Below are 247,915 nucleotides of genomic sequence, written 5' to 3' on the forward strand. Positions count from 1 at the left end.
TATTACATATAAGTTTTAATTTAATATTTTTAATAATAATTCATATCATTATATGCACATCAAAATATATATCTTATCATTAATTTTAATATTATTATTATATTAATTAATTTTACTTTTATCATTATATTTAATTTCATCATCTATTTAAATAAACTTTAAAACTTATAGCTTCAATTGCACCACGAAATACTGTCCAAAATGCACCCATCATACAATTGAGACTATATTTTAACTTGAATTTCATCACATTTTGATAAAATTCAGATAAGATTATTTTTTAGCCTGAATTCCATCACATCGTAACTTGAGAAGTGGAAATTGAATTAGAGATTTATTTTTTGACCCAAATTTTCCTAGATAATATCTTGCAGAATAGGAAAATTAAATCATTATAATAAAAATATATATATTAATTGTCTTTTGAATCCGGACTATTCGTTTGTTATCTTTAAATCAGTTCACATTCTTAACCACAAATTTGTTTCACCTCTTTTTCTTCTTTTTTTTTTCATTTTTAAATTTTGAAAGTCAACTATCAAATATTGCTAAATCACAAAGGCCCAATTAATGACAGTAAATATTATCGAATAATGGAGACTTAAGAAACCCATGGCTCTAAAATAAATAGTTACGTTCAAAGCCAAAGTCCAAGATAATCGACTTATAATCTCAAAAACTATTTTCAAAAAAAAAAATCCCAAATCATTGGTCTCATTTTCTTTATTTTTTTTATATTCAAAATTATTTTTTTTCATTTTTTTTAATTTGTTGACATTAAAAATGATATGACTTTTTTTTCAAAAAATGGAACTATCAACTTTATAAATAAATAAAAATTTAATATAAAATTTATTAAAATTAAATTTTTCTGAAACTAAAAAATAAATAAAAACAAATAAAATTAGACAAAAAAACAATATATATTTTTTATTTTTATGACATGTTAAAAATTATACTCTTGGGATTCCCAAATTTTATTTGACTATGGCTTAAGGGCATGGTCTAAAGCTCACCGAACCGGTAGCTTTAGTCAATGGGATCGTAGCTTAGTAACTTTAAAAATGGGCGTGGGTTTCATTTCAAATGACTTTAGCTTTGATTAGTCAATCTTGAAAAATATCGGAGTCTGGGGTAACTCATTCTAAGATCAAATTTTACTTAAAAATAAGATTCAATTAATCAAAATTTCAAAATTTTTTTTTTTTATCTCAAACGACAACTTCTTTTATATATGTATATAAGAATGTTAAGTTTAGAGTTATAACAATTCAGTTTAAATCAAATTTAATTTGATTTTTTTTATATATTGTATGATATTATAAAAATTTAAGTTTAAATTTAAATTAAATTGTCATTCGATTAAAATTAAATTGAATTAAATTTTATTGATTTAATTCAGTTTGATTTATCAATTTTTAACTTTTTAAATTTTTATATATTTTTTAATAAAAAATTTCAATATGTTTAAGTAAAATTTGACATAAAATTATTAATTTTATTTAAAAAAAATTAAAATATATATAAAAACTAAAAATATGTAAATTCAATATAGTTCGATTTTTTTTAATTTTTTATCTCTTAATCAAAAATTTGATTCGAATTTAATATATATATTTAATATATAAATTTAATATAAATCAAATAAAAAAATATAAATTAAATCAAATATTATAATTTCGAATCAATTTTCAAAATTTTTAATTTTTTTTCACTCCTAATTGTGCTAGATTTTGCTTGTTTTACATTACTCCATTAAAAAGGAATAAAAACAAATGAAAATTTGTCATAACTATTTCTTTTTATTTTTCTTTATAACTTATTTCTAAATAAAATAATCGATAAATTTAATTTCAACTGAAATTCCCATTATATCATTTTTCATTCCATGTTTGCTTGAACTCATTCAATCATACGGCAAAACTAAGATTAAGATACTTTGATTATAAAGCTCAAACAATTCTAATTATATTGGTACCAATCAAAATACAATGGAGGTCTCCAAAGTAAAACAACATATATTTTTTTATAATTGTAAGTTTATTTATTGTTTATAAAATTAAAAATAATTATCTCTCATTTTATAAATTTCATGGCACTTATTTTAATATTAGAATCAAGTGTTCTATTTTATTTTATTTATTTTGGTATTTATAAAAAGTTTGATTGAATTTTGATACGGAGAATGAGATTATTGGAATACATGATTTTGAAAGCATATGATATATGATATGAAGATTTGCATCCAGTTTTATGAGAGAAAAAAAAAAGCCACATTGATCTCTTTAACTAAATAAGGATTAAAAATGTGTAGACGTGTCCTTCACTGGAACATTCATTCTAATTAAAAAACATATAAAATCTTAAATCCTAGCATCAAATTAACCTAACTAAAAAAAACATAAAAATAAATCAACTTGTATACTCCAATTGGCAACTGATCATTACCAAGGGTTGAAACTGAACTAAGCTGGTGATGGTGCAGCTTCCCCCTTATTAGAACAATGCTTCTTCAACAGAGGAGCGAATAATGGATTGTTGAATCGACTGAAAATAAGATTGCAGCAATCATCCTGGATTGCCTTAACAGCAGCAAAACAATCTACTCTAATGGAAGGTTTGCGTCTCAAGAAAGAATGTAAAATATCTTGAAGGCTGGTTACTCTTGTTTTGAAGGATTCCAAGCACCAGCCCACTTTAGGGTTGTGTGGCGGCTTGGGCCATTTGAGAGGAGGTAAAGGTGGGAATGCTGGCCCTGACCTGTGAACCCAAGGGAACCGTTGCCAAAAATGGGTGTGTAGATCAGTCGGGTGTTTCTGATCAGCGGCTAGACCTTGGGTGAACAGTGTAACTGAAATGACCAGGAAAATAACAGGGCTGGCAATGCTCTTTTCATGTAGGTAACTTGAAATTCAAGTTAAATGGCATGAATGTGAAGCTTGGATTTTATAAGAAATGAAAAGGGTGAACAGTATTTTGTATCATACATGCAAGAGAAATATTCTGCACTATCATCAGGATTTTTCTGGGATTTATAGTTCCACCATTGCTGATCACAGTCCACAGATTTATGGAAACCAATTTATGTGTTTACTACTAAAAATGGAAAAAAAAAAGATCAATGCATTTAAAAGATGCTGAACAAATCAAGGAGAAGGTCAGATCGTGGTTTGATTAGAATTTCATGACTTTACATCAGCTTGTAAAGTTCAATTTGGAAGACTACAGGGTGCTCATGAATATCAAATCTGTGGTCTTGCCTGAACCACGTATATCATTCCATCTTTTACTACTCCTTCAATGTCCAGGGGACAACCATAAAGGGTTTCTATAATTTTCCCTGCCTCTGCAATTTTTTAGAAGAGTGAGGTCTGGAAAGCTCTGTCAACTATCATTGGATCACTGGAGTAATCCAAAACCGCACTTTCCTCTCCATCCATAAGTACACTGAGAAATTTAACAAATACAAATTAAGAGGCATTTTCTTGAAAGAAAATATGTGAAGCGGAAGCATAAGCATGCTGAAACAGATTTGATGAGCTCCTAATCAATAATATACTATCATGATCTCACATTTGGATAACAGGATGGATTGGTTTGTTTGCTAGAATTACTTTCTTTGGAGAATCCTCTGGGTGCAAGATATAAGGAGGTGATTCTCTAATATTAATCATGCCAGTTCATAAATCAAAAGGATCAACTACTTATAATCCTTTTGTTTTTTGCAAAATATTGTTCAAAACTTACGTCAGAACAAACCTGTCATAAAGCCCGGCACCTGCATATCCTTCAAGATCTTCACCATTTGAGTCAGATCGAAAAATGATAGACGGCTTGCAGTATAGTCCAGTTTGTTTGCTTGGATAACCAGTAACCTGTAGAGGTTATTGCAATTTTTTTCTTTAGCCTCCTAAAACTTTGATCAGAGGAATTTAGAAACAAAAGTGAATTGCATATGGATCCAGTATGTTTATCCAGAACTAAATGGAGCATGCATCGGCAAATAAGAGGTGCAAAGAAACTGCCTTACAATAGGACATCTTAGATTGTTCTTTTTCGCAATGAAGCTCAAAGCACGTCCTGGATATGCACCCACCAATATCTCTCCCAAACCTTTCACAATCTGTTTTCAACCCAAGAAGATAGATGAAAAATACTTCTGAGATCACTAAGTTCATATAGGACCAAAACGGGAGGCTTACCTCTGCATATATTTCTGAGGTGTCCCCTGATAATGGGTTTTTTGTGTGAATAACAAAAGCATAATAACCACAAATGACTTCTTGAATCAATACAGCCATGCGAAGGTCTTCGTGATTAAGTTTAGCTTTCCTACAACTAACATACGCTCTTTCATTCCACTTTGAAGCCCAAACCTGCATATAGTGGAAAAAAGGTCTCTTCAAAAGGGCACAAGTCGTTTCAATAAATGACTGCTTTTATGTTTTATATTTCCAAAAACTTCTATTACTAGTACTGCTGAATATCGAAAGTCATAACAAAGGCATTCAACTGATACTATTTACATTCAGGTGTGGAATCCTATGTGAGCAAAATGTGGATAATTTTCAAGGATTAACATGTAAGGAAAAACCATGACGTTACACCTTAAAATTCTTGGTTAAGCTGATGTCCAAAACTTGAATCATGGTTCTTTATGATTCCCATTTTAAAAATAGTATCAGAACAGAAAGTTCTGTCTGGATAAGTGACAATGTGAAAAGTGAGCGGTGCAATGTTGGATAAAAAGATAGTACGGTGTTTGTTGAATCCAGGTTTAGAAGCAAAATCTAGCCTCTTGGTTGCATTCTTCATATGAAGGTCAAGGTAATATCTATAAATATACTCCAACCCTCACTAGTGAACGCCCTCCATCTCAACCAGGCTAATGAAAAGTTGGTAGATTTCTGTTAGCCAACTGTTAAGTTGAACCTAGTGAAACGAGGAATCATAATTCGAAAGACCCTTAAAACTGTCAAGAGTGGAGTGTGACTAACCAAAAACCTACAACAGTTGTTAAATACTATTGGTTAATCTGAAATTGACTACGATACCAGTAACAAAAGAGAACAGGATAAGGAAAAATGATCAGTAGAAAGCATATGATTAATGCATTATATGCGAAAAGAAGTCCCAACCTTCTTTATTGCTTGCCAAGCACGGTTCCACCCGTCCTCACCCTCCTCACCAGGCCAGGGCATTCTAGCACTTTTCATTTTGCTCTTAAGTTCAGTGATCTACCACAAAGTTCAGAATTACAAAACTCTCAGTTGAAAGATTAGTAAATATGACATTATCTATGTTGCTATATCTATATTTATATCTAGACTATATTAAAAAAGACAAATTCCGAAAATGCAAATATTGAGTGAAATGTATACTCTTGATAATTTATTAAATTAACTATTTTGTCATGAATTAATGATTTTTTTATTAAATTAAAATATTGACTATTTATTTATTTATTTCCATATTAAGATTGAATTTCTACATCTATTAGTCTATTAGAGTAAAACTACTAATTAATTGATTAATTGTATCCATATTAAGATGAAAATCTTTATTAAAGAAATGATGGGTAATTATTCAGTCATCTATATGATGACATTAAAAAAAACTTTAATTTATAATAAAACGTTAGCAACCTATATTCATGAAATTAAAAAAAAAAAATTCCAAGAAGTATGCACTAAAGGAAATTGTGCTTTTAGTGGCTTGTTTGTATCATTTAACGGAGTTTATAAACACCGTTAAACTGCTACCTGCCAACAAGGCTGGCTATTCACGGATTCAAGTTTGCTGGAATGGCTTTTTTTAGGTGGAACATGTCTCCATGAACTCAATTTGAATTATGCTACTATTAATAAGTCAAAACAAAAACTAAACCGAATTAACTTGTAATGAGCTAGGTTGATCCTATATCATGATTCATAATTTTGTGGGAAGTGGCTTCATTTTCAGGATTGCTATAAAAGCAACTATAACCTAAGATCTATTTGACAGCAACATGCCATAACACAGTTAAATACCAATGGCATAAAATTACCAAGGGTAAAGGAGCAGTCATTTGTAGAATAGCTCCTTTTATTTCTTGAACTTTGGAAACATCACCACCATGAACAAGTTTGTGAAGAAATGTAATCTTGTTTCCTATATCCTGAAAAAATGAAGTATCAAAACTCAGAGAAAGAAAAGCAAAGCGCTCATATCAAACTTGCATACTCATCTGCAACACAAATTATAGAGCTTCAGAATACAAGTAACATGATAACAAATCCACAAGATAATTAGAGAAATACAATGCCTTTTCTAAGTATAGCAGATTGTTTGGTTTGGTCATAAATCCTTGGCAAGTATAAGTTACCAGACAGTTATATATGGTGTCAGGTGTTACTGTTCTGCCTATCTCTGCTGGCTCATTCTATGAACTGAAATGAAGTTTGATCCCTAGATGTGTAGCTGTGGAAGAAATAGGAAAGACTGGAATATCTGAGTAATATTCAAGAAGATGAAGGTAGAAGACCTATAATTAAAGAAACAAGACAGTAAAGGTTTCCGACTGGCCTTTTATTGCATATGCCTTTTGACATTGTGAAGAAAAGAAGAAAGGGGGTTGGGATGGAGGGAGGACTCCTCTACATATGACCTACTGCCAAGTCCAAAGGAGGCAAGCCAGGATCGCATAAGTGGGGTAACTGATGGAAGTTATGTCTTCAATGCAGTTGAGACTATCATAAAATTAAGGTCATCATATAGACCTTTTCCTTTCAGTCTTTCATGTGCATTTAAAAAAAATTGAACAAATGAGAAATGGAACACCTAAAAGAAACAACAGAAAATTGCATAAAGAAAATTAAATCTTAACTAATAAAATGTACCTTATTAACATCTTGTGATAGAACAGTTTCAAAAGCTCCAAATGGTATTGCAACTGACATTGGGATCCTGATCCATGATGGCAACCTTCTCTTAAAAATTTTATATTACAAGATTTAGCACCAACCTGAATCAAAGAAGATTGTTGGTTTCACTCAAATATATTCTGCAAACTGCTCAATAATTCTACCCAGAACAACAAATTGGAATGAGTTTACCATTTCAGTGGTGAATTCTTCGACTGAAAGAGTATATCTACCACAGAAGGTCTTTCTTTTAAGGGTGACTCATTGAGAAATTGAGGAAGAAACAAGGGAACCTAAAGATAAGTTAGAACCACTGATGTCACTGCATGTGGGGGGAATAAAAAAGTTCATTAGAATATTGGTGAAGAGGTGTATAAAATCACTGATCAAGCAGTTATTTCACAGCATGCCTGACTATCAAATTTGAGGACTTAAGTTGTATAGATACAGCACGTCCCTCCTTCAGCTTGAGATTCCTGAAAGTATTTTGATCCAAGCATGTAGCAAAGCATATCTGCGCCATGCTCCAGCAAGTAAACTACATATGTTGACTTTCTCAAGCTACACAGCTTTGAACTTTCATACAAGGTAAAAATATTCACTTTTTGTTGACAGTGGCGTAAATAAAATATTGCGATAAGCAATCCAAAAGACACATGCCTTATTATTTCTTGCTCTAATAGACACATGAGACAGGACATCTGGCATATCAGATGCCAACACTGCAACAACTCCATCTGGAATCTCCTCTTCTCCTGTTACTCTATTTACAATAATAACAGTTGGCTTTTGGTAAACTTTGTTCTGAACAGTAATCAGCTCATTCGCTGAAGTTACAAATCCACAAACTTCCATAGGGCTGATAACCTGCCAACTGTTAGACACAAACCTCAGCAAATATTTGAGAGCAAACACCATAAGCTGCCAGAAAATTTAGACCATAAAATAGAAAGCAATCTCCTACTAATAGAAAAAACTTATAAAGCTGAAAGGATCTCAGTTCAAATATATGAAACCAGGATTGCTCCAACTGCATGGCTATTCAGCACAGAATTAGGTTTTTTTGAAAACTTACCATCCTAAATTTGCACTGTTTCTAAGGTTGGGGTCAAAACGATTAATGAGCATAGAAAGAACAACGGCAGATCCTGCTCTCATTAATTCTTCCGTAAAAGTATCTATCTGATAGCAGAACTAAAGAATTTTAGATGCAAAATACTTGGCAAAATAACTTGCCAGATGGTCTGAGACTGAGAACTAAATAACATACAAAATTCATCATCAGATATATTTCGAAGTTAATCACATACCGTTGTTTTCCCAATGCCAAGCAATTTACCAAGATATTCAGCACTAGGCTGGATCTTATTCTGGTAGATGAGGGACCTGTCAGAAAGTACTATTTGCAGTCGGTCAACAATAGCCTTTGTCTGTAATGTCCACTGAGCATCACTGGGTTTGTACGACTCAGAGACACGATACCAGTCCTGTGAAGGTTGAAAGAAATGACATTTAGTGACTACTAAATAAGCATCAAGCATTATTTAATCCTGACTTGAGAGACTATGAAAGTTTAATGTTGTAGTTAAGTAAATAAGAAAGCTGTTAGCCACAACTTAATGCATCAAAATGAAAAGGTTCATGTTCCAATAAAGCTCAAAAAATAATATACCTTTGTACAGTAAATGAAATCTTTGTTCTTGACTGTGGACAGGCAAAAATTTTCAAGCACCAAGGAAATGAAGAACATGATTTCCTGATTCACACATAAGACAAAAAAAAAAAGCATAAATGGGTTGTCTTCATACTCTATATTTCCTGGTTTGCAAAGATATCAGACAAGGCAATTAAAAAAATTTACTGGCGGATTTGTGAAGTTGAGATTTTTAAGTCCCCTTTCTATAGTCGTTCTAATGGCTGAAGCCAAAGCGAGATCAAGGAATAGCAGCTCTTTTGCCAATCTATGAGCTGCCAGCAGGAGAGGGTGGATCTCAATGCGGGATTCTAGTATCTTCTGCAATGCAAAAAAAATATATTTAGTCATGCAAAATACACCTTAGAATTTGAATACAATAAGCTCCATCTTATTTTGAGTACAAATCATAACCTCCACCAAAGGGCCAATATTTTCATCACCAATATGAGTTTTGACAAAGTTCAGGCAGTCCTGGAATTTGACAACAATGAAGAAAGTCATTCCCATTTACATTTTTTAGGGTGAGAAATAAGAAAGTTTTTCAAGAAAGAACAGGGCAAAAAACAAAATATAATCCAGATTACAAGAAACAATTCTTGGATCAAAATACTGATCTATCAATTGAAATTTCATGAATAGCATGCTTATCAAGAATGCCCATAAATAGACTCTTATGACCCATAAGAAAGATGGTATGCATAAGCTCACTGAAAAAAGAAAGAGACAGTCACCTACAACTTTAGTGATAAACCACCAGACACATTAACTCTATCTGCTCTTGCAAAATCTTGATTCTGAGTACCAGTAAGATGGAGATTTGAGTTAGTAAAAACTCAAAATTGATGGTTAAGGTAATGGAAAACGCACAACACCAAAGAATGTCATGTCTGGTATTTCTGCAACTAACTGTGAACGAGGAAGGCAAACAACTTTCAATGGCAGATTCGAGTTCTGCACCAGAATGAACAGCCTGTTACATGTTGTCACAATCAATAAGAACTTTTGAACAATAAATCTAGTTTATAAAATCTAAAAAAACCAAAGAAAATGTAATTTATGACATATAACTAAAGGAACATCAAAATAGTAACTACTAAATGAGAATGTTACAACAACCAGATTGAAGCTATTATTGACTTAAAAACACCATATTAATGATGATCTGTCTTGAAAATTACTTAGGTCATACAATAAATAATGAGGATAAATTCAACAGAGATTGTGGATCATGGTAATTTATTTGAACTCTTTGAAGATACTTAGAACAGTGTGATTTATATCAGATCTTAATTTCTAGTTGCAAGCCTTAATCACTGGCATTCTGTCACTTAGATTCCCAGGTTATGAAGCTGATTTCTTGTTGCTAGTCAATTTTCATCAAAGTGATTTGCAAAATTCAACTCCTAGTTCAGTGTATTTAAGTGAAATTTGATGAATTTTCATAAAGTTAATATCATGATCACATGTTCCTTTCAATTTACTTCAGTGAATGTTAGCAGAAAAAACTGGTTAAAAATTCATGAAAATATTGGTACTTTGTCCAAACAGTATTGATACCTTCAATGTCTTCAAGTACATTGTAAGGTCACGGATGAGACCTTCTTTAGTATCCATCCTGAAATGAGGCTCTGACACAATTGGACGGTCATAACTTGCAAGTTTTTCCTTTGTGAGACCATGGGCATATAATGTTTTCCAATAAACATCAAGTTTAAAACCATATCTCAAATAATTTAATAGCGCCTGTTATAAAATAAAAGAACATTCCATTAACAGAATGGATTTTATGTAAACAAGTTTAGCCAATCAAATGTAACACTCTGACTTATCTTTTCAAGTGGTCTAGGTCACAGCCAAAACTCTCCTCACCTTATATATAGAGATAAAGAATGCAGAATATGCCTAATTCATTTAAGGCAAAATGTCTATGACTAGTGTGACATGTATATATGAAAGATCACTTAAATTTCTTCAATTGATTTTCCTCTTCAGACCTAACAGCAGTGCCTTGATAATTAATTACATACCTCACAAATAATCACATCATCTGGGCTACTATTATTGTGCAACTTTTGGTGCTATTCCTCCATCATGCCACTTTTGCAATCGTTATTTCTCTAATGAAAAAGCAGGAGAATTAGTTTTGCAACAATGACATACAATCCATTTCTTTAAGACAATAATTTTATATACCCGAATCATTAGTATTTCATCACGAATTCTCTGCCCAACATCACCTTGACCTCCACGATCAACACATGCCATTATTAGCCTCACAATCTCAGTCATTTGGCTGGTTTAAAAATGTTCTTTGCAGTAAATTGGTAAACTTGTCTTGAGCTTCACTAATTTCACTGCAAACATTGCAGTGAAATACCAATTTAATAGGCTAATATTACTTAAATAAGCTGCAGACAATATATATTGATACATCTTCAAATAAAATGTTCACATCTAAATTTGTATAATACTATATTTATAAGATCTGATTTACGATTGAAAATGCAAATTTACCGAGCTTTCACATTATAGCTCTTGTTCCATGTAAGATGCCTGCATATCATGAACCTCATCCAGACTAATACACCAATAAGCCCCAATTCTCCTTCTGCTTTACAACCTTCTGTCAACTCCGTTGCAATATTGAAACTGTGACAATTGAGTATATAAGTAAGGTTATTTAGCAACAAAATCAAGGTAAAAAGACATATTATCATGATCCTAACATCTCAACTGTTGTAAGATGATGAGAGATGGACCTGATGTTTCCAAAATGACATTACTCCTAAAAGATAGATATGCTTGGGCTCATTTATAATGTGCTTAGCTCATCTCTTAAAGTTACCTATGCATCAAGGACCTCTCAGCCTCCTTTTCTCTTTGGGATATTTCATCAAGCAACCATTTAACAATTCCTTTACCATACCCATCAACCTGCAAAAAAGGGATTTCCAAATTTCAGTGATCTGGAATACTGGTTAAATAGACAAAAAAGCTAAATAATTAACATGAGATAGTTAACTCAAACAAGAAGCATATTACTTCTCTACATTCGTCAGTATGAACATGGGTCTACTTTTTCAGTCAAAACACAGTCACAAAATAATGCATCTCTTAGCTTCATTTTTTCCTCAGCAAAATAGTCATCAAATCAATATGCATTACTTCATTACTTTCAGCAAACTAGATAATGGTTCTTTTGAATGCAGTCAGCCTCCAATAATGGTTTTTGTAGTTATTGTCAACTGCTCATCATTCAAGTTTCCTTTTCCATATGAAATATCTAATGACTAGCATCAGGCCATAAGATCACACGGTTTAAGCCATTCATTCTCAACCTTGATGCCCAGCATTGAGCAACCACAATTGGTTTCTTGTTGTGGACATTCTATCCTTCCATCAGATGCTAAAGGATGAATGTGGTTTTAATGGCATCTTTGATTGTGAAACTGGGCAAGTGGCATAGTACCCTGCACTAATTTTCTTGACAAATTTTCTTGTATCATTTTGACTGGTTTCATGACAAACGGAAACTCTGGAATTGAGCAAACAAACTTAAGAGATGGGGAAAATAAAGCATAATACCCTGCGCTAACAATGCCAGTGCTTTATCAGAGACCCAAAACAATTTTCACGTGAAAAACCTTCTCAGAGTGCATAGGCAGTTTATGTTTATACATCTATTGCAAAAAGCAAGGCAGTGAGGCACCTTGTAGTCTTGTACAATGATATTTAAAGTAAACTGACAAAAACATAAGCAATCATTCAGTACAGGATAATAATATTACCTTCCCACTTGGTGGCATAGGTTGAAGAGCTACAAAGAAGTTAGCCCCGTTGTTTTTAATCCAAGACCCGCCAGACCAGATCACAAATTGAATACCAACAAACTTCCTCCGCTGCAAATTAACATCTACCAACTTTTTTTTCCCAGGGGGGAAGGGGGATTAATCAATACAACTTGTTAGTAAGAACAAGGGCTCATGAAAGACTGCTTTAAATAAGTTACCTGAAAGGATCCTTCTCTAATTGATGTATCTGTAAAATAAGTCTGACATGCTCCAACAACCATTTTTAACTTTTCAGGCAACATATCTGATGGAGGAGCCTGGAATTAGTGATGAAAGCAGGTGGTGGGTTCACGTAAGATTTGCAAGCATACAGGTGGAAAATTCCAGTGTCAGAGCACTCCATTATCATGTATCTCCTACTAAATGAAGGACCAAGTATCTTACCAACCATTCACCAGCTGATGACTTTGACACTCCCCAGTGAAGAACTGCAGCGCCTTTCACGTTCAAATCAACCAATATGTGATAATCACCGGTTACAACTTTAGAGAGGACATGAAAAACAAAAAAACCAAAGCAAATAGGAACTCTTGTTCCAAAAATAAAAGAAGTTGGGCTTACTTCTATAGATGTGTAATAGGTATCCAATTCAATAATTAATGGCTAAAAGAATATGAGCTGACCGCCTAATCATCGAATCAAAGTTCCACACTGAATTAAATAAATGAACGAAGCTGAGTCCAACCATGGCAATGCCCATCACTGCATTTTCTCTCAACCAACAAAATAAAATATTGCAAAAAGACTAACCACTATTTCATAGTTGCCAACAAAATAATTTTGCTGTGAGACCACATTATTTCCTCCAACTGATTTCTCCACAAGATCCATCAAAGTTGATGAAGAATGACCAGTCTTGTTCTCATGCCCCTTAGACTGCCTTTGCAACCACTTCTCAACATCATGTCTTCTATGGTAAGATGATGGTGTTCCACACCTAGATGGCTCTATATCATCCCATGCTTTTGTTTTTGTACTTGCATTCATATATCTACACTGTAACTCATTCAAGGATATTCCCTTGGACAGCTGGTTTTGAAGCTCTGTTAAGGCATCCGCATAATCTTGCTACACCAATGCAAACAATGATATATATAAGTACCCAGACTAGGAACACTTGACACTGGCTGATGTAGCAATAGCACATACCTCATGTCCAAAGCTACTCTATTATCAAGCATTGGCCTTCTAAGCTAAATAGCAAATAGTTGAGAGAGCCAAGGAGGACAAGAAACATTGTGATATACAGATGAGAAAGGGAATGATAACAGTTGCATAAAGTAAGAAAAATTCCACAGGTAAAGTATAGGTTGAAAACAATATCTTCAAAATTCCAAGGGTTTTGATCTGAAGGTAACATAAACAGTGGAAGAGTATCTGAGATTACTCAGACAACAAATTGTTTCCTCGGTAGAACTTTTTGGAAAATCAGAACATGCATTGCATAATGTTTTCACTAGTTTCAATAACTTTATGATGTTTATGAATTTCCTAAAAAACTACCTTTACTAGCTGCAAAGGAAAGGGAAGTTACATAGCAAAGAGCTTATGATGAATCCAACAGTTAGATTCCTAGCCTGAAGAAACGAAAAACTGTGCATAAATTCAAAATTAAGGTGATTACGAAGGCATTCAGTTTTTTGCTCCATAATCACCTTTTGCTGTTTTGGCGAGCTTTAGGGTCCGCCTCTGCTTTCCCAAATTAGATATGCCTTCCGATCTATTAGATCTTTTGGTATAGATGGAAATGGGAAACTTGCATCATATTCAGGAATCTGAACTCTGAAATTTCCATTATTTAGTTTCAACCTGGAAAGCAAAGTTATATGAGAATTTCAAACATCTCAAAAGCCCCAGCACCCAAAAAAAAGATGGATGAAAGGAAAAACTGACCATCTGTCTTGACTTCCATCCTTCAACACAAATTCAATAGCATGCATCTCGGGGTCTCGTAACTCAATATCGACAATATATATCTCTCCGTTCTGCAGTTTAAAACAGAAATTTCATCAAATTAAAATTTTAAAATAATAATGAATTCTTATTTGTGACTGAGAATACTAACGTACAAATAAACTACTGAGAATAAAGTGCAAACAGAAAATACACCGTCACAAATGGTGTCTGCAGTGCACCTTGCTTATAAGATTTTGCCCCTGAAGAATGTTCACCAGGGATATACCAGTTCCTGTAGAAGCACATGAATCTCAACAGATTGTTTGATGTGCAAACAAACCATGTAAAAATAGAATTGATGAAAGGTTTTCAGTGCTGGCTTTACGAATTCCCATGGTAAACACAACCCCAGTGAAAAATCCAAGTTCTTGTGCAGTTTTTAAGCTGAAGTTCAACTCTTGCATTGTGCCCACTGGAACATCCAGAGACATTAATCTACAGAAAACGCAAAGGATCAAAAGAACAATTATTTTAGGAGAACCAACAAACGATGGTAATAGAATCCGTAAAATATGGAAATTAAAAACCTCAAGTTGCATTCCATCAACGGGCTGAAAATGAAGAACTCGAGGAACCTGTACGCTACTGGAGGTTGCCATAACAATTAGTCACAAAGACATTGAAACCTAATCGGTTTGAAAGACAATGTCTGATGGACAAACACCCTATTTATATGCATTAAACTCTCTTTGTTTTGTCTAATCATAGTTACATAAAAGCTTGGGTATCTTTAAAAGTGAAAATCTGGTGACTGAGATTCTTGAAGGGAACATTGAATTACCATCGCTAATAAATCTTCAAACACGAGTCCATGGCCCATAGTTGATGTAAGCTGAAGTCTAGGTTAAAGTATTCAACTCATCTGACAACTATCATTCAGCAAAGTATCCATCACATCTTATGATGTATACGATAAAGGCACCTTCAATTAAGTGAATGGAGACCTTGCAAAACTATAAACTTCTGTTTATCAAAGATTTTAGCAAATCAGACTCTACATATTTACTAACCAACGGAGGATTGCTTTCAAAATTCACACTTCTCGTTGATTGGAATCTATTTCTTTACTACTGACTCAAAAAGAAAAAGGTCCGTTAAATTATAGAAAACCCTCCTCTCAAATGAACAAAGGACACCAATTCGTTTCTTGCTAGGAAAATTTCCCTTTTTGTTTCCTGCTGTCCTTATTTTACCTTTATTTTAATGAAGATGGAAATTAAGCATCGTCGAGGTAAGGTTCTCTTGTTGGAAGTGGTTGAGGAGCTGGAATTTCGTGTAGAAAAGGAAACTAGGGTGAGAGATGGAAGAGAATCGGATGCTTGGAGCCTGGGTTGGAGCCACGCTTTGAAATTCTAAAAGCAAAAGCTCTGCTGTTAGGAGAGCGATGCATCCTGCGAATATAGATTCCCACAGGAAGAAAGTGCGGATTCTGAAATCACCTTCGCCAACACAGACGATCGAAACAGAAGGCAGAGAGAAGGGCTTTTCAAAAAGCAATGTAGATTATATCTGCTAGCTTTTTGTAAACCTTTGTTTATCTTAGTCTTAGAACCTATTTTGTTGTCTGAAGGATCACAAGCAATGCTCTGAAGACGACATTTCTGTTCAAAATATCCTTTCACTAGTTCTAGAAAGATAACCAAATAGTTACATGATGCTATGATAAACATGCACGCCAGTGGGATCTCAAGCCGACTTGCCTAATAAATGTACAGAATGACTGGAAGAGGAAACCTTAATTCAATCAAGAAGGGAGATCAAACAAGCAACTCACTTCAAACACCGCCGTATCCTATTCAAGCTGGTGCAAGGCTGAAATAAATCGACAGAGGAATAGAAACCATTCTCGTCATAAATACAGAGGTTCCATCATTTTGTCCTAAAATTTTCACCGTTGTCCATCATCAGAAAGAAAAATAAAATTAAGTAGAAAGAAAAATTCATCCACTAAAGGTTGATGGCTTTACAATATATGTCCAGTCTCAGTCAACCATCCCATTCCATTAACATCAGACAACATTGATTGACAATTCATTGTGATAGTAGCTTTGAGTCACATGCTACTATTTTCACCCGACCAACTGTCTCCTGAGAATCCTCATTCTTAAATGAAGCATTATGTAAGATGAATGTCCACACATTGTCGCAGAATCTATAGGTGTGAAGATGTCCCTGCAGCACATGCAAGACAGGATCAGTGTTCAAATAAGAATAGCACCACAGGTTTAGCTTTGCAATGCCAGTACAAAGTGTGTTGATTTGAACATTTTTCAATAAGAAAATAAAAGCCCTCAAATAACAGATTTATAAATAATAAATGACCAAAAAAAGGAGAAGCAGGGAGCTAAAAATTCAACTGTAGAGGAAAAGTAACACAAAATAGAAAACATACTGATGTGCGATCAAAGAAGGCATCACCAACCACTAGTTTTGACTGTTATGGAAGCCAGGAAAAATTGACTAAAAGGGAAATATATAATTATGTATGATAAAAAAGTAACTTTATAAAATAAGAAGCTTTTCGCAGATCTATTATTTCAGGTCCCCGATAATGTTTCTCTAGCAATTGTAATAAAATCAAAATAACCCAAAATTGCATAAGAAGTGAGGCTTTGAAAATAGAATTGAGATGTGTTTAACCTGCACTCCTAACCATTAACACTGGTACTAGAGAACATTTTTAAAACAAAAGATAGCTATGGTTTAACAAATTACTTTGTATAAAAGTTAACAAGACGTTAAACACCCTTTTCCATTCAAAATTCTTAAATAATCCAAAATATGTCAAAATATTTTTCTAGGCATCAGTAAGGAAAAAAAATTCATGTGTTTTGCGTGCTAGTCCCCCCTTCTTATAAGTGCAACACATAAATATTGTAATGAAACAATAACCAATCACCACAATCAGGTACCATACATGAAACACTTGTACCATTAAAGTAGCAAAATCAACACTCAGCTAGATTTTGATCCTTGCCTATGCTTGTAAAAAATACACGGGTCTTTCACCATTCATGAATGGTCATAAATCATAATTTATCTTTCTTCGAGAATGGGAAGATCAAGGGACCATATCAAACTATATCAACTTCGCTTATAACACCGCACTTATTAATATTAAGCATTGGACAAAACAAAATATCTCACCATCGTTATTCATAGAAACAGCAGATCATCACCATATATGACCATGAATTTACACAAGCAATCAACACATTAATGCCCACAAGAGACAAAAAAAATTCTAGCAACAGATTAGCACCGTAAACCACACAAAGTTCAACAAAAAAACTTCTCTTTTTTTCCTTATAAAAAAAAGAATATACCTGAATGCTAACCTTGCTCTTCACTTGACTTTCCAGGGCTTCAGTCATAGACTGACAGAAGCATAAACAAATTAATGAATAAATAAAAATTTATATATATAGGAAAAGAGAAAAGCGGAACAAGGTGTTAACAGTACCTTATCGAACTGGACGAGAACCTGAATAGCGAGCTCAGGGCTGAGAGTGCCGTTTGAAACCATCTCGTCTAAAGTCTCCGTCAAGCACATCCCGATCGTTGACTTCCGGTAAAGCTCAAACGTCGCCATTATTCACCCGATCTGCTTAAAAAAAAAAAAGAAAAAAATGTAAATCTCGAATTTTGATGTTGAAAAATTTTTAAAAATAAAATAAAACGGCAAAAAGTTAATTTAGGAGTTGAATTTGGAGAAAGAAATTACGAAATTTGGAGGCGACGTTAAGGAGGATTGTGGATGTTTGGAAATTGTGGAGCTTTGACGGTGCGAGGAATTTAACGTTCAGTTTTGTGAAAGAGATTTTTTTTTTTTTTTTTTTGGGCGGAGAAGATTTGGGGCATTTTTATACCTAGATTTTGTAGATGGGGGTATATATAGGAGCGACAGTTTGGGGCAGATGGAATGACATTTTTGCCCCTCCCTTCTTTCTCTGTAGGAAAGAGTTCTCTGAATTGGTTTGGGCCGGTCCTATTGCTTTGACGGTCCGACCCAAATTACGGCCCATATCCTGATCCATATTGGGAATTTCCTTTTTTTTTTTTTTTTTCTAAATGAGATTAATATTGGAATTTTTTTCAAATATATAAGAAAATTATTTTTTATTTTTTGGATTTAATTAATTTTTAATTTGTTAAAATAATGTATTTATTGTTTGATTATTCTCATTGAAGTTTCTGTTAAAACATAAGTTTTTAATGGTGAGGTGAATCATCTAAACTCAGACCAATATTGAATATAATTTCACATCTATTTTATGTACTTGATCAAGTAAGAATCAAATTTTGATGCAATTTGTTTTATTTCATGGAATATATATATTTTGCTATCTAGTGGTGTAGAAGATTAATTGAAATAAAGATTTGAGCATAAAATGTAAAAAATTTAGACAATAACTTATGTATTTAGTGAAATTATGAAAGACTGTTTTATTAAGAATAATTACTCCACTCTAAAAGGTACTACAAAATTATTACTAATTTTTATATTCACGTAGTAGAAAATGCATTTTTTTATGAGCAAGTTTGTTTTCCCTTGAATGGATGGGATTGGGCCGTTGGAGGTGGGTTGGTTCCCTATGGAACGCTGTCGTCAAGATTATTGAGCTTGAGCCAGTCTCTCAGGCTTCGAGCCTATCTTGTATTGGACTGCAAAGTGCGAGCCACTCAGGGAGACTAAACAAAAGGCAAAACACTAATCGTGGCGTGTTTGGAAGCTGCCACGTATAGGCTCGGACGTGTTGAACTTTCTCGTGAGGTTGCTTTTTCCTTTCCTTTCAGCCTTCACGTGCTGTTCTCAAAGAGAGTTCGCTTAAGAAATTGCCATGGAGGAGATAAAGTAGTCGCCACCGTTAAACACTTCGGAGACCAGCGCTACTGCCGCCGCCAAAATAGAGCAAGAAACGAAAAGCCACCCTTTTCAGCAAAGTTCATGAAACTAACCCTTTCAAATTAACTTGCTTTTGGGTTCAGGCAAAAAAGCTGAAAGCAAGAAATGAGACGGAGGTGACAGAAGCTGAATTACAAGCTCAGAAAATGCAGGTTGAAGCAGCTGATAAGACTGAAAAAGCCAAGGAAACAATCTACAAATCCATGTAATAGGAGTACATTACCATACACTAATGTAACATGTTGCCTTCTTACCAAACAACTGTAAGATTCTGCCTTGTTTTTGTCAACCTGGTTCCTGTAAATATAATACCTGCTAAAGCAAATAAAAATCAAAATGAAAAGAAACATATATGGAAGATCTCTTCATTTCTTTTAGTATACAGCTTGATATACTGATGTAGTATCAGACATTTTATTTTCATTTGAAAAAATGTGCAAAGTTTCATGGTGGAATTGCTAGAAGCTGGGGTCGTATCAGACATTTTATAGGTTCCACTATGATTTACATTGTCGAGGTTGAACTTGATCTGCTGTGTGGTTCTTTCATACTTACCATCATCCTTCTTCCTTAAATGACAAAATTGCATCTTCTTTAACATCAACTAAAGACAATCCGATATTTTTGAAGATGTGAAAGAAAAATATAGAAAACTATAAGTAGGAGAAAACCTCGTAGCTTAAGCAAAGAACCGATCAGTTCTGTAGACACTAACACTAATGGTGTAAACTAAATCTCCATTAGGGTATAAATCTGTGTATCTTCCCCACAATCCGTATTGCCTAAACCTGGTAAAAGAAAATGATCTAGATTTTAAATTAGTCATCTACCCTCTTCATGTTGAAGTTATACAATACTTTTCTTGATTAAATTTGCAACACAGAGAACTAACCGGTCAGGTTGGTTCACATATAGTTTGTTTAGAAAGAAAAAAGAAAAGAAAATACCCTGCAGCGGAAGCGCAGGCTAAATACTAGCATTATTATTAGCGTTGAGATCTCAAACCTTCTGCAGGATCCCTTAACCCAGCAAGAACTAACCTAAGCTAGAAGCTAACCAGCTGGTCAAATTATATGAAGGTAAATATTGGCAACGGATCGGGTCAATCCACTCACTTCAAATCCAACTCAATTTTATATTTATAAAACTCGAATTAGACTTTACTTAAAAAAATTTATTTACTTGATCCAACTTGAAATTAATAAAATATTAATTTTTTAAATTTGTCTAAAATTTGAACTAAACTCAACTTTAATTTTTTTTTTAACATTCTCTATCCAAAACTCGATTTAAAAAAAAAAAAATTGACTCTATGAAATCAAGTCGGATCAAAATCCGTCAGAGGCAGATATGGCTACCAACCCTAATAAATATATAGCAATCAAGATATAGCAATCAAGGATAACTTCCGCTGAATTTTTCTAGCATAGATAAAAAAAAAATCACCTCATTAAAAACATATCCATGACATTTTTGTGAATAAATTTTACGAAGTCAGCAATCCAAAGGTAAAGTTCTGCTAATTATATACAAATTCAGACCATTCGGCCGGAACTAGAAGGGGGACATTCTAGCCTTATATAGTCATACATGATCCCCTGAAGAGGATCAGTGTTTACTGCTTGCGTCAGAAAAATGATATTTTCCCCTTCCACAAGCTGAACTCCAGGCACATCTATATTGTAAAGTCGGTAGAGCCCATGAATTCCATGCCTTGCAATTGTGTTGTCATGCCCAATTTGTCCAGTTGTGAACTGAGGAGGCTCTGCTTTTGGATCATTGATCCGAACCTGTCATATGACATTGAAAGTAAGTTTAAATTCAAGTTCCATATAAAGTGACATGTTTGTAGTGGTGCATACCTGCAATTCAGCAAGATGTGCAGTTGCTAGGGCCAGTCGCAATTTATAAGTTCCAGTATAATCTACATTGTTAAGCATGAACTTGATTTGCCATGTAGTTCCTTGATATGTACCATCTTCTTTCTTTCTGTAATGCAGCCAAATAATTTTAGCTAAGAATACAGGTATGAAGTCCAAAATGTTACTTTTTTAATGGCTTTTGTTTTCCCTGTTGAAGAGGCAGTTTTTTTTAGTCAAGGTGATTTATCAAGTCAAAACAAAGTTGGAAGAGCTGAACCTGTTAACTTGAGCAAAGAACCAATCATTTTTGTAGTCACTGTAGCCAACTGTGAAAACCAAGTCTCCATCTGGATAGAGATCTGCATATCTTTCCCACAATCCATATTGTCTATACCTGGCCATCACATCATTTTGAGTTTCCAATTTTTCAAAATTTGGCCGAATTGAGTTCACTCAATCAAACATCTGGATCATTTTGAAATCATCCTACTACAAGTTCAAAGAGAGCATATACCAACATGATTAACTAACCTGTCAGGATGGCGGACATAAAGTCTGTTAATATACTTAGGGTCAGGGTCGGGAATGTAAAACTCTGCTGCAGAACGATCGGGGATGCCTATTTCCCATAATGTAGGACCATCTCTTGGAGGCTCATATGTCAGGTCACCCACATTAATGCTACAACCTGCCTAGCATATCATCAGAGATAAAATACAATTGACAACAACAATTCATTATAATTCCTTTTTGTTAATGATTCAAAAATCAAGACCTTCTGTAATGTTAACTTCAACATCATATCTGTAATCCCCAATGAAACCAGGGACCCATGCATAAATATTATATCCACCAGTCCTTATATTGTCGATTGTGAAGTTGCCATCTTCATCTGCTCTGGTCCAGAATTGATAACCCTGTTAAGAATTTGGTGACTCCATAAGTCTAAACGTTCGAAATAAGGCACTATGTTCTTATATCCCTAACTGGAAGCTTGTTCATAAGGAATGGACTTGTGGTTTAGAAATTTGATCCCAAGACCTTAAGGCATTTAATCATTTTAAATTCATTGTTAACTCCTTACAGTCATTTAAAAGCAGATCAACATTGACTAAATTTAAGAAACATTCTAGCTGAAAGAACTTGATCACCTTGCATTCTCTTTGCCATGATCCTACCTCTCCTGGTGGTGCCAAGCCCACATAAGCACCATCTGCTGGAATGCACTCATAGCTAACATACCTAAATAATGATATTTTCATAGCTTTATGGGTTTATTTCCAACTTCTTTTGAGAAATTGAAAAAAGAAAGAGGTGTAGACTAGTAATTGCAGCAAAAATTTCGAGATGATTCCTGGTGACATTAGTACTAGAAAATAGCAGAAACTAGTTACACACTACAAGAAAACACAACCTGTCTTGAACTGTTAATCTGCCACATACTTTGCCCCGCTGATCTGATTTTGGAAAATCCTCTGATGCTGGAAATTTGTAGGGCCAATTCTGGACTTCCCTCTGCATCTGAAGAACAATTTATAAAAGTTTTTGTCCACCAACAATAAAAACAAGGTAGGACTATGATTTTGTTATTCTACCTGGTTTTTAGCATCCTCCCAAAGGGAAAAGACATTGTCCTGATCCCAGAAAGAATTCAGATACAAGAAAACTGGGCCAAAAACCTTTTTCCATGGTTCTCCAGGGCTGAGCTTCAGCACCAAATCCTCTCCGGCATAGTGAGCACTGAGAAACATCTGGTTTCATCATTTTGAACAAGTTGACACAATTAGATATCATCATTAAAGACCATAGAACCAATCTATGGCGCATCTATCATCGTTATCATCATCTATAATGTTCATTGACTTGAGTCTTGAGATAAAATCCTACTTTTGCCAGATCAGATGATTTCTGAGACATGGGAGAACTATGTTGTCATGTGTAGTACGTTAACTAATACTTCCTATGCTTGTAAAGAAGCTAATTGATTCACTTACTGCAAGAGCATAGGGGCCAACATGGGATGTTAGGTTCTGTTTGACAGGTCCACCAGAGCGGAATTCACTGCTGGGAGTAATCTGCCAGAACCCAACTGGAGGGTTCAAGGATATCCACCCATGAACTTTTAGATCTTTGTTCTCAGATGAGTATTGGTACTTGTCATCAACCTGCTCATCAGTCATGACCAAATATTTTATGTAAATGAATAGCTGATTTGCGGCTTTTAACTCCTAATGAGTTATTTTCTCTACTAGTAAATAGTATTAACTGACTACACAAGGAGGACTAAATTAAATAGAAGTACCTCTCCTCTGAACTCCGGCTCCAAAGGATTGACAAGCAGGACAGCTTCCGGGGTTGCCAGCGGTTGGCCCCTATCTGGTAACCGGTCATCAGGCAGGGGCATGAATCTTTGCCTGTTGTCTGCTACGGCCATGTAGTGAAACCTGCATGAGTACTAAGTATTCAATATTTTGGAGGACAGACATAGCTTTTGCAAGCATGTCAAACTAATAGCAGTCAAATATCTAAGTTTTTCTCTAGCCAAAAGCTAAACATACAACATGATCAAACAACAAAAGAAGATGGAAGCAATGTGTTTACTTGTCTTTTCTGAGCTTGAAAACAATTCTGACTTGTGGAAGATTAAATGGAGGCCATTCCCCTAAGTGTTCAAAGATGGTGTAGGAGTAGAATCCTGACGAATCTCGAAGCATTATGAACCTGAAAATCCATCATTACAACAAAATTGTCTTAAAACACCTTTGTTGTTTAACATTTTGAATGAATGGCATTAAACTGTATTGGTGCAAGCATATACCTTTTGTCTAAATTTAAGGGAACAACCTTTCCCTCAAGAGAGAAATCCCATGTTCTTGTGAATGAGACCTCTACTTGATCCTCATTTTCTACTATAACTTTAAAACTTGTTCCTTTAAACCTGTATGGTCCATTCTCAACTTCTATCAGTTTAACTTCTGAAATGAAATAAAATTAGAAATGCTTTGGTACATAAAAGAGAGATAGTGGGCGTACACATCAAATGTTCCAGTTGTCCCTGTGCTTCCAGTTTTACTCCAGACTAGATCCCAATACCTGTCAATGGCATTGGAAGTGAGTTCTAATAAGAATAATGTTTGGTAGGAAATGTAGATGGACGACAGGTAAGCTGCAGTGGTGATATTATGGGGTGTTACCCTCTGTTAACTTCCTCATCTTGAACTTCAAGCAAGTTGTCGATTCCATTGTATTGTATCCCAGTGACAATTCCATCAGGACTCGATATTGTCACTTGTAGTATTCCATTATCCATCACCACCTGCAGCAATTTTCTCATTTAATGCTAAACAGAACTTTGTTTAAAATATTCAAGGAAGTTGGCTAAGAAGGCCCTGCTCAGTCTATAAGGGCCATAATAGCTTTTGATAAAATTACCACAAGCTTGTACAATTTGATACCAGTTTCAAAAGAAGGCACAATGATCACAAGACAGGGTGGCAAGCATAATCCCACAAGTACTAAGAAATCAAAGGTGTTATGCTGAAACATTATCTATTTTATTCAATATGGACCGAAATAAATAACTAGTAACAAAGAAATTAATTAAATTACGTAATGATCTTGAATATGAAGTTGCACCCTTGGCGATGACATAGTTTGCCTTTCTTAGCTCTAGAACTTACTTCAGCACAGCTTGGAATTTTCAAAATAGAAAGGGAAAATGTAACCATATAAGCTATCATTTGTCAAACTTAATGTCTACTACAATCAAAAACCCACCTGGATACGCTAGTTGATAAAGGCTTCAAGGAATCTGTTTCACCTACTTTCTTTTGACTAAGGGAAGCATTCTTTCTTTATCTCTTTAGGTTGTAGCAATAGCAGTTGGTAAGTTTCATCTTGATTTTACAGAATTAGACATTGAAGACACTCCTTTTAACATGCTTTGACATCTTAGATTTTGTGTGAGATTTGCTTTACCCACAAATATGGATGGGGGTGCTTTGCTGTCTCAATAATTAACTAGAACAGAATCCAATTGGCTCGACAAGGTCCTATCAGAATGAAATTTCAACTTTTTTGTCTAACAAGCCAAGCAAAAGCAGGAATTGAGTTTATCTTAAGCATTCAAAACCTCATAGGTGGCTAAACATGGTGCTTGATAAAGATGACTAATGAAGAGAGACAAGTAAACATACTAGTAATATTTGAAAGAAAATCAGTACAAGAGTTTATAAACTATAGATTTGAGAAATGAGCTTGTTGTATTAAATACAAATGGTATCACAGCTAACATAGTCCTGATAATTTTCTTCACAGAAACTTGTTCTTCCCAAATATATCACCTCACAAGGAATGCAAACCTGTTTTCGAGCATCAATTTCCAGGACAGCTGAAAGCCGTGCTAAAATCCCAAATAATTTTCAAATGGAAGGAAAATTAAGGTTTCTTGTTTCCATTAGAAGATGCAGGACCTTCTAACCGAATGTAGTCATACATGATTCCTTGGAAAGGGCTAGCATTTTTTGATTGAGTTAGAAAAATGGTGTTATCTCCTTCAAGAAGCAGATTCCCCGGAATATCCACATTGTAAAGCCGGTAGAGCCCATGAATTCCATGTCTGGCTATTGTGTTGTCCTTACCAATTTGTCCACTTGAAAGTAGAGGAGAACTTGCATCATCATTGATCCGTACCTTCAAAAATAAAAGAAAGAAATTTATTTAAAGTGCGAGGCATTGTGAAGTTCAGTCATTTAAGTTAACTTTAACAAGATCAAAATTGTTGAACAATGAAATTCTATGCCTGAAGTTCAGCAGCATGTACAGTGGCCAGTGCCAATCGCAGTCTGTATGTTTCACTCTCATATGCACAGTCTAGTTTGAACTTGATTTGCCATGTAGTTCCTTGATAGGTATTATCATCTTTCTTTCTGCAATTCAAAAGAAAGATCCCTAATTTTGCAGGATTCTAAACCTGGAATGTTAATTTAAAAACCAAGAGCTAAGTGGGGAATACAAGTGATTTAGAATAATAAAAGTGTTGAAGGAATATACCTAGTGACCTGCGCAAAAAACCAGTCTTTTGTATAGTCACTAACGCCAACTGTGTAGACCAAATCTCCATCAGGATATAAATCTGCATATCTTTCCCATAATCCATACTGCCTAAATCTGGCAATAGTTGATGACAAAAACAGATATGACACAGTTTAAAGCTTAAAAGAACAAGTCAATTGCCATGAAAATGAACTTTTAACACCATGCAAATAATGGATACAAAAGTTAATTAGTCAGCTTTATTCAAATGTATTTCATTGGGGGTAATCTTTTCAATATTTGAGAAATGAATGACCACAATAAAAGTTGGATGATTTCGTCAAAAATCTAGAGGCTTGATTATCGTGTTACTTTGATGTCAAGTAACTCTACATGAATCCTTAAAATCGCAGGAAAGGAAGCTAACCTGTCATGATTAACATATAATTTGTTGATATACTTTGGATTAGGATCAGGGACATAGAATTCTGCAGCAGTGCGATCTGGGATTCCTATTTCCCACAATGTAGGCCCATCTCTTGGAGGCTCATACACAAGATGGCCCATGTAAATATCATAGCCTGCATTACGTTAAAAAATTCAAAATATACTTTATCACAAGAGGTTAGGAGGTTTCCGAAGACAAAAAGATACAATAAATAAATAAATAAAAATACCTGCGTTTGGTGTGATGATAACGTCATATCTATAATCTCCAATGAACCCAGGGACCCATGCATATAGATTATAGTTGCCCATCCGAACATTATTAATGCAGAAATAGCCATCTTCATCAGTTCTGGTCCAGAATTGATAACCCTGTTATGTGACAGGAGGCATCAAAATAAATTATGATAAACCCATATTTTCCTTCAATTGAAATGCATTGGTTTGCTATGCTATATGGTTATCATGTCATGCACTATTGGTTCTTACATGAGGCTGTGTAGAATAAAAATTACCTTGACTTCACTTTGCCAAGACCCAACATCTCCCGGCGGTGCTAAGCCTACATAGGCGCCATTGGCAGGTATGTCCTCATCGCAAACATATCTAGATCAATTGAACAAAAAAAGAAACTGACAGCCATCAATTTCTGAGTTCTGAGTTCTGACCAAATTATTCAGGAGGCAAACAAGAAAATGTATGTTCATTACTTAATGATTCAAAAGTACAACTTTGAACAGAACAACCCAGATCAGGTAAATTACCTATCTTTCACTAGTAATCTACCACTGACATTGCCCCTTTGATCAGGCTGTGGAAAGTCTTCAGAAGCAGGGAAAGTGTAAGGCCAGTTTTGAACTTCTATCGTCATCTAAAGTAGAAGTGATGTTTTAGCAACTTAAAGTAAATAGACAAGTGTTAAACTTGCGAGATAAAATTAGAGTATCTTTAATGCTGAACCTGTTTTCTAGCATCCTCCCAAAGTGAGAATGGGTCACCTCCACCATTACACAAAGAATTAAGGTAAATAAAAATGGGGCCAAAAACTTTCTTCCAGGGCTCATTAGTTCCAAATTTCAATAACAAATCCTCTCCTGAATAATGAACACTGTGCAGAACCTGATCAATTGGTCGTAGGATTGTAATCAAAGCATTGTCTTTTTGGTGGAAAAGAAGAAGATAGATTAAAATATTAAACTAGGTGAAAGGTTTGTGACATAATTTCCATGGAAGACGTTCGTCTTTTTACCTACCAGTCTATTTAGAAGAGGAAAAAAATGAGAACAAAGGGAAATAAACTTACAGCAAGGGTGGTGGGGCCGACATGTGAGGTAAGGTTTTGCTTGTGGGGCCCAGCGGATCGAAACTCATCGCTGGGTGTTATTTGCCAGAACCCCAAGGGCGGGTCAGTGCAAATCCAGCCATGGACCCTGTTGTCCTTGTTCTCACATGAGTATTGGTACTTGTCATCCACCTAGACAAGGGCGTCGACGGTTGAAAAGAACCAAACCACAAAAGACAAGACGAGTATTGAAAACTAAGAAACCAATATTACTTTACTAAGGAATTAAGAAAAAAACCTCTCCTCTGAACTCCGGTTCCAGTGGATCAACAAGTAGGACTGCCTCTGGATAAGCCAGGGTTTGGCTTCTGTATGGTAACCGGTCATCAGGCAGGGGCATGAATCTTTGCCTGTTGTCTGCAATAGCCATGTAATGAAACCTGTGCATTCGAAATAGTCAATGCTTGTGATTCCTTTTACATTTTTGATTAACATGTACTTGACTTTCTAAATTTTTTTTCACACGGCGTGCAATTAAGATCTAATGCTTGTCTCTAGTGAAGAAAAGTAGTTCTTTAGTTAAAAGTAGGTAGAGGCTAAACGGGCATGCATTTTCATTCCTTCCAAACTCAGTTTTATTATGCTTGCTTCATAAAGGAATTCTGGTAATAATAAATTAAAAATGTTTACTTGTCTTTTCTCAGCTTGAATGCAACCCTGAATCTGTCAAGGATGAAAGCAGGCCATTCCTTTAAGTGCTCGTAAATTGCATAGGTATAGAATCCTGATGAATTACGAAGCATTACAAACCTGAAAAACATACTCAAAAATTTTTGTTTTTGTTATAATCTCCCCTATCATTATGTAACTGAAACCGTATTCAGAAATAGCATGCTCTGCGTCTGATTGATAGTCAGAGTACCTCTTGTCGATGTTCAATGGAACGACTTTGCCTTCAAGGGAGGAATCCCACTTTCTAGTAAATGAGAGTTCCACTTGATCCTCATTTTTCACTATTACCTCAAAATTTGTTGCTTCAATCCTGCATACCAATCATTTCGTGGCTCAACCAAAAAGAAAAAGGAAATGAGAAAATAAGAAAACTTTGCGTTTAAGGAACAACATGCTGCCTATTACGGGAGAGACTTAGAAACATACCTGTCAAATTTACCCTTTGTTCCTTTACTTCCTGCTAGATTCCAGACAAGGTCCCAGTACCTTTACATTCCACAGCGAAATGGAGTCAACCTCTAGTTACTCAATCACAAAATTAATCCCATGTACAAATTAAAAAAAAAAAAACATTTCCATAATCTTGAAAGAAGTGAATAGAGAAATAAACTATAAAAGAAAGAAAATAGAAGAAAGTAGGGGGATAAAGATGTCAGAGTCTTGGAGGCTTTTACTTTGGTTTTTTTTCTCCCCTGCACAAAAAATTGAAGAAGAAAAAAAAAGGAAAAGAAAAAGAGCAGAGGAATTTTGTACCCTCTATCAGCTTCATTGTTTTCAACAGCAAGCAAATTGTCAATGCCATTAAATTGTATACCAGTGACAATCCCGTAGGGATTTGATATTGTCACCTGCAGTATGCCATTATTCATCACCACCTGCACATAGTAAAATCTTACCAAACTGGAGGATGGGAAAGGAACTTGGCCTAAATTTATGAAGCTGACCAAAAATGAAACTACAAAACAGTAAGAAACAAAAGTTTATACATATTTCTCTTCGATATCTAGCTGCACTCCCTGAGATGACATGATCAAAGCCCTGCTGCGTTGCTAATGGGATCACCGGGATAGCCAGGAACCTGGTTATCTCAAGGGAGATGTCAAACTGGTTTTCTGGTGAACAGTGAATAATGGTAGTGAATGTGAATTATGGCAAGGCAAGTAAAAAGTTTGTCAAACCCGTGACGAATTGATTTTAGAGGGTTAGGTCTCTGAAGTTTGGATATATCATGGAGAACGTGACATGTGAAGAGTTATATTTATCTTGACTTTTTCTTTTGTTGTCTCTTTACTTTGCCGTCACTTTGAGTTGGTGCATGACTCTTTCATAAAAAGGTGTGCAAAAGGTCAAAGGACACCAATGGCTTGAACGGTTGGTATTGAACTGTTAATTTCTGGTAGCATGCCCGAAGCTATGTTTTGAAGGAGACCAAGAATTCGTGAGCCAATCGAATGTTAAGTTTTCAAAGTTCAATTCACAAAGAAATTTTCTTTTTCTTTTATAAGAGCAAGCTTTACATGGACTGTCTCCAAACCTTTAGTCTAGTGATTAAAGATATTTGAGAGGATATCAAAGACTTGATTTTGAATCAAATCCTCTTTTTCCCCCTACTTGTACTAAAGTTTTACCTTTCTGATGTAACCAAAAAAAAAGTATTACATGGATCCTTCAAAACGGAGAAACGGCACATAACATCACATGCTTAGATTACATGTAAACATATTTGAACCTTTTGCATGTGTAATTCAAATAAGACTTAAATTCCAAGTTTTTTAACCTAAAAAAAAGAAAAAAAAAACACACACACACACACACATACACACAACCCTAGTAATAGATTTGCAAATTGATCCTATCTATATGGACAAGGAAATACTAACATTCTTTACCTTCTCTTCAACAGTTCAACTTTATGGATCTCTGAATAAATGAAAGTAAATTTCCTTTACATTCTTTGCTTTGTCTCTGGTTCTGTTTCTAATTATTAATCAATATTTTGCATGTTGCATATATGAAAGATATGGAGCAGAGGAAGAATAAAGAAAAATGAAAAAATTAATTTGGTATTGCAATAAATTGGCTCACACAGAATATGAGCTTCATTTTATTAATTTATAAGCTCCAAAATACAAAAGTTTGTTTAACTATAATAAAAGTTGTTTGCCTAACAATAGAGATAATCATACCTAGATCCATCATGCTACCTAAACTATTAAAATAGTTACAAAAGTTACAGAACAAGTTGCACAAGTTGTAGTAGAAATGCCATACTTAGTTGCTTCAACTACCAACACTCATCCTTAGCTTTCTATTAGAAACACCAAGACTTTTCCTTAATGTTTTGAACTTTGCCTTTGGTAAGGCCTTGGTTAGAATGTATGCAATTTGGTTTTTTGACTTAAAGTGGACTAGCTTCACTTCATTCTCATCTTCAATTTCTTTAACAAAATGAAACTTTATTTTGATGTGTTTAGTCTTTGTTGGACTTGGTTTCCTCCATATAGAGGTGACCTAAAACTAAAACCCATTCACCAAAGACTTTTTAGTCCTTTCATACCTGGTTATAGGTTTTAAACCCTTATATGGCTGAAAAAAAAAAACAAGAGAGTGTAGTGGCAAAATAGAAAAAAAAAAGAGAAAAAATGGTTTTATGTAGTTTCGATCAAGTAGTTTGATCGAAGTTAATCCGTTATTTGATTGAACTTAAATTTTATCAGTGTGTTCATGACTCATTGTTCTTTAGTTAAAAGGTGAAGATTGGATTTCAAATTTTCTACCTACTAATTTTGTGGGTATTGTTTTAATCCTTAAATTTGCTGAGACTTCTCAAATTTTCTCTTGCAAGATTATTTCTTTACCAAGATTGTTTAATCTTGAGATATTATGATTGTATACCTCTAGTTCTAGCTAGAAAAAATTTTGTATTCCCGTGAAAATTATTTATTATTACTTGTGGTTTTTACTTTTTGTTTTGAGGAGGATTTTCATGCAAATTGTTTGTCTCATTGTGCTTATGGTTTAGTGGTTTATTTATTAGCTCTATTTGTTTGATTCATGCTAGATTCACATAAAAGAGGGATAATTTAATTTTTTTCACTATGTGACATATTCGGTTTGAATATTATTTAAGGTTAGTTTATCTCATCAAAGTAGTATGAAAGCTCAGACTATTTGATTTATGTCTTGTGTTGAATAATGGAAACTAATATAAGTATAATGATTAATTTGAATGATTCAAATTATCACATGTGAAAAGAGAAAATGGAAGACTTGTTTTATGTGAAGGATTATTATTTGCTTATTTTGCCATTGAAAAGCCTGAAAATAAAATAGTGGAATGAAATTTATTTTATCGACATGTATGTGGTTATATTAAACAGTAGGTAGATAATAATGTTTTGAATTATGTAAGTGGAGAAATACATACACACACTCTTTGGAGCAAGCTTAAGGAGTTGTATGCTTGAAAAACTGAGAATAATAAACTGTTTTTAATTAAGTAGTTGATGAGTTTGAAATATCAGAATGAAACTCATATAATAGATCACTTAAATGTATATCAAGGTATTATTAATCAATTGACTAGCTTGAATATCAAGTTTGAATATCAGATATAGGGCTTATGACTTTTTGGTACATTATTAGACTCATGGGAGACATTTAGAATAATATTATCTAACTCAACCTCAAATAGTATTATTACTATAGATTTAACTAAGAGTGATGTTTTGAATAAAGATATGAGAAGAAAGTTATATGATTTCTCTTTACAATATGAGGTCTTAATCACAAAAAATAAAATGAAGAGTAAAAGTAAAGGTCCATAAAACAGAGATAGAAGTAAGAGTAAATCCAAAAGATTTACCAATGTAAAGTGTCATTATTGTGGTTTGAAATGGCATATAAGAAAATATTGCTGAAAGTTAAAAAGAGACAACAATAGTGATAATGATAAAGAAAAGAAGATTGGTGATGGTAATGATGTTGATAAAATTGCTACTATTATATATGACTTCTTTATTTTATATGATGATGATGTTGTAATTTTACACGTTATGAGATTAGTTGGGTGATTGATACTGGTGTCATAATTCATGTTACATCTTGAAAAGATTACTTTGCATCTTACACATTTGGTGATTTTGAGAATGTTAGAATGAGTAATGATGGCTCAACTAAAGCCAATAGTATGAGAAATGTGTTTTTAGAGATTAACAATGGCACTACGTTGGTCTTGAAAAATATTAAACATATTTTCGATATTAGCATGAATTTAATTTTTGTAGGGAAGTTTGATGATGAAGAGTTTTACAATATATTTTGTTATGGTCAATGAAAGTTCACTAAAAGTTCTATGGTTGTAGCTAGGGATACGAAGCTTTCCTAATTGTATTTGATGCAAGCAAAGGTATCTGATTCCATTATCAATGCATTAAATAATGATAATACAACTGAGTTTTGGCACAATTGACTTAGTCATATGAGTGAGAATGGTTTAAAGGTTTTGGCTAAGAAATTTTTTTTTCCTGGGATACAGACTGTATCCTTAAAGAAGTATGCTCATTGCTTGGCAGAAAAATAAATCAAAATTATATTCAAGACATTTTCTCCAAAAAAAAACCAGGTATACTTGATTTAATATATTGTAATGTTTGTGGTCTTATGAGAACAAAAACACTTAGTGGTTAAATCTATTTTGTAACTTTTATAGCTAATCATTCAAAGAAGATATGGCTTTATACCTTGAAATAAAAAAACCAAGTATTAAATGTGTTTAAACAATTTCATGCTTTAATTGAAAGATAGACGGGATTAAAATTGAAATCATAAAGACTGATAATGAGGATGAGTACACTAGACCTTTTGATGGGTATTGCAAACAACAGGGTATTAGACATCAAAAGTTACCTCTTAAAACTCTTCAGTTGAATAAGTTAGCTGAAAGAATAAACAAAATATTAATGAAAAGAGTGAGATGTTTGCTTTTACAAGCATAGTTATTAAAATCTTTTTTTATGAGGTTTTGAGTATAGTTGTACATGTTTTGTCTCTCACCATGTGTTCCTCTAAATTTTAATGTTTCAGATAGAGTTTAATTAAGCAAGGATATGTCTTATGATCACTTGCGTACCTTTAGATGTAAAGTTTTTATGCATATTTCCAAAGTTGAGAGGTTTAAGCTTGATGTCAAGACTAGACAGTATGTGTTCCTCGATTATGGCCATAATAAGTTTGGCTACAAGTTTTATGATCCAACGCAGAAAAAACTTTAAAGAAGCAGGGATGTTTTTGTTGAAGACTAAACCATAAAAGATATTCAGAAGATTGATACATTAGCTCTATGATACAGTGATGGTTTGATTGACTTGGATCTAGTTCCTCTAACACATATGCCTACAGAGGTTAAAGATGTTGAGAATAATCAACATAATACAAGTGATGTTGATACCAATCCTAAACAGGTTAAGGTGGGTGATGATACCCTTAAACAATCACCAATATTAGAGGTTCAATTAGAGGTTTTACCAAAAATTTCACTTAAGAGGTCTATCAGAGATCGAAAACCTTTCACACAATATTTTATTGATGAGTACGTGCTATTAACTAACGAAAGAGAACCCGAATATTATGCAAAGACCACGAAAGATGAACACAAAAAAAAAGTTGATGCCATACAAGATGCGATAAAGTCTTTGTATGAAAATAATACTTTTGAGCTAAAAAAGTTATCAAGGGAGAAACTTAAAATTTGTCGTTCAATCATCGGAATGATGATTCCCTCCATATAGTAAAAAAAGAGAAGATTTGTTGGGCTTGGTTTCCTCAATATGGAGGTGGGCTAAAAGTAAAGCTCATTCATTAAGGACTTTTTAGTCCTTTCATGCTTGGTTATAGGGTTTAAACCCTTATTTGGTTGAAAAAAGAAACAAGAGAGTGTGGTGGAAAAATAGAGAAAAAAAAGAAAAATTTTGTGTAGTTTCATCAAGTAGTTGATCGAGGTCAATCTGTTATTCAATTGAGCTTAAATTTTATCAGTGTATTCACGACTCATTGTCTTTCAATATGAATGGTGGAGATTAGGTTTCAAGTTTTTTACCTACTAAGTTCGTGGGTATTTTTTAATCCTTAAATTTATTAAGACTTTTCCAATTTTCTCTTGTAAGACTATTTCTTTATGAAGATTATTTAATTTTAAGATATTGTAGTTGTATATCTTTAGTTCTAATTAGAGAGAACTTTGTATTCTCATTATTTTGATAGTAGAGATTAGTTTTTTCTGCCCATGATTTTCACTTGTTTTGGAGAGATTTTTCATGTAAATTACTTGTGTCCTTATACTTATGATTTGGTGATTTATTTATAAGTTCTATTTATTTGATTTTTGTTAGATTCACATAAGAGATGGATAATTTATTTTTTTTTACTGCATGATATATTTGATTTGAATATTATTTGAGGTTATTTTATCCCGTTAATCCTTCCATAGAATACAAGATTTTTACCCATGCCCACTTCTGATTGATTATTATATCTAATCTCATTGCATCAGACTAAGTCAGTTTTAAATCTACTGATACTTTTCTTAGCCAAATTGCTTGATTCATTATGGTAGTTGCAGCAATGTACTCAACTTTTGCTGTTGATTGAGCCATTGTCTCTTGTTTCATTGAGTTTCATGTAAAAGCACTTGAGCCAAAGGTGAATAAATATCTTAAAGTACTTTTTATATTATCACAAAACCCTACCTAATCACTGTCAGTGTAGCCTAACGACTTTAAATTTTTAGATTTTTGCAACATAATCCCAAAATTAAGTGAACCTCTATTATATCTTAGTACTTTCTTGGCTACCTTGACATAAGTCTCTTTAGGATAATGTATAAATCTTGAAAGAATACTAACATCAAAACATTATGGTTGGTCTTGTTGCTATCAGGTATATCAAAAAACCAATTTGGTGTATGTAATTTCTTTCATTAGCCTTGTTTGACTTGTTATTTTTGCTAAGCTTTTCATTTAAACTAGGGGAGTGCAAATTGGTTTATAATTCTCTATGTCAAATTTTTTCAACATTTCTTTGCCATTCTTTTGTTGTGAAATAAAATTTCTTGTTAGCTTTGCACAATTTTATGCTAAGAGAGTTTGAAATTTCTATGCCAAGAAAGTTTAACGTTTTTCTTAAATCTATCCTCTTAAAAACTTTCATCATTTGTTCTTTAAATTGCTACACAAGTTCAGAATTACTTTTTATTACCAACAAATCATCAACATATAATGAGACAACAAGCAAATCATTTTTGAAAAAAACTTTAATGTATAGTGTTGCTTCATTAAAACTCTTTTTAAATTTTAACTTTAGCAAATACTCATCAATTTTGGAATTACAAGCTCTTGGAGCTTGTTTCAGTCCATACAAAGTTTTCTTAAGTAGATAGACTTTGTTTTCATTTTTTTTATTAACAAATCCTTCTTATTGCTCAATAAAAATTTCCTCTTCAAGGTAGCCATTCAAAAATACAGATTTGACATCAAGTTAGTATATTTTTCATCTTTTTTAAGTAGCTAAAGCTAATAGCAGCCTTATAGTATCCAACTTTGTAACTAGAGCAAAAATTTTTAAAAAATCAACATCAAGCTATTAAGAGTAACCTTTTACAACTAGTATGACCTTAAGTTTGTTAAAGGTGCCATATGTATTCATCTTGGTCTTGTAGATCCATTTTACTCTAATGACATTCTTATTGCTTAGTCTATCCATTAGTAATTAGGTCATATTTTTTTCAATCATTTGAATCTCTTACTTTATTGCATCTCTCCATTCTTTTAATTTGATAACTTCTTCAAAGTTAGCTGGTTCAAGAATGGCCATGTTTAACTTTTCATAAATATCAATAAATGGTCTGGTACTTCTTACTAATTCATGATCAACATTCTTTCCATGTCATAAGTACCTTTTTTGTTCTTGAAAGCTTACCATGTTCTACTACAATTTACTTAATTGATTTTTCATTTGACCTTTTTTAATTTCAGGCAACTTGCTTATTGAATCTCACATTTTTACTTATAATCACCTTGCCTGTAAGTGGATTGTAAGTTCTATGACCTTTAGTGATGTTGCTATTGTCCAAAAAAATGCAAATTTTTGCTTTATGATTAAGCCTGTCCCTTTGATTTTAGGATCCAATATATAACAAATGCTTCTAAAGACTTTAAAATGTTGAACGAATGGTTTGTTACCATACCAAGCTTCAATAGGTGTTTTCCCTTTTAAAGCTTTTATAAGCAACTTATTAAACAGGTAGATTGAGGTATTGATTGTCTTTTCCCAAAACTTTATGAGAAGTTTTTTTTCAAGTAGCATGCATCTAGCTATTTTCATAACTGTTCTATTATTCCTTTCACTGACTCCATTCTGTTTAGGAGTGTATGTTGCTGTAAGTTGATATTTAATACTTATAACTTCATAAAACTTATTAAATCTATCAGATGTTTACTCATTACCATTATCTGACCTTATGATCTTGATTTTACAATCACTTCAAGTTTCAATTCAAGCCTTAAACTTTCAAAACAAGTTGCAACTTTAAACTTTTATTTCATGAAGTAAATCCAACACATTTTAGTAAGATCATCAATAAATGCTATAAAAGCATCTACTACCATTTAAAGATTGAGTACTCATAAGCCCATAAACATCAATGTGAACAACTTAGAGTTTGTTTTTTTTTTTTTTATGCTTTGTTGACTGGGAATGACAATTTGCTTAGTTTTTTCAATTGACAAATTTCACATACACCAGCATTTTCTTGAACAATATGCATGTTTAACATAAGATCTTTTTTATACATGTACTTTAAGGTTTTATAGTTAAACTGCACCATTCTTTTATGCCATAGAGTTGATTCTTCATATGAATTTGAATATGTTGATGAATTTTTATCTTGTCAATCTAAAAAAAATACTTTCTCTTCATATTGACAATAAAAAGTTCATGGATAGTGGGATCATGAATTATGCATGCTTGTAGATACTTAATTTTATTCGAAATATTTTATCACTTAAACTCGGACTCAGTTTGCAATTAGGCCTTAATTATAATTTTTAGAGCCTATTATATGATCTTTTTTTAAATACCTAAAAATGAGAGTCAATGTGGGCCTCATGGTGTGGCCCATTGCTTTGGCCCAAATAATACCCTAAATGACTTGATAAGGGCCCGATAAAAAGTCAATTCTTAAAAAGCCCATTAATGACCCCTTGTTGGCCCATTAAACAAAAAAAAAGCAAATAATAATAACAATATAAAGTATAAAAAATTAAAATTAAAATTAAAAAATCAAGAAACAATAATCACATAAATAATTTAAAAATATAAAAATAAAACAACAAAAACAACTTGACAAAAAAATATAATAATAAAAATTGAAAAACCCGAAGGATAGTAAAATGCAATAAGCCTAAGGCCTTAAAGTTTGGGTTCCTTGTTGAGAGCCCATGATTTGGCTCAAAGTCCTTATATGGAGCTTAGGCTATTCAACCAAAACCCAAAATGGGTATTTGTATGAGCCATGTAAAAAACTAAAAAAAATAAATGGCGTGAAGAGGTGAAAAATAAAGATAGGAATAGAAACTGCATGGGTGATAAAAGAAAGTGAGGCATACAAGGTATGAAAACAAGGGCAAAAAATAAAGATAGAAAAAGAAAGCTAGGCTCACATGAAGAAGAGAAAAAAATGCACGAAATGGGAAACAATTTTAGCATAAAGTAACGAGAGAAATGAGCAACAAAAAAGAAAAAAAAAAGATTAGAAACGAGAAAAGAAAAGAGAAGATACATACCAGAAGGATGAAAAGGATATGAAAGCAGTATCTAAAAAAAAAAAAGGCATTCAGCAAAGACAAATGGAACAAAAAAATACAAAAAAGAGGTCATTAGGAAACAAGCGTGGGAAACAAACCCGTGGCAAGCAAATATACAAAACTCGAAAATAACAAGAGAATAAAAAGCTGAAAATAATCGTGGGAAAAAAAGTCAGGAACATAAGAAAGAGCAAAAAATGAAAAGAAAAACAAAAGCAAAAAAAAAAAAGCATGTGACAATAAAAAAATATAAAAAAATTAGGCTATTTAGTAAAAATATAATAAGCAAAAAAAGGTGAAAGAGCATTCAGTGAAAAAAGTAATAACCAAGAAAAGAAAGAAGAAGGAAAAACGTGCAAAAAAAAAAAAACATCGATGTGGAAAACTAATGGAAATAAGAGAAGAAGAAGAATGAGCTATCAAGAACGTAGGAAAGGTAACATGTTTATTCAAATAATTTGATTTTTTTTATGCATGTGATGAATATTATGTCTTCTTTATAAGTTTTAAGAGAAAATGTTATTTCCTACCATATAAAGTCAATATGTTAAGTTTTTTAATATTATATAATTTTGTTGATGTATGAAAGCCTAAAGCTTTCCAGGTTCGGTAAAGGCTACCGGTTTCATTGATGTATGGAAGCCTAAGGCTTCCTAGGTTCAACCAGTATTTATTATGGCCAAATGGCTTTGTTTTTGTTCATATGAGAATATCCTTAACTTGATTGAAAGTACACTTAGTTTTTTTATGAAATAAGGGGAATTAGTTTAAAAAAGGAAAATGGCTTAGGTCTTGGGCTAATTTTTGATTTGTAGAGTTTTATTTATTCTGTTATTATTGTTTAAAAAGGGGGAGGATGTTTTAAAACAGAGAAGCATTAAGGTTTTATTTTTTCTTTTTAAAGGAAAAATAAATTTTTTACTACATGGAAGCATATTTCGAAAAGAATAAAAACCTGTATCATGATCATGCTTATTTTGATTATAAATATAATAAGCAAAAATAAATAAATAAAATTTAGGTTATATGAATGTTTAAATATCCTTTTGCATAATTATCATTATTATTTTTTTATTATTGTAATCATGCTTAATTTGATTTATGTTAGATTTTGATTGTTTAATATATTTATGCAAGAATTAACCTTTTAATTGACATGCTATATTGTCTTTGATTATATTCATATATTTTCATTATTATTTATATTTTAAGATATCCTAAATATATAATATTATAAAAATAATAAGAAATAAAAAATCTTAAAATCCATGCTTAAATGTTGGAGGAATTAAAAATCGTATTTTAAAAATAAAAAATAATTTTACCTAGTTGTTGAAAAATTAAATCTTAGTAAAACAAATTTGATTTTAAAAAAACTTAGAATATTAAGTATATAAAATTAAAAATAAGGAATTTATAAATAATAACAAAGGTATAAATAAGAAGAATAAAATTTTATTAAAAATAAAATATATAAAATATAAAAATTTAACTTTTTTAAAAAAATTATCAAAAACGAGCTTACTTCGAAAGTTTACCTAAATGTTGGAGATTTATAAAAAAGTTCGTAAATTTTTAAAGCCTTGAAATAAAATCCCAAAATAAAACCCTAAAATAAAACCATAAACTAAACCCTAGAGTAAAATCTTAAATGAAATCCTAAAATCAAACCTTAAAATGAAACTTTAAAACCCTATATGAAACCCTAAAATAAAACCTTAAACCCTTAGATGAAACCCTAAAATAAAACTTTAAATCCTTAGATGAAACCCTAAATCTTAGGTGAAACCCTAAACTTTCAGTGAAGTCCAAAATCTTAATCCACTAAAAACCCCCGAGACTATCTCAAAATTTAAGGATTTATGTGAATACTTTTTGTAAAATAATTTGCTATTAAGTGTTGTCTAAATGATAGAGTATTTAAAAATATTATTTTACTAAAAATTTTTATATAATTTTGAATTTTAAAATAATAAAATTAAATAAATAATAAAGAATGAAAAATGAAAAAAAAAAGATTATTAATATAAAAGATCGTACCCAAACTCTATTTAAAGGTTAGAGAGTTCAGGTGATTTTTTTTATATTTAAAGACCCAATCTTAAATTTAAATCTCTTTGTCATTTAAGAAACATTTATATATTTATTTTTTTACACTCATTATGCATATACATGTGTTTTAATTATTGTTGTTTATGGTTTATTATAGCCTTTTCCATTGTTATTACATTAAAAGCTTCCTTTAAAAAATTGATTTAAAAAAATTAATAAATAAATTAAAGTTAAGATAATATTTTAGAATATATAATTTTTGGTATTCTGCCTAGATATTGAAGAGTCACAAATAATTATCTTTTTCAAAGAATATTATTTTCAAAGAAATGTGGTGGTAAATCTTAAATGGAAAGGATTATCTTTGAATTTGCCTTTATGTAAGAGAGTTTTAAAATATTTCTTTAATTTAAAAATTTTTACAACATTTCTAAATAAAGAATTTTAAAGAATTTTATTTATTAAAAACGAAGAGCATTATAATTAAATTTCATATAAAAATTATTTTTGTTTAAAGTTATAAACAGCGCATGATTAATTAGCACTGATTTTATGAGAATTGTAGGGGGTACTAATCTTTCTTCATGCGTAACTGACTCTCAAAATCAATCCTATTTTCTTAGACCAAAATTATCTTTTTAATAAACTTTAAATCTATTTTATTGTTTTATTAAAAAGCTAAAATTTTTGGGTAGCCAATCATACCTTAAAAAAAATTAGTGACAACTTCCTATGTTTTTTACGATTTTGAATGATTACATTTAATGATTGAGTCTTCGAACCAATACGTAATGATAATGTTTTGTTTGTGAAAAACTAAATAGTAGTTCTTTTCTAACAATTGTCCTACATTTAATAGGTTTTGATATATTTTAGGCATATATATCACATCTTAAATAAGTTTGGTACCTATTAGTGTCTCGACAATCGCTAATCATTTTTCTTTAACTTTTATGAAATCATCATTACCTATTCTGACTTTAAAGGTGTAGGTCTTGTCTAACTCTTTGAACATGTTGATGTTAGATGCCATATGGTATGTGCATCCATTGTCAATAAGCCATACACTATAGGCGATTTTGGTTGCATAACAAGTTGCAACAAAAACTTGTTCTTTTTGTTGGTGTTGATTGTCAACAACTCTAGCCTATTGATCTTGCTGTTGTTTTTTGTTTTTGCACACCTTTTCCATGTGATCAAGCTGTTTATAGGACCTACATTGTATGTCAGGTTTATACTAGCGATATTTTTCCAAGTGAGTATTCTTTTTACATTGAAAATAAGGTGGAAACTTGCCTTTCTTCCCATTGCTTCTAGAATTTTTATTTCTTCTGTCTCCATGCTTCTTGCCTTTGCCATCCATTTACAGTTTGCTCTTCTTTTTAGTTGCAAATACACATTCAATTGTGTTTTTTTGTTTGATAGCCCTCTATTACTTTTATGCTTAGAAGGGATTGAACAGCTCAGCTGGGGTGATCTTGGTCATGTCTTTGGAGTTTTCAAAGAATGAGATTTTTTGTTCAAATCTCTTTGATAGGTTAACATGAACCTTTTCTATGATTTTTTTGTTTGGCATTTCTTCCCAAAGTAATTTAATTTTGTTCACAATCTTCATGAGTCTATCATTGTACTCTTTTAAGTTTTCTGATTCATCCATCTTTAAGCAGGGATGGCAACGGGTCGGGTCGGGGCGGGTTTTTGCTCGCCCCGAACCCGACCCGATTTTAAATATACAATACCCGTACCCGTACCCGACCCGAAAATTTTTTTATTTTTAATACCCGAACCCGACCCGACCCGACAGTGTATAAAATCAAATCCGACCCGACCCGACCCGAAATTAATAAAATATTATTTTAAATATAAATATAAAATTAAATATATATAAAAATATATATAATTAAATGTAAAATTTAAAAAATAATTAAAAAAATAAATTTTTTATATATATCGGGTCGGGTAGGGTCGGGTTTGCTTAAAACCCGACCCCGACCCGACCCCGAAATTTTTTTGACTCTACCCGACCCTACCCGACCCGATACCCGATTTTCAAAAAAAAAAAACCGACCCTAAGGGGTCGGGTCGGGTCGAAACCCGACGGGTTCGGGTGATTTTGCCCACCCTATCTTTAAGACTTTAAACTCTCTTCTAAAATTCAACATTTGCATTTGTCTTGTCTTGTCTGACTAGAAAGTCATTCAAACTTAATCGAAAAATCAATGTTTATTAAAGAAGCTATAGAGTCTATTACAAAAAGTACTAGTTTGAAAGGCTTGTTGGAATTAATCTGTTATGGGATTTACATTATACATAATAGAAGCACCTAAAGTACTAAATGAAATAGGTATTAATTTGGTAATGGTTGGAAGAGCAAACTCGAATTCAACAAGAATCTCATTTTTTGGTAGTACGATGGAAGAATTGGCTCAAAAATTGAATAGGGGTCAAGATGCAGTCGGGCATCGATAGCTGACTTAAGTGCCCCCTAAACAAAAAAAAAAAAAAAAGACTTTCATTTAGTAAAACTTAACACTCTTATGGATATCACTGGAAGACTTGCAACCATTCAACAAAAAAGATAGCAACTAAAAAACGAAAAGCTTCAACATGAGCAATTACTCGATTTGTTCTGGAAGCATCTGCTTACTCTCTATCTAGAGGTTGTAGGATGAATGATGCAATTAATCTAGGACCACATTCACAATCTGGAAGACAAGATGAGGACCTTACTTAACAAAGAGAAAGAGCTTATTGTGCAGGCTATCACCCTTGATGAGTGAGGAAACTAAAAGAGTTTGTCAACTCTTTTTAGTTTTAGAAGGTTTAAATTAAATAAGTGTCTGTAGACATTTGTTTTCATGCCTGGTGTTCTTTGTCTTTTTTTAGTGGGGCATATTCCAAGCTTGTTTTGCAGTATCACAAGTCATGATTCTAATAAATATGTCATCAAAAACTGATGACTTAATAAAGCTTTTAGCCTTGTACTTTTTTTTATTATAATTTTTTATTTAAGTTATTATTAGATTTGTAGGAAGTTATGGTGGCTTCTTCTCATTTTTCATCACTTTTCACAAATCAAAAACACTCAAATAAGACTTCATTTTGATAGCCTATATCTAGTAGTTCTTACTAGAAAAAATAAGAAGTAAAGGTAAGGAGCAGCTGCTTGAGACCATTTAAGGTTGACAAAAGCTGATTGATAAGTGTTTGATAGCTTTTCACTCAATTTTAGTACCTTACAGGCCTTCTAAGACCTTATAGAAACTTTGATACCAATTAAAGGTTATAGAGCAGAGGAAAAATAAAAGACAAATTAAGAAACTAATTTGGTATTGTAGTAAATTGCCTCACATAGAACATGAGCTTCATTTCATTAATTTAGAAGTTTCAAAATACAAAAATTTGTTTAACTACTATAAAAGTTGTCTATCATACAATATGGATGACCATACATAAATCCATCATGCTACCTAAACTAATAAAAATAATTATAAAAATGGCAAATAAGTTGCACAAGTTACAAAAAAAATGCCATACTTACTTGCTTCAACTATGTTCTTCTCCATTTCTAGAACCTCTACACTAGAGAATAAAGCCTTCTAAGTAGAAAGTATGAGAAAATTTCTCGAGTACGGCTGTGTCAGTTCATCTTGTAACCTAAAACTTCTTTTCTGACTGTCAACAACTATTAACTGACTATCAAAAAGGACTAGAAAAGAAGCTACTTGCAATTACAAGTAGGATACATAGCTTAAATTAAAAATGAATTGAAATTTAATAAAGATAGGCTATTTTGGTAACTGATGAGCATCTGGATAAGTCAATGGAAAATATTTAATTATTGATGATATATATATATAATAGACATGTTGCCAATCCTAAGCGTTTTTTTTTCAAAAATGGACAATCTATTAAAACAAAAATGTACAATACTTTAATATAGCATTGATCAAGACTAAATAACAAACATTCAAAGATATGAACATGATCCAATCCTTCTCCTATGACAATATACTCTAGATACTCTTCCTTGGAACTTGGAGTTGGGGGCCTTCTAATCTTATGTAATCATACATAATCCCTGGAAAAGGACCACTGCTTTGAGGTTGCGTCAGAAAAATAGTGTTGTCCCCTTGAACAAGCAGTTTTCCTGGTATATCTACATTGTACAGCCAGTAGAGTCCATGAATTCCATGCCTTGCAATTGAGTTGTCCTGCCCAAATGGTCCACTTGAAAATAAAGGATTTGCCTTTGGATCATTAACATGGACCTGTAGACCAACAAATCCATTAGCACTAGGGTGAATTTGCATGCTGAATATACAGGTTAGAGTTTGGCAGGAAGACTCTTTCCATGGTATTTGGTATCAAATTGAAAATTTGATAGTTATAATATACCTGCAACTCGGATAAATTTGCAGATGCAATCGCCACTCTTAATTGATATGAATTACTGTGGTCTACATTGTCAAGTTTGAATTTAATTTGCCATGTGGTTCCTTGATACTTGTTATCATCGATCTTCCTGCAGTGCAAGATATATGTTAACTAAGATATGAAAGTTTGACACCTAGAATGGAACTCCTGTATCAGCCAAAAACTAACAAATCGTTGGAACGGAAAAGAGCAAAATTATAAATGAATGTTTCAAAATGAAAATGATAAACGAAGTTGCAATGATATTGAAAGAATCTTGCCTGGTTAGATGAGCAAAAAACCAGTCATTTTTATAGTCACTATTGCCAACTGTATAAGCTACATCTCCATCAGGATACATTTCCGCATATCTTTCCCATAGTCCATACTGTCTAAACCTGCCAGAAGAAGGGAGTATATTTGCTCAAATTTTGTATTGAATTTATTAACCTCCCACGTTATGGGAAAGCATTTATGAATTGCAGATTGAGCTGCTACAATGATTTTATGCAACATTGAGAATACAACAGCAGAAAACAATCATGCAGAGATTATTTCAAAACTATCATAAATGAATATTGAAATACTAATTGATTGTGGAATGGCATTTGCAATTGCATAGAATCCCTGGATTTAATTATTGGAAGCTACATCCCCAATTAGGAGAAACAATGAAGACTAACCTATCAGGATGGTTGACATAAAGTTTGTTGATGTACTTTGGATTAGGATCCGGGACATAAAATTCTGTAGCAGAACGATCAGGAATACCTATTTCCCACAGTGTTGGTCCATTTCGTGGAGGTTCATAAATGAGATCACCGACCTCAATATCACTACCTGTATTACATTATACCAATATGGCAACTTTAAAACGCTTCTAATACCTGCAAAATTTAAAGAACTTGAACAATAATTTGTACAAATTTCAAGTACCTGGAGTTATAGTAATGGCACCATCGGATCTATAGTCTCCAATAAAACCAGGAACCCATGCGTAAAGGTTATAATCACCGGTTCGAATGTCATTGATAGAAAAATAACCATTTTCGTCTGTCTTGGACCAAAATTGGTAGTCCTATTAGGAAAATAGCAGGCGGATTATTATATATAAGTGTTTCTTGAATCTAACTTTACATATATATAGAAATTTTATTCTCACTCTTGTAATTCCATAAAATCTTATTGTAATGGAGAGGCATCCATTTTATATATAATACAAGATGGGTTTTGTGGAGACCTGCATACTCAAAAATCTTACAATTTTATCCCACAAAAACACTTTACAAATATAGATTCAAGTCTATATATATATCATAACAAATACTTTGGATTGGGTATGACAGGCTTGATTAGTTACATGCGCAAATGGTAGTCTAATGGAGGGTTAAGAAAATCACCTTGCATTCTCTTTGCCACGACCCAGCGTTTCCTGGTGGAGCCAATCCTATGTAAGCTCCATTGGCTGGTATGTTGTCATCACTAACATACCTAGACAATAAAATCCCCAAAACTGAGAACACGATTTAATCAATTGGCTGTGTTTGCTAAGCTACATGACATAAAGAGAAATTAAATGCCTTGGATAAACAAAATTTTCTTTCATTTTCAGTTTTCACCATTTTATTTTACAACTTAGCCTAGCCCCATAGGAAGCGCCAACAATGGCAAATAACCATTATCATCTTGTTGAGTCCTGTTAATTTTCGAAATATATGGCTTTACCTGTCGTTGACTAGAAGCCTACCGCTGACATTACCCCTTTGTTCCGATTTGGGAAAATCCTCTGAAGCTGGGAAAGTGTAAGGCCAGCTCTGGACTTCGGCAATCATCTGAATGCCATTAAGTTATTATTGATAATCACATTTAGACATAGTAATCGTAAAATTTATAATCCAAACAATTGCAGCCTTTCCTGCTCGCCCCAAAACTAAACCTGTTCTTTAGCATCTTCCCAAAGCGAAAGCGGGTCATCTCCTTCAATTGCAGAGTTAAGATAGATAAAAACAGGGCCAAAGACTTTCTTCCACATCTCACCAGCACTGAATTTGGGCACCAGATCTTCTCCAGAATAATGAGCACTGAGAAACACCTGATCATACCATTTTCATCGTGACCAAATTGAATTCGTCATATTCAGATTTAGTTATCCCATTAAGGGGGCTTCAGGCTTGTAAAACAAAAAAGCTGTATCAAAAGAGCCCAGGGTCTTACAGCAAGGGTTGTTGGGCCGACATGAGAGGTTAAGTTCTGTTTGACGGGTCCACCGGAACGGAACTCATTGCTTGGTGTGATCATCCAGAATCCTACCGCTGGTTGGTCTGTGCATATCCAGCCATGGACGTGGCTGTCTTTGTTATCACATGAATATTGGTACTTGTCATCCACCTAACTCACATTGGAGAATTTTTTTTTTTAAGTCAAATTTTCAGTTACTACTATATAATTGATTTATTCAACAAATTAAAGAGAGAATTAATGTTTATTTATTCACTGAAATTGGTTACCTCTCCTTTCATCTCAGGCTCAACGGGGTCAACCAGGAGGACCGCTTCTGGATAAGCCAGGGCTTGACCTCTTTCTGGCAACCTGTCATCGGGCAAAGGCATGTATCTTTGCCTATTGTCCGCCATGGCCATGTAGTGAAATCTGTTCAGATGATTTAGATGTCTAAATATTCTTTCCCTTAAAGTCGAAACTTCTTCTTTGAGGATTGAGAGTAGTTAAATTTCAATATCTTTATGCTTCCTACTAGTCACTAAATTGAAAAAAAGAAAAAAAAAAAGTAGTTAAGTTAATTTTTGTACTTGTCTTTTCTGAGCTTGAATGCGATTCTGGTTTCATCAAGGTTAAAACCAGGCCAATCTTTCAAGTGCTCATAAATGGCATAAGAATAAAAGCCTGAGCAACCACGCAGCATAATGAACCTGAAAAAGTATGAACATATATGATTCATATATATATATAAAAAAAAGGTCCATGAGAAAATATTGCAGGTTAAAGGTTGAAGGCTATAATTAGGACCTTTTGTCTATATTTAAGGGAACAAGCTTTCCCTCTTGGGAGGTATCCCACATTCTTGTGAAAGAAACCTCAACTAGATCATCGTTTTCCACTATAACATTAAAACTTGTTCCCTTAATCCTGCGCAGAAATCAGTTTAAGAAATCAGTTTTTGATTTGAAACTACAATTAAAGATGTTCCCGAATCTGCAAAACAAGTTGTGTTTTTGAATAAAAACCCAGGTTTCAAATTTACAGGTGGAAAAAGGTTATTCATAAACTAAAATTAAAAAAGATCTTACACGTCAAATGTGCCAGTAGTTCCAGCACTTCCTGGAGAGTTCCAAACAAGGTCCCAGTACCTGGTATTACATTTGAAAATACAGGGACAATGCTTTAAATCACTGCAAGAATCAAGACCAAAATGAAGCGAAGCAAGAAAATGACAATTTAAGCCCGAAGCAATGGACTTATACCCTCTATTAGATTCTTCATTTAGAACTTCTAGTAAATTGTCGATGTTATTATACTGAATGCCAGTCACAATTCCTTCAGGGTTCGATAATGTCAATTGGAGTATGCCATTGTCTATCACCACCTGCAAACATATTGCATGAAGATGAAGTTAATTACTGTTGTAACTCCAAAGGAAACTATATGTCTGAGCTCATTCATGTTATGGTTTTCATATTGCAAAGAAGAAAAAGAAAAGGCAAATACATGAGTATCTTGAATCTGGAGTTGAACCCCAATAAGCGACATGGTTTTGAAGATTTAATTTTTTTTTTGGCTGCAGGCTAGCTTTTGACGTCAGTGGACCATGAAGATTTTGAGAATCCTCGGCAATCTGGGGCAGACAATTTATTATTACTTGTTAGGAGTTTTTAACTCTTAAAAGATTCGTAAAAATGTTTTCGGGTTACTTTCCTTGAACTGGAAGGTAAAGCATTCTTTCTGTCAATTCTTTTATCTTCAACAATCTCTTAACTTGGTCGCCACCGCAATTTGGTGCCATTAGATCAAAGCGTGCAAGAGTCGCTAAGTGGAGCAGCCAATTTCAACATGAATTAGTGGCCCAAAGAAAAAAAATTCAACATGCATCATAAATATGTCGTGGGATCCATTTTTGGATGTTTAATGTTAACAGTATAATTTAATTATAGAAGCATTATCTTAAGATTAAGCCTGATAAGAGCATTGCTCTTGAAAATTAACACTGATTTTCGTCCTCTATGAATAGTAATATCCCGAGGATAATAGTTTAGAGAGCAAGCATGGCTACTACAACAGCATTTTACTTTCAAATAAAAAGATATATTGTGCTACAGGATCCAGCCCGTCATGACCGAGTCCAAATTCGACTGTAACAGGCCGTGCTATCCAGGAGTTTGTAGCCTGATAATAGGCACGAAATGGCCCATGAAGGGCCTCTGCTGACATGTGGCATGTGGACTACGGGTCCACAGTCAGTGCAGGAATTGCACGACATGCCTGCTGATAAATTTAAAATATAATACGATAATAAAATAAAATATAAAAATAATATAAATAATAATTATATATAAATTTAATAAAATTAAAAAAAATATATTTTATATTTTCATATAAATATAAATTATGTTATAAAGTTTTTATATAAAATATAATATAAATATATAAATTTTAATATTTTATATGATAAATATAAAAATAACAAATCTACTGATAAACGGGTTAATAAGGCATCGGCACAACCCATTTAGAGACATTACGGGCCAGCTAACTAGATACGACCCAACAGTTCTATCATTTGTTTTTCTTTTTCCCTCATTTTGCTTTAGAAACTCATTTTCCCATAAAATATACAAATTCCATTCGAGAGTCATAAAAAAAGAGTTTATGGAAGTGTTTTCTGTTTACAAATCAAACTCTTATAAAGAGCTCCATAGGTTTTTTTTTTTTTTTTTTAATATTAAAAATTAAAGATGGCTTCATTTATCCACGTGGATTAATTCAACTGGAAAAAAATAAATATTTTTTTATCAATTAGAATTTGATTCGTGTAAAAAAAATTAAAAATAAAATTTTAAATATATAAAATCAATGTGAGAGAGTGCCATTAAAATCACCTGAAGTGTGGGAAAGTGGCAAAGTGCATTTTAAAATCACATGAAGAGATTAGATACAAAAATCTGAAACACTTCTATCCTACTACAAAAAAATGGGTTAGTGCTAGCATGGCACAACATAGATATGCTCATGTTAAAATGTTCTTAAAGTACATATGATTATACCTATCATTAGAGAAAACAAATGGTGCATGAATTATATTAGTTCATAATTGTTCATGCAATTGACTATTTGGTAGGGCTCGTTTCTAAATTGCACTAAGATACGTTATTGAAGTTAGAGCCAAAAATATACATTTAATGCTAAAGAAATCCAGGAAATAAACCAATCTCGCCAGAAACGTCACCACCTGCCGATATGCTGATAAAAGGAAATATACTTTTACATAAAACACGTGCATTGTTAAATGCATAAAATTTTTTGGCTATGGATATTAATTTCTTGCTACTGATCATTGAAAAATGAACAGAAACTGCAACATGTAGTAATTCTGATTAATACCTTTCCAGTTAACATGAAGTTGGGGGGCCTTCGAGACGGATGTAGTCATACATGAATCCTTGGAAAGGGCCATTGCATCTTGGTTGTTTCAAGAAGATGATGTTATCCCCTTTAACAAGCCGACTACATGGTATGTCCACAGTGTACAGCATGTAGATCCCATGAATTCCATGTCTTGCTATGGCATTGTCCCTCCCTATCAGTCCAGTTGTAAATAGAGGGCGATTTGTATTTGGATCGTTAACCCGAACCTAGAGGGGTAGAAAAAAATTAGCGTCTTCATAATTGAACTAAACGAACAAAGATTTTCATTACCCATCAACAATGTACTGCAGTTCTTTACCTGCAATTCGGCTAGAGTAGCAGATGCAAGTGCAACTCGCAATTTGTAGATACCACTCTGATCCACATTATCGAGTTTGAACTTGATTTGCCATGTAGTTCCTTGATATGTGTTATCACCTATCTTCCTGAAATTTTTTCAATTATTATTCTATAATATTTAGAAAATGACGGGTGATATCAAACAAAAACCAATGTTAAAAGCTGTACCTGACAACCTGTGCAAAGAACCAATCTCTCCTGTAGTCACTAACGCCAATGGTGTAAACCAAGTCTCCATCAGGATATAATTCAGTATATCTCTCCCACAAACCGTACTGCCTAAACCTGCCAATGGAGGAAAATGACAACTAAGAACACATTGGGGAAGGAGTTTGCATAGTTGTAAATTCTTGGACAGTGCACATCAAATAGGTAAAAGTAGAGAGAGGATCTCAATAAGATAAGGCTCCATGCAGGAGAGTTTTCTTTCCAAGTCTGGTGTGATCATAACAGCTGCATGATCATATGAAAAATAATTCTTAAAAAACTAATGGAACATAAGTTTTCAAGCCTTTGAAAGGATGAAGTTAAAGAAACCGGTCCTGCTCACCCAAGAAACTCAAGTTCATCAGATAGCAAACTCCTTAAGATTCCAAAAGAGGGCAGCTAACCTGTCAGGATGATTGACAAAAAGTCTATTGATATACTTTGGATCAGGATCAGGAACATAGAACTCTGCAGCTGAGCGGTCAGGGATGCCTATTTCCCACACTGTGGGTCCATCTCTTGGAGGTACGTATATAACATCACCCATTTCAATGTTACAACCTGTACTATGTATTGCATAAAGCATATCACAATTGTGATGCTAGCCTACCAATGAGTACATCAAAGTATGACAAACAATTACCTGAGATTATGGTAATGACAAATTCGTGTCGATAATCTCCAATGAACCCAGGAACCCATGCATAAAGATTATAGTGACCAGGGCGTATATTTCTAATGGAGAAAAAGCCATTCTCATCTGCTTTGGTCCAGAATTGGTAGTTCTAATCAGAAGTATAATAGTAAAAATCACAATCTTGAAGAGTTTGATTGATTGTGTTGCTAACATTATCAAGACAAATTACAAGCATAAAGCTTATATGTCAAAAGAAAAGGAGTAAAGGACAATGCTTTTGCATGCTTTGTAGAATTATAATATGAGTTCAAACAAACTTACCTTGCTTTCCATTTGCCATGATCCTGCATTTCCCGGAGGAGCCAAGCCAACATATGCACCACTTGCTATTATGTAGTCAATGCTGATATACCTAGACAGAGTAATAACCAGAAAAAAAAAAAAAAAAGTTAATTACATCTACTGATTGAGCAAAATAAAGGATAAAAGTAGAACAGGAACCAATATTTCATTTTGATGGTTCAACAAACATGAGTGGATAAAACAAAAGCGAAACTCTTAAACAGATAGACATTTTAGCTATTTTCCTAATTCACAGACATAAAATGCAGTAACAGAACCACAATGTTATAGCGATTCTTTTTGTATTAAATAACATTTTTGCTATTCTTGCGTAGCAACCAATACTATTGCAGTTACTCTTGTTATTAAAATGACTGCTATGGATAATCTTGTCACTATTCTGGTAAGTGACATCTATGAGCACTGAACAGGGATATACTAAAAGCGCTTCTATTAAAAGTTTGTCCATCATGTCTCCCACATGTGCTCATTGAAGATGTATTGCATGCATACCTATCTTGGACTAATATTCTCCCATTAACATTACCCCGTTGTTCTGACTTTGGGAAATCCTCTGAAGCAGGGAAACTGTATGGCCAGCTTTGAACTTCAACCATCATCTGCAGATCAATTATCCAATTATTTTCTCCGCGGAATGTCACTACAAAAGTACAAATCATTTGAGTCTGTTTCACAGAAAATGTATATGGAGTTTCCAATATCAAACCTTGATTTTGGCATCCTCCCACAGCCAAAGTGGGTCATCTCCATAGGCTGCGGAATTGAGATATATAAAAACAGGGCCAAAAACTTTCTTCCACGGTTCCCCAGCTTCAAATCGTGGAACCATGTGTTTTCCAGCATAATGTGAACTAAGAAATATCTGCAGATACCATTTTGGTTGACAGTTAATGTAACTTAAGTTTATGATCATAGCATTGAATACCAGATTACCAAGATAAAAACAAGGTGATGTCAAAGTTTTTTATTAATACTCTTGTCCAAGATGAGGAACTTACAGCCAGAGTGGTGGGTCCTACATGTGAGGTTAGGTTCTGTTTAAGGGGTCCACCAGATCTGAACTCATCACTAGGTGTGATTTGCCAGAACCCCACAGGTGGATCAAAACAGATCCAACCATGGACCCGAAGATCTTTGTTCTCACATGAATACTGGTACTTGTCGTCCACCTGCAAATCAAGAAGTCATATTAAACATGCATTCCTGTGAGCAAACCCATATGGCAAAAGCATTCCTAATACGAAGCTAGGGCTGGAAATTTTGATTTAATAAGGACTAGCAACATTTAAACTTTGCCATGTTGGCATAAACAAAGTTTGGGATCTGCTCAACAATCTAATTGAAGTGTTTACTGCAGATATGGCCTAGACAAAGCACAACGAAGAGATGAGCATGTAAAAACTACCTCTCCTGTTAGCCTCTGATCCATGGGATTGACAAATAGGACTGCTTCTGGATAAGCCAAAGGTTGGCATCTTCCATTTGATCGGTCATCAGGGAAGGGGATGTATCTTTGCCTGTTATCTGCTATTGCCATGTATTGAAACCTATGATAAATTCAAAAGTCCACACAATGAACCAATTTTTCAAGTACTTGACTTGAAGCCACACATAGGTGGCTAAAAGACTCTACTTATGTTTAAACCAACTTGATGTTCCATACTGCTGTTCGGTCCATTTCATAACCTATCTACGATTACTGTCTTGCATCAGTGGGCCTAAAAAATGACTGGAAGCTACCTTTAACAAGCTGTAAACACATAATTCTTAAAAAGAAAAATTATAGTTGACTCAATTAATTGATACAAAATAAATTTACAAGAACTAAGTTTTGTCTATAATTGAATCAAACCCTGGATAGACAGGGATAAAAAGGATACTTTCTTACAATTGCATTTCTGGACAAAGAAAAAAGTTTTTAAATTTTCACTTGAAATTGTTTGTTCTTTTTTAAAAAAAATTCATTACTGAACTATAAGCAGTCTATTTGTTAAAAGGAAGAACACGCTATGAATTTGTTACTTGTCTTTTCTGAGCTTGAAAGTAATTCTGGTCTCTCCAAGCTCAAAACCAGGCCATTCCTTGAAATGCTTGTAGATGGCATAGGAGTAAAAGCCAGATGAACCGCGAAGCATTATAAACCTGGAGAAAGATAGTCATGATTAAAAATTCTGTGGCTGAAAACCTCAGTAACAAACATATGTCTGGTTTAAGCGAGGACCTTTTATCGATATTTAGAGGAATGTACTTGCCCTCGAGGGAGGGATCCCAAGTTCTTGTGAACGAGAGCTCAACTTGTTCCTCAGTTTCCACTATAACTCTAAAACTTGTTCCTTGAATCCTGCACAGCAATAACTCTTGCTTCAGACTTCAGCTAACCACAATAGTAATTAATTTTATGGTTAACAAATCAAGTATAATCAAAAGCAGAAACAGTTTTATCTAATCCTAATGAAAAGATCTAAAGTAAAAAACTAGGAAAAAATTGGTAGTAAACTTTTTAAGCAAAGAAGAAAAAGTTATGTGAGAGGAAACCACAGGCCAACAATAGTGACAAAACTCTAGATATATAGAAAGAAAATGCTGTTCTGCGGAGCATGTCGCTAGCATGAACATGAACTAGCTTAAATGGTCAAAACGTTTGTATATTTTAAGAATCCTTGAATCAACAAATGCAAGATCAACCAAGTTTCTCTATAAAATATATCTAAATGCTATTACAATGTAGTTCCTATCCATCTTGCATTGACAAACAAATATTTAGAAAACCTATTTGGGCACTCCATATAGTAAGAAAGACATTTCTTGTATTCAAATCTGTCCCAATGGAATTAAGTTGAATTGTTATCTTGTGGTTGTCATATATGCAGACAAGAGGATAATGTACATACACATCAAATATTCCCTTGCCTCCTATTTCATTCCAATACAAGTCCCAGTACCTACAAGTAGAAAAATACAGTCAAAGGGAGATTAGGTAAAGCTCAGGTTTGCTGTATGATTTGATTAAACGAAAAGAAAATTCATATGTATATATATATATATATACATACATACATACATACATATATATAAGGGACTATAAGAAAATTTGTCTGCGATACTTTTTCTAAGACACCTAGAAATGTTCTTTGCCTTAATCTACATGGTCTAACTCACTGTCTTGATTTAATTAAAATAATTCTATGTTTAGAAATGCCTATTAATTGATTGTTTTGATTGCTATGCACTTTAGTTCCATGTTTACAGATCCTTAACCAGACAAGCAGAACTAGCCAGGAAAAAAAAAAAAGAATAATAGTGACGTAGCTGTAATACTACAAACCCTCTATTGGTTTCCTTGTTTCGAACTTCAAGCAAATTGTCGATGCCATCATACTGTATTCCAGTAACAATACCCCCTGGTCTCGATAATGTGACTTGAGCTATGCCATTATCCATCACCACCTGCACAAAGTATAATTCACAATCAACCCAAAATCCATTAACTGTAAATTTCCATGAGATGCCATGCCGTCCTGCATTCATGCATATCAAATTCCATCAATTTCTGGAATCCAATGAAAATTACAACAACAAAACCGACTTACATAATGGTCTTGAATATGCAATCGGACACCCTGATGCGGCATGGGAGCACAATTTGTATTCAGATTCATGTTCAACATATCTGAAAATACATAAGGATTAAGGAACACCTTTATGGTAGTGTTAAAATTTGTCGAAATACAGAAATTAATCAATAAAAAAGATTAGAAAAATTTGAGGCTTTGCTTTAGAGACAAAGGATCTCTTCTTAACCTAGGATACACATGTAAGATGCCTAAAGCAAGCATATCATAAATAATATTGTGAAAAATGTCTAAAAATAAATGTAAACTTTGAATATAGGATCTTGATCAATGATCATGACTTGGTTTTACTACTTCTAAATCAATAATTTACTATTGCCACGTCCCTCAATTGAAGATGGCTTCAATCAAACCCTTATCATTTCAAATTTCAAAAATAGATAAAAATCTCCAGTCACAATAAAATTAAAAGCGGCAATTTTAAATTTTGAATTACCTTGCCTTGCATTCCCTTTGCGTTTGTTACAACCGCCACAGTCACTGAAACAATCTATGATCCTCTGTAGTGTGCTTGTCATGGACGATCAGTCTGTCACCGAATCAGGCGGTTGTAAGGTCATCGTACGAGAGAGAAACGTCGTTGATGGTAGTGATCAGTTGATCGGAGATGCTTTCGGTGTAGAAGCGGCCGTAGGCTATTTGAGAACTAGCGGTTGTTATGGCGGTTGATCTTCGCTGACGGTTACAGTTAAGGTTTTAACCGTTGAGAGAGCGTGCTTGATTAACAAATAAATAAATAAGTAAATAAAAAGTAATACATCGGCTTTCCAATATGGGTTCAGTTATAAAGCCGTCGCCACTTGTCACAATGGAAATCGAAATTCAGAAGTTGGGAATGTCGGACGGATCCTTTAGAATCGGAAGGGTCATGCTTCAGGGTCATGCCAATCAGGGCACAAGGTGGCACAAGGTTCACATGTCAGCCATATGACATCCATATTAGATAGCTGAACAATGGTTAATACTGTAGCAGAAGGTGAAACTCTTAATTTTAATAATAAAATATATTAATAAAATATTAAACTGTCAATTTCTATTAATGGAACAAAACCTGATAACTTCATACACCAAAGAAAAAATCATTAAAACTAAAAAAAAAGAAATTTTTTTCAGAATATTTACGTTGCATTTAGCATTATTAGTGTTGCTGTTGTTATAATTTGGAACAAAATGCAATAGTTTCATCTCTCATGTATATAAATTTTATAAGGCAAGAAACAAGTATCAAGATGGGACTCAGTATATTATCACAATCTGAACGAGTTTGATACAGCAAAAATAGTACATGCTCTAGGATAGTTTAAGATACAGAAATGGAATATGTAGCTCTCAAGCTGATTTAGATAAGCCCAGTGTGTATCCTCTACTCTGCTAATGCACCTGACTGGTCTCTGTCTTCTTCTGGAAAAAAAGTGATCCTAATATAACAGCAATGCCGGTTATTGCAATGGTGAATAGAAGTCTCCGTGAAAATTCAGATGGCTGCCTTCTCTGAGCACCTTGATCCCTTTCAGCTGCCCTCACATCCCTAAAAGGTCCCAAATCCATTAATTACCCATTATAATTAGAGCAAGGCAGAAAAGAAAGACCCAAATTCTGACAGTTTTCAGATAACAAAGACGAATGTGTGGCATGTTAAAACAGAAAAACATCATTACAATCAATCTTAGGTGCACAGCATACTCAAGATCTTGGGCTTTATCTAGTGGCCTCTGCCGAAATAGAGGTAAGTTCCATAAATAACCAGGTGACACAAGGGCTGTGGTTCTCGTGATTGATGGAAGGAAGGGGAATAATCACATGGCTTATGAAACCATTGATTGCATATCAGGGCTAAAACTGTCTGTCAATATAAAATCACAAGCTAAGACTTTTAACCCAGCATGATTGTCCACATCGCACCATTAACTGAATTACCAAAAGAACTAGCTGTTGGCATGACAATTCATTACGGACTAAAATGGATACTTTTAACATAAATCCTCTTTGGTAACTAAAAGTTCTCATTTTCCAGACTGAAATTCGCAATGTGTACAAACTACAAAACATAGTTCATCAAGAATAAGCTTAAAAATGGAAAAAAAAATTGTGGAAAAGGAATAACTGATTAAATATCTATGCAAACGTAAATCATAGCATATGTACCTGGAAGATCCCACAATGTTTTCTGGAATACCAGTGCACCTACTTTCATGGTTATATCTTTCTCTCAGTCTAATGTATCTGTTACACAGATGACACAGCTCTGTTCGGTTCCCACATACTTCCTAAAATCATAAAGCAACAGCATTATTGTAACAATTTCACCTAACAAGTACCGTTGGAATCCCTTCATTTGAAAAATGATTCAGAATTAGTACCTGATGCTCTGCCAGATCAATAGCAGGCAATGGAAACTCACAAAACTCACAAGTAACAATCCTCTGGGGGCAATTTTCACCTTTATGGATAGCTAGAATTTCACGTTCCATTGTCTCACTGCACAGTGAACAGGCCACCTGCTCGCACAGATAGTGGGTCAATAGCATCACAAATGTTAACAAATATGTTATGTTAGATTTTACGGTAGATATGCAATTGCACATTACATACAGACACACAGGCATGATTGAATCAACCCACGATAACCTTAATTTCACTTTTAATAATATTTGCAAACCTTCATTGACAATAAACATTTATACTTACCTAACTCTCACAAAGTTGATAGATTGTTTCTACCTTATAGTTATAGCGTTAGAAAAAAGTCTTCCCTTCTTGACAAATTCAGGCATCCAAAACCACCCAAAAAAATAAAGAAAATTCGGGTTCAAAAGGGGGAAGGAAGGGCTGTGGGGATATCAAATAGAAATATCCATCAAGTTAAACAGGCTTTATCAATTAGGTTTGGCAGATAAACCACAAATCCTAGATGTTGGGATGGCAACATGGAGAATATGCCAGATGGGCAACTTAGTTATTCATCCCCACTCCTCCTTCAAAAAATTTTGTTTCAAAAGAAAAACCAAAACCTAAGAAAAATTCCAATGTTTGGTAAATTTGAATACTACAACCTATTGCTGTTTATTAAGCTGTTTCAAAGAGTCACACAATTTCATTGCTCAAGATCAAGTAGCATTCAAAAAGCCATCATAATGATGGAGAAAGGAAAAAAAAAAGGAAAAAAGCAAGATAAAAGAATTGATTCATTTGAAAAGAATCAGAAAAGACCTACCGGAGCATGGGTGTTTAAGAAATGTTCCTCAACATGCTTTTTTGGAACCATATCACCACAAACTTTACATTTTTGTAGATTACGGGAGCAATGAGCATAATGCAAATCGATATTTGAAGAAGGTATGGCCCTGTCACTGAACCATTAAGAAGGAAAAGTACTCGTTAAAAGTTATTCTGCCAGGGAATTTCCAAAATAATCACATATTTGAGATAAAGGACCTTCAACCTCATAAAACTGGATTAGCAAAAGATATCATTGCAATATTAAAAATTCATTAGCAATCTCTTCAAAACTTAAGGCATACATCAAAGCAAGATTCCACGACTCATATTTCACATTCCTAACTATGTAAGGAAAACATAAGAGCACACTATAATGTCACCAATAAAATTGCTTCATGATAAATAGGAGAAAGTAGAAGCCCCAAGCATTTTTTCAACATATGAGAAAGCTAAGCATACTTCCCAGCATCAAGTGGATTACAAAGTTATTGTTAAGAAAACTAACACAACCAAGAAAGAACTACCAAAAGAAAAACCAACATTCATGTTGAAATCTTCAAAATACCCGATAGTCGCAGCGAAATTTTCATAATTGGACAAAGACAAAGGCTGTGATCACATGAACTCAATGCAACCGTAAACACCAAACCAGAGGTAATTCAACTAAACGCACTCCCCTTCCAGCTTAATTTGGTCAATTTAAATTACTAATCGTTTCCTTATACATTAATCAATCTCCCACTACACAAATTCTAGGCAAATCAGGCAACACGAATTCCTCCACAACGCCAATTTTAAAATTTCAGAAAAAAAAAAAATACAACAAGCTTTTAAGCTCAAATAAACAAAATCTCAGCTGATAAAAGAATAAATAAACAACAGGGCTGGAAACGGAAAGACAAGAAAAAGATTGCGTCGAAAATTCAACGAATTAAAATTAATTCTAGAAAACGATCATAAAATTATATTAATAAATACCAGTGATTGCATATGCTGGTGGTTTCATCCGAAGCAATTGCCATAGCGATCCGTTCGAAATCTTTGGCCCACAAAAAATAATAACAAATCAATGAAAAATAATTAATTGAAGGGAGAATCAGATAAAGGGAAATTAAAATTAGTGATCAATATTAGTAAATTAACCTGCAAAAAGCCCTGGATATTCGTTAGAAACTCTCCTCTTTTCCTTTTTTTTTTTTTTTGAATAAAATAAAAGGAACTTCTAGCGAAGGCTGACTGAGAGAATTATTTTGATTACTGCTTTGGTCGAACGAACCGCTTTAGATGAGGACTTCGGGAGTTGGCACCACCCGTGGACTCCACCATTCAACTTTTTCACACACGCGCCTTCCAAGGGCGGCGAGTTGCACGATTATCTCCAATTTGGGTCCTTGGCATCCAAAGTTTGTGGGCTTAAATTTCATGATTGGGCCTTCAACACTAAGCCTTTCAAAAATAAATGTGAATTTTTTTTATAGAAGAATAATTATGTAATTTTCAATTTTGCAAATCTACTAAATTATCAACTCATTTCTTTTTCTTAAAATAAAAAATTTCATTATCAGTGTATAAAAAAAAGATTAAATTATACCATGAAGCTACATTAATAACAAAGAAATTTCATAAAGTTGGCCAATTTAGTATATTTTAGTTTAGCCATCAATTCACGACGAGGTTTTCCATGGCCCAACCTTGCAAGGCTATAAATAAAAACATAACTAAAAGTAGTCCTGTACAACTCGGTACTGATGATTAATATTATAAAAAATAAAAGATAAGATACAATTATTTTTTAGTAAAGAAAGAACACTTTTTATGAACCAAGGAGATTGCCAAATTTCGAGGCATGATGTCCTCCCCACAAATAAGTATAAAGTATGTTATTGTAACTAATGGGATCGGGTGGGTTTAGGGATAATTTAGGAAATTCACAAAAAGAGAATACATTTGCTAAAATCATGATAATTAATTTTAAATGCAATTAAAATAAATGAATACTTTCCAAAAAAAATAGAATGAATGACATATTAACAATTATTGAATCTGAAACAAGTGATAAACTTTTTTCATTAAAACTAATCACATTATATATGATGTTTTTGAAGAAGAAGTGCATTAATAGCGAAACTCACCGGTGGTTCAATTTATTGATAAGGTACCTAACTTTAGCTAGTTTCAGTGACTAATTAGTATCTTGTGGGGAAATGAGGGAATGGTTATGATCAAACCAGTAGGGAATAACTTATTCTTGTCACAATTTTCTTTTAAGCTAAATCATGATAGAGTATTAGAAAAAGGGCATTGGCATATTCAAAACAAGTCTATTATAATTCAAAAATGGGAACCAAGGATAAAAAGTTTGGAGTTTTAGATGAACAGGTTACCTATTTGGATACATCTTAATAATGTACCATTGGAGTTATACGTAAATAAAAGACTAAGCTATATAGCGAATGTCATTGGTGTACCACAGTACATAGATAAAATTACAATAAATTATGAGAGGCTAGCTTATGCAAAGATTTGTGTGAAGATGAAGGTAAATATTGAGGTCCATCGATTTATAGATGTGATGCTAAAAAATATAACACTTGTTTCGGTATTGGTAGAGGTACCACGGATGCCTCCATGGTGGCAGTGCTACAATATATTTGGGTATTCAGATAAAGTTTGTGTGAATAAGCCAATGGGTATAAAAGCAAAAATGTAGTAAGCAAAGAAACAAAATAATGAGCTAAAGAAAGAATTGAGAAAAGAAAAAAAAGAGGTGGTTGTATTGGAAAATGCCAAAATTAAGGCAAAACAAGTTGTGCATTTTGTTTTAGCAAGCAGATTTGCTCTATTGAAAAAATTATTGAGAATGATAAAATAAATAATGATGCTCAAGTGGACCCGACGAAGGCAAAATCTCAAGAGACAAAAGAGGTAGAGTTAGTTATTAACCAATTAAGAAAGTGAAGGCAGCATCAGTTGTAGTTGCAAACTTAATGAAGTAGTTGAAGAATAAAAAAATAGGATATATTTATAAGGGAAAAACAAAGTAAAGGTAGATCTATCTACCTTAAAATGTATATCTTTTTTTTTCTTTTCCTTATGAACATTTTTAGTTGGAATGTCAAAGGGCTTAATGTTATTCTGAAGTAAAAATAGGTTGTAGGCAGGATTAGGCGAGCTCAAGTTGATGTAGCCTGCTTGTTAGAAAAATAGGATAAAGTAACAGAATATGCTGTAAGTCTTAAACATTCATTTTCCTAGTTGTTTTATGCAATAATTACTCTACAGCTTATAATAGTCGAATATGACTACTATGAAAGTCTGAATTACATGTGAAATTAGTCATAGACAGTGATCAAAGTATCACCTGTAAAATCGTGTATAGGACGCAAGTGATATATTTTACTGTCATTTATATATACAACAGTAAGAAAGAATGAAAAAGATATGGACATATTTAATCTCACTCCAAAGTGTAATTGATAGCAGCCCATGGATATTAACAGGAGATTTCAATGTGATAACCCATCCTATGAAAAATTCATACTACAATGGCTTCCAGATAGCAAGCTCAAGTACTAAAGAATTACAAGAATGTATTCAAAAGCTAGCTGTATTGGATCACTTGTACATGGAGCTATTATTCACATGGAGTAACCATACACTATCTATGAAGTTTGACAGAATTTTAATTAATGATGCATGGCCAAACTTGATAGTTGAATTCCTTTCACCTGAAGTTTTAGACCATTGCCCAGTTTTGATTAAGTTGAACGTCCCAAGGTAGTCTCCACCAAAGCCATCAAGTTCTGTAATTTTTGGATAAGGCATCCAAATTTTTTGAAGATAGTAGAAAAGTCATGAAAAGTGCAAACCATTGGGAAACCTATGGCTCTATTGCATAAAAAGTTAAAAAGATTAAAGGTAGAGCTAAAAAAGATCAATTTTATACAATTTGGTGACTTGACAGAAAAAGCTAAAAAAAAAAATAGAGAAACTGACAGAGGCACAGATTGTACCACTAATGCAACCATCAAGTGTTGATGTTGAAAAAGAGAAGAGACTTTTACTAGAGCTTTAAGAATTGCTAAAATATAAAGATAGCTTATGGAAACAAAAATCTAAGATCCAATGGATACAAAAAAAAAAAACCAAAACATAAGGTTCTTTTATAAAACTATGGGATCAAGAAAAAAAAAAAAGCACTATTAGGGTGTTATATGACAGTGAGGGTAAAATGTTGGACACATTCTCTCAAATTTCTACAGAGGTTATGAGGTTTTTCAAAAAACTATTAGGATCAGAGGATACTAAAGTTAAAAGCTGCTTGAAGAGGTTAATTACAAATATTTTTCAAGGTAACTTGATTAAAAAACAACAAGCAGTCTTATCCCAAGATATAATTGTAAAAGAGATAAAAAAATGCCATATTCTCCTAGCACAGTGATAAGGCACTAGGGCCAAATGGTTATAATGCATAATTCTTTAAATCAACTTAAAATATAGTAGGAAAAGATGTAACCGTAGCAATAATGTATTTTTTTTAACATTTAAGACTTGTTACTTACCTTTAACTCTACTATATTAGCATCAATACCTAAATGTCAAAGCCCAACTAGCATTTCAGATTACAAGCCAATTTCATGTTGTTCTATTATTTACAAAGGTATAACTCGAATACTAGTAAGCAGAATGCAAAGTACTTACCAAATCTTATTAACAAAAGCTAAAATGCTTTTATAAAAGGAAAAAACATTACAAAAAATGTGCTACTGGATCAAGAATTAGTGAAAGGGTACAATGAAACCATGTTTTCCCCAATGTGTGCCATAAAGGTAGATTTAAAGAAAGCTTTTGATTTTGTACACTAGGGATTTTTTGCTTACTATCCTTAAAGCAATGGGCTTTCCAAGAAGATTTATAGGTTGGATCAAAAGCTATCTCACTTCACCCATGTTTTTTTTTATCTATTAATAGAGGTTTGGTGAGATACTTTAAAAGTACAAAAAAAGTAAGAGAAGAAGATCCTATGTCACCAACTTGTTCGTGATAGTAATGAATATGTTATCAAGGTTACTAGACATTATGGGCTCATATGGTATATTTTCCTATCATTCAAAGTGTAAAAAGATACAATCGACACATTTGTGCTTCGTAGATGATTTACTAATATTCATAAAAGGGGAGTTAAATTTTGTTCTTAGCATCCAAAATGTTTTACAGCTATTTTACACATTTTTTGGACTTAAATTAAATTGTGCAAAAAGAAAGATATTTTGCTTGAGGATTAAAAGAGAAGAGCTAGAAAAAAATTTACAAGCAACAGGTTTTAAGTTGGGTTTTCTCCTTGTCAGATATTTAAGGGTGCCACTAATCACATGCAAGCTCGTCATGACAGATTACACTTCATTAATTGAAAAAATCACAGCTAAAATACATAACTAGGCAGCAAGGCATCTATCTTATACTAATAGAATGTAGCTGATTCGATTTGTAATATTTGGCCTACACAATTATTGGTGCAGACATTTTATATTGCCTAAGAAGGTCATTAGAAAGATCAATCAACTATGTTGTATTTTTTTCTAAAAAGGTCGAAAAGGTATAGCTAAGGGAGTAAGGGTAAAGTGACAAACAATGTGTAAGCCTAAGTTTGAAAGGGGTTTGGACTAAAAGATGTAAAAAGTTAGAACAAAGCTTGCATGCTCGGATTGCTATGGTTTATTTTCACACAAGCTGGCTCATTATGGATAGCATAGGTACAATGCTATGTTCTTAAAGGAAAGAGCATATGAAAGCTACAGATAGCACATGATCAAAGTCGGTGTATGAGAAAACTGTTGCAAATGAGAAGTATTACCACTAGATTTTTGTTGCAGATGAAGAATAGAGTGATATGCAAACCAAAGTGTCAAGTTATTCAATTGCTAATGTGTGGAATGAAATAAGATAAAGGCAGTCAAAAGTAAATTGGCACAGACTTGTTTAGTGTAAGCTACATATTCCTAAGTTTGCTATAACAACTTGGATAACCATTCTTAATAAACTCCCTACTAAGGATAGATTAATTATATAAGGAATTTTTGTAGATGAGATCTGTGTATTATGTAAACAAGAGAAAGAAAGTAGAGACCACATTTTTCTCAATTGCAGTTACTTGAAAAAGGCATGGAAGCAAGTACTGTCGTTATGTAACCTAAGACAATAAATAGCTTGATGGGAAAATGAGATTTAATGGGCTATGGCCAAGCTTAAAAAGAAGGCATTGGTTTCCATTATGCTTTAGTTGGCTTGGGAAACATATATTTACTGGATATGGGCAAAGAGAAATAAAAGAATATACAACTCAGAAGCATTAGCAGAAGAGATGATTTTAAAGCAAATAAAAAAGATAGTCAAATTGAGAATAATGGGACTGAAGAGTGTTACTTTTGATCATGTAAATTAAGAATCGAGTGAGAGTTAAAAGTTAAGTAGACAAATGTTTGAAATGTAAATATTGGAACAACTGTACACGTTTTTTTTTAGCAGTTTACTACTTTCTTGGATAATGAATATAATACTTATAAAAAAAAGTTGAGACATAGAAATTGATGATTAATTAATTTGATATTAGAGAAAAAAAGGTAAAATGGAAACGATGATATATTCAAAGAAAGAAAACCCCATTCATGTCCACCCAAAGCTGAGATTTTGGGAAAAAAAAGTTTTAAAAAAATCTATGTATATTAATAGGATTTATATTTAATGTACTATTAATATATAAATTTTATATGCTATCAATTAATCAGATAATATTATTTTATTAATAAAATGAATCAAATATTATTATTACATTAATGAATAGTTTTAAAAAATATTAATTTTTTATATATTTATTTTAAAAATTAATAATTACTCATTAATGAAACTATATCATTCGATTCATTGATAATATATAAAATTTATATATTAATAATATATCAAATATAAAAATTTTTTAACAATGTAAAATTAGAGGTTTTTTTTTTAATAAAAGTACAATTGTATTTCACAAAATTCAAGTGGCTTGGCTTATCCACTAGAAAAAAGACTTTTTTTTTTTTTTCAGGCGGAGGTGGAGTCATAGCCATTTCCAAAAGAAACATCATGCTTAGTCATCCAAGGCCAAATAAAAGATAAAGTTTGCTTTTTCTTTTAGTCATAAAATCAAACACAACCGAAACAAGTAGTAGTATACTTTTCAATTGATCATAAAATGACTTAAATTTTTATATATTTAAGAAAGTAAGTCTTCCCACAATTTTTTGGATTAAAGTCATCCAAATCATAATAGGAAATCGATTTTTCCCTGGTCCATGCACTAATATTATTAGGCCGATGACTGACACTTGTCCTTGCTTTTTAGCTGGAAGCATGGAAAATGATGTTATGCTAATCGTCTATTCTCTTTATTTTTTTATAGTCATAAATTTTGAGTAGACCTAAAAAATTGTGTAATTTTATTATATTTATTTTATATTAAACATATATAAAATATAAAAGTATCATATTATAATTTATATTCATATATTAAATATGAAATTTAATTTTTTATTTTTTAATCAGTTTATAATATTTATTAAAATTTAAGGTTATATCATTTTTATTTTTTTATTGTTTCATGTCATATCACCATGACATACAAAACAAATTTATAAGTGTTAATTTTTAAATATAAATTTATTAAGTAAACTCTTTAAACTACTGAGTTAATTTTTTTTCTTTATTATTTTCAAATGATTATCATTGGTGAACTATTAAAGTAGCACCAAGTTTTATTGGACTAATTACCCTACATGGTTCACGTGGGTTCGACCAATCAGAGTTTGAGTTAGGGGCAGTTTCCAAACCCTAGACAATGATTTTTGTGTATAATTATAAACAGTCCTTAATTCATTTTTACCAACTGAAAAGGAGTGAAATTCTCAACCAAAGCTGGAAAAACAGAGTAAAAGATTCTAACAGGTTGTACGTATAAAAACGCCAGTTAATTTACCCTTCAAACTCTGTTGGACTATTGGCAACTTTCATATGCTTTTTGGCTCTGATTTTAATTTTCGTTCTGCCAGTGCACTGAAACTCGATAAAGGGCATGGGAAGAGCATGAACCCTCGATCGGCTGACAAATGTTGCTGATGTTGGTGTCGTCTTCACGTGTATTTGGCAGCTCCCATGATCACAGATTTTTGTTCCTGGAATAGAACATCAATCTCCAGCACTGACGATCGAGAACCTGACCAGAAATATTTAAAATTATCATAAATTTGAGAGGAAGCCTAGAATCCTAGGATTGTGTTTTGTGCACACATTACAGCATCGCATGCTTTTACAAGCTTAGTGGAAGACATTATCGTATATATCCACATAATATGGGTTCAAGGCTCCATCCATCGGTAATTATATATAATCAAAATTCCTTTTTTTTCTTCAACTTTTGCGTGGAATATAATTAATTTATGTCAAAGGAAATGTAACTACATTGTTTGGATCTGTTCTTAAACAAATCGAATCTAGTCAAAAAATTCAAGCAAAAACTCATCATATGAGTTGACATTTTTTAATTAAGTGGTATATTAAACATGTTTTGATAATTTACTAAGATAAGGGTTTTTTTTTTTTTTTTTTGGTTTTCATAAAATGTGGGTCAGGACTCTGAATTGATTAATATGCATGACCACAATTTGAGGAAAAAAAAAAAAAGTGAATGCGCATATATATCATTGTTGAAAATTAGGGTCGGTTGATTTAAGATTTAAATTCTAACATTTATAAATTTTTTTTTATGGAGTACTGGAGCCTGCTTTGTAAAAAAATTGAGGTTGTTTCATTTCTTTGGTTTTTTTTTTTTCTTTGCCTTTCCCATCTCTTCCATGAGGTATTTTTTTACTACTTATTTAAGTTAGTTTAAGGGGAGTAATTAATACATTAAATTGATTCCTTGTTTTTACATAATTAATTAAATTAAATATAAAGCATCATAATGTATCATATAGTATGCAATTAACCCACTCCAAAAGTTGATATAGATTATTAATTGTTTCAATTACCTATTATATATCTGCTAACCTAGATTTATCATTATTTTATTGATTTTAAAATTGTAAATTTGCGATCCAACTCAACTTGCATTAACTTGCATGATCATCATATTTTAAATCATTCGAAAGCAGCTTATATGAATTATTATTCATTGGATTTAATTAACTTCAAACTAAACATAAAAGAAAGAATGTGCATATAAAAGAAAAAGCATCCATTTGATGGTAAATTGGTAATGCATCCACATCACTTATAACGACTTCACCCACTCCAACCCTTACCATCTTCCCTTTTTATTTTTAGCTAAGAACACATTTCTCTTTTAACCCCTTTTTCATATTTGATTAATATCTCCAAGCTATGGAAGCAAGAACTTACCTATTGGTACCAAAGGCATCATGTGGTTTACTTAAAAAGTACAAGGAAATACATTTATTGATATTATTGCAAATCAATGTGCATTTTATAGAACAATCATATATTTAAACTTTGGTAGCCCCAAATTATACATATATAATTAGATAAACAAAAGTTTATATGAGTTTGCTTATAGCAATAATATATATTATTGCATGTTATCAATATGTTATCTCAACATGATCATGTGTTATATCTTTTTCTTTATTTTATATATATATTTGAGACATCAAAATTTAAATTTTGACCATTAAAATTAAATATTTAATACTCTATTAATAGATTACATGACAGTCGACAATAGATTTTTCTTTTACTTTATTTTTTTTATAAAAATAAAAGACAAAATTCTATAACATATATACTTACAATCTCCATCTTATGCCTACCTAAATAAGACAGCAAGGAACTAAAAATTTTTGCTACATTTAATGCTTTAATTTAATACAAGCTGACGATCTTGATGGGTTTTAGATGAGCTCATGGGTTGACAGTGCTAAAGCCTGGGAACTTGCTTTGTCAGAAAACAGAGAAAGAACACAGATCAGGTGCTTGCCTGCTCTCATACTTCTTACCATAAGAAAAAAAATAGTAAATAAATGAAGGGAATAACATATTGTAAGATTCTCTGGCTTTCGTTTTTTTTTTTTGGATACTTTTGCCCTGAAACTGGGATTGTTTTTTTGGCACGGTCTCCAACCACCCAATTGGGAAACCTTAACAATTGAAAAAAAGGAAATTCTTTTCCCAATCTGCACGTCATATTCTGACAAGTGGTGGCGCACACAGTTTTGTCAATTTAGTGACCCAAATAGCCCCTGTCTTCGCCTTCAGTGACAGACATGTCCCTCTTCTCCACATGAAATGACGAGGATGTCCTATAGAAATTATTGAAGAGTGATTCTCCCATGTAGGAAAAAGCAAAGTCAACATATCCAAAGCAAACAATTATTCTATGCTTGATTTCTATTTTTATTCTTCGATATCTTTTGAAGCGAAATTACATGGATCATCTGCTTTTTCTTTTTTAACATGGCCTTGATTCGACTTAAACTAAAATTGGAACACTGCCAACCCCACTATTATTTCTGTTAGGTGTTTTTGAGAAAGAAATTCATAATTTGAGTAAAAAAATTATAAAAATTAAGATTTAAATTGCAAATATATTAATATTACTTTTTAAATGCATATCTTCTACATTAATTTTATTTTTCTAAGGTGGTGGGTTGGAAATCAAAGGAGTTGCTTTATTTGAATGACTTTAATGCTTAATTGGGAAGACATGGATTGTGGTTTGAGAAGTTACCAAAAAAGAACTCAAACTTCCTTTTATCCATTTTGAGAATTGCCCTAAATTAGCCAACAATATTAACTTTTAATTTGACCAACAAATTCAAGACACTTTGATAATCATCATTTGTTCTCCAACATAAAATTGACTATGAACATATTAGAACTAGAGATCAAAATCACTAACCTAATCAAGTTCTCTTACAGATTTGACCAATTATTAGTTTCTATTTCCAAATCATTTTTTTTTTTTAACAATCATTTGATTAACTTTAATATTGGTTAGTTCAAATTATATCCTTTTTAATGAAACGTTTAAGATTTTAATTATAAGCAACACAATAAGACTTAAGAGATATATATATCTTAAATTTATTGTTATATATATAAAAGTTTCAAGCCTTAGTTAATTGTTTTAAAAATCAACAATTAAAAAAGATTGACGTAAAATAATATTTGAATTCTCTCTTCAGATTCTTTAATATCTAAAAATTTCAATTGAATTTCATTTTCACCAACAAATTGGAGTCTAAAGACCTACATTGTTATTAATCTTATCTAAGAAAATTTGTATCAATAATTAGTTTAAATTAATTTAATTTTCAATGTTATAAAATGGATATCTCCATTTTTTAATCACAAAAAAATTTACTAAAGTTAACAAAATTGAATTGAACTTTGCAAAGTTACTAATCTTTGAAATTTTGTACCCAATAGAGAGAAAAAAATGCAAGTTAATTGACTTATTTATGCCTTATAATATAATAATAAATAAATAAATCTTATATATATCAATACTTTTTTACGTATTGATGGTCGAATATTTTAATTTTATATGCGAAGTTAAAATTATGTCATATATATTAATTTTTAATTATTTATTATATTTTAAAAAATATATACCATCCTATTTTTGTATTTATAAAATTCAAAAACTTCCCGATCAATAAATATGATAATTTCTAAATATATTTGTTGCATTCCGACACAACGATTATTATAGGTTAAATTAGTTGTCCTTATTGAAAAAGACTGCTTCCGCAGCGGGTTGTCACTTTAGCCCACTCTCCCACAGCTGCATTGGGGGACACAACGGTCATTCTAAATTTTGAAAGGACAAGCAAATTTTGAAAATTTGTTTTTTTTAAAAAAAGAAAATTTCGTCAAAATAGGAAATACGGTCTACCTTCTACGCAATCGTACACCCACGTGTCTATCATCTATAGGGAAGACGGCTCGTTTCCCCAAATCAAAGCGATTAAACAAATTCTTCGGATTATTGATTGGTCCACGTGCCATTGGGTCGTCCAAAACCACTAGAGGTTTCTATTCCAAAACCGCCTGTTTTGCATCCTCCCCTAAAACTTTCCTTATCTAGATGTTTTTTTATTCTGCAGCTGAAAAAAGACGTCTCTGAAACCTCGGCTTGTCTACTTTCTCCCCATTCCGCACTTCCTCTCCAAGTAAGGTTTTCTTTTTTCAAAAAAAAAAAAAGAAAAAAAAAAAAAACTAGAACTCTGTTTTCTTTTCTTCTCTTTTTTTGCTTATAAGCTTTTTATTATTCCTCTCTCCCTTTTTATCGAACATCGAGAGTTTTAATTTTAACTTTTCCTTTTTCATTTTTTTGATTGAATAAAAAAAGATTAATTGTTTGAGTACTGCTGAGCTATGGGGAGAGGCAAGATAGTGATAAGGAGGATCGATAACTCGACGAACAGGCAAGTGACTTTTTCGAAGCGAAGGAACGGATTGTTGAAGAAAGCTAAAGAGCTTGCGATCTTGTGCGATGCTGAAGTTGGAGTAATGATCTTCTCCAGCACTGGAAAGCTCTACGATTTTTCAAGCAACAGGTCCTTTTAAGATCTCTTATTATCGTTGATTTTTTTATGCTTAATTATTCTTTACTTGTCAAAATTTTTTATACTAGGGCTCTATTTTTATTTTCATACATAATATTTGTATGTTCTTCATAAATTTTTTTATATATTTTGTTTCGTTAAATATGTCAATAAAACGAGAGCATAATGTTGAAAGATGGTAGGAAAATTTAGTTGAGAGAGTTTTTTAGTTTTGATTACATGATTTTATGATTCAAAAAATTTATGGATTTTACTTTGAATTTAGTTAGAGTTGCCTTTGATTGTTCGTCTTCGATTTGATATTGTTTAGGGTTTGGTTGAGTTGGAATTCTTCGAAAGTGAGCGTTGCTAGTTTCATAACTTGGATAAGAGAGATAGTAATTTGAGTTCACTAATTGGCTTTGAGGTTTCTACAAAGACTAGCCATGGCGGATGGGAAGGTTCTATACAAGTAGAGTATAGTGAATTACTACTAATTAAGTTTCTGAAATTTCAAGTCGGATTATTTAAGCTCTTATTGAGAAGCATATATATCCCAGCTTTGCTTTATTCATAGGAACATGATTTATGACTCTTTTTTTTTTTGCATGATAAAAATTGGAAGGATTCGAATTTGAAATGTTAGTGAATATAATCCCTAGCTATAGCTTATAATTATAATAGGTGGTTGAAAAACTAAAGCAAATAGGGGTTGAATGTCACCTATATTAACACTGTCAAATATTGAATTTCTATCAGCTGAAATGACTTTTTTTGGTACAACTTAAAGCAAATTCCTACAGTTGAAAAAACCTTAAATATTTATTCTTTTTTTTTTCCCACCAATTGAGACACCAGATGCAAAACTTTAAAGACTTGTCAGTCAGGGTTCCAATTAATGCAAGGGGTTTAACCTTAATATCTTATAATTATTATATAGATAATATGTAAAAAGATATGCAGCACAAGAATTAATAGGAACCTTTGAATCTTAGGTGAAAAAGGTCAGGTAAGGGAAATCTTAACTCCACATCTAGGTCAGTAACTAGTTGTCAAGAGGGAAAGAAGAAAGAAGCTAGAGAAAAGAAAAAGAATAGATAATGGAATCTGAAAAGATTATAAGTAAACCAAAATTTAAAAGCTCTCCATGCATGTTTGCCTTCATTGTTTGGGAAACAAGCTAGGAATTTAAAATATTATCTAAAGTGTTTTATCAAAAAATTATGGAAAGATGGCAGTGCATTATTGTTTAAAAAAGTTAAATACACAAAGTTTAAACATTGATTGAGCACAAATTTGAGATACACCTATATAGAAAATTCTAAATGCCAATGAAGCATTACTAAATTGGTTCTTAATTTCCCCTTTAAAAAGGATTGATGAAAATGCATATAATTTAGAGTTGCAATGTTAATTGTAAAGAGGCTATTAAGTAGCTAAAAGTTTTTGCTAACCCTTGGGGAAAGTTGTTGGAGGCAAGTTGATTACCTTATGAAATATGGTAGAAATGAAGATAAATAGATATATATTCAAGAGAGTATATCACCTACAATTATTTTAATACAATTAATCAATTATAATTCAAAATTACGTGAAATCTATCACTATTTTATCTAAAACTTACATTTATAAGTGATGAACCCTTAAATAATTTTTTATTATAATTGAATAATTTTAAAATTATAATAAAAAGAATTGTAAGTGATATACTTTCCACATTTAGAGTCATGTGTCATTGAGGGATTGGTGATGATTGATAATGGCACACTGAGTTACAATAGTTTTTTCAATTAACACATAGCAAAATTGAGGCTTGTGTTTTATGAAGTCAAAATAAGCAAATGGGTGGTTAATGTAGTAACAAATTGCCTGTGTTTGCTTGGAGTAGAGATAGAAAAAACATCATTTCTTGTTGGGATTTCTCAAATGCTAAAGAAAGATGGGAGAGGAGGAAAAGAAAGTGATTTAAATCATTATAATTATGAGGTCAATGAAAGAAAACAAAAGACAATTCAAATTTCTAAACTTTAATTAGGAATATGCTAACTATTTCCTTAATTATAATGTTTTATATTACAATTAAATATCCTTTTTTTATGATTACATGGGCAGTGAAGTACTATTTTAAGTAAACCTCATTAGGAAATTTCAACTTAGCTGCAATATTTATTCATTGAAAATTTGAAAAAGGAGGCAATACTATTCCTAATTCAATACCAACGCTTAATAATGAAAATATATGGGATAAAAATATAGACAATTAAATTTCATTCTGATAGCTAGCCGGCTGGTTTACAGTTACATAACAAACAAAAACTAATAAACATTTATAACCTATGAAACAATATATCACATTTTGTTGATTAACAATATATATAGAATTAATAATGATATTTAAAGATAAAGAATAAACAATGAAAACCTTATTAAATAATCTGTTTAAATTAAATATTTAAAACTTGTTTGCTTAGTACTAAGACTTTTGTAAATGTATATAACATATTTTTTATATTTGAGAGATTTGAACTTTAATTATCAAAATTAAGAATTTAACACTTTACTAACAAATCACATGGTTTTTGATCATACATAACACATATTAAGGTTGAGGCTATAGGTTTTGATAATTAATTTAATATATTATAGAGGATTAGGAAATCTAAAGAACTTGATATATATATATATATATATGAACCTTTATTACCCTAAAAAAAAGAACTTTATGTATGTTTAGGTAGAAAGAATATGCTGTTCTTCTCCACATTTTAAATTATAGGCAAGACTAATACTTTTCCACCATCAATTACTCTCTTCATTAGTTTTTGGAGAAGAAGAATGCTGATCAGTTTTCTTAAACTTTATAGAGAATATTTCATGAATAAATGAAAGGAAAAAAAAAAAAAACTCCAAGACATGAATAAACCAAATATGCATAGTACTGTAGAGCATCGAATTGTTTCTTATCCTAGGGTTTCACCATTAGAGTTCCATGATTAGGGCTTTTTGGTTCAAATGTAAGATAGAAAGATAGAAATAAAATAAAGACAACACTAATCTAGGTTTTGTAGATAATATTAATTTAGGAGAAAGGAAACTTCCCAACCTCAGCCTCAAGTTAATTAGGTCCAGAGAGCTAAACCAAGGTTTAGAGTTCAGCCTTGTTTATAAACATTTCAAATAGTAAAAACACTAGAAAAGAAATCAAAATCAAAAGAACCCTTATTCATCTAAATGGATTTTGATCTAAACTTTTCTAAAAAAGAGTGCAACAGCCAACATGGGACATTTCCATATTCAAAACTGAATTATATCTATGTTAGGGATAAGTTAGTCTTTCACTTTATTTTCATTGCCATAGGCACTAATTATAATGGACCCCTAAGAAAAGTTAATATCCAATCATCTTCATTTTAGATGTTACACCCAAAGATCGATGTTCATATAAAATATACAATTTAAATACAATATCTTGCCCATAGAAATTTGGCTGACATTGGTGGTTTTCCAAACAAGTTCACCACTTGCTCCTTGTTTATTACATTAATTCGTCAAACCCAAGTCCTAGGTATCTTTAACCATTCTTTATTATTAATTCTTTTCATAATTAACTGGTCTGTTTGGAATAACTCAATTCTTCCCAACGATTTCCTTGTATATGGTGGATCGGCAAGCACAAAGTTCTTGAACATTTTAGCTGGAGAACTACTGCCGATCTAACTTTGTAACGCTAAAATTTTGGATGCTTGATTCTCAATTTCTCATTTTAAGCGAAGCAAAGTGTACAATCGGTGCATGTAAATCTAGTCTTTGGAGCTCTTTCTTTTTCTTAATAGCTTAAATAAAAAAAAATATCTTTAAACTAAAATTTTCATTTAAACTTCTATTATTTTATTACAATTAATTAAAGACTCAAACATTAATTTTCATCAAATCAAGCCTTTAAACCTTTACTTTCACCTACTTGAAATTTTTATTAGATAAAAATTGATAATGGTGATTAACCAATATTCATCCAATAACTGCTTAATTGAATGACATAAATATTAGAAATCTCAATTAATTGCAATAAAATAATGAAGGCTTGAATGATTATTTAATTTAGGTTTAAGAACATTTTTTAAAATATATTTTAGCCTTTCTTGGTCTCTCTCTCTCTCTCTCTATATATATATATATATATGTAATATCATCCACATCCACATTAATATTAAAGAATAATTAATATCCTCTTCAACAATTAAAATAAATTAGAAGGTCTACCTTCAAATGGTTTTGAATATTAAGGAAATTTTATCTTTAAGGAATTGGCCTATAATTTAGAAAAATCCCTCTTCCTTTCATGAATTTCTGTGAAATTACAGAAAGAAAATCGATTGAGCCCCATTATATTTTTTAGTTATTTAAAACTTTACAATTACAATTAAATAATATTTAGCATACACAATCTCTTTTGAAATTTAGAATGAGTGCTTATCATGCTACAAACTTTAGTATGCAGTTAGAGTCACATTCAATCGCTCAACCAAACATTTTCTTTCCAGTTGTCTCTTAAGAATACAAATCTTAATTACAGTTCAAGAAAACCACCAAGACTTTGTCAAGTATACGCTTTTTATTGTTTTCGAAGTCAATGTCTAGTCTAAGCATTATTAACATAGAGGAAAGAAGAAAGAGAGCAAAGGGAAATGAGAAAAAGGAATCAAAGAATTAAGCCGAGGGCGATAATTGTAAACTTCATTATTCGTCCGTTATCTTTTTGAAAAACTTTATTTTCCGTCCCGATCTATAAGAATTTCATCTTCCATCCATGAGCTTAATTTGTTCCGAGTCCATTCATCCATTAATGTAGCCTTTAAATTTAAGCAAAATTTGTCATTCAAAACACCATGTAGCATTTTGTCCTCCATCGTCCATCTAAATTCTTTAAGAAAAGGATGAATTTGGAACCAATTTAAAAGATTACCAATGAAGAATTTATATTTTTATATCATGAATGAAAATGAAACATTTTAAAATATTAAAGAACAATGATATCATTTTATCCAAAAATAGTTCTTTGTCGTCTTATTAATTCTTCCTTAATTTTCAATACTTGAATTTGAGAACTTAACACTAAAATTCACAAATTTTTAATTAGAAATATTTAGATATGTTCTATATAGTAGTATAAATTAATCATTGATAATTTTAAATCACTGCATTCAATATTATATACAATTAATGATATCCAGATATAAAACAACCAAAATAACATTCGCATTAATAACAAAATAAATTTACAGAAAGAAGCTATTCTACTTTTATTGAATGAGTAATTCTTTAAATAAAATTCATTAACAATCATTATATTACGAAGATATATGATTTTAAATTTTTATTAAATACAAAAATAAAGATGATTAATACTAACACTCCTTTCACATTCATATCCTACAAATATATTTGTATATTTAATAAATAATATAAAATATTATTTAAGATTAATTTAAATTAATATATTTATATTTAAAAACATAAATTAATATATATATATATTTATAAAAAAATTTACGTAAATATACAGAATAAAAATTAAAAAAACCAAAAAAATATTTATTTTTAATTTTTTTAAAAAAACATGGATATGAAAATTATTCATATATCCATTAAATACCCTTTAACATTAAAATAGATTTAAAATATTTGTTGAATAAGAAAACTATTATGAATATAATATAAAAATTTTGAAATGAAGATTATGTATAATACTCAAATAGCTTCATAAACTGTTTATTGACAACCTTGGTTCTCATGTCAAATAGATAATAGGTAACACATTTAGAGAGTCAAAACAAAAATTTATATAAGTAGAAATTAAAAGTAATATTAACTTTTCTAAGTTGGAATGTTTCCAAATAGATACGACTTAAAGAGGAAAAATTAAATCTACCATCAACAAAGAGCTAACAAAGATGGTGTCATTTTTGATATGATTCTACAAAAGGTTACCTGACACAGTTTGATCTCTACACCATTTTGTCAAAACAATTCCACCAAGTCATGATGATATTTATTCTTGGAAGACTAATGTGCCACAATTTTTTGGACAAGCTAGCATGTTTATTGCAGAATATACTCCATGGTAAAGCAAAAACCATATCAGAAGACATTTATATTTTTAAGCTCAAAAAATGTCTTCCAGTCAAGCTTTTCATCCTTCCTCACATTTTTATTCACCAAAAAATTTCTGATTTAGTTGAAGGATGCAAAACCCCAACTAACAAATAATACCTTTCGAAGTTAAGTTTATGGGATAATTAAAGGCATGAAAACTAACATAGCGTAAAAAAATTTCCCATGATAATCCGTAGAAACTAATCAAAATAACCAAATCTATCATGATAATCATGATAATCCGCATAAGATGCTAACCAAACTAAAATTACAGTCTTTTTAAGAATCCAAAGCCAAACCCTTCGACTACTCAGGTAGCCAGCAATAAAGAGGAACAAATAGCCTTAAGTACAAATACCATTGTCAAAGTTACAGCCATAGAGAAACGCTATAAAATTAAAACTGCAGCAGTATTCGAGCATATATAATTTGCTCATCAAAAGTAAAGAGTAGAGTGAGCAATTTAAAAGCCTAATTCCAATAACAAAATGATCACCTAGTAAATAGGAACTCACACAATAGCAATAGTTGCAAAGCTATTGATAACAACAGAAAAAAAACCACTAAGTCAAATCATTTTAATACCTTCATTGTAACATGTTTTCCCGAAAAACAAAAGGTTGCACGATCCTAAACTTCCAACTGGCTATTGTTTGATGAAATTTTGCAAAATACAACTTCAATAAGGTTGGTCCAATTTCTCATCAATACTAAAATCAACCTTACAAATAAACTTACAAAGTAAATTAAGCTTAAAACTAAAATTGTAAGTTACAACATAATGCTATATAAATATTTACAATGAAGCTTAAATGTTAAACTAACATGATAACGATATTTAGATGGAGCAACAAACATTGAGCACTCAATTTCAAGTATTAAAATTATGCAAACAAAAGAAAAGAAGTTAGAATCACATTTCTTAGAACAATCATGGATTATAACACATTAGCTCAGTCAATCCAAAAATCAAGCTTTGATAAAAATTTTCCATTTGACCATGCAAGATAGTAATATTTCAAAATTTTCTTTCACCTATCCATCTCGCAAATTCAAACTTCCAATTGTTATAAAATCAATAAGCAAACAAAAGTTAACAACATAAACATATACTCAAATATGCGAGTTTGACAAACTCGTCCTAAACATCTTCCTCCAAGTAAACAGCCTACCACCACTACTTGAGATGTCTTAGTAATTAGCAAAGTTTTGAATTTGAATTTCTTGCTGTTTGCCATTCACTTTGTAATTTCTCGAACCAATAAAAACTTATATGAAGAACTCTCTAAAATAAACCATTTTATTCATCTATATTTTTCTCATTATAATGCTAGAGCTACATGAAAATATATATTCTTATCCTTAAAACCAAGATTTTCATGCATTAAAAACAATTAATTTCTACACATAACAGAAAAATATCTAATATATTTGATATAATTATTCAAATCACTCCTAATTCTAAAAATAAAAAACTTAACAAGAATAAACAAAATCAATTAATTAAGTAATAATGAAGATTAGATTTTCACTCCCCATTACGCTGGTTGGTAAATGTCAATCATGCCCATTTTAGACTCAAATTCTCAAAATTGTTTCAAGAGAGTTTTAGTGAACGTCTGTAGATTGGAGGCATATGAGAGCATAAACTAATCTAACAATCCCTTCCTTTCCTCTTTTAGATGAAATGACGATCAATCCCCACATGTTTAGTCCTATCATAATGCATGGGATTCTTTGCTATACTTATGGCAATTTTGTTGTCACAAAATATCTTCATGAATTCCTCTACAGAAACCTTTAACTCCACAAGCAACCTTTTTAGCCAAATTCCCTCGCATATGCCATGAGACATCGCTCTAAACCCAACTTCCGCGCGACTTCTAGCCACTACGAATTGATTTTGGCTTCGCCAAGTAATCAAATTTTCCCACATGTATACAATAACCAATAGTTGATCTTCAATCAATAACGAATCCAACCCAATTAGCATCAGTGTAAATTTCAACATTTCCACATGATGTCTTTTTAAAAAATAACCCTTTGCTAGGACTCTTTTTAGGTACTATAAGATTCAATACACAACCTTCAACTGTACCTCGATTGGGTTGTTCATGAATTTACTTACCATGCTAACTGAAAAATTGATATCTGATCTTGTATGAGAGAAGTAGATGAGTTTTCCTACAAGTCTTTGATATCTGCCCTAAGCTGTTGGTGGATTTCCTTCTTCCATTCCTCCCTTATTCATTGTGTCCATAGGGGTGTCAGCATGTTTGCATCCAAGCATTCCAATTTCCTTAAGAAAGTCTAGTACAAACGTTGTGACAAAGAGATACCGTTCTTTAAACGAGCTACACCTATGCCAAGAAAATATTTGAAAAGTCCCAAATCTTTGATTTCAAATTCTTTGGCTACGAGATTCTTTAGGTTGCTAATTTCTTTCACAATCTCCAATAAAAATAATGTCATCCACATAGACTAACTATTTTTCCTTCAAGTGAATGTTTGACAAACATTATGTGATCAATTTGGCATTGTGAAAAAACATACTTCTTCACCACTTTCGCTACTCTATCAAACTATGCACGTGGAGATTGTTTGAAAGCATATAAAAACTTTTGAAATTTACATCCCTTGCCAGAATTGTCCTAGTTTTTGAATCCTAAAAGGCTTTTCATATAAACTTTTTCCTCGAGGGCACAATTAAGAAATGCATCTCTCACACCTAGTTGGTGGAATGGCCACTCTAAATTTGTTGCCAATGATAATAGCACCCGGATTGAATTAAATTTACCCACTGGAACAAATGTCTCATCATAGTCAATAAGATTGAGTAAATCCTTTTGCAACAATGCAAACTTTGAATCTGTTAAAACTTCCATCTGCATTGTACTTAATAGTAAAAATCCATTTGCTCCCAACTCGATTTTTCCTTTTGAATAGTTCTGAAATCTCACATGTTTTATTTTTTTCTATGACCCTGATTTCTTCCAAAACAACTATCTTCCATTTTGTTGCATGAGTGCTTCATGAATATTATTGGAAATATGCATATTGTTTAGCGTAGTAACAAAAGCCCAATAACTAGGCGATAAACCTTCATAAGAAATCACATTACAAATTGGGTGTTGAGTACATGATCTCACACTTTTCCTTGGAGCAATCGAAGGATCAAGATCATCAAAAGATTCAATTGAATCAAATTTAGTAAGAATGTTAATTGTGTTGGTTTCAACTATCTCTAGAATCGGTTCAGATTGTTGGTTTTGCTTTGAAGGTGTACATTCTGCCAAATCCTTCTAAGTTTTATCTCTTTATGAATAGACAATCAATTCTATTTGTTTTCCCTTGTGTGGACTTCGCGCTTGAAGGATCAGCTTGGATGTTTTGGATGTGAAAATGAATTTAAGAAGTGTTTGGTGGTTTGGTAATAGGCTCTTCACAAAGCTGATATTCCCATGTGAGTGGATTTTCCCCCTGAATGGCACTTTTTGAAAGGTAAGGTTGATTTTCAAAAAAAGTTACATTCATGGAATGGTTGAATTTCTTTGTTATTGGTGAGTAACACATTTTTTTTTATTCGAAGAGCCTCCGAAAAATATGTATTTGATGGATTTGAGATCTAATTTGCTTTAGTTTTGTTGGCTGGTAAGAACAAATATAGTGCATCCAAACACTTTAATAGGAATAAACACAAGATGATTCAAAGAGGATGGGCATTGAAAAGGGATTGGCAAGAGCTTTGAAATTTCAAGAGTCGAAAAGGCATTATATTTGTAAGATATATAGCAATAAGAACAACCTCACCTCAAAATTACTTGGGTACATTAGCAGCATGAAAGATCTTGCAACTTCCAACAAATGTTGATTATTTCTTTTATCAACATTCTGTTGAAAGTATCGACCCCTGAGCTTTGATGAATTATACCATGCTTCATTAGATATGATCCAAAGATTGAATTGGAGTATTCTTTCCCATTGTCGGTTCTTAACACCTAAATTTTGGCTTTAAATTGAGTTGGATCATATTGTTTAAGTTTTGGAATAGATTCCTTCATAACGAATACAAGTAACTGTTGTGTGATCATCAATAAATGTAAAACCATCTGGACTCAATAATGTTATACTCTGGAGGGACCCCAAATTTCACTATGTACCATCGAAAAAGGATAAGATGATTTGTAAGGCTAATTAGGATGTGGTACAGAGATGTTCGGATAGTTGGCACACTTCACACTGAAAGTTGTTAGGATTTTTATTGAATAATGAGGAAAATAACCTTTTGAAGTACAAAACATTTAGATGACCTAACCAATAGTGCCACAACATGAGAGAACTATCTTTATTATTACTGAAAAATGAAGCCACACAAAAGGTATTTTAATATTCTCTTTCAAAATCATTAGCTCTTATGATATAAAATCCTACACACACCTTATCTTTGCCAATCATCTTTCCCAAGTCCATATCCTAAAATTCACCCATATTTGAAAGAAATTTAGTAACACTTAAGGTCTCTTGTAAATTTGCTTATAGACAGTATATTGTAATTTAGATTTGGGGCAAACAAAACAAAATCAAGTGTTATTTCTTTGAAAATAATAACAAAATCTATACCAACTACTTAAGAGTGACCGATCAATAATTTGAACTGTGAAATTTTCCCGAGTTGTATTTACTAAATATAGATGCATTCCTAGCATTGAAGCTCTTGAATCCACAATTCATGAATTTGATTTCTCTACTTTTACACTCAAGACGCTTAAAAAATTACCTTTTTGTACTAAACCTGTTCGAATAAAGGTGGAAATGTTTTACAGTGATCGGGAAATGCTAACTCCGAAACTAAAGATCCTGTTACGTCGAGCTCTCTCTTCCACTGCCATACTAGACTCTTAAGTGAAAATTTTCAAAAGTCCATATTGTACTCTGATACCATGAAGGAATTTCTAAAATAAAACTATTTTATTTTTCTATATTTTTCTTATTACAATGCTAGAATTGCATGAAAATATATAACCTAAAAATTAAATATTCTCAGCCTTAAAACTCAATATTTTCATGCATTAAAAACAACTAATCTTTACACACAATGGAAAAATATCTAATGAAATTGGTGTAATTATCCAAATCACTCCTTATTCTAAAAATAAGAAACTTAACTAAAATAAACAATCAATTAATCTAGTAATAATGAATATTAGATTTTCATGTTATATAATCAACCAATTTATCAAGTCGAAAAATAAAATCTATCCCCTTCTTATGCTTACAACGAGATAAACCAAAAGATTAGTGGGATCTTGCTTCGTGTCGATTTCAACAATCATAACCCTTAGGCTTCTTTTGAATCATCTTTTTTCCATTCTCTGTCAGCTTTCCATTAGGTTTTAACTCTTTCCAAATCATTGTCATTATCATCATCAACGTAATCATGGTTTAATGTTGTCAAAACTATATCAACATGATGATGCTTTCTAGGTTTTGTTACCCCGAATTTCTTAAAAATTTATATAAACATCTAAATTTATCTGAAAAATCTTCACTCTCATATCATCTGCGTCCCATAGCTTATCAAATGAGTAGAAAGAGATCATAAAAATATACATTACCTAGCTGGTTGAAACATCGTGGCAACTTTTGCCTCCATTTCTAGACGCACATGTTGTAACCCTTCGCATCTATAACTATCAAAAGACATAAATTTTAGCTCATAAAGCACATGTTGACAAGAACAAAAATTATTATACTTTAAAACTTTTGGATAACGTTGAAATAATTTTTTTTTCATATTATATGGCGAAATAAAAATTCTCAAATTTCATCCTAAAATTTGGAATCAACTTATTTAGAAAGCCTTCAATTTAACCATTAAGGTAAACCTTTAGGCACTTAAAAATAGTTTTATTGACTAAGGTAAACCATTATTTTATTGTTAAAATAAAATAAAATAATTTTACTAATTACCAATTTTTAACAACCTCAAATATCTAAAATTTTTCTCATTTCATATGTTGACAATTGACATAAAGGCACATTTGAGATCTTAAGTAAAAGATATTGGTTTATCATCAAATTGATAATCTTCACCAAATTAAATGAAGATAATTTTGAACAATTAAGTTGTGCTTAAAAGTTACCAATAAAACCTTTATGTGATTAACCTACTTAATTTCTAAGTATTTGCAATGAACCATAAGAAAGAAAACAAAAGCTAAGAAAATGAATGCATTATAAAAACTTTATGTTGAAGCATAGATGAGTTTACAAGAAAAATATGATAGATAGGAAAGTGAACATATGACAATTTACCTTCTATTTTTTTTTTTTAAAAAGTTTTTTAAAAGGTTAGTAAAAGGAAGAAAAGGAACATCACCATCTAAGGATATAAATATGCTCAGATTGAAGCCTTGAACAAATAACTCATTCAAGGTTGTTCATCCAATTTTCTAACAAGTTCACATATTAATAAGTTAGACATCATCTTTTTACCAAAAACAAAACTCATCATTGATTGAAACCATGAGAGTAATTATAATATTTTACTTAGATTTTCTTTCAATTTTTTTATAAAAAGAGTAAATAATAAAAAAAATCAAATGGGACCTAAAAATGTTAAACTCAATTGTTCATTTAAGAAATATTGAATTTGAAAAAGCTCAAATTTTTTAATCAAACTTGTTCATGTATTCAAGTTCAAATTTGCTTTTGAGGTTGCATAAGAAAACATAAATGATCCTTGCTTGCACATATGGTTTCCATGGAAAGAAGATGAGCTTGGATATCAAAAAACAAAACCACTAGCAAAAAACAGCGAAATCTGAAAGTAATAAATGCAATAACATCCATGCCAACAGCAGCTCAAGACAAAACACCACACAAATTAGATAGCAAAGAAACATGTACACTTTGAGGTCAAGAAGTCAAACAAGCTCCATCTTATACTCTCCTACTCGTAGTAAAGAATCATGGAGAGTTTAACATATATAACAACGGGATCAATGATCCTTTCTTGAAATGACAAATAATTTCTGCCAGACAGACAACCTCTTTAATAATCAAATTCGCAAAAGTGTGGGAGGTAAAGTGTGGAAAAGGAGATTAAAAGAAAAAAATATATTTTACCAAGAATGCAATCTGTGTAGTTAAGATGGTACGGTTGGACAGCTAAGTACTAAGATTAAATAAAGCAAGCATGGAGAACATTTTGACTAATCTAAGACTTCAACTTTCATAATTAATCAAAAAGAAAACTTACTTTTAGGATCGTAAGTTCAGTTGTTCTGTTTACTTGCTGGCTTGTCTTTCTCGAATGAAGCTGTGCATGACTAATATAATCACAACTTTGTAAGATACAACAATTTTAAATAAACGTGAAAGAAGATGATTCTAAAGAGAGATAAAAGAAAAAACAAATGCAGTCAAGTTGAAAATAAAAAATTATCTAGAGCCTATGTTTGGAGATTTTGAAAGTTATGTGCTCATCATTTTGTCCCTTTTTTTTTTCCCTCTCCTGTAATCACTTAGAAATTACAGAAAGTCTGATGCAATTCAAATCTTCTCTTGCCAGCATGAGATCAGTAATTGAGCGATACAACAAAACAGAGGAACATCAACTGGGGAACCCAACCTCTGAGGTCAAGGTATTCTCTGGTACTTAAAACCTCAAATTTCCTGTATTTTACCCTTTAGAGCATGACCAATAAGTAGTTTTATTATCAGTGAATTTGCTTGCATTTTGCTTCTATTGGATAAAGAAAAGATGACACTGCAAGGCTAAACAAATCTCTACTCAATTTACCAAACCTTGCATACCTGGAAATTTGTTCTGAGAAATTCAACATTCCCAACTTTGCATATACTGTTTTAGCCGAACAAAAAATAGAACCAGTTGAGAAACAAACAAGACTTTTTCCAGGTTGGCAGTGGATAGAAGGTACTGACACAGAAGTGCTTGCAAAAATTTGTAGCTAGACATTTCTTTCAGGTCTACATTTCATGCAACTACTAAAAATAACTTGGCAGCACTAGAACCTGAAATGATAATTGATTTAGATACATTCCATTAACTCTTCTGAGTGTTGGAAAAGGAATGACTAATTGCATGCATGCACTAAATTGCCATGCTAGGACTGTTGTTCTCATGGCTACAGGATGATGGAAAGAATAAGAATAAGATAGAAATTGGAAATCAAGGAAAAGAAATGAGGGCACAGGGTGTACATCAGCAACATGACAAATGCTAGGAAGCAGATTAGTAGCTAATGGTGAGATCATGGTAAATAGGAATCATTTTGAGTAACCCAACACTTCGCTTTTTCCACACTATGGCTAGGAAACATTTAAATTAACTTTGGTTCATGCATCTCATCAAATTATACAATAATGTTTATAAAAGCTAAACCATGTACCTGCTCAAATTTATGTTTAAGCTGCGACTAAATCTTTCTTTGATCATATACCCACCAAAATCCTCCTTTTTCTGGTACGATGTAATTTGTAAAAGACAGGCACAATTAGCAAGAAATTTTTTTGCAACTAATAAAAAACAAACACCATGATGAGATAATTTCTAGCTATGCCAAGATAATTTCTTTATCTTTCCCTTGTGTTTAAATCACTTAAAACCTACTTTATCTTTCTCTTCTGTTTATATCATTATAAGTTCGTTCAAGCTGATCCCCTAATAGGGTCTATTAACAATTCAACAAGTAGATACCTTAAAAAATAGGCAAATCCTTACAATTACCCATTTCCCTAAGGACTTCATTTTCTTGAGAAGCCACCTCTTCATCTCTTTTATGCCTCAAAAATAGACCTTGTCATTGCTTGCTTCTAGGCCAAATCCACAGAATCACCCATGATCTCTCTACTTCGGAATTCATAACTCTACCTCTTTTATCTTTTAAACTTATTAGCAGTGATATACATAGAAGATAGATTTCTCCAATCTCCAAATAGAAATCATATTACTCTAAGAAAAAAGTTTGTAATTTGTAACATCCAGAAGAAAAAAAAAATCCATGGTGCATATAAATTTCACATGGCATTTTGAAAAGTTGTTAGCTCTTAAAGCCTACAGGCTAAGTTGCTTGATCACGCAATCTAAAAAATTAGGGGTGTTTTAATCTCTTTGCCCATTAACGTCTCAACAAGCAGTTGCATTAAAACATAGGAAAATCATTACAATTACCCCTATCCCAAAGGCTTAATCAATTTTCTTGAGCAGCCATCTCTTAAATCTCTTTAATGCGTGAAAATTGGAAAAAGCCACCTCTTTTATGCCCTTTTAAACTTTTTACCAGTGATATACAGAGAAGCTAGAATTCTCCAATCTCTGAATAGAAAATCATTTTACTCACAAGACAAAAGTTTGTATTTTGTACTATCTATAAGAAAAGGTATCTATGGTGCATGTAAATTTCACATGGGATTTTTAAAAGGTGTTAGTTCTAACAGCCTACTTGCTAAGTTGCTTGACCATGCAATCTAAAAAATCATCAGTGAACTACCTTAAAAAATAGGAAAATCATTATGATTACCCCTTTACTAAAGACTTCATCAATTTTCTTGAGCAGCCATCTCTTCATCTCTTTTATGTCTCAAAGCAGGCAAAAGCTGCTTCCAACAAATCATATTCAAGGACAGCTCCAAAGTCGACTACTTATTCCAAGGGCAAAATAAACATTGCAATTCCTTGTTTCTAGACCAAAACCAAAGACTCATCTAGCCTTCTCCAATATCCAAATAAAACCAATATTTCTCCAACAAGAAATTTTTAACTGTCCAAGATCCAGAAGAAAGAGCATCTATCAGAGCATATAAATTTCACATGGCATTCTGAGCTGTAACAGCCTACTAGCTAAGACGCTGGATCAGGTAATCTAAAAATCAGGGGCATTTTCATCTCTTTGCCTGCGAATGTTTCAACAATTAGTTACCTTTAAAAATATTACAATTACAGCTTTCCTAAAGACTTCATCAATTTTCTTAAGAAGCCAATTTCTTCAATCCCTTTTATGCCTCAAAATAGGCAAAAGCTGTGTCCAACAAACCATATTCATAGACAGCTCCAAAGTCAACAACATATTCCAAGGGCAAAATACACCTTACCATTCCTTTCTTCTAGTCCAAATCCAGAGACTCATCTATGATCTATCTACTTTGGAATTCATCTCTCCCCCTCTTTATGCTCTTAAACTTTTTACTGGTGATTTAAATAAAGGCTAGAAGCCTTCTCCAATCTCCAAAAAGAAATCATATTACTCCAGGAAGAAAGTTTGTACTTTGCAATATCCAAAAGAAAAAAGCATCTATCGGTGCATATAAATTTTAGATGCGATATTAAAACAATGTTAGCTCAAACAGCCTAATTTTACATGATAAGTTGCTTGATCAGGCAATCCAAAAATTAGGGGTTTGTTCATCTCTTAGCCTATTAAAGTTTCAACAATCAGTTACCTTAAAAAATAGGAAAATCCTTACAATTACCCTTTCCTGAAGACTATCAATTTCCAGATGCGATCTCTTCATCTCTTTTGTGCTTCAAAATAGGCATACACTTCCTCTTAAAAATCATAAACATGGACAGCTCCAAATTCAAAATAGATGTTGACATTCATTGCTTCTAGTCCAATTCTATGATCTATCAACTTTGGAATTCACATCTGCACCCTTTTTATGGTTTTAAACTTTTTACTGGTGACATAAAAAGCTAGAAGCATTCTCCAATCTCCAAATAGAAATCATATTACCAAAAGAAAGTTTGTATTTTGCAATATCCAGAAGAAAGAGCATCTATTGGTGCATATAAATTTCACATGGGATTTTGAAAAGTTCTGGCTCTAACAGCCGACTTTTACTTGCAAAGTTGCTTGATAAGGCAATATTAAAAAAAAAAAAAAAAGAATTATGCATCTGCAAAAAGACCTAAGAATGTCCCTAACTCTGGAAAGTACACCAAGAACTTGAAAAGTTACTTATCATCCAAATAATTAAACTATCAAATTTCCTGCTTCCACTAACACATTAATTGAACTCATAATGCAACTTTCTATAGCACAAACCTTGGATCTTAAGATCTTGAGATATTTGATTGTGTTGTGAACTGCAAAAGATTTTAGCAGTCATTCAGATCTCAAAGCATTGTCAAGTCTATATATATGCATGGTTATTGTGATATTTCAGTATCAAAGTTATATATTGCATATTGACACTTTTAGCAATAAAAACTGTGCACTGTGAATCTTACCACATCATGAACTCAGTTCTGGCAAAGGGAGGCAGCAATTCTTAGACACCAACTGCAAAAGCTGCAAGAAAATCACAGGTATGTTGATTTGTTGACAATACAAAATCATCATATCAAACATCATTGGAAAAGAAAAATAAGCCAAAGTTGTAGGATCAAGAAACCATTTTTACATTAGGCAGTCTTCAGAATACAGCTTAAGCCCACATGTCTGAATTCAACATAGACAACCTCGCGCTTTTCACCCAATAACATGATTTTCTAAAATAAGAGTTTCTTTCTCCTTTAACCTGTTATCACTATTTATTCCAACCTTTTATAATGCAATTATGCTAATGATGTTCTATCCTTCATGGCATGGTTAATATTTTTGAAGATCTGATTGAATGAATCATCCATTCTTCAATTAAGATGAACACAGTGATTAATGGTCCTAGACAATAATTTCTATTCTGCAAAAAGCAGATTTCATATCTAAACTTACAGCATCAAATGAATCAGCACTAGAAATGGCACCAAGAATAGAAAGTTAATGAATCATTGCGTCTCATGTATATGCCTAAGAAAAGCTTTTAATGTCAAACATACAAATGTCATGGACCAAAATTATGTTTCTGCAACACCAAAACAGGCAAATAATGGGTGAAGAACTTTCTGGAATGAGTGTAAAAGATCTACAGAATTTGGAGAGCCAATTAGAAATGAGTCTTCGTGGTGTTCGTATGAAGAAGGTTTGAAATTCTCATTTCCATCTCATACTCAGTTTTTTAAGTTTAAAATAGCATGCAAAAGAAAGCAACTCCATGTTAGTAACATTTCTCCACTACTGCAGGACCAAACTTTAATGGATGAAATTCAAGAATTGAACAGAAAGGTAAACCCTGAAAAAATAAATTCAGCTCCTTACTACCTTACTGTCTCAGCTCAAGTGGCTAAATTATATTGTCTAATTGCAGGGGAACCTCATTCATCATGAAAATGTGGAACTCTATAAGAAGGTAAACCTAATTCGTCAAGAAAACATGGAATTATATAAGAAGGTATAAATTTGAATGGCTCATAAAATCTCAATTATCCTTGAAAGATTAAACAGATTCAACCATTAAACCTTTGTCAGTTATGTGACATTCTAAAAATCAAAACCTCTAACAGAAAAGTTTCACATCCCAGGTTTATGGAACAAGGGATGTGAATTGTGCATACAAAGACTCCCTTCTTGAAAATCGTCTAGGTAGTGGGGAGGACTCACATGTACCTGTCCATCTCCAGCTAAGCCAGCCACGGCTAGAAAACTACAAGACACCAGCAAGAGCTACAAATTCGGGGTATATTTTCCTCTGTATGGTAGAATATTTCGATTAAAAGACCAATTACCATTAAGACAATTTGATCTCCAACTTTTTTCATGGTAACTGCAGCGGACTGCAATTGCATTAGAAAAACCAGATGCACTAAAGTGGGATTTGATGTCACTCAACTTCTATCAACAAATAGCTCATGCTTCCAAAAGTTATGTTTCTCATGGTAAGATGTGGTACGTTAAAACCACCGATCATTCAGCAATTCGAAATTAGTTTGAACTGATTAAACAAATGAACTTAAGAATGTGTGTGATGATCAAGAAGACCAGCTAGTTATGTAAAGATCAATTGTGTAATAAATAAAATAAATATAAAAAAAGAGAAATTGGACATTGTATTCTGTGTGTGTAGTTCACTTTTTTGCAGTATTAGAATAATTGACAATGGAGATCACAGTTAACACTTATTTTGGTTAATTTTGATAAGGGAAAAACTTAATATGGTTGTCATCTCAGGAACAAAAATGACAGTAACAGGGTGCTTCAGAAAGGTATTAATATTTAGATAGGTGAAGCTACAAACAACAATGAACCATACAAGCATCACCAACAAGTACTGTAAAGACTCAACTCATTGTAGCTTTACTACGACTCATTTTTCAATGATAAAACCAAGACGAAGTAACTGTACGCACCTTTTTCTCCTTCATTACATAGAAAACAGACAACTGATGCCATGATCAGCAACACAAAAAGAATGGCTCATAAAACGATATGAGACCAAGGTAACCTATCAAAAGATATTTGCCTTGTTATAATACTTTATCAAAACTATGCAAAAAGGAGGCGAAAACAAGTTTCTTCAGTAATTAATACATAACATGATTAGTTAATGTGAACTGATAATAAATAAGGCAATTACATAAACCATAAGATCATGTTCATAGTTTACTGCCTGACTTAAACATGCACATGTATATTCTTCATGGATTAAAACCTATGACCATTTTCCCTAAGAACAGGTTGCATTCACCAAACCAGCCTACACAGTAACCTGTTGGCCAGAAATTGGGCCTTAAAAGTAGCTTCAGGATGCATTTAAATAACCACAAGCATCATAGCAGAGTACAGCAACAGCTGGCAGCATACAAGCGTCCCAAAGAAGATTCAGAACCCAATGCTAGAAATGTCATAAAAATAGAGTTTGCAAAACAAGGAATCAGCATATTTAACAATGAATTATAACCATATGTTGCAATAACTCAGCCCGTGGCCACACTACATGCCTATATCTAAGATCACAGCTGGTTCCAAGCCCAGATAAAGGACGGGGGTTGCAACATGTTGAAATGAAACACATCAAAACAATTATAGACTATCAAAATAACCTAACTTTGAATTGTAAAATAAACTGCAATTATAACTAGAGCAAAATAGAACTTAGATATGTACCTTTCAATTAAGTTTAGTTATATTCTAATGTTGATCCATCTCTTTATTTTTCTTATAGTACCTGTTTTGGACACGCATATCAAACAAATACCTTAGAATTCCATTTGGAAGATTAAAACTTATTCAAATGATGCAAGGCTATTCATCGAGAGACATATTCAAGCATAGTGAAAAGAAAAAAAAAAAAACAAAAAAGAATGAAAGCAAACAGGAAACAAGTTAAATGAAGAGAAAAGCAGGGAAATAAACACAAGATTATATTAATGCATGAGGAAAGAAAAGGAAACATTAATAATTTGCTCATCACCCTCTCACAAAGAATTAAGGCACCCGAAAACATGAATTAGTAGGACTTGAAGAACTGGTCTTAAAGCAGCAAGGAAAGTTTTCCAACATATAGACACAAAAAAACTACTAATTCCCATTTAGAAAGAGCTTCTATAATCTTGATCTTCAAAACTCTTCTCTTCCTCCAATTTCCAATGCATATAATGAGTGGTGTGTTCCAATTCTGTGGAGGTAGGGCTAACCATAAGGTTTGGAGAGAAAAATCCAGCACAGCTCACGCATGTTAAAATTTATTACAACTTGATTTGTTTCAAACTATATCTTTTGCAGATTAAATGATTTGAAGTTGTTATTTGCAAGGCACCCATACTAATTCACAGCCATTCAAGACACCAAAATTAAACCTGTGTCATCCCATATCCAACACTTGCCTGCATGGTCTTAGGAGTTTACATTCATCTGCTTCAAGAACTGATATAAGTATTAGGATAATGGATATGATTTATCTGTGAAACTTAGACATTACTGTGAGAAAACACTTATTTACAGCTGGTCATAATCTTGTAATCTGTATATTTATATTTGTATCTCTAGAATTAAGTGTTTGTATCCCTAAAATTAAAAACAGAAAATTACAACAATCTCTCAATTATAGGATCAGTTTTACGAAAGATTTAGTTTCCTAATTCATCCACTAGTTAGTTTTATATAAACCTAAGGTGCTTGTATAATTCCTAATGAGCAGTTTTTTAATATACATTCAATTTTACTCTTAGTTTTCTACACAATTTTATTTCTTAGTTTTTCCACAATTACTTATGTCTCAAAATATATTGAGAATTTGCTGCCACTCCACAACTTACTAAAGTGAGCCTTAATCTCAATCTAGCCAGCTACATCAATCCTTTTGCTCACTTCAACTTGGTTATAAGCTATGTCTTGTTTCTACGTCTAAATTATTGGAACTCGTTGAGTCCAACAACTTCTCCCCATTTCAGAGCATGATACAAGCATTGCTATATACTAATCATAAAGCTAAAAGAGCTTATTTAAGAAATTAACAATAACGATATGCATACCAATCAGCTCAAACTGGAAAGGAATATATCAACTTGCCCCCCAATCATATCCAGAAGCAACAAAATTGGAAACAAAAAGTTATCAAACAAGGCACTATCCCCAATGCTAATACAATAATATGAGTAACTTGACTAATATTGATAGGAATTGGTATGGAAAAAAGCATGAAAGGCACCCTCCAGCTCTATATTCCAAAACCAATTCCTATGTTTTACATATTGTCAAGATCTCTTATCCAACAACATCATGCCATCTTACAGTAGCCAGCAAGTTTAACATTCTCATTGAAACTAAAAGCTTGCAAAAGTCATGTTCCACATAGAGCTTTTGAGTTATGTAACATGTTAAAAGGCAAGGCAAAAAACCACTCACTAGATCCAGTGAAGGGAGTACATCATCAGCAATATAGCAGCAATTAAAACAGAAAAAGAACACTTAGAAACTCAATAACTTTCTCAAATACAAAACCTGTCATTTAGCACCCAACCCACCTTCCTCCTCCTATGTCAAAAGAACTTCAATGAAAAGCAAAATCAGTTTCATTACAGTTAGACTCTAGTAAAAAGATACAGCACACACAACAAAGATAGCCTTACTGCTAATTACACATAAAATTCATGCATACGCCTTGCTACACAGTACACATCAAGAGCTGCCTCTAAAAAGTAATGTTCATGTATTTAGGCAAGTGTTTAATGACAAGCAATTGTATGCACCGAAAAATCTAGCGAGATAACAACGACAGCCATTATCACAATATTTTTATGTGTTTTGCTGTGACTGTTTTATTGAAACAACCATGGACTAACACCATACACCTTATAATCCCTTATTAATGATGATTCTCAAACAGTCAAAGCATAAAATACAGTAAGATTACAAAATTAAATGTAATGTGAAAGAGATAAGAACTGTGTGAAAACGTGTATGCTATGACATAGCTTTCGCATCTCAATGTAAAAAAGGACACACAAAGCTCATTCAGTAATACAAAATTAAATTTGAAGCTAAGGTGATACAATCAAATAATTGATTTGTAGTGACCCAACCAAAACTAAAGAACGGCAAACTGTACTAAAACAATATTCAGAAAACGGCTTGAGATGATAATTTTAAAAAGATAAGAATAATAATCATAAAAATTACCAGGATACCAAAAGCTAATCAGCTTTGAGTATAAAACTCTCCCCCCTCTTAATGTCACCTGAAAATAGTTTAAAATGTCAAAATTCCTACGGCAATTAATTCTTTCGAAAATTTTAATAAAGAGAAAGAAAATGCTAGCTATAGATTTCACAACAGTATTTCTACTGTAGACCTAAAACACTCCGTTTCTCCAGTTCGTAGCCGAGAAAATTTGAGAAAATATGTCAAAAACGGATTATTGTAGAAACATTTTCAACAAAAAGAACGATTCTCTTATGGCTTTCTTTTTCAATTATTTTCTCTGTAACCGCACGGATTTTAAACAAAAGTAACTGCAAAACAAAGTTTTAAACCGCCATCATTAACAAACTCCAAATCAATACATATTAACGGTTCGTAGAAATCTCAAACAACAAATTACTTCACAGGAAACGAATCAGCATTCACGTTAAAGAATAGAATGCAAACTCAAAAAAAAAAAAAAATGATCTAGCTGCGAATTTTTTAGGTGAATCGAGAAAAGAACCAAAGAAAAACGAGAAAGTTCGAGAAAAAAATAGAGATCTTTTTCGTTTAAGGAGAAAATATGTCAAGAAAGGAATAGTATAGAAACGTTTTCAACAAACAAAATTATTCTCTTATGGCTTTCTTCTTCGATCACTTTTCAGTAACCAGACAGATTTTAAACAAAAGTAACTGCAAAACAAAGTTTTAAACAGCCATCAGTAACATATTCTGAATCAAAACAAATTAACAGATCCTAAAAATCCCAAACAACAAATTACTTCACGAAAACGAATCAGCATTCACGTTTAAAGACGAGAATGCAAACTCAAATCGAAAAACAAAAAAGAAAAATCGATCTAACTGCAAAATTTTGAAGTGAATCAAGAAACGAACCAAAGAAAAACGAAAAAGTTCGAGAAAAAAAGAGATATCTGTTTCGTTCAAGGAGAAAATATGTCAAAAACGAATTAGTGTAGAAACGTTTTGCAACAAACAGAAAGATTCTCTTATGGCTTTCTTTTTCAATCACTTTCTAAGTAACCAAACAGATTGTAAACAAAAGTCACGGCAAAACAAAGTTTTAAAACGCCATTGGTAACTAATTCCCAACAAAAAAAAAATTAATAGATCGTTAAAATCTCAAACAATAAAAAAATAACGATCTAACAGCGAATTTTTTAGGTGAATCAAGAAAATAACCAAAGAAAAAGAGAAAATTCGAGAAAAAAAAAAGATATGTTTCGTTCAAGGAGAAAATATGTCAAGACAGATTATTGTAGAAACGTTTTCAGCAAACAGAACAATTATCTTATGGCTTTCTTTTTCAATCACTTTCTAAGTAACCAAACGATTTTAAACAAAAGTGACTGCAAAACAAAGTTTTAAACCGCCATAAGTAACAAATTCCGAATCAAAACAAATTAAAAGTTCGCAAAAATCCCAAACAACAAATTGCTTCAAGGAAAACGAATCAGCTTTCACGTTTAAAGACAATAAAGAAAACCCTAAATAAAAACGAAAAAGAAATAACGATCTGCGAATTTTTTCGATGAATCAATAAAATAACAAAGAAAAACGAGGAAATTCGAGAAAATAAATATGAGATCTGTTACGTTGGAGGAGACGAAGAAGATTGAACCACCAGAATCTAGGGACGGTGAAAAAGAGAAACAAAGAACGCAATAAGAGAGAGAAAAAATATCTGGAGCAGGAGCGGGAACAGTAGACGAGTGATGAATGGGGCATTTAAATAGGTTAATGTGGGGGATAGTAAATGAAGGATGCCCCCACTTAATCTGGTTCGCACCTAATTAATCAAATTAAAATTGTTCAATAATCAGACATTGGTTAAGCTTAAGCCATGCTTTTGGGAAAATTAGTGTAAAAGATTGTTTTTGTTGTTAGGTTTTGCGGTTTTCCAAAAAATTAAAAATTAAAAATCTCTTTATGCGTCCTTATAGAAGCCGTCGTTTCATTTTCATCCGAAAACCGGCTAAAGCCGCTAAATTAAGTTCTAGTCGCCAATGTCTCCGCTTTCCACGCCGATTGAAAAAAAAAATTTTGGCTTACGTGGTTAGGCAAGCAAAACCAACCGCGCCAGGGCGAGGCCGAGGGACAAACCAACTGGACAAGTGTCGATCAAAGATATCGACCACGATCACTAGCCTCAAACCACAACAATTTTAGGCTGAACGAACAGGACTTTGACACGTCGTCCAGTGAAGTTCTTTAGAATCCCATAGCCTCATTATTTTATTAACTTTTGGGTTTTGGTTTTGGAGGCATGGAGAAAAAAAACTTTCAATTGCAAATAAAAAAAATGACGAAAAAAAAGGGCTTTTGTAGCTGTCAGGGAAACGTGTCGTTTTTTGAGACTTGGTTCAAAAGCACGAGAATTAATTTATCGATAAAAAGACGAAGATATTTTCGAAGGAAGGGTGGACCGTGAAAACACTATTCTAACACGTGAAACAAAAAATTTATCTTTTATATTAATTGAGATTATACACAGTAAAGTTCTTGATAAGAGAGAGCATAATAATTAATAACTTGGTTTATAATAGTAGTGGCCTCGTGACTAATAAGGTTCTTGAGCATGATTGTGAATCAATGGAGGTCTTCAAAGAAAAAAAAAATCTTTTGCTAAATTCCTTTATTTTAATATAATCCATTACTCTGTATATTCATAACCAATCGATTTGTGACAATAAACATTGCAACGCTAAAAAGATGAAGCTGAATAAATTATACCTTCATGAATAATCTCATGCCTCGTAACTTGAAATATTTGCTTTTTGTTTCTTTAATGATCAGAATCTCATCACACTTTCAAGTCACAAGCAATTGTAAAAATCAACAATAAAACTGATTAAAGATCTTCATAAAGCCAAGGATTGTACATTAAAGGAAAATAGAGAAGCAAATATAAGCATCAAATTGCTTAGGCATTTAAAAAAATTTGTTTGTCAGTTTTTTTTATAAAGGAAAATGTAACATAAAAATAAAAAATTATAGATATTAAAAAAAACCACTTTTACGTCATGTGATAGTTTTTGATTGCCAATGTTTTGTGGTAGTTGAGAGTTAACACAATTAAAAAATACAAGAGCATTTTCATTTATAAATTTTTATTATAATATTATAATTATCCAATAATAATAATAATAAATTATTATTTATAAATATAAATTTTATATAAAATTTTATGATTTTCATATAATTTAAAATTATAATTAATTTATTATATTACAATTATTATAAATAATATATTCTCTAAAAAACACGTACTATATTAATAAATGGATTCATCATACAAAGCACCATATTGCATTTGCTTAAATTACAAGTACCACATACTATAATTTATTATAATACATGTAGTAAATATGATATTAACACTTAAATTTTGATGCCTGTCTAGTGTTTACAGTATTGTGTCAGTCTTCATATTAAGTGTTGTCAGGACAGTTGGCTCGTGATATTTCTTTTAACTAGTTAATTTGATTTAATAAAATTTGAACCATTCAATTTTTATTCTTTCTTATGGTTTAGGTTTCTTATGATTAATTTATGGTTCTTGTTAGCAAATATAACATTTATTATATTATGGTTTAAATTAGAAAAAGGTCCATGACCCTTGAGATGAAAATCATCGAGGGAGCCAAGGTTGTTGTTTCGTGGTTGTTGAGATGGGTACGAACTATGAACCCATATTGGAAAAGAATTACTGGGCTTTTCTCAATCATAAGAATTGGAGCCCAATCGCCTTCTAAGTCCAAGTAGCCTCAACATGGGCACTTAGGCGCTACTGGTGCAGATAATTATAGAAACCATAACCAGAAGAAAACAAAAATGGATAAGCCGCAACGCCGGCGCCCTCTCCCACCTCTCAAGCTCTCACTTTAGAAAGCCTATCTCAAGGTGACCTCTCTCTCTCTCTCTCAACTTCTAGAAGGAACCCCATTTGAATGCTTATTACTTTCTGCGAAAGAAAGGCGGGTTCTCTCCACACAACTCTGGTAGAATAACTGCCTTTAACTTCCTGGTTTCTTTGAAATAGTGCAGTCTTATTTTTGTAAGGGATGGTTTTTCAGTATTGATATTTTGGCTATTTATAAAGTTGTAGGTAAAGTATGGATATGATAATACACACAAGTCATGCCCATGAAGGGTTTTGTTCATTTCGATACATTCACAGAGAGGGTTTAAGAAATACTAAGTTTTTGGAAGCTAGGGTTAAGGCTAAAGCTGTTGCGAATTTTATTTCTTTAAAGGCTTTTGTGGGCTGCAAACCCGTGGGGTTCCAAAAGCGAAGGCAATGTAGGGTCCTTGCTGTTTCAAAGGTCGAAAGTGCTGGTGTTAATGGTAGGTTGCAAAATTTTGAAAGTTCCCTACAAGGGGATTTTGGAAATGATCATGTTTCGTCACGTCCGTCTGGTTCCTTTCACAATTTTGAAGAATCTGATAGCAATAATAATCAACTCTGTAAATTTGTTAGAAATGTTAAACTGGAAGAAGGGTTTAAGCTTCTTGAGGGCATGGTTTATCATGGCGAGATTCCTGATATTATAGCGTGTACAAGTTTAATTCGTGAATTTTGTAAGAAAGGCAAGACTAGGAAGGCTACACGGGTTATGGAGATTTTAGAAGATTCAGGGGCAGTTCCTGATGTTATAGCTTATAATGTGTTAATTAGTGGGTATTGCAGGGCAGGGGAGATTGAAAATGCTTTACAAGTTTTGGATCGAATGAGTGTTGCTCCAGATGTTGTTACATATAATACAATTTTGCGTAGCTTGTGTGATAGTGGAAAGTTGAAGCAAGCGATGGAAGTTTTGGATCGACAATTAAAGAGAGAATGTTATCCAGATGTGATCACATATACAATTTTGATCGAAGCAACTTGCAAGGAAAGTGGTGTTGCACAAGCTATGAAGCTCTTGGATGAGATGAGGAGTAGAGGATGTAAACCAGATTTGGTTACTTATAATGTTCTTGTCAATGGGATTTGTAAGGAGGGGAGATTGGATGAAGCAATCAAGTTCTTGAATAGCATGCCATCATTTGGATGCCAACCCAATGTGATTACTTATAATATTATTTTGCGTAGCATGTGTAGCACTGGCAGGTGGATGGATGCTGAGAGATTGTTATCTGATATGCTTCGCAAAGGCTGTTCTCCTAGTGTTGTTACTTTCAATATCCTGATTAATTTCTTATGCCGAAAGGGTTTACTAGGCCGAGCAATTGACATATTGGAGAAGATGCCCAAGCATGGTTGTACTCCTAATTCCTTAAGTTATAATCCTTTGCTTCATGGGTTCTGTAAAGAAAAGAAGATGGAAGGAGCAATTGAGTATTTGGAGATAATGGTGTCTAGAGGTTGCTACCCTGACATTGTGACCTATAACACTTTGCTCACAGGATTATGCAAAGATGGGAAGGTTGATTTGGCAGTTGAGATTCTCAATCATCTAAGTGCCAAGGGTTGCTCGCCTGTATTAATCACTTACAATACTGTGATTGATAGGCTCTCAAAGGTAGGGAAAACAGATCAAGCTATTAAACTTTTGGATGAGATGCGTGCAAAGGGTCTAAAGCCTGATACAATTGCATACTCTTCACTTGTTGGAGGACTTAGTAGGGCAGGAAAGGTTGATGATGCCATAAAGATTTTTCATGACTTTGAGAGAATGGGTATTAAGCCAAATGTCATAACCTATAACTCTATCATGTTGGGCCTTTGTAAGGCTCGGCAGACTGATCATGCAATTGACTTTTTGGCTTACACGGTGATGAGGGGATGTAAACCTACGGAATCTACATACACCATTCTCATTGAGGGCATAGCTTATGAAGGCTTGGCTAACGATGCATTGGAGTTACTAAATGAGTTGTGTTCTAGAGGAGTTGTGAAGAAAAGTTCAGCAGAACAGGTAGCCGTCAAGATGTAGGCTGTGGTGCATGATTTATTTAGTTCTCCCTTGGGTTGCTACTGGTAACTCTTGCAGCTTTATACCCCTTGACTCATTTCTGCAAACTAGGAGACTATAGTTTATTATCTTTCTCCTCACCCTTGAGTGATATCCAAGTCCGATTTTGGTAGAATGCCATGTAGCTTTACCCTTTTGCCTGTTGGAGTTCTACTTTTGTATCACCCCTTTTGGTATTGGATTATACTTTCTACCTGTCGTGAACATTTATTTATATCCTTTCTTTAAGCTTATAGATGCTTTTCTGCTTTCAAGTTTGCCTTGTTCTGTTAGCTTGCAGCCGATGTGGTAGTTATGTCTTTTGCTAAATATAATCTGTTAGTTTCTTTGTTAAAAGGTTCTTTATGGATATATTATATTTCATTGCTTCATCATGAAATTACATCGCTATTTACGCCATGTTCGGTGGCATAGTCAAGTGTGGTGGGAATTCATTCTCATTGCACCGGATCTCTGTTTGGGGCCAAAACGCCACTGTTACTTCCCACTGTACTGGACTGTGCCACCAGACGGGGCCTTAGTATAAGAAATCTTCCAGATGCTTTCTTCCCCTTTACTCGTGATGGGACATTTAATCTGCATGGGTCAAAGCTGGAATGATTGGAGCTATGAATTTGTGATGTTTTTCCTGACAAATTTGGGGATTTTTTGCACTCTGCAACATGTAAATACTGGACAAATATTTATAAATTGTGCTTTACTAGGCATTTAAGGAGAAGAAATGATGTCCTCTCCTTTCTCTTCTATTTTATTCCCTTACGACTATGTGATTGATGTAGAAAAATGTTGTTAAAGTGTTATGCTAAAATCTACATGCCTTGTTATTCATCATTTTCACGTGTATTACATCTATTACGACTATCATGGTGATTCTAAGAAATCTCTTGTCACGATGGTTAAAATTCTGTCTTTTGGGAAGCTGCATAGAAGTCTCACTCTATTAAACTCCTGGAGTAGATTAAGGGCTAGAACTTCCAGGAGCATTGTTCCTTTTTATGTTCTCTTTTAGATTGCTTTGAAGAGCATGTACAAGAGGATGGTTGTTACATTTCTGAGAAACCCTGTATTTGATAGAGATATTACTCCACGTCAATGTTTTAATAACCGGTCTGAAAGTTGAACCGATTGGATGTTTAGTTCTCGGCTCAACTGGTCCAACTGGCTGGTTCAATTAAGGCATTAATTATAGTTTAAATACATTGTTTGTTATTAAATATAACAATTATTTGAACAAGTAAATACATTTCACTTTATGGTTAATAATTTAATGAAACTCTGTGGTAAAGGTTTAAATCTTTTCACTTAACAAAAATTTTTTTTAAGAATAATTATAATTTAAATAATAAAAATTAGTTAAATTTGATTAATTCGGTTTGATTTAATCCGATTTAATTGAATTTTGATAGATGTTTTACTTGATCAATGAACATTCGGTTTTTTAATTTTAAGAACCGTACTGATCACTAGTTCAACAGATCAGTACAGTCCGTTTCTGATAACATTGTTCCATGTTATGCTACTTTCACCGTTAACTACCTTTATTGGTTATTACCTGCCAAGCCGGTTTTCTATCAGCTGAGCAGAGCAGAGGAGGCAGGCTACTTTGAGTTACCTTGAGCAATCTAAAGCTAAATAACTGTTGATTTTTTTGGTGACGCCAAAGGACATTAAACACGGGAAAGAGGCAGGATGAATGTAGTGGTATCTCAGGCTCGTTGCAAGGATTTTGGCATAATAACTGGATAAAGAAGGGGAAAAGAAAAATTAAATGGTGACCGGACGAGTGTGGGTCAAAGTGACAGGTACCCAAAGAAAAGGATGGACCAGATGAGGGAGGCTGCTGAGCACGCCGCTGAATCACATGGTTTGAGGGCCATAACTTAAAGCAAGTCATTTATCCACCCCAGTTTTTTTTTTTTTAAATGGCAACAACCATGTGCATAAGGATATTCTCACAGTAAAAGCTTCTCTATGCACCATCAAACCAAACGAGAACGTCTCTTTCATAAGAAGACAAGGCTTCCTTCTACCATCATCAAAGGAAAAAAAAAAAAAAGAAAAGATCAATGTGAATCTCATAATTATGAGAATTCAGGTTGGGATACCTCCGTCGTTTATTTTTCTCATTTATTTTCAATACATTTATAACACTATTTACGTGTACAAAACTTATGAAGTATAAAAGTTACACTAAACAATGTTTATGACTATATATATATAGAAAAATTACACTTACCAACACCATGTTTTTTTTTTTAAGGTAAATTTAACATTTATGTTTTATATTACTGTTGTTAATTTTGTTTTAATACTGACTTTATCAATTGATATGTTTTAATTATATTAAAATGTACTTCATTTAAGAGAAATTTTTTACATTAGACTTGGTTGTTTTTGTTTGTTTAAGTTGATTTCGATAAATTTTGATAAAATAATTTATTTTGATTAGAATGTGAATAAAAAATATATTTTATAATTTTTAACTTGTGGTTTAATATTTGGTTATTTTTAATTTAATAAAAATAAAATTAATAAACAAAATAATTATAAAAAGTTGAATTTTTTTATTGTAACTTAATTTCTTTTACATTTTATTTTTTAAAACTAAAATTTTTAACAATATCAAACTTTTTCAAGAAAGCAATTATGCTCATTCTCTAAAGTTTTAGAATCCTCAAGCTAAAATTTATTTTTTTATCATTTTATTTTTATTTTTATATATTTTTACATGAAAAATACTTATGTCAATATCATATACAATCAGATTAAATTTTTAAAAATATTATGATAAATTAATGATGTCATTTGTTATATTTTTAAACTTATTTATTTAATTTTTTAAGATATTACATATTTATTTTATATAATATTAATAATATTATTATATACAAATTCATGAATATTTATAAATATATTAATATTAAATTAAAATTTTAAAAATAATATACTAAAATAACTGACATTAACATATTTTAAAAAAATATATACATAATATCTGCGGTACAATATTAACAGCCCTGGTATAAACTGGAATTCACGATTTTTGCTTTTATGCATTGAATATCAAGTTCTCCATGGGTAGAAGAATCTACATCTCTACAGCGCATCCAATGGTGCAAATTTATCACACCATCAATTTACCCACACCTTTGCTTAGCGAAATAAATAGTGAGAAACAGTTCTTCACTCTCTGTCTCTCACCTTAGATGCCTTGTCTGGTTTACTTCTTAATCTCACCTTTTTTTTTTCTTAAAACCCAAGGGGAGAACAACCGTTTCCATACATCCTAAGGACCGATGCCCTGCTTCTCTACCACACACTAAAAATACAAAATAAAAGAAGCGAGAGAAAATCTAGAGACCCCACAAACCTTTCAGAAAGAAAACATTTCTTCATCATTTAGAAGGCAGAAAGTTTCTCCTGAAAAAGGCTTAAAAACCATGGAGAGAAGTTCACCTTCGAGGAACACAAAGGAAGAAGAAGCCTTGCTTTCCTGCTGGGGTCGTCTCAAGCTGAAGCTTCCATGGACGAAAAGGAAAATAAAAAGTTTGGGCAATAGCATAACGGCAGCTTTCAGGGCAAAGCAACCGAGACCAGTTGGTGGCTTTAGGTACGACCCTTTAAGCTATACTCAGAACTTTGACGACCGTTGTGGAGATGATGATCCTGAGGGCGCTCTATATCGTGGGTTCTCCTCCAGATATGCTGCTTCTTCATCAAAATCAGTTGCAGACAAGTGAAATGACTTCAGCCAGCTGGTTCCAGTCGTTGGAATATGGAGATTTATTCTTTTAAATTTATTTTCTTTTTGTCTTTTCTTTTAATTTTGTTCTATGGAGCAGAGGGAAATTGTTTATGTGTTGCAGTATCGGTTCAGTGCTGAAGTAAATGCTTAGATTGATGATTTGTAAGCTCTTCTTTATGCAGAGAAGAAAATCAATATAGAAACTTAATATATTTAGAAGGCAAAAAAAAAAAAAAAAAAAAACAGTTGTTAGATTTACAGATACATCTTTTTTTTTCTTCCTTCTTGAGAATGTGCTAATTATGAAAATGAAGAGTGCTGGAAGCCTAAAGTTCTTGATATTGAAGTTGAAATGAATCTAATACAGCGGACGGCCATCTACAACTATGCCTTTGGCAGTTGGACAGGTAGCGAGATCGCAGTGCTCGCGTTCACCTCCCCATCAGGATATGCTTGTTCCTTGCATGGTCAAAGTGAAATATAAGAGCACTCCCATGAAAGCCAATCCAGCATCCAAGGCCGCGGAGAGAACATAGTTGTATCTCTGCCACCAACCTTTTCGGTATTTAAAAACATAGTAATTGAAGATGATTTCAATAATAAGCGTGCAATTGAAGTTCAATGATGTTGCAGTTGGCATTGCAGCTGTTGCTCCCAAGAGCACTGGAAGATTGATCAGTGGGATCCATTTCTCGTTAGGGAAAGCTTTGAGGAATAGCCGTATCACAATAGGTCCCAAGGCACCTCCGAGGAAGAACCAGTTGAGAACAGAGTAGTTTCCAAGAGGACCGAAGATCTTTTTGGTCCAACTATGCCCCAGATAACAGATGCATCAAAGAAGACACGGTCACTAGGACATGTCCATGGACTGTTGGGAGGAAGTAGGTGATCCTGACATAAGTTCTCAACTGTAGTCAACAGCCACCTCGCTACTGCAAGGTTGACTGTTCCCGCTATTACAGTTCCTATGCCCTTTTAATAGAAAACAAATAGGAGGAAGGCATTAGCATAAAGCAACTAAAGAAACCATATACAAAGGACCCTGTTCTGGTCTCATATATACTTGACTTAGGATGCAAAAATAGGGGTTTATACTTTATATATTCAAGTCTATCTATATTTATTAATTATTTCCTGCTACACTCAATTAATTCTCTGTTTTGATTCATCAATTAATTATTTCCCTTCAACATACAATTGCTTTTTTCAGGAGATATACCTGGACTACAAACATCGATCTTGGTGGAACCTTCATGAAATGGCCCAGATAGAAATCATTAAGAAAGGAAACTGCCTGTGTCATGCTTATATATCCATAAGTTTTGAAGCAGACATTGGCTGTTGGTTTTCCTGGTAACATGTAACCCATGATGTACTCTGTGATGATATTAAGTCCTGGTGACTGGCAACAGAAAGTGTGAAAATCAGCAAACGAAGATTAGCTGGATACAAAATGTAGTCAGATGTTGAAATTCGAAAGAAAAATCATGCCATAACTCAGAACTAAATAATTTTGTGGTGCTTTAATGTAACATGCTAGCATATATTGTCTGCTTTTTTTGCTAAGGTTTAGTAATTGTCTTTAGGTTCCTGCATCTTTATCCTGCAGAGTTCATATGAAAGTGTGAGTTTGTTAGCTGATTTGTGGTGGCAGTTATGATGCTGACAGGAAGAGTGAAAACTAAAGCAATGGCTGCTGCAAAGATGAGCCCCACCAAGGCATTTGGATTTCATGTTTCAGAAAAATACATAGCGCAAGAGAGAGTAGCAATGTCAACACAAGCAACAGGTAAAACCACCAGTCAGGTATGTTCTTATACTTCTTCAACAACTTTTTATAAATATCTTCTTTTCCCTTGAAAGAAGCTCGCAGTTGTGCAAATATCTTCCTGTTCGAACATTCAACACAAATTTTATGTCAAAGATTAAATAATTAAGTCCAAAACAAGCTAAAATAAGGTAACAGAAATCATTAATAGCTTTTGGTTACTCACTTTCCATTGAAAACAGCCACGTGTAAGAGTAGATATAATGGCAGCAAAGCCTGTACCATAGGAGAGAGAAAAGAGCACACTCAGGTTTACACGTCCCTGCTGCTCATATGCTGGCATTTCTATTTCAAACTTGTCATTTACAATTCCTGATACGTTGTATACTACTCCCTTGTAAGTATACAAATGTGAGGAGAAAATTGGGAAGTTGTGGGCGTTATAACGATTTACTCCCCAGTAGGCAATTGGAAGTACTACATACATAAATAATGCAAACCCTGAGAAGATGTTAACAATTGCGAAGAAAGGGATGACCAGAGGGCTGCCAAGGAAGGAGGCAATGACTGATCAGTTAATTGCAAAGTGTTACGAATAATAACTTAAATTTCATAATAAATTTGTTTGAGATTAATTAGATATTACTTAATGAACAAAAAAACTTGCAAAAGAAAAATTTTAAAAGAAAATAAATTTTTAATAAGCAAGTTTGTATATTTATAAATAAATTTCTATAGGGTTAGATATGAGAAAAATATATAAGAGATTTGTAAGGTTTTATTTGAAAGACACCTCATAAGATTACTGAAGATTTACGTCTTATGTATGTATATGTTTGTATGTTTATGAGTGTATTAGAAGAAACTGAGAGAGTCCACATAAGTATAATACATGAGCGTACATGGGTATGTGTATATTTGGGTTGAAAATATTAGGACTAGAGGAGATTGAGAGTGTCTATGAATATTAATTGTGAGCTATTATATGGATACTTGATATGAATTATATGTTTGTAATTCTTTACAACTAGTGAATTTTTTTTTATCCGTTAATGTAAGTCAGTTGAATCGAATCACATTAAATTCTTATTTTTTGTGTATTGATGGCTTTTAGTCTAACACAAAAGATCCAATGCCAATCCCTCGCATTCCTGGTCCGATCTGTTGGGCTGTTACTGACTTTGGAAATGCCCAGCAGAGCAAAGAAATGGCTGACAATGTGGGGAAAAGGTAGCCTGGAAGCACGTACCAGGAGAAGCTGCAAATAAATGCAATCAAGAAGAATTTCCCTCTGGACATGCAACTGCTGTCTTTCTCGTGCATGGCCCCGTAGAATTATGTATGAAAATAATTGGCAGATTGTGAGTTTTGCATTTCCTTTGAGCATTAACAAAAAAAAACATGCAAATGGCAAAACCATGTTATTCTGTACCATAAAAAAAATGAATTTCGAATTTTTAATAAAATTAAATTTTTCTAAAAGATTGAAGGTAGAGAGGTTATACGACAAACAGGGAAAATGAAGAATAGCAGAGTCACAGGATGTCAAAACCCTGAATACCAAAAACAGAAATCTAGATGGTCAGAAATGGAAAGCCTGGATGAGCATTAGAAAGATATTTGAAGCAAAAAATCTACTCATTAATTTTTGTTTTGGTTGAAAAGGAGTAAAATCTCATTATTATACTTAACCCTGGAATAATATCCAGTAAAATTTCCTTATTTGGCTTCAGTTTAACTTTCCCACAATGTACTAACTTTATTTTGCCTTGGATTCCAATTTTCCAATATGACTTTCGTCCTCTATTCTGGCACTAGGCAGGATAACAACCTTAAATATATACCTGAAACCCAGTTGTCTCCAACTTGTATAGTCATCAAACGTAGCATAGGCACGTGAGGTGGATGTAAAATTGTTGAACAATAAATTCAATTTTAATTACTGTCATAACGTCTAGATCCGGGGATCTATCGCTAGACATTGACTTTTAGGGAGTCGCCACCAATCTTTTTTATCTAGGTACGATTGGTCACCTAAGGAATCTGTCCTTTTAGGGAACACCTAAGTTTAAGGGTCCCTAGAAGAATAGGTTCAGGTCTGCTAACCAGAACAAGGTTCGGGAGTTCGGTTACGTGTGAGGAAGGTTATAGCACCCTCACAACGCCCATCAAAAGATGGTACCAGCTTGAATTTGTGTTATCCAAAAGCCTTAAAATTTTACCAAGTAATTAATTATTGGAAACTTTTCTCAATTAACTCTAATACTTTTAGCAGAAAATTGAGAAAATTTCCTCACCTCAAGAGTATGCAAGAAAAACTACTGTTTCACTTACAGAGGCTCCGTCGTCGGATTATTTAAAAAAACAAAATCAAAATTAAGATAGAAAGGAAGGAAAGAATGATTTTTTTTTTTTTAGGGAAAATTGATACTTTCAACTTTTCCCTAAAAATATTTTTTTTTGAAATTTATTTTTGAGGAAAATTGATACTCAACTTTTCCCCAAAAATATTTTTTGGAAATTTATTTCTAAGGAAAATTGATACTTTCAACTTTTCCCTAAAAATATTTTTTTTTGGAACTTTTGATTTTTTTTATTTAAAGAAAAATAGAAAAATAAAAAAAAAATAAAAAAAGAAAAGTAAAACAAAACTAAAAATAAAATAAAGATAAAAAGAATATTAAATAAACCTAATCTAATAAATAAAAATAATAAATAAACAAATAAAACAAATAAAAATTCAAAAAAAAAAAAAAAAAAACCTGGAGCGGCTCGGCTATCGGCGCGGCTCGGCTCGGCTCAAGGAAGAAAAACGGCTTGGGGGAGCGGCTTGGCAGCTTGGATCGGCTCGGCTCGGCTCGGAGGGGGGCTGGCACGCGCGGGTCAGAATCGGGTCGACGCTCGGGTCGGGTCGAGTTACGGCAAAACGCGCGGATCCTCTGGGTTACTTAAGGCCAAAACGACGTCGTTTTGGGAGGGTATAAAAGGCACCTTCCTCCGTTTTTCGGCAGAACGCTCCCCCTCTCTCTCTCTTCTTCCCTTTTTCTCTCCCTTCTCTCTAGAAAATGAAGAACACCGGTGCCGGATTCTGGAAAAATTCACCGGAATCTGGAAATTTAGCCGGAATTTCGCCAGAAGTTCGCCGGTTTCTGGGATTAGTCGCCGGTTTCTGGGATTCTTCGTCGGAAACTGGACTGGTCGCCGGAAACTTCAATGTTCGTCGGAATTGTTGCCGGAAAATTCAAATTTCGCCGGAATTTTCGCCGGATTCTGGAAATTTCCCAGAAATTTCCAGAAAAAATTTTCGCCAAAAAAATCTCTAAAAATTTTTTCTCACTCCCAGAACACTCCTAAACTTTTTCTAGCTTCCTATACGCCTCTTTTTCTCTCAAATCAGTAGCTTTGCTTCCTGTTTTCTGTGTGTCTTGCATTCTGTTCCAGAGTCCCTTTTATAGGGATTGATCAGGAGTTCCTGATCAATCCCAATTCCTCTTTGGACGGGAATTCAGTCTTTGAATCCAACTGGACTCTTCTGATTGAATTCCCCTCCAGAGTGGGATTCTTCAACTTTGAATCTTAGCCATCCAGAATTAAAATCAAAATAAATAAAAAATACTAGATAATCAAAAGATATGATAATATAAAAATAAAAAAATAATATCAGATAATTCAGAAAAAAAAATCAGATAAAATTAACAGATAAAAAAAAATAACATAAGATAAACCCAAAAATATATTACAAAAAAAAAAAGAGATAATAATAATAATAAATATATAACTATATACATACAATACATATAAATCTAATCTAAATAAAAATAAATACACAAAGATATAATAATAATAATAATAATAATAATGAAATACATAAAATACAAAATAAGAAAAAGAAAAGAAAAAAAATACAGGATTGAAATGGGCCTTACCCCTTTGGGCCAGGCCCAATTGATCTGGGCCCGGACCCAATAAGGTGTCTACAGCTGCCCCTCTTTGCACATTTTCTGTGAAACAGAAATTACGCAAAGACGTAGACACCCAATCAAGACTCAACTCAACATTTTTATTTTTTGATTTTTTTTTTAAAAAAAAATTTAGTTTTTTGTTTTTTGTTTTTTGTTTTTTGTTTTTTGTTTTTTTGTTTTTTTTTGTTTTTTTTTTGTTTTTTTTGTTTTTTTTTGTTTTTTTTTTGTCGAAGTTCCTCTAAACAGAGGCACCACGACTTTGGAAAAATAAATTGCTCCTCTCAACAGAGGCACCACGACTTTGAAAAGTAAATTGCTCCTCTAAACAGAGGCACCACGACTTTGAAAAGTAAATTGCTCCTCTCAACAGAGGTACCACGACTTTGGAAAAGTAAATTGCTCCTCTAAACAGAGGCACCACGACTTTGGAAAGTAAATTGCTCCTCTCAACAGAGGTACCACGACTTTGGAAAAGTAAATTGCTCCTCTAAACAGAGGTACCACGACTTTGGAAAGTAAATTGCTCCTCTCAACAGAGGTACCACGACTTTGGAAAAATAAATTGCTCCTCTAAACAGAGGCAACGGAACTTTGAAAAATAAATTGCTCCTCTAAATAGAGGCACCACGACTTTTGAAAAGTAAATTGCTCCTCTAAACAGAGGCAACGAACTTTGGAAAATAAATTGCTCCTCTAAACAGAGGCAACGAACTTTGAAAAGTAAATACTCCTAGACGATCATGTCTGAAGGAGTTGAAAGTTGTGTTTGAAGGGATTTCAGGAGATTATGCCCAAAGGTCTTATAAATCAACCCCGATACCAAGAGACATCCTATTTCAAGGATTAGGAACTTACCTGACAAGTTTCTTCTCAAACTTGCAAAGTCTTTTCATATCTGTCTTTTTCATGTGGGATGTTGGAACACCCCTGCTTCTTGAATTTGTACACTATACTTTTCTGAAAGTAGTGTATGCTATGCAATGTGCATGATTTTCAATGCATGCTATGCAAATGTTGGCCAATTAATTCCTGTTCAATGTATGGTACTCAAGTTTCTCAAGCTCTTTTCTTTCTTGGGTGTCAAGCCCTTTAATTCCTCAAGGATCCAATTACACTGCTTTTCTAGGATCGAACCAGTGTAACTCTTAATTGTCTCTTCCGCTCAGATTCTTCCTTGTTCTGTTTTTCAATACTTTGGAATAAGCTTCATCAATCGATCATCACTTGACCATCATTCAATGAATTTCTCAGCGCTAGCAAATTTCAAAACAAATTTCATCCACCATCACTGGGTCCTTGTCTCAGCATCAACCATTCCAAAACAGACTTTGTCTACTGATTGTCTTCATCATTCAATCATATCTTGCAAGTCATATCGATCAATTCATCACTTTTCAAGATTTGCCCTATCATCTCTTTTAGGTTTCTACCATTTCTTCATCATCTTAGATTTCTTTTCAAATGAATGTAAGATTCTTTTAAGCACATGTTCATTCATTCATTATCATTTCAAATTTTGACAAATACAATGCAATCAAGCATTTTCTCAATTCATTCTAAGGGTGTAACAATAAGAGGACAGAAAGTGAATTATGGTAAAGATAATCAATGGAGATCTATTTTGGTAGAAAATAAATGGGAAAGGAAATAAATTGGATGTCATTGAGGTAAATGGTATGTCCAAATGATGAATACTCAGACAATTTTCAACATTAATCTAGGATTCTTTTTCAAAAACTCATTCATTTACTGTTGAAGTCATCTTGAGCTTGGCGAACTCTGCCCCAGTCTTTGAGGAATCTTCAGATGTCTTTGATCTTTCATTCATGTGAGCCATTTGACCTGGATCTTTTTTTTTTTTTTGGTACCAAAATCACCCTTTCAGGTTTTCAATTTGAATCTCTTTTTTTATTTTTTCATTTTTTCATTTTCTCATTTTTCCCCTTTTTTTTTTCTTTTTTCTCTTTTCTCATTTTTCATCCATTGTTGATATCTTTCATGTAGCATGATTCCATTGCTTCATCATGAGCATATCTTTGCTCAACCTATGAACATTCAAGTTGAGTATTCACATTTGATCCAAATGGACTTTTCAAGGTTGTAATGTAGGCCAAGGTGAAGGGTCAAAAAAAAAATGGATATAATAGGCTCAAAACATATATTAAAAAGGTTCAAAACCAAAGGATCATTTGATACAACTTGGCATTTTGCCCCACATTATTTCACTACTTTTTCTTTCCTCACACAAAGGATCTCATTACTTTGCCCCAAATCATGTGTGGCATTTATTTTTCTTTTTGCTTTTCTTTCTCTTTTCATCTTTGAGACCTTTTGTGGTGTTTTTTTTTCTTTTTTTTTTCAAAATTTACCCTTCAGTGTAGAGGGTGATCCTTGGTTGGGGTTCTTCAAAAAAAAAAAATGATAAGCTCAAAGGGATAACAATAAATGGTTTTTCAAATGGTAAAAGAAAGATGGCCATTTTTCATCTCAATTGTGAATACCTTTCTTGAACATCATCTATTGAACAGAGCTCATGAACTTGTATAAAAGATTGCACACCTTCAAGACATATCTATTTCACCTTCAGTAACAGCTTATTTTTTGCTCAAATCATCTCCTCACATTGACGTGGATGAGTTCTCAAAATTAAATCCCAGAATCATTGTTATCATTGTCTAAATATTCATCATCTGAAATTTAAGAATGGGAATGTTAAGTTATGAAAGATAACAGGGCATGGAATAATGGTCAAGTGAAAGAGAAAATGTAATGAAATGCATTAACTTGCCCTTATTAAGATGATAACAAGTGAAGTCATATTGCAAAAAGAAATCCAACAATCACTCGAAAAGAAATCTTAAAATGACAAAAAACCTTCAACCCGCCTTATCTCCATTAAAAATTAGCTCCCTATATGATCAGGTGAAGAAATCCCCATTGACATCTTGCCCCTCAATTCATTGTGACTCTCCAGATCCTTTCTGTTCTTGACTTTCACTCAGTACACTAACATGAGGTGTTGTTGTTTTTCCCTGATCAAAACTTACCATTCCATCATTGATCAACCGTTGCACCTTATACTTTAAAGCAGTGCAATTTTCAGTAGAATGGCCAGTAATTCCATAATAATAATCACAATGGGCTGTAGGATCATACCACTTTGGATAGGGTGGTTTAAGCGGTTCCACATGGCTGGGGGCAATCAAGTGGCTATTATAGAGTTCTCGATATAACTCTGTATAAGTCATAGGGATTGGATCAAATACAGGTTTTTCTCGAGTAGTCCGTTGTTCTCGTGAGCCACTTGCTGGATGAGTAGGACGAATTTGGGTTCTTACAGGAGCTTGAATGTTAAGGCGGTAAATGGATGAATAAGATGGTTGTGGGGCTAGCTGGTATGGGTAGGATGAGGCATTATTCACAGCAGGATAGTATGGAGAGTAACCTTGGGATGGATAGGGTTGATAACCCCCGAATTGTTGTCTATCAAAGCTCACAGCTTGAGCTTCAGCTTCTTTCTTTTCTGATGTCTTCTTGGTTTCTCCTCCTCTCAACTTGCCATTTTTTATGGCACTTTCAATAATTTCTCCAGAGATTACCATGTCAGCAAAATTCTTTGTTGCATTCCCTATCATCTTTTCATAATAGGGAGGCTTTAAAGTGCTAACAAACAGCACTGTAGTCTTTTTCTCTATCAGTGGAGGTTGTACTTGTGAAGCAATATCCCTCCATCTCTGGGCGTATTCTTTAAAAGACTCATTTGACTTTTTCTCCAGGTTTTGCAAAGATAAACGATCAGGGGCCAAATCGATGATGTGTCGATATTGGCTGATGAAGTCATGAGCCATATCGCTCCAGGAGCGAATGTGGGTTCTATCCAACTGAACATACCACCTGGCAGCAGAACCAGTAAGACTATCCTGAAAGACATGCATCAAGAGTTTTTCATCATGTGCATGAGCTGCCATCTTCCTGCAATACATGGTGATGTGAGTTTTAGGGCACTTTGTACCGTCATATTTTTTAAATTTCGGTACTTTGAATTTATAGGGGATAACCACATCAGGAACTAGGCAGAGCCCAGCAGCATCAACTGACCCATAAAAGCTAAATCCTTCTACAGCCCGTAGCCTCTGCTCTAACATGCTAATCTTGGAACTTTCCTCAGCCTCTACTCTCATCTTTTCCTTCTCCTTCTCTTTTAAATCATCTAGATCAGGAATTGGTTCTGCTACCTTTTCAGTAAAGACATGATTTATATAGCTATTATACTGCCCTGGGTTGAAAGCTGATGGTATTCCAGGACATGTTGGATATGCAAAATGTTGTGGTGGAACCTCTTGGGCAGACTGGGCTTGAGGTGGGCCAAAACCTGGAGGGTACAATGGGTCAGCCACTTCTTGCTGGCTTGTACTTCCTTCAACTCCTTTTCCTTTATTCATATTATTGAGAGCCTCCAGAATTTTGCTAAGTTCATTTTCAATCTTCTCCTGAGCTTTTTCTAGCTTTTCAAATCTATGAGAACTTTCCTCCTCCATTTGCCTTGCTCTGGATCTTGTGTTGTATGGATGAGCAAGGTTTTTGCTAGATGGAGCTATCCTCGGACCTTGAGTACCATACTTATGATTAGAAATGTTATGCTGTACCTTATGTATGATGCTTTGATACACAAATGAAATGTACATTTTTCTGAATGAAATCTAGTATGAAATGAATGCAAATGATTATGTTAAAATATGATCATGAAAATAATGCAGATGCATACAATCAGACAAACAACATAGTTAGTTCCGTGGATGAAACGTAAGTGATGTTGATGCATAATGTTACATATGGTAATGAAAATGATACACAAAGTTAAACAATCAAAATGATTAGATAAACACCTTTTTTGTGTCTTAACTTCAAGGTATATCTATCATTAGGTAGAAAGGGTTCTATCCTAGGTTTAGGCACTCTTAAGGTTCATTATATGCGATTTTAGGGTCAAAGTCTAAAGGTCCTCAAATTGTTCCTTACATCTTTGTCCATCACAGACTAGTAAGGCACCCTAATCCTCACCCATTACAGGCTACAAGCGAAAAAGGTTCAATTTGAGTGGGAGTATTTCGCTAGCCACCACGGAGGCATTAGACCTCACGAAAGCAATAGGTACTTTACTCCCTCCTAGAGGGACGGAGCTCGGGTGTAGAGCTCATGTTATGCACATGCACATGAATGACATAATTAACAAAATAAAATATGAATGAATAACAACACATATATACAACAAGGTTCAATTTCATTTGGCTTTTGGATAACACAAATTATTTGCTGGCCTGACTCTCAAGGTCCCCAGCGGAGTCGCCAAGCTGTCATAACGTCTAGATCCGGGGATCTATCGCTAGACATTGACTTTTAGGGAGTCGCCACCAATCTTTTTTATCTAGGTGCGATTGGTCACCTAAGGAATCTGTCCTTTTAGGGAACACCTAAGTTTAAGGGTCCCTAGAAGAATAGGTTCAGGTCTGCTAACCAGAACAAGGTTCGGGAGTTCGGTTACGTGTGAGGAAGGTTATAGCACCCTCACAACGCCCATCAAAAGATGGTACCAGCTTGAATTTGTGTTATCCAAAAGCCTTAAAATTTTACCAAGTAATTAATTATTGGAAACTTTTCTCAATTAACTCTAATACTTTTAGCAGAAAATTGAGAAAATTTCCTCACCTCAAGAGTATGCAAGAAAAACTACTGTTTCACTTACAGAGGCTCCGTCGTCGGATTATTTAAAAAAACAAAATCAAAATTAAGATAGAAAGGAAGGAAAGAATGATTTTTTTTTTTTAGGGAAAATTGATACTTTCAACTTTTCCCTAAAAATATTTTTTTTTGAAATTTATTTTTGAGGAAAATTGATACTTTCAACTTTTCCCCAAAAATATTTTTTGGAAATTTATTTCTAAGGAAAATTGATACTTTCAACTTTTCCCTAAAAATATTTTTTTTTTGGAACTTTTGATTTTTTTTATTTAAAGAAAAATAGAAAAATAAAAAAAAATAAAAAAAGAAAAGTAAAACAAAACTAAAAATAAAATAAAGATAAAAAGAATATTAAATAAACCTAATATAATAAATAAAAATAATAAATAAACAAATAAAACAAATAAAAATTCAAAAAAAAAAAAAAAAACCTGGAGCGGCTCGGCTATCGGCGCGGCTCGGCTCGGCTCAAGGAAGAAAAATGGCTCGGGGGAGCGGCTTGGCGGCTTGGATCGGCTCGGCTCGGCTCGGAGGGGGGTTGGCACGCGCGGGTCAGAATCGGGTCGACGCTCGGGTCGGGTCGGGTTACGGCAAAACGCGCGGATCCTCTGGGTTACTTAAGGCCAAAACGACGTCGTTTTGGGAGGGTATAAAAGGCACCTTCCTCCGTTTTTGTGGCAGAACGCTCCCCCCTCTCTCTCTCTTCTTCCCTTTTTCTCTCCCTTCTTTCTAGAAAATGAAGAACACCGGTGCCGGATTCTGGAAAAATTCGTCGGAATCTGGAAATTTAGCCGGAATTTCGCCAGAAGTTCGCCGGTTTCTGGGATTAGTCGCCGGTTTCTGGGATTCTTCGCCGGAAACTGGACTGGTCGCCAGAAACTTCAATGTTTGCCGGAATTGTTGCCGAAAAATTCAAATTTCGCCGGAATTTTCGCCGGATTCTGGAAATTTCCCAGAAATTTCCAGAAAAAATTTTCGCCAAAAAAATCTCTAAAAATTTTTTCTCACTCCCAGAACACTCCTAAACTTTTTCTAGCTTCCTATACGCCTCCTTTTCTCTCAAATCAGTAGCTTTGCTTCCTGTTTTCTGTGTGTCTTGCATTCTGTTTCAGAGTCCCTTTTATAGGGATTGATCAGGAGTTCCTGATCAATCCCAATTCCTCCTTGGACGGGAATTCAGTCTTTGAATCCAACTGGACTCTTCTGATTGAATTCCCCTCCAGAGTGGGATTCTTCAACTTTGAATCTTAGCCATCCAGAATTAAAATCAAAATAAATAAAAAAATACTAGATAATCAAAAGATATGATAGTATAAAAATAAAAAAATAATATCAGATAATTCGAAAAAAAAATCAGATAAAATTAACAGATAAAAAAAAAATAACATAAGATAAACCCAAAAATATATTACAAAAAAAAAAAAGATAATAATAATAATAAATATATAACTATATACATACAATACATATAAATCTAATCTAAATAAAAATAAATACACAAAGATATAATAATAATAATAATAATAATAATAATGAAATACATAAAATACAAAATAAGAAAAAGAAAAGAAAAAAAATACAGGATTGAAATGGGCCTTACCCCTTTGGGCCAGGCCCAATTGATCTGGGCCCGGACCCAATAAGGTGTCTACAGCTACCACAAAAAATGAAATAAAATTCATTAGGTCACTAGGTTCAAGAGGCATAAGCCAATGATAAAATGACAGTATTCTTTTTACCTGAAACGAGAAACCTGAACCAGGCTACTTGGCTACCACATTTGTTCAGGTTCCACCACGAACTTCCTCATAATCCTCGCCTATCCACACGGACCATACCCCAAAACCTGTTTCAAATTAAAATTTAGACAAACGAAAAATGGAATAAGGAACTAAAAGAAAGATGTATTTTTGAAAGAGGGGGAATATTTTTCACCTGTGTGGTGATGACTAGAATCCAACTAGTCAAAAAACTTAATCTTTCTATGATAAAAAGCCGGTATAATATTAACGATACTAATAGCATAAGCTGTGCCGCCTCCAAATGCAGCCCCAGCATTAGCGAAAATAGAGATCAAGACATGTTCTTTAACGTTAAATGGTCCAGGGTTAAGCGTGAACTCCCGGTTTCCTAACCCTGGGATCTTAAACTTGGTGACTGGTAGCACTCCCGCCAGGAACTTTCCCACAGGAAGTGAGGCCACCTGGATGGAGATCATGGTAACCTGGAGTGGCTCCGAACGGTAACTGAAAAAAGTGTTGAGAAGGGAAAGAAGACAGCATGAGAAGAGGCCCGGGAACCACATTCTAAATGTCCAAACAGGGAGTGTCGTGTAATCGTCTTTAGAAACGGTAAGACGAACTTCTTCAATGGGAGAGATGTCATCTTTGTCGACCCCCGAAATGGCGTCGAGACTGTCCTTTATTTCGAGAGACGACATCATTGAGAGTGTGGAGCCGAAAAGACAAGCGTTTCTTTTTGGGGTTTCTTGGGAGAAGGAGAGATTTTCGGTTTCTGAGGGGAGGATCGCTGAAGTGTTTATACGTGTCAAACTATTCAAAGATTCTATGGGATTATTTTACTTGAATAACGTCCCTTGATTAATGCATAACGATCAGCAGGCTGTAAAATGGCTTTGAAAATCACTAAGAATTGCACCCGGACAGTTTCTTGACTGTTTGTTGATGCTTGAGAGTATAAACTGGTAATAATTTTGTGTCAAAATAATCTTTTTTTCATTCAAAATTTAATTTAATGCAAACATCTATTTTTATATATAAAAAGGTGAGTTTGACCTTTGTGTTAATTTAGGTCATTGATTTAAAACTAATTTTGGATTGCAAGTATAATGCCGGCTGGCTTTAAGTATGTACTTCTTTTTATTAGTGATTTAAGTATGTATGTTAAATTCAAGTCTATAAAGTAGTTTTTCACCAAACTTCTTCAAATTACTTCAACCGCAAATTAGTTTACAATCTAATTAATTAGTGAGCTTGTTTTTATATAATGATAATATAATTTTTTAATTTTATAAGTAAAATTAAAAAATGATTACATATATCATTTTATTTTTTAATTATTTTTAAAATTTTTACTATACTCTAAAAATTTATGTTATCCTATTAATCTTACTTATGAATTCTAAAAATTCAACTGTTAATAAAAATATGATAATTTCCCTTAATTGTAATATCAAACTAGTTCTTAAAAGGTAATGTTTTTTATTAGTTGGCAACACGAGTCTACCGATGATATGCAAGAAAAGCTATTATACTCTGTATTTTTGCTTTTAATTATTATGAAAAAATTATCAATAAAAGATTAAAAAAAAAAAAAAAAAAAAGCTCATTTTAGTCAGTATTAATAATAGGAGTATTTGGTTCCAACTTTATATTCCATACTCCCGTACTCCTATTTTCTCTAACAGTAACGTACCATAGGAAAAGTTCTAAAAATCAAAGAATGGCGACCGCTTCAAGTGGTAGAAGCAAATAGGGTAAGGCTAGAGCAGATGGATTGGTTAAGCAATTTTGGGAACAAATATATATATATATATATATTTATGATTCAATCTCGGCACTCCTTCCTTACCTTGAAAGAAATTATGAATTGACCGACCATGTCGATGCTACAAAATTACGATGTGAATTATTTGTGGAAATCAGTTCTCTTGAGTCTTGAGTCTTGACGTGAATCATTCAACATTTTTTAGGTTTTACGCGGTAAGAATGATAAAAAAGGAAAGGACCCGAAACGCTTTTAATACAAAATGATTAACTTATGCAATCACCAACCTATTTTGTAGAGTGATGATACAATTAGAAACTGTAAATATGGCCAACAGTCTGTGTTGTAAATATGACACAACTTTCATACAAATTCTTTCATTAAGCTTAAGTGTTCTTTTGATTCTTTTGACTTGCCGAGACCTTGAGAACAATATAGTAGCAGATTTTAACAGAGTAGATTTTTTTTTCTTTTTTGAGCTAACAGAGTAGATTAATAAGAACAAAACAAGGAAATATGAAGCTTAAAATGTTGGGCACCCATCAACTGATATCCCCTTTGCAGTGGGACAAGATGCTAGATCGCAATGCTCTGGCAAATGATCAGGACCAGCGCCCCACCAGTTCAAACCCTTATTCTCGATGCCCAGTGCAAAATAAAGCAGGACTGTCATGAATGCTACTCCCGAATCCAATGCTGCTGATAGAATGTAGTTATACCTCTGCCACCATTGCTTTCGATACCTGAAGACGAAGAAGTTGCAGATAGTTCCAACCAAAACCCAGGACGTATAGTTCAATGGGGATGCTGGTGACATATTGCCAGTTGCTCCTAAGAGCACTGGCAGATTGATGAGGGGAATCCAAGCCTGACTGGGAAATGTCTTGTGAAAGAGCCATACGACAACTGGTCCCAAAAGTCCTCCCAGGAAGAACCAGTTAAGTGTCGAGTACTGTCCAAGAGAGCTGAAAATTCGCTTAGGTCCAACCAAACCCCAGATAACAGATGCATCAAAGAAGACTCGATCTCCGGGGCATGTCCAAGGACTATTTGCTGGGAGAAGATTTTTATGGCATATGTTTTCAACAGAACTTAGGAGCCACCAGGCCACACCAAGGTTGACAGATCCTGCTAAAACGGTCCCGATGAACTGATATGCAAATGAAACATGTAAGAGAATTAAAAATGCAAGTTAGATGCAGAAAAGTAAAGGTCTTTAAGTCCTAAGAAAAGGAATAAGTATAGCGAGAGAATATATTATAATACCTGAACCAGGAACGTTGATCTCGGAGGGATTTTCATGTAATGACCGAGCTTGAAATCGCTAAGAAAAATAACTGCCTGAGCCATGCTAATGTACCCATAGGTCTTAAAACAGACATTGGTTATTGGTTGTCCAGGCAATATTGCTCCCATTATATACTCTGTAATGATATTTAGCCTGGCGTCTGCAAGGAGAGAGCATAAACATTCGTAAATTAGGATCTAAAAGTAAATATAACATATAAATAAATGAAAATTAGAAAAAAAAAATTAATCCTTCTTGATAGGAAAATTGCCCATCTTAAATTACTTAATTGGTTATAACGCTGATAGGCAGGGTGAAAAAGAAGGCAAGTGCAGCAGCAAATATCAGTCCCCACCAAGGCATCTGGACATCCTTTTTAAGGAAGATGCAGAGTGCAAGACCAGCAAGACTTGCGCCGGCAAGAAGCTAATGAAACCACCATGAAGGTATGTCCCTGTAGTTTCTCATCAACCAAGTATGTACATCGGCCTTTTCCCTGGAAGAAGCTCTGTATCTACTATAAATTTCCCTGTAATTAACATGGTCTTTACTTAAGATGCTGCAGTAGTAGATACTAAATGATAATTGGAAGTCTTGGAAACTGCAATTGGAACAATGAATTTTCTTTTTGAAAAAGCATAAAGAATTGAATTACCTTCCATAGAACAAGGCCACATGTGATACTGTGGATGCAATAGTGGCGAAACCAAGCCCAAAGGAAAGAGCGAAGAAAGTACTCAAATGAACCCTCCCTAACTTGTCGTATTGAGGCAAATCTAGCTCGAACTTGTCATTAACAATCATTGTAACGTTATACGACTGACCTTGAGCTGTGAACAAGTCTGACGAAAATATGGGAAAAGTTTTTGCATTGTATAGGTTTAGCCCCCAATAAGAAACCGGTATCACCAAATAAACTATCAAGGCATATCCTATGAAGACATTTATAATGGCAAAGAAGGGAGAAACAAGTGGGCTAAACAAGAAGGAGGCAACTGTTGTCCAGTCAAGTGTAAAGGCCCCTAAGCCAACTCCATTCAAGCCTGAGCCAATTTGGTGGGCAATTACTGAATGGGGGAAGGCCAAGCACACCAAGGAGATGCTTTGCAAGGTTTGGAAGAGGTAACCTGGGAACACATACCAGCAGAAGCTACAAACTAATGCAATCACAAAGAATTTCACTCGTGATATGCGACGCTTGCCATCATTTTCTTCTTTTTCATGCAAAGTCCTGGAATATCAGCAGTAAAATTTATTAGGATTCAGGTCCGCCAATCAATAGCACTAGTTTATAAGGAACTCTCTCTTGTTGCTGAATGCTTCATCAAATAATGAAAGTACAATATAACCCCCCCCCCCCCAAAAAAAAAAAAAAAAAACCAAAGAAATGTATATTATCAAATTGTATAAAGTACTTACCTGAAGAGAGAAATTTGAACCAGGGTAGAGGGCCACCACATATGCGCCGGCTCGACCACATACTTCCTCAGGAGCCCTGCCCAACCATATCCCATAATCTGCACTCAACACACCACACGCCACATGCCGATGAACATAATTAATTAAAATACCAGAAAAAAAAAAAAAAACCCGAAACAAACTGTGGCAGTATTGCTAATTAAATCTTTCGAAATGTAAAATGATTCGTATCAGAATGACAGAATCATATCTCTTTGTTTTTTCTTTTTTTTTCCCTACATTACTTAACATCAAACCAAGTGAAAGTTATATATCAAACCTGAGTACCTGACTTCTTTTAAAACTGTTAGCATACCTCATTAACACATTCTCCTATATTCTATCTCTTTTTTTGTGGGTCTTACTTTTGAACCTGGAAGGTTTAAAGTAGAGTAAACCAACCTGTGTGGTAATGATAAGAAGCCAACTAGCCAAGAAAGAGATACCCCTCCCATAAAAAGCCTTGATAATGGTAACTATACAAACAGCATAAGCAGTACCGTTCCCGAAAGCACTCCCAGCATTAGCAAATATCGTAATCAAAACATGTTCCTTCATGTTAAAAGGTCCCGGGTTAAGCGAGAATTCCCTTGAACCAAACCCAGTTATATGAAACTTCGTCGTAGGAAGTACAGAAGCCATGAACCTTCCGATGGGGAGAGTTGCGACCTGGACAGTTATTTGGGTGATGACGAGTGGCTGAGAACGGTAGCCAAAGAACTGGTTCAGGAATGAAAGAAGCGCACAAGAGAAAAGACCCAAGAACCACATGCGGAAAGTCCATACTGGGAGTGAGGGGTCATCGGTGTTGGGCACTGTTAGACGAACTTCTTCAATTGGAGAGAGCTCGCTTTCGTCCATTAAAGGCTCCTGTTTGAGTACTTTCTCATCTAGTTTCGGTGTTGCTTCTACTTCCACAGTTCCCATAGAGAGAGCAAAAGTCAAACCAAAGATAAACTAATGAATGAGCCTTAGCTGCAATGCTGCTTCTTGTTTTGCACGACAATGTCACCTTTTATTCAGGGAGGGAAATTTTTCGCTGCAATTTTTATTGGGTGCTTGTTACTCAACCATAAATAGAATTGTCTGTGTATACGGTAAACTTTAGCTGTCATGCATCCTTCAAAAAGTTAAACAAAATCATTTTTGTTTGGATAATGCTACCTATAGACATATTTCCATATGCATAAATTGTATACAATTGCATTTTTTTTTTCAATTTTTATTTTTAATTTAATCTTTAATTTCTTAAACTTTTATGTATATGTATGAAATTTATATACTTGCTATGTATATATAATATTTCCCTTCTTATTTTCTTTTTTTACTCTTCAAATTATAATTGCCCATTTTTTCAAAATAAGGATAATTTTAAAAAATTATAATCAATAAATATTTAAATTCAACTTAAAGTTTCTTAAACTTTGCACAAAATCAAAATAAAATACAATGCATAATATAAATAGAATATTATATATTTTTTGGGTTCAACTTCTCCAAGATCGACCGGGTCAGGTCTTAGTCTTACTTTTTTAATGGTGATTTCTACATCAAGAAGTAAAGAGTGATTAAAATTGTTTAATTAAAGTCATGAGTTTGATTTTTGGGCTAATTTAGGTCATTAATTTAAAGCTAAGTTGGATTGCAAATATAATGCCGGCTGGATTTAAGATTCTATCTTAATTTCAAGTTCATAAAGTAGTTTTTCACCAATTACTTCATACACATTAATTTTACAATCTACATAATTATAAAACCAAAATAGGTCATTAAAGGTAATTTTATCATATCTGGCAACTCTAATTCTATCAATGACATGCAAGAAAAGCTAATATGCTATGTTTTTTTTTGCTTTTAATTATTTATGAAAAAATTATCACTAAAAATTTTTTAAACTGAAATAGAAAAAGCTCATTTTGTGTATTTTCGCTTTTAATAATAGGACTGTTTCGTTTCCATAGGAGTTTAGTGGGTTCAATTACAAAATGCTGGTTCCAGCTGCCAAATGGAACTTTTATCGCAGGAAAAGTTGTAAATATCGAAGAATGCCAACCGCTTCAAGTGGTAGTAGCAAATAGGGTAAGGTTAGAGCAGATGGATTGGTTAAGCAATTTTAGAAACATATACATGCATGCTTCCATCTCAGCACGCCTTACATTGCAAGAAATTATGAATTAATTGCCCGGCATATCTAGGCTTCAAAATTGCGAATTAGTATGAATTATTTGTGGAAATCAGTGCTCTTGAGTCTTGAATCTTGACTTGAATCATTCACCATGTTTCAAGTTTTATGTGGTAAGAATGATAAAAAAGGAGAGGATACCGAACGCTTTTAATCTAAAATGATTGACTTATGGAAAGACCAATCTATTCTGTATTGATGATACTATTAAAAACTGTAAATATGACAACTTACATTCCAACCCAGCTAGCTAATTATTATAAATCATACAAATTCTTTCGTTAAGCTTGAGTGCTTTTTTTTTTCTTTGACTTGCTGAGACCTTGAGAACAACAAAGTAGGAGGTTTTAAAAGAAAATTTGTTATGAACATAACAAGGAAATGCGAAGCTTAAAATGTTGGGCACACATCAACTGAAATCCCCTTTGCAGTGGGGCAAGATGCTAGGTCACAGTGCTCTGGCAAATAATGAGGACTAGCACCCCACCGGTTCAAACCCTTATTCTCAATGCCCAGTGCAAAATAAAGCAGGACTGTCATAAATGCTACTCCTGCATCCAATGCTGCTGATAGAATGTAATTATACATCCGCCACCACTGCTTTAGATACTTGAACACGAAGAAGTTGAAGATAGTTCCAACCAGATATTTAAATTACGGTAACGGTTATGTTTTCAGTTATGTCGTATTTATCACGGTTGTAGATATAACGGAGATTTTCGTAATCATTATTGCTATCGCAGTCATAAATTTTTTTTAATTTTTTCAATTTGCTATAAAATATAATAATTTTAATTATTAATCATAAAATCTCTTATTTTATGATTTTTAAAGTAATTTATATCATATTATGTATTTTATTTATTTAAGAAAAAATATTTATAGTAAAATATTCATATTTAAAAAATTATTCATATGATAATTAGAAAATAACAAAAGATAAATAAAATGTAAAAAATAAATAATTATAACGAATGATATATTTAATTATTTAATTATTGTACTCATCAAATTATTATCGAATTATATTATGCATAAATCAAATAATAAGTGATTAGACATCCATAAATTAAATAAAAGCATTACTATTTATGGACCAAGAGAATTGCTTTTTATAAGCTTACAGTAAATCAAATTTGACATTCTTTATGTTATAGGCAATCTTCAACAATAATAGACTCACGTCATATTTTTCTGCCTCTTGACTAAATTGCACAGACTTACACAACTTCTTATTCTCTTACCTTCCATTCAAAATTTTTTTTTTCAAACCTTCATCTCCATCCTCATCTCTCAGTTCTCTTTTTTTTTTTTTTTTTCTGATGTGTGCTATCTACTTATCTCCGTCAACCTCAAGTCTCACTCTCATATTTTGTATCTCATTTTAAGTCATAATAACTCATGCCCCCTTCTACCAATGCATCATAGCCCAATCCAAACCTAAACACACAAAATCACGACAAATTTAAAAATAAAAAAAATAATAATATAAATGTTGAATTAATTGCTTACCTTAAATTGCATATACTTGATCTTAATTAAAATTGAATTTGAGAGAATTGATATTTTTGAAAGTTTAAGTTTTATAGGTTTTTCTTTTCTAAATTTGTAAATTGATGTTTATTTTTTTTCTTGCTGTTTTTATTTTAATTTTTTAAACATAATCAAATGAAAAATTTTTTCTTGAAATTTTAAATGAAAAACGGAGTAGTGGGCAATAGCGGACTGTTATTGCTACTATTCAACGTTACGCTGTAATTTGCGGTCATGATACATTCGTTGTAAACGAGATTCAAATTCTTTCTCGTATTTTATTAAATAGCAGTGACGGATGGTGGTGCGACTGCGAAATAACGGCCGCTATCCGACTGCTATTTAAATCTTTGGTTCCAACAAAAATCCAGGAAGTATAGTTCAATGGTGATGCTGGTGGCATGTTACCAGTTGCTCCTAAGAGTACTGGCAGATTGATAAGGGGAATCCAAGTCTGACTGGGAAATGCCTTCTGCAGGAGCCAAACGACAAATGGACCCAAAAGTCCTCCGAGAAAGAACCACTTAAGTGTTGAGTATTGTCCAAGAGAGCCGAAAATTCGCTTAGGTCCAACCAAACCCCAGATAACAGATGCATCAAAGAAGACTCTATCACCGGGGCATGTCCAAGGACTATTTACTGGGAGAAGATTTTTATGACATGTTTTCAACAGAACCTAGAAGCCACCAGGCCACACCAAGGTTGACAGATCCTGTTAAAACTGTTCCGATTAACTGATATGCAAATGCAATAGTGGAACAACGTAAGAGAAATAATAATGCAAGTTAGACGCAGAAAAATAAAGATCTTGTAGTCCTAAGAAAAGAAGTATAGAGAGAATAAATTATAAAACCTGAACCAGGAACATTGATCTCGGAGGGATTTTCATGTAATGACCGAGCTTGAAATCGCTAAGAAAAACAACTGCCTGAGCCATGCTAATGTACCCATAGGTCTTAAAACAGACGTTGGTTATTGGTTGTCCAGGCAATATTGATCTCATTATATACTCTGTAATGATATTTAGCCCTGGCGTCTGCATGGAGATAACATAAACATTCGTAAATTGGGATCTTAAAGTAAATATAACAGACAAATAAGTGAGAATTAGAGAAAAAAATTAATCCTTCTTGATAAGAAAATTGCCTATCTTAAATTACTAGATTGGTCGTGGCTGTGATAATGCTGACAGGCAGAGTGAAAAAGAAGGCAAGTGCAGCAGCAAATATCAGTCCCCACCAAGGCATCTGGACATCCTTTTTAAGGAAGATGCAGAGTGCAAGACTAGCAATAATTGCGCCGGAAAAAAGCAAATAAAACCACCATGAAAGTATGTCCTTGTAGTTTCTCATCAACCTAGTGTGTACATCAGCATTTTCCCTGGAAGAAGCTCTGTATCTACTATAAATTTCCCTGTAATTAACATGGTCGTTACTTAAGATGCTGCTTTAGTAGATATTAAATGATAATTGGCAGTCTTGGGAAGTGGAATTGGAACGATGAATTTAACTTCTGAAATAGTACTAAATAATTGAATTACCTTCCATAGAACAAGGCCACATGTGTTACTGTGGAAGCAATAGTGGCGAACCCAAATCCATAGGTGAGAGCGAAGAAAGCGCTCAAATTGACCCTCCCTAACTTCTTGTATTCAGGCAAATCTAGCTCGAACTTGTTATTAACAATCAATGTAATGTCATACAATTTACCTTGTGTTGTGAGCAAGTCCGACGAAAATATAGGAAAAGTTTTTGCATTGTACAGGTTAGACACCGGTATCACCAGACATATTATCAAGGCATATCCTATGAAGGCATTTACAATGGCAAAGAAGGGCGAAACAACCATATCCCATAATCTGCACTCAACACACAACACGCCTCATGCCAATGAACATAATTAATTAAAATACCAGAAAAAAAAAAGCCAAAACAAAACTAACTGTGGTAGTATTGCTAATTATAGTATTGCTAATTAAACTTTTGAAAGGTAAAATGATTCATATCAGAATCATATCTTTTTGTTTTTTCTTTATTTTCTATACCAATTCAAATGAAAGTTAATTCATCAAATCTGACTTCTTTTAAAACTGTTACCATATGTCACTAACGTATACTCCTATATTTTATCTCTTTTTTTAGGGTCTTGCTTTTGAACCTGGAAGGCTAATTAAAAGTAGAGTAATCCAAATTGTGTAGTAATGATAAGAAGCCAACTAGCCAAGAAAGAGATACTCCTCCCGTAAAAAGCCTTGATAATGGTAACAATACCAACAGCATAAGCGGTACCGCCCCCGAAAGCACTCTCAGCATTAGCAAATATCGTAATCAAAACATGCTTCTTCATGTTAAAAGGTCCGAGGTTAAGCGAGAATTCCCTCGAGCCAAACCCAGGTATATGAAACTTCGTCGTACGAAGAACTGAAGCCATGAACCTCCCGATGGGGAGAGTTGCTACCTGGACAGTGATTTGCGTGATGACAAATGGCTCCTTACGGTAGCCAAAGAACTGGTTCAAGAATGAAAGAAGCGCACAAGAGAAAAGACCCAAGAACCACATGCGGAAAGTCCTTACTGGGAGTGAAGGGTTATCGGTGGTGGGCACTGTTAGACGAATTTGTTCAATCAGAGAGAGCTCTCAGGATCCTCTTTGAGTACTTTCTCAGATAGTTTCGTTGTTGCTTCTATTTCCATAGTTCCCATAGAGAGAGAGACAATCAAACCTAAGAGAAACTAATGAATGAGTCTTAGCTGCAACGCTGCTTCTTGTTTAGCACATCAATGTCACTTTTTATTCAGGGAGGGAATGTTTTGCTGCAATTTTTATTGGGTGTTTTTTGGGGTCAACTTCTTCAAGATCCTTCGGGCAAGGTCTTAGTCTTATTTTGTTTGAACGGTGATTTCTATATCTTGAATCAAAGAGTAGGTAAAATTGTTATTCGATATGAATTGTTTGCAAAGGCAAATTAATCGTTCATTCAAAGGTTTAACATAAGTTTGGGAATAAATTAAAGAGAATCAACAAATTAATTTTAGGTCGTCCCCAAACTGTCTGCTTGTTATGTGTACAATCATGGTGGATATTCACATTAGTGTTCATGAACGTAGATTTACGTTAGAGGACAGCGTGCATATTATATGCATTGAAAAGACAACCAAAGATTCTAAAATTGCATAGATTCCAAAAATTTTAGGAAAAGGTTGAAAATTAAAGTACAAACTAAATCCTCCCAGCTCGCTTTATTCGTCTCAACCAAAGTCTAAATATGGGCATTTTTACATTGTTCTTTCTCTCAGAATAAATAAGATCATTTTTTATTTATTAATCCAAATATGATCTTTGCACTATCTGTTAAAACGTCTCTAATTCTCATTATATAATTTTAATTTTTCTCTCCAACTTGGTTTGCACGCTCATATACCTTGGAGATTGATTTTTCTTTCTTTTTGATATTGAAATAAGAGTTAAAGATGTTTAAACTCAAATCCAAATGTTATAATATGTCACAATTTTTTTTTAATTACTCATTCAAAATGTTATTGGCTAGACTGATTTTTCATTTCACCTGTTTCAATGGAAACTTTGAATTATACACAATTGGATTAAATTGCATTATTTCAATAGAAAAAAAAAAACGAAAATATGTCGTTCTTAGAGAATGAAATGAGATGAAGGTGGTTTTTTTTTTTAATTATGATGATGATGACATTTGACAACTCTCATTTTTTTATTTTAAAAAAAATCAAAATTTATTTTTTAGCATACTAAATTATTAACGACCGTGCTTAAATAAGATCTGATTTATAGGCGCGTACCTCGGCACAAAAAAATTTCATAAGGCAATTGCATTTTTTTTTTTTTTTGGGAAAAACCATGCTTCTTCCAAAGATGCAAAGCAAATCCAGTTAAGATTGGGCTAGGCCTTGTAATTTAAGCTTCTATCTAAATTAATGCCCACATTAGCCCTTTTGGGCCAATAAGTTAAGCCCAATATTAAGCTTACAAGGCCTAGAGGTTTGGGTTCCTATCCAAACCAATTTCCTACCTAAATGGGCTATACTGGTGGGCTGATCTCGTTTTCCCTTTGACCTTTTTAAACCCAAAACGACGCCGTGGGGATCTAGTGAACTACCGCGGCCATTTTAATATTATTACGTGGCAGTTTCCGAGAGTGACGTTGCACCGCAAAATCAAACAAAAGCAAACCCGGACGAACTTTGATCTGTAGCAGCAACCAGCACTTCTATAAAATTACTATATTCACAAGCAACTGTCTGAGTCCTCCACCAACCCACTCGCGGCCTCCGAATCAGACATTCCACTTTTTTTATTCTTGTTATTGCAGCCGAAACGCTTCGGAACTTCAAAACGCGAATAATGGCGATGGCAATGAGCCTTCGTAGATTCTCTTCCTCCATCAAGTCTCCAGTCAGAGTCACACCTCTCTTCAGTGGCAGCTCCCTCTATTTTATGGTCTAAAATCTGAACTTTTTTTTTTTTTTTTTTTTCATTTAGTTAAATTTATAATAATTATTATTATTTTTTGCAGTCAACAGCTGCGGCAGAGAAAGAGAAAGCTCGTGCTAACGTAAGCCTTATGGTTTTCAGAAGATGTTTAGATCTTTGTTCTTTAACTGTGATTTATGCTAATACCAAAAAAACAAAAAAAACGTGTTTGAGTTTGCAGTGGGTACATCGGTTGAATGCGCCGCTTGAAGAAATCGATCCTGAAATTGCTGACATAATCGAACTCGAGAAAGCTAGGCAATGGAAGGTATTAATCAATTCAAATGACAAGCCTTTTTTCGCATTTCAGATTTTAACTTTATAATCTGTTGGTATTTGATCCATTGGAAAAGAAGAAAATTATTTTCTTTTTCTGTAACTTTAGTTAGTTATTGCCTAATTGAGAGATTAAATTTGTTTTTATAGGGATTAGAACTTATACCATCCGAGAATTTTGCATCCGTCTCGGTGATGCAAGCGGTAGGCTCTGTCATGACCAATAAATACAGTGAAGGGTATCCTGGTGCTAGATACTATGGAGGGAATGAGTATGACAATCTACTTTGCTTTTGTATATTGATTTTTTTCACAGCTAATTTCAATTAGAAATTGAATTGATTTTTTTCAGACTGATTCTCATTGTTCAAGAATTGAATTGGAAAATAAATATATTGGCATATGAGGTTTTTACTTTCTAGTACAAATTCTTAGTAGGGTAAATTTGTAATGTTCTTAATTCTTATTTGACCAGGTACATTGACATGGCTGAGTCCTTATGTCAAAAGCGTGCCCTAGAGGCTTTTGGGTTGGATCCTGCAAAGTGGGGAGGTGAATGAATCATGCACGCCATTTCTTTTCTATTCTGGGCTATGGTTATTTTTGAGGGACCTTCATGTTGAAGTCTTATGAAAATGCGAACTTAAGTTTCATCTTTAGTTGTACATCTGTTTTAACTTTTCATTTTGAGCATGTGAAGGATTTTGCATCGGGAATACCTATTTTCCTTGAGACAGCATATAACTTATCCTGTATCTGTTTCATTATTGCAGTCAATGTGCAGTCACTTTCAGGGTCTCCTGCTAACTTTCAAGTTTATACTGCATTGTTGAAACCTCACGAACGAATTATGGCACTTGATCTACCCCATGGCGGGCATCTTTCACATGGTTATCAGGTGCTTACTAGTTCTATAATCTTGAGCTATTCTGCTGAACTAGGTTTTATTTTGTCTGCTCATGGCAGTTAATATTTTAGTTTTATTTTTTTGATCTGCCTTTATTTTCTAAAGAACAGTATATCAGGTTATGCCACCTTTCCATAAGATCCCTTTGGAAAGTGAAACATTATTCTAAGTCCACTCAACTGGTGCTTAACGCTTATAGTGTTAAACTCAAATTTTGATGTTTTCTTTGCATTATGCAGACTGACACTAAGAAGATATCTGCTGTGTCCATATTCTTTGAGACAATGCCATATAGATTGGACGAGAGTACTGGCTATATCGACTATGATCAGGTAGCTCTTCTATACTATTCTATGTTGGTAGAGATGCTTAATTTTCTTTTTATAACATTTGTGCATCTTCAGAAACAAAAATGTATGCATTTCAAATAATCTACACAAGTGACTTGGTAACGGTATGCTGTACAAAACAAGGGATGTGATTTTGATCACCGTTTCTTTTACTTTCACAACCCTTTCTAAATTCATGTCTGGAACATTTTGTAAACATTTGTTACATGCTGTATCTTTTATGCATAATTTGACTTAAAAAGGACATGATTATATTTTTATAGTTCAAAATTTTTCAATTTATTGGTTTGAAGTTTTCAAGTCATATCAGATTTTCACATCAGACGTATGGAACTTACATTTATATTTTAAATAAAATTCTACAGTGAAGTGGAAGCAAAAGGTCTTTTCTGGGTGGAAAGTACTTTGCACACTTTTTTCTTTCATATAAATATTTTCATGGAAATTTTACTTGAAAGACTCTTTAAAAGAGTTGATTTAGATGAATAAAAATGTTTGCAGTTGGAGAAAAGTGCGGTGCTTTTCAGACCAAAACTTATAGTTGCTGGTGCCAGTGCTTATGCTCGCCTTTATGACTATGCACATATCCGCAAGGTAAACACCTTTGTGCTTGACTTGCAGTCAGAAGAATCTGATTCAACATTGAGAAACTAAGAGACTTTAATTTTGATTTATTGACAGGTTTGTGACAAGCAGAAAGCTATTCTGTTGGCTGACATGGCACATATTAGTGGTTTGGTTGCTGCAGGTGTTATTCCATCTCCTTTTGAATATGCAGATGTTGTGACAACCACAACACACAAGTCACTTCGAGGTCCACGTGGTGCTATGATCTTCTTCAGGAAGGGAGTGAAAGAGATTAACAAACAAGGAAAAGAAGTGAGTATAAAACATTATTCAAGTTAGTTTTGGTATGTTTGTCTCTCTGTTTCTAATGAGTGGAATGAATGGAAAAGAGGAGGAAAAATTGAGTCCAAAATAAATGCATGCATGGCTAACCTTGAGTATCACTTTTGTAGTAACTTTTCCTATCATTTCTTGTTTGAAATTCTATAATGTAAAGCAGGCAGAGTGACAATCAATTTTTTGAGTTCCATCCTACAGGTGATGTATGATTTGGAAGACAAAATTAATCAAGCTGTCTTTCCTGGACTTCAAGGTGGTCCGCATAATCACACCATAGCTGGTTTAGCAGTTGCATTGAAACAGGTATTTTTTGATAAAAAATTTGTGGTTATGCAAGCAAAATACATGATGCCAGGCTCAGGCCATATAATTTTTTTATCCAAGTTAGCCAAGAGTATTTAGGCTTCATGAGTTTCACATATGTGATTATAGGTCAGAACACCCGAGTACAAGGCTTACCAAGAGCAAGTTCTCAGTAATTGCTCGATATTTGCTCAGGTATGCCGAATGATCCAAATCCTACTTGCTTATGTGAATTCATTTCTTTACCATTATGGATAACACTGTCTTATCCACTCTGAGTGATTTAACTGTGCTAGTTGCAATTCTGTGTTTGCTGTTTATGTAGAGGTTGCTAGAAAAGGGCTATGAACTAGTATCTGGTGGAACCGAGAACCATTTAGTCTTGGTCAATTTGAGAAACAAGGTATGAGGTTCTTGGACCTTTTGAACTGTTTTATAGAAAATTCTTTAGCCTTTTATGTGATCATGAGAATTCCTACAGACTAATTGGATAGGAACTTATTTAATAGGGCTGGAAACTTTTCAACCCTTTAACTGACCAGAACTCTGTAAATAGATTGTAATGAAGTTTTAAATTTCAATTGCTTTTATTTAATTGGTAAATAAAGTCTATAGAATTATAAAAGAATAAGTTCCCTGTTTCTGGAATGCTGTTCAACAGGGTATTGATGGCTCAAGAGTTGAGAAGGTATTGGAATCGGTTCATATTGCAGCCAATAAAAACACTGTTCCTGGCGATCTGTCTGCTATGGTTCCAGGTGGCATCCGTATGGGTATGGACCTATACACCTTGATCATAAAGCATATGTTTCTTATGGTAGTTAGCTAGGTCCCTTAGATTTTAAATTCTGTGGTTTCTTGTATTCAGGAACCCCAGCTCTCACATCTAGGGGTTTTGTTGAGGAAGATTTTGAGAAGGTAGCTGACTTCTTTGATGCAGCTGTCAAATTGGCCTTGAAAATCAAGGCTGAGACAAATGGTATTTTTCTCTTCATCAGTCACCTATACAGCAATATCTTTATCTGTTGTCAAAAGGTGGGAGTGGATTTAGTCACCTAAAATGTATGCTTACATTATTTCCCTTGAATTGCAATAAATCCAGGAACAAAGTTGAAGGATTTTGTAGCAACCCTGCAGTCAGATGCGAACATTCAATCTGAGATTGCAAAGCTCCGACAAGAAGTTGAGGAGTATGCCAAACAATTTCCAACTATTGGTTTTGAGAAAGAATCAATGAAATACAAGGACTAAAGAGGACTCTTTTACATACAAGGTTTGTCAGCTCTATAGAACTGCTTTAACTAGATGCTGTTCCAAATTGTAGCATGTAATCTTTTAGAGGAACGCTGTCTTATTGTATGGCTTTGAGAATCTATTGCAATGCCAAAATATGCAGAGATTGCATTTAGCATCGTTAGGGTCAAAAAATAAGTGCATGTGGAGAAATCTATAGATATCCTCTTGTAATGCCAAGAAATCTGATTTCTACTTCTCTGTTAAGCTTTAACATATGTTTGTGCCATCAATCAGATATGATCGAACACCTGATTGAGCATGCTGCTTTATAGAAGTTAAAAGCTTTTGATTGCTTTTGTTCCATACATTTATTGACCCTTATCAATATTGCAGATGTAATTGGTTACAAATCCCTAAAGCCACTCTCAAGTTCCTGTTGTCAACTGAAGAGAATAAATCAGAGATAAAACGATTTGCCATTGACAATACAAGGATCATATTGTCGTTACATATATGAGTGAGATGATATCCTTAGGCTTTCATTTTGGATGTGTGAATTATACTCGGTTTAAATTCTTCTTCCTCATGTTAGCGTCAAAGTAGCTTGCAATTGTTGCCCCGTTGGTAACATCCAATGAAATCTGAATGATCTGCGCAATTCAGCAAGTGGAAGTCCAAAGTAATTTGAGTTTGCTTCTTGGCTAAATTAACAAAAAAAGCTTTTGAATTTTATCATTTTATTGAAATAAATTTTTATATTTTTATTACATTCAAATAAGCTTATAATTTTTAATTTATTCTTAAATAAGTTGTTAATTTTTAATTTGTATTTAAGTAAGGGCTTAACATATAATTCGTACTTAAATATAAAGGTAAATAAAGATTTATTTAATTATAAATAAAAAATAAAAAATTTTACATATAATAAAAGTATAAAAATTTATTTTAAAAATAAAATAATTTAAGGATTTTGTTAATATTTTACCTTGTATTTTTCATGTATATTATAAACATTGTCACGTGATTAATTTTTATGTCAAATATAAATAATGTTGTAGTAATTCCATCATTAAAAATTAAAATATACAAGGGCCAGGATTGCGTTATAGAGAGAAAAGAAAGCACGTTGTTCACTGGTACTGTTTTGTAAGCTTATATTTTGGTAAAAAAAAATTATAATTTGAAAATAAAAAAGTTGTAGGTATTAAAATTAAAATTTTAAATTTATTAAATGTTATTTTTAAAATTGATTGCATTAATCAATTAAGATAAATTTTGAATTTTTTTGTAATTTTATTTTTAAAAAATATTATTATCTTTTTCTTAATTGGGGAAAAAAAAACCCAAAGAAGCAAGAAAAAAAATAATGTTTTTTTCTTTTTAATCTCGGTATTGACCATGTTGACCATATGTTAATTTTATTTTATTGAAAGGAAAAAGTTTGACTATTTGACGGTCCACTATTTGCTTTTCACTCTTGTCTCAGACAAGTAGATAGGAATTAGGATAACGTAACAATTGAAGTACCGTAACTCTTACAACAAAATGCTTCACTCAAATAACTTTTATAATCCATCCACCTTTGTCCGATGGCTTCTTTGCCTTCATATGCCGGCAGTGGCACTCTCAAGCTCGAATCAGACTCCAGAAAGCACTCCCCCACTTCTCTTTCCTCAGAAAAGGTATTCTTCAATATCTTTCCTTAACTTTGTTTTTTATATGTGTGCAGTAAAAGTAACTGAATTAACGAATTCCATCCATGTATTTCCTAGCCACTGATAATGGGCTATTATTTATATTTTATGATATGGGATTTCTTTTTTACTTGCAACTAATTCTATTTCATTCTTCATCTGCCAAAATTATTGGCTTTTTTATTTGATTTTTTCTTGTAATTTTTAGTATAATTTAGCAAGAACTATGTTTTGTTCCTTTTTATTGATGCTATGGTGCATATTGATTTTCAGAGTCCAAGGATATCTTATCCAAGGACTCATACATTCACCCAATCAGATGGCAAGTCAGATTCAGTTAGGTCTGTGGATTTCCAAGAAGCACTCTCAATTATAAAAGATGGTTCAAGTTTTGAAACATCTTGCTATGTCCCCCTCTTGCAAGAATGCATCAACAGGAATTCGTTTTCAGGGGCTCAAAATTTTCATTCTCATATCATAAAGACAGGAACTCATCAAGATTTGTTTGTTATGACATTCCTTGTCAATGTTTATGCCAAAAGTGGAGCCATGGAAAATGCTCGAAAAGTTTTTGTCAGTTTACGAAGGAAAAATGTTGTCGCATGGACTGCATTGATGACAGGTTATGTTCATAATGATCAACCAGATGTTGCCATCGATGTTTTCCAAGAGATGCTGAAAGTCGGGTCTTATCCAACGAATTATACTTTAGGAATTGCTTTGAAAGCGTGTTCTGCATTAAATTTTCTTGAATTGGGGAAGCAAATCCATGCCTACATTATCAAATACCAGATAGAGCAGGATACAAGTGTTGGAAACTCGCTTTGTAGCTTGTACTCGAAATGTGCCAGCTTGGATTCTGCTATTAAGGCCTTTCTAAAGATTGAGGAAAAGAATGTAATTTCATGGACTACTGTTCTTTCAGCTTGTGGAGATAATAGTAGAGCTTCAAGGGGACTGAGATTCTTCACTAAGATGCTTGGTAACAATGTTGAGCCTAATGAGTTCACTTTGACTAGTGTTTTGAGCATGTGTTGTACAGTGCTATCTTCGAGCGTAGGGGCACAGGTTCATTGTTTAAGCATTAAGCTTGGGTATGAATCAAACCTCCGCATAAAGAATTCCATCATGTATTTGTATCTGAAATGTGGGTGGTTTAGTGAAGCACAGCAATTGTTCAATGGCATGGAAGACATGAGCTTGGTTACAATGAATTCAATGATTGCAGGCTATGGTGAAATGATGGAACTTGCAAAGGATGGTCTATCAGCCTATCATAATGGAACTGAGGCACTCGACATTTTTTCAAAATTGAATAACTCCGGCTTCAAACCTGATCTATATACCTTCTCAAGTATTTTAACTGTATGTAGTAAGATGTTGGCCTTAGAACAAGGGGAACAAATTCATGCTGAGACACTTAAAACTGGGTATCTGTCAGATATGATAGTGGGAACTGCACTTGTTAATATGTATAATAAATGCGGAAGCATCGAGAGAGCAAGCAAAGCTTTTTTGGAGATGTCTGCCAGAACATTGATATCATGGACTTCTATGATTACTGCTTTTGCACAGAATGGACAGACTCAGCAAGCACTGCAGCTCTTCGAGGATATGAGACAGACAGGAGTCAGACCAAACCAGATCACTTTTGTTGGCGTTTTATCGGCTTGTTGCCATGCTGGAATGGTAGAAGAAGCACTCGGATATTTTGAGATGATGCAAAAAGATTATAAAATCAGACCTGTTATGGACCATTACACGTTCCTAATTGACATGTTTGTGAGGTTGGGGCGGTTAGATGAAGCTTTTGATATAATCAAGAAGATGGATTTTCCTCCAAATGAGTTTATATGGTCCCTCTTGCTTACAGGATGCAAAAGACATGGAAATGCTGAATTGGGATTTTATGCTGCTGAAAAGTTACTTGAACTCCAGCCAAAAGATGCTGAGACTTATATCTTGCTGTTGAATATGTTCAAGTCTGCAGAAAGATGGGAGGATGTTTCTAAAGTGAGAGAACTGATGAAGGAAAAGAGACTTGGAAAGTTAATGGATTGGAGTTGGATTAGCACTAAAGACAAGGTTTATTCATTCAAACCCGATGAGAGGCAAGCGTATGGGGCTGAGGTGTATGAATTGTTGGATGAATTACTTAATAAAGCGAACAGTCTTCTTGGATATGAATCACTTGAAAGTTTTGACTCACTTGATGACGAGGAAAAGGCGTTCTCCTCCACCGTTCAACATAGCGAAAAGTTGGCTGCTGCATTTGGCCTATTGAACATGCCAGACGCTGCACCAATACGAATTATCAAGAACATTAGCATGTGCAGGGGTTGCCATAACTTTATGAAGGCCATCTCTTCAATGAATGCAAGGGAAATCATCATTCGAGATAGCAAGTGGCTCCATAAATTTGTCAATGGGAAGTGTTCATGTGGGGATTATGGTGGTTTACTTTGATGAGAAAGCAGGTTCACATCATTTTTTTTCCCTACTTTAATAAGCTTGAAGTATAAAAACATTTCATGCAAATTCTTTTTGTGGGTAACTTATCTTCCACCATTCTTACTCCACCTTCTGCATTAGCCTGCTTCTCTATAGTCTCTAAGCCAATTGAGATACACAAATGCTCTACCTCTCTATCACCTTCATTCGATTATGCGTTTGTTTGACTAATTTTTAAATCAATTGACATAATATTAGAATTGACAAGTTCTGAATTTGAAAGAGTTTATGTTCTTTTCAACCATATAGTAAGAGAATTTAAGAGTGTAGAGTAAAATTTTCAAAAAATTATTGTGATTGTCGGTCATTACTGTCGACATTAACTTGGACTTTTTCTCATGCGGCTCGGAGCAAAATTTTCAAGGTCAACTATCAAGCTCGGAAAGTGTAAATATTTCATTATTAAACCATTATTTTTTTAATTTTTATTTTAAAATATTAAAATAATTTTTAATATTTAATAATAAATTTAAATTTAAATAATTTAAATCAGTTTACGTGAACTGATCAAATTAGGTCTTGAACAATTTATAAAGGTCTATAACTGAACAGATTTAAATGTCGATAACTGTAAGTGTTATTCGATATCTCGCATGATTACAACATACAACATTTTAGTATATATTTAGATCAAAATAAAGAGAGCTTTATAAACACTATCCGTACAAAAAGGTAAGAAACAAATACTAATTAGTTTCCTATTTCTATTCGGGGAAGTAGACCCCAGTTAGATGAGCCGTAACAGTAACGTTAACCTCAAGGTTGACGTCTCAAAATAATGGCAGCAATGTTATGGGACAACAGATCAACGCCTTTTAGATTTGGTGATCTTCGATTTGCTTGATTCATTAGGTGGTTTCCATATGATATCCTCGAGGTTGCTACAAAATGTCTTGTAAAACTGTGAGACAATGATGTGTTGTTTATGTCAGAATCCAAAAACTAAAGATAACTGAGAGTCTGAAAGAGATTAGGTTCAAGAGGGTTGGGCATCGAGGGAAGGCTGGAAGGTTATCCCCAGAAACCATATCAAGAAAGAATGTCAGAAGCAGATTACTTGACCAAACAAACTTGATTGTGATTGAAACAAGGTAACTAACCTTCAGGAAATCTCCAGCATCACCAGCTGCTTTTTGAATATCTACCATCAAAAAGGTGGGAGCAACCTCGAAAACCTTCAAACCGATAACAATTGGAGGGAGAAAGGAAAATGGAAATTAGTAGATTAAAATTAAAGGCTGATCTGGAATTCAGCATGAGTTGAGGACAAAAACTTACTTCGAGGATAACTGAAAAATGAGAAGCCTTATTTGCTGAAAGACCTTCAACTCTCATCTGAAAAATTAACACATAATCAGAGTTTAGCTGACTATGGAAATAGTATGAGCAAGATTATTCTCCAGTCAAAGTAATGAAATAATTGGTAAACAGGGAGAATGAAACAGTTCTGAGAAACAAGAGAAACTTGTTTAGTACTAGCACTGCGAACTAGCTAAATGTAAATTGAATTAAATAACAAAATCTGATAAAACAAATGGCCAGCAGGCTGAATGTTCTACCTTATAATTGCGAATGTGTGTCTTATAGCCCATTGATTGAGCAACAACTTCCATGCTAGACAGAACAACCCTTGCTGGCTTCTGTGAAACAAATCGCGTCTGATACTTCATGGAGTCCTGATAGCAAGGGGAATGCATTCATGTAGCTTAATATTTTACGGAAAAAAAGAACATATATTGGACTGCCTCATGGCTCATGGAAACATATCCAGAAATTGCCCTATATGATTTCCTGAGATGACTGTCAGGTGAAACTAATGCTCATAAATACATAGCATTAGACATCAAAAAGCAAAGAACGGCTTTTCTAAACATTTGGTTGGGTTGAAAAACCTTAATGCACATAATCCTTCAAAAACTGGCTAGCAGAGTTAGGAGTGCATATAAACATTTTATTACCGAACTCTACCTTCCCACGGTCAAAAAGCGTTGCAAGGTTCAAGCCTTGAGAAAGAATGATCAAGTCAAATGCATTAAGAATCAAAGGACGCATATCCTCATTTCCTGATGGCTCGTTACCCCTCTCTTCCTACAGTATATTATAAGAATGAGAGTTAGAAAATTCACAACAATGTATTCAAACAAATAAACCCAATTTAGATACACATGAGGAAACTTGTTTTACGTTATTTATTGGAAAACCAAAGTTATACTTTTACAACAAATTTAATCAAATTCAAGCTTTTAAATACCTTATCAACCTCTGGATCATCAAAAACAGCATTTACATCATCCAAGTTAATATCTTCATACTCAAGAAGTCTGACAGGAACATAGCCTTTCTTAAACCACTCATCGCTCCTGATTTCTTCAATTGTAATACGCTTTACAAAATGAGAGAAAGAGATTTCTTACAATCAAGCAGAAACAAAAACTATACTGAGACCATTATTAAATTTACTGAAACATTTAAACAATAGGAATACCATATAGTGATAGGTACCAGTGCACTTAGTTGCAAATTGTGAGACAGAACCCTTCATGGTTGCACTGGGTATAAGTTATGTAAGGTAAGAGTCAAGGCAATCCATATAGTATATAGAACACATAGCATAAAGGATGTCTTTATGATGGTCTGCGAGAGGGCTATCAGGAAACCTAGCACCAAATAGATAATGGCTCCTTTAAGCCAAAAAAAAAAGCTGATAGCATTCTTGTGGTTCACAAGGCTGCATTATTTTATGTAACTTCTACAGATTAGCATCAAAACATCAAAACATCAGTTTCTACGGCCTTATTATGCACTATAATAATCATGCAGCAGAGAGAGTTGTTAGACGACAAGTACTTACAGTTTGAGGATTTGGGTCTAGAATTCTATGAATCAAGGATTTTGCTCCTACAGGAAACCAAGAAGGGCAAGAAAACTCTGCTCTCTCAATCTGCAGATTGAAAAAAAAAATTGTAAAAACAAAACAACAGTTATGCAGCACCGATAATGTCAAAATAAAAAGTTTATTCTTTCATCGAATTTAAAGTTTTTTGGCAAGAAAATTTCACCTCGTCATTAAACTATCACCACAATCCCATACAAGTCACTCTTCTTTAATTTGTACCAATAAAGTCACTCAAGTTTGTAAAATATATCAAATATAATCACCCTAACAGATTTCATACAATGTTTTAAAGGAAAATGATATAGCTGCCATTGTAAGCAGCCATGTCAATTTTTTGACACTGTTATTCCCTGTCTTTTGTAAGCTCACTACTAATTCTTAGATATTTTTGGCCACCACTATTAATTCCCAGATCAGGCACACCATTGCTAGCACCAGAGGTACTCCAATAACCCAACCTAATTATCATTAACCATCACAAAGACCAAAATCAAGCATGGTCAATCCTCACAATCCCACAAACTTAAGCCTCCCACAACCATCACAGTTGTAGCCCCAAAACTATCGCCATCACCACTAAAAACAGCAGCATTATCTCCCACAACCACCACAACAACTTAAAAGATAAACAATTCCTAGAAAATGAAGCAATCACAAACCACAATAAACATATAAAAAAAATGGTTTCTGATTTTGGTCGTAGGAAGTTGTTGGTGGTTTCATGCATCTTGAAAGGTGGAAAAGAGGCAATCGAGCGATTGTAGTGAAGATGCAGGTGGACTGCTGACTTCATTTTTTTGCTCACTTCATTTTTTTGTTGACTTTGGATTTTAGGTGGTAATAAAAGGAAAGTTAGAGGAAATATTTTTATAGTTTTGCTTGGTCTTTAATGGCGATGGAAATGGCATTTTCAAAGGCGGCGGCAGAGGCCCTAAGCTCTAAATCTGCAACTTGATGAAGGGTTTTTGAAAGATCCAATTCTGCATAAAGAAAAGAAAAAGAAATGTGGAGAGTGTGGCAGTCAGGAGAGGAAGAAAGAAGAAAAAGAACGTGGGAGTGTGTCAGTGAGGAGAGGAACCGAGAAGAAAAAGGAAAGTGGGTGTGTGGCGGTGGATTTAGGAGGATTACAAATTTGTTTTGCTTTAGGGCCCTGTTAGGAGGACACCATGCTGCAAAGTTGAGAAAAGTGAGGAAACTTAGGGTTTGGTGAAAAGGAAGAAAAGCTTATGTGGTAATTTATTTAAATTAAAAAGCTTCCACGGCATCTTAGTTGCTTACATGGCAGCTATGTCATTTTTCCATCCATACATTAAATGAAATCAGTTAGGGTGACTAAATTTTATACATTTTACAAACCTAAGTGACTTCATTGGTACAAATAAAAGATGTGACCCATTTGGTATTTTGGTGGTGGTTTAGCGACTAGAGGTGAAATTTACTCCTTTTTTGGCATATATGTCATCAATCCAGAAGGGTAGATAAACACAATAATCATATACTAGTACACACGATAAAAGTTCATACCTTACTGTACAGGGTGGTGAGATCAAGCTCATCAAATGGAAGATAACCTGCCATCAAAACATAAAGGATGACCCCACAAGACCAAACATCTGCCACAGCACCATCATACCCTTTGTGACTGAGAACCTATAACAGAAATGAAATATTGATTTACGAAGCATGGCAATAGCACAAAATAAACCATTAAATTAAGGTATATTCAACTAAAAAGCTTACTAATCTTATGATTACCTCTGGTGCCACATAGTTAGGAGTCCCACATGTTGTGCGGAGGAGGCTAACTCCCTAAACATACATATCACCAAACAACAACCCATGTCATTATACTTCCATCAACCTATTTTATTGTCAAGGGAGGAAGCAAAAAGAGAAGTAAACTCTTCACTTAATGTCTTACTTGTTCCGGCAATGCACTAAGACCAAAATCTGAAATCTTTAAATTTCCTAGGGAATCAAGTAAAAGATTTTCAGGCTGTAAACAGAAGCAAACAATCATCAGAATTTACGAAACTGAACAAAGAAAAATTACACTCTGGATGCTAACAAAAAGAACACCTTCAAATCTCTGTGGTAGACTCCCTTACTATGGCAATATTCCACACCATCAATAAGCTGTTGGAAGTATCTTCTAGCTTCTGCTTCACTAAGACGACCATTATGAATCTGCATGATTACCAATTTACCATCCGCCTTTAACACGCATGGAAAAACAGAAATCCAATAATACAACCAAAATTAGATCCTGTTTTGGGATACTTACTATTTTATCAAACAACTCACCACCAGTAATGAACTCCAAGATTATATAAATCTTTGTTCGACTTGCTATGACCTAACAAATCAAAAACTTATCTTCTTAGAAACAAACCAACCATGCGAAATACGGAATATAATACTCTAATAATACTACTACATTACTTGCCTCGTGCAAACGAACAACATAGGGATGTCTAACAAGCTTCATTATAGATATCTCCCTTTTGATCTGCATTGATTAATAAACATAAAAGGAAAATAAAACTCGTGATTAACTTGAATAGGAATTCAAACTTTCAAATCATACTAAAGATTAATTATTAGAACTGATAATTATGACTATAATTGAAGCCATTAAAATTTATCAAATTCACCTTTAATTCAGTAAAAATACATAAAAAGAAGATTAAAAAAACTACTCTTTTATCATAAATTCAACAACTTTGTCATAAAATTACTGAAATTTCATGTCAGTAAAATAGCAAAGGTGGAAATTTGACCTGATCGACCATTTTGTGCTTGATTATGGTGCTGCGATCGAGGACTTTCATGGCAACACTTTCGCCGGTCTCCGTGTTTTGCGCGAACTTAACCTTGGCGAAGGTTCCTTCTCCGATTGTTCTTCCAATCTCATACTTCCCTACTTTTCTCACCACCATCGCTAATTTTCTTCCAATTTTCCCAGTCTTAGCATTCCACTTTCTCTCTCACCAAACAAAGAGAAAAAAATATAAAAAACAAAGCAAAGAGCTTTCGGTAGCAGATATATTCGACTACAGCTTAATCATAGCGTTAGTGCAAAGCTTTTAGCATTTTGGAAATTTCAAATCCCTAATACTAATAAATAATCCCAGAGTTTTACAGTACTAAAAAGCAGAAGAAAAAGGAAAAAAAAAAAAAAAAGCAGAGAAGGGTTTTGAATTTAGATTTTTGAGAAGAGAAAATGAATTCTGCGGAAAACGAAAGAAAAATGGTGGAGGGTAAATTTTAGTTTTAGACATTTTAGAAATTTGTTTACTGGCCGTCGTCAATTATCTTTGACTACTGTTTTCTGGGATGGTTGGTGACAGGTCACCTATTGGACTACTCTTTTTCTTTTTTGGAAAATAAATTCTATAAATAGAAATTTCATTTCCATCGTTCATTCTTTTTTTTTTTTAGAATTCTATTTCCATCTTCTAGATAATTACTGTATTTTCATTCAAAATTCTAACTCTTAACACACATATTTTATTACATAATTTCATTCAACTGCCTTGTGGGAGATAGGAACCTTTTGAATACCAAAAGAGGAAAGTCTTTTGTCTTTGTGCTGGCAATATTTGCTAACTCTCGTTATATGCAGCTATACACGATTGGTAAAAGTGATTAGAGATAAGGAGCAAAACAAAATAATGTGATTAGGCATGCCCTCCGATTCCTATATATGGATTTCTGCTCCTATGATTATTTTTCTCCAGTTATGACTTAACCCAGCAAAAAAATAAAAAACTATTGGACATAAAAGCCTAATCTGTTGAGAAAGCATTAGGCGTTTGGATAATGGCTGCAGCCTGGAGGAGTCATCTCAAATTCACAGGATTCTTCAGAATTTCTAATTTTGTCCCACCTTCAAGTCCTGCTCCTTCTGGAAAGAATGATGGGTAGATATATAGGTAACTTTAGCGGGAAGACAGAGAATGGAGAACAGCATTATTGCATCGTAGACTTTAATCTGTAAGTGTTTGTGAAGAGGAACGGTTGTGAAACATCAGCCACAAGTTTATTTATTTGTTTTTAAGGTGTAAATCTGATGCCTAACAACATCCTGTTATTAAGTGAGGTAAAGATAATTTATATGTGGAGAGGAATGTCTCCCAAGCGCTTGTTTTCAACTATGATTCTGATCATGGGAAAAGAGTGGAAACTTGGTAAAAATTATTTTAAAATTGATGTTTAATAAAAATGTATAAAAGTTTTGTTATTGTAAACAGATAATGCATATATTTCTTTAAAAGAGTAATTTGTAACTTAAATTAAATAAACACAAAAAATACAATAGAAATGCTGGTTGTGTTTGGGGCTTTTCCCTCGCAAACATAGCAGAATATAGGCATGGGGTGAAAACATTTGTAGTACAAGAAACTGGTTTAAACAATAATGAATGTAGGGTAAGTACAAGTGTGGACTTCCTAAGGCATTAGCTAGCTCCAGAGAGATTTGAAACTTCAAATTGGATTATATCAGATTCTATGATCTTTACCGTTTCCAGCCAGCTTCTCATATTTCACAACAAATAAATGAAGATATAATCAAGGAAATTGTTGCAGCCAAACCGTGCAGGGAACCTGCTTGCATGCATGACCTGAATTCCCTTCAAAACTGTCTTAATTCCGAGGAAATGCCCTATGCAGGCATTATGTTTGTTATGGCTTCCTCAGTGATTTCAATCACATTCAAGTCAGCAAATTAGCCATTTAAGCTCCACTTTTGAACTTTAATTTGGACCATAAATATATCATCAAAGCCAAGTTGATTTTGAAGCTAAATCTTTCTTATGTTTAGAATGGAGAAGCATCAAGAATCAGAATGGGCAGAGGCACAAAGGCTTGCCATAAGCGTGGATCTTGTGGCGGCAACCAAGCAACAACTAAGATTTCTTGCTGAGGTTGATAGGAATAGCGGCCTCTACGATGGCCCTGCCTTAGACAGGCCATTACAGGTGAGCATTCTAATAAGTTCATTTCTTGCCTCCAATGATTTTCATTCCTTTGATTTTTGCTACAACAATGAAATTTTAGCCAGAAATTTCTTCTTTAATGACTATCATTTCCAAGTTTAGGTACAAATATTGTCGGCTTCCTCTGCTTGCCATACATGCTGAGTCATTGGTTTTGGAAGGCCCTTCGGTTGTGCTACTTGACTGTGAATGGATTTGGCATTGTCATAGGCTCAATCCGGTAAACTTTTTAAAACTTTGCAACCATGAATATAAATGCAACATTGCTTATATTTCTGTTTGCTTCAGGATTTGTCACAGCGGAGTTTACCAATTGGTATCTGTTGTCTTGTCAGGTGCGCTACAAGACTGATTGTGGGGAACTCTATGGGCGAATTCTTGAAAACCGGAATGTCATATCCTCAACTAGAGCAACTTGGAAAAAGCACACTGAAGAAATTTGGAAGAGGATGTATTCTAATGAGCCATACGAACTCAATATGAGTATCCATTCTCCGGCGAATGCTGAAAATTTCCTAAAAGCTTCAAAGACCACTGAGTATGATTAATTTCAGCTGTCAAGAGGCAACGTTCTTTCTTTTATCAGGTAAATAGGAAATTTATCCAAATTGGAGGATGTTCGAGTTTCAAAAGACTCTATCCAAATTGATTATTATTAGCACAACGATTGCTAAAATTTTGAGGAATTGGTCAAAATACTAACTTGAACAATTATAGAACTGATTGCTGCATTTGGCTTAGTTTTTAATCTCTCGCTTTACCAGTAAGGTTGGCAACAATATATGGAACAGGTATCCAGATCCCACATGAATGATGCTGTCTTTCTTGAAGGAGCTGTAGCCAGATACAAGGGTTTTCTGCATTTGATCCAGAGGAATTGGGAAAAATCTGCGAGACGTTTCTGTGTTCCAACCTATGACATCGACCTCATCTGGCACTCTCAACAATTGCAGCCTGTTTCTTACTGCAAAGATCTAGAGGCAACTTTGGGAAATATATTAGAGCATGATGACACAGATTCTGATGGAACCAAGGGTACCAAGCTGGACGATGGGTTTATCGAAACCACCAAACAGTGGGAAGACACATTTGGATCAAGGTATTGGAGGGCAGGATCAATGTACAGAGGCAATGCCCCATCTCCACTCGCAATCAACTTGTCTCAATTCGGTAATCTGAAGGAAAAGATAGCTCTATCCAATGAAAACCAAGACATTATCCAACTTCGCAGGAAAATAATTGTGGAGGTAGCCTCAAATATTTTTTCCAACAACTTCTAATAGAAAAGTTGTAACCCTTGAAGGACCCTGATAGGCGTCTCGTCGCCTCTAAATGCAGTTGGATTTCATTGTTCGGATTTTTTGGCCTTTTTTTTTTTTTATCTGTTTTTCAGATTATGCTAGAGATTGTGGGAGTCAAAGATCTACCTCACGGACATAAAGGAAGCCTCTTTGTCACAATTAGCAAGAAAAAACCAGAAACATTTTTAAACATGAAAAGAAGCTTAAGCATTTTGTCTGACACCAGGGAGAAACAAGTAGCTGTTTTCCAATGTGAACCCAGAGGGCATCTCGTCCTCGAACTAATGTCATCTACACCTTCTAGGCCAGCCATAACTAGACCTGTTAGAAAATTGGGAACTGCTTCAATCACTCCGAAGGACCTAGTAAACTCAGATTCTCAACTTTCCTCAGAAAAATGGTTTGATCTGCTGTCAAATTCTGTTCCGGCTGATTCCAAACCTGTTAGCCTACGAATCGCTTTCTCTTTCACTCCTCCAATCCCAGCACCCTACATGCTGCACATGGTTCAAACGCGTCCATTCTCTAATTCATGCTTCCCTCTTGTCCCTGCAACGTATCAGCATTTCAAAAGTTCTTCCTTCAGGGATGAGGCTGATCATGATGTAGTCAGCATGCAGATTACGTACATGACTCACAATCTTTGACCACTACGAGTTTCTCCGGAACAACAGAAATTTTTTTTTCATTTGTAGTAGTATAATTTATGCAGAGGCAATACCTATCTTGAGCTATGATGGATTCCTGTATTCAACTATTTGCCTGTTTTCTAATACGTCCCAGGGATTCTTTGAAAGAAGAGGCAAGAAACAATTGCCAGTCCAGAAAGGAAGCGATTGGTGTGACCCCATTTGGTGAAACACATGTGCTTCCAGAGTCTGCTGGAACAGGATGGTTTTTGATGAACTCCCATTGGTGGTCTCATGTTCAAAGAAATTTAATGAAAATGGCCATGCATTTGGGTTTAAAGGAAACCGAAACGTGAGTATCTAAACCTCCATTGGCTTTACTTATATTGTAAGGACTAGGTTCTTTTTAGTAGTTATTGCAGAAGGCGATGGCTTTGGAAATACCCAAGGCATTATGCTAGAATTATCAAATCTCAGGTAAGCATGGGATTAGTTTCTTCATCTAAAAATGCGTAAAATTTATCTGTATATTCTGGCTTCAGGTGATTGTTTTTCGAGGAAGAAAACTAGGGTATGAAATTAACGACGGCAAGAAGCAGAAAAATGAACAGCATTTCATGACAGCTGTAGAGTTCTCTATGGAAGATCCTTATGGAAAAGCGGTAGCTTTACTCAACTTTAAGTCTGGCATTATAGGGGTATATCAGCAACTTGGGCTGAAACAAGCTTCAATTCTCAATCATATAATTTCCCTTAATTATCACTGAATTTTAATTTTCGCAAACAGATCAATGAAGAATCGCTGGTACTACCCATGATTGTATTAGCTTTTACTACCCATGATTGTATTGGCTTTTCTACTTTCTTAAAGTTTAAGCAAGGAGGGCAGCGGTGGTATTACTACCATTTTAGAGAATTTAAGAGAAATGGATGGCGATTTGGAAAACTATGGGAAAAGCTCCAACAATGAAGAAGAAAGTGTTAACCAGCTTAGCACAATGGAAAAGGTGACAGTTGTTACTGGAAAAGTCAGAGTGTCTGACAGTGAAGCTGAAGCCATTGGTGTTGGAAGTAAGGACTCTTCATATGGAGTAATGTGTCGTAGCAATTATGGCCACGAAGATCTGGTTAAGAGTAGCCGTTGTGCGAGTGGGGGGTGGTGGTGGTGGCTGCGGAGGTAGTTTTGGAGGAAAATATGGAGTTAGCTGCGGAGGGGGCTGTTTGACTGGTGGTGCTTTGTGCAGGTCGGGAGGCGGTGCGTTGTGCAGGAATTGATTACGTCACGAAGGACAAAAAATGCTCGAAATTAGACATTCACTATTACCTGTTACAAACATTTGTATTAAATACTCTAATAAATGCACACCTTTACTCCTACGCTGTGTTTCGTTGCCAGACATAACTTGTGAAAGTAGAAAAAAGAATAGAGAAGGAAGTTGTTAACTGATGCACAAGACTCAAGCTAAAAAGTCTCAAATGGAACTTCTCCATTTTGTTTGTCCTTTATCATTCTGCATTTGTATTCAAAATAACTTCTGAGCTTTTTTTCAGCTCATTTCCTCTATATAAAATGCAACTCAGTCATTTCTGCTGAGTTACCAACTAGCATTTCAAATGTGCATATCAACGCCTTGGGTGGGATAAATTTTAGGATAAAAGTTAAAAAATATATATTACTTTACAATAATTGCATTCGAGTCTATTAATCACAATTCAGAATCACATAAAATTCATTAATTTTTGAATCCATCTTTACAAGCGATAGGAAAAAATTTGTAGATAAAATGCTAAAAAAACCACACAATGGCATTTCGAATGTACTTGTGGGCCCCTGCTATCATTTCATTCTAGAAGGGAAAAAAGTGTAGAAATTGCAGCAATGGGTGAAAGAGGTTACACCGAAGAAAAAGCAAAATCAGCTTTGATGCTCCTGTCTGGTAACTTGACTAGAATGCTTAAAGCAATGGACAAAAATACGGCACCCAAATACACCACAAGGTCAACAATCAATAAAAAGGACAATATCCACCACCAGCAGCAGCAATTCTCTCCCAAAAAGACAGACAACATTGGAGTAAAGAAATGTTTACAGTAATTACCAAAATCCATTTTCTTATACACATCAAACATTGTCAAAGGAAACAGTAACACCACCCAAAAAAATTAATAGTGAAATAAATTTAAAAAGGTTCCATAAGACATCAAAAGTTCACCAAAACCTATAAAAGCCAGAGTACTATTACTATATTATATATATTTATACTTAATAAACAAAACAATAATATCATATATTTTATTAAAATCAAACAGAAGGAGTTTGGGGAGGAACCTTAGCATTCACTGCAACCTTACCATCCTGATTTAACGCTGCAACATCACCCGTCGCCGCCGCCATCGGTGCCATTGCCTGGTACGGCGCTGCCGTGTAATACATCTGCCTTCCTGCCCCATCATAAGCCACCTGTACATAGCCTGACTCAGGAACGCCACCCTTCGGTTGCATGAATGAGACTCCCTCAGGGTAAGCCCCAACCTTTGTGGTTGGCACCGCATTGTAAACCGGCTGCTCTCGGTAAACATCCTGAACCACCCGCTGTACCCCGTAGTAAGGTTGACCAGCTGGTATGGTCACTTGCCGCAATGTAGGAGGCTGTTGATAAACTCCAGCTGTGGGAACCGGAATTAGGTAAACCGGCGGCAGGTCAGTTCCTAGGGCTGCTGCTGTGGCTGTGGGTACTGGATAAGCAGCGGTAGTTAAATGCCGCTCCGGCAAATAGGCTGTTGGAATCGGCATTTGTAACGGAGCTGATCCTGGAGCCGGTGACGTGGCGATTTTATCTGACATTTTATAATAATCTTGAGTATTGTAAGCTCTAGGATTTGATTCATCGATTTTTCTTTGTAAAATGCCTTGCTCTTGAGTAGCAGCAATATGCATCCTCTGTAATTCCTGGATCTGCCTCTGGATATCCGCCGGAGACACCATCGGGTCTGCGATCACGTGCCGGTCCTCCGATCCGCAGTCCGATCCTGCCGTCACATCCTTCGCAACCACCTCTTGAACAACCGCCGCCACCGGGGAAGGGACTGAATCTGGCAACTTCACCTTATCCAAACCAAAGAGGAAATCGGGATTCGCGGCCCGCACAGCCGCAGCTGGAGGCGAAGAACCATCAAGATCCTGAATCTGCACCGAATTCAAGGCGTCAACAAACCATTGCCTTTCCGACTTAACTTCACTCCCACCAAATCCCGATGCCACCAACGATGGATTCGACGGGAACAAAAACAGCCTCAACCTAGCCGGTTTCGCAGAGGCACGATGCAACCGGTCGTATTCTAACATCATGTGCCCGAGATCCTCATCATTGCTAACGGAAATCAAAGCGTCGAGATCCTCACCAGGAAGTTGGTACTTGAAACAAACCTCAGAATCACCACCGTAAAGAGAAGATAACTTAGCCATGATAGCAGAGAACTTGATATTGCGATCAACGGCCAGGATCTTCGTATCTCCACCGACATAAGCGAGTTGGTTATCGTGCGAACGCGGCTGGATTTTGCCCCCATAACTGCACATAAACTTAACCTTATAATTATTAGTATTAGTTGATGGAGGCTCGTCCCATGAATGGTTTTCGCAGTCAATTTCTCGAGAACGAGGCGAAGAGTCGCCGGAATCCGGATAAGAAGAGTAGGAGAAATTTTCCATTGGGGAAATTTTCAGAGGTTTTTTTTCTTCGAGAGGGGTTAGTCTTACGGTTCCATCGAAAGAACGAAAAACGGCTGAGAATTGAGGTTTGGTTATGAACGATGCGCGGATGGTGGACCCAGGTGGAGCTGTTTGATAAGCAAATGTTTGGTGGAGTTAATGGTTTTCCCTTAAAAAGTTCAATAAAATTAGTAATTATAAGCTCGTCAAAAGGGAAAAAAGTACTATGAATTTTTTATATAAAAGATTTATTTTTTTATACGTACAAGTTTGATAAAAAATTATTTTATTTCACGATTAAAATATCCTGCAGATCTCAAGATCAAAACATATAACAAATTTTAATGAAATTTATATTAAATTCATAAATTATTTATTTAAAAAAATATTAACAATAAAAATCAAATTTAAATCTTATAAACAAAATATTAAGTAATTAATTTTTGTTGATCCTTAACTAAATAACTATAATTTAATTAAACAATTAAATTTATGTACAGTAATAATTGAATTAAAATTTTAAAATCCTAAATTGAAGTCTCGTTAATTTAAAACTCAGTAATTTTGTTTATCCTTTAAATATTAAATTTGGTAAAGTTAATGAATCTCGTAACACTGCGACTGTTGTTTTTGTTTGGAAAATAGAGACATGACTAAATCGGTGGGCGGATGAAATCAGCTGCGGAGACCGTGCAAACTTTAAAATCTTTTTTTTTTTCCTCGAGTGATCCTTCAATTGTTTTGTCGGAGAAAGAATTTGAGAGCAGCGGAATGATTCGCTTTTGGTCTGCCACTAACCATGAGTGAAGTCATTGCTTCGCTGGGGCCATGGGGAATGGAATAGATAAAATCTAAAGCTACCAAACATGGAGAAAAAATGGGAAAAAAAAATGGAGTGAGAAGAGCGTTACAGTTTAAATTCGTGGAAATTACCATAGTTTAAGAAAGCATAAGATTTTGAAGGTTTTAAATTTGTTAGGGGTAATGATAGGCAGATGATAAGTCATTATCAAAGGGAAATGACTTTGAAGCACTTTTGTACTTTTATCCTACTCACTTCTCGGCTTACTATAATTTCGTGTAGACGAGGCTGGTCGCGTTGATTGTATAGATATTTTGAAGAATATAAATATTCTCTGAATTTCTCTTAGTATTTTTTTAAATATTTATATTGACTATATTTTTAAATATTTTAAATATATAATTTTTTAAAGTTATAATCGTAATTAAATATTATATTTATAAAATTAACTGAATTATTAATTATTATATTATAATCACATTATAATTATTAAATAATCAATTAATAAATTATAATATAACTAAACAACCAAATATATTAACAACAAATTTGAAGTTAAAGCCTCGTAGTTTTTTTTTTTAAATTTTATCACTATGTCACATTGGCTAAATGTATAATGTTCGAACCAAGCCTCCCTCTTCGGCAATGCCTTCATTTGAAAAAAACAAAAATTTTTAAAATTAAAAAAATGGGTATTTAGCCACTAACCCCACTTTTCTTTTATTTTTAATTAATTTAAAATAAAGAGAGATTAAATTTTTGCTAAAAAAAATGGAGATCTTATGCCAATCAATTGAATGAAATTAAGATGGTAACCGAATTTTCAAACTCTTGATAAACTTTGCATTTTAATGATTAATAACCTCAAATATTTTGGTGACATATTATTAAATTCCATTCACCATGCTCTTATATAAATAGGAGTTAATTTTTGTTTCATTTACATTTATTATATCAAGAAAGCAAAACACTACAATTGCAAACTATGGTTTCTTTCTACCTATTGTTGTTAATTAATTGTCTAATCCGTTGTCCATTCTTATTGGAAAATATTCAATTGTAAATTAGGTTGTTCTATTTCAAATTAAAATTAAGAGTAAATGTGCAATTTCTTTATTTACTTTATAGATAAATATATTTTTAATTTTTTTTAAATATGACATTTATATTTAAAATTTAAATATTACTACGTATAATTTTGTATTATCTCTAAATTAAAACATATTTTATGCAAAAAAAAAAAGTTTATAAAAAATAATTATTGCTCGAATTCAACATCTATTATTATTATTTGAACCTTTGTATATTTATTGTTACATCTCTTTATATTGATAGAGTTTCATTAAAAAAAATAAAAGAAAAGGCAAATTAATTGTTTAGATAGAATTGCTGCACCATCATAGAGTGTGGTCCTCTATTTTGGATTCTTATCAAGAGACTTTGTCATTATTTGTTAACTAATTGATGGGCCAAACCTACCAACTAACACTTTGCTTTCATCAGTCGTATATTGAGTATCACTGGTGTATTGACTAAGAATATAAATGATATATTAATATTTATAAATTATTTAAATTTAATTATAATAAAATTTGAATTAAAATTGATTATTATTGAATTAAATTTAAATTTAAATAATTTAATTTATTTATCAAATTAAATTAAAAATATTTAATATCTAATTTAAATAATTCGTGAATATAATCAAAATTTTATAAAGAAAATTGTAAAGGTTATTCTCTGACATGGGTGTTCTGCACTCAACAAAATTTTTAAGTACTTAATAAAATTGATCATCTCCTTCACTTGGGGATAAATTAATATCGCTTTCAAAATTCTGATTCCCAGCATTATCCAATAATGAATGTGCATTTGCACTTGTACTAAAGATCTTGCCAAGTGGGAAGGCAGAGGCATAAATTGCAGCAAATCAAATCTTCAATTTCCAAAGATGTCAGCACAGTGCCAATGAACATATGATTCCCTTTTATTGAAAGCTCAACTTGATTGTCAATCGCTCGGAATTCAAATAGTGGATACTTTTTACCAAAAATATCTTCATGCAACAACCTCCGATTCAATCCATCTTTCCTTTTAAAACCCGATTTTCTCTATCATCGTCACCATCATCGCCGCCACCACAACTTGAACCTCTAAGCCTGGACAAGTTACTAGTTCGAAGCATTGAAACTGCCACACGTCTCCCCTCTTAAATTGAAAAAACCTCTCTTGCAGCGAATGAAAAAACCTCTCTTGCAGCGAAGGGTCGGAATAGAGTTTTTTCCTATTTAACCACCAAAAAAGAGGCCGAGGGAGTCACAAAGGAGGGCCCATCCTTGGCATCTGCTTTTTGGAGGTCGAAGAAGATATCTTAGCAACTGGGGTTTGGATTTTTTTTTCTTAATTTGTAAATTTTTTACAGATGATTTTTATTGGTATGGAAGGTTTTTTTATTTATTTATATTTTATTTATATAAAAAATGACATGAAAATAATGTTATTTAGATTGCTTTACTTGAGGAAATAAATTTGAAAAAACTCTTATTAAGGACTAAAATTTTAAAATATACCACTTTAGGCAAAAACTCCTCAAGCGTTCCAAAAAGTCCTAACTCCAATTCGAAAAAAAAAATTATATACCAGCAACTTTAATAATGTTAGCCACAATCCTTTTGAACGTTTGAATTTGGAGAAAGGTCCAAAATGTCGAAAGAAAAAAAAAAAAAAAAAGAACGAAAGCAGCGGATACATATTAATGGAATTTGATCGAAGAAACCGAACCGGTTTTTTAATGGAAGACAATAATAGTATTGATTAGATGACAAATCTTATTTTTAATTTATTTCTACTGCAGAGGTCGAGATTCTCTCGTAAAATATAAAGAAAGAATCAAACAGTTAATTTTGTTTATTTATTTATTTATTAATTATATATGATTGTGTTTGAACGAGTTGGTAACTCATTTCATGGCAATCTATATTAGAGGATGATGTTGGGTTTGACTTTTTTTTTTTTTTAATATTTGATTGTATAATATATTTTTTTAATTTGAATTCAAACGGATCAATCATTTTGAATCGAATTGAATTCACTTATTTGGATCTGTTTATTTCTTTTGATTTTTAAATTTTATTTTTTAGTTTTTTAATATATTTACATTTGATTAAAAATAAAAGATTAAAAAAATTATTTTTAAAAATAAAAAAGTAATATAAAAATATTAATTTACTCAAAAAAATAAAAAGGAAAAAGGGATTAAATTAATATAATAACTAAAAACTTATCTGACAATATTTTAATTTAAATTTATGAAATCTAAAAATTGGATTTGGCAAAGGAGAGAGATAAACAGGCCATATAAAGCCCAAATGTTACAAGAATCCCTCCCATTCCCTAGTCCTTAAATCAAGCGAAGGACGACCCAAATCTGCAACTGCAAAACCCATGTCCATTGAAGTCGGCACGACACGAGGCGCCGTTTTCCTATTGATTTATTGATTTCTTCTCGTTGTAACGTCTTTCTGGAGCAGCACTTGAATCCGAAGTAGTTCGATCTGTTGTTTACTTGAAATCATGGTGAAAGCTGTGGTTGGAGAGGAAACACAACTCCAGCTAGCCGAGGATCGTCTCGCCCAATCTTCAATTCCCGCCCAGGTCCAATCCATTTTCTTTTTGAAATAAAAATTACAGAGAATAAATTCTTAATTTAATAGTAATTCCTCTTTGTCCGGTTATACGCGCAGGTTGGTCTGGTGATAGGGAAACTCAGCTCCACTCTCGACCGAGGCTTCGTGTTCTATTTAGTACCCACTCCTCAAAACGATGCTGGACAACCAGCTTGTTCGATTTTGGAGCCAGCTAAAGACAATAGGAAAAAGGGTTCGAAACCCAAATCTCAGACATCCGATTCTTCCTCTTTGGTCATTGACAAGGATTGGGTCGCTGAACATGCTCGCCAAGTAAATTTCCTTTGTTTTTTACTTTGAATTAGTGAATTGAATGTGTTTTTTTTTTTTCTTACTTAAATTACGTAAATGTTGTTGAATCAAGGTGTCAAGAATGATGGTGGGTGGAATCAAAGTAGTAGGTATTTATGTGTGGGCTAGTGAGGCCGCGTTCAAGAATTCTACCATGGTGCTTTGCCAGGTATTTTTTTTTTACCTTTGCTTCATTTTGTTAAAAGTTTGGCATGTTTTCATTTTTTAAAAATTGTATTGAAGTTTTTTTTTTCCCCACCAATTTATGATCCGGAATAAATGGATTGGTTTTTGCAGACTGTGAAAGGAGTTGCAGAAGCAGCATCCTTTTTGGGGGATGGCCTTGATGAAAGATTGCTTATTCACATATGTTATAGTCCAAGGAGGTATTTGATAAGATTTTAGTTCCATAATCATTTTTAGTTATAGATGTTTTGCTTTCTTCAATTATTAAGTTCATTTGCAATTTGACCTGAAAATTTTTAATTTTTTTTGTAGATGGACATGTCGAAATTGTACATTGTCCTCAAATATCACATCAAGCAGCTTGCGGCCTTGTGACTTCAAAATGGGAAGGGTCTTAAATTCCCTTCAAACTTTTAAGTGCTTGTACAACTTTGATCTTAGGTAACTTGTATTAACTATTCCTCTACTTTATCTTAATGGAACTTCTTTACCATCACAAAGTTCTATTATTCGGGTTGAGAATACCAGGTGAACTTGTCCATATGTCCAAGTGGAGTTCTCTCCACTTCCTTTGCCATATACTTTTCCAAGCTTGGTCACGACTTCTTTATTGTCCTTTTGGCTAAAAAATAAAGCTACCATATAACAAGACTTAAATTTCAACTTACTTTCTTGTTCACATTATTGGTTCTCTTGACGAATTTGTTGACATTCTTCAGCTGACTAATTCTAGCATCAAAACAATGTTTGTAGTCATTTCTCATTAACGAAGTTATGTTTCCCAGACTGCCAATATATCAAGAAAAAATATCAAAATCTGAGACGTTTAGTGATGTTCTCAGTAATGGAATTTCAATTTATGCAAAAGAGCTGCAAGTTGCAAAAGCCATGATTGATGGAAACCTGGTGAGAACCACTCTAATCTGCCCTTGCATTCCCAAGCATCTTATTTGTTAATGTTCTATTTTTATGGAATAATATCGTTACGTTTTAAATAAATTCTTCACCTTTCAACTAGTAATTGTTCCAGCCATATGTATATGTTTAGGTTGTTAATGATGAGACATGCATAACAGATGGTTTGCACGAAGTTGAATTGCTTCTACCATTCATGAAGGATATCTATATTGAAGGTGCTCTGGCCTTTTCAAGAACTTAATTACGTTTTCAACATTGTTAAATTATTATTTCTAACATTTAGTAATTTATTTATATTTTGTGAAGCATGCAGCCAGAAAGATGTTATAGGTGTTGTCAAATTTAGTGGCTCTGTATGTTCCTTTTCATTCTTGAATTCCAAGGAACCAATTTCACAAGCTGTTACTGATATAAAGGTACCCTATTACTTCTAATTTGGACTTTGTTTCTCGATTTAGATGATAACTTGATCTTGTTTTGATATTTCAACTTTCAAGTGTTGGAAATTCGTGTCCTGAGAAATAAATGGGATTAGATGTTGCATCTCTAGGGAAAATGTGTGTGGATGACCAAGTTAAGTATGTTTTCAAATGTTCATTTAAATGGATGTGTGTGGAACAGAAAATTTGGGTTCAGTATATGGAATTATCTGATTTTATTTCATTACAAATATGTCTTGAGATTCTAGGTTTCTACATTCTCTTGCACGTCAAAAGACACACATTGCCGTAAAATATGGTGCAATTTTTTCATGTAGTGTATTATTTTATCTTATTTGACATATAGTTCTTTTGGTACGCTTTAAATAAGCACCTAGCATTTTTTTTTCTTCCCCTTCTCTTTTTTTAGGTGCAGTTTCATTTCATATATATAACTGCCTAATTTCTCAGACAACCTTTTTGTAATTATTAAACATTGCCATGAGAACTTCTTGAAATGCTAATGTTCAAAGGTTATTTATATGTTCTCAATCCACGAAAAAGTAACGGTCTTATTATCTTAAGCGACATGGGTTTGATATTTTTGTCTTGTGCAATTGAATGGCTGTGATCAGGATGACATCATCAGGAGTTTGCAAAATAGGTTGGATATCATTTGTGATGAAGCAGATGAAGATCTAGGGCCACCTGACGATGGAATTAGGGAAGCAAGCGATGACTCATCATCTGAAAAGCCAATTTCCCAACTTGTTTTGTGTTCTTTGAGGTGCATCTTTTATTTTATTATTAAAAAGAACCTAACTAAGATTGGAATGTTTCTTTTTAAAAATAACCTAACTAAGGTTGGAATGTTTCTTTTCTGTCTCAGTCTATCAATTGCTAATTTTCTCTTTTCTCTATCAATCCATTTGATGAATGATGTATCTGTTGTTTAGATCCCTGTTATCGGCTCTTATCCACTGAAATACTGTGCATTGTTATTATTATGGCTTCATGCTACTAAATTTGAGATTTTCAACTATGTTGTGGCTGTGTTATTTATTGAATGATTATATATGCAGAAATGTAAGGTATTTACCACATGTGCACAAGCAACTTCCAAATTATGTATTCATGCTTAATTTCCCATGTTCAATTGCTTTATGCCTATTTTCTTTCCTCCATTTTCAAGCTAGGACCTAATAGATGGCCTGTTAATTCAGTCTTCTTTTACATTAACAAGTTGAAAGAATGATAATTTATATATAATACCCTTATTCTTTTTGCAACACTGATGATATCTAATGCATGCTAAACAATTTGAAACAGGAAAATTTGCAATTTTTCATTACCTCGGAGGGTCTTTGTTCCTTGGTTGGCGGGTTTATTTATCTGTGACCATCTACAATCATCTGAGACGCTCGAGGTTTGTCTTCTATTATTATTTCTTTACATTATCTTTTTATAATAATAACTCAATAAACATTTGATGAGCAAAAGAAATGATTTTCTGTTTTCTCCCAACAAAACATTAGAAGCTGAGTTCTTGACCCCCTAATTCATGTTGCTACCCCCCCCCTCTCAAATACTCTTTTTCTCTCTCTCACCTTGCTCTGAGAGATCGAGTTAAATTGTTGGATAATATATTTTTGTGTGCAATCTTCGAGAATTGAAGTATTTGTCCAATAAGCAAAATTTTCATTTGTTTGGAGATCATTCTGATCGGGTGCTTTCATGCTCTGGTAGGTTGTAAAAGATCATTGTGTTGAGTTGATGTCCATGGAAGTTCCAAATGATGCCTCAACAATCTTGGAACCTGAAGAAGAAGCCCTCAGAGTGATCACTAGATCTTTCTGGGATGTAGTCCTCCCCTCCTCTTCACCACCTAGCCCTTCACAAGAAAAGGGTGGAGAAATTACCAGCACAGAAAATAGCCAGAAAACTATCAAGGCACCCTATGTCAACTTCATCCCTGCTGTTTTCGTCCTCCTCCTCTCGGTTTTAGTAGGTTACATGCTTGTCAGGAACTCATACTAATATGGAGTATTCTGGGAATCATATCAAGTAGTGTTCGATTTAAGTTTCGAATTGTTGTCAAAATTTAAAATAAAAATAAAAATAAAAGAAAAATTTTGTTCTCACTATGTGGACTCGTTTGAAAGAAATGGCTATTGTATTAAGATGAGAAAATGTCCATTTGAGTTTTCTTTCTTTTGTCCTAATAAAAAATGTTGTTGCTAGTTTTAAGTGGTTGGTAACTTGGTGTTAAGGATTTGATAATATTTGTTTGAGTCATTTTGTTCCATTTTCAACAGAGACAAAGATAGGAAAACAAAAAAAGAAATGTTTATTGTCCATGAATTATTCCAATCAGTTACAAAGTTTGGCCAACAGGCAACGGGAAAGGAAGTGTACATATTTATTTGTATGAAGAATAAATAACAATATGTTATCAATGAATTATTTTACAATGGAAACAGACTTCTATTGGTCAAATTATACTTTCAGAAATGAAAAAGAAAAGAATACAAATTTGATAAAAAAATATGAAAAAATCCTGGAGAGTTAAACGGTGAGTCTATTGTTTGAAGAGTCACTGAGTCCAATTAGCTGGAGACTTCCTTTCTCAACACGTTCTCTTTTGCAACATCTCTTGGTGAGCAAAGCTGTGAATCTGCTCCTATTAGACTGCATGTTCAAAACGGTAAGTGAGCTTTTGAAATTAAGGGTACAAGGTTGTCTAAACTCTGAATATCTCTAAATTTGACAACAAAATGCTTACCTTTTATCCACTATGACCACCGAACGAAGCTCACAATTACCAAAGCTGAAAACACAGTTTATATCAGAGACTTCAAGAAACTTTGAAAATTTCAAGCCAAAGAATCTTTATTCAAGTTTTGTCTAAAGGAGAGAAGAACAAGGAGAATTAAGGCTTACCGTTTGCATAAATTTGATCTAACTGTTGGATGACAGTCATTTCCAAGTACATTTAGTATATGTTGAAGGATTATGCCATGGCTCACAATAACAATCTCCTGCTCTGGCCTTGTCCACAGCCTGCAGGAACATGGGATAAAAATTGAAAGAAAGTTGAATTAGTAATGTAATAAACTAGAGCTTAATTTTGTTTTCCCAAGAAAAAAATATTGCAGCCCTAAGATCTATTTCTGATTGTTTCCGAAGAAAATTGTGAGTTACCATTTCATAAACTGGACCATCCGTGCAGCAACTTCCTCCTCAGGCTCTCGAACGTCCGGATTCCACATATTGTCATGTTCACCATCCATCTGAACAAAGATCAAAATATCAAAAGGTACATAAAAATTCTGTTCTTAATTCTTATGAAAAATCTTGTTTAAATATAGATTGGGGCTGAAGAACTTGCCATCGAAAAATCAATTGAAGGGAAAAGAGCCTGACACTCGCTGACCCTTCTCCTCATATCACAAGGACGAACGCCCTGCAGTGAAGGAAATGCATCAATGTTATGGAAGTCCAAACGTGGTTGGAATTAGGGTTTCAGGCAATTAATAAAAGGTTAAGAAAGCGTAACATGATAGGTCGAAGCCATACCAGGCGGTCTCGGCAAAGCTCAACTGCCATAATTTGGGGGCAGTTGAGAGCTGATATTGCAGAAAAATTTTCATTCCCTCCATCTTCATGGCTTTCACTACCAAAAACTCCAATAGCAGTTTGCATGGTCCTGCGCAGTGATCATTACACCATCAAGCAATCGTGATTTAGCAACGTAAAATATTGCTTTGATTTCCTTTTCAGAGACATAGATCCAAAGATCCCATTGAGTTTGGGATGGAACATCATAAAAACAACTAATCTCACAAAATAAGCCCTGAAGAAGGAAGTTGAGATTAGGGCAAGAATCGATCAGTTTTATACCTGTACAACGGGGAAGTGACGACTAACTCAATCCTCCTAAGCAGCCCACTAGCATGAACATCATTGCGCAGTTTAGCAACCTACAATAAAAAATGGAAAAGATAATTAAACACGATTGTATCACATCAAAAAATAGATGCGGATCAATCATTCAGGTTTAGAAGGATCATGATGAGGTCATGACAGATTGATGATAACAAGCCATTAATCACTAGTTCATTACCTGCTGCAAGCCAAGTGGGGAGAGTTGTGCATCAAATAGGTGAGGAGACAACAGTGCCTCGCGATTCTTGTCTCCTTCCACATTATGCATAGCTTGTCCATGCCTCACCTGAAAATATTATAATCCATGGTTTAGATCATGTGTTCCAATAAATACTCTACCAAACAAGGCACTTAATTATAATATTAAAAGAATCGGTATTGCTACATATACATACCAAGTGAATAATTTTGCAACGCTGCCATGGGTATGGAAATTGAGCTGCAGTGGTATTCATTTTCTGCAAATGGAAATTAAATTTAAGTGATAGAAGTGCTTGTAAATTACAAAAAGATGGGAAATAATGGAGCAGAAAAAGATATGGGTGTTGGTAAAAGACACAAATGGCTGGCTAGAAATGAGAAATTGTAATGGGAGGAAGTGAAGGCATAAAACGCTGCAGGCTACAACATACATATATAGGGAGAGTAAGAGACTTTCTGGTCAGTATTTTCTAGGATGGTTCATAATCTCTACGTACGTGACTCCTACTTGAAAATGTAATTATAACAGAATTGTAAGAGCATATTCGGTCGTCAGTAAAGAGGAAGGAAAATGGATGGAATCTAAGGAGGAAACAGCGAGAAAGCCCAATATTTCGTAGAAACAAATACTACAATACCATTCAAATTCCTACACATTTCGTAGAAAACCCTCAAAGAATATACATATATTTATAATCATATGAATATCATTGCATGCAACTGCAAGTCTTAGCCTGACTTACCAGAAAACTGAGGGAAAAGAAAAGAAAGAAATCAAGGGAAACTAGAGACTTTGGGACCCGAAGAAGGCTTTTGAAACCTTGAAAACTTGGCATAACGCCCAGGGCGGGTTAGAGGGCTTAAAATATATAGAGTGAAACAGGAAAGAAAAGTAATGTGGATGTAGGGGGTTAATGGGTTTACTTTGATTTGATTAATTCTTGGTAATATTATTCAATCCATGCAAACGTAAATAGGGGATCCTTTAGACGTTAGACTCTCTGTGTTTTGTGTGAACCCTTATTCTTTACGCGCGACTCAAAAGTCTTCACCATGGTCTTCATCGGTACGGTTTTTCTTTCTTTTTTTCTTTTTTTTCCTTCCTTTTTTTTTCCTAGCTTTTTCTTTTAAAATGCCATTGCAATTTACTCGGCGAGACCAAATCCCTATTTGCTCTATTAGAACCTAGGAAACAGTCAAACACTAGGTATATCTACCTTAATTATGTAATTAATAATTGTATTAAACATTTGTACGTTCATTTTTTATGCCGTGACTATAATTTTTTAATTCTATAAACTAGATTAAGTCACGTATTTCACTTTTTTTTTTTAATTTATTTTTTGTTTTTAACTACTAAATTTGAATGACTAAATACATTAAATAAAATAATATTTTTCTTAAAATAATCACTTGACCCCAAATTTATGGGTAAGCAGTTGTTTACCAAAACCCATTTTCATATAAATGTTTTATTTTTTTATAAAGGAGACTGTAATTTAAAAATAAAAAAAAATTTGTAAGTGTTAAACTTTAAATTTTTTAAAGATAATTCTATGAATTAACTAAATTAAGAATTTCATATGAGTGTTCTATGTTCATATATATATATTTATATATATATATATAGGAAGACTTAACGTAACTTTTCTATATTTTTTTATCATTCTATCAAAGTTAAATTCATGATTAATTTGAATAAAAATCATATTTTTAATTTTAATAATTTTGATCAAAAGATAAAAAAATGTAACATTTACAGTGAATTCCTTTATATATATATAAATATATATATTATACAAAAGGCAGTGGTGGTTGCTTGCAATTAAGAGACAATGGCTGGAGACTGAAGTAAACATGTGTTGCTTTCCCTTGTAGAGATATTATAGAATTAACCAAACAAAGTAAAGAAAAAATAATTAAAAAAAAAAGAATATAAAAGAAACACAAACTGAAAAAGTAAAGTTTTCTCTGTAGGCATGGAGGCAATCATAAAAAAAAAAAAAAAAAAAAGGAAGGCAATCAATAAAGAATAATTCAACAAGAGTGACCCTACAAAACCTTTTGTTAAGAGGCAGTTAATTGGGTATTCAAAGTTCAAGCCCATATAATTGCTGACTTTTGTTTTACGTAAAGCATGCGTACACACACATAAATGTTACCAATAATGATGACCAAGTCAATCGATCTAGTTGGGCTGTGCTACATATAGCGCAATATGCAAGCAAAGGAAAAGCCCAATGGAGAAAATCCCTGCGTGGACAGCTTCAGGAATTAGTAGCTTCGTTCATGTGATAGAAAAAGAAAAGAAAGAAAAAAAAAAAACTTCAATTAAAAAATAATTTAATTAATATAAATTCATAATTAATAATTTAAAAAAGATATAAAATATTTACTTAAAAGTTGTTAATTAAATCAGGATTACTATTTTTTTTTACTATTAAAGAAAGAAATTATTTATATTATTTGCTTAAAATATGTTTAATTATAGATGAACTAGTTTTTTTACCCATGCCATGGAATTTTCATAATTTAAAATTTTAGTTCATACTATTTTTTATATTATATATAGATAAATAAAAATATTCTTAGTCATCTATAATTTATATTTTAAAATTATAACAGCCATCCATATATAAATTATTGTGAAATAATTAAAATAAGTATTATGAAAGCTTTGAATTACAAAAATAAAATTACATACAAATTTCATTGAGAAAATCAATCTCTTATTTATAATTACATATATTTTTAAAAGTATATTTTTTTTAGGTATAAAAACTAAAATTTACACATATGATATATCATGAAATATTTTTTCATGTTTGATTTTGAAATTTTATCATGCCAAACTTTTGTGAGGAAAATCTAATTGTTCTATATTTTATAAAGAAGAAAATATTAATTTTGAAAAGGTATCATAAATATATATTTGATAATTATTTAATTTTAAAAAAATTTAAACTTTTAAAAAAGTAGTTTATCTAAGTTTAATTTTAAATTAAGATAAAAGAGATTAATAAAGTCTTAAATTTAGATATGTGTGTAATTTTAAATTGAAATAAAATATTTTTTATTTTTAATTATAGAAAAATATAAAATATCTTTTTCTTTTATTTTAAATTATAGAAAAATAATGTTTTAAAAAAATCATATGAAAATAAAGACAAAAAACAATGGTTCAACCATAAATTTTATTTATTTAAATTTATATAAATATTGATTTACACAATGTATCATTTTTTATGATTCGTAAGATTTAGAAATTTTTTGAATTTTGTATTTCATATATATGGATAAGATTGATTTATAAAATATATTTTTTCAAATTTAAATTAGGATAAAACTTATATACTTTGAAAGATTTGAACAAATGTAAATCATGAAACTTTAAATTTTTTTAAAATTAAATAATTAATTAAATAAAGTTATTTAAAACCATCTTATGTGTCAAAAATATAAATTATTTATCTATGTGTCTGTGTAAACAAATTTTATTATATTTTTATATATATTATAATATAATATTTCATATGATTGATAAAAAAGAAAAAGTCAAGTAACGAGACCAATATGCACGTTCGATTCCTCAATTTCTGAATTGGGTTTCATTCAATTGGGCCAAAATGAGTTTTACTTAATTCCAAAGTGGTGCTTCAAAGTGCAAACTGTGGAAGGAGGAAAGTAATATTAATTCTTGTCCCACTAATTAATATGGGCCTAATATAAGGTAAAACCGTCTAAAACTAAACAAATATTTGGGCCCTTCACTGTTCTAAACTGTTCATGAATTTAATATGATTTAGGGGGCTTTACTTTTGGATGAAGCCCAACTACCCAACCTTGTTTTAAGCCCATCACATCCACTGGATAAGACTAGGATGACAGTTGGATTAAATATGGACATACAGTTAAAGGACTAATTTGCTTGTGTTATTGTGATTGAATAAAATTTGTGTTTGAAAAATAATTTCGAGAAAGTATTGTGAAAAGTTGTGATTTGAAATTTTCGAGCATTTGATATTATTGTGAAATGTATTATAAAAAATTAAACTATTTAAAAAGATATGATATCTGAAGTTAATTATTAATTTTATCACTTGAATAGTCGTTTGATCATTTCATCTCAAATGATGGTTGGAATGACAAAACCACTTATCGAAAAGACTTTGTTTTTGAGTGATAAACCTACGTGTTAAAGCTCTTTTGGACCCCAACGATGTCACTTTTGGTATTGCGTTTGGTCCGAAAAGCAAAGATGATAATGGATAAAATAAAAATGGTTATTCGATGCCATTTGATTTGATTATGTCCAATTCAAATAGTTATAAATAATTAATTAATGAATTTGGATAGCAAATTTATTATTTGTAATAAATTTTAATATTTTTTAGATAGTAATCTCTAGTTATTTGATATCTGAATTTGTTTAAATTTTTTAACGGATAATATCAAATGTCAAAATTTGTTATCCGTTTAAATATGTAAAATATATAAAATTTTATACTTGTGAAAAGATTAGAACCATAGCAAATAATTTTTATTTGTTATTAATTAAGAGTAAATTTAAATTTTAAATTTAATTCTTTTTTATTTTATATTTTGACAAAAAAATTAAGTAAACATATATTTTAACGGATTTAAATATTTAAATGATATAATACTTATTTAATTATATATATATTTATATAATAATATTAAATTTAAACAAATAATTAAAAAGATTCAACTATTGAAAGTAAAATTTAATTTAATTAATTTATATAATCACTTTTAAAAAATGATATTCAATAAATATAATATTTAAATTTTAATATCTGTAATCATTTAAATTTATATAATCACTTTTAAAAAATGATATTCAAACTGTAACTTATGTTTTTTTAAAAAATAAATTATGATACCATAAAAATTAAACAAATTCGAATCAAATACCTTAAAAGTAACGAAAAATGTGCACTGAAACGCAATGCCAAAGTGGCTCCAAGTCATGTTGGTCAACATTGGAAACTTTTGTCCCCAAAACCAACAAAGCTACAAGAAATTTCTATGTTAAGTCTTAGTCATTCTCCACCGTCTGCCACAAAACCTAATTAAAATTGCAAGACGGCTTGACTAATGATCCATAGCAACCAAAAAAAAAAAAAAAAACTTTTTGTAGTATCTCTCGTGTCAGCTGACTAAGTTTCCATAGTCATCATTTTGCCAAATTGATGGCATTATTCTTATATGCGCTATATAAAAATTATTCCTCGTGCAACAGCTTTGGTGGGGCACGCATTCAAGCTCCGTCCTTGAGAGTGGAGCCCTAGATTTTTAGTGCCGGTATTCACCCGTAGCCTTCGAAAGCTTCCCCTCATACGACAGGTTAATTGATGTTGGGGCCGGGTGGAGTTGATCAATTTGTTGCTCTAGCATGCAAGGAGTCGACAAATGTAGGTGGAACCAAATCATGGGAGTTTACTTTATATTAGACATGTTCCATTGTTAATCATTTACATCAATGAGATCAATATTAACGCTTAAGGTTTTTGTGTCTAACTTGTGAGCAAATTTTAGATCAAGTAGTGCTTGAAGATCGTCTTAGGTAATTCAATAGATTTCCAAGGGTTTAAGTTTATTTTTATATATAAAAATTTAGATGAAAAGATGTTATCTCAATTTTAAAATAACATGCGCCGTAAATCTTAACAAAAATTTATATTAAATTTATAAATAAAAAATTCAGTCTTATCAACTCAATCAATTTTATCAGTAATAGTTTGAAATTATTAAAATTAAATATCATGCGCCTATAGATATTAATTATATATTGTTATGAGATGGACAACGTTACCCAACAAACGTCCAAATTTTCCAATGAACTAATTTTATAAAACGAGTGCCTCGAGAAGACAAATGTAAGTAATTGACCTTTCGGTAAGTCCAAAATTCAATATATAAATTATTACTATAATAGAAAGCGAGCCTTTAACGGCGAAGAAACACAACAGCGACGGGCGATGGCAATTAGTCGGCCGTAATCAAGTTAAAAAAACAACAAAAAATTACCGACCAAAGGCCGTCCAATGTAAAGTAATAAGCCGACCTTGTGTGGCGTTCTTTGCAACTTTTGCATGCAGTAGCTATCTTAATTAATTCTCACAAGATTTTTTTTAATTTTATTTTTAAAATGTTTATGATACGAAGGTGAATAAAAAAATATCTATTACCAACAGTCGAATAATTTATTAATAAAGTATTGAATTATTAATTTCAGTAACCAAATTCAAATCTTGATTTTTCAAATGAAAGAAAAGTCCGATGATAAACCAAGATTCTTCGAAAAGCACCTTGCTATGATCTAACAGCGGCTGTTCAATCTGGAAAATCAAGCACCCAATGCCAGATGAACTAATTTTTTGATTAGTTGGTCACCTCCAGTTCCTCCACTGAAACATTGTCCTTGGTAGAATCTCTGATTTGGACTACTTCAAGTCCATAAGGGATTCTTATTCTTCCACAATGGTTGCTAAAGGAATCTGATCCCAATCCCATTACGCTGCGAAATGAAAATTAAAAAAAAAAAATTAAAGGAAATGATAATTGAGAATGAGCATAAATGCCTTGGCCTTTTTTTTTTTTTTTTTTGGTTCCTTTCAAATCGCTAAATATATGCTTACCTTTCATTAAAAACTTTCACCGAACGGATTTCACAATTTCTAAAGCTGGACAAACAGATTCATTTTGATCAGTCATTAATTAAAAATAAAACATTGAAAGCAACTCAATGGTAGAACCCATCATGTCAATACAAAAATATTTTTCAAATCCATAGAACTTTAAATTTTACGTATAAAGTCACATGATCTTTTCAAATACGTGGGCCAAAGACAATAATCAAGTATATACTAGAGGCTGGAACAATGTTAAGGGTAGTCCTAATATTTGCTAAATAATAGGACAAATTGTAATTCTATGATGAGTTAGTCATCATCGGAATCATTTTTCTTGCCAATACAACTCTTCATGAATAAGAAAGGCCTACTTGGTCATTTTTTTCTACAACAGAGATTAGAATATGAGAATATAGAAAAATAAATTGTATAGGTTAAAATTTAAATTTTAAAATTATTAAATATAATTATATAAATCAATTGAACTAAAATTTAAATTCAAAGATATCATTTAATATTATAAAAATTGTGAATAAACTAGATATATGATCTATTTTAAATATAAAAGATCATAAGTAGGGAAAAAATAAAAATAAAAAAGCTTGATAAATCCCTTTCTTACCTAACATATGAAAAAGAATATACAATAACGTGTGGATAACTTAGGCATATATCAGCAGATTAAGAGGTTCATGAGTCAAATTCTTGAGGTGTACTGAGGTGGCATTCAGTCAACAAAAAAAAAAAAAAGAGAAAAATATGATACTGACCGGCTGTGTGGATCATAATCATTTAAGGGGGAACACTTATTATTTTTAAAAAGTTCAATCATCGTCTGATCCAAAAACACACCATGACTCACCACTGCTATCTCCTTTTCTTGCCGTTCCCACAACCTACAAGATTAATTAAACAAGTTGATCAAAGTGCTTTTTGCTTTCATGAAATCAGGAGAAATGTCAAGAAACTTCCAAAAAAGAAAAAAAAATGATCAAGAAGTCCAAATCACACTTATTAAGATGATATTTATAGATTTTTTTTGTAATTAATGCATCTTTTATATTTTTGAATTTGAAAAAAATAATGCATTAAAAAATAATATATATTTTTAAAATAAGATTTCAACTAATCTTAATAAGTAATTATAAGCACTCATTAATCGTATTTAGATTTCAAAATCAATTACTTGTGATAATCTAAATTTTAACAATTATTATTATTATTATTATACAATGTGACAATTGGCACCGAAATTTATATACAATAGAAAATTTTAAAACTCACCATTTGATAAACTTCATTGCCCTAGCCATGACTTCTTCATGGGTTTCTCTTTCATGTGCTTTCCACAAAATGTCATCTTCATTCTCGATCTGAACAATAGTTTAGTGTTAAATTAATTAATGTTAATGAAACAAGTAATCAAGGGCTAGCAAGCAATTTTAAGACCAACGGAAATGCAACCATGACTAAATTACTACTTGCCAATGAAAAATCAACTTCGGGGAAACGAGAACGGTACTGACTGATGGTTCCTCTCCTGTCACATTCATATTTTCCCTACATTAAATTGAACATTAGATGTGAGAAAAAAAACATAAGCTTTCTAAACTCAATAACTCTTTATATATATTTGATCAGAGGGGAAAAAAAAGGAAAGGGATGAAAATTTGCGTTTCTTTCTTTTACTTTTTTTCTTTTTTATGGAAAAAAAATACGAAAAAAAAAAAATAAATGAATTTATTAGAAGATGTGGAAACAAATTCAACTTTCATTTATTATTGAAGATGAAAGTTGGTTGTAATAACCCTTACCATTAATTATAAATTGTTATTAGGAGTTAGATGACGGTTAGTTGATAGAAGTTGTAATTAACAAAGAGTTTAAACTCCATCTATAAAAAGAGGTCTTAGCTTCTGTTTTAGTGTGTAAGTATCAAGTGAGAAAGTGAAAAGTAAGAGAAAGAAGATATACAAACAATTAGAGAGTTAGTGCAAAATATAGAAAATAAGAGATAATTCATCTCATCATAGTAAAATTTTTACATCAGTTCTAAATGTGGACATAACTCTCATACTAAAAGTGAATCATTATAAATCTTTGGTATTTTTATGCAGTGTTTTTTATTCTTTACATATTTTATCACTTTCAGTTTGCAAGATATGCTTGTAATCCCAACAATTGGTATTAAAGCTACAAGACTAAAATTTTGTCAAAGGTGGCACTATTTGAGTATACGGTACTTTTTATGTAAACAACATTGTTTACGTATATGAAAATTTAACAGTGTGGATAAATACAATTCTAAGAGTTCTGTCTAAAGAGATTAGTTCTTAAACAAGAGTAATTATGACCCCTTTAAAGGTCTATTTGAATAGACAGTGAGATTGATTTTGGTAAGATTAAAAATAGTAGTGAAGGTAAGATTAGTTATTATAACGGTGAGATTAAAATCAATAATGAAAATATGTATTTAGATACAAACGTAGTGGTAGTGATTAAATGAATTATAGTAAGAAGAGAAATTACCATTAAGGATATTAAATTAAAATGTTTATGTAATAAATATTTTAAATTTATAAAATCATTAAATCATTTTATATCAAATAATAGTTTTAATAATAAATAATTAAAATTTATTTATTTATTTATTATATATTAATACATTTTACTTATTTATATATTATTTTATAATTTGTAAGGATATTTTTGTTTTCATAACTAAAATTTAAAGATAAAAAAAAGAAAAAAAAAGAAAGTTAATAACCCCAGTGTGATGAAGCAACTGGAGCAAAATTGGCCAGTGGCTTATTGTGATCAAATGCACCATCGGGCTACTTCATTTGGATCTCTTCGATGTGTTTGGCAATTTTTCATAACAATCGAAACCTCACTAGGTGTTCAGTGAAATCCGAATAGACCCTAATATTTCCTAAGTGAGAATGGGTTACACAAGGAAATAATGTTAGACCTAAAAGAAAAAAAAAAGAAAACAAAAAAGATGTTGCAAATGCAATCACTAAAGAGAAGAATGATGCATTGCTCTTATCTATCGATAGCTTAGTTAACTTTTAGGTTTTAAACTTTAGAGCATCTTTTCATACTATTGCTCATACGACATGATGGAAACTTATGTTGCCAAAAACTATGGAAAAGTTTATCTAGCTGATAAAGAACCTTTGGATATTGTTAGTATGGGTGACATTTGTTTGAAGATCCTAAACGGATTTGTGTGGAACATTTTAAATGTGAGGTATGTATCAAAGTTGATGCATAACTTGATCTCGGTAAGGCAACTTGACGATGAAGGGCATAATGTAACATTCATAGATAATACATGAAAAGTCACAAAATGTGCTATGGTTATTACTCGAGGAAGCAAAACATGGACTCTTTATACGACCTTAAGTTGTAGAGATACAATGGTGACAATTAATGCTAATGCAAACTCCAACTTCTAGCATTTCAAGCTCTGGCATATGAACAAGAAAGGCATGAAGATACTCACGTTGAAAGAAAAGCTTCCTAGATTAAAATTTGTTGAACATCAATTATGTGAAAGTTGCATTTTTGGAAAAAAAAAAAGAGTTAGCTTTTCAAAAGCTAGAAGGGAGTTGAAACAGAAAAAAATAAAGTTGGTCCATTCTAACATATGAGAGCCTTCATCAGTTACTTCTCTTAGAAGATTCAGCTACTATGTAACATTTATTTATCACTCAACCATGAAGGTATATGTTTATTTTTTGAAGAATAAATTCGATATGTTTAATGCATTTAAATAGTGGAAAGTCATGGTTGAGAATGAAACAAATCTAAAATTGAAATGTTTGAAGTCCAACAATATGGGAGAACACTTCGATAGTAATTTTAAATGTTATTGTGTCAAGAACGGGATTAAGATATTGAAAATCATTCCGAGGACACCTCAACAAAATAGAGTAGTCGAAAGGATTAATAGAAAAATAAATGACTGTGCAAGAAGTATGAGAATTCATGATAGGTTACCTAAAGCATTTTGGGTGAATGCAGTCAATACTGCTGCTTTCTTGATTAACAAAGGTCTTTTAGTACCTTTGAATTACAGAATACCAAAAAAGGTTTGGAATGGCAAAAATGTATAATTTCATTTTTAAAAGTGTTTAGATGTCTTACCTATGTTCATATTGATAATGTTGCTAAAAGTAAACTTGACCTAAAATCTTAAAAAGGTAACTTAATTGGCTATGGAAACACTGAGTTTTGTTATCATTTTTATTATGATCAAAATAAAAAAATTATCAGGAGTGGAGATGTGATCTTCAATGGGTAAATTCTATTCAAAGATAAGCTAAGCAAGGTTTTACAAACTACAGATTCTGAAATAAAAAAGCTTGAGGTAATTCATTTGAAAGACTTTTCAAAGTATGATTTCAACAAAATACTCAAGAAACACAAGTAAATACACCTATAAAAGAACAAGTGAATATAGTCATAGATGTCAATCAATCCATTCTAGCAGTAAAACTCAGAAGATCTTCAAAAATAATCGACCCCATAGAGATCTTCTCCCTTGTTGAATTACATTCTTTTAATTGATAAGGGTGAACTAGAGTGTTATGAATAAGCAAGACAAGTTGATGATTCAATCAAGTAGGAGCTAGCCATGAAAGATGAGATACATTCATTAATGTCAAACCAAACATGACAGTTAGTAAAACTACTGGTAGAAAAGAAAGTATTGCAAAATAAATGGGTTTATTAGATAAAAAAAAAACATGATAGCAACAAATGATATAAAACAAGGCTAGTGGTAAAAGGCTTTCAATAAAAAGAAGGTATTAACTACATCAAAATTTTCTCTCTAGTGGTTAAATTGACTATAATCAAAACTATTATTGGGTTAGTGACAAAAGAAGATCTACATTTACAACAAATGGATGAAAAAATAGCTTTTCTTTATTATGACCTAAAAAAAAAGATCTACATATAGTAGCCACAAGGTTTTGAGGTCCAATGAAAAGAAAAAATGATATACAAACTTTTAAAGAGCCTATATAATCTGAAATAAACTTCCAAACAATGGCATCAGAAGTTTGACAACTTCATGTGTAGCAATGGTTTTTTTTAGGTGTCAAATAGATCATTGCTATTATATCAAAAAGTTTGATGGCTCTAACATTATGCTTTTCTTGTATATCGATGATATGTTGATTGTCAAAGTAAGCATACCAAAAATTGAAAGGTTGAAAATGAAAGCTCTCAAAGGAATTTTCAACGAAGGATTTAGGCATTGCAAAACAAATCTTTGAAATGAGAATCACCAAAAATAGAAAAGTCTTTAAGTTATTGTCATAACGTATAGATCTTATATACCTATCACTAGATTTAACAAAAAAAGTTGCCACTAACTTTTTTTATCTAGGTATGATTGGTCACCTAATTAAATCTGTCCCATTTTAAAGAGAAGTCCTAAGCTAAGTTAAACTTAGGACTTCTCTTTAAAATAGGACAAATTCAATTAGGTGACCAATCATACCTATACAAAAAATATTGGTAACAACTCCTTAAAATTACATCTAGAGATAACTCTACATATATATGCGTTATAACAGCTATCACAGGAAAAAATATAAAAAATTGCTTTACAAATTCAACATGGATGAAGCAAAATTTGTGAACACTTTGATTAGTTATTCAAATCGTCTAAAGATTAATCACCCATAATAGTGCAAGAAAAAACCTACATGGCTAAAGTGCCTTATTCCTTTCTATTAGCAGTATTATGTATGCCATGGTGTGTAACAAACTGAACATAACACATATAATGGGAGTTGTGAGCAAATATATGATTAATACGAAAAAATAGTATTTGAGGTAGTTAAGTGGATTCCTAATACCTAAAAGGTACAACAAATCTAACTCTATGTTTCAATGAATCAGACTCATGATTGTATGGATTTGTTGATGCTGACATGGCTAGCAATATAGACAGTAGAAAAGTACTACTGGCTATGTTTACAAGCTAAGTGGTATAGCAAGCAGTTAGGTTTCAAAGTTACAAAATATAGTTGCATTTTCTATTAATAAAGTAAAATATGTTGTGGTGATAGAGGCTAGTAAACAGATGATATGGTTGCAATCTTTCTTGGATGAACTTGGTCACAAGTTTGATAGAAATGTGTTACATTGTGACAGTCAAAGTGTCATTCATTTAGCAAAAAATCTTGTCTATCATGTTAGGACAAAGCATATACAGGTTCGATATCACTTCATAAGATCAACTTTAGAAAAATGGATTCTTAGTACTCGAGAAGATTCAAGACAATCAAAATCCATATGATATGTTAACAAAGACTATAACAATTGAGAAACTGAAGTTATGTGCAATTTCAATTGGACTTCTTTGTTGAAGAACGAGAAGTCGTAACTACTATAGGAGGAGACAGTTGATAATGAACTAATCTCCAAATGGGAGATTATTAAAAAATATGAAGACAAATTTAATTTTCATTTATTATTAGAGATAGAAGTTGGTTGTTGTAACTCTCACTATTAATTGTAAATTATTAGTAGAAGTTAAGTAACAGTTAGTTAATAGAAGTTTTAATTAATAGAGGACTTAAACTCCATAAATAAAAATGGGCCTTGACTTGGTGTGCAAGTATTAACTAAAGAAGTGAGAAGTAAGAGAACAAAAAGATAGAGACAGAGAAGTAGTACAAAATATAAAAAATAAGCAATAATTCTTTTTTTTTGTAATTTTTCATCTTTATCATAGTAAAATTTAGAATAATTCTAAAAATGAACATAGCTTTCATATTGAGAATGAATCAAAATAGATCTTTAATGTTTTTATGTATTATTTTTATTTTTTATATATTTTATCACTTACAGTTTACAAGATAAATTTTTAATCCCCAACAAAATTTGTATTTTTTAAAAATAAATCTATTCCTTTGAATTTAAGTCAACTTATGTGAACCATTTTATATATAATTATTTTTTTTATTTTCATCATCATACCTAATAAGAGAAAAATAAAACTTATATATATATATATATATATCCCTCTTTTATTTTTATACCTCATCAATTTTTTTTTTCCTTCCCTCTAATTTCTTTCGTAATAACCAAAGAGTGCATCCTCCATGTGGAGAGAAGACAACATGGCCCAATTGGTTGATTAAAGGGTAGATACCAGGATTATTTTATGGGAAACGAAAAAAAAATTAATAAAACAATGACCCCCCGATGATATCTTTTAATAATGAATGCTTATAGCTGTTAAAATGTTGCACAAGTCTACGACAGAAGGCATGTTACCGTGCCTAAGCTATGCTTTGGTCAGATGTCAGCAACATACCATTCGTTCTCGACAAAGTTCATATGCTATAATTGGTGGGCGATTGAAAGTTGATGTTTCGTCGTCACCCTTTACTTTTTCATCCTCAAATGATGTAACATCTAACCGATCTGGTTGGTCTTCACCATGAAAAATTCCAACAGCTGTTTGCAGTGTCCTGCAATTCAACCATCACGAAACAAGTACATAAGAAATTTGGCAAATAAAGCATCAATGGGTTAAAACAACAGAACATTTGAAGGATATGTTAGGCTTGAGAGAGTTCATTCAAATCAACTCTTGAATCATGGATTCAAAGTTTTGAGAGTCTGAGGGTTGCATAGATGAGGAAGCTTGATTACAAAAGCATCCTTGATAGGCTTAGAAGAGAGTGACTGAAATATTACCAGGAAATTAATTTCCCGACGAAGTCAGGGTGATTATACTCAAGGGAGAAACTGAAAGATGAGAAAATTTGGTACCTTGACATAGGGGAAGTAATAACTACCTCAATCTCCTTGAGCTGTCCACTTGCACAAACTTGTTTCCACTGGTCACGAATCTGTTAAAACTTACTATAGATGTCATTCTGGAGTAGTATGCAATCTAAAACAATCCAAAGACATGTAATGATGCAACTGCCATATTTGATATTTCCTAATTACATTCTAGTCGAGGGGGATACAAAAGAATAATTTAGAAGGCTGAGGAAATTAAGTTATGGATTCCAATAGCAAGCTGTCTATCAAGTATGACCTGCTGCCAGCCCAGAGAGGAGAGTTCAGCGTCAGAAAATTCATATGATGTTAGTGGATCACGACTCTTCTCTGATTCTAGATTGTGCATTCCTTGTGCATGCCTCACCTGAATTTTCACGTGCATATTTCAACAAACTGCTTTAGATAACACCACCAATAAAAATAAAAATGAAACTTGATAGATATCATTGTTGATTCCATCAAGTTTAGAGCTGCTAGATTGTTTAAAACTTGAGATAATTTGGCTTAATTAGCAGCACTCTTTTATGTTTGTTGGGGAAACGAAATCGGTTTCTAGTCTCTGATGGCATGATTTTCTTCATTCAAACACCGGTCACCCCCCTCCCCCACCCCGGCGCAACCCCACTTTGTTCTTTTACGGGGCAAAATGAAGAAAAGAAATGAAAAGAGAACAAACGGGCACAAACCAGATGAAGAACTTTATGACAGCCAAACTGGAATCGAGATGGAACTGCTGCAATTGTATCCATTTCTGCAAACGTGAAAAACAGAGGATGGCAGAAGAACCATAAATAAATATATGGAAGGTAAGTTTTTGGCTTATATACACGAGACTTCCAAGGAATTTGAGACTACTCCAAAGCTACTAATTGAAAGTTATTCATTCCGTCGGCAAAGTCTCACAGACAATTGTAAAATGTTTCTTTTTTTTTTTTTTTTCCTTCCATCCTTGTTGATAACCTAAAAGCTAACAACCCTACAAAAAAAAAAAGCGCTTGAATCTAGAAGTTTGTCCATCAAGTTACGGTCTCATACTAATTCTCTTCACAGCTGTGTAAGGTTGAAAACACTCATACACACACAGATATATATAAATATATATATATATATATATATATATATTATATTTTAGTGTATCAGAATTGACCAGGCTTGCCATGGAAAGAAAACAAGCCTTCCCATATCATCTTTTTTCATGGATGAAAATCTAAACCCATTAATTTTATGTCTCAAATAAAAATTAAAAGAAAAATGTGCCTTCCCCTGGAAGATCTGTCACTACAAGATCTTGTTGACGACCAAAAAGACCATACTGGTCGGGGAAATTTCCCTGGTAAATGCATTCAGAGAGATAGCAAAACAAACTAAACAAGCAAATTTTTTTTATTTTTCTGAGCTTGTAAGTTGTGAATAATCAAACCAGACGTTGACAAAGGGCATGCAATTTCCACATGACCTTATACAGTATAGTCTATGATTCAAAGATAAGAAAAATCAGAAACTGAAGCAATAAGCATCATAGTGTTTACCAGAGCAAAATGAAGGGGAGAGGGAAGGAAAAGAATTTAGCTGAAATTTTGAGGGAAGGAAACTTCAAAAGCTTTTAACAACTTAAAGGCATGATAGTCGACTGGTCAACTGCCGGTGGTCGTTGGCTGATTTTTATTCTTGGAGCTTTAACAGGACTATTATTCTATAAAACAATAAAACATTTCCGGAGATTGAAATCGACAAGTTTGCCTTCTTTTGTTTGAAGAAATTTTAAAATTTTTCCTTATCGATAGATTTTCCAAGCCAGCTAACTGACATTTGCTTCTACGCAGCTTGCATCATCCACACAAATTACGTGACGCTACCACAGTACCACGGTGCCTTCTTTCTTCTTTCATTTATTGTCTTTTTTTTTTTTTTTTCTGTTCAAAATATTATTAAAAGAAATATGATCAGTCTTGAAATCTTAATTTCAGTATTCCAAATTCAAATCTCCACAACATCATATATAAAAAAGTCTAAACTTAATTATTCCAAAATCCTTTGATTAAGGTAGACTTGGTAACTTATAATTTAATTAAAGTCAATACGCAATTCCTTTAAAGTGGTTGGAAGGTGGAGAATTTGGATAAAAATTTGATGTTATAAACTAAGAGGTAAAAATGGGATCAATTCCAATTTGATTTCATACTTTTTTAATTACTCCCACGCAGGAGCCAAGAAAAAAAAAAACAAGATAGGTAAGAACCTCCCAAAGTTGATGCACGTTGTCCATTATAGAACTGATGACAGCATGAAACATGACAGCCTCGTGGCAATTTTTAATCAGGCTATGCACAAGGAAGTGTTTTCTCACCAGCTCTATCTAAGCAGTCCTCAAAAGACGGCTTTATTCAGTTTGCATCAACTTTAGAATGACTAGCCTCCATTTTTTCAGCTTTCATTCCCATGTATTAGGATGAAATTCTCATGTAAATTGAGCATATAAGAATCATTGATCAGCAAATTCCAATGCCTTCAGAGCCCCAATATAAAAGTCAATTTGAAAAATCAAAATTGCCGATGAAAAAATTGTTGAAATATACCCGTCACAAGGTATTATTCGTTTTTAAGAGCCTGGTAGCCTACTCTCAAGGTTTTGTCTTCTAGGAAAAAGCATATCAGTAGAAAAAGAACAGGAGATTGCTGGTAAGTCAATCCAGTCCTTCACTATTAATGATATGAGATCCTTTTCCCCGAAACAAAAATCAGCATTTATACATTTTAACCGCCCGTGAGGGCTGGGAGCCACTAGATAATACCCAACAGCTGAAAAGAAAATTGATGATACTGCCGAAAACATACCATAGAGAGACTTGTAGAATGGGGCAACATCCATCTGTTTTATATGCTGTCATACAATGAACATAAAAACAAACTCTCAAAGACAATCATAATATGGAGGAATTCATGTTTTCCATTTATAAAGAATTCATTTAACTGTTTAAAGCGTTTTTTATCTGACATACTTGAATAATTCGGAGATTGCCAAATAATATAACTTGAGAGCGTACATAAAAATTTCTTTTGAGTATCTATGTGCTGTCTTTGAAAGGTAACAATTATCTCAGTAAATTTGTAAAGAATCATAGTATGGATATCAAACTCAGATTCCTGCCTGGTCATCTCTCCAGACTAATAATTACTTGCCTTCTCCTGCCTCTGAAAGCTTCTCATCAGCAACATCACTTGGAAGATCTGGCCCGCTAGGGATTTTTCCAGGATAGTTAGTTGTTGCAGGATCTGATCCCATCATACTGCGATAAAAAAGAAAAGTTTTCACAATTGCACAGAAGTAAGCAAATGACTTTTATTTCAAGGTTTTAAATTGTCATGCTTACCTTCTATCAACAATAACCACAGAGCGGAGCTCACAATTTGCAAAGCTGCAACAGATATATTAAGTTTTCTTATTAGTCCGTAAAAATCCAAAGTTTTAAAAGAAGTATGCAACGGTAGGCTATCACCACTGAAAAGCTACATAGATATTTTTCCCTTATCAAACTCTGATTCATACTAGTTACAAATAAAAATTCTGCCTATAAAACTATGTTTCACTAGTTAAGGATTCCCTGTGTGAAGGAAAAAAATCTTCAACTTGATGTCATATCAAGCATATAATTGTGCTCCATTACATAGAGGAGAAGTAGACAGAGCAAAATTAGAGAAAACTCATGGAACTTGGACACAAGATTTTGTGTTATCAGTAATTTCAACTTTCAAAGCTAACTAGATCTATCAAGAAACAGTTTTACTTTGTTCTTGTTATGAAAGATGAAATGAATGTAAACAAAAATACCAAATTAAGAATTCATCATAGTGGTTAATTAACAATTGACATTTTGCAGAACTCACTGTTTGCATATTTCACTCTTCACAGATGGATGACAATCACTTCCAAAAGCACTTAAAGTATGATACAAGAAGGAACTGTGGGTAACAATTGCAATTTCCTTCTCTTTTCGTGTCCACAACCTGTAGCAAATGATAAATGGATAAAGGAAAAAAACGGTTAGGAGTATATGATCTAGTCATAGGGCAGTGCAATTTTAGTTAAAATATAATCCAGCCCTTTCTGGGATTGAATAGTTATGCTGATCAGAAAAAAAGGGAAATTTTTGTAAAGAAGATACAAATGGGCCACTCACCAATTTAAAAATTTCATTCCTCTGGCTGCAACTTCTTCATTCTTTTCTCTAATATTAGCTTCCCACAAACTATCCTCATCGCTTTCTATCTAAAGGAAAAATTGAAACAAGAATTCTGCCAATCAACAATATTGAATTTGAAATTATAACAATTTCTGATATAAGCAAAATGAATGAGAATCATATGTTCATAACTGCTTGATCACAAAAGCTACACTAATTAAGACAAACTACTTGCCAGAGAAAAATCAATTGCAGGAAAGACAGGCCGATACTCGCTGATGCTTTTTCTTCTATCACATGGATGGACTCCCTGTGGTTCAATGGTTAGAGAAGGAAAAAATGAAAATAAGAGGAGAAAGGCATAATATGAAAAGTTCAACAAGAATAAAGAGGAAAAACAGGTTTGATATTAGCTGCAAATTCTACGAAATGAACTCACTCGTATGTGCACAAATATTTACCAACTAATGGTTGTCTCTTACGTTAAATGCACTAGTATCTGCAATATCCGTTCTTCTTCAAATTCAGAATTTCTTAAGTTAAAGTGGCATTTGCTATGGAAGCAATTAAACAGATGAACTAGATTTACCAGTGAACCGAAAGAAGTTGGGTTTATGTTCCAAGTCTCCGACACATGATGGGGATTGAGCTTTAGGTGTCAAAAAATCCAATTTCCAGATTTATAATAATATGCCTAAACCATTAGATATTGTGCTCTATCATAGCCTAGAAGAGAATAGAAATGAAATAAGAATTTCTTCCAATCCTGACATCTATGTTGGTGCATCTGAAATCCACATTGAAAAGGAGAAAAAGGGAAATTTAAATTGAATCCAGTAAAAAAATGAAATAAAATAAAATAGATAGTTAAAATACATTATTCCAAAAGCAAAGGTTTGGAGTTTTATCAAGGAAATTGATGGATATCGAATACCAATGTTAAATATTAACATTTGAAAATTTGTAGCACTGCAAACTTTTTTACCATGGAAAAAGGGAGGAATCTACATTCACACTAAAAATAATGACTTTGCATATCCATTGTAGGCTATAGCACCCGATTGGGATCTGTTCAACTAGAATGCTTGACAGAGTTGAAGTAAAATTATTACGTCCTTTTAATCTCGAGAAGAAAACACAGTTCATTACCATGCAAATGCATGCATGAAAGCTGACTACTTACAATAATGACTTAGAATATCCATAGTAGGCTGTAGCACCCGATTGGGATCTGTTCAACTAGAATGCTTGACAGAGTTGAAGTAATATTATTACGCTCTTTTAATCTCAGAGGAGAAAACATAGTTCATTACCATGCAAATGCATGTATGAAATCTGACTATTTATATTCATCATACATCAGACAAGTAATTAATGCAACAGCATACAAAAATATAAGCAGAAACACATTAAGTTTTTAGAAGTTCAAGAACATACCAAATGTTCTCGACAAAGTTCAACCGCTAGAAATGGCGGACAATTCAGACTTGAAATCTCAGGACGGTGACTTTCCCCTACATTTTCCACCATTAGTGGAGGTACAACTATCCCATCTTTATACCCTTCACCACCAAAGACTCCCACTGCAGTTTGCATAGTCCTATAATGCCAAAATGTCCAAAATCCATTATTCCCTGACAACTATAGCATGAGACTGAGTAAAAACTAAAATTTAAAAAGCAAGTATCCATTAATAAAAGAAGCATGAATGCTTCGATTTTCCAGGCAATGAACATTCAGCACTAAACATATAACTATGATTCTTAAATAGATTTAATTATTTGTTTTCAGTTTTCCTCTGGATAAGTTCCTATTCTTTTCCTTTTCTTTTTCTTGTCTTCAAAGTTATAAAAGAAGATTGTTGATTTTGCACTGAACTTGTTCTGTCGAGCATACCTTTGCTCTTATGCTACAAATATGTACACATAAGCCTAGTCAAGTTAGGCATAAAGTTTAAGTTCTATAGCTACCCTAAAATATTATCGTATCAAACTTGGCAATGACAAGCAAAGGGAAATAGAAAATAATTCAACAAAGCCAATACTACAGCAATAAATGGGGTTCACTAATTAAAATAAGGATAGAAAAGGCAAAGCTAGGACAAACACAACTATTCTATGAGAGACACGAACATGCAATACAAGTACGGCATGAAAAGTTTTTATATAGTGGCATTATATATATTGCTAACTTAAAAAGAAAGGATGCCATAAAGTTTTCTTTTCCTAAAGGTAATAAAATAGCAAAATAAACGAACGGAAAGAAAAAATAGAAAAACAAAATCTTGAGAAAGAAACAAATTAATTGAAAAGTTATCTACCTGAGTAAAGGAGAAACAATGACCAATTCAATTTTCTTAGAAATCCCGGTTTCTTGAACATGATTGCGCAGATTATCAACCTGTTATAATATAGGTCCAAATATAATATACTAAATCATTATTCTTCCCACTAATACCAAAGAAAAGAGCATAATTCAAAAGCATATTTAAAGAATAAACTCTAAAACCCAAAAAAAAAAAAAAAGACAAATTCGGTTTTTTTTTTTTTTAATAAATTCCCAATAAACCCAACTGCTAGATTTTGCACACATTTTTGTTGAAGAATGTAATAATTTAACCAATGATTTTCCATTACACACCTGTTGCCAGCCAAGAGGCGTGAGATGGGCATCGAAAAGGTCTTCAGATAAATAAGCGGCATAATCTTTTTCCCCTGCTACATTGTGAATCCCCTGAGCATGCCTTACCTGCATAAAAACAAATCCCATGTTTAAAACCAGATAGGCCTATCATTTTTAATTCCAAAACCAATAAAAACAATAAAAATAAAAAGAATACAGCAAGATCATTCACAAACCAGATGCAGAGTTTTACAACGGTGCAATGGGTACAATCCAGGAGTGCTTGTTGCATCCATATCTGCACTCATCCAAATAAAAAGAAAAAACATTTATAACTCACATCACATGCAGCAAGATCTCAAAATTTTCACCCAAAAGACGAAGAAGAATGAGGAATAACAAAGGGTACCCGAGAGATAAGCAGAGGTACGATAGAGCGGAAGTCGTATTGGTTTTCGCTTTGAAAAGGGAACGGGGGCTGTGCTTATGCACCGGGAGGAGGAGGATGTGGAGGAATAATAGTACGAAGATGAGGGTAATTGAATGTTACATACTATGGAAATGGTCATGCTATTAATTAAGTTAAGTGACTCTTTGGTTGCTGCTGCGTCTGTCTGGCTCTGGCTCGCTCGCACGCTCGCACGCACGCTCGCTTCTGCTTGATTCGGCCCCAGGAAAAACGTGAAGGACCAACTTTAGAAACCATCGATTTGGACCTGATGCTGAGATTCTACAGCCACTTGGCATATTCCCCTTTGCTTCGCGTCATTAACTTTTGCTTCTTGTTTAGGCAAAGGCTTAATACATTGTTAATGTTTTTACCTTTGGAGAGGAAAGGCCTGTACTTTGGCTTGATGACGAGAAGATGACATGTTTTTTTACTTTGATTCAAGGTTTTTGACTTCAAGGAAGCTTTTTCTTTCTTTTTCTTTTCAAAGTAATTACATTATTTTTTCCTTAATTAGTTAATTAAATAAAATAAAACATAGGAAGCTCGTTAAAATTATCAGATTTGATTTTGTATTTAAAAATTATGAATTCAAAAGAATTTATATAAATAATATTTTTTAATTAAATAAATACTAAAATAAAACTTTTGACATAATATTTTTTTAATCAGATAAATAATAAAATAAAAATTTTAAACATGAATTAAAAACTAAAAAAATCAAAATTCATAGGATTCATTATTTTAAAAAAATTAATTATGTCAGAATTTAATTCAAAATATTTACTAATAAGACAGCATCATTTACTTTCAAGAACTAATTTAATTGATAAAAATTTGAATTTTTTTCATGATCAATTAGAGTTGGATGTTAGCAAAAAATATTTTAAAAGTAAAAATTTAAATACTTTATATCAATATTAAAGATTATACTTTAAAATCATCTTAAAAGAAATTATACCCCGAAAAAAATTTATAAATACTGTTAATCGTATTAAAAAATAATATTTAATTATTTTGATAATTGTCTCTGCGGATAAGATATCAAAATAACTTTATAGAGCATAAAATCTAGCTTTCAAGGTAGGGGCCCAAAATAGGCTAGTCTTAAGCCCGCCAAGCCTGATCATAAATACCTTTTACTATTATTGATTTTTTGGGGTGGACTGTGGGGTTTGTGGTTTGGGCCCCGGCCGACAAATTTGGCTACAAATGGAGTTTCAACTATGACCATGCTTGGTCAAAATTTAAAAAAAAATGGTACAATCAATTTTAAAATCGAAATTTACTATTCATTATTTAAATAAAACTAAATTATTATGTCATTATTATAAAATAATTTTTTTTAATAATTGAGGCTAATTGAAACCTCTTCATTGAAAATTGAGGTAGATTTTATATTTTCAATTATATAAAAAATTTTCTTTCATGTTTTCATACATTACTCAAGAAATTTTAATGCAATATGTTAGTATGGGAAAAAATTCTAAGGTAAGACGAGGGATAACATATCTTTGACTTGAACTCTTGTAAGTTAGCAACTCCACACAATCTTATTCACAAAAAAAAATTCCCTTTATGGGATTTATTGGCACCATCTTTCTTTTATTTTTATCCATCAAACCAGGATTGGGGAATTTTATAGTACCAATAATTCAATTTTCTAGTTGTGTACAATGTTTTTAAGCCTACTTGCATATCTCTTTGGTTTGATTATGCTGGCTGCGTTAGACTTGAAGTTGGGATCTATACTAAAAAGATGAGGGTTTTGAGAGATGGTGCATGGCTATATTTTGTATATAAATTTTTTTTAAAAAACTTTTTTGGGTAGGGAATAGAGGATGAGAATGATAGAGTTCGAACTTTCACCTTATATATATTTTTTAAGCTTTTTTGAGCGGTTAAAAAGCTGAAAACATTGATATGTAATTTGATTATTGAATAAAAAGGTTTAAAATCGAGTCAAGAGTGATAATATAAAATTTTCAAAAAAATCTCTTCATGTTGATTTTCATTCTTAGTATAATCAAAACATGTCATAAGTATAGAAGTATATTTAAAGAGATTACATTTGTCAAATTCATCATCTTCATCTTGAAGCAAACTTTTTGTGTGAATTAAATGACTTCTTATGATCCGATTGCTAAAAAATTACCAAAAGAGTTAAATGAAATAAAAGATTAATTTAATTGTTGTTACGGTTTTGGGACTGCCAGATGTAAGGTGTTTTAAAATCCAAAGAAATAAAAAGGGAGTCACCACTAATCTTTGTTAGGGTGTGATTGGTCACCCAAAAATTTATCTTTTTAATAAAACTATAAAAATGGATTTAAAGTTTATCAAAAAGATAAATTTTGATTTATGAAAAAAGAAAAAAAAACAGATTGGGTCTGGGAGTCAGTTATGTGTGAGGAATGATTAGCACTCCCACAACACCCATAAATTGGTACCATTTAATTATGCGCTATTTTCGGTGTTAGATAAAAATGATTTTGACTTAAAATTTAATACTAATTCCTTTCATTTAAAAAAAATAAAATTTTGCTAAAGCTCTTTATTTAGGGATATCGAGAAAATTTTGAAATTAAAGAATTATTTTAAAATTTTTCAACATTTAAGCAAAATTTAAAATAACTTTTTTCGCTTAAAATTTAACACGATAATCTTTAAAATGAAATAACAATCTTTATAGAAAATAATTGTTAGTGACTCTCCAACATCTAAACACAGTACAAAGAATTATTTCCTTCGGAATGTTATTTTTATTTTATTTTATAATATCACAAAAAATTTTTAAAAATGTATTATTCTTTTTTTTATTATAAAATATTTTATCATCAAACAGTAAATTAAATAGAGAATAATGCTAATAATTATTGATGATAATATGCTAACGTATGTATGCTAATAGATGTCATGTAAAATGAAATACAATTTAAAAGTTGGGTTCTTAAGTATAATGAAATCACCCCGACTCTCCAACATCTAGGCAGAGTTTATGTGTGACTGTTTATATTTAATATCCCAATTTATTGTTATACTTTTTATTTATTAATCTTATTATTAATGTGAATTAAGAACTCGTGTGAAAAACTTAATGAAATGGAGTTTCCTAAATACTCCATCATTTAGGCAGCATTCGAGAACAAACCATTTCATGTGAGATTTTCATACGTATCCTTAAGGTTTTGAATTAGATTTAGGGTTTTGATTTTAGGGTTTGAAGATTTTAGGGTTTCGGTTTTAAAATTTGAGGTTTGGGGTTTTGATTTAAGGGTTTGAATTTTAAAGGGTTTGGATTTAAGAGTTTAAAGGTTTGGGATTTTAGATTTTGGGAGGTTTTAGATTTTAAGGGGGTTTTGGATTTTAGGGGTTTAGATTTAAGGGATTTTAGATTTTTAGGGGTTTCAGATTTTATGATGGTTTCGGATTTTAGGGGGTTTGGATTTAAGAGATTTTAAATTTTTAGGGGTTTCAGATTTTAAGATTTTAAAAATTAAGAATTTTGAAAATTAAGAATTAGTGTTTGAGATTTTGTTTTTAAGAAAATACGAACATCTCTAAAAATATCCAACATCTAGGTGGATTTTCGAAGCAAGTTTGATTTTTATGATTTTTGAAAACTAATTAAAAATTTCTTATATATTTCTTTTTATGAAAATTTATTAATAATAATTCCCCAATATCTAGGCGAAATTATTTCTTTAGAAAAATATTTTTTATTCCCTCCAACATCTAAGCAGAAAAAATAATAATAATTATTCTATTATTATTATTATTATTATTATCTTAAGAATTTTTAATATATATTTTTAATGATTATCTTACTTACTTTCATTTTTATTATTATTAAAACAATTAAAAAATTATCATAATAAATTTAAGAACTTATCATGCATAAATATATAAAAAATACCTAAAATAACAAACATAATAATATATATAAAAAAATTAAAAAAATTAAAAAAAAAATTTTACCTGAACCGGTCCGGTCAACGGCCCGTTAAATGCTAATCTGGACTGGTCTGACTGGTTCGACCTTTCAATCAGCGGTTTGGGCGATCCAGCAGTTCAAATCGATTCACTGACGATTTGTCCGAACCGACTAGAGGGTGGTTGAGACGGATTGGCAGGTCGATTTGCGCGGATCTCAAGTTGGGTTCGGTCCACACACAGATCCTCTTACGTTTAAAACGACGTCGTTTTGGCCCTATGCTCAAGACGACGTTGTTTTGCTTTTATGTTTTCTTTATAAAAGCCAGCCTTCTTTTTTCAGTTCATTTTTTTGTTTTTGAGGAAAAAAAAGAGAGAGAGAGCTCTGGGAAAGGTTTGGCACTGTCGTCTTCCTACCATCAGAGCACCGCGCCGGCCGCCTCTTGGTCCACTGTCGGTGGTGGTCGCCGCTGGTCGAAAACTTCAAAACCGATCAGGAGGTTTCGTTCAACCTCCTGAGCTCAGATATGGAGCTCCTTTCACCGAAAACGACCTTGATTCACGTAGATCGAGTTTTAAAGTTTTCGATATTCTTTTTTTTCTTTTTTTTTTGAAAACTAATTGATACATTTTTTTCTTGGTGCAGGTGACTCAGCACTAGGTTCTTCCCTGTGGGAAGGATTGTGTTTTATTATTTTTTTTTTTTTGTATTTTCGTAGATCTGTTTGAGTATTTGAGAGGTGTTTGGTTTGTGTTTTTTTTTATGTCTGAGAGGTTTTTTTGTGGTGGCTATTGGTTTGAGTGCGCCTCTTTTCTAGTGTTCTGATAAGGGGATCTTCGAGCGTTTCAGCCAATTCTGAAAGGAGAGAAAATTGAGTGTTTTATATGGTTGAAAATGGTGATAGCGTGTGCTGATGGAGTGAAGGGATTGGACGAAGGGGTGGTATGATGGCTGGGGTAGTGGCAAGGCGTAGGTGGCCAGCAGTACCGTGCACAGCACTGTTGTAACGATTTTGGGACCACCAACGTAAAATATGAGTTGTGTTTTAAAATCGAGAAAAATAAAAGGAGGAGTCACCACCAATCTTTGTTAGGGTGGATTGGCTACCCAAAAGTTTATCTTTTTAATAAAACTATAAAAACGGATTTAAAGTTTATCAAAAAGATAAATTTCGATCTATGAAAAATTAGGTTGGGTCTGGGAGTCGGTTACGTATGGAGAAGGACACCCCCACAACGTCCATAAATTGGTACCATTTAATTACACGATATTTTTGGTGTTGGATAAAAATGGTTTTAATTTGAAATTTAACACTAATTCCCTTCATTTGGAAAAATAAAATTTTGCTAAAAATTTTTATTTAGAACTATTAAGAAAATCTTTAAGTTAAAAAATTATCTTAAAATTCTCCAACATCTAGGCAGAATTTAAAATAACTTTTTTTGCTTAAGATTTAACACAATAATCCTTAAAATGAAATAACAATCTTTATAGAAAAAAATTATTAGTGACTCTCCAACATCTAGGCAGAGTACCAAGAATTATTTCTTTCGAAATGTTATTTTTATTTTATTTTATAATATCACAAAAAAAAATTTTTAAAGTATTATCTTTTATTATAAAATATTTTATCATCGAACAGTAAATCAAAGAGAGAATAATGCATACAATTATTGATGATAACATGCTAACGTATGTATGTTAATGAATATCATATAAAATGAAATGCAATTTAAAAGTTGGGTTCTTAAGTATAATGAGACCACCCCGACTCTCTAACATCTAGGTAGAGCTTAGGTGATACTGTTTATATTTAAGATCTCAATTTACTATTATACCTTTTTATTTATTAATCTTATTATTAATGTGAATTAAGAAATCGTGTGAAAAGACTTATTGAAGTAAAATTTTCTAAATACCCCATCATCTAGGCGACATTCGAGAAAAATTACTTCAAATGGAATTTTCACACGTGTTCTTAAGATTTTTGGGATTTTGGATTTTAAAGGGTTTTGGATTTTAAAGGGTTTTGGATTTTAGGGGTTTCGAATTTAGGAGATTTTGGATTTTAGGGGTTTGGATTTAAAAGTTTAAGATTTTTAGGGGTTTTAGAAACCTAGGATTTTGAAAATTAAGAATTAGTGTTTAAGGTTTCATTTTTTAAGAAAATGTGAAATCTCTAAAAATCTCCAACATCTAGGCAGATTTTCGAAGCAAGTTCGATTTTAATGATTTTTGAAAATTAATCAATAATTTCTCATATATTTATTTTTTATAAAAATTTATTAACAATAATTTTCCAACATCTAGGCGAAATTATTTTTAAAAAAATATTTTTATTTCCTTCAACATCAAGACAAGGAAAATAATAATAATAATAATAATAATAAATATTTTTTTGAACATTTTAAATATATTTTTAATTATTATTTGTTTTCAATTTTATTATTATTTAAACAATTAAACATTTATTCCACCAAATTTAAAAACTTATCATGCATCAATAGAAAAAAAATACTTAAAATAACAAAAATAATAATATAAAAAAATTAGAAAATTAAAAAAAAAATTTTACCTAAATTGAACTGGTCAACGACCGGTTCGGTTGGACCGAAAAAGGGTTGGTTCGACTTGTGGTTCAGGCTGTCATAACGTTTAGATCTGGGGATCTATCGCTAGACATTGGCTTAAGAGAGTCGTCACCAATTTTTTTTATCTAGGTGTGATTGGTCACCTAAGGAATCTGTCTTTTCAAGGAATACCTAAGTTTAAAGGTCCCTAAAAGAATAAGTTCAAGTTTACTAACCAGAACAGGATTCGGGAGTTGATTACGTGTGAGGAAGGTTATAGCACCCTCACAACGCCCATCAAAAGATGGTACCAGCTTAAATTTGTGTTATCCAATGAGCCTTAAAATTTTACCAAATAATTAATTATTAGAAATTATTTTCAATTTACTCTAATACTTTTAGCAGAAAATTAAAAAAATTCTCTCGCCTCAAGAGTATGCAAGAAAAACTATTGTTTCACTTACAGAGGCACTATCATCAGATTATTTAACATTAAAAAAAATAAAAAGAAAGAAAAGAATTATTATTTTTGTGCAGGGAAAATTGACACTGTCAACTTTTTCCCAAAATATTTTTTAAAAATTTTAATCTCGAGAAAAATTGATACTTTCAACTTTTCCTCAAAAACCTTTTTTTTTTGAAAATTTATTTTAAAGAAAAATTGATACTTTCAACTTTTTCTCAAAAATCCTTTTTTTTGAAAATTTATTTTTAATAAAAATTGATACTTTCAACTTTTCCTCAAAAATCTTCTTTTAAAAATTTATTTTTAAGAAAAATTGATATTTTTAACTTTTTCTCAAAAACTATTTTTTGAAAATTTATTTTTAAGGAAAATTGATACTTTCAACTTTTTCTCAAAACCCTTTTTTTATTTTATTTAAAGAAAATAAAATAATAAAGCAAAATAAAAGTAAAAATAAAAAATAAAAAAATAAAGAAAAATAAAACAAAAATAAAATAAAGATAAAAGAATATTAAATAAACCTAATCTAATAATAAAATAAATAAATATAAAAAAAAAACCTAGAGCGGCTCGAAAAATGGCTCGACTCAGCTTGGATTAAGGAAGAAAAACGGCTCGGAGAAGCAGCTCAGTTCAGCTAACGGCTCGGGGAGGTAGAACACGTGCGAGTCGAAAAGTGAGTCGAAAAGTGAGTCGACGCTAGGGTCGGGTCGAATCTTGACAAAATACGCGGATCCTCTAGGTTATTTAACGCAAAAACAGGGTCATTTTGGGAGGGTATATAAGATTAGTTCCTTCATTTTTCAACAGACCGGACATCTTCCCTCTCTCTCTTTCTTCTTTTTCTCTCCCTTCTTTCTAAAATACCCGAAGAACTCCGATTGAATATTCATCAGATTCTGAAATTTTTCGTCAAAATCTGAGTTTTTCGTTGAAAGTTCACCGGAAAATTGATCGGTTTTTGGAAATGTCGTCGAAAACTGAAAAATTGGTCGAAAACTTCAAACATGGCCAGAATCTTCACCAAAAAATTCATTGTCCATCGAAAAATTCATCGAAATCTGAAAATTTTCTAGAAATTTTCAAAAAAAATTTCGCCAAAAATCTTCAAAATTTTTTTTCCAATTCCTAAAGCTGTTCTAACACTTTTAAACCTTTCTTAGCCTTCAAATCTCTTCTATATGCCTTTTTCTCTCAACCAGTAGCTATTTTTCTCACTGTTTTCTGTATGTTCTTCTATTCCTGAGGATCCCTTTTATAAGGATTGATTAGAAGAGTTTCTGATAAATCTCAATTCCTCTTTGGATCGAGATTCAATCATTGAATCCAACATGTACTCTTCTGATTGAATCCCAATCCAATTTTCAGTCGGATAAATCAAAAAAAATAAAAAAAATCAAATGAAAATAAATAAGATAAATCAAAAAAATTAACAGATAAATTAAAATTAAATAACAGATAAATTATAACATATAATCTGATATACATATAAATATTAACAGAAAAAAAAAGAAAAAAAATAAAGATATATATATGAATAAATAAATACATAAAAGAAAAATAAAAGAAAAAAATATAAAAACAATAATAATAATATAAATAAAAATAAAATAAAATGTAAAATACAAAATTAAAAATTAAAAAAAGAAAATAAACTTACTTATTTGGACCAGGCCCAATTGATCCGGACCTGGACCAAATTGGGTGTTTACAGCTGCCCCTCTTTGTACATTTTCTGTGAAACAAAAATTACGCAAAGACGTAGACACCCAATCAAGACTCAACTCGACATTTTATTTTTTTATTTTTTTTTATTTTTTTTTTGTTTTTGACCAAAGCTTTTCTAAGTAGAGGCTTAACGACTTTGAAAAACATAAATGGCTCATCTAATCTGAGGCTCAACGATTTTGGAAAATAAATTGCTCCTCTAAACAGAGGCACCACGACTTTGGAAAGTAAATTGCTCATTGACAATCATGTCGAAAGGAGTTAAAAATTATGTTTGAAAGAATTTCAGGAGATTATGCCCAAAAGTCTTATAAATCAATCTTGACACCAAAAGACATCATACCTCAAGGATTACGAACTTACCTAACAAGTTGCTTCTCAAATTTGAAAATATCTTCATATTTGTCTTCTTTATGTGGGATCTTGGAACATCCATGCTTCTTGAATTTATACACTATACTTTTCTGAAAGTAGTATATGCTATGCGATGCATATGAATTTCAATGCATGCTATGCAAATGTTGGCTAATTAATTCCTATTCAATGTATGGTACTTAAGTTTTCCAAGCTCTTTTCTTAGGCATCAAGCCATTTGATTCTTCAAAGATTCAATTACACTGTTCTTCTAAGATCGAGCCAGTGTAGCTCTTAATTATCTCTTCCACTCACATTCTTCATGCAAGAAATCTCTTCCCAGATTCAATGTCCTAATCAAAAATTAAACATCTCGATTCTGCCTTTATCACTCTTGACTTATTCAATGTAATATAAAAAAATCCTTCATGTTGTTATTCATTCATCAATCATTATTTCAAACTCAAAAAGTAAGAATGCATTTGCACATTTCTTCCATTATGGGGTATTAAGAAGAAAAGAATAAGAATGATTGAGAAACAGTCATCAAAAAAAGACACAAAGAATGAAATAGAATGTCTCTTATTAGCAAAATGTTGGCTAATTTCAGCCAAAAGAGAATTACAAGGATAAGTATGGGGATAAAGCCCAAAATGAACAATCAAATAATCATGATAACATATCTCAAAGTTTTTTCTAAAAACTCAACCCTCTGATGTACTTAACAATTTGGAACTCTTCTAAATTTGCTAGCCTTCATGTCAATGAACTTTTAAATTCGATGCTGTATTCTCCTTATCTAAGCTACCTTTGTAGGTTTTCAACTTAGACAAACCTCATATGACTCAAACTGCCCTTTTAGGGTTTTCGCCTTAAGTCCTCCTTTTTTCATTCATTTTTTCCCTTTTTTTTCATTTTTTTATTTTTTTATTCAAGCATAGTATTTTTTCACAGCATCAAAATTTATAGGATGGGGTAAATCATTTCCATCCATCTCAGTCAGCATTAGCGCTCCACCTGAAAAAGTTCGTCTCACCACATATGGTCCTTCTCAATTCGGAGTCTATTTTTCTCTATTATCATGCTGAATTGAGAGAATTCTTTTCAAGACCAACTCTCCTTCTCGAAAGCAACGGGGTCGAATCTTCTTATCATGAGCCCTCATTATTCTTCTTTGATATAGATGACCATGGCATAGTGCAGTCAATTTCTTTTATTTTATGAAATTTAACTACTTATAACGTTCTTGAATCCATTCAACTTCTTTCAATTCAACTTCTTTTAAAACTCTCAAGGAAGGGATCTCTACTTTCATTGGTAGTACAGTTTCCATCCTATAAACCAAAGAAAATGAGGTTGCCTCAGTAAAGGTATGAACTGACATTCGATATGCATGTAATGCAAATGACAACTTCTCATGCCAATCTTTGTAAGTTTGGGTCATTTTTCTAAAATCCTTTTTATGTTTTTATTGGCTGCCTCATTCATTTTCGGACGGTATGATATCGAATTATGATGCTTGATCTTGTATTGAACACATATTTCTTGCATCATCTTACTATTTAGATTCTTAATATTATCTGAAATAATTCTCTCTGAAAGTCTATATCTACAAATGATCTCTCTCTTTATGAACTTGTAAACCACAGATCGTGTCACACTTACATATGATGCTACCTCTATCCATTTTATGAAGTAATCTATCATCACAAAAATGAATCTGTGCCCGTTAGAAGCTTTTGGGGTGATTAGACCGATGACATCCATGCTTCACATAGAGAATGACCATGGTGGTGCCATAACATGTAAAATAAATGACGGAGCATGGATCTTATCAGCATATATCTGGCATTTATGGCATTTACAAGCATAGTCAATGCAATCATTCTCCATCGTCAACCAGTAATATCCTACTCTCATGATCTGTCTCGTCATCATATGTCTACTGGTATGTACCCGACATATTTCATCATGTATCTCTTTAATGATTCTTCTCACTTCAATCTTACTTACGCACCTCAATAATACTTGATCTCTGTTTCTTTTGTACATGACATTATCATCTAAGAAAAAGCTCATAGCCAATCTTCGGATGACTCTTTTATCATTTTTTATTGCTTGAACTGGGTACTACTGATTCTTAATATACTGTAAGATGTCATAATACCAGGGCTTTCCATCTTCTTCTTCCCCTACATTAGAGCAATAAGCTGGTATAGCCTTAACATCTAACTTGATAGGTTGAATGTCGGTATTATCATTAATTCTAATCATTGCAGTTAGAGTAGCCAATGCGTCAGCAATCAAATTCTCTTCTCAAGGTAAGTGGTCAAACTGGATATCTTTAAATTATTCATCAACTCTAGAATATACTTATGATATGAAACGAGTTTTAAATCTCTCATCTCTCATTCTCCCTTTAACTGATATATAACTAGAGCTGAGTCTCCAAACACTTTTAGCACTTTTACTCTTCTATCTATAGCAGCTTGTAAGCCCATGACATATGCCTCATATTCAGTGATGTTATTTGTATAATTAAAATTTAACCTTGCTGTTATAAGGCAGTATTGTTCTTCTAGAGAGATCAGAATTACCCCAATTTCATGCCTTAAGGCATTGGTAGCTCCATCAAAGTACATTTTCCAACATTTTTCTCTATGTTCTCCTTCCTCCAGTTGGGAAATAGTCATTAGGTCTTCATCAAAAAATTCTAATTTCATTGACTCATACTCTTCAGTAGCACGATCTGTAAAAAATTTTGCTATAGCACCTCTTTTTATTACTTTTTGGCTCACGTATACAATATCATATTCTGAGAGCATTACTTGCTACCTAGCAATTCTTTCAGACAAAGAAGGCTTCTCGAAGATATACTTAATTGATCCAATTTTGTTATGAGCCATATGGTATGATAGAGCATATACTGCTTGAATCTTTTGGCAGTCCACGCTAATGCATAACACATTTTCTCTAATGAAAAATACTTAGATTCATATTTCGTGAACTTTTTACTCAAATAGTAAATAGCTCTCTCCTTTCGGCTAGCCTCATCTTGTTGCCCTAGCACACATCTCATTGAATTTTCACATACAGTTAAGTATAAAATTAAAGATTTTCCTGAAACATGTGGCACCAATACTAGAAGGTTCGATAAGTATTGCTTAATTTTATCAAACGTCTCTTGACATTCTTCATTCCATTTTCCAAGATTATTCTTACGAAGAAGCTTAAATATAAGATCACATTTGTAAGTAAGCTGAGAGATAAACCGAGAAATGTAGTTTAATCTTCTCCAAAAACCTCAAACTTTCTTTGGTGTGCTGAGAGGTGACAGATTTTAAATGGCCAGTATCTTATCTGGATCAATTTCAATTTCTCTTTCACTGACCACAAAGCCTAGCAACTTCCCTGACTTTACCTCAAAGGTGCACTTGGTTGGGTTTAATTTGAGTTGAAATCTTTCAACCTCTCAAATAACTTTCTGAGGCTGGTGACATGATCTTCATCCTCATACGACTTTATGATCATATCGTCTACATACACCTTGATCTTTTTATGCATCATGTTATGGAAGAGTATTACCATGGCCCTTTGATATGTTACCCCAGCATTCTTTAACCCAAAAGGCATGACTATGTAGTAAAAAGTTCTCCACATAGTCATAAAAATAGTCTTTTTCATATCATCTGTAGTCATTTTTATCTGATTATACCTTAAGAAACCATTCATAAAAAAAAATTGAATGCTTAGCCGTGTTATCTACCAGTGTGTCGATATGAGGTAAAGGAAAGTTATCCTTTGAGCTAGCATTATTCAAGTCCTGATAGTTTACACACATTTATACATTTTCATCATTCTTAGAAACTGGGACTATATTGGCTACCCACTCTGGATACTTAGCCACTTATAAAAAACCTGCATCAAATTGTTTTTTTACCATTTTTTTAATCCTTAGTAGCATTTTGGGCTTCATCTGTCTCAGTTTCTATTGAACTGATTTACATTTTAGCTTTAAGGACAATCTGTGCTCCACTATCTCTGTGCTCAGCCCTGACATATCCTGATAAGACCAAGTAAATACATCTACAAATTTTCAAAATAGGTCTACCAATCATTGCCTATCTTCAGATGAAAGTAAAGTGCCCATTCTGACCTCTTTCTTATTCTCTTCATCTCTCAAATTCACTAAGTCCACTACCTCCTGATGAGGCTCAATTGACTTATTTTTTTATTCAATCAATCTCATTAGGTCCGAAGGCATAACATATTCTTCAAAATTTTCTTCATTGTCAAGTTCATCAGTGTTAATTGAATTCTCAAGGCTAACCTCTTTATTGTTATCATGATTATCTTTATGTTCATTTAAAGACCTGAAATTGAATGAAATGGGATATGTTGGCAAGATATGTTTGGAAAGATGGAAATAATGAAGACACAAGAAAAAATAAATGAAAATACATTCTTCCTAATTTTTATTAAAAATAATAAATGATGAATGGCCCAAACAAGAAAGATCACCCCAATGCCTTGGGCAATAGCTATTGGGATGTTACAATTACATTGTATTAATCTCAAAAGTCACAGGCATCTCGATAGCACTCCAATTATTCAGCTTATAATTTGACGAACAAAGGCGAACCCACTCCTCTTGATTAAGCCTCACTTCATCTTCACTTATAGCATTTACATTATGATTCGACAAAGGATTTCCATCAACGTTCGATGCAGTCACCCCTCCCGTATCAAAGTAAATCATTTCATCCTTAATCAAACGTTACACTTTGTGTTTCAGAGTGGTATAATTTTTGGTGGAATGATCGGTAATCTCATAATGGTAGTCACAATGGGCTGTGAAATCGTACCACTTGGGGTAAGGTGACTTGAGGGGTTCAAATTTACTTGGAGCAATCAAACGACTGTTATAAAGCTTCTTATATAAGTCTGTATAAGTCCTTGAAATTGAATCAAACACAGATTTCTCACGGGTAGTTCGTTGCTCCCGTGAACTAGCAATGGGGTTAGTTGGGTGATTTTGAGGTCTCGAGATAGGCTGAATGTTAGGACTGTACATGATATTTTGAGGCCTATGAGGGGTTTGATATGGTTTAGGGGTATGGTGATTGTGCAAATGGTTGGTATGGGTGAGGGAAAATGTTATTTATAGTAGGGTAATATAACATATATTCTGGTGGTGAGTAAGGTTGATAGCCTCTAAATTGTCGTCTATCAAAGCTCACAGCCTGAGCTTCAGTTTCTTTCTTCTTCGAGACTCTTTTGCTAGATGTTTCATTTCCTTCTAGCTTGCCATTCTTGATGCACTTTCCATAATTTCTCTCAAAATTACCATATCAGCAAAGTTTTTCATTACATTTTCTATCATCTTTTCATAATAAGAAGGTTTTAAAGTGCTAACAAACAGCACTGTAGTCTCTTTCTTAGTCAAAAGAGATTGTACTTAAGAAGCAATATCCCTCCACCTCTAGGCATACTCTTTAAAAGACTCATTTGTTTTTTTTTTTTCAGATTCTGTAAAGACAAATGATCAAGGGCCAAATCGATAATATGTCAATATTGACCAATGAAGTCATGTGCCATATCACTCCAAGAGCGAATATGGGTTCTATCTAACTGAACATACCACCTGACAGCAGAGCCTGTAAGGTTATCCTGAAAGACATGCATTAAGAGTTTTTCATCATGAGCATAAGCTACCATATTCTGGCAATACATGGTGATGTGAGTTCTGGGGTATTTCATACCATCATATTTTTCAAATTTTGTACTTTGAACTTATGAGAAATAACTACATCAGGGACTAGGCAGAGCCCAACAGCATCAACTGACCCATAAAAACTAAATCCTTCCACAGCCCGTAGCTTTTGCTCTAGCATACTAATCTTGGAGCTTTTCTGAGTTTTCACTCTTATCTTCTCTTTCTCTTTCTCTTTTAAATCATCTAGATCAAAAATTGATTCTACTACCTTTTCAGTAAAGACAAGATTTATATAGCTATTATAATGCCTTGGGTTAGAAGCTGACGGTATTTCAAGATATGTTGGATATGTAAAGTATTACGGTGGAACCTTTTGAGCAGACTAGGCTTAAGGTGGGTCAAAACTTGGAGGATATAAAGGGTTAGCCACTTCTTGCAACGAGGGAACTTGTTGGCTTGCATTTTCTTCAACTCTTTTTCCTTTATTCAGGTTATTATGAGCATCCAGAATCTTACTCAACTCACTTTCAATCTTCTCCTGTGCTTTTGCTATCTTTTCAAATCTGTGAAAATTTTTTTGCTCCATTTGCCTTGCTCTGGATCTTGTGTTGTATCGATGGACAAAGTTTTCACTAGATGAAGCTATCTTTAAACTTGGAGTACCATATCTTAAAATTAGTAAATTTGCATGACTATCACATGGTTACTTTGTTAAGTGTAATGAATGAGAATGCAATGAATGAAAAATACATGTATGCAAAGAACATTTGCCTTAAAAATAGTATTCAACTAAAAGATTTCATTTATTCTAAAAAACTTTTATCTACATTGAGTTTATCATCCTAGAATTATAGTCATAAAATTGTTTGATCTGTTCATACTAGGCCTTGGCTTCTTCGATGAAGTACTTCGTTGGGTGTCTCACAAGGTGCTAATACGGATGAAAAACAAACTAGTCATTCGGTGGAGTCCTTGAAAAATTTTGTTGAAGATCATTTTTCAAGTAAATGTTATTTATGCAACTTTATGATATGCGTATGAACCAATGCAAAAGAATAAGAAAAAGGTTAGTATACCCAGAAAAAGAATAAATAAATAACTAAGTAAATTTAAACATCACACAGAGTAAAAGGAATGAATCTTATACTTTTGGTCAATTCTAAAAGGGAAGAGTGATGGCTCTATCTATAGGTTAGGCGCTCTTAAGGTTCACTATATGCGATTTTAAGGTCAAAGTCTAAAAATTCCCAAATTGCTCCTTATATCATTGTCCATCACAGACTAGTAAGGCACCCTAATCCTCACCCATTACAAGCTACAAGCGAAAAAGGTTCAATTTGAATGGGAGTATTTCGCTAGCCACTGCGGAGGCATTAGGCCTCACGAAAGCAATAGGTACTTTACTCCCTCCTAGAGGGACGGAGCTCAGGTGTAAAGCTCATATTATGCACATGCATATGAATGACATAATTAACAAAGTAAATAAACATGAATGAATAATAACACATATATACAACAAGGTTCAATTTTATTAGGCTTTTGGATAACACGAATTATTTACTGGCCTGACTCTCAGAGTTTCCAGTAGAGTCACTAAGCTGTCATAACGTCTAAATCTGAGGATTTATCGCTAGACATTGGCTTAAGGAGTCGCCACCAATCTTTTTTTATCTAAGTACGATTGGCCACCTAAAGAATCTGTCATTTCAGGAAACACCTAAGTTTAAGGGTCCTTAAAAGAATAGGTTCAGGTCTACTAACCAGAACAGGATTCGAGAGTTCGGTTACGTATGAGGAAGGTTATAGCACCCTCACAACACCCATCAAAAGAGGGTACCAGCTTAAATTTGTGTTATCCAATGAGCTTTAAAATTTTATCAAATAATTAATTATTAGAAATTATTCTCAATTTACTCTAATACTTTTAACAAAAAATTAAAAAAATTCCCTCACCTCAAGAGTATGCAAGAAAAACTATTGTTTCACTTGCAGAGGCTCCATCGTCGGATTATTTAACATTAAAAAAAATAAAAAGAAAGAAAAGAATGATTGTTTTTGTGCAGAAAAAATTGGTACTTTCAACTTTTCTCCAAAATATTTTTAAAATTTTAATCTCGAGGAAAATTGATACTTTCAACTTTTTCTCAAAAATTCATTTTTGAAAATTTATTTTTAAGAAAAATTAATACTTTCAACTTTTTCCCAAAAATATTTTTGGAAAACTTTTAATTTTGAGTAAAATTGATACTTTCAACTTTTCTTCAAAAACCTTGTTTTTTTAAATTTATTTTTAAGAAAAACTGATACTTTTAACTTTTTTTCAAAAATCTTTTTTTTTTGAAAATTTATTTTTAAGAAAAATTGATACTTTTAACTTTTCTTCAAAAATCTTCTTTTGAAAATATTATTTTTAAGAAAAATTGATACTTTCAACTTTTCCTCAAAACTTTTTTTTATTTTATTTCAAGAAAATAAAATAATAAAACAAAATAAAAGTGAAAATAAAAAATAAAAAATAAATAAAGAAAAGTAAAACAAAAATAAAAATAAAATAAAGATAAAAGAATATTAAATAAACCTAATCTAATAATAAAAATAAATAAATAAATATAAAAAAAAACCTGGAGTGGCTCGGAGAACGGCTTGGCTCGACCGACTTAAGGAAGAAAAACGACTCGGAGAAGCGGCTCAGGACGTCGGCTCAGCTCGACTAATGGCTCGGGGAGGCAGAACACGCGTGGGTTGAAAAGCGGGTCAGCGTTCGGGTATGGTCGGATCTTGGCCAAACGCGCGGATCCTTTGGATTATTTAACGCAAAAACGACATCATTTTGAGAGGGTATATAAGGCTAGTTTCTTCATTTTTCAACAGATCGAGCCTCATCCCTCTCTCTCTTCCTTCTTTTTCTTTCTCTTCTCTCCAAAACATCCGAAGAACTCTGGTTGAATATTCATCGGATTCATCGAAATCTCGGTTTTTTGTCGAAAGTTCACCAAAAAACTGATCGATTTCTGGAAATATCGTTGGAAACTGAGAAGTTGGCCGAAAACTTCAAACTTGGCTAGAATCTTCGCAGGAAAATTTTTTTTCGATTCTTAAAGCTGTTTTAACGCTTATAAACCTTTCTTAGCCTTCAAATCTCTTCTATATGCCTTTTTCTCTCAACCAGTAACTATTTTTCTCATTATTTTCTGTATGTTCTTCTGTTCCTGATGATCTCTTTTATAGGGATTGATCAGAAGAGTTTCTGATCAATCCCAATTTCTCTTTGGATCGGGATTCAATAATTGAATCCAACATGAACTCTTCTGATTGAATCCCAATCCAATTTTCAGATAAATCAAAAAATAAAAAATAAAAAAAATCAAATGAAAAAAAATCAGATAAATCAAAAAAATTAACAGATAAATTAAAATTAAATAACAGATAAATTATAACATATAATCTAATATACATATAAATATTAACAAAAAAAAAAGAAAAAATAATAATAAAGATATATATATATATGAATAAATAAATACATAAAATAAAAATAAAAGAAAAAAATATATAAAAACAATAATAATAATAAAAATAGAAATAAAAATAAAATAAAAATATAAAATACAAAAAAATAATAATAATAAAAAATAGACTTACCTATTTGGACCAAGCCCAATTAATCCGGGCCTGGATCAAATTGGGTGTCTACACAGGCAATCAAGCGGTTTAGACAGGTTCACTGACGGTTCGTCTGAACCGGTTCAAGGCTAGCTGAAAAACGGGTCAGCAGGTCGGTTTGCGTGAATTTCGAATTGGGTTCGGTCTATGCGTGGATCCTCTACGCTTGAAACGGTGTCGTTTTGGTCCTATGCTAAAACCGACGTCATTGTGCCCTTATGTTTTCTATATATAACTAAAAAAAAAAAATTTTTGTTCATTCTTTGGTTTTTTCAAAAAAAAAAGGGGAAGAGGGAGAGCTCGCCATCCGGTCGCTGGACCTTTGCATCGATCGCCGCTTGGTCCACCGTCGGTGGTGGTCGTCGACGGTTGAAAACACCAAAAAATTTTCAAAAGCTATTTTCAACGAAATCTTCCCAGATCTGAATTTCGTTTTACCAAAAACAGCCCCGATTGACGTAGATCGGGGCTTGAAGCTTTCGGTTTCTTTTTTTTTTTTTTTTAGAAATTGACTTTTTATTTTTTTGTTTTTGCAGGGCTTGCTTGGCGCTGATGGTTCTTCGCTGTAGGCAAGGGCTGTGTTGTTTTTTTTTCTTGTGGTTTGTTTTTGTTTTTTTTTTTTTTTTGGTTCTGGGTATGGAGTTTGGGGTGGTGTTTGGGGTTGTTGAGAGTGTTTTGAGGGGGGTTCGTCTGAGCTCAAGGGTTTTTCAAAGAATAGGGTGAACGGGTATTCTTTTTTCTTCAGAGAGCCTTCCAACCAACAAAAGAGGAAAATCGATGGGGATTTTAAAGAGCTTCAATTATGTGAGATCTGGGTGGCTATAAGGTGGCTGTAGGTGGCTATAGGCTGGTGAGCGTGAGTAGATAGGGGGCTGGTCAGAAGGCTGTAGGGTGGCTGGTCGGGGGGCGGCAGCAGCGCTAGTTACCCTACTTTCTGTTTTTCTATTTTTTGTTTTTTTATTTTTTTGTTTTTTTATATAATTAATAATAATTATATTTTTTAAAATTATTATTATTATTGTTATTATTATTATACTAAAATGAAAACAGTAGACCCAGACAAAACCAGTGTCTACAAGCACCTGTTGGCACCAGCCCTTTCCATTTTGTTTCTTCTGTTTGGATTTTTCGTTTGTCTTTCTTTCTTTTTTTTTCTTTTTTATTTAAAACTTTAATTTTTTTAATTAATTAATTTTTTTTAGATTACAAAAAATGTAGATCCAAATAAAATATGGTGTTTGCATTGATAATAAGGCAAACAGGCACGTTTAATTTTGTAACAATCAACCTATAGCATATCCATTCCAAGGGAAAGTAGCCTGGTTGTTGGCCCAAATCCTTAATAAGAAAATAGGCGTAGACTGAGTTGGGCCAGGATTCTCTCAAAGCTGAACTTATACGAATTAAGAGTCTTAAACCAAGTTGTTTAATGAATGATTGTTCACTCACATTAATTCCTATTTCTCTGAAATCTTTAACATCAATGGCCAGAAGCTAAAACTCTAGCTGTGGTCTGCTTTATCATGTCGTTTCCCTTCACAGTGTTGAAGATCAGAGTGCTGCATCAATATATGACAGTGAGGCCCAACCTTTTCTTGGCCAATTATACAAACAATCTAAAACTGAAACGATGTTCAAAACATGGCAAAAAAGATTTCTTACCATTAAAAGAAACAAAAAAAAAAAAAAGTGTTTGGACATGCATGAATATTGCCTGCTTTCCCCCAAGGATCACATGAATTTGAAGAGGTACGTGATTTTGATGTTGGGGTAATGTCAGACACATTTTAAAATAATTTGTCTCTAATAACTTTCCTTGTCAATGAGGGCAGTGAGCAGTGTGCATTGGATTTGAGTTTTTAACTTTATCAGGGATAACTAATGGCAGTCAAAAACTTAATTACTAGCTTTGTACAAAAAAAAAAAAAAAACTTAATTACTAGCTACCGGCATTTTCCTTTGTTGGTATATGTGGAACATAAAGCTTTTTTTTTTTTTCAAGAATTGCCCTTTATTTTATAAGCAAGCAAGATAAGATTGAATTAAACATTGTAAAAACAATGGAATCTTTAGAAAATACCTCAACAGTTCATTTAGTAGGCCAAAAAATTGATAGGATTGTAGAAAAGATTAATTACTCTCTCGTATAGGATGATTCAATTCTCTTAAAGTAGAGAAGATTATTTTTAATTCATGAATTAAACTTATATCTCATTATATCTTTAAAAATTATATCAATAATTTAAATTATATAGACTTTAAGAAAAGATAATTTGATTGATAAATAAATTATCATTTCTTAATCTTTACATATATCAAACATAAGATAATATAACATTATTTAATCCAATGCTAATTATAATATTATATTATCTTATCCTATTATAATTTTATATACTAAACATATCCTTAAAGACCTTAAATGCATGATAATTATTAAGCTTTCAAAGTTCAAAACCATGAAAATGCAATTAAAATTTATGTATTTATTCGATATTTGAGATTGTTAAAAATTGAATGCTGAGAACTAAAAGTAAAAGATTAGCATTCTATCAACACATTACACAATTATTAATATGAAATTGAAAATTCCGGTAGAGTATTTACAACTATCTTCCTATTAATGAAAAATTAGGAAAAAGACAATATACTTGATATTACAAACAATTTAATTTCAAAGATTTGATTTGCTAGTTGATTTCCCCCTAAATTGACTAGATTTTTTTTTTTTTTGAAAATTTTAATTAGTCTACAGCTATATGATCAACTTAGCCGACATCAGCTCCAAATACATAGCCACCCCCTATCTTATAGCAATTTGTTGTCCTTTATTGCTAAATATAATCCCCTCCCCAGTCAACAACTTGTTTTTCAATCATAGAATTTCATATATACTCTCCAACTAATGTGGGAAAAATGTCTATATACTTCAGACAGCTAATAGCATATCTTAAACTCAAGATTATTCCGGCAATGGAGTTGAACATAACATTAAGCTTCAAATCCTTCAAATATACAGTTAATTAACGCGTAACGAGCTAGCTCTTAGTCCACTCATTTAGTCAGAAGAATTAAACAAGTGGGATGTACATTTTTTTTTTAATTTCTTAACTATTAATTTAATTATGTTTGTTTTGTAATCTTAATCAACATAAAATCATGATTGATTTTCTAGATATATAATTTTTAAAGGATCTCCAACCTAATTTGACTGGAGTTGAGCAGTATCAACACTAAAATATACTTTAATCATATAAGAAAAAAAAAACTCAAGGAGGAGAATGAATCACTAGAGAAATCCTTGAGTTTTTTTTTTTTTCAAATTAACTTTCTTATTATGTATACTTATAGGTCAGTTTTTCAAAGTTGAATTTAGCCAGTTGTGCAATCTTCAAATTTATGAAACACTCCAGCAAATTTAGTTTGGCGCTTGTTTCTCTATAATTAAGCTCGATTTTTTTTTTCAGCAGTAAGAAATTTTTGAGTTTCGCTCAAATCGAGATGCTCCAAGTAAAATTATTTATATTAAACTTAATAAATGCATAAAAAATTATTTCAATACCGTCTCTCAACAAATTCAAACTTAAGTAAAAAATAAAGAAAAAAACAAACTCTTTTTGCCACTTAAACTAACATCCATTGATAATTAAACTTGAATTTTGAAAAGTAATTAGCAGACCACTAATCATTTATTAATAGTTGCAATCTTTTAGACTTGAACCCGATTTTGTTCGATAAAGTGGGTAAAGATAACGAACCAACAATGGCAAGATTTTCATGTACGACAACATAAAATATATGCAAAAATATATATAAAAGAGGGTATATTAAAATTTAATGTCTTCATTTATGCTGATAATCAACTCACAAAGTGCACATTTGTAGCATTAAAACTCTCAATCTTTGACCGAACAAAATGTTAGATTTCATTGTAGTGCGACTACCAAACATGGAAACCAATTAATTTTGTTTAAATCCCCATATTAATCACAAACATTTTGCAGCCAATCGTTGAATCATTAAAACAATCCGCATAATTAAATTTTAATTATCAAATTTCTAAATAGTGTAAGATTTTGTCTTTATTTGCAGTAGGAAAGATTTGAAACCGTTCTATGTTTCTCGAAACGGTGCATATGAAATCGTAATGCAAAATAGTTCCCAACAATGGCGAGTTTTGCATTAAAAAAATTACATTTTTAGGTATAAAGGGGTACTTTTTAAATATAATCGTTAATTAAAAGATGAAAAACATAGGAGTCATTGATTTTGGGAAGCTGGATATATATGGATAATCATGCGATGCACATGTAAAAGTTAATTAATTATGGACCCACCACACAAAATTGGATAGATTTAAAGACTTATAACAAAATTTATGATTTATAGTCAATGTATAATGTGGATGACCTCTTAACCAATCCTTGTTCTGAACTCCATGTTTAATATTTAAAAAAAAAAAAAAAAAAAACTCCATTTTATAATTCTTGATCTTTGTTGTTTTATTGCTTAATAATTGGTGGAATATCTCTAAACTCCTCAAATTAACTTTTTTTTAAATTTTGTACATCTTAAATAAAATGTTCAATTATCTATAGTAAGTACATGTTTTGTAATAATTAACCGGAACAATTAAAACTATTGTTATTCCATGTATGTATTATGGAATATATAATATGTATTTAAAGATAGTTGCATAAATCAATTGAGTTAAATTTTAAGTTCAAAATTTCATGAGTATTCATTGTAATCAATCTTTCAAACTACAATTTGCCTTTCACAAGTGGGGTTTTTGATTAAAATTAAATCTCCGTCCGATCTCCTAACAAGTTTTTAATTCTTTGCACATACTTTTTCTACTACATCCATCATTAAAATACTTTGGTATAATTTCTGGCCACTCAATTTCAACATATATAAAGCTTTTGTCTTCTCTAACAACTAACATTACATTACACGACAATGAATGCTACCCAAGCTAGCCAATATTATTAAACTTCAAAAAATCTGATAATAATTACATATATAAATGTATAAATTTGTCTTTTTTGTCTTTTTTTTTTTCTTTTACGTTCGTACATCATGCCACCACTTATTAGATGTTAACTCGATTTCATTCGTTGAATCTATCAAATTTTAATTACATATATGACCCCACAAAATTGGAAATTGATGTTTATACAAATTTCCAAAGCTTAAAATTTGTAGGCCAATTTGCTTTCCCAACTTGACTAGCAAGTAAGCCAATTCTAATCTTTTCGAAAAGATGGATAACGAAAGCTGGAGTTAATGGTAAGATTGTCATTGAGGAACATGCCAAGTTGAGGAAACATAATATATATATATATATATATATATATAAAATAATTATCTCAACTCTCATTAGTCATTAAAAGCAAAAGATAATTTCATCATTTTGTAGGAGACTCATTCAATATCAAGTACATAGAAGAAATCCATCATATGTTTCGACAAATTCAACATTAATTGATTTTGCCCGGACAAGGTGACAAATTAGAAAAAGAAAATGAACTTTTTTTTCTACATTAAATGCATATTAATGTAGACTATTGCTAGAAAAAAAAAAAAAAAAACCTTTTTCACGTATGACTTTTGTCTTCTTTTGTTTTTTTTACTTTGTAAGTTTTTAATCAGGCTTAAACGTCTAAGGTCAATAGCCCAATACTTTTAATTTTTTGGTCACAAAATTAACTCTACATTTGAATCAGCAGCCTGCGCGATGAGATGTATGGGACCGGTAACTTCATTTTTGGTTGACAGTCACATGTTTAGCTAGCTAGCGAGTGGTAGATAAAATTAAAGAGATAAGAATTTTAACTAGACTTAGCTAACAAAATAAAGGTTAGCTAAAGGCCGCCAGTTGATTAGTTTGTGCTAAATTTCAACGTTTCTTTTAACTAATTGCAATGTTAATTAATCTCTCGTGTGTCATTTGAAGTAAAAATCAAATTTTAATTTAGATTCATAATTTTTTTTTAACAACAAAGGGTTCCAAAATTTTGTCAAATACATCCTTCTTTGAATTGACCCACACAGACATTTTACATTATATTTTATAAATTCATAAGAAATTACTTTCTCATTATCTCTTTAATGGATTCAAACTTAAACAATCAAGGGAGAAACATACTATTTTTACCATGTAAGCCAAATATCAGTTGGTAATTTAGATTTACATATGACATAATGAATGTGAGATAAATAAAGATTGAACAAATTTATGATATTTTATTACGAAGAAGGAAATCGAAAAAAGAAAAATATCATTCTGGTTAATTTCTCGGCAAAATTTAAACCCTTTCACTCATTTTTAGGGAACAAGTTATGGTCATAAATTTGACTTGCTATATCTTCAACTCCCTTGAATGAATCCTAAAATTCTTATTAATTACACAGCCTTGGGTCCTTTTTTTTTTTTTTTTCATTTAATGTGTAACCCCACTTTTTAACAACCAAAGAAGTAACAAGTTGCACTTAAATTAATTAGATACAACAAAGGGAAATTGTGATTTGAATTTATTTTGCTAGTTGTTTGTTTTATAAATTTTCTTTTAATTCCCAACTTTGTATGGCAAAGGAGAGTTGGATCTCAACACGTCTTTTGATAAGTCAGTATGGCTGTGATTTGTGGGGTTGGCCTCGTTTTCTTGCCTAGGCAATGACTCGTGAGGTAATGTCCCAATGTCATTCCTTTTTTTTTTCCTTAAAAAAATTATGCAAACCCAATATTTTTTAAGTAAATATATGTAAAAAGAAAATAAAAAGAAAAAATAATAATAAAATTATATTAGAAACAAAAAGGCAAACTTCCCTTCACATGCAATTCAATCAGAGTCCCATACATTTATACGTACACAAAGCCCTAACTCAGAAAAGGCTAAAAACAAAGATCTAACAATTCATTTTTTTTCAATGATAAAAAGCCTATATTTGGCACTGTTTAGCATTTTCTTTGGATCCCATACCATGAATCCACTAGCAAACAAAACACTAGCTGACAAAATTAGACAGAGAAGAGAAAAAGAAGAAAAAAGAAAGTGGTTTCCTGGAGCTCCAAACAAAACCCTAAATGAGATACTGTGGGCTGTCAAGTCGATTAGTAATATTTGAAAGAGAAGCAAAACTGCTTTTTCTGTTGCGAAACCGCTTATTGTCGGGGTGGTGGGGTGAAACTGCCCGTGGTTTTCTCACATTTCCACCATTTTCCTCTCACTTTCTTTCTTCTCCATTCTGGCTCTCGTGGATGTGTCATTGTCAAAAATTAAATATATTGGTTTTCGTTCCTCCAAGCATTTGTTTCCACATTAGTCTCTTGTTATATTAGATTCTTAGTGCGGATGCGATCTATTCAGTTGTTGAAATAAGATATGCATCTGAAATCATTAATGACATGAATATGAAATTTAATATAATTATTTTCTAAAATTAGTTTTTAAAGATAATAATTAATAAGATTAAATTTTAAAATTTAATATTTATAATTTTTTAATTATTTTTAGATTATGAATTTTTTTATAAAAAAATTATTAATGATAGTAATTGAGATAATACATAATTAATATGTAAAAAAACCCAAGATATTTATATATGTATGGCAACAATTAGCTACTTGACATAATTAAGAGTGTCAAAATAAGAAAAAAGATTTACAAAAGATCTATAAGATTTCATGCTTGTACAATTAGGCCTATAATATATTTGTTATAATATATCGATACAAATTAATTTAATTTTGATAGTATTGGCCAAAAATAATTTTAATTCTGATATTATTATTTATATTGAATTATTTATAAGATAAGCATCAAAAATTATTTGTGACATTAATTAAGATGATGCATAATAACACATCCAATACGTTATTCTACTTTGTTTCATATATATATATATGATGACCTACTTGTTAAAAATTAAGAAAGATCAACTGTATTTCACACTTTTACAATTATACAAATATCATAACACATTCACCATGATGATATAATCTATTTTTAATACATATATATAATCTATGCTGAGTTGTTTCCAAGATATGCATCAAGAATTATTACTGACATTGATTAAGATGATACATAATAAAACATTCAACATGATGACCTGCTTATAGAGTTTTAATTCTAATAATAATGGATAGAACAATAATTTAAAAAGCTAATATTTTATGTATTTTTCTTATCTTTCCTTCATTAAACAAATTCAATTTGAGTCATTTAGCTTGTTCTTCTATCTAAAATATATCTCAACAATATCGATTCAAATCAATCTTAACAAAATTAAATTTAATATAGATTCCATGCATCTTCCCTCTATGCACCTAATAAGAAGAGAGGAAAAGATAATAGAAAATAATTTTTTAAAAAAATCAAGCTTCTCTCCACTCTCCCATCTTATTTTCTTTAGCATCATACTATTGTTTAAGATAATTTCAGTTGTTAAAAATGATATGTCAAAGAATTTAAGGCCATAGGGGATGGAATAATGTCATAATTATAACTAAAGTCATTTTATTTTGAGTAACGAATTTATAATTTAATTTGATACATGAATAGATCAATCATAGTTGAAAAGCGGTACAATACAAGTTAATTGCTTTGTTTGTTTGCCCGCTAGCAGCCGGTTATCGATTCGATCATTGATTAAGAGATGAAACACACCACATATATACAAAATAAGAAGCTACTAAGTCATAATTACAATAATTAATGAAGAATTTAACTGATCATTTATCCGACACTATTGTTTTCATTTTAAGTAATAAGGAATAGCAGCTGCAATTGTATATAGTACAACAATGCATGTCTTGAACGAAAGATGCCATGAAATAACTTGACAGGCCTTGGTTTATATATTTCTTTCGTTACATGTAGCTTGTACGAAATTAATCAAGCTGTCTTTCAAGCAAATAAAACATCAAGAAATGATGGAAATATGTATATATGGACAACAATTTTTTCAAACAATATTAATTAGTAAAGAGGAAAGACTATGGTTAAACAAAGATGTTTCATCCGTGATGATATTTGATAGATCGATAGGACATGTCCAAAATGAAAGAATTCATATACATGCATGCATGTGCATGTCAGAACAAAACAAAACTTTCTTTTGTTTTGTTTAGTCTGCATGAAATAGAAATAGCTTGTTGAAACTCCTTTTTCTGTTACTATTAAAGTTTTATTCAATTAAGCTCTGAATTAATTATTAATTTAATAATATTAAACAAGGAAAAGAAAAGGTTAATTTGGGTTTTTTCAATTCTTCTAAAGGGAGGGTTTTTTTTTTTTTTTTTTTTTTTGAACATCTACCGTTTGTTTTGGTTAGGACATGCAGGGATGAATCTGAATCATGGATCGGTATTTAGTAGGCTGTTAGCTCTGTGGCGAGAATCCGAACAGTTTACACGTGGGGATGCGAACAAGAGTCACGTTTCATGGTTAGAATTACACGTGCTGAACTATAGAGGCTCTACTTCTTGCATTATTATTTGGTATCAGTACTTAATAACAAACAAATAATTAATATATTCTTTCAAATTTTTTATCCGATTAACCTTTGTTTGTATGCTATAGGCACTGTTTAAAGATAGGTGAACTGTTACTTGAGAAAAATTTTTGCATTTAATGCATAATTTTTTTTTTAATTCAAGAAAAATAATACTGTATGAATTACGTAATTCTTAAATATAATCTTAATCAGTGTTATTAGAAACCTGTTAACATTTTTTCTAATTTTTGGCTGGGAAATAATCTTATGACACATTCAATTGTTGATCTTTCCTATGATAACTTTTTGAATTCTTTTTTTTTTTTTTATGGAAATAATCCATTAGAAGTAATTTAGGGAAATATTAAAGCTCCAATTGATTGGTGTTATTATTTCTTACTTTTAGTTATTTGATTTTTATATTTTTCAAAAAAATTGATATAAAAGAAATTATGCAAAATATAAAAAGTAATTATATCATAAAAATGACAAATGACTAAAATGTAACATTTTTTTTTAATTTTGATTATTTATATTTTAAATATTTTATTAAATTAAAATTTTATAATTAAAAATATATTTGAAAAGCTCTTCATTCAAGGTATTTAAAAAGTACTTTATTGTTTTTACTTAATAATATATTAAAAATAACATAAAGTCAAAGTTAAAAAAGTTTGATCATCAAAAGTTAAATTTGGACATTATTTATGAGATTAACTATTAAAATAATAAAAATAAAAAATATATATTTTTACCAAAATGTAGAATAAGAAATACTATATAATTAAGTAAATTGAAATATTCTTACATAAAGCCTACTTTGCTTCACTCCATTTTCTATGCTTCAATAGTCTTTTTCAATTTCTTTAATTATGAACTCGATTTTTATTTTGGTTTTTAATTTCATTATTATTTTATTATTATCATCAATACCTTGGTTTCCATTTTATTCACCTCCTTAATTATGCTAAACATTTCCTAAATTAATTTCTTTTTAGTTCATTATATTTTTAGTACTTGAATTTTTAAAAAATTGTACAAATTGATATTTAAAGAAATAAAATATTCAATTTGCACCCTAAACTTTTAAATAATGTATATTTTAATCCAAATTTTAATATTGTTAACTTAACTCGTCTATATGATATTTAACCAATATAATTTTATTATATGCATGTTATTTATTAAATAAAGGTGTTAAATATTTTGTAAAACTTTCATATAAATGTCACGTGATAAAAAATAATTTAATGATTCTAGACAATTTTAATAGTTTAAATAAAAGAAAATTAATTTTTTTAATTTATATTAAAAAAATATTGATAGCATGTGTGTTGGACATATAATTTAATAATTTTTTTCAAACACTACATATATAAGTTGATATAGTTAGCGAGATTAGTATTTGGGTTAAGATACATAATTTGAAAGTTCATAATACAAATTATATATTTTATTTATTTAGATATTAGTTTATACATTTGATAAAATTTAAGTATCGAAAATACAATTAACTCATTTTTTTTTCATTTTTGTTTCCACTTTTTATTGAACATTACATTGGGTATTGCTAATAAAAAAATTACGAGTTTTAAAAAATTTAAACACGTAATATCTTTTTCATATGAGTTAAATAGATAGAGATTAAATTTAAGGTTAGATATTAGGAGTTTTTAAAAAATTGCATTGGTGCATCAGACGTTACTCTATCATTAATTAGGATTAATCGGGAAATTAGGGTGAATCATATTATCCTCCATCCACGTGCCAGAACTTTAATTACTTTATCTTAGCTAGGTAAATACGCGAAAATATAGCACGAGGCTAAGAATTTCATATAGGTATTAATTAAATAGAATGACGATAATAACCTCAATTATTTACTTAATAAATTTCTTAATCTATGCTTTACAATTCAGAGTTCGTCCTTTTCTTTTGATTTTCATGCAAGCATATAGGGGGTATATTCCTTTTATTTTGTCCTACCATAGATCACTTTAATTTAGTACAAACTTTATCCTTAAATTGCTAATTCTTTTCCTTAGAAAACAGGATTATAACAGCATGATCTTTGGGGCTTTCCTTAACAAGAATTATTAATTATTAATTATTAATGGGGTTTTACTAATTATTAAGGTTATTAAATATTAAAATAATTTTTTTTTAAAGATCCATTAATGGGACCTTATAAACACTGTTTAAGGATAATTAAAATATTATTTAAAACAATATTTTTGTATTTAATAAATTAGTTTCATTAAATTTAGTAAAAGATAATACATTAATTAAACTTTTCTTTCTTTAGATATCATTGGTGCTATTAGGCACTTAAACAACATTTTCCTTCTTTCAATGCATTGAGAATCAGCATTTGTATTAATTAAATTTAATGAAAAAAAATTATTATAGATAAAAAATTAAATAATATTTTAGAACACTTTTTAGTAAAATCATTATTATACCTAGCTAGTCATAGGCAAAAGTAAAATAATTAACCAAATGAGGTTGATATTAATGTGTCAGTTTTTAAGAATTAATTTATATGATTAGAAATAATTACAACTGCCCCAACTTGTGTGGGGTTTATCTTGATTATGAGTGGACTAGGGAAGCATTTGTCAGTCTTGAAATTTCACTAATCACAACCGTTGATGTCTTCCTGGGCTGTCAGCTTTAGCTATTCTGAATAATTTGTTGATGTAATTTTCCTTTAAAAATGATCAAATTTCCTAGAGAACTGATCTCTAATTTCTATAGCAGATTCTCCTGCAGCTAGGTATTAATATAATTTATATACTGTACTTGTACATTAATATCCATGCAATACTCCATACGTCCAAACATAATACAATATGGCAATTGGCATAGCCTCAGGTTTCAAAAACCACAACAGGTATTCCTGTTTTTCGCAAATGCATTCATAGTTTTTACTTACATATATAGATATCTGAGTTTTTTTTTTTTTTTTTTTCCTTTGCATTCAATCCCAATACAAACATTCATCTTATAATTAACTAACAAGTCAAACATTAAGTTCCTTCATTTGGCCTGTTCCCTTTTTAAACTTTTAATTTTAGACCATGTAATAAAAAGTATAACCTTCTTTTATTTCATAAAATTTTTTTAGGATTCTAACATGAGACATCGTAGTAATTAGAATATCAATTTCTAATCACAAGAGTGTTCGCTTTTGGATTTTGTCAAGATTTATAAGTTTTTGAAATTCTCTATTAAAAATACGATCGATAGATTAATAGATAATTACCTTCTCATAATTTTCAATTGAAAAAAGATGTTTGATCACATTGAAAGAAAGTTGTCAAACAGTGATAGTCTTTCCTGTTCCCTAACCCCTGTTTGATCTGTCCATTACATAAAAATGAAAGGGTGTTTGGTAAATTAAGTAGGGATAACGACAGCAGAATTGTAAAGGGATCAGAGAAGGAGACAAACATATATATAAATGCCACCCTCACGTAATGCCAATCCTGGTAGACCAGATTAGCCTAATATAAACACCAGATATGATAAAAATAACTGTAGACAATGGAGTCTACTGTTCTACATATTCATGCACTGATTAAAGCCATACACACCAGCCAAAACAATCCCTTTAAGAAACAGTTCACTTGCAATTGTATATTGGCCTCGGATTCCTAATCATGTTGAAAAGAACCCCATTGTTAATTGAACCAGGTGAGGTTACAAACTGAGAATGGGATAGATGTCACGGTTCCTTTATTCTGAAGTGAGAAACATAGTAGATGCATAGCAGTTATAGCTTAGTTAATTTTGTATAAACAAAGACAAATAGGCAGATCATACCAAAATTGGTGATAAGAAAAGGTCAAGAAAGAACAAAAACAGGCCCTACCAACTAATTTTGAATTTGTGAACTAAGCCAAATTCTAGAGGCAGAAAAGAAATGGGACCCAACTCAGAAAATTTTTCTGTGTGAAAGAGAAAAGGGCTATTTTTTGTCACCAAAAGAAGCCGCAGTATGGAGTAGGCGAAAGGGGTTTATATCTTTATATCTTCATGGGTGGCCAAAGGAAAAAATATTAAGCATACAATGATAAAAAGGACTTGGCAGGGCCTGTGATGTTAACTCCATCTTTTTCGGTTCAGACAGATGTGGGTCAATGTTTTCAGAGGCATTACCAATTAAAATATTAAGTTTTTTTTATTGGAGAGATTTCGGTGAAAACGACATGAAATCACTCCCTCATAGAAAGAGAGCAAGGAAAAAGCAGATTCCATTTCAATCTTAGGCCTCTAAGGGCTAATAAATACAACATAATTTCATACTATAATCATTATTGGATATTTTATTTTCAGCCGTGCTCCCACATTTTATGTCTGTAGCTATAAATTCTGCTACTTGAGACTTTCATTTTCTCAAGGCATCTCCTAATACTAGCATTCCCGAGAAAAAAAGAGAAAGAAAGGGAAAAGGAAAGAAAGAAAGAGAGAGAAGAGGGGATGGAGATTAGTGAACAAGGTTTCTTAGAGGAATTATTAGCTCTAAGAAGAGACAGTTGGGACACAATTCCAACAGAAATGAATGAGATTTTCTCTAGTGGCTGGAACTTTGATTGCTTTGATGAGAACCCTTCAGCTAGCTTTCTTCCAAATTCTTTCTGCCAAGAATTTTCAGTGCCTTTGGAGCAAGATTTCAATTACAACTTCAATGAAGTCTACTGTCCATTTGGTGATGAATTCTCTGCGCCACAAGTAACAGATTCATCAAATAACACATTTGATACCCCACCATTTCCAGTTCAAGAAGATTACTCGTTGAATAAGCTGGAGGAAGAAGAATCAGGTTTCCTTGTAGATGAACTTCACAAGTTGGATGTTCAAGCTACTTGCAAAGTTGAGCCTATTCTATCACCTGAAGCACCAGTTTTCAACATTGGAGGCTGTATGGACCGCAAGAATCGAGCTAAGAAGCTGGAGGGGCAACCTTCAAAGAATCTAATGGCAGAGAGAAGGAGAAGAAAACGGCTAAATGACCGCCTTTCAATGTTAAGATCAATTGTGCCTAAGATAAGCAAGGTAAATAGCAATACGACTTCTAGTACAAAATGCAAGTTCTTATTGGGTGCTAATCTGGTTTTTTTTCCCATTGTTCTTCAACAGATGGACAGGACATCCATACTTGGAGATACTATAGATTATACCAAAGAGCTCCTGGAGAGGATCAAAAGTTTGCAGCAAGAAAACGAAGGAGGTTCAAATGAGTTAAACATGGCCCACATTTTCAAGGATGTAAAACCAAATCAAATCTTAGTGAGAAATACACCAAAGGTAATGAATTCTTCTGCACCTTCAACACTTATTCAGGCTTTATTTCAAAATGCCCAAATCCTGAATTAAATTCCTATACCTGTTTCTTGCAGTTTGAGGTGGAAAGAAGAAATGTGGATACAAGGATTGAGGTTTGTTGCACAGGGAAACCAGGATTGTTGTTATCAACCGTAACAACCTTGGAAGCATTAGGCCTTGAGATTGAACAATGTGTTATTAGCTGTTTCAATGATTTTGCAATGCAAGCATCTTGCTCAGAGGTAAGAAAAATTTTTGGCAATTTTGTTTCTGAATTACTTCTTGTTAAGCCTCTATAACTTTTTTAACCTGCAATCTTACATACATTTTGGTTTTTATTGCAGGACTTGGAACAGAGAACATTATTAAGTTCTGAAGACATAAAGCAGGCATTATTTAGAAATGCTGGCTATGGAGGAAGATGTCTGTAGGAACAAAATTAAAGGACTACAAAAGAAGCAACTTCTGGTGAAATTTTTATATGTTTCCAATGTTGAGCTTTTGAAGCGAAGGATTTTCAGCAATTTTTGCCTTCTTGAATAAGTGAAATTCTAGTCATCAGAGCTTTGTAATAACTGCTTCAATTGGAGATGTTTATTAATGCAAAATTCTTCGTTATTAATTTTCTTTCATCCAACATTCAGTAATGTTTTTAAGTTTCTCTTGCACACAATTTACAAATGCTGAAAATGGCCTTCAGAAAATCAGTCAAGGTCTTCTAATAATAAATTTAGCATTTGTTAATCATTTGAAAAAGAAATAGTATGCCCAGTTGCTCACAATGGAAAAAGGTGAAAAGGTAATTACTTTTCCCATTTTGTTTCTCTCCATTCTCTTTTATTCAGCAGATAGGGTTGGGAAAGTGAATTTCTGCAGTTAGAACTACCTTTTTGGCTTTTTATCCCACAACATGTATTTGATAGTTACATTTGCAAGTTATCAACTCATTCTGCAGCAGTGCTATTGTGCAAATTGAAAACATATGCGCAAGCACATATGTACAAAGGAATCTTGGGGTTTTTCAACCAAAAGATTTAAAGCAGATAACTGATGCAACAAAAGGTGACAGCATTGTTGACAAAGGAGGTTTTTACCAACAGTAAAAAGTCCATCTGCAGTAAGTTACACAGCTGGAACAATATCTAGCAACAAGTTTTTGTTTACTTATGTGCAAATTACGGAATAAACATTACATGCTTCGGCTTAATTCACTGTTTTTTTTTACCTTTAGCTTTGTTTCCATGTGTGGATGAATATATATGATGCAGTACAAACATATATATGATAAACTTAATTGTCAGTTTCATCAGCTTCAGAGATAGTGGCATTTGCATATGTTAGCCGCCTGTAAAAACCGAAGCACCTAGATTATATTGGTTTATTTCTTCATTCTGCTCCTGCTGCATATCTCATGAATCGGATAGCTTTGGCATCTATTTCGCGAAGTTTTAGGAAACCCAAGCAAAATTTTGACAGCATCAAACATATGTCATAACGCTTTCAGGCTTCTGTTGCAGATGTAACATGGTTTTTCATACGCGGATGCTATTGACGTACGCGGAAACTCAATGACAAGAAGTAGAGTTTGAATTGGACATCATTGAGGTGAAGCTCAGCAGATTTTTTGGGATCCTGAAAGCAATTCTGTCTGGGAATGTGAGCCAAGAGAGCTGCCAGGCAACAAAGTCAAGCACAAGAGCTAACAAATATGCAGCTTTTGAAGACTTCAACCAAGACACAATACCACGTCCTGATTCCTGAAAACTGAGCAAATTCATAAAGACAGAAGAGCATATATGAAATCTTATGCCCAAATATACGCCAAAGAAGCAATTAAATAATAGATATCGAAGGCTGAACTAGTAGACCACCATAAAGCTAGTAGTAACACAGTACACACGTTCATACGCACACACACATGTACATATATATATATATATATATATAAAGAACAAAAAGGATTTGACTATTCTTAGGATAAATTTTACTGGTTTTTATACCAAATGTTAAGTCAAGTTGTCTTCTTTGACCATGGCTTTATCCCATTTATGTTTTTATAGAGAGGTAGGGACTGGAGCACTGATATGACCCTTAACCCACTTTGCAAACTCTGATTGAATGATTGGTGAAACCCTTTGATATGACACAAGAAGAGGACTAACTTTCTGGAAAGGCATAATTATGAAAATCCCATTTTCGGGAAGAAGCTGGGACATTTTCTCAGAGTTGATAGGAAGATGCGGAGTTATTTTCCGCGCACACGAATCAGGATCCATCTATCACAAAGAGATTTATATATATATTTTGGATGCATTTGAGTATGTAGAATAGAACTAAAATAAGAAAAAAAAAATCAAAAAGCTCAACAGCCAAGTTTTCCTAAGCCCTGGAAATGAAGATTTTTCCATTAATAACTGGTAATTCAGTTCTTTAATCTGAAAGCTTCCAGAACATCCTTAATTGAGTCTCTCAGACTCAAATTCTATCAGTAAATCCTTTGTTGAAATATCTTGCAACCCAAAATGGTGAAAGAAAGATTGCGGATCAAAACAATAGCAGCATTTAGACTCCCTTTAAGCAGTTCCAGATTATTAAAGCCTAAAAATATTATTTCTTTTCTATTTCTTTTTTCTTTTTCTGCATTTCTCAGCAGCCTAACACAGTAATCTAATGGCATTGCATGGTATTAAGCCTAAAAATAATATGTCATCAACTTTATGCTATGCGATGTGAAATTTGGGATCACTCTTTATGAAGTGGTTTAGCAAATTGGGCCGAGAAGGCCAGAAACAGCCTGTTAGTGGAAAATGCTTATAAAAGGCCCACCATCTTTGAACATGGCCCAGCTCCAAGGCCTACAACAGCTCCATTCTTTTAACAGTTAAAAAAAATTTTATGGCTAATTAAGTTGCACAAAATAACCAAGAGGTTCTTCATCTGAGTGAAAATTGTAAGCTCTGCTTATTGGAAAATTTTTTAAGACGAATTTAGGGGATCGATTTCGGTAAAGCAATCTAAAATCTAGAAGAACCTGTGGGCCTTAAAACTCCCTTTCAAATTGGTTATTTTACTGTGGAATAAGATCTGTAATAATTTCATTCCAGTTCGATGTGAACTAATGAAATGCAACATTGGAGTTTCTGCTCAATGTGTGTTTTGTAACCATGAGGATGAATCACTGGAGCTAGCACTTGTTTCTTCAATTTCAACTTGCCAGAGCTGTCTGGGATTCCTATATCTCATCTCTCCATCCGAACCGACTGCTTTATCACTGATATTACCATCTCTTGGATCAAGAAGTAGCTGCAATCCCTTGATCACCACTGGTTCTCTGGTCAATTTGTTTCTATCTTATGGGCTATCTGGGTTCATCGAAATGAATATATAGTTTGGTGGAAGCACACCAAATGCCATGAGTGTTTGCTCAGATATAAAAATCGGGTGACCTGGATCACTAAAGCATTTTAACAACAAGCAACGGATTTTACAGCCAATCACAGCTCACTTCAGTTCGGTATATTACCAGTGGTAGGGATGTTATCCCTAAATGATATCGAATTCGGCTTGACTCAGCTCCATTACATCCCCGGTTCACACAGCTAGAATCCTCATAAAACCTCCTCTCTGACTGAGCCAATGGACTGCTTCCTTGACGGTGAGAAAAACCGCCAGGGATTTGTCACGGATGAAGATTCTATATACCTGAACAATACTAATACAAGACATAAAAAGTTAGAAGGGAGGGCACCCAGATGCTTTTACTTTTTGCAAAAACCAGAAACAATGTTTTGGGCACTTAATCATTTTGCTAAGAACTAGGATCATTACCTATGGTATCTGTCATCAAGGTAATTGAATAAGATGAGTAAGCCATTTAGTCTTGAATCTTTTGCTGCATAAAACCATTGTGGTGCCATACATATGTTACCACATACCATGTTCATCTCATCTTTCATAGCCTTTAGGTTGCTAACAAGTCATGTCTTGCAATCTTAATGAGTTTGCTATGACTCAATTTGAGATAGTTTTATAGTAATTTGTAGAACAAGGAATTCCTGCTTCAGCACTAAAATTGCTCTGAACTGTAGATCATGTAAGCAACCCTGTTTTCAATGGATTTCAAGTGCCCCAAAAGAATTCCTGGAAACTCCAAAACCAGGTAAATATTTTCTACTGGCTGGTGCATGTATCTCCACCCGCAATTCCTTTACTCGTCTTAGACATAGATTTATATTCTATAAATGATTGTACATTCCACTTTGAGTTGAAAGTGGAATGCAGAAGCAGCCAAGTTGATGGATGATTGGACAATGAAAAAGACTAGGACCTAAAATATAAGCGAATCAAATTCAAAGGTCACTGAACAAGTGAATATATTATCAGCGAAGGATATGTCATTATGTATATATCTGTTCGTACAAAACGCACCATGCCACCACCTTGATCTTGGAAGTTGGAAATTATACAAATTAGCTTTTAATTTCTCTGCCTGGTGACGGACCTCGGCTTTCCTGAGGAAAAAGAAAAAGATGAAATTTTTATTAATTTAATGGTTAAATTTTAAAATTATTTTTTTATTTTATAATTTAATTATTAAATTAAGAAGTTTTTTATATTTATTCTTTTTTATTTTTCTTACTAAACAAAGTCTTTATTGTTGTACATAAGTGGATATTAATTTTTATGTTAGTTCAACATATGTTCGATATTAATATTTATTTTTTTATTTTTTATACATTTATGTTCACCATATATCAAACACAGTATTTTAAAAAAACTGAAGGAAGCTCCATTAATTCTATACATAAAGGCGAGAGCACGATGAACGGAGGTGGCTAAAAGCAAAATTTTATAATGACTACTTTTCGAGCTGTAGAGTACCCAAATGAACTGAAATTCTGCAGTGTTTTTCAAGGGATTTCGTTTTGGGTGTGTGAGATTACAAGTAAACCCTTTTGCTTGACACTATATGATTATAGAAGAAGAATAAACTAAAAAGGTGACAAGAACTTTGGGAGAATGCATTGTTAAAAGTCAGCACATTATGGGCTGATGGATGGAATTTTATTCCGGAAATTTGTAATGGTGGGGGCAAAATCATCTTAACATTGTGCTAAGAAATGCAGCCAGTGGAATTAATTAGGTAGGTCAAAAACTGTTGACATGTGATAGCAAATTAAAGCAGACAATTACCACTATTTGCTATATGCTTTTATCTACAATTCCTGGAAAAACTATCTCAACTGAGTCAAGGTAAACTTGAAGAGAGTCAAGAGCAATAAAATTTAGAGATCCTGCGTTAAAGAATCAGAATTTTTTAGATCGCCCATGAAAATGAAACTTGGCGAAAAAGTAACGGAAGTGATGAAGTTTACTCCACAAAATAAGCACGAGCGGTTCTAGCAGATTATAGAAATGGTGGCAGAGAATGAGAGACAGTAACTCATTTCTAAATTCTTTGAAACAAGTTCTCTCAAACACTGTAGAGATTCAAGAAATGTGCAAAGGGGACCCGCATATTCCGTACTTGATGGAGTGCTACGACCAACATTAACGTGCACAACACTCAGCAACCCACCAACACTATCATTTTTTTTTTAACCAAAACAATGAGCACCACTATCGATCTGCGAGCGATTTTGCACCGCCTAGCTAGCTAGCTATTTTCTATGCCATTTTCTCTTTACGTATCATTTACATGAAGGAACAAGAAAAAAAGAACGATGGAGAATGGAGAATCGTCAAGTAGGCCATCCATAGGATTTCCTCTTGGTTTAGCCCTTCTTTTGATCTTGTTGCTTTGCATAAGCGGGGCTCTTATTTGTTACCTCAACTGGAAAAAGATTCGGGCACTGATCCTCCAATCTTCTGGTCATGATCAGGATAACAACAACGATATTCAATCAGATATCAATCATTCACCGGACGTTCAACCTGCATCTTCCGTCCTGGTATTCCTCCTTTTATTCTTTTTTTTTTTTTTCTATTACCTTAGGTTGTCAATTATACTGTTCTTTTATGTCCCCGCTCAATCTTGTACTGATGTACTGCAATTGTTATTGCTACCTTAAACAAAAACTAACGAGTCGTGTACTTATATCTGAGTGTTTAAAACAGAAGCCAAGGCAAAAAATTGTTAGGCAGAGCCTGCCGGTTTTGATGCCAGGGGATCAGGTCCCAAGGTTCATAGCAATGGCTTGTCCATGCGAGCCAGCGATAATAGAAAAGATTACGATCACAGTACAGAAACCTACAGCTCTTTCGGAGCCGTTTTATTATTCGTAAATTAATTACTTAATTGTATGTTACTATTTGCCATTGAATTAACTATACATCCCCTGTTCCAAGTGATTTGAAGTATAGAGAATTACGTACTGATATTAGGACAGAGCAAACAAGGCCAAGATGTAAATTTTTTTTTTGGGTATTCAGGGATTGGTTATTGCTGGGTGCAGACAACTACTTTTCATACTATTTTGGTTCTTACCAGCTAATAGTTGTTTGTATTATATTTATCATCTGATCAGATTATGCATCCTGCTGTTAAACATGCCATGCCATTTTTGCTTTGATTAACGGTCAGTTCCGAAATTGTGCCATACTGTTGCACTATTATCCTAGCAACCTTGAATCTCAAGCTCCTGGTTCAACAATCCATCCTTTCTACCAATTTAAGGGACATCTCTCGAGAAAAGTTTAATTTGATAAGAATTAAGAAGGATGAAAGAATTCAATCATACCGTAAGGATTCATGGAATGACTTGTAGCTTAACCATCGAATTAAAATCTTTTACTTTCCTTCTCATTTTCTTTCTCCCCAATCATACTTTTTTTGATTGCTCAACCATTGAATTAAGATTTGTGGTAAAACCAAGCTAAATTGATCATTCGTAAACGGACTGCTTAAGCCCATTTTCTAATATTGGTAGTGCAATATTTCTTTTAAGGTAGTGGATACACTCAAGTTACCCCTAACCCAACTTTTCTTTTGCAAAAAGCCTATCTTACGTACCAAGATGCTAAATATAAAAGATCAAATTCCTATCCATAAGAATTAGGCCAATTGATGTATGATAATATATCTTTAAGATTTTTTGAGAAGAGGATTAAACTCTGACAAAGCCTGAAGATACCTTTCCTCCACTTTTATTATTGGCTCCATTCTAATTAATAGGGCCCATGAACTTTGGGTCCTGAGAATTTTTATCATTCATGCAATAATCTTCCAAGTTAAACTACATAGTAATGCAAATTCAGGCCCATCCCAAACCGGTATTTTGTAATTAGAATCAAACTTTACCAATTGCCAAAACAAAGTGAAGATATTGAAGGCAGGCTCAGCCATAAGACTTTTACATTTATAAAAACATAAAATATCCACATTAGAGCAGTAAATACAATAAAATATTTAGAGGGTTTAGCTTTCAAAAACAATAATAACATTATCCAATTCTGCCTTGACTCGTGTGCTCTCACAGACATGGTCACCGGCATACAATAAAGACTGAACATACAACATTTCTGAGTTCTGACTCAAAAAAACTAGAACGAGTTTGACATGTCACATTCCCATATATTTTTGTTTTGTTTTTTTAATTTTTTCCTACAAAATCGTGCTCCCAAAATAGAAAAAATATATTATAAATAATAGTTTTTAAATTTTAAATTAATTAAATTTATTTTTTAAAATAATTATATGAATAAATTAATATAAAATTTCAAATAATTTTTATTATTACGTCATTAATTAAAAGAACAAAAACTTACGGCCACGAGGCTTGCTTAAAGACTTAAGGGGCCCAACAGCCATGACATCTACCTGGCTCGCCTCATAGAGCTGGTGGCCCACTTTTTTGACCTACCTCTGGAGGCGTTGCAATTGAACCAGTCCCCAAAAAAAATCCATGATCTTCATGGTTGGAATTTTAATAACATTTTTTTATAGGACAAAATCCCGAAGTATCTGCTGAAATATGTGGCAAATAAAATAACTGTTAACTGCATAGAGCTGACAAATAAAATAAATTTGGATAATTACACCAGTCTGAAGTATTTTATATTTGGAGAGGAATGTTGATGATGATGATCATAATGATCAGGATTATTATGCCGAGAAACCATGTACACGATAATACCCCATTTTTGCATGGATTAAGGGCGAAGCGTGCAACAGCTGGTGGCAGAGCGGTTATCGATGGTTACTAAAACGCTTCCTCTCCCTTAAAAAATTATATTCCAGTAAAAAAAATCTTCCCACAAAAGATTTAATGTCCCAAAAAAGAATCAAATCCAACGAGCGTGCTTTCCCACACGGACACCATCATCGAACTTCTTCGAACCCTGAGGGCCCCACATTTCTTCTTACTCCCCCACATCTCCTTGTAGATTGGCGCGTGTTTGCAGTACGAAACACGGAGCGTGTGATGCAAGAGAGAAGTAATGAAGGAAGTTATAAGTCGCGTTCTGCACCCGGCAATCCCAAATAAAAAAACCGCTTTCTTGTCCCCCGACTGATCATATCCTTTCACTCTGTTTTTGTTTGTCCCCTCTCAAAACCTCTCTCTGTCTCTCTTCCCCACCTTAATGCTATCCCTACGTAACTCACACTATTTCTTTCTCTCTCTCTTTCTCAGTTTCGATCTTCTTTTGCTCTTTATTTTTATTTTAATTACTAATTTTTCCCTTTTATTTAACAAAATTTCTCTGCCACCCTTCAAATCTTTTAGATTAATTGGAAATCATATTAGTACATACCTTCAATAATTACTCCACTGGATATCATTTACTAAGTAATAAACAGGAGAGGTTCATACTCATTAACTTGCAGATAAAATGTTAAATTTTTAATTTTAATAATTATAATTTAATGTTAAATATAAAAATTATAATTGAATCGGATAGTTTGTTTACTATTTGCTTTTATAATATATTAATTTAATATAATATATTTTAATAAGTAATTTTTTTTAAATAATAAAAGGAAAGGCAAGGATGGTTCTTTTTATTCTTCATATTACATATTCATTTGTAAAGCTCTAACTTTAATTTACTGGAATAATTTATCTCTCTGATAAATAAATTGTTGTAAAAATCATCCCTTAATATATATATATATATATATATATATATATATAAAAGGCATGAATAAAATTAGATATTTAATAAAGTTAAATTATACAATTATTTTAAAAAAATAATATGCAATAAATTTAATATTTAAAATTTAACTCTTATGATCTTAATTTTTCTGTATCCTTAAAGTAAGATTATTTGAAAAAACATGATGAGTGGGTCATTATTTAGTGGAAATCATGGGGCCCGTTTGAGTGAAACCCATAGGACCCAACTTAATGGTGCTACCAGCATGTGAGAATAGTTGGTGAGATTCACTAAGGTCATTCATGTGAGTGGACTATGTTTTCGTGATTGTGAGATTAAAATCAGGAAGTTCTTTCTTTGCAAAGTAACATGTGGGATGAGGGGGCAAATGAGGGAGGGAATCTCCATTTGTTAAAATAGAAATAATATATATATATATATATATATATATATGTAAGATGAGCAATGAGTGGGGTGGTTGAAAATGTTATATCTAGCTAAACAAGACCTTTTATTTTTTTTCTTTTTTTTTTTTTTATTTCCTTTGCTTCCTTCCTTTATTGGCAAATTGTCTTTAAATGTGTTTATAGTAAAATTTTATATATTAAAAGAAAAAAGCATCATGATTGTGTAAGGATGGAGGTTAACGTTTCTATTTTCCTCCCGTCACAAAATTGATTTGTATATATATTATATTATATTAATATGGATGAAATTCGTATCATGGTATAAAATATATTAATTTGAACTTAAGTTTTAATTTAATTAATATAATTATTTTTAAGAAGTCATATGTTATATAATTGAATTTAAATTTAATATTTGTAATGTTTGTTATCTTCAAAATTGCAACACTTTTATATAAAAAAATTTTAATTTAATTAGTGAAATTATATAAAACCAAATAAAGAAGATTTTTAAAAAATATAAGGTGTAAATGTCTATTTAAACATATACGTTTAATTGAATTTTAAAATTTCAATTATTATTTTTTTAGTTTTACTTTTGCATGCACTTTAAATAGAAAACTATTTATTTCTTCTTGGACATGACTTTTTCTTTTCATATTCCATTCATATTCATGTAATTAGTATGTAGTTGATCGAATTTGAATTGATATAATATTAAATTTAAATTCGATTTTAAATTTGAGACTTAAAATTATATTTGAATTTGATTGATTTTTTTTTTAATTTGAACTCGACTTGAGATTGAAATTGAGTTATTCAAACTCATTCAATTAAGTTCGATTAATATTTTAAAATAATCTTAATTTTTATATTTAATAAAACTCGATTATTTATATTCAAATTCGAACTCAAATTCAAAATGTTTTATTAATTGAAATATATTAAAATATAAAAATTTGATTAGACTTACGAACTAATTAAACTGAGTATAAAAATATTTAAATTTGATTCGATCGATAAGTCAAATTATTCGAACTCAAACTTAATTCAATAATAATTAAGTTAAATTTAAATTTTATTCAAGTTAAATCTAAGTATTTTATGAGTATCAATGTATCATTTATACCTTTATATGTAACGAATGTAAAAAAAAAAAAACAAATTTAACAAAATGAAAAATGAAAGAGAAAGAATAAAATTACCTATATTAGATTTTTTGGTTAAAAATGTATCAATTAACTATTTATATTTTTAAATTGAATGACCATTTCTTGAAAATATGATCTCTTTCAAAATTTTAAAGCTCAAAAACTCTTATTTTGAATGTTAATTAAAAAGGAAGAAATTATATTAAAAATTAATAAAAATTCAAATTTATAGTTTCATCGGTGTAATATGGTCTTTTTGTATATGGTTTCCTCGTCATCCTGGAAGCCAAGGACCCTTCCTCCCTCCCTAGGGATTATAGTCTTATCGGGCTTATCCTGACCTAAACTCAAGGGCAGTGATTTGGGACACGTCCTAGTTTTTGATTGATGGAATGCCCCTGTGCAGCAAAGACGAGTGTACCAACAAAATGAAAGAGGTAAATGACAAGAATTTATTCGGGCAAAAGACACCTTGGCCCACATTATTAATCTGCCCACTACATATGATATTATGGGAAGCATAATTATAAGAGACATAGCATTTTACTCTACCATGCATGAAATGAAAGCCTCCGTGTATTATATTTTTTCTCTTTTAAAAAATTTTTTTTTTTAAATTATACATCCGATTTTTTTTACTATAATTTTATGATAATGTTTTTGGTATAGATGCCCTGGTTGGTCAATAGGACTAATTTGGACATACAATAAAAAAATACGATTAAGAGTTGTTTAAGTATATTTTTTAAAATATGTTATAATATTTAAATAAATCAAATGTCTTAAAGTTTTCGAAAAAAACCATAAAAAATATAAAGGAAGTTTACAAATAAATTATTCATAATGTGTTTACATATTTTTTTTTACTTTATATAAGAAATAATATAATCAAAATCAATTGCAGTAGATAAAAATTCAAAAAGAATCACGTAAATAAATACATATTATGTTTAATAATTTTAAATAAATTAAATATAAATTTATATATTATAAAATGATACGTTGATAGGACGTTAATAAAAGTAGTTGGGTAAGCTATCTCCATGGTCGAAGAAATCCTGATAGGCAAGTTGACAAGGAGTTTAAACATCAATCCCCTTAACAGAAACGTGACAACTGAGTTTATATTTACTTGGCAAATATGGAGATTAATCTTGTTGACATGTTATTAATTAATTAGGTGTAATAAATATTAATTTATTAATATTGTTTTTTCTGGAATATATCCAATATAAAAAAGCATAATAAACTAATATTATAACAAAATTATGTCAAATTTAAGAATAAGCTCGGCCCGACGACTTTAAGTTTTTTTATGCGTGAAAAAGAAATTGTCGGCAATTATAATTTTTCATTCACACATCAGAATTATTAATTAATAAAAAATTATCAATAATAAAATTTTTAAACTTTACAAATAATGTTAAAAATATAACATTTGTTTTGATAAAATAATAAAAAATTATAAAAAATCTGTAATAACTTTTTAACCTTAAAAAAATTAAAAACGAATTCACAATAAAAAATAATTTTATAAATATTTATTTATCATTATCAATGATCAAAGCGCAGAAAAAAATTGACCGCTTGGTTAATCCATAAATCCATAGCCGTTGATTTGCATTCCCTCTAATCGTCCGGCGGACAATTAGAAAAAAAAAGAAAACAGAATAAACGAATTAAAATTAAGCGAAAGGCAGGGGGCCGACAGAAGAAAAAGACTTAAAAAAAAGGAAAGGAAGAGTGTTTTTTTATGAAACAAAAGTATTTTTATAATTTAAAAAAACTATTTTTATAATTTTTCAAGTTTGTTTATTTTAATGCTGCAGGAGTTTCACATCGGACAGCGAATGAGCTTTTGTTACCAAGAGAAAATTGCTTGCTTCCAAGCAAAAATCAAACCAATAAAATTATAAGATTTTGATTTTGATCTTATTCTTCAGTTTCTAATCTATTAATCCAATCAGGTAATTATTTTTTTGTTGTCAAATCCCTTTTTTTTTTTTTTCGCTTCTGCTTCGAAGTGAAAATAGTGAAAATCTTGTTTCAGCTTTTTTTTTTTTTAATTTCTATTTTTGTTGTTTTTTTGGCTCGTGCTTTCTTGTTAACTGGTGTTTGTTTCCTGAGAAAACTGAGGAAAAGTTGAAGGGAATATAAGAAAGTTAAAAATGCAGGATTGTCGCTTCAGTTCGTTCTCCGTACAGTTAAAGAGAGTATAGGATGCTAGCTCGTCTCTTAACTTATTGATCTTAGTTAAGCTTTAAAAGCTTAGGTTTAAAGTCCATTTTTCTAGCCATTTTCTCAGCAACAAAACATGCTACAATTATTTGCTTCTTTTTATATACCATCATTTCTTTTTTGAAAATTTCTCTTTCCCTTTTTCTTCGCTTCTTTTGGCGCGTGCGTGTGGTTTTGTTGTTCTATTTTTTTTCTTTTTGCATCCATTTACAGCTGTCAATGCTCAATAGAAAATGCTTCAAATTGCAGCTATGTAATTTTCAGTAACGAACCAATTTGTTTGATGTTTCATAGTTTAGTTTATCATTATTTCAGTTGCAAGAATTCTTGAAATTTCTTTCTTGGATAAGCCAATTATTTCATAGGATTTTCCGACATTTGAAAAGAAAAGGTGACGTTTCTAATCCTAAGATTCACGCTTGTTTTAATTTATCTTATCCCTTAAATTCTCTTATTTGTTAAGGATCTATTTAAAGCTTTATTCTGTTTAATTTGATTGGAGATGGTTTATAGTTTGTAAATAGGGGTAGCCAGCAATTGCTGTATATATGCAGCTTTAAATTTAATTCTTCAAATGATAAATTTGGTTATCTTTAAATTTAGCAGGCTGTGAAGTGTTGAGGGTGTGTGTGGTATTTTGGAATTCTGATGTCTCCGCCGCTGCTCGGCGTGGAGGAAGAAGGGGTTCAGAGCAATGTAACTTTACTGGGTTCTTCAGAGTCCATGAATAGTGTGTGCCAGAATAGTGCTGAATTGCATGAGCGCAACTACATGGGCTTGTCTGATTGTCCTTCCACGGATAGCTCTGTTGTCTCCCCTGCATCTGAGGAAAGCAAGGCTAGTTTGAATCTCAAGGCAACGGAGCTTAGGCTTGGGCTTCCTGGATTGCAGTCGCCAGAAAGAAATCCGGAGCTTTGCTTGTTAAGCGCTGCTCAACTTGATGAGAAGCCCCTTTTCCCTTTGCATCCTTCAAGTGATGGTCACTGCTCCGCATCACAGAAGGCTGTCGTTTCAGGCAACAAAAGAGGGTTCTCTGATTTAATGGATGGGTTCTCAGAGGTAGGAATCACTGCTATTAATGAACAGCGGGACTAATATTAATTAACTCTAACATGCAAAGTACCTAATCTATGTTGCAGGGTAAATTTCTTTCTAATTCAAAAGCAGATGTGATGTTGTCACCCAGGCCTTGTTCGAACTCGGGACTGAAATCTGGTTCTGTGCTTGAGAACCTTGGGGCTCAACCAACAAAGGCCGAAGAGATCACGAAACAGAAGGTGGTACAGGACAGGCCTCATGCTGCCAGTGAGACTAGGCCCAATCCTAATACATCATCTGCAAATATTAACAGTGGAGCACCTGCTACCAAGTAAGTGTGCATGGTTTTGAGTTATAAATTTTGGATAACCATGAGATGATTCTCTGATCCTCCTCCTTTTACAGGGCACAGGTTGTAGGTTGGCCTCCTATTAGATCATTTAGGAAGAATTCATTGGCCACCACTTCAAAGAACACTGATGAAGTAGATAGAAAAGCAGGGCCTGGGGCTCTGTTTGTTAAGGTCAGCATGGATGGTGCTCCTTATTTGAGGAAAGTAGACTTGAAAAACTACTCTAACTATCAAGAACTATCTTCATTTCTTGAGAAGATGTTCAGCTGTTTTACCATAGGTGAGCTATTTCAATATAAAGATTTTAGGCTGTGGACTTTATATGTACGTAATTCATGCACAGCTGTTTTTTTTTGAAGACAGCATTTATTTGCATGGATCCAGTTACTGCTATTTCACTATGATTTCAGGTCAATGTGGATCTCATGGAACTCTGGGTAGGGAGCTGCTGAGTGAAAGCAAGCTGAAGGATCTGCTGCATGGATCAGAATATGTTCTTACTTATGAGGATAAAGACAGTGACTGGATGCTTGTTGGTGATGTTCCATGGGAGTAAGCTCTAAGCCCCCTTTTATCTGTTTGCTTCTCATTTTGTGCTTCCTGCCAGTTCAATGATTATGACAGTATCTATACTTTGGCAGTTGAATTGCCGTTATAAGAATGTGTTTGTAGGTTATTAGCAAAATGTCAGCCATTTTACTTCTGAAGAAGTAAAAAAAAAAAACAAATGCTTACTGATGGTACGATTATGCAAAATGCACTCACAGGAGTCAGATAAACCAAAGCAAGGCACAAAACAGAAATTGTTTCTGCCATATTATTTTAGAAATCTGTTGTTATGCTTTCTGGTCTGTCTTGAGCTTTTAAAGAAATGCTGAGAAGTAAGAACATCTTTGAATTAGTAAGGATAAGTGCAAAGTGCAAATTATCCCTCATATAGTATCTATAGGATTTTTGTAGGAGTCCTTAAAAAAAAGGAAAGGAACACTTGTTCATTAGCTCTAGAGAAAAATTATGTAATAATGGTGATGCATGCATGTAATCATTGGTTTGACCACTAAATTGTCTGTTTTTTCCCTTTATTTAGCTGACCATAGTCAAAAATAGAAAGGTAAAAAATTTGCATTGGCCAGAACATGTATGCTATCGTGATATAGGAAAATTCATACATGTTCCTTGAGCTGCAATAATTTCCCCAATAGATTCCAATTTTTGGCATGATGGTTCTTTTGCCCACATTTTAATACTCTAGCCACATAATTTCAAAGTTCGGTATGTTACTGTTTGTCTGCATCTATCTGAGTCGGAACATATTGGTGCATTATGAAGTTCAGCATGTTAGCATTTATTGCTTAATCTTCTACTCAAATAATGGTAGTTTATTGTAGCTCAATTCAAATTTGATACTTGTTTCAGGATGTTTGTTGATACCTGCAAAAGGCTGAGGATCATGAAAAGCTCTGATGCCATTGGACTTGGTAAATATTTCTATGTGTTTATTCTTCATCAACTTAGTGTCACAGCATAAGTTAGTATGGCGACCAGTTTCTATATTTACATCTTCTTCTGACAATATGGATAATATACATATTTATAGACAATTCTCCTTCGAGTATTCTTATGTTCACAAAAGCCTTTTATGTGCCCCAACCTACTAATTGGACATTAAAGTTCAAAACCTTCGCATAAAATTTTGGCACTGTTTAACAACATCTAAATAATGATGCAGTGTTCGAACTTTGAAGTCTAAATAATAATGCCATCATAATTTCTTCTTGCCCCTTCCGTCTGCAATATTGCATCAGCATAGCTGTTGAACTAAGGTCTGGCCGATGCTTAATTATTTATGGCAGTGGTTTGCATATCTAAACATGTGATTATTAGGCATTGCAGATCTCTTAACGTATCTCCATTTTTAGACTAAATACCACTACTTATCCTCTTGTAAACAGAAAAAAGCATATCAGAATTAGTGCTTTACTGAGTTGACTCAGGTTCTTTCGAGTTTGAAACTTGAAAGTGGGTTACCATTTGTCATAGCAAAGCAAAAGTTGTACTCTATCATATTGCTGTTATGCCCAAGATGAGCTTTGTTCTGTCTAGAGCATATGAGCATATGAAAATACTCTGTTTCTACAGTGCTTGTTCATGTTAATTAAAGTATGTTTAAAACCCATTGACTTCTCTTTTCATGGAGCTTTTGTTTTTGTGTTGCAGCCCCAAGGGCCGTGGAAAAATGCAGGAACCGGAACTAGCTAGCATCAAACATGATTTTGGCTATCCATGCAGCAGCCTTTCTGGAGGAGATGTTGAAGCACATTCAAGATTCTTTCTGAAAGAGATTAGAGGATGCTGAAGTGGGCAGGAGATCATGGGTATCTGCTTTCGTATGTTTTTGCTTATATGTTCTCTTCACGAGGGAATTTATATCATGTAAGCCTGTTTTTAGTCTACTAAAATTATAAAACCATCAAGGCCTGGCGTTTGTAACTTTAGGATTCAATCAGATTAGAGTCTGGACAAGTGCCTTGTTCCGACGCAGGATCTTTAGTTGTAAAATGCTTTGTTTGTTGAACTTTTATCGTGTGTGTTTGTTTGATGAAAGACCTCGACGTTGTCTGGAACCTGACATGATTGTATTAACTCAGTGTGCGGCTACTTGCGTGTGATATTCCGCTTAACCATTGTTTCGCAAGCAATTTAGTTACAAATTTTCTCGATATGCTGCCCTACTCTGTTAATTTTAACTGATTGAAAGAGAACCTTGGAAGTGGTCGAGGGCCAAATGGCTCATTGAATTCTGTTCAAAGTTTTATTGTTATGTCTTGGGTATCTTTTCAAGGCTTCTTATGTAAACAATTGAGATAGTGCCAGCCCGTGATATATGCTTATCAGAGAGTAGCCCTATCAAAGCATGTGAGAAACTGCATTATTGCTATTGTGCTTTGCTCAGAATGAATAATGTAAATAGGGAGGAAGTGGGGACTAGGGAAGGTGAAGGCTGATTTTGCTCTGGATGGTAGGGGCACAAATTGTTGGCCATTGAGGCATTAACCTAGAGAAAAGATTCTGGTACCACAATCTTGTAATCAGATTGTCCTTTTACCATACTTTCTAGTAACAGTGGCTAGTTACAGTCGAGCTTCACCTTGTGCACGTGGATGATTAAGATATTGCAACTAGGGCATCTGGAAATAGGTACAAAAAGATTCCCAGATACGGTCAATTCTCAAATCCAGTAATTGAGCTCTCGCATTAAATCAAAGATTCTCGGAAGTAAAATTTATTTTCATCTTTTTCTTTTAACAGGTGAGTAGAGTAGGGGACTGGCAACTGGTACGGACTATTTGAAAGAGATGGAATTGAACAAGATTTGATAAGATTGGAACCTTGACTTTGTCCAATTTATTGCCAAAACAAACTTGTCTTCTTTGTAATTTCCTGCTTGGGTCCTGGCTCCTGAGGGTTTGTGAAATTGACAATGTTTCTTGTTTGGTTTCTCTCGGACCATGTTCCCCGGTGGCCCGTCTCTGTCAAAGTACTAACCTATGATCACGGGTAAAATTTTGCCCATTGGGTCGTTGGTGAAAAGAAGATTTAAGGGTATGCTAGGCAAAGGGGAAATAGAAGGAAAAATCAGAATAAAAAAACCTGTAAGTGGGAAAGGGTGTTCTATTTTTAGCTTGTCTGGATTTAGAATCGGCAGGAAATAGTTTTCACGTTACTGGAAATATTATCCCATAGGATAGCGAAAAGCTCATGAAGTAAATAATCATGGTTAAGCATTGGCACGGTTTGCGTAAAGAAATTTTTTTTGAGCGATAAAAAATTTTAAGTTTAATCCAGTTTTTTTTTTTCTCAAGTTGGTTCAAATTAATTTATTTATATAGGGTTTAATAAATTTATAAAAAAATTTATTTTTTTCTCTCAACAAATTCATATTGGGCTAAAAAATCTCAATCTAATCACACCAATAAAAATATAATCAAATAATAAATTAAACACATAAAAAATAATAATTTAACATGATTCGATCCAATTGACTTACCTCCATGAATGAGAAACAATATCTATTAGTTGTAAAAAATTACAAATAAATATTAAATTAAATCACTCGTAACTAATACCAATAGACTCTCTCAATCTTTTTTAGTTTTATGAAGTATTCTCAATCCAAACAAACGCATCTCATATACACTCTTTCAACACAAACAAATATATACTTATATATACCCATTCACCATGCCTATGTGTACTGTCTAGATCTTTTCTAATTTACTCTCATGCATTATATAAATATATACACCCATAAGATAAAAATCTTTAATAGTCTTATGGGATGTCTATCCCATAAAACTTTACAACTCTCTTATATATTTTTCTCATATCTAATTCTGCAGAGATTTCACCTATTTATAATCATACAAACTTGTGTATTAAAAATCTTTTTACTCTTAAAATTTTTTTTCTACAAATCAAATTTACCTATTAACAATCCATTTCCTTTTATAATTTTTTTTCTGCAAGTTTTTTTATTTATCAAGCAATATCTAACAAATCTCAAACAAATCTGTTATGAGATTTAAGTCACTATTTCTAACAATCTTCACATTGACTCAAATTTCATCAAATCATCTGTTTTCATGCTAGATATGCTTGACTTCACCTGTAATGGAAGTCTCATAATCATCTTCTTTTCTGTGTCTTCACACTTCATGCAAATCGATCTTCAAAACATAAACTCGAACTTTTTCTTTGAGTCAAGTTTCTTTGGACTTACCTCTTCCCATGACTTAAGCCTTTAGCTCTGATACCACTTGTTAGGCTAAAAAACCTTAATCCAATCACACCAATAGAAAGCATAATCAAATAATGAATGAAACACATAAAAGATAATAATTTAACATGATTCAGTCCAACCGACCTACTTTCATGGATGAGAAATAAGATCTATTAGTTGTAAACAATTACATACAAATATCAAATCAAATACTCATAACTAATACCCATAGGCCCTATTAATTTTTTCTAGTTCTATGAAGTATTCTCAACACAAACAAACATATCTTATGTGTACTTTTTCAACACAAATAAACATATATCCATATGTACCTATTCATTATACTTATATAGACCCTCTCAATCTCCTTTAGTCTACTCTCATGCACTATATAAACAAACACATCCATAAAATAAAAAGCTCCAATAGTCTTTTTGGGTGTTTATCTTATAAAATCCTATAATTTTCTTACATCTTTTTCTCATATTTAACCTTACAAAGACTTCGTCTATTTATAATCATACAAACTTACTTATTAAGTATTTTTCTACTTTTAAAATTCTTCTTTTGCAAATCAAATTTACCTATTAAAAATATCTTTCCTTTAAAAAAATTTTTTTTACAAATTTTATTATCTATCAAGTAATATCTAATAAATTATAAACAAATTTATTATGAAATTTGGGTCCCTATTTCTAACAATTTAAAGTCACATAACCAAGAGATGGGTAAATTTTTTTTGCCACTTGAGCAATATCTGTTGGTCGGATAAGGAATTTTATATTTGAATATGTGTTCTCTTGTTATAAATAAATGAAACATGGTTAAGGAGTTAAGGATGTAAAGGTTCATTCATTTGGATGAAAAAAGTATATAGGTGAAGATCCAATGCACCATTTTTTTTTATTGGACCGGCTAAGTTGGAGAACAAAGCTGCTGAGCTTTGTCAATTCTCAGAGATTTTATGATCCAAATTAACCGTCCGCCAGAGCCTTTGATCAGTTTCGAGGTTGCATTTCCCTGAAACATCAGAAATTGTCTTCACCAAACATCACTTGCATAGGAAAATGAAAAACTGATTTTAGAATTTTTAGGATTGTAACCCTTGCAAATGTATGTAAGTAATATTTCTGGGTACTGCATTTTGGAGCAAACAGCTTGGAAATCATTTCCTTACAGCAGTAGACAGAACTTACTTCCTCTCAAGTTTTGATGCCAAGTTCTTTGTTTATTCATGAAATGTTTGTGACATCTGGGACTCCGCATCAAGATAAATTATGTATCATTTTTCTTCTTTTTTTTTTCTTAGCAGTCTAATTGTTGAAATCTGTGTTCAACAAAAAAGAAAAAAACCTTTTGCTGCAATTTGTGATCTTTCTTTGTTTCTTTTGATCATTTCTCCCTAGAACTAGCTAAATTTCGATGTGTAGTAGGGCATTTAGAGACTTTCATCTTTAGTCAAATCCACACTCATTGCAGGACTGATTGCAAAACCTTTTTGATCAAATAAAGTGAGATGACAGCTAAGAGCAATGATACTGCAATTTTGTCTTCCACAGAAGTATGCGTCAACCTTAAACCAAAATGTCTCTGCTCCTAGCTACCATACAAAGGATATTGCTGAGATTACCACATCATTTGAGCATTATAATCTTCGTCCCCATTTCTTATAATTTATCACCAGTTTTCACCTTTCCTGACTACTTTTCAGAATAATGTAGGCCTCTTGGCATTTTATTATCCACTCTTGTTGACCTTTATTTCTCTTTTATGATCATCTAATAATGAAGCAGTTGAACTGTATAGATATACATGATTTTGAGGTATCCAAAAGGGGAAGTCAAGTTGATGGACAAAAGTTCCAAATGTACAATTAACTTGTAATTACAATGTCTAAGGCTTGGTTTGAGTACCCTTATCTTCTATTACATTTTCACTGTATGAAGAGTCCAGTTTTAAGAAAAATCCCATGACCTGCCTCCAAATCTTTGCCCATTCCATCTATGACTCACAAATGAAAGAGAATACCATCCTCCCTGCAATATTGGCAGATGACTGAGAGCTTGCACAAGATTTTAGCGGCAAGGAATGGCAAAGATTAAAAAAAACCCATTTCATGCTAGTAAAGATGCCAACAAGAACTGCAAAAAAAAATTTTCTTGCCATACAGTGGTAAAGCATAGCTTTGAAAAGGTTGATGAAAGTTTGGTTTTGGTGAATAATTTTATCATGCCATGTTCATTTATTCTCTGCATTAATATGCAACATATATATGTTGGAATAGTCTGGTCAAAAACCATCCCCCATCCCCTCTTTTTCCGAAGTATCATAATAATTCGATAGAATTCCATTCAGACAAATGATGAAAGTGGGGTATCTGAAAGGCTATAATTATTTCTTTGTTCTCTAGTACCCTATTGTTTAGATTTTAAATGAAGTTGGAGTGGTTAGTAAGTAAACTAATGTTTGTTGGAATCAAAGTTTATGAAATGAGGATTGGTTAGAGAACTTCTTGGTTTTTTTTTTTTTTTAATTCCCACTATAAACCTCCATAAAGCTGCTTTGGACTCCAGTGCACAAAATAATTTTCAAAACAAGAACCAATAAGTTGGTTTATTCAATCACTCAAGTGACATTCAACAGGTCAAGAGTTTAAATCTAAACATCTATAATCTCTATTTCTATCCCAAAGCTACATTAATATACTTTGTAAAAAAAAAAGAAAAACTCAGCTAATTACAATAATGTAAGCAATAATTTCTGCCGATATACATATCTTTCAGCTTTACTGATATTATGCATCTGATAGTGTCCAAACTCCTTTAAATTTCAACCCTATCCTTTTGTAGGACTGCAACCTTTGGACATGACATTTTGTAGAACTATAAGGACACAGGGTTACTCATAAATATAGCTAGACAGAGATCCGAAATTAAGCTTCCTCAAATATGATTTCGGTGTCCATTGCACAAGAACATGGAGTTACTTAGTTACCAATTTTACTCCTTGTGAGTGAAACCTGATTGAAAACAACAGTTTTAAGTCAATTAAAACTGTCCACATGACTTGTTCAAGTATTGTTGCTGTAGTTTTCAAGAACTTTGCCAATTTGAAATCGACCTTTACTTGAACCCCATTGCTCAGGTCTCTAGATAGTGATAAATTCAAAGGTTACGGTTAGAAAATTGGAAACGCAAGTGCAAAAGCGTAATAGTTGATGAAAATAATTAAGTGAAATAAAGTGGTGGCTAGATTCCTTGGAGGGTAGAAAGAAAAGACCCGGAAGAGCTAGCTAGTTACATCAAGAAACACAGCCTTTTATTTTTTGCTTGCCAATGATCTACATAGTTTGAAAAGTACCTATCAAAGCTACTTAAAAAACTTTGAACACTTTCTTTTACAAAGGATAGGAGGGCAAACGTGCTAGATGTCATCTTTTAAAATTGATTGTACTAAGCACTAACTCTCTTCTTTTCTTCCAAGGGTTTCCAATCTTCGTCAGCTAAGGCAAGGAAAATTATTTAGATTATCGTATGCTTTGCTTTTTCCATTATTCCTCTCATCTAACTCTAACCGCGTATCACATAAAGGAGATACACTTACCTGTCCTTATGACTTGACAAACCTAATTACGAGGGCATAATTTTCTTGGTTTTGGCCCACTATTTTTAACATCTAGAAGATTATGACAACACATGTGCATGAAAAGAAAAACAGGCTTTTGATTTTGGTGGCATTTATTGTAGAAAGACAGTAGCATAAAAATGGTTGTGATGACTGTGAGGGCTTATGGATTTAGATAGACTTAAGAAATAGAACTAACCAGAACCTTTATCTCAAGCATGGTTAGGAAGAAAATGTTAAAGTGTTTTTAGCAAAACCTAGGCCCTCCCTATGTTAGGCAAAGTGTTACATCTATTTGGCTGGGTTGCTGCAAGAGAGTTTTAGAGGTTTTTATGGCCGTGCTGAGAGTTTTAGAGTTTAAAGTTTAGACTCAAAGTTCTTGCTGCAAACTTTTAGAGTGCACCAATCATGGAAGGGTACTGTCACCTATGAGAACCTAAATCGGCCGAACATAGATCCAAATGATTAACATAGATCTTAAGCAACTATGCTCATGCCAGTTGTGAAATCATGGGTTAAAAGCCTAGTATTCTCATTTCGCAAGAGAAAAATTGCATGATGGTGGTATTATTCTGAAAACAATGGCATTTTCTTATGAAAATTAGCCTGATTTTTCTTATCATGTACTATATGATTCGGTTATAGAACACCTGAATTTGGCTTGGCTCTTTCTTTTCTTTTTCTGAAAGAAGGGTCGATTGGATCTTTCATGCCAATGTTGAGCTTATTCTTTTGAGGCATTAATTGTTCTTCACACAGAAATTACTGAATTCCCTAAAATAGTATAGTATCAGAATATAGCCTTTTTCTCTTTTTAATTTTATCCCTGAAAATGAAAGTATAACCTTCAAGTAAGACCAAAAAAAAAAAAACTGTATCCAATTTCTATGTCACAAACCCCACCAATAAATGAGAATATATTTATATATATTTAGTACTTAGAAGTAATTTATTATGCTCAAAACTTGTGACTATGATAATGTCATACTACCAATATTGGTGATAAAATTTTTTAAGTCCTTGAGGTCACAAATTCATTAATATACGAAAAAGTAAATGCAAACTTTTTTTAAGCAAACTTGTAATAAAGAAAGAGTTATAAGTGTGAAGATTTAAATTTTAAATTTATTGATAATATTTTTTAAAATTAATTATAAGAACCAATTGATCTAAGCTGCTAAGTTTAAAATCCCCTTTCTTATATGCTAAGAAAGGTTCTCTGCTTTTTCTCATGAATAAAGAAAAAACAAGATAATAGTTTGGTGGAAAGGTATAGCTTGAAAACTACTCTTAATTTTCAGCAGCAGCCACCATTCTTAGTCCAAAGTATCTGCCCCGTGACAAAAAAATATATTGACAATCTACCCATTTGGCATCGCATTTTGACACATCACTGCAATTCAAAAGGATGGTATATATCAGCACTTTCTGCAATCTGCATTATAACTTGATCCATTGTCTTTGCTGATCAAGCAAGAATTGTCATGATCCCAGCAAATCCAAGCCTTTTATCACAAAATCCCACCTTTCCTTAATTTGTCCAAATAGTAACTGCTCTAGCTCCATCTTCACCTGATTTTCAGAAAAAAACACTACATTTTTATTTCTTTTTCACAGAATCCGAGCCCCAGCTATTATAATAATACCAAGAATAGTAGCCATGCTGTTCATGCATAAAGATAAAAGAAATTGTGTATGATTGTTGGGTGATTCTAGTAGCTATTATAGTAGTACAGCCCATGACAGGTGCCCCATTAATGACTACAATCTCAACAACCAACCAGCTCAATGAAAAAACCATTCATTTTCAATTTCATGCAAAGAGAATACCCTAACTTTTATTTATCAAATAAACATTAAAAAATTTCCCCTCAACTGATCTTGAATGAATCAATACATCAATTTGCAGAATATTCTGTCAGAATTCATTGTTAAACTTCTCTCATTCATGTGTTTCACCAAATCAGTTACAAAAACCTCGGATACTTGAATCACCCTTTCATCACCTTCATCTTTTTCTTTTTCTTTTGGCAAAATCTGAACACTCTTTCTTTGTATGGTAATCCATTTGTTTATAGTAAATTTTATGATGGTTTTATGCTGGTAGCCAACGCTAGCTTATGACAAGGCCACGCCGTCGCCAGCGCACCTGTTTTTCCACCATATATATTTTCTTTACACAAAGATGGTCAGAGGATGAAATCGATTGTCACCTTTTTCTAATCCTAATTAATGCCAAATTAGGATTAATCTAATACCCCTAATGCAGTTTGGCATCCCATAATCAAATTATGTAAAAGAATTATTATTATTATCATCATCATCAGCATCAAAGATCTGATCTGGTTTGAGGATTTGATCATGATTTTACATACACATCCCCCATATGGCCAAATACAGGTGCTCTGAATGATATTAGTCAAAAGCAAAATTTTATTATGATGCCTTTTTGGAGCTTATATTAATTAAATAAATTAATCATTCAAATTGCAAGCAACCATCCTCAGCTTGGGGTTTAGCAAATGATGGGATCTATTCCATATGGTTTGTCCAATTTGATCATGTGATATGTGGGCATTTTCCCATTTTCTAAATCAACTTCATTTAGCCACAAAACAAATAATAATAATAATAATTAATTAATTTTGAACCAGGTACTATTGGTCTAAGTACTTGCTGTTCTTGACTAACACCAGTAAAATTGGCTGCTTCTGCTGTTGAAAAACTTCACTACTCATCTTGCCAAGAATATGATTTCCAGCCTTTTCATTTGATTTCTTAATTTCTTATTTTAGTTATCATTAGAGCAATATATTAATAAAGTGGGTATCTGATCTTTAAAAAAATAAATATAAAACTCTACGCCAAATTTTCTATTGGTCTTGGTCGAGAGGATGTGTGGGGGTTTGATCATGTTATTAGTTTATTCAACAGTACCATTATTTGGTTCCCAATATATTATAAGGTATAATCCATCAAAACTTGTTTAAAAAAGCCCTTTGGTTAAACTGAATTAAGATATTAATATGGAGTAATGTCCAAATCAGATGCATCTGTCTAATTCTAAACCTAGCCTTTCGGGGTGATAAGAATCATGTTCTTGCCAGAAAAGATAGCCTCCAAAACTCTGCGGAAATCCCATCTTCTATATGGTTGAGAAGTAATTAAACCGAATTAAATCAAGACCCCAAAGAAAAAAAAAAAGAAAGTTAAGGGTTTGAATTTTTCTTTCTAAAGACAGGAAAGACCATGAAAACTTATGATATGGATCAATCATTAAGCATTATTTTGTTTTATGCTAACCACAAAATTTTTTTTCAAATATTCCATTGCAGTAGTATAAAATAAAGTATAAAACAAAACTTTGGACCCTAGGAAATGAATAATTAATGGTATAGTCTTACACAAATCTAAATGAAGACATGTTTCTTTCTTTTTTTTTTTTAATTCCCCTCTCAATCAAGGCTCTTAGGTCAGAGATGGGTTCATGATCAAATGGTAGGACACTGAGGGGTTGAGAGTCCAATCCTCAGAGACCAGAAATGACATGAAAAATAGGGTCCCTATTAAGAGATAAAACCTAAAAAGGAGTCATTACAAAAAAAAAAAAAAAAAACCAGGTCCAGTATTCGTTATCGAGTCATCTTTGTTTCCCAGCAACCTTTCATGACCAGTTTGGTGGCCACTTTTTTTTTTTTTTTCTGAAATAAGTTTATAATATTAATTAATTTGATTAGTGTAGTTCCATCTACAGACATGTGTTCCATAAGTTGTTATTGAAGGAGAAGGTCCTTTGAACCATTGGTGATCTTTCAGCTCTATTTTTTTATTAGCTTTTATTTATCATTATATATCCTTGACTTGAATTTATGATATTATTTTATTTTAGGTTTTTATAATTTAAATAAAATTATGAATTCTAGTGTTAAATTATTTTTATATATATTCATTGGTTGACAAACTTGATTCATTTTTTAAACTTGAAATTTAACATAATTAATCCATATAATTATTAAACAAATTGAAAATTCAAATCGCGGCAGCATTTATAATTCATTTTTTTTATTTTCATGATTCATTTATAAAAAAAGAAAAGAAAGTTGGATTCGTTCTTCAAACTATTAGCACTACCTTGATAGTTGACATTATTAAATTATGGTATCATCCAATATATATTAATGAAGTTGGGTATTATCAATTCATTTATAAATTATATTCATTTTAAGAATCTCAAAAAATCATCTAACTTTTAAATAAAAAAAAATTACTTGATACATTAATAATAAAATTTTTTAATTTTACGAAAGAAATTAAGATGGTGATTTATTTTTTAAATATACACTAAAAATTATGTATTATTATTTTAATTTTATCTATGAAATTAAAATAATTTATTGTAATATATTAAATAATTAAAAAAATAGAAAAATGTTTCCTGTCCTTTAAAGGAAGTAATATGTCTAAAAGGCAATTGTAACTTTCCTTTGCGACGAAGAAGAAGATAACAAGTTCAAACAAGTTGTTAGTCAACAAATCTTTGACTTTATCACGTGGAAGCTGACGATGAGTGGGCATCCACATGGCATAAAAGTACCACGTGGCATGCAAAAAGGGTGGGCTCCATCAGCTCGAACTTTTAACGACCTCGGTACTCACAATATCGTACTACCGACGACATTGCCATGCATTTATATTTGTTTGTTTGACTATTTTATTAACACCTCAGCCCACTCTCAATTACCCCCTTTTCCCACTTATCACCTCGATATAGAGGGAATAATGGAGGTGTATAGAATTTTTAAAAGGATTTTGTTCGTAGGCATGCATTTTTTAAGATTAATTAATATTTTATTCACATTATTATTTTCTCATTAAATGCACTAATTGATAGTTAATATGTTAGATTGCTAATGCATTAAAAACATTATATATGTTACTTTATATAATTTTTTTGTCAAAAAAATTTAAAAATAAAAAAAATTATCTCATTTTCAAAATTAAAATAAATCATAAATTCAATTAAAATTTTTGAATCCATTAAATTTTTACTTATAAATTTTTTAAACTTATAAATCGTCTATCAATAAAAGACTATAAGATAATTCAAATATAAAAATTAATGCAACCGACATTCACTATTTACCAATTTTGTTAATCTTCGTTGGCATATAAAAATTTTAAATAACAATAGTAAAATAATATTATTTAAATGTTTAAACTATTATTTAAATAATATTATTTGGAAAATGAAACAACATCAAGTAGACAACTACTTGATGAGATGTTATTGTCATTTTGTCAAATATCAACTATTCTATTGTCCAATCCTAACTGAAATGTAACATCAAGCATGACTTAATCAATGAACTTGTCACAAACTATCAATTTTTAAGTTCCAATGTGTCCATAGAGACATGATATTTGAACCCTTTTTCACACAAATTTAAAAAAAAGAAAAAAAACCCAAGTTACTCTACTTATTTTGTTAGATAAATTTCCACCCAATTTTGGAATGTCTACAATACCTAAGTAAATTAATCAATTTGGCTCACACACCATTTTTAATTTTTTTTAAGGAATTGAAATGTTGCATGCATTCATGGGGAATAATACTTGAATAGAATTTAAAAAGATTTGAATTTTATTGTATTTTTAATATGATATAATTAAGTTTATTATATCATTGATTAAATTTAATAAAATTTTTATAAAATTTTAATTATAATTATAATAATTTTATCGACGTTAGATCCCTTATAAATTGAGTGTTGTCTCCCAAAACATAAGCAATTAAAAAATAAAAAATAGTTAAACATCAATAAAAACACTAGCCCCTCCTAGCTAGCTCCAACTCAAATATGGAAGAGAGGGGACATTTTCCTTTTTCCTAGTTGTTGTTGACACGGCAGCGTTTGGTCTGGAAGAAAACGAAGGCAGTAAAGAAATAAAAAAGTGGCTTTTACTTTGCCTAACTCTGATTAAAAAATGATTAAAGCAGTAATTAAAAAAATGATTAGGTTTTATTTCATACTTTATTCCTGGAAGGAGTTGACATTTGACAAAACCCACTGACCAGTTTCCTCTACTTTCCCCATGAGACTGAAACAAACAACGTCAGCAACTGTGAGGGTTACGTCTAGGTTAAATTTAGACATGACAAGAGAGGGTCCCACGTGACTGTCCGAGTTGTTGACGCTTGATATCACAGTCACTTCATTACAACCTGTCTGTCAAAACTCTTTTTATTATTATTATTATTATTTTTTACATTCGGGTCAAGTGTTTTACTCTGTGAGTGTGATACTGTTTTTGGGAAGGTACCAAATCCGTGATTCAATTTATTTCTTTTTGGGGTTTGGTTTGTTAACTTCGATGATTCAAGAGTTTTTTTTTTTTTTAATTCTACAATGTTTTATTTTATTTTTTTCTTTGGGGTTAGAGTTTGTTTTGACAGAATATGAAATTGATTGAGCGGGTATAAATTAAATTTTTTATTTTAAAATTGCTTTATTAAAATTTGGTAAATTTTAAGTTAAAAAAATATAAAATTATTTAAATTATTAATATTTTATTATAATTAATCAAATTCTTTATCTTTTATTTCAATTAAATTAAATTTTAAATGAATAAAATTTAATCAATCAATTTGAAATTTAAAAAAAAAATTTAAAAGACGAGAGAGAAAATAGAAAATATTTTCTTTTATTTAATTTTCATATATATTAATTATGTTATATGATAAATTTTCATCTATTTATTAGTGTCACATAAAATTTTATTTTAATTGATAAAAATTAATGATATTAATTTTTTTATTCAAATAAGAGTCTAATTAGATATAAATAAATTATTTTAGTTGTTGGTTGGTTTTAATAAAAAAAGAAATTATATATTTTTTAATTATAATTTAAAGATTTTTATACTTTTTAACCTAAATTTTAGTTTGATTTTAATTATTAGCAAAATTTTTATTACTTATACATAAATTTAATGTAAATTTTACAATATGTCCTGATTTAAAAATTAAATAGTCTCTTCCTACTTAAATTATTTTTCCACACAAAAAAGTAGTATACGAAAGGTTTTTGGGTATTTAATGCATTAATAATGTGGTTCATGCTTTTCTTTTGTTCTTGATGATCATCCTCAAATAAATGCATAAAAATTTGGTTTTGCTCGAAGCAAGTGAAAAGGGTGAAGAAGACATGGTTACCTTATCTTGCCTTGTCTCAATTCCAAACAAAAAAGGACAAAAAATGGAGAAGAATCGAGTATATATTATTCAAAGAAGAATCAAATTTCAAAGATTTAAAATGATTGGAACCAACCAAATTAATAAAGAAAAAGAAAGAAGATAGCATATTAAACTTGATTATAAGAAAAATTAATATAGATGATAATAGTTTAAATTAAATCAAATTTAATTCGATTTTTTTAATATTATATAATATTATAAAAATTTAAAATTGATTTAAATTTAAATTGATTTTTTTATGTAATTTATCGATTTGATTGGATTTATTATTTTTTAAAATTTAAAATTTTGTTTTTATATTATTTAATATAAAATTTTAATATATTTAAATAAATTTTGATATAAAATTATTGTTTTGATATAAAAATTTTAAAAATATATAATTTAATTCAATTTATTTTTTTTAATATATATCATTCGATTCAAAATTTGATTTAAATTTAATATATATTTAATATTTTAATAAAAATAAATTAAAATCAAATGAACATTATAATTCTAACTTAATTTTTAATTTTCTCGATTTAAATCATAGGCATGTATTGTAGGGATTACAAGCCTTTGGTGAAACTTTCTTACTAGTGTCTAATAATGCTAATTCACCAATAAAACATTCATAAAAAAAAGAACTTTTTTGTTTATAAAATTTAATTATAAGCTATCCAAAAGTTATGTAGCTAATCACTTGCATCATTATTGTCCGACCAAAATGATTTTGTAAATTTTGGCCCCCCCAATACCGGTGTTGTTGGGTGCAACATCCAATTTGAGACTGAGAAACACCCCCACAAAACGGGCAAGG

The 247,915-nt window shown here is 32.4% G+C and overlaps 19 protein-coding genes, 2 long non-coding RNA genes and 8 pseudogenes across 71 annotated transcripts; 9 read left to right on the forward strand and 20 right to left on the reverse strand.

Moving 5' to 3' along the window:
- Nucleotides 1-2,465: 2,465 nt before the first annotated feature.
- On the reverse strand, nt 2,466-3,237 carry LOC111310803 (Putative membrane lipoprotein). The gene is made up of 3 exons (XM_089747026.1): nt 3,227-3,237; nt 2,988-3,049; nt 2,466-2,851 (listed from the first exon to the last, which is right to left on the reverse strand). Exons 1-3 carry the CDS (start codon nt 3,235-3,237, stop codon nt 2,466-2,468), a joined length of 459 nt encoding a protein of 152 aa, XP_089603152.1.
- Nucleotides 3,104-15,049, reverse strand: LOC111312473 (alpha-glucan water dikinase 2-like; annotated as a pseudogene). Its single transcript, XR_016345481.1, has 31 exons — nt 14,933-15,049; nt 14,731-14,840; nt 14,559-14,637; nt 14,343-14,434; nt 14,105-14,258; nt 13,201-13,517; nt 12,834-12,945; nt 12,608-12,706; nt 12,387-12,518; nt 11,444-11,532; nt 11,113-11,247; nt 10,792-10,952; nt 10,626-10,715; nt 10,156-10,341; nt 9,506-9,568; nt 9,330-9,392; nt 9,010-9,069; nt 8,764-8,916; nt 8,575-8,658; nt 8,213-8,389; nt 7,978-8,084; nt 7,563-7,776; nt 7,313-7,416; nt 7,095-7,224; nt 6,879-7,003; nt 6,047-6,157; nt 5,139-5,237; nt 4,203-4,376; nt 4,031-4,123; nt 3,760-3,875; nt 3,104-3,447 (listed from the first exon to the last, which is right to left on the reverse strand). The product of XR_016345481.1 is annotated as an alpha-glucan water dikinase 2-like (transcript).
- A 1,126-nt stretch (nt 15,050-16,175) lies between these two features.
- Nucleotides 16,176-18,286, reverse strand: LOC111312472 (transcription initiation factor IIA subunit 2). 5 transcript variants are annotated; one of them, XR_002692874.2, is made up of 5 exons: nt 18,130-18,285; nt 17,869-18,009; nt 17,732-17,782; nt 16,373-16,577; nt 16,176-16,284 (listed from the first exon to the last, which is right to left on the reverse strand). XR_002692874.2 is itself a non-coding variant. In XM_022912754.2 (4 exons), the coding sequence occupies exons 2-4, from the start codon at nt 17,995-17,997 to the stop codon at nt 16,437-16,439; spliced, it is 321 nt and encodes a 106-aa protein (XP_022768489.2). In that variant the 5' UTR covers nt 17,998-18,009; nt 18,130-18,285; the 3' UTR covers nt 16,176-16,436. The 5 variants fall into 5 exon arrangements, 4 of the variants coding, with proteins under 4 accessions (XP_022768489.2, XP_022768490.2, XP_089622428.1 ...); XM_022912754.2 differs by having other exon boundaries at nt 16,176-16,577; XM_022912755.2 differs by having other exon boundaries at nt 16,176-16,577; nt 18,146-18,280.
- A 2,431-nt stretch (nt 18,287-20,717) lies between these two features.
- Nucleotides 20,718-25,666, reverse strand: LOC111312474 (uncharacterized). 2 transcript variants are annotated; one of them, XM_089766311.1, is made up of 15 exons: nt 25,535-25,666; nt 24,368-24,489; nt 24,207-24,266; nt 23,992-24,111; nt 23,775-23,894; nt 23,476-23,617; nt 23,168-23,338; nt 22,769-22,924; nt 22,588-22,694; nt 22,325-22,415; nt 21,949-22,090; nt 21,705-21,861; nt 21,451-21,567; nt 21,174-21,300; nt 20,718-21,101 (listed from the first exon to the last, which is right to left on the reverse strand). In XM_089766311.1, the coding sequence occupies exons 2-15, from the start codon at nt 24,481-24,483 to the stop codon at nt 20,847-20,849; spliced, it is 1,881 nt and encodes a 626-aa protein (XP_089622437.1). In that variant the 5' UTR covers nt 24,484-24,489; nt 25,535-25,666; the 3' UTR covers nt 20,718-20,846. The 2 variants fall into 2 exon arrangements, with proteins under 2 accessions (XP_089622437.1, XP_022768492.2); XM_022912757.2 differs by lacking the exon at nt 25,535-25,666 and adding an exon at nt 24,783-24,944.
- Nucleotides 25,611-29,826, reverse strand: LOC111312475 (uncharacterized). Its single transcript, XM_022912758.2, has 15 exons — nt 29,655-29,826; nt 29,422-29,543; nt 29,095-29,154; nt 28,859-28,978; nt 28,627-28,746; nt 28,235-28,376; nt 27,958-28,128; nt 27,615-27,773; nt 27,419-27,525; nt 27,170-27,260; nt 26,885-27,026; nt 26,635-26,788; nt 26,226-26,342; nt 25,975-26,101; nt 25,611-25,865 (listed from the first exon to the last, which is right to left on the reverse strand). Exons 1-15 carry the CDS (start codon nt 29,694-29,696, stop codon nt 25,611-25,613), a joined length of 1,929 nt encoding a protein of 642 aa, XP_022768493.2. The 5' UTR covers nt 29,697-29,826.
- A 14,626-nt stretch (nt 29,827-44,452) lies between these two features.
- On the reverse strand, nt 44,453-48,897 carry LOC111312477 (uncharacterized). Its single transcript, XM_022912766.2, has 15 exons — nt 48,720-48,897; nt 48,476-48,597; nt 48,302-48,403; nt 48,021-48,140; nt 47,804-47,923; nt 47,504-47,645; nt 47,211-47,384; nt 46,933-47,088; nt 46,722-46,828; nt 46,397-46,487; nt 45,933-46,074; nt 45,680-45,836; nt 45,278-45,394; nt 44,979-45,105; nt 44,453-44,851 (listed from the first exon to the last, which is right to left on the reverse strand). Exons 1-15 carry the CDS (start codon nt 48,759-48,761, stop codon nt 44,597-44,599), a joined length of 1,974 nt encoding a protein of 657 aa, XP_022768501.2. The 5' UTR covers nt 48,762-48,897; the 3' UTR covers nt 44,453-44,596.
- Nucleotides 48,490-56,827, reverse strand: LOC111312476 (uncharacterized). Of its 7 annotated transcripts, none has more exons than XM_022912763.2 (17): nt 56,269-56,801; nt 55,791-55,870; nt 55,526-55,647; nt 55,092-55,142; nt 54,422-54,541; nt 54,223-54,342; nt 53,606-53,747; nt 53,199-53,369; nt 52,907-53,062; nt 52,693-52,799; nt 52,159-52,249; nt 51,844-51,985; nt 51,605-51,761; nt 51,162-51,278; nt 50,953-51,079; nt 50,610-50,860; nt 48,490-48,597 (listed from the first exon to the last, which is right to left on the reverse strand). In XM_022912763.2, the coding sequence occupies exons 1-16, from the start codon at nt 56,348-56,350 to the stop codon at nt 50,618-50,620; spliced, it is 2,028 nt and encodes a 675-aa protein (XP_022768498.2). In that variant the 5' UTR covers nt 56,351-56,801; the 3' UTR covers nt 48,490-48,597; nt 50,610-50,617. The 7 variants fall into 7 exon arrangements, with proteins under 7 accessions (XP_022768498.2, XP_022768496.2, XP_022768497.2 ...); XM_022912761.2 differs by lacking the exon at nt 48,490-48,597 and adding an exon at nt 48,915-49,037; XM_022912762.2 differs by lacking the exon at nt 48,490-48,597 and adding an exon at nt 50,247-50,468.
- A 225-nt stretch (nt 56,828-57,052) lies between these two features.
- On the reverse strand, nt 57,053-60,348 carry LOC111312478 (uncharacterized). Its single transcript, XM_022912769.2, has 6 exons — nt 60,195-60,348; nt 60,030-60,090; nt 59,047-59,182; nt 58,193-58,330; nt 57,978-58,099; nt 57,053-57,360 (listed from the first exon to the last, which is right to left on the reverse strand). The coding sequence occupies exons 2-6, from the start codon at nt 60,071-60,073 to the stop codon at nt 57,204-57,206; spliced, it is 597 nt and encodes a 198-aa protein (XP_022768504.1). The 5' UTR covers nt 60,074-60,090; nt 60,195-60,348; the 3' UTR covers nt 57,053-57,203.
- Nucleotides 60,349-71,217: 10,869 nt separating this feature from the next.
- Nucleotides 71,218-90,469, forward strand: LOC111312479 (MADS-box transcription factor 23-like; annotated as a pseudogene). Its single transcript, XR_016345506.1, has 8 exons — nt 71,218-71,275; nt 71,455-71,662; nt 85,377-85,449; nt 89,074-89,135; nt 89,689-89,788; nt 89,890-89,931; nt 90,014-90,097; nt 90,228-90,469. The product of XR_016345506.1 is annotated as an MADS-box transcription factor 23-like (transcript).
- On the reverse strand, nt 78,197-96,384 carry LOC111312480 (uncharacterized). 25 transcript variants are annotated; one of them, XR_016345539.1, is made up of 8 exons: nt 94,324-96,381; nt 91,810-91,870; nt 91,053-91,147; nt 89,058-89,118; nt 88,873-88,913; nt 86,218-86,288; nt 85,065-85,667; nt 78,197-83,487 (listed from the first exon to the last, which is right to left on the reverse strand). It is a non-coding gene; the product is annotated as an uncharacterized LOC111312480 (long non-coding RNA). The 25 variants fall into 25 exon arrangements; XR_016345524.1 differs by having other exon boundaries at nt 85,065-85,840; nt 94,324-96,379; XR_016345547.1 differs by having other exon boundaries at nt 78,197-83,493; nt 85,065-85,124; nt 85,622-88,913; nt 94,324-96,384.
- Nucleotides 96,385-98,151: 1,767 nt separating this feature from the next.
- LOC111312482 (uncharacterized) lies at nt 98,152-100,576 on the forward strand. The gene is made up of 2 exons (XM_022912772.2): nt 98,152-98,348; nt 98,450-100,576. The coding sequence occupies exon 2, from the start codon at nt 98,463-98,465 to the stop codon at nt 100,281-100,283; it is 1,821 nt and encodes a 606-aa protein (XP_022768507.1). The 5' UTR covers nt 98,152-98,348; nt 98,450-98,462; the 3' UTR covers nt 100,284-100,576.
- Nucleotides 100,577-104,425: 3,849 nt separating this feature from the next.
- LOC111311319 (oligopeptide transporter 2 pseudogene) lies at nt 104,426-105,505 on the reverse strand (annotated as a pseudogene). The gene is made up of 2 exons (XR_016329648.1): nt 105,287-105,505; nt 104,426-105,039 (listed from the first exon to the last, which is right to left on the reverse strand). The product of XR_016329648.1 is annotated as an oligopeptide transporter 2 pseudogene (transcript).
- Nucleotides 105,506-105,665: 160 nt separating this feature from the next.
- LOC149520563 (oligopeptide transporter 4-like) lies at nt 105,666-106,957 on the reverse strand (annotated as a pseudogene). The gene is made up of 2 exons (XR_016345549.1): nt 106,062-106,957; nt 105,666-105,956 (listed from the first exon to the last, which is right to left on the reverse strand). The product of XR_016345549.1 is annotated as an oligopeptide transporter 4-like (transcript).
- A 9,985-nt stretch (nt 106,958-116,942) lies between these two features.
- LOC149520564 (oligopeptide transporter 4 pseudogene) lies at nt 116,943-118,137 on the reverse strand (annotated as a pseudogene). The gene is made up of 2 exons (XR_016345552.1): nt 117,472-118,137; nt 116,943-117,382 (listed from the first exon to the last, which is right to left on the reverse strand). The product of XR_016345552.1 is annotated as an oligopeptide transporter 4 pseudogene (transcript).
- A 1,256-nt stretch (nt 118,138-119,393) lies between these two features.
- Nucleotides 119,394-122,776, reverse strand: LOC111311320 (oligopeptide transporter 4-like; annotated as a pseudogene). Its single transcript, XR_016345358.1, has 6 exons — nt 122,192-122,776; nt 121,751-121,848; nt 120,987-121,562; nt 120,603-120,860; nt 120,310-120,484; nt 119,394-120,193 (listed from the first exon to the last, which is right to left on the reverse strand). The product of XR_016345358.1 is annotated as an oligopeptide transporter 4-like (transcript).
- Nucleotides 122,777-124,288: 1,512 nt separating this feature from the next.
- LOC111310804 (oligopeptide transporter 4-like) lies at nt 124,289-128,321 on the reverse strand (annotated as a pseudogene).
- Nucleotides 128,322-129,682: 1,361 nt separating this feature from the next.
- Nucleotides 129,683-134,654, forward strand: LOC111312483 (serine hydroxymethyltransferase 2, mitochondrial-like). The gene is made up of 16 exons (XM_022912775.2): nt 129,683-129,977; nt 130,054-130,092; nt 130,192-130,278; nt 130,437-130,558; nt 130,762-130,838; nt 131,060-131,184; nt 131,433-131,525; nt 132,045-132,137; nt 132,225-132,422; nt 132,648-132,752; nt 132,882-132,947; nt 133,078-133,155; nt 133,414-133,525; nt 133,621-133,731; nt 133,855-134,025; nt 134,382-134,654. The coding sequence occupies exons 1-15, from the start codon at nt 129,882-129,884 to the stop codon at nt 134,001-134,003; spliced, it is 1,551 nt and encodes a 516-aa protein (XP_022768510.2). The 5' UTR covers nt 129,683-129,881; the 3' UTR covers nt 134,004-134,025; nt 134,382-134,654.
- Nucleotides 134,655-135,562: 908 nt separating this feature from the next.
- On the forward strand, nt 135,563-138,523 carry LOC111310805 (putative pentatricopeptide repeat-containing protein At5g52630). The gene is made up of 2 exons (XM_089766403.1): nt 135,563-135,670; nt 135,956-138,523. The coding sequence occupies exons 1-2, from the start codon at nt 135,578-135,580 to the stop codon at nt 138,146-138,148; spliced, it is 2,286 nt and encodes a 761-aa protein (XP_089622529.1). The 5' UTR covers nt 135,563-135,577; the 3' UTR covers nt 138,149-138,523.
- A 229-nt stretch (nt 138,524-138,752) lies between these two features.
- On the reverse strand, nt 138,753-144,567 carry LOC111312484 (CBL-interacting serine/threonine-protein kinase 8-like). 3 transcript variants are annotated; one of them, XM_022912779.2, is made up of 14 exons: nt 143,870-144,567; nt 143,536-143,598; nt 143,374-143,445; nt 143,169-143,276; nt 143,011-143,085; nt 142,845-142,898; nt 142,614-142,739; nt 141,045-141,134; nt 140,445-140,576; nt 140,162-140,281; nt 139,753-139,869; nt 139,472-139,528; nt 139,294-139,368; nt 138,753-139,094 (listed from the first exon to the last, which is right to left on the reverse strand). In XM_022912779.2, exons 1-14 carry the CDS (start codon nt 144,026-144,028, stop codon nt 138,999-139,001), a joined length of 1,344 nt encoding a protein of 447 aa, XP_022768514.1. In that variant the 5' UTR covers nt 144,029-144,567; the 3' UTR covers nt 138,753-138,998. The 3 variants fall into 3 exon arrangements, with proteins under 3 accessions (XP_022768514.1, XP_089622551.1, XP_089622549.1); XM_089766423.1 differs by having other exon boundaries at nt 139,058-139,196; XM_089766425.1 differs by lacking the exon at nt 140,445-140,576.
- Nucleotides 144,568-144,687: 120 nt separating this feature from the next.
- On the forward strand, nt 144,688-149,934 carry LOC111310807 (glycine-rich domain-containing protein 1-like; annotated as a pseudogene).
- A 243-nt stretch (nt 149,935-150,177) lies between these two features.
- LOC111310808 (uncharacterized) lies at nt 150,178-151,888 on the reverse strand. The gene has a single exon (XM_022910204.2). The coding sequence runs from the start codon at nt 151,728-151,730 to the stop codon at nt 150,321-150,323; it is 1,410 nt and encodes a 469-aa protein (XP_022765939.2). The 5' UTR covers nt 151,731-151,888; the 3' UTR covers nt 150,178-150,320.
- Nucleotides 151,889-155,923: 4,035 nt separating this feature from the next.
- Nucleotides 155,924-160,173, forward strand: LOC111312486 (uncharacterized). Its single transcript, XM_022912784.2, has 11 exons — nt 155,924-156,186; nt 156,276-156,491; nt 156,583-156,678; nt 156,807-156,895; nt 157,008-157,136; nt 157,481-157,601; nt 157,744-157,828; nt 157,920-158,029; nt 158,668-158,819; nt 159,362-159,458; nt 159,779-160,173. Exons 1-11 carry the CDS (start codon nt 156,106-156,108, stop codon nt 160,067-160,069), a joined length of 1,467 nt encoding a protein of 488 aa, XP_022768519.2. The 5' UTR covers nt 155,924-156,105; the 3' UTR covers nt 160,070-160,173.
- Nucleotides 160,174-160,358: 185 nt separating this feature from the next.
- On the reverse strand, nt 160,359-163,352 carry LOC111312487 (phosphoglycerate mutase-like protein 1). Of its 2 annotated transcripts, XM_089766434.1 has the most exons (10): nt 162,922-163,352; nt 162,373-162,435; nt 162,156-162,263; nt 161,933-162,012; nt 161,609-161,738; nt 161,421-161,495; nt 161,234-161,322; nt 160,973-161,092; nt 160,815-160,859; nt 160,359-160,720 (listed from the first exon to the last, which is right to left on the reverse strand). In XM_089766434.1, exons 1-10 carry the CDS (start codon nt 163,012-163,014, stop codon nt 160,639-160,641), a joined length of 885 nt encoding a protein of 294 aa, XP_089622560.1. In that variant the 5' UTR covers nt 163,015-163,352; the 3' UTR covers nt 160,359-160,638. The 2 variants fall into 2 exon arrangements, with proteins under 2 accessions (XP_089622560.1, XP_089622562.1); XM_089766436.1 differs by lacking the exon at nt 160,815-160,859.
- Nucleotides 163,353-168,384: 5,032 nt separating this feature from the next.
- On the reverse strand, nt 168,385-178,492 carry LOC111312489 (phosphoglycerate mutase-like protein). 4 transcript variants are annotated; one of them, XM_022912790.2, is made up of 10 exons: nt 178,185-178,492; nt 177,342-177,406; nt 176,912-177,019; nt 176,638-176,717; nt 176,177-176,333; nt 170,320-170,394; nt 170,119-170,207; nt 169,605-169,730; nt 168,841-168,885; nt 168,385-168,719 (listed from the first exon to the last, which is right to left on the reverse strand). In XM_022912790.2, the coding sequence occupies exons 2-10, from the start codon at nt 177,402-177,404 to the stop codon at nt 168,584-168,586; spliced, it is 879 nt and encodes a 292-aa protein (XP_022768525.2). In that variant the 5' UTR covers nt 177,405-177,406; nt 178,185-178,492; the 3' UTR covers nt 168,385-168,583. The 4 variants fall into 4 exon arrangements, with proteins under 4 accessions (XP_022768525.2, XP_022768527.2, XP_022768528.2 ...); XM_022912792.2 differs by lacking the exon at nt 176,912-177,019; XM_022912793.2 differs by lacking the exon at nt 178,185-178,492 and having other exon boundaries at nt 176,664-176,717; nt 177,342-178,156.
- Nucleotides 178,493-179,584: 1,092 nt separating this feature from the next.
- LOC111312488 (phosphoglycerate mutase-like protein 1) lies at nt 179,585-184,318 on the reverse strand. The gene is made up of 10 exons (XM_089766430.1): nt 183,868-184,318; nt 183,695-183,756; nt 183,477-183,584; nt 183,157-183,236; nt 182,274-182,436; nt 181,072-181,146; nt 180,834-180,922; nt 180,541-180,660; nt 180,027-180,071; nt 179,585-179,942 (listed from the first exon to the last, which is right to left on the reverse strand). Exons 1-10 carry the CDS (start codon nt 184,025-184,027, stop codon nt 179,828-179,830), a joined length of 1,017 nt encoding a protein of 338 aa, XP_089622556.1. The 5' UTR covers nt 184,028-184,318; the 3' UTR covers nt 179,585-179,827.
- Nucleotides 184,319-216,187: 31,869 nt separating this feature from the next.
- Nucleotides 216,188-217,801, forward strand: LOC111311321 (transcription factor bHLH93-like). Its single transcript, XM_022910694.2, has 4 exons — nt 216,188-216,899; nt 216,984-217,151; nt 217,244-217,411; nt 217,514-217,801. The coding sequence occupies exons 1-4, from the start codon at nt 216,324-216,326 to the stop codon at nt 217,598-217,600; spliced, it is 999 nt and encodes a 332-aa protein (XP_022766429.1). The 5' UTR covers nt 216,188-216,323; the 3' UTR covers nt 217,601-217,801.
- A 2,192-nt stretch (nt 217,802-219,993) lies between these two features.
- Nucleotides 219,994-221,658, reverse strand: LOC149520565 (uncharacterized). Its single transcript, XR_016345374.1, has 2 exons — nt 220,998-221,658; nt 219,994-220,881 (listed from the first exon to the last, which is right to left on the reverse strand). It is a non-coding gene; the product is annotated as an uncharacterized LOC149520565 (long non-coding RNA).
- A 1,120-nt stretch (nt 221,659-222,778) lies between these two features.
- LOC111310809 (uncharacterized protein At5g65660-like) lies at nt 222,779-223,678 on the forward strand. Its single transcript, XM_022910205.2, has 2 exons — nt 222,779-223,120; nt 223,287-223,678. The coding sequence occupies exons 1-2, from the start codon at nt 222,893-222,895 to the stop codon at nt 223,452-223,454; spliced, it is 396 nt and encodes a 131-aa protein (XP_022765940.2). The 5' UTR covers nt 222,779-222,892; the 3' UTR covers nt 223,455-223,678.
- Nucleotides 223,679-229,671: 5,993 nt separating this feature from the next.
- LOC111312490 (auxin-responsive protein IAA9-like) lies at nt 229,672-234,135 on the forward strand. Of its 4 annotated transcripts, none has more exons than XM_089766466.1 (7): nt 229,672-230,039; nt 230,671-231,123; nt 231,204-231,433; nt 231,508-231,734; nt 231,865-232,006; nt 232,871-232,932; nt 233,672-234,135. In XM_089766466.1, the coding sequence occupies exons 2-7, from the start codon at nt 230,713-230,715 to the stop codon at nt 233,707-233,709; spliced, it is 1,110 nt and encodes a 369-aa protein (XP_089622592.1). In that variant the 5' UTR covers nt 229,672-230,039; nt 230,671-230,712; the 3' UTR covers nt 233,710-234,135. The 4 variants fall into 4 exon arrangements, with proteins under 4 accessions (XP_089622592.1, XP_022768531.2, XP_022768529.2 ...); XM_022912796.2 differs by having other exon boundaries at nt 229,672-229,793; nt 230,668-231,123; XM_022912794.2 differs by having other exon boundaries at nt 229,672-229,793.
- Nucleotides 234,136-247,915: the final 13,780 nt, after the last annotated feature.

The sequence above is a fragment of the Durio zibethinus genome, chromosome 1, assembly GCF_047325235.1.
Source record: "Durio zibethinus cultivar Kanyao isolate XHJ-2024 chromosome 1, ASM4732523v1, whole genome shotgun sequence".
In the NCBI taxonomy this organism is placed as follows: Eukaryota; Viridiplantae; Streptophyta; class Magnoliopsida; order Malvales; family Malvaceae; genus Durio; species Durio zibethinus.

Excerpts from the sequence above, each read along its gene's own strand:
- LOC111312490 (XM_089766466.1), top strand. The coding sequence starts at position 230,713 with ATGTCTCCGCCGCTGCTCGGCGTGGAGGAAGAAGGGGTTCAGAGCAAT. Across the intron at positions 231,124-231,203 it reads TAATGGATGGGTTCTCAGAG|GGTAAATTTCTTTCTAATTC; the intron begins GTAGGAATCACT and ends TCTATGTTGCAG. Across the intron at positions 232,933-233,671 it reads CTCTGATGCCATTGGACTTG|CCCCAAGGGCCGTGGAAAAA; the intron begins GTAAATATTTCT and ends TTTGTGTTGCAG.
- LOC111312488 (XM_089766430.1), bottom strand. The coding sequence starts at position 184,027 with ATGACCATTTCCATAGTATGTAACATTCAATTACCCTCATCTTCGTAC. Across the intron at positions 180,923-181,071 it reads CTGCAATTGATTTTTCTCTG|ATAGAAAGCGATGAGGATAG; the intron begins GCAAGTAGTTTG and ends TTTTTCCTTTAG. Across the intron at positions 180,661-180,833 it reads GGAATGAAATTTTTAAATTG|GTTGTGGACACGAAAAGAGA; the intron begins GTGAGTGGCCCA and ends CATTTGCTACAG.
- LOC111312472 (XM_022912754.2), bottom strand. The coding sequence starts at position 17,997 with ATGGCGACGTTTGAGCTTTACCGGAAGTCAACGATCGGGATGTGCTTG. Across the intron at positions 17,783-17,868 it reads TTCTCGTCCAGTTCGATAAG|TCTATGACTGAAGCCCTGGA; the intron begins GTACTGTTAACA and ends TGCTTCTGTCAG. Across the intron at positions 16,578-17,731 it reads AGAGCAAGGTTAGCATTCAG|GGACATCTTCACACCTATAG; the intron begins GTATATTCTTTT and ends CATGTGCTGCAG.
- LOC111312484 (XM_022912779.2), bottom strand. The coding sequence starts at position 144,028 with ATGGTGGTGAGAAAAGTAGGGAAGTATGAGATTGGAAGAACAATCGGA. Across the intron at positions 143,277-143,373 it reads GTGAGTTGTTTGATAAAATA|ATTCATAATGGTCGTCTTAG; the intron begins GTAAGTATCCCA and ends GTAATCATGCAG. Across the intron at positions 139,870-140,161 it reads CGCTTTTTGACCGTGGGAAG|GACTCCATGAAGTATCAGAC; the intron begins GTAGAGTTCGGT and ends CCTTGCTATCAG.
- LOC111312486 (XM_022912784.2), top strand. The coding sequence starts at position 156,106 with ATGGTGAAAGCTGTGGTTGGAGAGGAAACACAACTCCAGCTAGCCGAG. Across the intron at positions 156,187-156,275 it reads AATCTTCAATTCCCGCCCAG|GTTGGTCTGGTGATAGGGAA; the intron begins GTCCAATCCATT and ends TTATACGCGCAG. Across the intron at positions 156,896-157,007 it reads ATATGTTATAGTCCAAGGAG|ATGGACATGTCGAAATTGTA; the intron begins GTATTTGATAAG and ends TTTTTTTTGTAG.
- LOC111310809 (XM_022910205.2), top strand. The coding sequence starts at position 222,893 with ATGGAGAATGGAGAATCGTCAAGTAGGCCATCCATAGGATTTCCTCTT. Across the intron at positions 223,121-223,286 it reads AACCTGCATCTTCCGTCCTG|AAGCCAAGGCAAAAAATTGT; the intron begins GTATTCCTCCTT and ends TGTTTAAAACAG.
- LOC111310808 (XM_022910204.2), bottom strand. The coding sequence starts at position 151,730 with ATGGAAAATTTCTCCTACTCTTCTTATCCGGATTCCGGCGACTCTTCG.
- LOC111312487 (XM_089766434.1), bottom strand. The coding sequence starts at position 163,014 with ATGCCAAGTTTTCAAGGTTTCAAAAGCCTTCTTCGGGTCCCAAAGTCT. Across the intron at positions 161,739-161,932 it reads GTCACTTCCCCGTTGTACAG|GACCATGCAAACTGCTATTG; the intron begins GTATAAAACTGA and ends ATCACTGCGCAG. Across the intron at positions 160,860-160,972 it reads AGATCAAATTTATGCAAACG|CTTTGGTAATTGTGAGCTTC; the intron begins GTAAGCCTTAAT and ends CTGTGTTTTCAG.
- LOC111312474 (XM_022912757.2), bottom strand. The coding sequence starts at position 24,824 with ATGTCATCGCCAAGGGTGCAACTTCATATTCAAGATCATTAC. Across the intron at positions 22,695-22,768 it reads GGGAGGATGCTAAAAACCAG|ATGCAGAGGGAAGTCCAGAA; the intron begins GTAGAATAACAA and ends ATTGTTCTTCAG. Across the intron at positions 21,301-21,450 it reads TTCTTTGCTCAAGTTAACAG|AAAGAAAGAAGATGGTACAT; the intron begins GTTCAGCTCTTC and ends GCTGCATTACAG.
- LOC111312478 (XM_022912769.2), bottom strand. The coding sequence starts at position 60,073 with ATGGCAATTGCTTCGGATGAAACCACCAGCATATGCAATCACTG. Across the intron at positions 58,100-58,192 it reads TTGATCTGGCAGAGCATCAG|GAAGTATGTGGGAACCGAAC; the intron begins GTACTAATTCTG and ends TTATGATTTTAG. Across the intron at positions 57,361-57,977 it reads AACATTGTGGGATCTTCCAG|GGATGTGAGGGCAGCTGAAA; the intron begins GTACATATGCTA and ends GGGACCTTTTAG.
- LOC111310803 (XM_089747026.1), bottom strand. Across the intron at positions 2,852-2,987 it reads GCAGAATATTTCTCTTGCAT|TTACACTGTTCACCCAAGGT; the intron begins GTATGATACAAA and ends TGGTCATTTCAG.
- LOC111312477 (XM_022912766.2), bottom strand. The coding sequence starts at position 48,761 with ATGTCGCTTATTGGGGTTCAACTCCAGATTCAAGATACTCAT. Across the intron at positions 45,106-45,277 it reads TTTTTTGCTCATCTAACCAG|GAAGATCGATGATAACAAGT; the intron begins GCAAGATTCTTT and ends CTTGCACTGCAG. Across the intron at positions 44,852-44,978 it reads CAAATTTATCCGAGTTGCAG|GTCCATGTTAATGATCCAAA; the intron begins GTATATTATAAC and ends GTTGGTCTACAG.
- LOC111312475 (XM_022912758.2), bottom strand. The coding sequence starts at position 29,696 with ATGTCATCTCAGGGAGTGCAGCTAGATATCGAAGAGAAATAT. Across the intron at positions 29,155-29,421 it reads AACAATGAAGCTGATAGAGG|GTACTGGGACCTTGTCTGGA; the intron begins GTACAAAATTCC and ends TGGAATGTAAAG. Across the intron at positions 27,261-27,418 it reads AGATTACTAGTGAAAGATAG|ATATGTTTGCGATGAGGACA; the intron begins GTAATTTACCTG and ends CAATTGATCTAG.
- LOC111312483 (XM_022912775.2), top strand. The coding sequence starts at position 129,882 with ATGGCGATGGCAATGAGCCTTCGTAGATTCTCTTCCTCCATCAAGTCT. Across the intron at positions 132,138-132,224 it reads ACTATGCACATATCCGCAAG|GTTTGTGACAAGCAGAAAGC; the intron begins GTAAACACCTTT and ends ATTTATTGACAG. Across the intron at positions 132,423-132,647 it reads TTAACAAACAAGGAAAAGAA|GTGATGTATGATTTGGAAGA; the intron begins GTGAGTATAAAA and ends TCCATCCTACAG.
- LOC111312489 (XM_022912790.2), bottom strand. The coding sequence starts at position 177,404 with ATGGATACAATTGCAGCAGTTCCATCTCGATTCCAGTTTGGCTGTCAT. Across the intron at positions 169,731-170,118 it reads GCAATGAAGTTTATCAAATG|GTTGTGGGAACGGCAAGAAA; the intron begins GTGAGTTTTAAA and ends TTAATCTTGTAG. Across the intron at positions 168,720-168,840 it reads GTGAAAGTTTTTAATGAAAG|CGTAATGGGATTGGGATCAG; the intron begins GTAAGCATATAT and ends TTCATTTCGCAG.
- LOC111311321 (XM_022910694.2), top strand. The coding sequence starts at position 216,324 with ATGGAGATTAGTGAACAAGGTTTCTTAGAGGAATTATTAGCTCTAAGA. Across the intron at positions 217,152-217,243 it reads TAGTGAGAAATACACCAAAG|TTTGAGGTGGAAAGAAGAAA; the intron begins GTAATGAATTCT and ends TGTTTCTTGCAG. Across the intron at positions 217,412-217,513 it reads TGCAAGCATCTTGCTCAGAG|GACTTGGAACAGAGAACATT; the intron begins GTAAGAAAAATT and ends TTTTTATTGCAG.
- LOC111312482 (XM_022912772.2), top strand. The coding sequence starts at position 98,463 with ATGGATATGATAATACACACAAGTCATGCCCATGAAGGGTTTTGTTCA.
- LOC111312476 (XM_022912763.2), bottom strand. The coding sequence starts at position 56,350 with ATGACAAGCACACTACAGAGGATCATAGATTGTTTCAGTGACTGTGGC. Across the intron at positions 53,370-53,605 it reads ATCAGAGGCTAACAGGAGAG|GTGGACGACAAGTACCAGTA; the intron begins GTAGTTTTTACA and ends CTTGATTTGCAG. Across the intron at positions 53,063-53,198 it reads TAGGACCCACCACTCTGGCT|ATATTTCTTAGTTCACATTA; the intron begins GTAAGTTCCTCA and ends TGGTATCTGCAG.
- LOC111310805 (XM_089766403.1), top strand. The coding sequence starts at position 135,578 with ATGGCTTCTTTGCCTTCATATGCCGGCAGTGGCACTCTCAAGCTCGAA. Across the intron at positions 135,671-135,955 it reads CTTCTCTTTCCTCAGAAAAG|AGTCCAAGGATATCTTATCC; the intron begins GTATTCTTCAAT and ends ATTGATTTTCAG.